At 47.9% G+C, this 215176-nt stretch overlaps 8 protein-coding genes, 1 long non-coding RNA gene, 1 other non-coding gene and 1 pseudogene across 33 annotated transcripts; 5 read left to right on the top strand and 6 right to left on the bottom strand.

Annotated features, from left to right (window-relative positions):
• Positions 1-14162: 14162 nt before the first annotated feature.
• On the bottom strand, positions 14163-69931 carry TULP3 (TUB like protein 3). 2 transcript variants are annotated; one of them, XM_028828925.2, is made up of 12 exons: positions 69735-69931; positions 48623-48674; positions 34758-34917; positions 33271-33408; positions 26132-26229; positions 25217-25420; positions 21653-21765; positions 20619-20733; positions 17784-17882; positions 17225-17396; positions 16051-16164; positions 14163-15106 (listed from the first exon to the last, which is right to left on the bottom strand). In XM_028828925.2, exons 1-12 carry the CDS (start codon positions 69773-69775, stop codon positions 15069-15071), a joined length of 1344 nt encoding a protein of 447 aa, XP_028684758.2. In that variant the 5' UTR covers positions 69776-69931; the 3' UTR covers positions 14163-15068.
• LOC114671133 (U6 spliceosomal RNA) lies at positions 42873-42981 on the top strand. Its single transcript, XR_003721028.1, has one exon. It is a non-coding gene; the product is annotated as a U6 spliceosomal RNA (small nuclear RNA).
• Positions 69932-71296: 1365 nt separating the features above from the next.
• RHNO1 (RAD9-HUS1-RAD1 interacting nuclear orphan 1) lies at positions 71297-86976 on the bottom strand. 3 transcript variants are annotated; one of them, XM_077953293.1, is made up of 3 exons: positions 86842-86976; positions 75225-75476; positions 71297-72858 (listed from the first exon to the last, which is right to left on the bottom strand). In XM_077953293.1, exons 2-3 carry the CDS (start codon positions 75390-75392, stop codon positions 72304-72306), a joined length of 723 nt encoding a protein of 240 aa, XP_077809419.1. In that variant the 5' UTR covers positions 75393-75476; positions 86842-86976; the 3' UTR covers positions 71297-72303. The 3 variants fall into 3 exon arrangements, with proteins under 3 accessions (XP_077809419.1, XP_001098483.4, XP_028684996.2); XM_001098483.5 differs by lacking the exon at positions 86842-86976 and adding an exon at positions 86078-86151; XM_028829163.2 differs by lacking the exon at positions 86842-86976 and adding an exon at positions 86078-86151 and having other exon boundaries at positions 75267-75476.
• On the top strand, positions 86078-107640 carry FOXM1 (forkhead box M1). Of its 18 annotated transcripts, none has more exons than XM_077953286.1 (10): positions 86078-86441; positions 88841-89389; positions 92256-92407; positions 96431-96622; positions 98488-98616; positions 99577-99621; positions 100212-100281; positions 100469-100644; positions 103856-103889; positions 105644-107640. In XM_077953286.1, the coding sequence occupies exons 2-10, from the start codon at positions 88888-88890 to the stop codon at positions 105655-105657; spliced, it is 1314 nt and encodes a 437-aa protein (XP_077809412.1). In that variant the 5' UTR covers positions 86078-86441; positions 88841-88887; the 3' UTR covers positions 105658-107640. The 18 variants fall into 18 exon arrangements, with proteins under 18 accessions (XP_077809412.1, XP_015006272.1, XP_077809413.1 ...); XM_077953287.1 differs by having other exon boundaries at positions 86111-86441; positions 92259-92407; XM_077953281.1 differs by lacking the exon at positions 103856-103889 and adding an exon at positions 93978-93998 and having other exon boundaries at positions 86111-86441; positions 92259-92407.
• A 520-nt stretch (positions 107641-108160) lies between these two features.
• On the top strand, positions 108161-117187 carry TEX52 (testis expressed 52). The gene is made up of 3 exons (XM_015150797.3): positions 108161-108362; positions 109885-110435; positions 116763-117187. Exons 1-3 carry the CDS (start codon positions 108291-108293, stop codon positions 117055-117057), a joined length of 918 nt encoding a protein of 305 aa, XP_015006283.3. The 5' UTR covers positions 108161-108290; the 3' UTR covers positions 117058-117187.
• Positions 117188-127259: 10072 nt separating this feature from the next.
• Positions 127260-138644, top strand: NRIP2 (nuclear receptor interacting protein 2). Of its 3 annotated transcripts, none has more exons than XM_001117940.5 (6): positions 127260-127900; positions 131972-132124; positions 135021-135103; positions 135386-135507; positions 135758-135810; positions 136433-138644. In XM_001117940.5, the coding sequence occupies exons 1-6, from the start codon at positions 127709-127711 to the stop codon at positions 136523-136525; spliced, it is 696 nt and encodes a 231-aa protein (XP_001117940.1). In that variant the 5' UTR covers positions 127260-127708; the 3' UTR covers positions 136526-138644. The 3 variants fall into 3 exon arrangements, with proteins under 3 accessions (XP_001117940.1, XP_077809418.1, XP_077809417.1); XM_077953292.1 differs by having other exon boundaries at positions 135758-135871; positions 136191-138644; XM_077953291.1 differs by lacking the exon at positions 136433-138644 and having other exon boundaries at positions 135758-136071.
• Positions 130284-132117, bottom strand: LOC107000722 (uncharacterized). Its single transcript, XR_001447860.3, has 2 exons — positions 131947-132117; positions 130284-130719 (listed from the first exon to the last, which is right to left on the bottom strand). It is a non-coding gene; the product is annotated as an uncharacterized LOC107000722 (long non-coding RNA).
• Positions 138645-138909: 265 nt separating the features above from the next.
• ITFG2 (integrin alpha FG-GAP repeat containing 2) lies at positions 138910-151990 on the bottom strand. 2 transcript variants are annotated; one of them, XM_015150778.3, is made up of 12 exons: positions 151782-151990; positions 146475-146570; positions 145845-145886; positions 145518-145689; positions 143582-143721; positions 142962-143110; positions 142474-142571; positions 142226-142279; positions 142029-142129; positions 140933-141050; positions 139969-140142; positions 138910-139892 (listed from the first exon to the last, which is right to left on the bottom strand). In XM_015150778.3, the coding sequence occupies exons 1-12, from the start codon at positions 151875-151877 to the stop codon at positions 139789-139791; spliced, it is 1344 nt and encodes a 447-aa protein (XP_015006264.3). In that variant the 5' UTR covers positions 151878-151990; the 3' UTR covers positions 138910-139788. The 2 variants fall into 2 exon arrangements, with proteins under 2 accessions (XP_015006264.3, XP_077809416.1); XM_077953290.1 differs by lacking the exons at positions 145845-145886; positions 146475-146570.
• A 7369-nt stretch (positions 151991-159359) lies between these two features.
• FKBP4 (FKBP prolyl isomerase 4) lies at positions 159360-168549 on the bottom strand. Its single transcript, NM_001261339.1, is given in 10 exon segments — positions 159360-160135; positions 161932-162171; positions 162721-162906; positions 163176-163259; positions 163357-163447; positions 164050-164206; positions 164471-164591; positions 165734-165876; positions 166318-166462; positions 168362-168549. Coding segments are annotated over 10 exon segments (1380 nt in total). The 5' UTR covers positions 168467-168549; the 3' UTR covers positions 159360-160027.
• A 12801-nt stretch (positions 168550-181350) lies between these two features.
• On the bottom strand, positions 181351-182255 carry LOC708380 (large ribosomal subunit protein uL23-like; annotated as a pseudogene).
• Positions 182256-193623: 11368 nt separating this feature from the next.
• Positions 193624-198776, top strand: LOC114671025 (uncharacterized). The gene is made up of 5 exons (XM_077953294.1): positions 193624-194871; positions 195060-195173; positions 196168-196241; positions 198102-198260; positions 198651-198776. The coding sequence occupies exons 1-4, from the start codon at positions 194802-194804 to the stop codon at positions 198162-198164; spliced, it is 321 nt and encodes a 106-aa protein (XP_077809420.1). The 5' UTR covers positions 193624-194801; the 3' UTR covers positions 198165-198260; positions 198651-198776.
• The last annotated feature ends 16400 nt before the right edge of the window (positions 198777-215176 follow it).

The raw sequence follows: 215176 nt of genomic DNA, 5'->3' as shown, positions 1-215176 counted from the left end.
CACCTGAGGTCAGGAGTTCGAGACCAGCCTGGCCAACATGGTGAAACCCCATCTCTACTAAAAATACAAAAAAATAGACAGGCATGGTGGCGGGCGTCTGTAGTCTCAGCTACTTGGGAGGCTGAGGCAGGAGAATCGCTTGAACACAGGAGGTAGAGGTTGCAGTGAGCCGAAATCGCACCATTGCACTCCAGCCTGGGCAGCAAGAGTGAAACTCCATCTCAAAAAATAAATAGTTGAGCGTGGTGGCTCACGCCTGTAATCCCAGCACTTTGGGAGGCCGAGGCAGGCAGATCACCTGAGGTTGAGAGTTCGAGACCAGCCTGACCAACGTGGAGAAACCCCGTCTCTACTAAAAATACAAAATTAGCTGGGCATGGTGGCACATGGCTGTAACTCCAGCTACTTGGGAGGCTGAGGCAGGAGAATTGCTTGAACCCGGGAGGCAGAGGTTGTGGTGAGCAGAGATTACGCCATTGCACTCTAGCCTGGGCAACAAGAGTGAAACTCCATCTCAAAAAATAAATAAATAAATAAATAAAAACTATATATTGGATGACCCTGTTTTTGAAAGAAGTTGAAAAAGTATTTTAAAGGGATTATTTCTGAAAGTTTGCAAATTAAGGGGATTTAGTTTCTTGTTTTTATTCTTTTCTTTTTTTTTTTTTTTTTTTTTTTTTTTTGAGACGGAGTCATGCTCTGTCGCCCAGGCTGGAGTGCAGTGGCCAGATCTCAGCTCACTGCAAGCTCCGCCTCCCGGGTTCACGCCATTCTCCTGCCTCAGCCTCCCAAGTAGCTGGGACTACAGGCGCCCGCCACTTCGCCCGGCTAGTTTTTTGTATTTTTTAGTAGAGACGGGGTTTCACCGTGTTAGCCAGGATGGTCTCGATCTCCTGACCTCGTGATCCGCCCGTCTCGGCCTCCCAAAGTGCTGGGATTACAGGCTTGAGCCACCGCGCCCGGCCTTTTTTTTTTTTTTTTTAAAGACAGAATTTTGCTTTTGTTGCCCAGGCTGGAGTGCAACAGCACAATCTTGGCGCACTGCAACCTCTGCCTCCCAGGTTCAAGCAATTCTGTCTCAGCTCCCCAAGAAGCTGGGATTACAGGCATGCGCCACCGCACGTAGCCCTATTCTTTATTTTCTATAACAAACTTGTAGTTTATAATCAGGGACAAATGTAACTAGAACTATATATCTAACCCTTCCCTAATTTCTCCACATCTTTAAAAAACAAAACTCTTTACACATATGAAAATATCACATTGTGGTGCTTCCCTGGGCAGCACATATACTAAAATTGGATAAGATTAGCATGGCCCCTGAGCTCACAAATTCGTGAAGGCTTCAATTAAAAAAAAAAAAATGGCCGGGCACGGTGGCGCACACCTGTAATCCCAGCATTTTGGGAGGCCAAGGCAGGCAGATGACGAGGTAAGAGATTGAGACCATTCTGGCCAACATGGTGAAACCCAGTCTCTACTAAAACTACAAAAATTAGCTGGGCAAGGTGGCACACGCCTGTAGTCCCAGCTACTCAAGAGGCTGAGGTAGGAGAATCACTTAAACCCGGGAGGTGGAGGTTGCAGTGAGCCGAGATCACGCCACTGCACTCCAGCCTGGCGACAGAGCAAGGGTCAGTCTCAAAAAAAAAAAAAAAAAAAAAAAAAAACATGCGGCCGGGAACGGTGGCTCACGCCTGTAATCCTAGCACTTTGGGAGGCCGAGGTTGGCAGATCACCTGAAGTCAGGAGTTCAAAACCAGCCTGGCCAACCATGGAACCCACAAGGTGAAGTGAGCCAAGATCGCGCCACTGCACTCCAGCCTGGGCGACAGAGTGAAGACTTCGTATCAAAAAAAAAAAAAATGTACATTGTACACCATAAATATATACAATTTTTATTTGTTAATTATACCTTAATAAAGCTGGTGGTGGTAGCAAAGAGATTATATAGAATTAGAAAAGCTCAATGAATAGATTCTGAGTGAACGCCACCATTTGAGTCTTCTAGACTTATCGATCCATTCATTATCCTACATATTTGTTTCAACTATTGCTGACTGCCAGTTTACAACTCTAGAAACTTTTTTCCCCAATAAATCAAACCATTCCCCCCAAACAAACAAAGAAAAGACAGCTGGATTGAATGGCCTAATAGGAAACTGACAGAGTAAAGAGAGATTGTTTCCTAGCTTTTAGGTGAAAGGCAAATATTTTACTTTTTTTTTTTTTTTTGACACAGGATCTCTCTCTGTTGCCCAGGCTGCAGTGCAGTGGTGCAGTCAGGGCTCACTGCAGTCTTCACTTCCTGGGCTCAAGTGATTCCCCCACCTTAACCTCCCAGGTATCTGAGACCACAGGTGTGCACCACTTCACTTAGCTAATTAAAAAAAATTTTTTGTAAAGACAAGATTGCCCTATATGCTCAAGCTGGTCTCAAACTCCTAGCCTCAAGCCCTCTTCCTGCCTTGGACCTCCAAAGTGTTGGGATTACTGTGTGAGCCACTGTGCTGGACCACATCTTGCTTTGGAGATGTCTCCAAAGCTGCTCCCCACACCTTGGGAAGGATTATGCAATGATTCCTGCTGGTCAGCTGTCACTCAGGTGCTTTTTCTTTTTTAACCTCTCCATCCTACATTTATTTATTTATTTTTATGTTTTTAGTAGAGATGGGGTTTTGCCATGTTGGCCAGGCTGGTCTTGAACTCCTGGTCTCAAGTGATCTGCCCGCCTTGGCCTCCCAAAGTCCTAGGATAACAGGTGTGAGCCACTGCACCCAGCCCATCCTATACTTCTATTTACTTTTTTCCTTAAGAGAATCTTCACTTGACATCAGCTGAACTTCATCTTGTGCTTTGAAGGACAAGACAGACCATTTTCTGTTTTGTTTTGTTTTGTTTCTTTGAGATGAAGTCTCGCTCCGTCTCCCAGGCTGCAGTACAGTGGTGTGATCTCGGTTCACTGCAACCTCCACCTCACGGGTTCAAGCAACTCCCCTGCCTCAGCCTCCCTAGTAGCTAGGATTACAGGCATGCGCCACTACACCCAGCTAATTTTTGTATTTTTAGTAGAGATGGGGTTTCACCATGTTGGCCAGGATGGTCTCGATCTCTTCACCTCATGATCTGCCCACCTTGGCCTCCCAAAGTGCTGGGATTACAGGCATGAGCCACCTGGCCTTGTTTTGTTTTGTTTTGAGACAGAGTCTCGCTCTGTCACTCAGGCTGGAGTGCAATGGCAGGATCACGGCTCACTGCAGCCAGGACCTCCCAGGCTCAAGCTATCCTCCTACCTAGGCAAAACGGATCTTTTTTTTTTTTTTTTTTTTTGAGACGGAGTCTCGCTCTGTCTCCCAGGCTGGAGTGCAGTGGCGCGATCTCAGCTCACTGCAAGCTCCGCCTCCCGGGTTCACGCCATTCTCCTGCCTCAGCCTCCCGAGTAGCTGGGACTACAGGCGCCCACAACCGCGCCCGGCTAATTTTTTGTATTTTTAGTAGAGACGGGGTTTCACCGTGGTCTCGATCTCCTGACCTTGTGATCCGCCCGCCTCGGCCTCCCAAAGTGCTGGGATTACAGGCTTGAGCCACCGCGCCCGGCCTGGCAAAACGGATCTTTATCGAAGGTGTTTCTTTGTTTTTTTTCCCCCAACTGTCTATAGAATAAAAGTAGTCAATAATTTGATAAGCATAATATTCGTTCTATTATGTCTTCATGAAAGAGAAATGTAGGCCAGAGGCAGTGGCTCACACCTTTAATGCCAACATTTTGGGAGGCTGTGGCTGTGGCTGGAGGATCACTTGAGGCCAGGAGTTCGAGACCAGCCTGGGCAACATAGGGAGACCCCCATCTCTACAAAAAATAAAAATAAAATTATCTGGGTATGGTGGCATGTGCCTGTAGTCCCAGCTACTTGGGAGGCTGAGGTGGGAAAATTGCTTGAATCTGGGAAGTCAAGGCTACAGTGAGCCATGATTGTACCACTGCACTCCCACCTGGGTGACAGAGCAAGACCCTGTCTCAAAAAAAAGAAATGTGAAAGAGAACAGGCCCTAGGTCCACTATCTAGGGAACAGTATATGCTGTGAGCTAAATTGTGTCCCCCTAAATTTGTATGTTGAGGTCCAAACCCCTAGTACCTCAGAATGTGACTGTGTTGGAGATAAGGCCTTTACAGAGGTGACTGAGGTAGCACGAGGTCATTAGGGTGGGCCATAATCCAGTGTAACTGCTGTCCTCATGAACGAGGACACAGAACACTCAGACCAAGGGATGACCATGTGAGGACGCAGAGGGAGACAGGGAGAAGGGCCTCAGAAGAGACCACACCTGCCGGCACCTGCATCCTCCACTTCCAGCCTCCAGAACTGTAAGAAATGCATTTCTGTTGTCTGAGCGCCCCAGTCTGTGGATTTTGTTACGGCTACGGCAGTCCGGGCTGACTAATTCAGTGTGTTAATATTTCCAAACTGAAACAAACAACAGGTTTCCATTGCACAGAGGTGGAAGCGTTCTCTGCACAATTCTCAAGCAGGGTGAAATTCCTACGGGGGTCTTATCCTCAGCTCTCCAGGAGCTTCCTGAAGAAAAGTCCAAAGGAAGGAAAGGCTTCCTCCAATCTTGTTCAGCTAAAATCTTCATCTTCAGTAATCCTGTTTGATAAAATATTCTGAAAATGAGAGTTAACTAAGTTGTGCGTGATGACCTTGTTGGGGCGTTAAAGAGTCAGAGTTGGGAGGCTGAGGCAGGAGAATGGCGTGAACCCGGGAGGCGGAGCTTGCAGTGAGCTGAGATCCGGCCACTGCACTCCAGCCTGGGCGACAGAGCGAGACTCCGTCTCAAAAAAAAAAAAAAAAAAAAGAGTCAGAGTTTAAATTCCAGCTTGGCTACCAAGTGAGCCTCGGTTTCCACATCACTCATTTTTTCACTGCACATTTATTGAATGTGTGGAAAACAGAGGAGTCATGATGTCTGCCTCTCAGGCTGCCACGCGTGGAACACAGGAGCAGAATTGCTAAGAAGATAGTTCGCTTGGGAACCTGAAGTTGAGATTTCTGTAGCCCAACTAACATTTTCCAACACAGCTTTCTGTGATGATGAGAATGTGCTCGGCCGGGCATGGTGGAGCATGCCTGTAATCCCAGCTACTCGGGCAGCTGAGGCACGAGAAGTCCTTAAACCCGGGAGGCAAAGGTTGAAGTGAGCTCACATCTCGGCACTCCAGCCTGGACAACAGAATGAGACTCTGTCTCAAAACAACAACAAACAGTTGGGCAGCCGGGCGCAGTGGCTCACGCCTGTATTCCCAGCACTTTGGGAGGCCAAAGCGGGTGGATCACCTGAGGTCGGGAGTTCAAGACCAGCCTGACCAACATGGAGAAATCCCGTCTCTACTAAAAATACAAAATTAGCTGGGCATGGTGGTGCATGCCTGTAATCCCAGCTACTTGGAAGTCTGAGGCAAGAGAATCACTTGAACCCGGGAGGTGGAGGTTGCGGTGAGCTGAGATCTCGCCACTGCACTCCAGCCTGGGCAACAAAAGCAAAACTCCGTCTCAAAAAAAAAAAAAAAAAAAAAAAAAAACAGTTGGGCACAGGGGCTGAGGCCTATAATCCCAGCACACTGAGAGACTGAGGCAGGTGAATCACGTGAGGTCAGAGGTTCGAGACCATCCTGGCCAACATGGCAAAAACCTGTCTCTACTAAAAATACAAAAATCAGCTGGGAGTGGTGGCACACACCTGTAATCCAGTTACTCAGGAGGCTGAGGCAGGAGAATCGCTTGAACCTGGGAGGTGAAGGTTACAGTGAGCCAAGATCACACCACTGCACTCCAGCCTGGGCAACAGAGTGAGACTCCATCTCAAAAAAAAAAAGAAAAATGTTCTCCATCTGCACCATCCAGTATGGTAGTCACTAGCCACATGTGGCTATTGAGGACTTGAAATGTAGCTAGCCTGACGGAAGAACTAAATATGAATTAATTTGAATGTAAATAGCTACATGTTGGCCAGCACAGCTGTGCACCATCTCAGACGGAGATGCCTAGCAACAATTGGATAACACTTGCAGAGCTTGTGAAAAATTTTGGGACTGTGGGAGGGAGCAAGTGTAAATGTGTAAAGTTATGGGAGTTACTAAGTGTGGATTAAGATGACATTAGCCTGGTGTGGTGGCACACACCTGTCATCCCAGCTACTTGGGAGGCTGAGACTGAGGAGGAGGAAGGATCACTTCTACCCAGGAGGTTGAGGCTGCAGCGACACATGATTGCGCCATTGCACTCAGTCTGGGCAGCAAAACGAGACCATTCTCAAAAATTCATTGGCTGGGCATGGTAGCTCACGCCTATAATCCCAGCACTTTGGGAGGCCAAGGAGGGTGGATTATTTGAGGTCAGGAGTTCAAGCCCAGCCTGGCCAACATGGTGAAACCCCATCTCTACCAAAAATACAAAATTAGCCAAGCATGGTTTTAGCACATGCCTGTAGTCCCAGCTACTCGGGAGGCTGAGCCAGGAGAATCGTTTGAACCCGGGAGGCAGAGGTTGTAGTGAGCTGAGATTGTGCCACTGCACTCCAATCTGGGCCACAGAGTGAGACTCTGCCTCAATAATAATAATAATTAATTAATAGTAATAATTTCATAAGGTTTAAAACTTCTTTTTTAATGATTCCTCCTGGACAGGCATGATGGTAGATGCCTAGAATCCCAGCACTTTGGGAAGCTGAGGTGGGAGGATCACTTGAGTCCAGGAGTTGGAGTCTGGCCTAGGCAACATAGTGAGACCCCATCTCTACAACAAATAAAAAAATTACTCAGGCATGGTAGCATGTGCCTCTCGTCCCATCTGCACAGGAGGCTGAGGCAGGAGGATCACTGGGGCCCAGGAGGTCAAGGCTGCAGTGAGTCGTGATTGTGCCACTCCACTCCACCCTGGCTGACAAAGTAAGACTGTCTCATAAAAAAGAAAAAGATTCCTCCCACGTCTGTCTTGCCCTTCCTGTGCCGTCCTGCTGCTATAGTTAACCCACTTTTTCGTTTCCAGTGTTTCAGTGTTTATGCAAAAATAATAATGGGCTTGCAATTTCCCACCCTTTGTGCACAAAAGGAAGCATACTGTTCTATAGCTCACTTCTCACTGAATGTATCCTGGAGATATTTCTGCACCAATCAATTCAGTCTTCCTCATACTTGTTTATTCTCCATAGTATTCCATTGTGGGAAGTACCTTAGTGGGTTTTTTCCTCTCTCTCTCGTTTTTTTTTTTTTTTTTTTTTTTTTTTTTTTTTTGAGGCAGAGTCTCTCTCTGTTGCCCAGACTAGAGTGCAGTGGTGTGATCATGTCACTGCAGCCTCGATCTCCCCAGCTCAAGTGATCCTCCCATTTCAGCCTCCTGAGTAGCTGAGACTACAGGCATGTGCCCCCATACCTGGCTGATTTTAAAAAGCTTTTGTTTGTTTGTTTGTTTTTTGTAGAAGCAGGGTCTTGATATGTTGCCCAGGCTGGTCTCAAAGTCCTGGGCTCAAGCGATACTCCTGCCTGGGCCTCTTAACGTACTGAGATTAATTACAAGCATAAGCCAACCGCGCCCGGCCTTACCTTAGTGTTTTTAACTAGTCCCCTATAGATAGGCAGTTTGCACATTAATAATGTGTGGGTTTTTTATTTTTTTTTTGAGACAGGGTCTTGCTCTGTTCCTAGACTGAAGTGCAGTGGTGCGATCCTAGTGCACGTAAGCAATCCTCCTACCTCAGCCTCCCAAGTAGCTAGGAATACTACTGGTATGTGCTCCTACCTCAGCCTCCCAGGTAGCTAGGAATACTACTGGTATGTGCCACCACACCTGGCCCAAAAATAAATTTATGTATCTCTGTCTCTCTAAATATCTGATATAGAACAACATACGACTGACCAAAGGCAAAAATCAGGAAGCCTTTTTCAAGGTCACATTCTACCTTAGCCTGATATAGTTTGTCCTAAGTATGCATCAGTACTTTGGAAATGGAACTTAGACCCAACTTTTTGTTGTTGTTGTTGTTGTTGTTGAGACAGAGTCTCGCTCTGTCACCCAGGCTGGAGTGCAGTGGTGCAATCTTGGCTCACTACAACCTCCGCCTCCCGGGTTCAACTGATTCTTGTGCCTCAGCCTCCCGAGTAGCTGGGATTACAGGCATGCACCACCACATCTGGCTAATTTTTGTATTTTTAGTAGAGATGGGGTTTCACCATTTTGGCCAGACTGGGTCTCAAATTCCTGACCTCAAGTGATCTGCCTGCCTCGGCCTCCCAAAGTGCTGGGATTACAGGCATGAGACACCGCACCCACACGCGGCCTAGACACACTTTAAAAATGTTGCTCTAATTCTTAGCCCTCTTCTGCCAGTCACCCTCCTTTCTCCTCAAACCATTCTTCCTTCCTAATCTTCCTACTCCCAAACTGCAGAAGAAAGAGAACTGCTGGATAGTTCTTCTTGAAACACTTGAGATTCGTGACAAGGGGCAGAATCTAGGTAGAAAGTGCTTAACTAGATGTTAAGCCCTGTGGCTTGAGCCCCAGTATTAAACCAAAGAGGTATAGTAAAAGCTGGTGATAGACCAGGAGAAAGCCTGCCCCTTCCTGTGCCCCCAGCTTTACCCCCGTGTGGCTTAGGTCATGGCCAAAGCCATGTTGGGGCAGTGTCAAAGGAGCTCAGGACTGATGGACCAAAAGACAAGGCATATCCAGAAAGAATCTTGGAGGCCCATTTCGTATTTGAAATACTTCAAAAATTTCCATCAACATCAGGGCTAATATTTGCATAGGCTGTTACTTCAAGTAAAAACACAGATGGGTACAAGGTGAGGAAAGGGAGGTAGGATCAGGTCTGGGCTAGCACTGGTGTGTGAAGTAACCCGGTTAAACCATGCTGTGCTTCTGTCCTGTCCTATTGTCTCTGGAAAACCATCTAAATTTGCTTTATAAACATGTATAAGCCATTCTGTATAAGTGCATGGCTAAAAAGATCATTGTTCTGTTAAGTTTTTTCTTTTTCCTTTTTTTTTTTTGAGACGGAGTCTTGCTCTGTGGAGTGCAGTGGCGCGATCTCAGCTCACTGCAAGCTCCATCTCCCCGGTTCACGCCATTCTCCTGCCTCAACCTCCCCAGTAGCTGGGACTACAGGCACCCGCCACCACACCCGGCTAATTTTTTTTTTTTGTATTTTTAGTAGAGACGGGGTTTCACCGTGTTAGCCAGTATGGTCTCCATCTCCTGACCTCGTGATCCACCCACCTCGGCCTCCCAAAGTGCTGAGGTTACAGGCATGAGCCACCGCGCCCGACCCTGTTATGTTTTTTCTTAGAGACAGGGTTTCACGCCAGGCTGGAGTGCAGTAGTACAATCTCGGCTCACTGTGGCCTCCTAGGCTCAAGCCATCCTCTGGAGTAGCTGAGACTACAGGCTCGTGCCACAGTGCTTGGCTGATTTATTTTTGCAGAGATGGGGTCTCCCTATGTTGCCCAGGCTGGTCTGCGAACTCCTGGGCTCAAGCGATCCTCTCACCTTAGCCTTCCAAAATGCTGAGATTACTGTTGAGAGCCACCATTCCCAGTTCATTGTTTTATTTTGAAAGAACATTAATAAAAATGATGGCCGGGCACGATGGCTCACATCTGTAATCCCAGCACTTTGGGAGGCTGAGGTGGGAGGATTGCTTGAGCTCAGGAGTTCAACACCAGCCTGGGCAACACGATGAAACCCCATCTCTACAGAATACAGAAAAAAAAAAAAAAAAAAATTAGCTGGGCGTGGTAGCTCACGCCCGTATCCCAGCAGCTCGGGAGACTGAAATGGGAGGATCACTTGAGCCTGAGAAGGTCAAGGCTGCAGTGAGATCATGCCACTGCCATCCAGCCTAAGTAACAGAGTGAGACCCTGCCTCAAATAAAAAAAAAAAAATTATATAGATATCTGCCACTAAGTGTTTATTCTGTGCCAGCCAGATCCTGGGCATTTTACCTGGAATACCTTAACTAGTTGCTTTCTTTCTTTCTTTCTTTCTTTCTTTCTTTTTCTTTTTTTTTTTGAGACGGAGTCTCACTCTGTCGCCCAGGCTGGAGTGCAGTGGCGCGATCTTGGTTCACTGCAAGTTCCGCCTCCCGGGTTCATGTCATTCTCCTGCCTCAGTCTCCTGAGTAGCTGGGACTACAGGTGTCCGCCACTACACCCGGCTAATTTTTTGTATTTTTAGTAGAGCTGGGGTTTCACGGTGTTCGCCAGGATGGTCTCGATCTCCTGACCTCGTGATCCGCCCGTCTCGGCCTCCCAAAGTGCTAGGATTACAGGCGTGAGCCACCAAGCCCGGCACCTTAACTAGTTTCTAAACTCCAGAAATATTAGTGTTCTCAGGCTTTCAGAAGAGAGCCATGGTATAACACGAGGTGCTTGGCAAATGCATGGTAATGTGGTCGGCTTGCTGTTTTCACTCAGGCCTGGTGACTTCCTCACCTGTGCGGGGTCTGCCCATTTTAACACACTTGCAACATGCATTCCTGGACAGTAGGTGGCGCCATGGAACCACCTACAGTTCCCACCGCACACCTTCATTTGTGGCAGCCCGTTTTTAGTGGATGAGGGGAGTCTATTGGTTGATAAAAAAGACGGTGAGACTTTTAAAGCATATCCATTGCCAGTGATAACGAGGAAAGGAGGCAAAATGATCCAATATGCCAGTGGTCAGGAAACGTGTCTCAGGAGGTGGCACAGAAACTGGCAGGTCCTTGGCATGCCCCTGGCTGGGGCCTGCGTGGGCCAGGCTAAGAGAGCTGTGGACTGAAGAGAAGCAGGTGTTAGACGTGCAGACAATTCCCGGGCAGGAGCTGGAGGCTGAGGAAAAAGGCAGCTTGCGACATGCTGGAGTTTTCTCTAGGAGCAAGCTGTGTGTGTCTTGAGAGAATTGCTTCGTTACTATAACCACATTGACAAATGTCAAGTTGGCTAATAAATCGTACTTGGTAGAATAAAGAGGACATTTCTCAGTGCACGATCCTGTTTCTTCCACAATTCCAGTCTCCTCTCCATGGTGCCTTCTCTGAGGCCATCTGTGCTTTCCCGGAGCTCTGTGTCACCTCTCCTGCTAGTCATCCTTAGCCATCAACAGCATGAAGCTGTCCAGGGGTAACCAGTGAGTTCAGCTCAAAACCGGGGAATGCCAGAGTGTTGTCAGCATGAGTGGAGAGAAACATGTAATTCAAGAATGTAAAAGGGCAGGTAGTTCAAAGCCTCTCAATCTATAAAGGAGGCAAATCATCGGCAGAAATAGGGTCAGAACCCGGGAGGATTTTGCCTTAGTCGAACCATCACTTTATTTCTGCACTTACAATGCTGGTCTCAAGGAATTGAACTGATGCTAGTTCATTTCTTCTATGATCTATTAAACTGATCAAAAAGAGCCTTTTGCAGGCCTGTTTTTAGACTTGTAATTGACACTTGCTGAAATCTTTCATCTCAATGCCCACCAGTATGTCCCTGATCACTAGTGTACAAAACTGTGTCACAAAGAATCTATTTGGGCCAGGCATGGTAGCTCATACCTGTAATCCCAACACTCTGGGATGACAAGGGGAGAGGATCGCTTGAGCCCAGGAGTTCAAGACCAATCTGGGCAACATGGTGAAACCCTGTCTCTACCAAAAACTTAAAAATTAGTTGTTGGTGGTGGACGCCTGTAGTCCCAGCTACTCAGGAGACTGAGGTGGGAAGACGGTTTGAGCCAGGAGGCGGAGGTTGCAGTGAGCCAAGATCACACCACTGCACTCCAGCCTGGGAAACAGAGCCAGACCCTGTCTCAAAAAAACAGAAAAACTGGCCAGCCATGCATGCACCTTAGCCAAAGAGAATCATATGAAAAAGAAAACAATTCACATTGTGCATGTTGAAGACTTAAAAAAAAAAAAAAAAAAAGGAAAAATCAAGCTGTAAGAATTGATTCCAGCTCTTGTCCTGATTTTTAGGCTCTTTTTTTTTTTTTTTTTTTTTTTGAGACGGAGTCTGACTCTGTTGCCCAGGCTGGAGTGCAGTGGCCAGATCTCAGCTCACTGCAAGCCCCGCCTCCCGGGTTCACGCCATTCTCCTGCCTCAGCCTCCCGAGTAGCTGGGAGTACAGGCGCCCACCACCTCGCCCAGCTAATTTTTTTTGTATTTTAGTAGAGACGGGGTTTCACCGTGTTAGCTAGGATGGTCTCGATCTCCTGAACTCGTGATCCGCCCGTCTCGGCCTCCCAAAGTGCTGGGATTACAGGCTTGAGCCACCGCGCCCGGCCTTTTTAGGCTCTTCTTGCTTCTTTACATGTGTTTATCACTGTGACACTGATAAGAGCCAGAAAGCCTAGGAAAGCTTTGTGGACACTTTTTTTTTTTTTTTTGAGACGCAGTCACATACAGGCTGGAGTGCAGTGGCACAATCTTGGCTCACTACAGCCTCTGCCTTCTCAGTCCAAGTGATTCCCCTGCCTCAGCCTCCCAAGCAACTGAGATTACAGGCACCTGCCACCACACCCAGGTAATTTTGTTTTTTTTAGTAGAGACAGGGTTTTGCCATGTTGGCCTGACTGATCTGAACTCCTGACCTCAAATGATCCTCCCACCTCGGCCTCCTGAAGTGCTGGGCATGAGTCACCACACCCAGCAATTTTTTTTCAACTTCTGAACATACAGCAGCTTTCAAATGTGAAGGCCGGGCACGGTGGCTTATGCCTCTAATTCTAGCACTTTGTAAGGCCAAGGTGGGAGGATCACTTCAGCCCAGGAGTTCGAGCCTGGAAAACATAGTGAAACCCTGTCTTTACTTTAAAACAAAAAATTAGCCAGTCTTGGTGGCACATGCCTATTGTTCTAGCTACTCAGGAGGCTGAGGTGGGAGGATCCCTTGAGCTCAGGAAGTTGAGGCTGTGGTGGGCCAAGATCACACCACTGCACTCCAGCCTGGACAACGGGAATGAGACCCTGTCTCCAAAAAAAAAAAACGCCGGGGGCGGTGGCTCACGCCTGTAGTCCCAGCTACTCGGGAGGCTGAGGCAGGAGAGTCACCTGAACCCAGGAGGCGGAGGTTGCAATGAGCCGAGATCGCCCCACTCCACTCCAGCCTGGCAACAGAGCCAGACTCCGTCTCAAAAAAAAAAAAAAAAAAAGGCTGGGTGCGGTGGCTCACACCTGTAATCCCAGCACTTTTGAAGGCCAAGGCGAGACCAGCCTGCAGCCTGGCCAACATGGTGAAACCTCTTCTCTACTTAAAATACAAAAATTTAACTGGGTGTAGTAGCGCACGCCTGTAGTCCCAGCTACTCAGGAGGCTGAGGCAGGAGAATTGCTGAAATCTGGGAAGAGGAGGTTGCTGTGAGCCGAGATCACCCCCACTGCACTCCAGCCTGGGTGACAAAGCAAGACTCCATCTCAAAAAACAAAAACAAGAAGTTAACACTCAAAGGCAAGCGATGGGGTCTGTTTCACTATTCGATGGTTCATTTGTGTTGCTGCTGAACCAGTAAGGAATGACAACAAATCCGGGAAGCTGACCCGGGCAGGCATCCAAAGAATATACACTCTACCTCTGGCCCTGCTAAGCTCAGCTATTGGTCCCGTCTTCTGTCCAGACGCCCCTGGCCATCATGTGTAGTGTGTCTAGGTAGCCTCTGGAACACAGCCTTCTTAGTCTGCAGATTCCTGTTCTGCATCAGGATGACATGTTTGTTAGTCATCACCTGGTTTTAAAGAACTGATGTGCTCACTGTGTTACCAAAACTTTTTTTTTTTTTTTTTTTTTTTGAGGCAAGGGACTCACTCTGTGGCCCAGGGTGGTGTGCAATGGTGTGATCTCTGCTCACTGCAACCCCAGCCTCCCGGGTTCAAGCGATTCTCATGCCTCAGCCTCTTGAGGAGCTGGGATTACAGACGCACACCACCACACCTGGCTAATTTTGGTATTTTTAGTAGAGATGGGGTTTTGCCATGTTGGCCAGGCTGGTCTCCAACTCTTGGCCTCACGTAATCTGCCTGCCTCGACCTCCCAAATTGCTGGGATTATAGGCGTGAGCCACTGCACGTGGCCCAAGACGACAATTATGATTACGGAACATGACAGTAGGAACTTCCTGAGGCACAGGACTTGCAAAGGCAGTGACACATTTTTATATAAATTAACTTTTATTTCTATAACATATAAAAGGTATAAATAGGACTTATGTAAAAACCAATCACCTGCACACACAAATTATGTGAAATTAGTTTACATATCTCTTTAAACCAGAGGGAGGAGGAGGAAGCAGGATGAGGTCCACCTGGCCCACCATAAGTCCTTCCCCAGATGCTGTCGTGTATTAATAGCTTCTGCGGTCAACCAGGGTAATCTGCCAGGCAGTGCCTCAGGATGGGGTAGGGGTGGTGGTGGTGACGAGGTGTGAGGCTTCTGGGCACGGCTGTGAGGGAGGCACTTGGTGGGAAACATGCCTGAGATGTCAACAGTCTCGTCCTCACCCAGAAGGTGGGACTTGTCGCGGGGGAAAAGCCAAGGGTCCCGCAGCTCCCAGCTGGCTCTCCTTCACGTGCTTATCTGATGTGGTGCAGGAACAACAGGCAGGGGTGAGCGGTTTGTCCACAGAAGGGAAGTCTGAGGGAGCAGCCGCCATGGACGTCCCACCCAGTGCTGGCAAACAGTTCTGTGCACAAGGGATGCAGCTCAGCGGTGCTGACAGTGTGGGGCTCACAGAGCTCCCGTATTCTCAAGGTTTGGATACATTCTGGGAGGGATGAACTGGTGTAAGAGTCACATAATATGTGGAGGGGTGTAATAATCCAAAAAATGTAGCAAAATACCTTCTATGCCTATGAACCTGGGTTGGGGGAGCCGCGAACAAAGTCCAAAGCTCTGCCACACAGGCCAGCAGTGCTCATGTCTGCTGGCTGGTCCTCCCCAAAGCTCTCCTGCCACCTTTTTTTTTTTTTTAAACTAAACTAAATGGTCAATACTGCCATCTCTCTTGATAATGACAAAATGTTTGCACCAGATGCCTGCAGTTGTGTGTCGCTCCACACTAATGGATCCGTAGTGATACAGCTGTGGGAGGCACTCCTGGGTTGAAAATGAAGGCAATTATCAAATCACTGTCAGTCTTGACTGAGTCACCTCTAGAGTTTATGCTTTCGGCCTTAATTGAAATGAAGACAATTATATACACTTCTCACATAATTGATCACAAATGCGATCACAGCCACTCTGACTAAGATTGGTGCTGGCCAATCTGCTGTGAGGGAATGAAGAGAGGAGAGGAACTGCGATGTCAGTCCCTGATTCTACTGCAAGTTTCTAAGCACAGGAAATCCCACTCTAGCTTCAGGAGACGATATGTGACAAGAACATGACTGTGCTTTAAATCATCTCTCAACCATGCTAAGTTGTGATCCCTCACCAAGTCTATGAAACCTGGAAAAGGAGCAGAGTGCACGGGGTGTGTGTGTGTTTTATAAATTCAGGGATCATTCCAAAAGGGGCAAACTATTGCTTTCCGTGTGTGTGTTTTATAAATTCAGGGATCATTCCAAAAGGGGCAAACTATTGCTTTTCGTGTATGTGTTTTATAAATTCAGGGAATCATTCCAAAAGGGGTAAACTGTTGCTTTCCGTGTGTGTGTTTTATAAATTCAGGGATCATTCCAAAAGGGGCAAACTATTGCTTTTCGTGTGTGTATGTTTTATAAATTCAGGGATCATTCCAAAAGGGGCAAACTACTGCTTTTCGTGTGTGTGTTTTATAAATTCAGGGATCATTCCAAAAGGGGCAAACTATTGCTTTTCGTGTGTGTGTTTTATAAATTCAGGGATCATTCCAAAAGGGGCAAACTACTGCTTTTCGTGTGTGTGTTTTATAAATTCAGGGATCATTCCAAAAGGGGCAAACTATTGCTCTTCAAGTCCTGGGGCAGGGAGGGGAAGAGGAGGCCACTGTCCGCTCCTGAAAGCTCTGTGGGGAGAAAGGCCCCCTGCCTGATTGTTCTGTCATTCACATGCCAGCTTACTGTCAAAGCTAGAAAGACCGATGCCAAAGGCCTGAACTGCGCAAAGTGGGTAGTTGTAGTCCAGTGTGAACACGTCATCTGCTACACGTCCAAACTGCATGACTATATAGTCAGCTAGAAACACAAGGAAATCAAGATGTTAGAATATAATGTGGTTGCACTAGGGGAAAACTTTTTTTTTCTTCCTTTTCTGAGTTGGGGTTTTGCTCTGTCGCCCAGGCTGGAGCCTAGTGGAATGACCACAGCTCACTGCAGCCTTGACCTCCCATCCCAGGCTCAAGTGATCCTCCCACTTCAGCCTCTTCAGTAGCTGGGACTACAGGCAAGCACCACCGTGGTTGGCTAGTATTTTACTTTTTGTGAAGATAGGGTCTCAGTGTGTTGCTCAAGCTGGTCTCAAACACCTAGGCGAAAGTGATTCTCCTGCCTCGGCCTCCCAAAGTGCTGGGATTACTGGCCCAGTGAAAACCTGTTTATGATATAGAAAGAATCCTCCAAATAGGCCAGTTAATCACCAGGTTTCTGTAGAATAGAGAGCGGCTTGCTGGCAACGTCACAAGCTCCGTAGGCTAGAGGTGCCAGGAACCTTTATTGGGGTCATTTGCCTTTGTTTCCCAAACAACCTACTCTGTGACTTCTCTGATTTTTTTTTTTTTTTTTTGAGACGGAGTCTCGCTCTGTCGCCCAGGCTGGAGTGCAGTGATGCAATCTCGGCTCACTGCAGCCTCGACCTCCTGGCTCAAGTGATGCTCCCACCTCAGCCTCCCAGGTAGCTTGGACTACAAGTGCCTGCCACCAGGCCCAGCTAATTTTTTCTATTTTTTGTAGAGATGGGGTTTCACACCATGTTGCCCAGGCTAGTCTTAAGCTCCTAGTCTCAAGCGATCTGCCCACCTCAGCCTCACAAAGTGCTGAGATTACAGACGTGAGCCATGATGCCCAGCCAACTTTTCTGATTTGCTATAGCATATCTCTCACACTCCTCCCCCCTCCTCAACACAGTGATTCACAAGTTTTCTCCAAAACTGTAGTTTCATCTTTCCAAAGAAATCCTTTCTCTCCTCCATGATTATCTCCTGACTATCATTTCCTATCGCATACAGGGAATGTGCATTTCCCATCCTGTAAGAGCGTCTATCCTCCTCTTCCTACCCAGCCCTTCCCGGAGGCTTACGGTCATTTTTGTGGACTATCTGGAAGTTCTTCACTGATGCCTGAGTGACCCGGCCACGAAAGTTGAGGACATAGGACTGAGTGTCACTGTTCCAGACGGGGGCCTTGTTGTGCAGTTCAATGAGATTTTCCATAGTTTTGTTCTGCCACCTTGAGAGCAAACTGTCATGGTTCTGTCCAAAGGGAAAATCATTACTTTGTAACTGACAAGCCTACAACTGCACGAGGCAGAAGGTAGAGGAAGAGAATCCTTTCTCCATTTCAGAAAAGGGTAAACCAGAAGCAAAGAATGAAAGCCAACAATGAAGACAGGTTTTTAAAATTATTCTACATTATCCAGCATTTCTCTTTGAAGAAAACATGGTTTCAAGGCAACGACTCTGCAACTGCTCTTATCCTGAGGTTCTGGAGGGCAGCTCTCCTGAAGAAGGGTATGGAGCCATGCTCCAGTGTGGGGCTCTGGAAGCTCAATTTTTTTTTTTTTTTTTTTGTATTAACCTCTCTGTATTGTACTACTGTCTTTTAGAGTCTTTTGCTGATTTGAATATGTTCTTACTCACGTTTCGTGGCTGATATGGGATCTGCTTATGATTCAGTGTCATTCCAGGAATGATCACAGACATTTTCCTAGGACCTTTAAATCCAAGTACGTTTGTCTCCTGGAAGATAGGAAAACAAGGCAGAACTTGGAAACAGGAGAAAAATAGAGACCACATTCTTTTATAACATGAGACTTTCTTGGGAACGTAAGATGCTTACAATATCAGGTGTACCAGCCAGGGGCGGTGGCTCACGCCTGTAATCCCAGAACTTTGGGAGGCTGAGGTGGGCAGATCACCTGAGGTCAGGAGTTCCAGACCAGCCTGGCCAACATGGTGAAACCCTGTCTCTACTAAAAATACAAAAACTAGCCAGGCATGGTGGCGAGTGCCTGTAGTCCCAGCTACTAAGGAGGCTGAGGCAGGAGAATTGCTTGAACCCAGGAGGCAGAGGCTGCAGTGAGCCAAGATCGCATCATTGCACTCCAGTCTGGGCGACAAGAGTGAGACTCTGCCAAAAAAATAAATAAATAAAAAATATAATAAATCATGTGTACCAAAAATAATTTTATTACTTTGCTATAAACAGAGAGTCAAAAACAGGAAAGTAATATATCTCTTTATATATATAAAAATATATAAATATATATATAAATATATATAAATATAACTTTTTTTTGTTGTTGTTTTGTTTTCTGAGACAGAGTCTTGCTCTGTCGCCCAGGCTGGTGTGCAGTGGCGCAATCCCGACTCACTGCAAGCTCTGTCTCCCGGGTTCATGCCATTCTCCTGCCTCAGCCTCCTGAGTAGATGGGACTACAGGCACCCGCCAGCACGCCCAGCTAATTTTGTATTTTTTTTTTTTTAAGTCGAGACAGGGTTTCTCCATGTTGGTCAGGCTGGTCTCCAGTTCCCGACCTCAGGTGATCCGCCCATCTCGGCCTCCCAAAGTGCTGTGATTACAGGAGTGAGCCACCACGCCCAGCCTCTTACTCTTGAGTCTTAAATGAGATTTGAGATAACTGTGAACAAACTGCCCAACTCTGTCAGCACCAACACATATTTATTTCCCAGTGAGGGCATGGCACTAGATTACATACAGTGAGAATGAGTTGTGGTTAATTAAGGCCCGCGCTAGATGTTAAAAATGCCTGTCAAGCCAAGCAGATTATTCTTATTTTGAGACGGAGTCTTGCTCTGTCACCCAGGCTGGAGTGCAACCTCTGCCTCCTGGGTTCAAGCGATTCTCCTGCCTCAGCCTCTTGAGTAGCTGGGATTACAGGCGCCTGCCACCACGCCTGGCTAATTTTTTTATATTTTTAGTAGAGACAGGGTTTCGCCATGTTGGCCAGGTTGGTCTCGACCTCCTGACTTCAGGTGATCCACGCGCATCAGCCTCCTGAAGCGTTGGGATTACAGGCATGAGACACCGCGCCTGGCCGATTATTATTATTTTTAAAATAGGATCTCATGCTGTCGCCCAGGCTGGAGTGCATGGCGTGATCACAGCTCACTGCAGCTTCGACCCTCCTAAGACTCAAGTGATCCTCTTGCCTCAGCGCCTCCAGTAGCTGGGACTCCAGTGACTGCCACCACGCCCAGCTAGTTTTTGTATTTTTAATAGAGACAGGGTTTCACCATGTTGCCTAGGCTGGTCTCTCCTGGGCTCAAGTGATCTGCCCGCCTCAGCCTCCCAAAGTGCTGGGATTACAGGTGTGAGCCATCAAGCCCAGCCAAGCTAAGCAGATTATGTATGAAAGCTATAGAGGAAAGACACTTTACATCAAAGTGTTGAAGTCAAATGGTTCTCAGGCATGTAGATAAGATCTCATGGGATTAATTTCAACTTCAGAAAGTTGAGACTTTGGAATAAAAAAACCAGCTGAGATGGGTCAATTCCTTCTTGCTTTCTCTTACTCAACAACTCTTTGAATACCTACTGTGTGCCAGGCCATGTGCTGGTATGGATACAGCCATGAGTAAGAGTTCGCAAGAATTTACAAACTGGTGGAGACGGTTCATGTTGAACAAATAATAACAAGTACATGTGGGTTACAAATGCCACAAGGACACAGACAAAGGAATGTCAACCACATCTAGTGGAGTACTCAGAAAAGACTTTGATAAGGCAAAAGGCAAGAAAGAGGAAAAGGGAAGCCTCTCCAAGGAGGAAAGAGGAGTGTGGTTGGACAAGGGAACGACAGGAGGGCTGCTTCGCTAGAATGATGGGAAGCGGGGGTGAGCCGACAGAGGAGTCTGAAAGCAAATGCTGCCATGTTAGATCTTCCACAATGGGTAGTCACTAAAAGGTCTGCAGCAGAACAGGAGGCTCAACTAGAGCCTTGTTTTAGGAAGATTCATTTGGTAGCAGTAGAGAATGAGCTAGATAGTTCTCAGGTCTTTCCTGGGTGTGAAATAAAATGAAAAAGTACAATAAAACAAATAATAAGATGAAATTTAAAAAGAAGTGAACTATAAATGCCAAAAAGAGGAAAAAAATAAAAAGATTAAAAAGAGAAAAAAGAGAATGAACTAGATAGGAAAAGATTAAAAGCAAAAAAAGATCAGCTTCAATTTATTGTAACCTTTGGCCACTGGATAAGAAGTAAAGGTCTGAACTAAGTGGCAGCAGGAAAAAAGAAGAGGAAATAAGGGAAGAAATATTCTGAGAGTGAAAAATAATTGAACTTGGCAATTCAGATAACTAAAACTCAAATACATGGAGAAAGTGGTACAGCAACAGAAATCAGAAATAGAAACAAGCTTGGGAGGGGAGGTTCTTAGGCGACACTAGGTGAAAAGTGCCAGCATGACGTCAGGAGGGCAGGAAGTGGGCCTTGGGAAAGCAGCACTCACATAGGAGATGGCGGCCAGCTCCTGCCGGGCGTGGGCCGCTCCTACCAGACCCCGGCCCTTGATGGGGCAGATACCACGGTCGTAAACGGTAAACTTGGTCCCCATGAGGTTGGATCTGGAGTCAGGAGAAAAAGTCACCATGATGATCTGTAATTTTTTTTCTTATACAAACACAATCTAAGAGAAGGAAAATGGAAGCCTATTTTCCAAATGTCTAAATGTTCATCACTTTTTCAAAAATATCTCATTAAAGCAAGGAAGGAACTGAGATTTTCTTTTAACTTTTTATTTACTTGTTCATTCATCTGAGACAGGTTCTCGCTCTGTCACCCAGCTGGAGTGCAGTGGCAGGGATCATAGCTCACTGCAGCCTCAAACTCCCAGGCTCAAGCCATCCTCCCACCTTAGCCTCCTGGGTAGCTGGGGCTACAGGCGAGCACTGCCATGCCTGGCTAATTTTAAAAATTTTTGAAGAGATGTCTCAATGTGTTGCCCAGACTGGTCTCAAACTCCTGGCCTCAAGTGATCCTCCAACCTCAGCCTCCACAAATGCTGGGATTACAGGCCTAAGCAACCACACCACACTTATTTTTTTATTTTTCTGAGACAGACTCTCATTCTGTTACCCAGGTTGGGGTGCAGTGGTGCTGTCTTGGCTCATGGCAACCTCTGCCTGCTGGGTTCAAGCAATTCTCATGCTTCAGCCTCCTGGGTAGCTGGAATTATAGGTACGTGCTACCACACCCAGCTGATTTTTGTATTTTTAGTAGAGAAGGGGTTTCTGCCATGTTGGCCAGGCTGGACTCTAACTCCTAACCTCAAGTGATCCACCCCCTTGGCCTCTCAAAGTGCTGGGATTACAGGTGTGAGCCACTGTACCCAGCCTTTTTTGTTTTTCTTTTCTTTTTTTCTTTTTTTTTTTTTAAGATTACAACATCAATACATGCTAGTTGTAACCAAGATATGAACTGTTCTGCAACTATAGGAATAAGACTATCAGAAAGAATAGGACAGGGATCTAAGGTTGCTTTCACCTAAGCTTGCCGACATAACTTTCTCCTTCACGAGATAAATCAACTGGATCAGTGGAGATGAGGTAGTTGGCTGTTTTGCTCTTTTTCCGCTTTCTAGCTGCAAGAAGAAATATCTGGGAAAAGAAAAAGTGTCAGTCAAAAATGAAGTCGAGAGAACCCACCCCGCCCCTGGCCATGGCTGTCCTACCTATTCATTCAGCCAGTGTTCAGCAAGTCCCCAGCATATGTCTAAGCTGTTAATCTTTGGGTTTTCATCCCTTTTTCTAACTCTCTTATCAGAATTCACTATCAGGCTGGGTGCAGTGGCTCACCCCTGTAATCCCAGCACTTTGGGAGGCTGAGGTGGGCGGATCACAGGGTCAGGAGATCGAGACCATCCTGGCTAAACTAGTGAAACCCCGTCTCTACTAAAAATACAAAAAATTAGCCGGGCGCGGTGGCGGGCGCCTATAGTCCCAGCTACTCGGGAGGCTGAGGCAGGAAAATGGCGTGAACCCGGGAGGCGGGGCTTGCAGTGAGCCCAGATCGTGCCACTGCACTCCAGCCTGGGCCACAGAGTGAGACTCCGTCTCAAAAAAAAAAAAAAATTCACTAACAGGGTTTTCTTCCTGTACGGTTTTTCTAAATTTGCTAGCTTGAGTCTCTACATAATTAGTTACAACTTCATCCCTAAAAACTTCCAGTTAAAAAAAAAAATCTCCAAAGCTGGGCCAGGTGGCATGAGCCTATAATCCCAGCTGCTTGGGAGGCTGAGGTAGAGGCATCACTGGAGTCCAGGAGTTCCAGGCCAGCCTGGGCAACCCTGCAGAATCCAATAAATAAATAACAATCAATGTTCATCCAATGCCATGATTAAGAGTCTTTCCAACTTTAGGAGAGACAGGATCCTGAATACCTTCCCATTCTTTACTGTGATGGCTTTCTTTCTTTCTTTTTTCTTTTTTCTTTTTTTTTTTTGAGGCAGGGTCTCACTCTGTCACCCAGGCTACAGCGCAGTGGCGCAATCACAGCTCATTGCAACCCCTGCCTCCCAGGTTCAAGTGATTTTCCTGCCTCAGCCTCCCAAGTAGCTGGAACTACAGGTGCATGCCACCACTCCTGGCTAATTTTTTTATTTTTTGCTAGAGACAGGGTCTCCCCATGTTGGCCAAGCTGGTCTCGAGCTCCTGTCCTCAAGGGATCCACCCGCCTCAGCCTCCCAAAGTGCTGGGATTACAGGCGTGAGCCACTGCACCTGGCCTGTGATAGCTTTCTTAATGCCATGGGGACACAGACAAAGGAATGTCAACCACGTCTGGTGGAGCACATCAGGAAAGGCTTTGATTAGGCAAAGGGCAAGAAAGGGCAAAAGGGAAGGCTCTCCAGGGAGGAAATACTCTTTTTTTTTTTTGAGATGGAGTCTCGCTCTGTCGCCCAGGCTGGAGTGCTGTGGCCGGAGCTCAGCTCACTGCAAGCTCCGCCTCCTGGGTTTACGCCATTTTCCTGCCTCAGCCTCCCGAGTAGCTGGGACTACAGGTGCCCACCACCTTGCCTGGCTAGTTTTTTTTGTATTTTTTAGTAGAGACAGGGTTTCACCGGGTTAGCCAGGATGGTCTCGATCTCCTGACCCTGTGATCCGCCCGTCTTGGCCTCCCAAAGTGCTTGAGCCACCGCACCCGGCCTCTTTTTTTCTATATTGCTGTTGTTGTTGTTGTTGTTGTTGTTTTTTTTTTGAGACGGAGTCTTGCTCTGTCACCCAGGCTGGAGTGCAGTGGCCGGATCTCAGCTCACTGCAAGCTCCGCCTCCCGGGTTTACGCTGTTCTCCTGCCTCAGCCTCCTGAGTAGCTAGGACTACAGGCGCCTGCCGCCTCGCCCGGCTAGTTTTTTGTATTTTTTAGTAGAGACGGGGTTTCACCGTGTTAGCCGGGATCGTCTCTCGATCTCCTGGCCTCGTGATCCGCCCGTCTCGGCCTCCCAAAGTGCTGGGATTACAGGCTTGAGCCACCGCGCCCGGCCGTTGTTTTTTTTTTGAGACGGAGTCTCGCTCTGTCGCCCAGGCTGGAGTGCAGTGGCCGGATCTCAGCTCACTGCAAGCTTCGCCTCCCGGGTTTACGCCATTCTCCTGCCTCAGCCTCCCGAGTAGCTGGGACCACAGGCGTGCGCCACCTCACCCGGCTAGTTTTTTGTGTTTTCAGTAGAGACGGGGTTTCACCGGATTAGCCAGGATGGTCTCGATCTCCTGACCTCGTGATCCGCCCGTCTCGGCCTCCCAAAGTGCTGGGATTACAGGCTTGAGCCACCGCACCCAGCCTCTTTTTTTCTATATTGCTGTTGTTTTTTTTTTTTTTTTTTTGGAGACAGAGTCTTGCTCTGTCGCCCAGGCTGGAGCGCAGTGGCCGGATCTCGGCTCACTGCAAGCTCCGCCTCCCGGGTTTACGCCATTCTCCTGCCTCAGCCTCCCGAGTAGCTGGGACTACAGGCGCCCGCCACCTCGCCCGGCTAGTTTTTTTTTTTTTTTTGTATTTTTTAGTAGAGACGGGGTTTCACTGTGTTAGCCAGGATGGTCTCGATCTCCTGACCTCGTGATCCGCCCGTCTCGGCCTCCCAAAGTGCTGGGATTACAGGCTTGAGCCACCGCGCCCGGCCCATTGCTGTTGTTTTAAACCACTGTGACTTCAATGGCATGAATACCATCCTATGCAGGCATCCTTCCTAAACTCTACTAGACCAGGACCGTAACAGGGAAGCAGGAGAGTGGCAGTGGCTAAGCAGGAAGACTTTAGAATTATGCAGAAACAGGTTTGAATTTGGCTCTGCCATCACTTAGTGCAATTTGGGGTAGGTAAGTCACTCCCTAAGCCCCAGTTAGTTACCTCATCTTTAAAACAGAGATGAGAAATCCTACCTAACAAGGTGGCTACAATGATTACAGGTGATAATACATATAAACATATATGCACATGGTTGGTCTGTTGTAAACACTCAATAAATGGTGGTTAGAACAATTAATACCTACTATCATTATCTCATTTCTAGGCTCTTAAAAGCATCTGTTAAGACCTGGTATTAATACAAAATTAATAAGGTTCATCGGCACATATTAAATTGGCTCAAACTTATAAAATAAATTAGAATTTCTAGGGTGAGAAACAAGACATTTAACTTGTATGTCCTTCGTATTTCTAATTCATCCTATTCCCCAAAACTCGCTCTCCTTCCACAATGTCATGTTTTATCATTAAAAAAAAAAAAAAAAAAAGAACAGTAGCATCTAAAAACTAAATCATGGGAGACAGGTGAAAACTTACATTACAAAATACCTGTAAAATTACATTAAGAAATACCTGCCCATTTTCCCACATTGTGGATCAAGCTCTTATTTGTGGGAGGGTAGAGCTTGCTGCCTATTAGACCATGAGCTCTTTGCAGAAAATGAGAACACAGCATCTGGGGACTGAAAGATACAATCTACTTCTAGCTGGCTTGGTCTAATACCAGAGTTAGTTCCCTAAGGCCCATCAACAATCTATTCCCACAACATTCTTCTCTCTCTCAAGAGTTTTCTTAGAAATCAATTCTCATACCTTCTGATTTTCTTCTTTCTCCAAGTACATATAGTAGGTGGGGAAGAGGCCCCGATCCATTCCCTTTTTATCCCGGATTATCCGACATCTTACTGTGACACCTTGAGGGGCAGGACTATACACAAAGTCCTCCAGGTCGTCTATGTCTCCCAGGAGGTTATCAGCTGGTTGGGCTGCAGTAGCAGAACAGGAAGTGCCTGTATCCTGAAAGGACAGCCATACATGAGCAACAAGAGGCCAGGACTCAAAATCTGATTCTCTTTGAGAAGCACTTAGTGGACAAAGCAACTTAGTAATTTACCCCTGTGTCTTCAGTCTTCTGACAGAATAAGGAAAACTGAAAAGTTAAATAAGGATATGAATATTAAGAGTAATGAAGAGCTAAGTATGCAAATGGGACAAAGCCTCACAATAGCTGACCTGAGATAGAAAAAATTAGATCATAAGCTAAATTTGAGCTTAAACTTCTGAAGGAACCCTCATTCACTAATGGTATTTAAATACTGAAGATATGTTTGAGGGCTGGGACAGTGGCTCACACCTGTAATCCCAGCACTTTGGGAGGCCGAGGCGGGTGGATCACAAGCTCAGGAGATTGAGACCATCCTGGCTAACACGGTGAAACCTGTCTCTACTAAAAATACAAAAAATTAGCCGGGCGTGGTGGCGGCGCCTGTAGTCCCAGCTACTCAGGAGGCTGAGGCAGGAGAATGGCGTGAACCCGGGAGGCAGAGCTTGCAGTGAGCCGAGATCATGCCACAGCACTTCCAGCCTGGGTGACAGAGTAAGACTCTGTCTCAAAAATAAATAAATAAATAAATAAATACATACATACATACACACACACACATACTGAAGATATGTTTGAGAAAGAGTCAAGTTAGCTCTAACGGAAGAAGTTTCAGAACTACATACAGTTGAATTCTGGCTGGATGCAGAATTTGGGCTTTCTAAACATGCTGACTGGGATCTTCCATCAGTCTCCTCATCGAAGTTCACACTTTCAGAGATATCTAGCAGAAAAGGAAGAACTGTTAGCACTGCCAACACTGGTTTAAAAAAGGTCTTTGAAACAAAGATAGTTTTAATTTTTTTTTCTTAAAACCTTCCTAACTATTGTGACCCTAAACACAACTATTTTGTCCAAATACATAAAACAGGCAAATTCATAGAGACAGAAAGTAGAATAGAGGTTACTAGGGGCTGGGGGCAGGGGAGAATGAGGAATTATCTTGAATGGGTGTGAAGTCTCTGGGAAGATGAAAAAGTTCTGAAGATGGTAGTAGTGGTTGCATAACATTGCTAATGTACTTAATGTCACTGAATCTCACACTTTAAAATGATTAAACTTATAAATTTTAGTCAGGGCAGGCTGGGTACGGTGGCTCACACCTGTAATCCCAGCACTTTGGGAGGCCGAGGCGGGCAGATGACGAGGTCAGGAGATTGAGACCATCCAGCTAACATGGTGAAGCTCCGTCTCTACTAAAAATACAAAAAATTAGCCGGGCATGGTGGTGGGCACCTGTAGTCCCAGCTACTCGGGAGGCTGAGGCAGGAGAATCGCTTGAAACTGGGAGGCAGAGCTTGCAGGGGGCGAGATTGCGCCACTGCACTCCAGCCTGGGCAACAGAGTGAGACTGTCTCAAAAAAAAAAAAAAAAAAAAGAAAATTTAGGCAGGGCACAGTGGCTCATGGCTGTACTCCTAGCACTTTGGGAGGCTGAGGCAGAAGGATTGCTTGAGGCCACGAGTTTGAGATCTGTCTCTATAAAAAGTTTTTTTTAAAAAAATTAGCCAGGCATGATGGTACCTGTGTGTCTGTAATCCTAGCTAGCTGAGGTGGGTGGATCACTTAAGCCCAGGATTTTGAGGCTAAAGTGAGCTATGCACCCCCGCCTAGGCAACAGAATGACACCTGAACTCTTTTAAAAAAAAAAGTGTACTTTTTGTTATTTGGAAGGGAAGGGAAGGCTTCAGTAAAAACAGGAAAACTTGCTAGACATTCTAAAAAGAGCTGTAGCACTAATAAATTATTATTATTATTATTAAGATGGAGTCTCGCTCTGTCGCTCAGGCTGGAGTGCAGTGGCACGATCTCGGCTCACTGCAACCTCCATCCCTCGGGTTCAAGCGATTCTCTTGTCTCAGCCTCCCCGGTAGCTGGGATTACAGGTGTGCGCCACCAAGCCCAGCTAATTTTTTTGTATTTTTAGTAGAGACGGGGTTTCACCATGTTGGCCAGACTGGTCAAACTGACCTCAGGTGATCTGCCCGCCTCGGCCTCCCAAAGTGTTGGGATAATAGGTGCAAGCCACCATGCCAGGCTAACACTGGTAACTTTTATGTTACAATGCATGTTTTACCACAATTAAAAAAAAATCCAATGATGCATTGTTCTCTACAGCAGTTTTATTCCCCCCAGCATTTTCTTTTATATTTTTTTCTGAGATGGAGTTTTGCTCTCGTTGCCCAGGCTGGGCGCAATCTCGGCTCACCGCAACCTCGGCCTCCCGGGTTCAAGCGATTTTCCTGCCTCAGCCTCTTGAGTAGCTGGGACTACAGGCGCCCACCACCACATCTGGCTAATTTTGTATTTTTAGTAGAGACGGGGTTTCTCCATGTTGGTCAGGCTGGCCTTGAACTCCCAACCTCAGCCTCAGCCTCCCAAGTAGCTGGAATTACAGGTGCCCACCACCACACCCGGCTAATTTTTTTTGTATTTTTAGTGGAGACGGGGTTTCACCATGTTGGCCAGGCTGGTCTCGAACTCCTGACGTCAGGTGATCTGCCTGCCTCTGCCTCCCAAAGTGCTGGGATTACAGGCGTGAGCCACCGTGCCTGGCCTATTGTGTACTTGAAATGGAAGAGGTGTATGGTCTGTAATTTATATCTCAAAAGAGCTGTTACTTAAAAAATTATTTGCTTTGCAAAGGACATTTTTTCCTTCTTCTCTCTAAAATATTAACTTATTATTATTATTTTTCGAGACAGGGTTTCACTCTGCTGCCCAGGTGGGAGTGCAGTGGCCAAATCACAGCCACTCACTGCAGCCTCAACTTCCTGGGCTCACGTGATCCTCCCACCTCAGCCTCCTGAGTACCTGGGACTACACCATATCCAGGTAATTTTCTGTAGAGATGGGGTTTCACCAAGTTGCCCAGACTGATCTCAAACTCTTGGGCTCAAGCAATCCGCCCACCTCAGCTTCCCAAAGTGCTGAGATTACAGGCATGAGCCACGACACCTGGTACCCCCCCTTTTTATTGGTAGCAAAAAGGCAGAAAACTCCTGAGATACCACTATCGTATGGATATCTTCACCTATTACTATGTTTTCAAATGCCATTTTTATACCAAGAACTCAGTTCACATGAATCTGTCTTGAGAGATCAAAGATCTCTCTGAAACTTTCAAGACAAGCAAATTGGAGCCACTTATACGGACACAATCTGCCAAACTGACACTTCTTAGAATTCAATCAAAACAGCACTTAATGGGTTTTATAGTCAAGATGCAACCTGTTGAGACATGAAAAGGCATTAATTCATCTGGCACTGAAAGGCCAGTTCTGAGAAAGAACACAGCCACTTCACAGAGCAGTGCAAAAGCAGACAATGTGGTATTTACAGTCAGGGATAAAGAACTAGACTAAGAATCAGAAAATCTAAATCTGCCACTTTTCAGCTAGTTGACTCAAGGTAAGTAATTTAGCTTTGGTTAAATAGAAAATCATTTTTGCGGGCCGGGCGCGGTGGCTCACGCCTGTAATCCCAGCACTTTGGGAGGCCGAGGCGGGCGGATCACAAGGTCAGAAGATCGAGACCACGGTGAAACCCCGTCTCTACTAAAAATACAAAAAATTAGCCGGGCACGGTTGTGGGCGCCTGTAGTCCCAGCTACTCGGGAGGCTGAGGCAGGAGAATGGCGTGAACCTGGGAGGCGGAGCTTGCAGTGAGCCGAGATCACGCCACTGCACTCCAGCCTGGGCGACAGAGCGAGACTCCGTCTCAAAAAAAAAAAAAAAAAAAAAAAGAAAATCATTTTTGCTCTGACTCATTCTATCTGTCCAACCCACATCTTTTACTTTCTTTTGTTGTAAAAATAGTGGTAGTAAAATAATAGGAAAGTACCATGGTCACCTTCATGTTAAAGACAGGAGAACTGAGGCAGAGAAAAGTGAAGTTATATGCTCTTCTTCCCAGCCAGAAGTGGCAGAATAGAAATTCAAAACCAAGCAAGCTGGCCCAAGAGCTGTGCTCAAATCCATGTCACCAAATTGCCTTTCCTACACCATGCACTCCGGTCACCTGGCCCCGTTTGCACAGACATCTCATGTTTTTACACCTAGCCTTTGCTCATGCGATTTCTTCTGCCCGAGTTTGCTTCCTAACTAGCAGTATGATCTATGACACATTACTTAGCCACTCTAATAACTTTTTCTTTTTGAGATGGAGTCTTGCTCTGTCGCCAGGCTGGAGTGCAGTGGCGCAATCTCTGCTCACTGCAACCTCTGACTCCCTGGTTCAAGCAATTCTCTTGCCTCAGCCTCCTGAGTAGCTGGGATTACAGGCATGTGCCACCATGCCCAGCTAATTTTTGTATTTTTAGTAGAGACAGGGTTTCACCATGTTGGCCAGGGTAGTCTCAATCTCCTGACCTCGTGATCCACCTGTCTTGGCCTCCTTTTTTTTTTTTGAGACGGAGTCTCGCTCTGTCGCCCAGGCTGGAGTGCAGTGGCGCGATCTCAGCTCACTGAAAGCTCCGCCTCCCGGGTTCACGCCATTCTCCTGCCTCAGCCTCCCAAGTAGCTGGGACTACAGGGCCCCACCACCATGCCCAGCTAAATTTTTTTTTTTTTTTTTTTGAGATGGAGTCTTGCTCTGTCGCCCAGGCTGGAGTGCAGTTGCCGGATCTCAGCTCACTGTAAGCTCTGCCTCCCAGGTTTACGCCATTCTCCTGCCTCAGCCTCCCGAGTAGCTGGGACTACAGGCGCCCGCCACCTCGCCCGGCTAGTTTTTTGTATTTTTTAGTAGAGACAGGGTTTCACCGGGTTAGCCAGGATGGTCTTGATCTCCTGACCTTGTGATCCGCCCGTCTCGGCCTCCCAAAGTGCTGGGATTACAGGCTTGAGCCAACGTGCCCGGCCCCAGCTAAATTTTTGTATTTTTAGTAGAGACGGGGTTTCACTGTGTTAGCCAGGATGGTCTCGATCTCCTGACCCCGTGATCTGCCCGCCTCGGTCTCCCAAAGTGCTGGGATTACAGGCATAAGCCACAGCGCCCAGCCCTATCTTTTTTTTTTAATTAATTTTTATTTATTTTTTTTTGAGACAGGGTCTCACTCTACACACAGGCAGCAACACAATCCTGGCTCACTGTAGTCTCAAACTCTGAGGCTCAAGCAATCCTCCCACCTCAGTCTCCCAAAGTGCTGGGGTTATAAGCATGAGCTGCTCCGCCCAACCCAATTTTTTTTTTTTTTAATTTTTAGAGACATGGTTTCATTCTGTCACCCAGGCTGGAGTGCTGTGGCATGATCATAGCTCACTGCATCCTCAATCAGCTGGGCTTGAGCAATCCTCCCAGCACAATCTCTTAAGTAGCTGCAACTACCATCACACCCAGCTAATTAAAAAAAAATTTTTGTTAGACACTGGGTCTTGCTATGTTGCCCTGGCTGGTCCTGAACACCTAACTTCAAGCAATCCTCCCACCTCAGCCTCTTTAAGTGCTGGGATTACAGGTATGAGCCACCAGGCCCAGCCTTCTATTACTCCCTAAAGTCCCAATTCCTGATGTGGTCTATTAGGTCCCACGTAATTAGAGCCTACCTCCCTGTCCTGGCTCACCTCTCTACATCCCCCTTCCTACTCTATGACCACACGCCCTGAGCTGCTGCCATTATGAACTGGCCAGCACCTCTTCCTGAATCAGGCACTAGCTCAAACATCACTTTCTCTGGGAAGGCTCCCAAGCCTCCGAGTGGAGTGAGGCATCGGGCTCTCTCAGCACCTTGATTTTCTTTTTTTTTTTTTTTTTTGAGTCGGAGTCTCGCTCTGTCGCCCAGGCTGGAGTGCAGTGGCCGGATCTCAGCTCACTGCAAGCTCCGCCTCCTGGGTCTATGCCATTCTCCTGCCTCAGCCTCCCGAGTAGCTGGGACTACAGGCGCCCGCCACCTCGCCCAGCTAGTTTTTTGTATTTTTTTTTTTTGGTAGAGACGGGGTTTCACCGTGTTAGCCAGGCTGGTCTCGATCTCCTGACCTCGTGATCCGCCCGTCTCGGCCTCCCAAAGTGCTGGGATTACAGGCTTGAGCCACCGCGCCCGGCCAGCACCTTGATTTTCTAGCTCTAGCCTATTTAAGTGCATGAAGCTTCAATTAGAATAAGCACTCCATGAGGGCAAGAACCATGCTTACTCACATATCCTAAGTACCTAGAATGTTGCCTGAGATATGGTATGTACTTTACTTTTTTTTTGGTTGAGATAGGGTCCTGCTCTGTAACCAGGCTGAAGTACAGTGGCGCAATCTCAAGCTCAGTGCAACCTCCGCTGCCCAGGCTCAAGCCATCCTCCTGCCTCAGCCCCGCAAGTAGCTGGGATTACAGGTGTGCACCACTGCACCCAGCCAATTTTTTTTTTTTTTTTTTTGGCATTTTTTGTAGAGACAAGGTTTCTCCATGTTGCTCAGATTGGTCTTGAACCCTTGGACTCAAGTGATCTGCCCGCCTCAGCCTCCCAAAGTGTTAGGATTATAGGCATGAGCCACCATGCCTGGACTCAAAACATACTTTCTTTTCCTTTCTTTTTTTTGAGAAGTTTCACTCTTGTTGCCCAGGCTGGAGTGCAATGGCGCAATCTTGGTTCACTGCAACCTCCGCCTCCGAAGTTCAAGTGATTCTCCTGCCTCAGCCTCCCGAGTAGCTGGGATTACAGGCACCCACCACCATGCTTGGCTAATTTTTTTATATTTTTAGTAGAGACGGGGTTTCACCATGTGCTGGTCTCAAACTCTTGACCTTCATTCAGGTGATCCACCCACCTTGGCCTCCCAAAGTGCTGGGATTACAGGCGTGAGCCACTGCGCCTGGCCACAACATACTTTCTAAATAAGTGAATATACGAATTTGTTTAAACGTTCATTTATTATGCCATTCCGTGGTATATGAATCTCCTGATTCATATATCCCAGGACCTAGCAATGTTTGCCTAATGCAAAGAAGGTACCCAATAGATATTCATTATTGGGCTTCAGTTTTCTCATCTGAAAAGGGGATGCTTAATCCCTTCTCATTATAAAATTATTTTTCTAAAAAGGAAAGACTACAAGGGACCTTTGAAATGTATGGGAATATTTATGGAAATGAGAGCTCCAACTAGAAGAAAGGCTATCAATCATCACCAACTATGAAACGGAGGTGGAGTAGAGGGCTGAGTGACAACTCTGTCAGAAGGAGACGGTGGGAACCGAAAATAGTCAAAAAGAGAGAAACAGTCATCTATGGTAGCTAGTAGTTTAGATTTAATTATCTTCTTTTTCTCAGGCAATAGTATAAATACTACCATTGCTGACAATTACCAACATTCAGATGTAAAAGATGCTTAATACTGTCACCCCCGTGAGGCCCTAAGCCGTGAGTAATTTGGAGTCATGTGGATTGTTAACCACAATGAAAAGAAAGGAAAAGATGACAAATTAGTAAGAAGACAAATTGCCGGCCGGGCGCGGTGGCTCAAGCCTGTAATCCCAGCACTTTGGGAGGCCGAGACGGGCGGATCACAAGGTCAGGAGATCGAGACCATCCTGGCGAACACGGTGAAACCCCGTCTCTACTAAAAAAATACAAAAAACTAGCCGGGTGAGGTGGCGGGCGCCTGTAGTCCCAGCTACACAGGAGGCTGAGGCAGGAGAATGGCGTAAACCCGGGAGGCGGAGCTTGCAGTGAGCTGAGATCCGGCCACTGCGCTCCAGCCCCGGCGACAGAGCGAGACTCCGTCTCAAAAAAAAAAAAAAAAAAAGAAGACAAATTGCCTTAAAATCTTTGCCAGTCCTCACCATGCTTCTGGAGACTCTCCTGAAGTCCTGGCTTGGAAGCCGTGCCCACGGTGTTTTCATCTTCTTCCAAAGCAGGGGAGCTTACTGACGGAGTGCGAACCTCATCTGGTTTCAGGACAGCAGCTGGACCATCAATACCTAGGGGACAAAATAAAATGAATTTTAAAAAAGGAGCAAAGTATTATTCACTATTTAGTTGGGTGGATTTGGCATATGTGATCAGAATTAAGAACTACCGAATCACTTTATCTCCCCTCCTTTCTTAACATCCATAAGAACATGTGTTAAGAGAGTAGGTCAGAACTGGTGTTTTTTTTCTGAGACAGGATCTCACTCTGTCGCCCAGGCTGGAGAGCAGTGGTGTAATCACAGCTCACTGTAGCCTCGACTTCCTAGGCTCAAATGATCCTCCCACTTCAGTCCCCCAAGTAGCTGGGACTACAGGTGTGTGCTACTACGCCTGGCTAATTTTTAATTTTTTCGTAGAGATGGAATTTTGTTATGTTGCCCAGGCTAGTTTCAAACACCTGGCCTTAAGCGATCCACCTGCCTGGTCTCCCAAAGTGCTGGGATCAGAGGCATAAGCCACCATGCCCAGCCTGGTGTTCATTTTATTAACATGCTCTGTTACTAAAGTAATATGTACTTGTACTTTAGTAACTGAAGTTATATGTACTTCAGAAACTTAAGAATGAGACCAAGAAAACAAAGTAGGTCCTCCATAGTACAGATCCTGTCCAAGCCAATAGCTCAGGTGGCTTGATTTAGAGGAACTTACAATCTTATTCTTCCTCCACCCCTTACCATCTCAGATGGTCCTTTGAACTATCTATTGGAAGAATGGATGCTCTCTACCTATTCCTGGCTTTATGATTCACCTCTGCCATGATTTAACAATCAAAAACTCCTCAAATAGGTCATTCTAAACTATTCATCTGGCATCTAGAAAACAACAGTTCTTGCCGGGCACAGTGGCTCAAGCCTGTAATCCCAGCACTTTGGGAGGCCGAGGCAGGTGGATCACCTGGGTCAGGAGTTCTAGACAAGCCTGGCCAACATGGTAAAACCCCGTCTCTACTAAAAATACAAAAAAATTAGCCGGGCGTGGTGGCAGGCGCCTGTAAACCCAGCTACTCAGGAGGTTGAGGCAGGAGAATCACTTGAACCCAGGAGAAGGAGGTTGGCAGTGAGCCAAGATCTTGCCTTTGCACTCCAGCCTGGGCAACGAAAGCAAAACTCCATCTCAAAAAAAAGAAAAAAGAAAAGAAAACAACAGTTCTAAAATGGACACAAACCTTAAGGCATCTTGCACTGATTATATTGCTTTTATTCTCCTCAAAGACCCCAAATGTGTTTATAAAGATTTGTGAAGGTACCTAGTAATGGTGCTAATAATATTGTCCCTTTGGTCCGTCTGAGAATCCTCCTGCCTGCTAGGTTTGTGAAAACTGTACCCCAGCAGGAAGTGATGCTGCCTAAATACACACCATGTAAGATGACATTGCTGTGGGGAGTATGACAGTTCACCAAGGGAGTCTGCTCGTCACTGGCCCTTGGCTTCGCCCGCCGTAGCCTGGCTTCTGGATTGGGCTGCACCATAAACGGCTCAAGGCGCTTTTTCCTCTGCCTCTTCTCAAGTAGTAGCCTCTGGGAAAAAAGCGATATGATAGCCAGCAAGTAGAGTTTTGACATGACCTAGCCACTTCCAACATTTAGTTTGTTTTCCACTGATCCTCACAAAACATCTTGTAAATTATTATTTCCCCGTTTAAGAAATGGGAAAACTGAGGCACAGAGAGGAGTAAGGATTCAATCATTTCATTTAACAAATACTTTTGAACACCTAACACCTATAAAGATCTATTTAAAATCACATGATGCATTTTTTTTCTTTTTTTTTGAGACAGAGTCTCACTTGGTTGCCCAGGCTGAGTGCAGTGGCACTATCACAGCTCACTGCAGCCTCGACCTCCAAGGTGCGCCCGATCCTTCTGGCTCACCCTCCTGAATAGCTGGGACTACAGGTGTGTGCTACCGCGCCCAGCTAATTTTTGTATTTTTGTAGAGACAGGATTTCCCCATATTGCCCAGGCTGGTCTCAAACTCCTGAGCTCAAGCAGTCTGGTGCCTTGGCCTCCCAAAGTGTTGGGATTACAGGTGTGAGCCACTGCACCTGCCCCACACAATGCATTTCCAACCAAGTCTACTAAAGATGTATGGGAATCATCACAGCATTATCACAATGTGATTACAAGCTCAAAACATACAAACACACATGCACGGGGGAAAAATGGAGGAACAGAGCAAGGGTGGTTTCTTCAGGTGGTAGACTATGGCGTGATTATTTTCTCTTTTCTAGTCTTTTTTTTTTTTCCCAAAGTTTTCTCACTTTTGTAAATGGAAGAAAAAAACTTTATTATTCTCTAAAACTCAAATTATTTCCATGTTCTAATTAGTCAAAGAGCAGTAAGTTTTGCATTCTTATTTATCTTATATAATATTAGAAATCAAATTTGGATCAAGGGTGAGAAGAAAAAAATGGCAGTTGGAACATACCAAATACAAAGCAGTCAACTCTGAATAAAAGCAAGATAAAGACTATGGTAGCAAGAAAAGTCAGGAAAAACGGATGACAGACCCTGAGAATAAAAAACCAACGAAATGGAGACTACTAGCACATAGTACTAGTACCTTTTGGCAAATAAGGGCTTATAATATATAGCAATTATTATGGATCTGGGATAACTCAGAATAGGAAACATGTGAAGCCCCATGCTAAAAAATAAAGACATGATTAAAAAACAAAGATATTATAACCCACTTACTACTGTTTTTCAGGCAAAAGAAGCCATCTGCTTACTTTTTTCCATTGATACTGTTTCTAAAAAGTGCCTCCAGGAAGAAGAGTCACTCCAAGGGGCGAGACTATCAAAAAAGGAAGTGTGTTTTTCCTGAACTGGCCTGATGAGAGCACACTGATTAATTCAATAGCTCGTGTACAGAGGGAAGACTGGGGAGTTAAGATAACGTGCCAATACGGAATATACCATCAAGAATGAATAGGTGTTAGAGCAAGGACTAACCTATGTTTGGAGATTATTTTGAGATTTCATGAACTACCATGAATAGAAGGACCTTAACCCAGGAACACTAAATACACAGGAGGCTATGATGACTTCCGCCAAATGGAATTGGCCAGTAAGATTCTTCTAGCAACCGGGAGCGGTGGCTCATGCCTGTAATCCCAGCACTTTGGGAGGCGGAGTCAGGTGGATCACTTGAGGTCAGGAGTTCGAGACCAGCCTGGCCAACATGGTGAAACCCCGTCTCTACTAAAAATACAAAAATTGGCCTGCATCTTGGTGCACGCCTGTAATCCCAGTTACTCAGGAGGCTCAGGCAGGAGAATCACTTAAACCCAGGAGGTGGAGGTTGTGGTGAGCTGAGATCGCGCCACTACACTCCAGCCTGGGCAACAGAGCGAGACTCTGTCTCAAAAAAATTCTTCTAGCGACCAAGAAGTCTTGTATAATGGATACAAAGTATCACGCACAGTGGCTCACACCTGTAATCCCAATACTTTGGGAGGCCGAGGGGGGCGGATCACCTGAGGTGGGGAGTTCAAAGCCAGTCTGACCAACATGGAGAAACCCCGTCTCTACTAAAAACACAAAAATTAGCCGGGCGTGGTGGCGCATGCCTGTTATCCCAGCTACTTGGAGGCTGAGGCTGGAGAATTGCCTGAGCCTGTGAGGCGCAGGTTGCAGTGAGCTGAGACTGTGCCACTGTACTCCAGCCTGTGCAACGATAGCGAAACTCCATCTCAAACAACAACAACAAGAAGAAAAACCAGTAACTTGCCTGAAAAGATGGTAAATATTAAGTACTGAAATCATAAGAAACTGCCATATCTTATCTATATGGCCACAGCTATTTTGTCTCACACACACAGTCTGTGAAATGATCGATGAAACAAAAACGCATACTGTGGGCTGGGCGTGGTGGCTCACGCCTGTGATCCCAGCAGTTTGGGAGGTCGAGGTGGGCGCATTACCTGAGGTCAGAAGTGTGAGACCAGCCAGGTCAACATGGTGAAACCCCGTCTCTACTAAAAAATAAAATTAGCCAGGAGTGGTGGCAGGCACCTGTAATTCCAGTTACTTGGGAGGCTGAGGCAGGAGAATCTCTTGAACCCGGGAGGTGGAAGTTGTGTTAAGCTGAGATTGCTCCACTGCACTCCAAGACGAGCAACAGAGCAAGACTCCATCTCAAAAAAAAAAAAAAAAAAAAAAAGGGCTGGGCGCAAGCAGCTCACACCCGTAATCCCAGCACTTTGGGAGGCCGAGGCGGGTGGATCATCTGAGGTCAGGAGTTTGAGACCAGTCTAGCTAGCCAACATGGTGAAACCCCATCTCCACTAAAAATATAAAACATTGGCCAGGTGTGGTGGCAGGCGCCTGTAATCCTAGCTACTCGGGAGGCTGAGGCAGGAGAATCGCTTGAACCCGGGAAGCAGAGGTTGCCAGGAGGCAGAGGTTGCCGTGAGCCGAGATTGTACCACTGCACTCCAGCCTGGGCAACAGAGTGAGACTGTCTCAAAAAAAAAAAAAAAACAAAACCAAATGTTGTAGCTATTTTATTTTACTTTTTGAGACAGAGTTTCACTCTTGTTGCCCAGGCTGGAGTGCAACGGTGCGACCTCGGCTCACTGCAGTCTCTGCCTCCTGGGTTCAAGCCATTCTCCTGACTCAGCCTCCGGAGTAGCTGGGATTACAGGCGCCGCCACCACACCCAGCTAATTTTTTGTATTTTTAGTAGAGAGGGGTTCACATGTAAGGAAAATATTTTATATAGAAAAGGAGTTTTCTGCTTGTGGTCTAGAAAAGGGAGGCCAAAGAGCTAGAATTTGATAGGGTTATCCAGTTTGTCCAAGAAAGAGAAACATCTTTTTTTTTTTTTTTTTTTTTTAAACAGAGTCTCGCTCTGTTGCCCAGGCTGGACAGTGCAGTGGTGCGATCTCGGCTCATTGCAACCTCTGCCTCTCAGGTTCATGCAATTTTCCTGCCTCAGCCTCCCGAGTAGCTGGGATTACAGGTGCACCCCACCATGCCCAGCTAATTTTTATACTTTTAGTAGAGATGGGGCTTCACCATATTGGCCAGGCTGGTCTTGAACTCCTGACCTCATTCCCTCTGATTCCTTGCTCACCAATAAGCCTTCTAATTTGAAGTTTAACTTCTTAGGTATTGTTTTGCCAGGAAAAGAGTATCATGAACAGTAGAGATGAATACACACTGAAAAAGTAGACCTCCCTTTGTAAATTAATAACTTGGGGTTCTGGTTTTAAAACTTACTGGTATGGGTTTAACTAGTGTGAATTTGTGCCAAAGGACCTGGTTATATCCAGGTTCACTGACAAACTAAGCTCTCAGACTTGTAAAGGGGAGACTAGACCCCTGACCACAGGTTCCACCAAGGTATCTGGGGAAGCCTCTCTCTATCTACTTAAAGACTGATCGAACTCATTCAGACCAATGACTTAAGAAAAAAACAACTGTAGACTCAAACTGTAATCAGGGCCACAGCTACTATACCTCAGTATTGAATAGATCTTACTACTGTCCAAGTTTATAAATAAGAAAAATACCATTAAACAGGTATGTGCAAGCTGCCATCTTGGTGAAAACTGTCATGCAGTTTGGATGGGGGAGGAGAGAAGTGCTACTAGGGTTTGAATGTAACAATGTCAATTCCTATTTCATTTATATTTTACTTCCCTGAAAACTTAAGAGTGCTTTAAATGAGGCTACATCAACGAGTAAGGACTCATTACCAAGACAGGGTAAGTCAGGGAGCCAGGAAGAAAGCCAAAGTTGATGGTTAGATGCCCTAAATGGAATTAAAACACACTGCCTTCATGATTTTAAGTGTCGTATAAACTAAAATTTAATCACCTTTAAATTTCCTAATTATCTTGGGAATTGAACAGTAAAAGAATCTATCTTCCCAAGAATTTAGTGGTATGTCTTACTATTGCCTGGGGCCAAAATATTGAATGGTGATGCCAAAATAAACAATAAGAAACTAAAGGAGATTAGATTGGAGGAAATTTCCATGAAATTACTTTATCCAATAAAATAATAAAGCTCTGGCCGGTGCAGTGGCTCATGCCTGTAATCCCAGCACTTCGGGAGGCTGAGGTGGGCGGATCACTTGAGGTCAGGAGTTCGAGACCAGCCTGGCCAACACACCGGAAACCCCGTCTCTACTAAAAATGCAAAAAGTAGCTGGACACGGTGGTGCAAGCCTGTAAACCTAGCTACTTGGGAGGCTGAGGCAGGAGAATTGCTTGAACCCAGGAGGCAGAGGTTGCAGTGAGCCAAGATCATGCCACTGCACTCCAGCCTGAGCAACAGAGCAAGACTCCATCTCAAAAATAAATAAAGCTTCATTTAAATTAATGATAGTTTAACTAATTCTCAATTTTCCTAGAGAAGGAGTCACCCTAGAGGTAATGGGCTGAGGTTACACTATGACAGTTTTCCAACAGACCAAACAACCACAGAATACAACCAGTAAGTAACATCAGACTGGTTGTCTGCGGTCTATCAGTTTGTTTTAAAATAACTAATCTCAGCCAGGCCTGGTGGCTCATGCCTGTAATCCCAGCATTTTAGGAGGCTGAGGCAGGCAGATCACGAGGTCAAAAGATTGAGACCATTCTGGCCAACATGGTGAAATCCCTTCTCTACTAAAAATACAAAAAATTAGCTGGGCGTGGTGACGTGCACCTGTAGTCCCAGCTACTCAAGAGGCTGAGGCATAAGAATCGCTTGAACCCAGGAGGCAGAGGTTGCAGTGAGCCAAGATCATGTCACTACACTGCAGCCTGGGCAACAGAGCAAGAGTCTTGCAAAAAAAAGAAAGAAAGAAAGAGAGAGAGAGAGAAAGACAGAAAGAAAGAGAGACAGAGAGACAGAGAGAGAGAGGAAGGAAGGAAGGAAGGAAGGAAGGAAGGAAGGAAGGAAGGAAGGAAGGAAGGAAGGAAGGAAGGAAGGAAGGAAGGAAGGAAGGAAGGAAGGAAGGAAGGAAGGAAGGAAAGAAGGAAGGAAGGAAGGAAGGAAGGAAAGAAAATCCATTCTGCAGCTAGCTAAGGTGCCCACATACCCTGAAAATAAGAGTATCTTGCCAGGTATGGTGGCTCACACCTGTAATCCCAGTACTTTGGGAGACCAAGGTGGGTGGATCACTTGAGGCCAGGAGTTCAAGACCAGCCTGGCCAACATGGTGAAACTCCATCTCTAAGAAAAATACAAAAATTAGCCAGGCGTGGTGGCGCACTCCTGTAATCCCAGCTACTCTGGAGGCTGAGGCACAAGAATCGTGTGAATCTGGGAGGCAGAAGTTGCAGTGAGCCAAGATTGCACCACTACACTCCAACCTGGGCGACAGAGCAAGACTTCTTCTCAAAAACAGAAAAGAGTATCCTAGTGAAACTGGTAAAAATAAAAGCAAGATATACTCAACAGGAAAGTATTTCAATAAACGGTGTTGGGATAGCTGGATATCCACATGCTAAAGAATGAAGCTGAATCTCTGTTTCACACTAGACACAGCAATTAATTCAAACATACAGTTAGATAGAAGGAATATGTTCTAGTGTTCCATAGCACAAGAGGGTGACTATAGTTAAGAATAGTTTATTGGCTGGGGGTGGTGGCTCACGCCTGTAATCCCAACACTTTGGGAGGCCAAGGCAAGCAGATCACCTGAGGATGGGAGTTCGAGACCAGCCTAACCAATATGGAGAAAACCCATCTCTACTACAAATACAAAATTAGCCAGGTGTGGTGGCGCATGCCTGTAATCCCAGCTACTCAGGAGGCTGAGGCAGGAGAATCGCTTGAACCTGGGAGGCACAGGTTGCAGTGAGCTGAGATTGCACCATTGTACTCCAGCCTGGGGGACAAGAGCAAAACTCCGTCTCAAAAAAAAAAATAATAATAATTTATTGTATATTTCAAAATAGCTAAAATATTTGAAATGTTCCCAACACAAAGAAATGGTAAGTGTTTGAGGTGATGGATACCTTAAACAACGTGATCATTACAATAACCCTAACCCTAACCCTAACCCCATAAATATGTACAATTATTATATATCAGTTTTAAAAATAAACCACAGAGGCTGAGCACAGGGGCTCACACCTGTAATCCCAGCACTTTGGGAGGCAGAGGCAGGCGGATCATGAGGTTAGGAGTTCGAGACCAGCCTGACCAACATGGTATAACCCAGTCTCTACTAAAAATACAAAAATTAGCCAGGCATGGTGGCACACGCCTGTAATCCCAGCTACTCAGGAGGCTGAGGCAGGAGAATTCCTTGAACCCAGGAGGCAGAGGTTGCAGTGAGCTGAGATCATGCCACTACACTCCAGCCTGGGGGACAGAGCAAGACTGCATCTCAGAAAAAAATAAATAAATAAACCACAGAAAGTGTAAAAGCTAAAACTATAAAACTTGACCAGGCATGATGGCTCATGCCTATAATCCTAGCACTTTGGGAGGCAGAGGAAGGAGGATCACGAGGTCACAAGTTTGAGATCAGCCTGGGGAACACTGATCTCAAAATACAAGAAAAGAAAAAAGAAAAATTAGCCAAGTGCGGTGGTGCATGCCTGCAGTCTCAGGTACTTGGGAGGCTGACGTGGGAGAATCGCTTGAGCCCAGGAGGTCAAGACTTCAGTAAGCTATGACCGTATCACTGCACTCCAGCCTGGGTGACAGAGCAAGACCCTATCTCGAAAAAATAAAAAAATGAAAGGCCACCACACACACACACAAAAAAACTCAACATAATTAGTCATTAGGGTAATGCAAATCAAAACTACAATGAGATACCACTTCACACCCACTAAAATGGCTCCAAATCACAGACAGACAATAACAAGTGTTGGTAAGAATGTGGAAAAACTGGCTGGGCACAGTGACTCAGGCCTGTAATCCCAGCACTTTTTGAGGCAGGCAGGCGGATTACTTGAGGTCAGGAGATCGAGAGCAGCCTGGCCAATATGGCGAAATCCTGTCTCTACTAAAAATACAAAAAATAGCTGGGCGTGGTGGTGGGCACCTGTAATCCCAGCTTCTCGGGAGGCTGAGGTACAAGAATCGCTCGAATGGCCGGGCGAGGTGGCTCAAGCCTGTAATCCCAGCACTTTGGGAGGCCGAGACGGGCGGATCACAAGGTCAGGAGATCGAGACCAGCCTGGCTAATACGGTGAAACCCCGTCTCTACTAAAAAATACAAAAAACTAGCCGGGTGAGGTGGCGGGCGCCTGTAGTCCCAGCTACTCGGGAGGTTGAGGCAGGAGAATGGCGTAGACCCGGGAGGCGGAGCTTGCGGTGAGCTGAGATGCGGCCACTGCACTCCAGCCTGGGGACAGAGCGAGACTCCGTCTCAAAAAAAAAAAAAAAAAAAAAAAAAAGAATCGCTCGAACCCGGGAGGCGGAGATGGCAGTGAGCCAAGACTGTGCCACTGCACTCCAGCCTAGGCAACAGAGTGAGACTCTGTCTCAAGAAAAAAAAAAAGATTGTGGAAAAACCGTGCTTGCTTTGGCTGCTCGTATAGTGAAAACTGGAATGATACAGAGAAGATTAGCATGGCCCCTGCACAAGAACGACACATAAACTCATGAAGATTTCATATTAAAACTGAAAAAAAGTGAAAACACGGAAAGCTTCATACACTGCTAGTGGGAATGTAAAATGGTTCAGCCTTTTGGAAGACAGTCTGACAGTTCCTTAAAATGTTAAACAGAGTTACAGTATGACCCAGCAATTCTACTCTTAGATATATAACCAAGAGAAATGAGAACATGTGCACACAAAAACTTGTTTGCAGATATCCAGAATAGCCTTATTTATAATAGGCAAAAAGTGGAGACAACCCAAATGTCCGTCAACTGACGAACAGATAAACAAAATGTGGTATACCCATATAATAAAATGTTATTTGGCGATAAAAAGGAATGAAGTACTGGCACATTTACAACATGGGTGAACTTTATGCTAAGTCAAAGCAGCCAGACACAAAAGACCACATACTGTATGATTCCATTTATAAGATCTAAAAATCATTTGTATACTTCACCTACGTGTATATTTATGGTATGTGAATTTTATCTTAATAGAGCTGTTTAAAATCTATATAGGAGAAGAATAGCCACATGTAAATGATCTGGAGATGTAGAATCTTTAAACATTAAATTAAAAGATTATAGTATCAGGAAAACATGACAGATATGAAACAAACAGTAACCAGATCAATAATACTGTAAACTAGATGATAAAAGAATGAGTTGGCTGGGCACTGTGGCTCACGCCTGTAATCCCAGCATTTTGGGTGGCCAAGGCGGGCAGATCACAAGGTCAAGAGATCAAGATCATCCTGGCCAACATGGTGAAACCCCATCTCTACTAAATACACAAAAATTAGCTGGGCGTGGTGGCGTGCACCTTAGTCCCAGCTACTCAGGAGGCCGAGGCAGGAGGATCGCTTGAACCCAGGAGGCGGAGGTTGCAGTGAGCCGAGATGGCGCCACTGCACTTCAGCCTGGTGGCAGAGGGAGACTCTGTCTCCAAAAAAAAAAAAAAAAAAAAGGAATGAGTTAAGGGAAGAGAAAGAACAAGATCTACCCTGTGTCTCTAGCACTAAGGCAGGGAGAATGTCCTGTGCACATGCAAATCTCCTTCCTTGGGTAGGTATATCCCTTCAGAAGAGGCGAATTAATCATACTATCATATTTTAATGTGTCACTATAAATATCATTTTACAAATCTACCTGCTCTGATTTTGAATATACCAAGCCACGTTCTGATTGCAAACTTACCACAGATATTTCTACTGGGAATGTAAAGAACAGCTAATTCTCGAATATGGTTCACTAGAAAGTAATTCTCAGATTCAGATTCATCACTTATGAGACGGGCTAATATGAACCAATCCTCAGGAGACAGATTAACTTTGGTTGTTTTTAGCTGGTTTTTTTTTTTGTTTTTTTTTGTTTTTTGTTTTTTGTTTTTTTTGAGACAGCGTCTCGCTCTGTCGCCCAGGCTGGAGTGCAGTGGCCAGATCTCGGCTCACTGCAAGCTCCGCCTCCCGGGTTCACGCCATTCTCCTGCCTCAGCCTCCCGAGTAGCTGGGACTACAGGTGCCTGCCACCTCGCCCGGCTAGTTTTTTTGTATTTTTTGGTAGAGACGGGGTTTCACCGTGTTAGCCAGGATGGTCTCGATCTCCTGACCTTGTGATCCGCCCATCTCGGCCTCTCAAAGTGCTGGGATTACAGGCTTGAGCCACCGTGCCCGGCCGTTTTTAGCTGTTTCTTATCCTATAAAGCTCACAACCAGTGACACTCAACCAAAGGGACACTGCCATAGCAGAATTCCTGAGTCTAATCTAATGTACATCTGGGCAGGGTTTCCCCAGCCTCTCCCACCTCCATTGAGGGTAACTGCTGGGACGTGCCACTATCACTGACGGGTGTGCACTGTATCCCTTGGGCAGGTTGGCCTACTCTGGACTGTGAGGCTCCCACCAAGATACTGCCCGCCTGGGATGCCTGGGCTGAGTTGTAGCCTATGCTTCCTCAATACGCCTCCATCTTGGCTCTAACTTAGACACTGAAGATTCTTTCTAACATTCTATTATTTTATCCAGTCTAACTTCACTCTACAGATGAAATGGCTGAGGCCAACTGACTTTAAGAACTTTACCTAAAATCACACAGCTGAATAATGGCAGAGCCAGAACTAGAACCAAAGCCTTCTGTTTCCCAGCCCAATGTTTTCTTCGTTATGTGGTGCTGCCTTTGTTGTTATACACCATTTGAATGCTCAGCTTGCATTTGTGGAAATTCCCTTACCCCCTACTGAGTAACTTCCTTCTCAAGTACCTGTTGGCATTTCATGGCTCTAACAATATTCTCATACACTTTTTTTTTTTTTTTTTTTTTTTTTTTTTTTTTGAGACGGAGTCTCGCTTCGCCGCCCAGGCTGGAGTGCAGTGGCCGGATCTCAGCTCACTGCAAGCTCTGCCTCCCGGGTTCACACCATTCTCCTGCCTCAGCCTCCCGAGCAGCTGGGACCACAGATGCCGCCACCGCACCCGGCTAGTTTTTTGTATTTTTAGTAGACGGGGTTTCACCGTGTTAGCCAGGATGGTCTCGATCTCCCGACCTCGTGATCCGCCCATCTCGGCCTCCCAAAGTGCTGGGATTACAGGCTTGAGCCACCGCGCCTAGCCTTTTTTTTTTTTTTTTTTTAAAGAGATGCAGGGTGGTGTCTTGCTGTGTTGCCCAGACTGAACGAAAACACTTGAGGTCAAGGGATCCTTCTTCCTCAGCCTCCCAGGCAGCTGGAACTACAGATGCACACTACCATGCCAGCTTCTCATACATTATTTAACACCAAAATTTATACATCTTATCCAAAGATACATTTTTTTTTTTTTTTTTGAGACGGAGTCTCACTGTGTCGCCCAGGCTGGAGTGCAGTGGCCGGATCTCAGCTCACTGCAAGCTCTGCCTCCCGGGTTTTTACGCCATTCTCCTGCCTCAGCCTCCCGAGTAGCCGGGACTACAGGCGCCCGCCACCTCGCCCGGCTAGTTTTTTGTATTTTTTAGTAGAGACGGGGTTTCACCGTGTTAGCCAGGATGGTCTCGAACTCCTGACCTCGTTATCCGCCCGTCTCGGCCTCCCAAAGTGCTGGGATTACAGGCTTGAGCCACCGCGCCCGGCCACATTTTTTTTTAATTTCAAAAAATTCCTTTGATACTACCAGGCATGTGAAAAAAAATCCTATAAAATTTTATGTCTCTAAATTCACTGACTCAAAAAAAAAAAAAAAAAAAAAAAGGCCGGGCACGGTGGCTCATGCCTGTAATCCCAGCACTTTGGGAGGCCAAGGCGGGCGGATCATGGGGTCAGGAGATCCAGACCATCCTGGCCAACACAGTGAAACCCCATCTCTAGTAAAAATACAAAAAATAAAATAAAATAAAATAAATTAGCCGGGTGTGGTGGCGGGTGCCTGTGGTCCCAGCTACTCGGGAGGCTAAGACAGGAGAATGGCGTGAACCCGGGAGGCGGAGCTTGCAGTGAGCCGAGACCCGGCCACTGCACTCCAGCCTGGGCGACAGAGCAAGACTCTGTCTCAAAAAAATAAATACAGGCCAGGCGCGGTGGCTCAAGCCTGTAATCCCAGAACTTTGGGAGGCCGAGACAGGCGGATCACGAGGTCAGGAGATCGAGACCATACTGGCTAACACGTGAAACCCCGTCTCTACTAAAAAAAAGTACAAAAAACTAGCCGGGCGAGGTGGCGGGCGCCTGTAGTCCCAGCTACTCGGGAGGCTGAGGCAGGAGAATGGCATGAACCCGGGAGGCGGAGCTTGCAGTGAGCTGAGATCCGGCCACTGCACTCCAGCCTGGGCGACAGAGCGAGACTCCGTCTCAAAAATAAAATAAAATAAAATAAAATAAAATAAAATAAAATAAAATAAAAAAATAAAAAATTCCCTCTCTCTGGAAGATGTAATATATTAAGTCAGTGGCAGCCACTGACAAAGCACTGAGCCAAGCAGACAGAGATGTTTTCATCAAATATCTTATATTATTTGAATTCTTATGTTTTTATTACCTATGTAAAAACATAATTTTAAAAATTGTGCTATAAAAAGGCTTACAAAAGTTACAACATTTATACCACATGTAGTATTTTCAATGAAAAGAATACAATTACAAACTACTAGGGCCACCTTTAAAAAAAAAACTCAGAGAATGTATCTATATACAAAATGTAAAGACTAATGTCTCAGAACATGATTGATAGATGAACCATAGATGTTACCTAATGTTAACAAAGTAGGTAAAATTGGGCCTTACGATACTAGGATGCCTAAGAATAAAAATGAGTAAAAATAAATCAAAGATCTACATTTTTGTGTCCACTTCTCCCTAAATACAATTTGCTCTGCAACGGAATGAAGAAAATAAAGGGCTCATCCCAATTACTGTGATCTCTGCGGGCAGAGGGATAAGTCTGTGTGTATGTGTGTGTGTAACAGAATCTTCTCCACAATCACAGTAATTTAGTTGTTGCTTAGTTTTCAGTAATTCCACCTCTAAAATAATTTATTAGGCTAGAAGTCCCATTTTTAGTTCCACCAACCACATAAAGAAGAGAAGACAAAACTTTAGAGACTTTTAGTCACCTACTGAATCCAGACATCTTGACTGTTAACGATCCTAGCTACAGAATTTGCTGAATTCGAATAGATTCATAGAAAAAAGCGAATATAAATATAATGTATGTTGGGTATAGGTTCTAAGCTATCTGAACATGATGATCACAGCATGTAACAACACAAAACCGTTCATTTATTCCTTCCTTTGTTCAAATACTTAATGAAAGATTACTACATGTCCAGCACCGTGCTGAGAACTTCTGATATAATGTTTATCCAAAACATGCTTGGCTCCTGCTCTCACAGAGCTTAGTGTAATGGAGAAAACAAACTAAATGTGCCAGCAGCTCTGTGAAGAAAATTATCCTCTTTGTGAAGGAGATTTTTTGTTTGTTTTGAGACGGAATCTTGCTCTGTCACCAGGCTGCAGTGGCGTGATCTCGGCTCACTGCAAGCTCTGCCCCCTGGGTTCACACCATTCTCCTGCCTCAGCCTCCCGAGTAGCTGGGACTACAGGCGCCTGCCACCATGCCTGGCTAATTTTTTGTATTTTTTAGTATAGACCGTTTTACCATGTTGGCCAGGATGGTCTCGATATCCTGACCTCGTGATCCACCTGCCACAGCCTCCCAAAGAGCTGGGATTACGGGCGTGAGCCACCGCGCCTGGCCATGCGATGGAGATTTTAAAGCAGCAGTAGCAAGTTCGGATCTGCATTTTAGCATAAGAACACCATCTTGTGAAATTACAGTGTGAGTGAAATTACATTGTAGAGAGGTACTTAAGGTAGCAGAACCAAATTACTACATAGAAATACAATGTTAACATTCTTTTAATTCCTCAGAAAGAAAGGCACCAAGGAATTTCTGGTGATTGTAAATCCAAGGCCAGTCTTGTTGCTGACATCCTCAAAGCACTTTGGTCTTGCCATAGCCCAGAGCCTTGGTTCAGCAACCACTAACTCCAGACACTGCTTCATAGGTAACCACCCGAGCCTTCTCCTTGCCAGTCTTCTTTCCATAGCCCTGCCAAGGATTCAGAGCCAAGACCACCAGCATCACGGCCAGTATAGTTGGCCACCTATTTCAAAAGAGGAGACTCTGCTCACCTGATAATCCAGTTTAGCCTGTCGCATCTTCATCATTTCTTCATGGAAGACACTGTTTTCCAAAAAAAATAAAGCAAGAAAGCAAGTATATAAAGAGAAAACTCCTTGTCAATTTCATCTCTTTATGCATGTACTCTTTTGGGTTATTTGGAACCAATCGATTCTGCCTTACGAAAGGCATCAGCTTCTAGAGGCTACCCGCACTGACTGCAGGAGGACTTCCCACCCTTAACACCGCACTTACTCCAGAGGACCTCAGGAGACTGAAATACTCCAAGGACAAGAAAAAGATGAAAACACAGACCCCATGCATGCAGGGATTTCCTTTTGTTTTAAACAACGTCTTGAGTACGCGTTATGCTCTGAACATAGTGGTAAGCATTTTACATGGTATTATTTTGTTTATTTTTTTAAAACAACCCTATGAACTAGATACCATTATTTTTTACACTTTGAAGATGAAGGAAGACTTGAAGAGTCATGTGTAAGGCTAAACAGCAGAAACAGACCCCAATTCTGATCTCCTTCTGGTATCTAAATTACATCTGAAAAATCAAACATATTTATTTGTTTTTTGGAGTTAGTTCTACGACAGGGAAAATTACACTGTGTATAGCATCTTATTAGAGCCTACTGAATTCCTGAAGATCTGGGCATTTAATTTAACTTACTCAAGTCTGTCATTAATAACATTTATTATGCCAGTCATCGAAGGAGACAACTGTAAGTATGGATGAACAGGTGACATTTATTGCCACCGGGAGACAGATCTGCTTGAAGGCAGAAAGAAACAACAAAAATGGAATAAAACCAGTCTTCAGCTGATAAACCAAGCCCTTCTGAACATTTAAAAACACTCTCCGGGCCGGGCACATTGGCTCACACCTGTAATCCCAGCACTTTGGGAGGTCTAGGTGGGTGGATCACAAGGTCAGGAGTTCGAGACTAGCCTGGCCAACATGGTGAAACCTGTCTCTACTAAGGATACAAAAAATTAGCCAGGTGTGGTGGCCATGCCTGTAATCCCAGCTATTCGGGAGACTGAGGCAGGAGAATCATTTGAACCCGGGAGGCGGAGGAACAGCGAGATCACACCACTGCACTCCAGCCTGGGCGACAGGGCGAGACTATGGCTCAAAACAAACAAACGGGGGGAAAAAAAAACTCTCTCTGAAGGCTTTTCTATTGTTGACAATTTCCTAATTTAAGACTTTTATTTTGTGATTCAGCATTCTTGGAAAGTGTGAAGTATGAAATTAGGCAGAAATGGTTCTCAATTATTTGGATGATAAATGTTTACTGGGAACTTAGTGCCAGAAAAACTGGAACTACAAGGTGCTATTTAAGAAGACAAATTCCATTACCACAAAGAGAAACATGGTGTTTGCTACATGTGGGGCAAATATACCAAAGCATTTATGTATGGCTTAATGGTGTGCCACTATATTCCTACATTTTAGAAGGTTCTATGCATCTTACTAATGCAGACCAACTTGGAATTTGCATGCTGTCGCGAAGACTCTTCCTCTTCATTCACTTGTGAGGCAGGTTTAACAACCCGCACACACAGACGTGGAGGTGCTTTCTGATTTTCTGACATGCCTCTCTATTTATTAATTCACTCATGATCTTTATGTTTAAAAAACAAACAAACAAAAAATACTGGGTGGTCAATAAATCATCTCTTTTCTCCCAGCTCCAAAGAGGAACAAATAAACAAAAATGTCAGACACAACAGCCTCTGGCCTTGACTTTGTGCCCCTCATGTTTCACCTAGATATGTTCCTACGTTTTCTGTTTTCTTTTCTTTTTTTTTTTTTTTTTTTTTGAGACGGAGTCTCGCTCTGTCGCCCAGGCTGAAGTGCAGTGGCCAGATCTCGGCTCACTGCAAGCTCCACCTCCCGGGTTCACGCCATTCTCCTGCCTCAGCCTCCCGAGTAGCTGGGACTACAGGCGCCCGGCACCTCGCCCGGCTAGTTTTTTTGTATTTTTTAGTAGAGACGGGGTTTCACCGTGTTCGCCAGGATGGTCTCGATCTCCTGACCTCATGATCCACCCATCTCGGCCTCCCAAAGTGCTGGGATTACAGGCGTGAGCCACCGCGCCCAGCTGTTTTCTTTAATGATTTTTATCTGCAGTCACGTATTTTTAAACCCCAAATTTAAAAATCCTTCATTAATATAGTGTGACCAAAAAAAAAAAAAGATAAAACAAAAACAAAACTAGAGTGCTAGAATATTACAGGTATTCAGTGTGTATAAGTATAAAATTTTTTTTTTTAGACAGTCTTACTCTGCCACCCAAGCTGGAGTGCAGTGGCTTCAACTCATCTGACTGCAACCTCTACCTCCTGGGTTCAAGCCATTCTCCTGCCTCAGCCTCCTGAATAGCTAGAACTACAGGGGTGCACCATCATGCCCCGCTAATTTTTGTAATTTTTTTTTTTTTTTTTTGGAGACAGAGTCTCACTCTGTTGCCCAGGCTGGAGTGCAGTGGCATGATCTCGGCTTACTGCAACCTCCACCTCCCAGGTTCAAGCGATTCTCCTGCCTCAAACTTCCGAGTAGCTGGGACTATAGGTGCACGTCACTACACCCGGCTAATTGTTTGTATTTTTAGTAGAGACAGGGTTTCACTGTGTTAGCCAGGATTGTCTTGATCTCCTGACCTCGACCTCGTGATCTGCCCACCTCAGCCTCCCCAAGTGTTGGGATTACAGGTGTGAGCCACTGTGCCTGGCCAATTTTTGTATTTTTAGTAGAGATGGGGTTTTGCCATGTTGGCCAGGCTGGTCTTGAATTCCTGACCTCAAGTGATCTGCCCACCTCGGCTTCCCAAAGTGCTGAGATTACAGGCGTCAGCCATTGTGCCTGGCCATGTATCAGTATAAATTTTTTAAAGTTCTGCATAAAATGACATTATACAGCAAAAGGAGAATTTAGAGAAAAAAGTCCACTGTTATGGACTAGTATTTTCATTTTTTAAAATTTATTATTTATTTATTTACTTATTTTGAGATGAAGGGTTCACTCTTGTTGTCCAGGCTGGAGTACAATGACGTGATTTCGGCTCGCTGCAACCTCCACTTCCCAGATTCAAGCGATTCTCCTGCCTCAGCCTCCTGAGCAGCTGGGATTACAGGCGCCCGCCACCATGCCCGGCTAATTTTTCATTTTTAGTAGAGACAGGGCTTCATCATTTTGGCCAGGCTGGTCTCAAACTCCTGACCTCAGGTGATCCACCCGCTTTGGCCTCCCGAAGTGCTGGGATTATAGCCATTTTCTTTTTTAATTAAAAATAAATGGCCGGGCGCGGTGGCTCAAGCCTGTAATCCCAGCACTTTGGGAGGCCGAGACGGGCGGATCACAAGGCCAGGAGATCGAGAGACGATCCCGGCTAACACGGTGAAACCCCGTCTCTACTAAAAAATACAAAAAAACTAGCCGGGCGAAGTGGCGGGCGCCTGTAGTCCCAGCTACTGGGGAGGCTGAGGCAGGAGAACGGCGTAAACCCGGGAGGCGGAGCTTGCAGTGAGCTGAGATCCGGCCATTGCACTCCAGCCTGGGTGACAGAGCAAGACTCCGTCTCAAAAAAAAAAATAAATAAAATAAATAAATAAATAAATAAATTAGGCCGGGCACGATGGTTCACACCTGTAATTCCAGCACTTTGGGAGGCCGAGGCAGGTGGACTGCCTGAGCTCAGGGGTTTGAGACCAGCCTGGCCAACACGGTGAAACCCCGTCTCTACTAAAATACAAAAAATTAGCTGGGAGTGGCGTCATGCACCTGTAATCCCAGCTACTCAGGAGGCTGAGGCAGGAGAATCACTTGAACCCGGGAGGCGGAGGATGCAGTGAGCTGAGATCACGCCACTGCACCACTCCAGCCTGGGTGACGGTGTGGGACTCCGTCTCAAAAAAAAAAAAAAAAAAAAAGAGCCAGTGGCTCATGCCTGTATTCCCAGCACTTCCGGTGGCCAAGGCCGGCGGATCACGAGGTCAGGAGTTCAAGAGCAGTCTGGCCAACATGGTGAAACCCCATCTCTACTAAAAATACAAAAAATTAGCCAGGTATGGTGGTTTGCACCTGTAATCCCAGGTACTCAGGAAGCTGAGGCAGGAGAATCGCGTGAACCCAGGAGGCAGAGGTTGCAGTGAACCAAGATGGCGCCACTGCACTCCTTGCCTGGGCAACAATGCAAGACTCTCTCTCAAACAAAAAAAAAAAAAAAAAATTTTTTTTTTTTTTTTTTGACAGGGTCTGGCTCTGTCGCCTGGGGTAGAGGGCAGTGGCATGATCTTGGCTCACTGAAATCTCCACCATGAACTAGTATTTTCAAACAGCTGCTGCTACAAATCTGCACTCTGTTCTCAACACTAAACCAAAGGTGTGACGACTTCTGGCGTGGGGGAAAAACGAATCATTCCCCACCCATGCTAAAACCTCTTCAAAGATGTTAAGTTCTGGCATACAACTAAAGTTTTCAAACGTTTCTCATAAGGCCTCAAATAGTGAAAAAAACAGGTATGTTTTTGACAGTACATCTAGACACCACTTGATTCCTTTCATCAAGCCTGGGCAAGTTGAACAGACAATCTGAATAAATAGGGTACAATCAAAGCATTTTGACCAGAACAGAAGAGACAATAAATACATGTTAAGTAACTGTAACATTTGTAAGTCTCCTATATATCAAAAGTCACATTTTCCCTGAGTTCTAAGTTTAAATAAATTATAACTTAAAAAGTTATACCTTTAGTTAAATTATAACCTATAAAGATATTTTATAACGCCTGGTGCACTGGCTCACGCCTGTAATCCCAACACTTTGGGAGGCTGCAGCGGGTGGATCACGAGGTCAAGAGATCAAGACCATCCTGGCCAACATGGTGAAACCCCATCTCTACTAAAAATACAAAAATTAGCTGGGCATGATGGTGTGTGCCTGTAGTCCCAGCTGCTCAGGAGGCTGAGGCAAGAGAATTGCTTGAACCTGGCAGGTAGAGGTTGCAGTGAGCCGAGATCATGCCACTGCCCTCCAGCCTGGTGACAGAGCGAGACTCTGTCTCAAAAAAAAAAAAAAAAAAAGATATTTTATAGACTTATATTCAATCTGAACTAAAATTTCTAGTCTAATCTGGAATATCATCTTAATAAATTTACATTTTTCTGACTTAATTTTTTTTTTTTTTGAGACAGAGTCTCAGTCTGTCATCGAGGCTGGAGTGCAGTGGCACAATCTCAGTTCACTGCAACCTCCACCTCCCGGGTTCAAGCGATTCTCCTGCGTCAGCGTCCCAAGTAGCTGGGATTACAGGTGCCTGCCATATTTTTAGTGGAGAAGGGGTTTTGCCATGTTGGCCAGGTTGGTCTCCAACTCCTGACTTCAGGTGCAGGTGATCCGCCCATCTTGGCCTCCCAAAGTGCTGGGATACAGGCATGAGCTGCCATGCCCGGCCTGTGTTAATATTCTCTTTCCTTCATTTTAACTTAGTTATTGAATAGCAAGCCTAACCACAAGCAAGCCTGGTTAATAAATCAACACAAAACAGAAAGAATTCCTACAGGAAAAAAAAAAAAGTGGAGTAACTCTTTTTCCTCCCATTTTTCTCAAAGAAAATTTCCTATTTGCTTGGTACAAACAGGAGAAACCCTAAACACACATCTTGAAGAAACACAGAAACACTCAAGTGTGGTAGATGAGATGCCCACAGAACACCATTCTCTTGGACAATTCTCCAGTTACCAACCAGTAAAGGCTGAACTGAAGATACCTGCTGGGCATGGTGCCAGGAGCCTGTGGTCCCAGCTAATCAGGAGGCTGAGGTAGGAGGAGCACTTGAGCCCAAGAATTCAAGTGAGCTGAGACTGTGACCCTGCACAGCAGCCTGAGCAACAGAGCGAGACTCCATCTCAGATAAATATAGGTAAGATAGACAGATAAAATAAAAATTAGCTGAAGAGAACTACAAGGCCTTACAACACTGCACAGTGTATGCAAAGAGAATTTTCTGGCAGTATGTCCCATCTCACTCACCTTTATTTATGGACACCAAAAAAACCTAGACTAGGAAAGAGACATTAGTAGGAAAACTGACAAAATTCAAATAAGGCCTATGAATTAGTTAACAGTATTGATTGTATATTAATTTCCTGATTTTGATAATGTGGCCATGGTTATGTAAGATGTTAACATTAGGCCAGGCACAGTGGCTCACAGCACTTTGGGAGGCCAAGGCGGGCAGATCACAAGGTCAGAAGTTCGAGACAAGCCTGGTCAACACAGTGAAACCCCGTCTCTACTAAAGATAGAAAAATCAGCTGGGCGTGGTGGCAGGCACCTGTAATCCCAGCTACTCAGGAGGTTGAGGCTGGAGAATCGCTTGAACCCAGGAGGCAGAGGTTGCAGTGAGCCAAGATCATGCCACTGCACTCCAGCCTGGGCAACAGAACTAGGGTCCGTCTCAAAAAAAAAAAAAAAAGAAGAAGAAGAAGATGATGTTAACATTAGGGGAAACTTGGTGAAAGGTATAGAGGGATTGTCTAATATTTTTATAAATTTTATGTAAGTCTAAAAAGATTTTTTAAAGTCGGGTATAAAAAATATTAGTGATGAATCTATGTGAAGGGCATAGGTTTATGGACGGTGCTTTCTTGCGACTTTTCAGCAAATTTCAATTTTTTCTTTTCTTTTTCTTTTTTTTTTGAGATAGAGTCTCGCTCTTGTTGCCCAGGCTGCAGTGCGGTGGCGTCATCTTGGCTCACTGCAACCTCTGCCTCCTGGGTTCAAGCGATTCTCCTGCCTCAGTCTCCCGAGTAGCTGGGATTACAGGCATGCACCACCACGCCTGGCTAATTTTGTATTTTCAGGAGAGACAGGGTTTCTCCCTGTTGGTCAGGCTGGACTTGAACTCCCGACCTCAGGTGATCCACCTGCCTCGGCCTCCCAAAGTGCTGGGATTACAGACATGGGCCACTGTGCCTGGCCAAATTTTTTCAAAATAAAAAGAGAAAAAAATAAAATATAAATTTCGGTAACTTTTTTTCATTGTTGCGGACTGACTACCTTTAAAAAGCCCACTGCTACCAGGCGCAGTGGCTCATGCCTGTAATTCCAGAACTTTGGGAGGCTGACGTGGGCAGATCACTTGAGGTCAGGAGTTCGAAACCAGCCTGACCAACACGGTGAAACCCCATCTCTACTAAAAATACAAAAATTAGCCAGGCATGGTGGCCCACGCCTGTAATCCCAGCTACTTGGGAGGCTGAGGCAGGACAATCACTTGAACCCAGGAGGCGGAAGTTGCAGTGAGCTGGGATCATGCCATTACACTCCAGCCTGGGCAACAGCGCGAGACTCCGTCTCAAAAAAAAAAAAAAAATTCCCATTGCCCTTTAATCTACCACCTAAATTACGCTCACACAGTATTTCTAGGGAACGAAGATGGCATGAACAATGAAGAAATTTGCTAAAGATAAGTAACAGAGAAACTTCGAGCATACTTTAAAACATTCTCCATTGCTAGTCTAGTGCTATACCCAACAAACCATGCTGCCAAGTACTTTGAAGCACTGAATAATGTTACTAATGACCCTCAAGAATCTATGATTATTCAGCACTCTCAACGTTCCTGTCAACTTCTCTCAGCCTGTTAAGAGTAAATTTTTCGAGCTGCCAGTAACACAAAATCCATTGCCACTGAACAATCAGAGTGTTTCTTGCGGCTTCCTACACTGTGCCAGATAAGGATGCTGTAATCAGCACTCAACTGCAATTTGGCCACTGATGCAGGAGGCTAAACAGGCTGCTTCTGTGGTACTGGAGAGAGTAAACACGATCCTTGCCAGGAAAGCAGCAGGATAAGACTTGCAAAAGTAAAGGCTGTGAGCAGCCCATTGCTTTTCCTGATAGTAACTTGAATGAAGGCTTCCTTTACTGACCACAGTATTGCTTCGGAACATCACAAATTATTACTTTTATTTATTTATTTATTTATTTATTTAGAGACAGAGTCTCGCTCTGTCGCCCAGGCTGGAGTGCAGTGGCGCGATCTCGGCTCACTGCAAGCTCCGCCTCCTGGGTTCACGCCATTCTCCTGCCTCAGCCTCCTGAATAGCTGGGACTACAGGCTCCCGCCACCACGCCCAGCTAATTTTTTTTGTATTTTTAGTAGAGACGGGGTTTCACCGTGGTCTCAATCTCCTGACCTTGTGATCCACCTGCCTCGGCCTCCCAAAGTGCTGGGATTACAGGCATGAGACACTGTGCCTGGCCTATTTTTTAGACTTAGAAATTAGATATAGTTATCTTCTTTCATTAATGCAATAAATGCCAGTGTGCAGTGATAAAGAGGACAACTTGGCAATTTATTTTAGAGAAATTCATAATTGTAAATATTTAGTAATTAGCTGCTGCATGAAGTTAAAATAATTTACAAAAATTTGGTTCAACTCAACCTATTAGAAATAAATGTAGTATGTGTGAGACTAGGAATTACTCCAAAGGTATTACACAGAAAAGATAAAGGAAATAAAAGGTTTACCTCAAGAAAACAACTACAAAAAATAATTTATTATTCTTAAATCTAGTTATGCATGCTTATTTGAAGATTGACTAACATCCTCTAGAAGAAAAACTGTAGGTATGATTATGACTTTTACTTAAATTTACTACTTAAAAATCAGCAAGTTGGACTTCATCAAAATGAAAAACTTTTGTTCGACAAAGATACTGTTAGGAAAATTAGAAGGCAAGCCACAAACTAGGGAAAATATTTGTGAAACATATATCTAACAAAAAATTTATATTTAGAATCTAAAGAACTCTTACAGATTTATTAAGACAAACAACCTAATTAAAAATTGGAGCTAGGCAAGGTAGCTCATGCCTGTAATCCCAGCACTTTGGGAGGCTGAGATGGGCAGATAACTTGAGGCCAGGAGTTGGAGACCAGCTGGGCCAACATGGTGAAATCCCGTCTCTACTAAAAATACAAAAAATAAGCTGGGCGTGGTACAAAAAATAAGCCAGGCGTGGTTGTGCATGCCTGTATTCCCAGCTACTCAAGAGGCTGAGGCAGGAGAATCACTTGAATCCGGGAGGCGGAGGTTGCAGTGAGCTGAGATCACGCCACTGCACTCCAGCCTGAGCAACAGCGTGAGACTCTGTCTCAAAAAATAAAATAAAACAAAATAAAAATTGGGCAAAAAGCCTAAGCAATATAAGGAGGCCCTGTCTCCACAAAAAAAAAAAAAAAAAAAAAAAAAAAAAAAAATCTAATTAGCCAGGTATAGTGGAGTGCTCCGGCGGTCCCAGCTCCTCGGGGAGAATGAAGCAGGAGGATTGCTTGAGCCAGGAAGGTCAAGGTAAGTGTGTATTGAAACCACAACACGGCCAGGCACAGTGGCTCACGCCTGTAATCCCAGAACTTTAGGAGATAGGAGGATCGCTTGAGCCCAGGAGCTCAAGACCAGCCTGGGCAACACGGTGAAACCGTCTCTACAAAAAAAAAATTATCTTGGCTTGGTTGCGCACGCCTGAGTCCCAGCTACTTGGGAGGCTGAGGTGGGAGGATTGCTTGAGCCCAGAAGGTTGAGCTATCATCACGCCACCACATCTAGCCCAGGGTGAGAGAGCAAGACACTCTAAAAAAATATATAAATAAATGAAAATAAAATAACTGTAAGTAGAAAAAAAAAAGTATCTGCAAGGTCTACAGGAATAGAAGAATTCCAGAAGGATATACACAAACTATTAGCAATAGTTACCTCAAAGGTAGGGTGTTAAAAAAAAAAAAAAAGTATTATTCAAAACAGATGTTTTTGAGTTTAAAATGAGTACTTTATTAATTGTCCCGGGCCATCAGCTGACAAGGGTAGCAGAACAGGAAAGCTTGCCATCTCCCTTAGGCTTTACTTCTGTAATTTCATAGACCCAGTCACCAGTCGTTATTCCCTTTCAGTTTATGGACATTTAAATTTTGCACTAATAATCTGTTATTGACATATTGATGTTTATACAGGTTACTATAGGCAACATTTCCAATCCAAGTGCTTCTAACAGCCTAAGAAAGTGCTTTTATGCTCTAAATGAAATTGGGGAGAAAGGAGGAAAGTACAGTCCAGAGACCATCTACAGAACAATGTATCTTTAGAATCCAAGTTTTTTTGCTTTTGTTTTTGAGACAGAGTCTCGTTCTGTCACTAGGCTGGTGTACAGTGACGCGATCTCGGCTCACTACAACTTCTTCCTCCCAGGTTCAAGAAATTCTCCTGCCTCAGCCTCCCCTGTAGCTGGGTTCACAGGCGTGAGCCGCCATACCTAGCTAATTTTTTTTTTTTTTTTTTTTTTTTGTATTTTTAGCAGAGATGGGGTTTCAACACGTTGGCCAGGCTAGTCTTGAACTCCTGACCTGAGATGATGTGCCCACCTCAACTTCCCAAAGTGCTGGGATTACAGACGTGAGCTACCACGCCCGTCTCCAAGTTTTTTTGTGGGTTTTTTTTTTTTTTTTTTTTTTTTTTTGAGACAGAGTCTCGCTCTGTCGCCCAGGCTGGAGTGCAGTGGCGCGATCTCGGCTCACTGCAAGCTCCGCCTCCCAGGTTCATGCCATTTCTCCTGCCTTAGCCTCTCGACTTGCTGGGACTATAGACGCCCGCCACCACGCCTGGCTAATTTTTTTGTTTTGTTTTGTTTTGTTTTGTTTTGTTTGAGACGGAGTCTCGCTCTGTCGCCCAGGCTGGAGTGCAGTGGCCGGATCTCAGCTCACTGCAAGCTCCGCCTCCCGGGTTCACGCCATTCTCCTGCCTCAGCCTCCCGAGTAGCTGGGACTACAGGCGCCCGCCACCTCGCCCGGCTAGTTTTTTGTATTTTTAGTAGAGATGGGGTTTCACTGTGTTAGCCAGGATGGTCTCGATCTCCTGACCTCGTGATCCACCTGCCTCAGACTCCCAAAGTGCTGGGATTACAGGCGTGAGCCACCGCGCCTGGCCCCCGTCTCCAAGTTTTATCTTGAAAATTAAATTATGGGACTTATTCCATAAGGTGACAGGTTCCATTTTAATATAAAAACCACCTCACTGCTGTCTTAAATAATATTCATAGTATGAATAACTACGACCTTACAGGAAAAAATACTTTTATGATTTAGCACAGGGGCTGCAAACTATAGTCTGTGGGCCAAAGCTGGCCTGCCGTCAGTTTTTACACTGCCTGTGAGCTAAGAATGAATTTCGCTTTCTTTTTTTTTTTAACATTGTCTTGCTCTTGTTGCCCAGGCTACAGTGCAATGGCACGATCTCAGCTCACCACAACCTCCGCCACCCAGGTTCAAGCGATTCTCCTGCCTCAGCCTCCGGAGTAGCTGGGATTACAAGCATGTGCCACCATGCCCGGCTAATTTTGTATTTTTAGTAGATACATGGTTTCTCCATGTTGGTCAGACTGGTCTCGAACTCCTGACCTCAGATGACCCACCCGCATCAGCCTCTCAAAGTGCTGGGATTACAGGCAAGAGCCACTGTGCCAAGCCTATGATTTTTGCTTTTTTTTTGAGACGGAGTCTCGGTCTGTCGCCCAGGCTGGAGTGCAGTGGCCGGATCTCAGCTCACTGCAAGCTCCGCCTCCCGGGTTCACGCCATTCTCCTGCCTCAGCCTCCCGAGTAGCTGGGACTACAGGCGCCCGCCGCCTCGCCCGGCTAGTTTTTTGTATTTTTTAGTAGAGACGGGGTTTCACTGGGTTATCCAGGATGGTCTCGATCTCCTGACCTCGTGATCTGCCGGTCTCGGCCTCCCAAAGTGCTGGGATTACAGGCTTGAGCCACCGCGCCCGGCCAATTTTTGCATTTTTAAAAGGTTAAAAATATCTGAAGAATACTACTTTGAGACATGTAAACATTATATTAAATTCAAATTCCAACCAGATGCAGTGACTCATGCCTGTCATCTCAGCACTCTGGGAGGCCTAAGTGGGCAGCCTGCTTGAGGCCAGGAGTTTGAGACCAGCCTGGGCAACATAGTGAGAACCCCGTCTCTACAAAAAATTTAAAAATTAGCCAGGCATGGTGGTGCACACCTGTAATCCCAGCTACTCAGGAGGCTGAGGCAGAAGGATTGCTTAAACCCAGGAGTTCAAGGCTGTTGTGGGCTACGATTGCACCACTGCACTCTGCCTGGGCAAACACAGTGAGAACCTGTCCCCTGAGCCCAAAAAGAAATTATCACTGTGCAGGAAGTAATGAATAAAAAGAAAAAAATCTTCAAATTCCAGTGTCTATAAAGTCTTATTGAAACAGACACATTCATTCACTTACCTATTATCTATGGCTGTTTTTGTGCTACAACAGGAAAACTAAGTAATGAGTAAGTGGGACAGAGACTGTATGGCCTACAAAACCAAAAACATTTGGTTAAGACCTTCACAGAAAAGGACCACTGGTCAGGGATGATGGTGCATGCCTACAGTCCCTGCTGCTAGGGAGGCTGAGGCGGGAAGATGGCTTAAGTCCAGTAGTTCAAGACCAGCTTGGGCAACAAAGCAAGACCCCTATCTGAAAAAAAAAATTAAAAAGAAAAGGTCTGCTGACCCCTGGCTTGGCCTATATTAGTTCAAACTAATTGTAAGTCCCCATTTAGAGACGTGTGCAGTGTGGTTACAGCACAGTTCCCAGTACAACTTAACCTAGTAAAGCCTCAAATTTCCTAATTTACAAAGTGAGAACAATGACACTTAACTCAGAAGGTTATCGTGAAGATTAAATGAAACTTGACTCATAGTAAGCACTCAAACTTCAACTGCTATCTTTTTTTTTTTTTTTTTGAGATCGAGTTTCTGCTCTTGTTGCCCAGGCTGGAACGCAATGGCGCGATCTTGGCTCACTACAACCTCCACCTCCCATATTCAAGCAATTCTCGTGCCTCAGCCTCCCAAGTAACTGGGATCACAGGCATGCGCCACCACACCCAGCTAATTTTGTATCTTTTGTAGAGACAGGGTTTCACCATGCTGCCCAGGCTGATCTCGAACTCCAACCTCAGGTGATCTGCCCGCCTTGGCCTCCCAAAGTGCTGGGATTACAGGCGTGAGCCATGGCGCCCAGCCTAGATTTTTTTTTTTTTTCTTTTAAGAGATAGGGTCTCGGGCCAGGCAGAGTGTCTCATGCCTGTCCAGCATTTTGGGAGGCCAAGGTGTGAGAATCACTTGAGGCCCAAGTTCAAGACTAGCCTGGGCAATATAGGAGACCCTATCTCTTGAAAGAGAGAACAAACGAACATGATGGACCAACAGACAGACAGGGGGTCTCACTATGTTGCCCAGGCTGGTCTTGAGCTACTGGCCTCAAGTGATCTCCTTCCTCCTGCCTCAGTCTCTGTAAGTGCTAGGATTATAGGCTTGAACCACTGTGCCTGGGAAGATTTTTGTTTTACGATACTTCTTAACACTACAAATGAATGTATTACCTTAATCTTCACTTCAGTGAGAAGCTAATGATTTCATCCTAACACTTTATCACCTTTCAAAAGCTTCTGCATAACCTTTCGAATGCTGGAAACCCACACATTTCTAAGAATGTCCCCTGTATTTAAAAAATCTTTAGGCTGGGTGTGGCGGCTCACACCTATAATCCCAGTACTTTAGGAGGCCGAGGCAGGTGCATCACCTGAGGTCAGGAGTTCGAGACCAGCCTGGCCAACATGGCAAAACCCCGTCCTTACTAAAAATACAAAAATTAGCCAGGCGTGGTGGTGGGCACCTGTAATCCCAGCTACTCAGGAGGCTGAGGCAGGGAGAATTGCTTGAACCCGGGAGGTGGAGGTTGCCATGAGCAGAAATCCTGCCACTGCACTCCAGCCTGGACAACACAGCAAGACTCCAAAAAAAATATTTAAAAGTTCAAAACTGTATTGTTATGGAAACATTGTTAAAATGTGTTGTCACTCTGCTAGTTGCACTTAAGTACAGTTCCACTTAGTGAATACTTAATACTGCCTGCCAGGAATTATGTTAAATATATATTATCTAATTTTCACAATAACCTTGACAAAGTAGGCACTATAATCTCATTTTACAGAGAGATACAAAACTCATAGATGATCTAAATGAATTTGGCGAGAAAGGAGGTGAACTCCTTTCATAGAAGTTTCGTATCTCTCTGTAAAATGAGATTATAGTACCTACCTTGTAGATTTATTGAAGTTTCTTCCTGCAAAGCTAAATAGCAACAATTTTATTTTTTCCAGGAGCATATTTGAAAAATATTTCTTGCGTTCTTGTTACAGCCTTATTTTCTACACATCACAGGAAAGCAATTTTGAACTTACAACTATAGCTTATATTCTAAAGGTCAAACAGTTGATCAATGAAAGAGCCAGAATTCAATCACAAGTCTCACTCCCAGTCTACCTGAATGTGTTAAACCGCACGATTGAACACGTGTATTAAAATGGTCAGCAGAGGCAGGAATTTCATTCTCTGGTATTTCAATATGTTCATTAAAAATGCCAGCTGACTTGCTATTTTTAGGTAGAACGTTCAAGCCAGTGAATGGATTTTAAAGCAGTCCTGGGGAGGAGTGCCCTGAATAATGACATTTAGGTCAACCATACTGCATATACAACGGTGATCCCATAAGATGATAACACTACATTTTCAGCCAGGCACAGTGGCTCACGCCTGTAATCCCAGCACTTTGGGAGGCTAAGGCGGGTGGATCACTTGAGGTCAGGAGTTCAAGACCAGTTTGACCAACATGGTAAAACCCCGTTTCTACTAAAAATACAAAATTAGCTGAGCATGCTGGTACACGTCTGTAATCCCAACTACTTGGGAGGCTGAGGCAGGAGAATCGCTTGAGCCTGGGAGACAGAGATTGCAGTGAGCCGAGATCGCGCCACCGCATTCCAGCCTGAGCAACAAGGGTGAAACTCCATCTCAAAAAAAAAAAAAAGAAAAAAAAGTATTTTCACTGTATCTTTGCTATGTTTAGATATGTTTAGATACACTAACACTTACCATTGTGTTCCAGTTGTCTACAATGTTCAGTACAGTAACAGGCCGTGTAGTTTTGCAGCCTAGGAGCAACAGACTGTACCACAGGGCCTCGGTAGGTAGTAGGATATCCCATCAAGGTTTGTGTGCACTCTATGATGTTCACACAGCACACGTTTCTCAGAACGCATCCCCACCACTAAGTGGCAAATAACTGTATAGAGTGAAAGACTCATCAGATTTCATCACGTTCAAACTGATAACCATTTCAGATAATTGTGGAAAGAGCTATTAACGAAGTATGTTTCCTAACTCAGTTGACAAATAGGTTCACCTTGTCCAAATCCTAAATGTCACTATTGGAAAGCCGTGTTTTTACACATACTGACACACCAAGAACACATCTGGCTGGAACAAAATATTGCTTCTGAGAAAAGACACATAAAGGTCATACGAGAACTGTCAGAAAAGAATTCCTTTGACATCTATCCTTCCTCATCTAGGGAGAAATGGTAGTATTCTAGGCTCAGCTGTCTTCTACTTGAAAGATGGCCACAATCTGGAGCTACCTTAACTGAAGCCAGGGAATGAACATCCATTTCCTAGGAGGCCCATTTAGCAGAGACACAATCAGAGCAGGGAGAATTGCGTGGGGAGAGGAAGGCAATGAGAAGGAAAGGCTGGCCACTGATTTGAGCATTCACAGAGCCCCAAAGAATGCAGCAGGGAAAACTACTTTAGAGTAAACCCCTCCTGATTTTGCATGTACCACATAGCAAAAGCAAAAAGCATTCTTTTGAGTGAACTAAACAGAAAGGCTATTTAAGATGTATGATTTAATCCAAAGGTTACAAGAATGCATTTATTACTTGTAGATTCAAACAGACATTACTCAGAACTTAAGTTCATTCTAACTCTTGCCCAATTCTCCCTTCTCAGGGGTTACATTTTCTTTCTTCGGGAATGTTTTTTATTTTCACTATTTCTTATTTTTATTTCATTTTATTTTATTTTTCAAACGGAGTTTCACTCTTGTCACCCAGGCTGGAGTGAAGTGGCATGATCTCGGCTCACCGCAACCTCCGCCTCCCAGGTTCAAGCAATTCTCCTACCTCAACCTCCCAAGTAACTGGGATTATAGCTGCACACCACCAAGCCCAGCTAATTTTTCTATTTTTAGTAGAGATGGGGTTTTGCCATGTTGGCCAGGCTGGTCTCAAACTCTCAGGTGATCCACCCACCTTAGCCTCCCAAAGTGCTGGGATTACTCGTGTGAGCCACTGCACCCAGCCATAATCAGTATATTATTATCAATTATATGCACAAAGGGCATCCAGAATATTTGGAATCAACCTTATGATAATGTGTGAGAAAAGAGGAGGAGACGAGAAGCCAAAGCCTAAATTTTACTTCTGATGACATCATTTTACTCATCACGTAATCTTAGGTATAACATAACCTTTCTAAACCTTAATTTCCGCATCTACAAAATGCAGATGACACCTGCACTTTGTTTCCTTCAGAGTTATAAAGCTCAAAAGAGATCAAATATGTGAAAGCACAATGAAGTCTGCAAAGAACACAAATATGTTAGCCATTATTATTGAGCTTTTTTTTGGAGACAGAATCTCACTCTGTCATCCAGGCTGGAGTGCAGTGGTGCGGTCTCAGCTCACTGCAACCTCCGCCTTCCAGGTTCAAGCAATTCTTCTGCCTCAGCCTCCAGAGTAGCTGGGACTATACGCGCACGTCACCATAACCAGCTAATTTTTGTATTTTTAGTAGAGACAGGGTTTTGCCATGTTGGTTGGGCTGGTCTTGAACTCCTGACCTCATGATCTGCTCCCCCGACCCCCTTGCCTCCCAAAGCACTGGGATTACAGGCATGAGCCACCGCACCTGGCCTATTACAGAGCTTTTTATCTTGACAGATCTCTTTTGTGTGTGTGTGTGTGTGTGTGTGTGTGTGTGTGTATTTGTGTTGTTGCTGTTTTTGAGACGGACTCTTGCTCTGTCACCCAGGCTGGCGTGCAGTTGCGCGATCTTGGCTCACTGCAACCTCCATCTCCCGGGTTCAAACAATTCTCTTGCCTCAGCTCGTGAGTAGCTGAGATTACAGGTGCCTACCACCATGCCCAGCTAAGTTTTGTATTTTTAGTAGAGGTGAGGTTTCTCCATGTTGGCCAGGCTGGTTTTGAACTCCTGACCTCAAGTGATCCCCCATCTCAGCCTCCCAAAGTGCTGGGATTACAAGCGTGAGCCACCACACCCAGCCTACTGTTTATATTTCTAAAGAGAAATCATGGCATATGGACAAACCACCGACTGGAACTTCTTAGATGACTCCAGCTCACAAGGTCACACCACAGTGGGAAGCAAGCCTTCAATTCTCTATCACTTACAAAAGGCCAGATAAGACTTAAGTTCCAGCACCAGCCAACCCCTGTCATCTCCAGGGAATCTATATTATAAAATGTCTAGCCTCAACAAAGGTCCTGAGTGTTGTTTCAAATTTCACTGCCAATTTTCACTAAATATTTCTGATACAAGAAAAACAGGGCTGGGCGCGGTGGCTCAAGCCTGTAATCCCAGCACTTTGGGAGGCCGAGACGGGCGGATCACGAGGTCAGGAGATCGAGACCATCCTGGCGAACACCGTGAAACCCCGTCTCTACTAAAAAATACAAAAAACTAGCCGGGCGAGGTGGCGGGCGCCTGTAGTCCCAGCTACTCGGGAGGCTGAGGCAGGAGAATGGCGTAAACCTGGGAGGCGGAGCTTGCAGTGAGCTGCTGAGATCCGGCCACTGCACTCCAGTCCGGGCTACAGAGCGAGACTCCGTCTCAAAAAAAAAAAAAAAGAAAAACAGGCCAAGCCTGGTGGCTCACACTTATAATCCCAGCACTTTGGGAGGGTGAGGCAAGAGGATCACTTGAGACCAGGAGTTCAAAACCAGCCTGGGCAACATAGTGAGACCTTGTCTCTACAAAAAAAATAAAAATAAAAATAAAAATTTGTAGTTAATAATTTTTCTATTTTGTTGAAAATAAATCTGCCTCATGATAAAAGAGTTACATAATTCCAAGAAAAAAAAAACACAGAAAACCTAAAAGTTGGTTGTTATCCTTACACTGAAAGGCAGCAATACAGAAAATTCTATCAATGTATCTCATCAAAAACATTAAACAGCCAGGCGGGGTGGGGGGCTCATGCCTGTAATCCCAGCACTTTGAGAGGCGGAGGCAGGCGAATCACCTGAGGTCAGGAGTTCAAGACCAGCCTGACCAACATGGAGAAACCTTGTCTCTACTAAAAATACAAAAATTAGCCGGGCATGGTGTCGCACGCCTGTAATCCCAGCTACTCAGGAGGCTGAGGCAGGAGAATCGCTTGAACACAGGAGGCAAGTGAGCCAAGATCGCGCCATTGCACTTCAGCCTGGGTGACAAGAGCGAAACTCCATTTGAAAAAAAAAAAAAAACACATTATTACACACAACCTGAAGCCAAAAAAGAGAAAAAAGCAAGAGACTCCCTCTTAGTAACAAATGAGTTAAGCAGTGATAGAAGTTGCATTAACATTACAGGAGGGCAGGAGAAACACTTGGTGACTCACACATTCCCCTTTGATGTCAATTTTACAATTTAGGGCCAAGTGCAGTGGCTCGGGCCTGTAATCCCAGCAGTTTTGGAGGCTGAGGCAGGCAGATCACCTGAGCTCACTTCGACACCAGCCTGGGCAACGTGGCAAAACCTCATCTCTACAAAAAATACATGAAATTAGCCAGGCGGTGCCACGCACCTGTGGTCCCAGCTACTAGAGATGCTGAGGTGGGAGGATCACTTAATCCAGGGAAGCAGAAGTTGAAGTGAGTTGAGATCGCCCACCACATCCCAGCCTGGGCGACAGAGTGAGACCCTGTCTCAAAAAAATAAATAAATAAAAATAAAATTAAATGAAAATAAAATAAAATAAAATTTAAAAAGCTAGTTTCTTTCGGAAGAAAAAGGAGGGAGGCTGGGCACAGTGGCTCATGCCTGTAATCCCAGCACTTTGGGAGGCCTAAGTGGGCAGATCACGAGGTCAAGAAATTGAGACCATCCTGGCCAACATGGTGAAGCCCCGTCTCTACTAAAAATAGAAAAATTAGCTGGGTGTGGTGGCGCGTGCCTGTAGTCCCAGCCACTCGGGAGGCTGAGGCAGGAGAATCGCTTAAACCCGGGAAGCAGAGGTTGCAGTCAGCAGAGACTGCACCACTGCACTACAGCCTGGCGACAGAGCGAGATTCCGTCTCAAAAAAAAAAAAAAAAAAAGGAGGGAAAAACCTCCTGGTTCCAATTTCAAAGCCAATCCCCCACCCTCCCCCCCTTTTTTTCCCCAAAAATCTGAGTCATATCAAACATCTGGTACCCATGAAATTTACTACTTTAAATTCATAGAATTAAAACTGAGCACCCACAACTGAACAAATATTTTCTGAGTTCAACCAGAGATGCTGAATACTAACTTTACCTCCCCTAGCACTTACACCTGCAAATGTAGTTTTCTTCCTCGACTTGGAAAAAAAAAGCACAGTGAACAAATTTCAGAGTGCAGCTATCACCTCAATAGAGCCTGATGAAAAAGGAAAATAGGTGTTCTTTATCCCCAACAATTTTGGGACAATTTTTAAAAATGGTTTTAAATTGTTTAAATATCTACTAGTGTAAATATCAAACTAAATCCTTACACATCAAATTATTTTGTTTGTTTTTGAGACGGAGTCTCGCTCCATTGCCCAAGCGGGAGTGCAGTGGCGCGATCTCGGCTCACTGCAAGCTCCGCCTCCCAGGTTCACACCATTCTCCTGCCTCAGCCTCCCGAGTAGCTGGGACTACAGGCGCCCACCACCTCGCCCGGATAATTTTCCATGCATTTTTAGTAGAGCCAGGGTTTCACCGTGTTAGCCAGGACGGTCTCGATCTCCTGACCTCGTGAGCCGGCCACCTTGGCCTCCCGAAGTGCTGGGATTACAGGCGTGAGCCACCGCGCCCGGCCAAATCTTTTTTTTTTTTTTTTAAGGAGACAGGATCTCGCTGTGTTGTCCAGGCTAGCAAGCTCAGCGGCCCATCACAGGAGTTTGGAACTCCCGGGCTGAAGGAATCCTCCCTCCTCAGTCTCTCGAATCGCTGGAACTACAAGCGCACGCCACCGTGTCCGGCCAAAGTTTTTTTTTTTTTTTTTAAGAGATGGTGGTCTCACTATGTTGTCCAAGCTGGCCTCGAACTCCTGAGACCAAGCGATCCTCCTGCCTTGGCCTCCCAAAGTGCTGGGAATAACAGGCGTGTTCCACCGCGCCCGGCCCCAAATCTTTGTCTTGGTAATGGAATAAAAAGCGGAGTATACAGTTGGCGGGTAGGACTTAAATCCTCAGATGACGCCAACGTTTCTAACCAAGGATTTCAAACGGCTCCCCATTAACTTCTCATTAACCTAGCGAACAAGAAAGTGACACGCTGAGATTTTGGATCCTTTTTCCTTCCCAAACTCTGCCCCTGGCAGAGAAAGAGGCGCACAAACAAGGGGTGTGGCCCATTGGCAAATCAGTCAGACCGTCCCGAATCAGGGACAAACACTGGAAAGCAGAGAGGAAAAAGAAGTTTCGCGTTTCCGCTCCTGGGACTCTGCTCCAGAATTCGGCGTTACCCGTCCGAAGCGGCGGCGTCAGAACAAGTCACTAAACATCACCCGCACCGCCTCCCGGGAGGGGCTGGGTCCCGTCTCGGCGGAGACACGGCCGGGCAGTGCGAGCACAGCGGGGCCACCCCGTCTCCCCCCAGGGAGACCCAAGGCCCAGAGGGGCCCAGGGAGCCCGACACGAAAACTCCTAAAGTTCCTGAGCAGGGACCTGAACCAAAGGTCTCTGCCCACGGCGCGGGCTGTAGGGCCGCCGCTCCGCTTGAGAAAGGGGTCCCCACACCGGAGCAGGGAGAGGGGTTCGCCTCCCGCCGCCGAACCCATCCCTGCCTGGGTCGCCGAGTCCCGAGTCCCGCCCTCTCCCCGCAGGGCTCCCGGAGAGGACCTCCGCCTTCTCGCTTCGCCCCTCCGCCTCGCTCAGGAGGAGACCTGCCACGGCCCTGTCTGACCTGTCGCCGCTGGGACCGAGCCGGCAGCGCGAAGCCTCCATGCCCGCCGCCGAGGAAGCCCCCACCACGTACACACTCTTCTCTGCGGTCGCCAGAGTGGCTCGGCTGGCACGCCGCCGCGTCCCGCCTCCTGGCAACCGCGTTCCACACCGTCGCCGCCGCCGATTGGTCCGTGTGCTCGTGGCTCCTGTCTCATTGGCTACTGCCGGGGCAACACTGCGGGAGGGTTGCTAAGGGGCGGGAGGCGAGCGGGAGTTAAACGCGCCTGCGCGGGGGTGGGGTGCCGCGAGTCAGGGCTTGGTCCTCTGGAGCGCCACGCGCGTCCGGGACTGAAGGGCAAGAGTTTGTTTTTGCCTGGGACTCGTCCGCCGCGCGGCCAGCGGGCGAGTCCGGTCAGAGGAGTGGCCCATACCCCACCAACCGCCACGCACGCACCGGCTTCCCGCACCCCCGCCATTTTTACCGAGCCCACCCGGAGCGCTTCCCTAGGTCTGCCCTGTGAGGATGTACAGACCTCTGTCACTTCCCATTCTGGCCCCTGCCCTGATACCAGAGGCCTTCGTGGACCCGCTCTGGTACCCTCTCCACTCCGCCAGTCACTCCCAGTGAAACGCATCTTCCATAGGCTGGCCTTGACCTTCAACTGCACACAACTCCTTAAGCTTCCCATACTCTAGCCCAAGCTTGACCTACTCTACAGACTCCCCTAAAGCACACGAGGGAATCCGGAGACTCTTTCTTTTTTTGAGACAGGGTCTCACTGTCTCGCCCAGACTGCAGTGCAATGGCCCAATCTCAGCTCACCGCAACCTTCGCCTCCCAGGCTCAGGCGATTCTCCTGCCTCAGCCTCTGAGTACCTGGGATGACAGGCACAGACCACTACCGCCTGGCTGTTTTTCGTATTTTTAGTAGAGATAGGGTTTCACCATGTTGGCCAGACTGGTCTCTTTACTCCTGACCTCAAATGATCCACCTGCCTCCGCCTCCCAAAGTGCTGGGATTACAGGCATGGGCCCGTCCTGGAGACTGTTTCCATCTACCTTTCTACAGCCTGTGGGCCTTCCTCAAACATCCATAGCCCACAGTGGAAGCCCCTGTCTAAAAGTGTACTCTGTCTCCAATAAATCCCGTCCCCAAATGTCAGTCCCTTTCTCCCTACCGACATGCACATCATCCCTACAGAACATCCTAAGTCCTGACGAGTCTCTGCACAAATGGCTTTATGGCATTCTAAGGTCAAAGTTGTTTCCCACATTGGTTTTGAACCTACAAGTTAGAACTTTAGGAGGCACACGCTGAGTGGACCGTTACACTGCCTGGGTCAGCCTGCACTCACTGTGTGACCCTGTGTATGGTTCATTCTCTGCGTCAAATTCCCATCTGTAAAATATGCAGAGTAATCCCTGCTTGATCTAGTTGGGGCTGGACCTGACACAGTAGGTCCAGCTGAATGAATGCTGGATGAATGGGGTTTAATGAGATGTACTTATCTGAGTAAAAGGCCATCTGAGACATTCGGTTGACTAGGGAAGTCCTTCTGCATTAATTACAATAAGTAATATTCATTGAAAACTTTCCTTATTTATTTATACACAGTTGAACAGTTACTCTAAGAAATCATTTTCTCACCCTATTTAATATTGATAGATTTCTTCAGTTAGAAACAAAAACTCAAAACATAGGCAATCCTAAAGAACTCATCTACGTCCCCTTTATCTTCCCTGATCTCATATAGTCCCTAAAACAGGGCTTGCTGCCCTTTCTTCTTCTTGCCTTTTCAGCAGATGAGTCAAGGTTGCAGAGGTGGCAGTCAACCACAGAGTCACAGTTTGATTTTTTTCCATCCATCAGCTCATAGAAGCTGCCATTGAGCCTGACAAGAGCTGGTACTCAAAAATGCAGAATGAATTGGTTTGAATGAGGTGATTAAAGGATTAACAAGTAGTGGTTAAGGAGACAAAGACCTTTAGTGGATGGGGTAATATTGCTGTATTACTGACAGAAGCAGGATTCTCTAAAAAAACTTTCTGTAGCCATTTACTTACATACATTTTAAAGAGTTACTACAAGATATTTTAAAAATTTAAACAGTTAATACAAGAAAAATATAAAGTGAATAGTTCATGACACTAAACTCAACTGTTCATGACACAAAGTATCTTAGAAAACAAATCTCGGCTGGGCGCGGTGGCTCACGCCTGTAATCCCAGCACTTTGGAAGGTCCAGGTCAGCAGATGAATTGAGGTCAGGATTTTGAAACCAGCCTGGCCAACATGGAGAAACCTCATCTCTACTAAAAATACAAAAAAATTAGCCAGGCATGGTGGCAGGTGCCTGTAATCCCAGCTACTGGGGAGGCTGAGGCAGGAGCATTGCTTGAACCCAGGAAGTGGAGGTTGCAGTGAGATGCGATCATACCACTGCACTCCAGCCTGGGCAACAGAGCGATATTACATCTCAAAATACAAAACAAAATAAAACAAACAAACAAAAAAAACCCCTGGGAATTGAATTCCTTTATGACTCCAAAAAACATGTCTCTTTTCTATTGAGATTGCTGATGGCAGTCAGCTTTTCACAAGGAATTGGCTTCTGCTCAGCTTCCCTCTCTCCCTGAGGTAAGCAAGCAGGTGCTGTCGTCTCCTCCACGTGACCTTTATTCCATACTTGTCTTCGGGGGTGTCTTCAACCAGAACAGGTCCAGGCTCTGGGCTATCAGGAGTGCCAGTGTGAAGAGAGCAGCTTGGAAGGCTATTTTCCTTCTGATCCCGGGGAATGAGTTCTTCCTTCACAGACGATGACTCTGGGGTCTGGATATCAGGTGGAATGAACACATAAGGTAAGCTCGGAAGTGCCTGTGCTGACATGTCCCCACAGCTTTGGGGACTGAGCACTGGAACTAAGGGTCTTCTGGAAACATCCTTTTCTGATTCACTGGGGCACTCCCGGATTAAGGGGATCCCCAATGTCTCTGAATTGGAAGACTGCGGACTCTCAAAAGTTAGATGTGGAAACTTGGAGGTGGTAGATTTTCGACTTGAATGTCTCGCCCGGTTTTGGTGGTGGTGTTTCCGGTAGGCTGGGAACAAGCTTCCTGCTGTTGTATCAAAATCAGGTGATACCTTTAAAAAAAAAAAAAAAAAGTGAGGTGAGCCTAACTAAGTACTAACCTAAGAGAGGAAACTATATCTGATGACCAGACTCTTAAATCGGGGTCTAATGTAGTAATGAACACAAAACTAAAATAGCTGTCTAATGGGATAGTAACAGGATGCTTTCGGCAAATTATTCCATCTCTCTGGCCTTCAGCTTCCTCGTGTGTAGGAAAGGGGATGATGTCTCTTTCCGTTCATCACACCACAGGGATATAACGTTTTTCCCCCTGGGATGGAGTCTCAATCCGACATCTAGACTGGAGTGCAGTGGCATAATCTCAGCTCACTGCAACTTCTGCCTCCCAGGTTCCAGCGATTCTCCTGCTTCAGCTTCCTGAGTAGCCAGGACTACAGGCGCCTGCCACCACGCCCAGCTATGTGTGTGTGTGTGTGTGTGTGTGTATATATATATATATATTTTTTTTTTTTTTTTTTGAGACAGAGTTTCGCTCTTGTCACCCAGGCTGGAGTGTAATGGCACTCTGCTCTGCTCACTGCAACTTCTGCCTCCCTGATGCAAGCAATTCTACTGCCTCAGCTTCCCGTGTAGCTGGGATTACAGGCACGCACCACCATGCCCAGCTACTTTTTGTATATTTTGTAGAGACGGAATTTTACCATTTTGAGCAGGTTGACCTTGAACTCCTGACCTCAAGTTATCCACCTGCCTTGGCCTCCCAAAGTGCTGGGATTACAGGCATGAGCCACGGCACCCAGCCAATTTTTGTATTTTTAGTAGAGTCAGGTTTTTGCCATGTTGGTCAGACTGGTCTCAAACTCCTGACCTCAAGTGATCCACCCGCCTCAGCCTCCCAAAGTGCTGGGATTACAGGCGTGAGCCACAATGACTGGCCTAGATATAACTTATCTTTAAACTTCATGAGGGTAGAGACCAGCGGTCTTGTTCTTGATTCCCAGCACCTAGCAGAATGCCTGGAACAAAGAAGGCCCTCAGTAAATAATGCAAAGCCAACTCCAAGCACAGGGGGGAGGAACTAGCAGAGGACCTGGCATATAATGACTGTTCAATAAATGTTCATTCCTACTCTCATCCACAAGATTCTGATGTTTAGGTTTCTTCCACAGTCCTGTAGCAGGTATTATGGTTCTTGCAAGCAGTCCTGAATAAGTTACATGTATTAAATACTCCCAAGCCAAGCTTATGTTTTTGTCTGGCCCTTTTACTACACTACTTTCCCGTTGTATAGTAGCTATATTCTCTTCCCAGGGCTTCTGCTTCTTTTTTTAATTTTTTTTTTTGAGACAGGGTCTCACGCTGTTGCCCAGGCTGGAGTGCAGTGGCAAATCTTGGCTCACTACAGCCTTGACCTCTAGGCTCAAGAGATCTGCCCACCTCAGCCTCCCAAGTAGTTGGGACTACAGGTACACACCACCATGCCCAGCTAATTTTTCTATTAATATTTTTTAGTAAAGATGGGGTTTCGCCATGTTGCCTAGGCTGGTCTCAAACTCCTGGGCTCAAGCAATCCTCCTGTCTTGGCCTCCCAAAGTGCTAGGATTACAAACATGAGCCACTACACTTGGCCTCTCTTCCCAGGGCTTTTAAGCGGTCAAAATATGACAATATGCTATTCTTATGGGATTTTTATTTTTCAAGGCTCAATCCGTTAAACAATAAACAGAGTATCTAGCTAGATACACCACCTTTCACGTGAGGTTTGGGGAACAATCTCATTTTTAACTTGTTCTGCCATTGATCTGGCATTCTCACCCAGCTAATGGGTAAAAAACTTTTACACTGAACTCTTTCAGAGGAAAATAGGGGAAGAGAAAGACTCCAGTTCCCACTAACCCATTCCTCAGTTTGAACTGAGAAAAGAAGATGTACCAGGGAAGATGGCTGGCCACAGACAGAAAGAATACATTAACTCCTTGCCCCTGCCCCCATGAATCTTATTCTTGAGACCCTGGTTCAAGGGGAAGAAGAGTCAGCATTCTGGAAAACCTAACAGAGTAAAAGTCAAAGTAGGCCAGGCATGGTGGCTCACGCCTGTAATCTCAGCACTTTGGGAGGCCAAGGCAGGCGGATCACGAGATCAGGAGATTGAGACCATCCTGGCTAACACAGTGAAACCCCATCTCCACTGAAAATACAAAAAAATTAGCCGGGCGTGGTGGCAGGCGCCTGTAGTCCCAGCCACTCGGGAGGCTGAGGCAGGAGAATGGCATGAATCCGGGAGGTGGAGCTTGCAGTGAGCCAAGATCGCACCACTGTGCTTCAGCCTGGGCGACAGAGCAAGACTCCATCTCAAAAAAAAAAAAAGAAAGAAAAAGAAAAAAAAAAAGTCAAAGTAATAATCCCATGGGCCTACCCAGGAAGTGATGGTGCTGTGGTCAATGGGCTTGCTGGGCACCTGTCGAGTGTGAGTGATGGGAAGCTGTGTAGATGCACAGCTGTGTTTGGGGCCCTCCAGTGGTTGATGGTGGAACAGCAGCTGGGCTTTCTGGGAAGGCTGGCGGCGTTTTTTTCTGGGAGGCATCAACCGGTGAATGAGGAACAGTTAGTAACCACATGATGCTGTTAGCCTTCGGGTTGGGTGACAGGCTCCAATTCCAACCCATGCCTGTAGAGAAGAAACAAAAGCTGAGAACAAAGAATTCAGATGATTCCCTAGCTCCTCCTGATCCTCTGCCAGCCAATTCTACCATAAACCTCAAGGCTGTGGGGAGCACAGCCTCCTATACCTACAACCATCAAGCAAAACACAATATTCATATTCAACATTCATCTAACGAACATTTATTATGTGCTAAGTGTCATGCTGGGTGCTGGGAATTTAAAGATGAATAACCATTTATTCAACAATCATTTACTGAGTGCCAAGCATTTGCAGTGATACAGAGGTCATCCCTGTTTCGAGGAGCTGAAAGTCTAGCAAAGGGAAACGGACATTCACAACACAGTGTGAGAATACGATATGGTTCCATTCATTCCAAAGGAGGCTTTCTGGACAAGAAGATACCTGACCTAGGTATGAAAGGCAGAGAAGAAACAAACAAGCAAGGAGGGCACTCCAACTTGAGGAAGAGTGTACACAAAGGCACGGAGAGGAGAAGGAGTATTGTGAATTCTGGGAATTACAAACTCAATGTATCTGGACACAGTATGAAAAGAAAAATGGCAGGAACTGAGGATAAACATGGTGTCAGGCTGAGGTAAAAAACAAAACAAAACAAAACAAAAAAACAGGTGACACGGCTGGGGGAGGGGGCTCACGCCTGTAATCCCAGCACTTTGGGAAGCCGAGGCAGGCAGATCACCTGAGGCTGGGAGTTCGAGACCAGGCTGGCCAACATGGTGAAACCTCGTCTCTACTCAATATACAAAAGTTAGGCTGGGAGTGGTGGCTCATGCCTATAATCCCAGCACTTTGGGAGGCTGAGGCGGGCTGATCACTTTACGCCAGGAGTTCAAGGCCAGCCTGGCCAACATGGCAAAATCCCACCTCTACTAAAAATACAAAGCTTAGCTGGGCGTGGTGGCACATGCCTATAGTCCCAGCTACTCAGGATGCTGAGGATCACTTGAACCCAGGAGCTGGAGGTTGCAATAAGCTGAGAGTGTGCAACTGCACTCTGACCTGGGCAGCAGAGCTAGACTCTGTCTTAAACAAACAAACAAACAAATAAAAAAGATGTATTTTAAAAATAAAAAAGGAGGCCGGGCACAGTGGCTCACGCCTGTAATCCCAGCACTTTGGGAGGCCAAGGCGGGCGGATCACGAGGTCAGGAGATCGAGACCACCCTGGCTAACACGGTGAAACCCCGTCTCTACTAAAAATACAAAAAATTAGCTGGGCGTGGTGGCGGGCGCCTGTAGTCCCAGCTACTCGGGAGGCTGAGGCAGGAGAATGGCGTGAACCCAGGAGGCGGAGCTTGCAGTGAGCCGAGACTGCGCCACTGCACTCCAGTCTGGGTGACAGAGAGAGACTCCGTCCCCCCACCCCCCCAAAAAAAAAAACAAATAAAAATTAAAAAGGGTGTAGTGGTGCACGCCCGTAATCCCAGCTACATGGGAAACTGAGGTAGGAGAATCGCTTGAACCTGGGAGGTGGAGGTTGCAGTGAGCCGAGATTGCACCACTGTACTCCAGCCTAGGAGACAAAGCGACTCATCTCCAAAACAAACAAACAAACAAACAAAAAACAGGTGACACCATATGAGTTTAGACTTTAAGCAGAAGAAGAATTTGAGCCCACCTGGCTTTTAAAAATTTTTTCACTGCAGATGTCAAATATGCACTAAAGTGGACTGAATAACATAATGGGCCCTATGTACTGATCATCCAGCTCCAGTAACTATCGGTTAGCCAGGCTAACCGTGACCCATCTACACCCCAGCCACTTCTTCTATCCCTGGATTATTTTGAAGAAAATGTATTCGGCCAGGCACAGTGGCTCATGCCTGTAATCCCAGCACTTTAGAAGGCCAAGGTGAGTGATCACCTGAGGTCAGGAGTTCGAGACCAGCCTGACCACGTGGAGAAACCCTGTCTCTAAGAAAAATACAAAATTAGCTGGGTGTGGTGGCACATGCCTGTAATCCCAGCTACTCGGAGGCTGAGGCAGGAGAATCGCTTGAACCCGGGAAGCAGAGGTTGCGGTGAGCAGAGATCATGCCACTGCACTCCAGCCTGGGCAACAAGAGTGAAACTCCGTCTCTTGGGAGGCCGAGGCGGGTGGATCACGAAGTCAGGAGATCGAGACCATCCTGGCTAACATGGTGAAACCCCGTCTCTACTAAAAATACAAAAAACTAGCCGGGCGTGGTGGCGGGCGCCTGTAGTCCCAGCTACTCGGAGGCTGAGGCAGGAGAATGGCGTAAACCCGGGAGGCGGAGCTTGCAGTGAGCCGAGATCGCGCCACTGCACTCCAGCCTGGGTGACACAGCGAGACTCCGTCTCAAAAAAAAAAAAAAAAAAAAAAAAAAAAAAAAAAAGAAAAGAAAAAGAAAAAGAAAATATATTCTATGATTCCCATTAATACGACTAAATAAATACATAAATGCTTTAACATTAACAAATATCCAGCCAGCTAGTGTTCCCATTTTCTTTTTTTTCTTTTATTTCGAGACAACATGATCATGGCTCACTATAGCCTTAACCTCCCAGGCTTAGGCGATCCTCCCACCTCAGCCTCCCAACTAGCTAGGATTACAGCATGTGCCACAACGCTGGCTAATTTTCATATTTTTGTAGAAATAGGATTTTGTTGTGTTGCCCAGGCTAGTCCTGAATTCCTGAGCTCAAGCGATCTGCCCACCTCAGCTTTCCAAAGTACTGGGATTACAGGTGTGAGCCACCACACCCCAGGTTTTCTATGTCTTTTTTTCTTTTCTTTTTTTTTTTTTTTTGAGACAGGGCCTCGCTCTGTCACCCAGGCTGGAGTGCAGTGGTGTGATCATGGATCATTGCAGCCTCGACCTCTAAAGCCTAAGATATCCTCCCACATCAATTTCCTGAGTAGCTGGAACTATAAGCGGGCACATTGCACCTGGCTAACTTTTTTAAAAACATTTTTTGTAGAGATGAGGTCTCACTGTGTTGCCTAGACTGGTCTCAAACTCCTGGGCTCAACCAATCCGTCCCTCCTCAGCCTTCCAAAATGCTGGGATTACTAGCAATTCTTCAGATAGGCCTTCCCTAACAACTACATCCAAAATAACAGGCAACTCAACCTCCTGATCTGTCTGATTTTTCTCTATACTTTTTTTTTTTTTTTTGAGAGGGAGTCTCGCTCTGTCGCCCAGGCTGGGGTGCAGTGGCCGGATCTCAGCTCACTGCAAGCTCCGCCTCCCGGGTTCCCGCCATTCTCCTGCCTCAGCCTCCCGAGTAGCTGGGACTACAGGCGCCCGCCACCTCGCCCGGCTAGTTTTTTGTATTTTTTAGTAGAGACGGGGTTTCACCGGGTTAGCCAGGATAGTCTCGATCTCCTGACCTCGTGATCCACCCGTCTCGGCCTCCCAAAGTGCTGGGATTACAGGCTTGAGCCACCGCACCCGGCCTTCTCTATACTTTTATCTTTTGAGACGGAGTCTCACTCTTTCGCCCAGGCTGGAGTGCGGTAGCTTGATCTTGGCTCACTGCAACCTCCACCTACTGGGTTCAAGCAATTCTCCAGCCTCAGCCTCCCCAGTAGCTGAGATTATAGTCACCTGCCACCATGCTCAGCTAATTTTTATATTTTAAGTAGAGATGAGGTTTCATCACTTTGGCCAGGCTGGTCTTGAACTCAGTTGAGACCTCAACTGATCTACCTGCCTTGGCCTCCCAAAGTGCTGGGATTACAAGCATGAGTCACCATGCCTGGCCCCTCTGGTAGCCTTCTAACTGAGTTCCCTGCTTCCTTTTTCCACCCCCATTTCCAACCTGACTTTTCTCACAAGGTGCCTAGAGCATCTTTTTTAAAAGTTTTTTTAAATTATTATTTTTTGTAGAGACAGAGTCTTGCTTTGTTGCCCAGACTAGTCTCAAACGCCTAGGCTCAAGCAATCCTTCTGCCTCAGCCACCCAAAGTGTTGGGATTACAGGTATAAGCCACCACACCTGGCCCAGATCAACTTTAATAAGGGCTTCTTTAGTGGAATGGTGGGACACAAGGTTGAATGCAATAGGTAGAGAGGTGAAAGAGTTGCAGCTGAGCATGCTGGAAAGTCACACAACAGAGCAGGTTGGTTCTATGCATTCGTGATCCATTCAATCAACAACAAAAAATAACTTGCTTTGACTTATGTGACTAGGCAGTAGAGATACAGGTAAAGAAAAAAAAGGATGACGTTTCTATTCTTTTTTTTTTTTTTTTTGATGGAGTCTTGCTCTGTTACCCAGGCTAGAGTACAGTGGCACAATCTTGGCTCACCACAACCTCCACCTCCTGGGTTCAAGCAATTCTTCTGCCTCAGCTTCATAAGTTGCTGGGACTACAGGCACACGCCACCATGCCCAGCTAATTTTTGTATTTTTAGTAGAGACGGGGTTTCACTATTTTGGCCAGGCTTTGTCTCGAACTCCTGACCTTCTGATCTACCTGCCTCGGCCTCCCAAAGTGCTGGGATTATAGGCGTGAGCCACCATTCCCGGTCAAAGTTTCTATTCTTAAGGAACTAACATCTTATGGAAAACACAAAAAATATATATATCCATTTGTTCATTCATGCATTCAAAAAATATTTACTGAGCGCCTACTGTGTGCTAGACACTGTTCCAGGTGCTGAAAATATATACCAGAGAATAACATGCCCTCTGCCCTTGTGATGCTTACATTCTAGTTGGAAAGTAATAAAAAGTATAGAGAGGCCGGGCACAGTGGCTCACGCCTGTAATACCAGCACTTTAGGGGGCTGAGGGGAGCAGATTACTTGAAGTCAGGAGTTCAAGACCAATCTGCCCAACATGGTGAAACTCCGTCTCTACTAAAAATAGAAAAATTAGGCCGGGCGCGGTGACTCAAGCCTGTAATCCCAGCACTTTGGGAGGCCGAGACGGGCGGATCACGAGGTCAGGAGATCGAGACCATCCTGGCTAACATGGTGAAACCCCGTCTCTACTAAAAAATACAAAAAACTAGCCGGGCAAGGTGGCGGGCGCCTGTAGTCCCAGCTACTCCGGAGGCTGAGAAAGGAGAATGGCATAAACCCGGGAGGCGGAGCTTGCAGTGAGCTGAGATCCGGCCACTGCACTCCAGCCTGGGCGACAGAGCGAGACTCCGTCTCAAAAAAAAAAAAAAAAGAAAAGAAAAATTAGCCAGGCGTCATGGCACACACCTATAATCCCAGCTACTCGGGAGGCTGAGACAGGAGAATCACTTGAATACGGGAGGCGGAGATTGCAGTGAGCGGAGATCACACCACTGCACTCCAGCCTGGGCAACAGAGCGAGATTCGGTCTGGAAAATAAACAAAAAGCTACCACAGGAATCCAGTGGAAAGATGCAGTGGTAGCAATGGCTACAAGGGAGGAGACCACCCCTCATATTGTCTTATGCCCAATTTCTGCCTCCAAAGAAAGAAAAAGTAAAAACTAAAAGGCAGAAATGAAATCCACAAGCAGACAGCCTGGAGCCACACCCTGGGTCTGGTAGTTAAAGATCGACCCCTGACCTAATTGGTTATGTTATCTATAGATTACAGACATTGTATAGAAAAGCACTGTGAAAATCCCTATCTTGTTTTGTTCTATCTAATTACCGGTGCATGCAGCCCCCAGTCACTACCCTCTGCTTCCTCCATCGATCACGACCCTCTCACACGCACCCCCTTAGAGTTGTGAGCCCTTAAAAGGGACAGGAATTGCTCACTCGGGGAGCTCAGCTCTTGAGACAGAAGTCTTGCTGATGCCCCCGGTCGAATAAACCCCTTCCTTCTGTAACTCGGTGTCTGAGTTTTGTCTGCGGCTCGTCCTGCTACAGCTATAGTTTTGAAATTCATGACTTGCTGAAAGTCATCAGTACGTTGCTCAGCAATCCTGTTTCCTTGATCAACTCATTCTCCACAAAGATTATCTTAAAATTTCTCCAAGCTAGGTGCAGTAGCTTATGCCTGTAATCCCAGAACTTTAGGAGGCTGAGGTGGGAGGACTGCTTGAGGCCAGGAGTTCAAGACCAGCCTGGGCAACATAGTGAGACCTTGTCTCTACTAAAAATGTAAAAGAATAATTAGCTGGGCATGGTGGCATGCACCTGTAGTCCCAGCTACTTGGGAGGCTGAGGTGGGAGGATCACTTGAGCCCGGGAATTTGAAGATGTGATGAGCTATGATCATGCCACTGCACTCTAGCCTAGGTGACAGACAGACCCTATCTCAAAATAAATAAATAAATAAAGTGGAAAATTTTTTTCTTTGTTTTGAAACGAAGTCTCACTCTGTTGCCCAGGCTGGAGTGCAGTGGCGCAATCTCGGCTCACTGAAACCTCCTCCTGGGTCCAAGTGATTCTCTTGCCTCAGCCTCCCAAGTAGCTGGGATTACAGGCACCCTCACCACACCCAACTAATTGTAGTATTTTTTAGTAGAGATGGGGTTTCACCATGTTGGCCAGGCTAGTCTTGAACTCCTGACCTCAGGTGATCTGCCCACCTCGGCCTCCCAAAGTGCTGGGATTACAGGCGTGAGCCACTGCGCCCAGACTGAACATTTTTAATTTTTAAAATCATTTTTAGAGATGGGGTCCTGTTCTGTTGCTCAGGCTGGAGTACAGTGACACGATCATTGCTCACTGCAGCCTCAAATTCCTGGGCTCAATAGATCCTCTTGCCTCAGCCTCTCAAATAGCTGGGAATATAGACAAGTACCACCACACCTGATTAGTTTCTCATTTTATTTTTTGTAGAGATGGGGTCTTGCTATGTTGCCCAGACTGGTCTTGAACTCCTGGGCTCAAGTGATTCTCCTGCCTCAGCCTCCCGAAGTGCTAAGATTCCAGGTGTGAACCACCACACCCTGCCCACTTTCTTAGAGCTTCAGAATATCCCTTTTCTCTTAACAAATGACTTTACTTCCTACTTGACAAAGAATACAGAAGACATCAAAGGAAATACTTTCATTTTCCAGAAAGCAAACATAGAAACCTATGCATATCAGCGTTTAACTTCTGTTATAATTAGAGGTCAGTTCATTCTGCTATCCAAGTCCTTCCCCTCTGGTTGTGCTTTGGAGCTGTTCTCACTTGATATACTTTTCTCTGGCAAACTCATCTGCCTGTATTTCAGTACCCACCTAGAAGTAGATGACTTCAATATTTACATATTCATTTTAGAATTCCTTAAGTTTGGGACCCAAATATCCCACTTTCTACCTGAACGGCAACTAGATATTTCTTTTCTTTTCTTTTTTTTTTTTTTTTGAGAGAGATTCTCGCTCTGTCACCCAGGCTGGAGTGCAGTGGCGCGATCTTGGCTCACTGCAAGCTCTGCCTCCCAGGTTCACGCCATTCTCCTGACTCAGCCTCCCAAGTAGCTAAGACTACAGGCGCCCACCACCACGCCTGGCTAATTTTTTTGTATTTTTAGTGGAGATGGGGTTTCACCATGTTAGCCAGGATGGTCTCGATCTCCTGACCTCGTGATCCACCCGCCTCGGCCTCCCAAAGTGCTAGGATTACAGATGTAGGCCACCGCGCCCGGCCGCAACTAGATACTTCAAATGCACCTCAAATTCAACATGTGTAAGGCAGAGCACAGTGGCTCACGCCTGTAATCCCAGCACTTTCAGAGGTCAGGGTGGGCGGATCGCTTGAGCTCATGAGTTTGAGACCAGCCTGGGAAACACAGTGAAACCCAAACTCTACAAAAAATACAAAAAATTAGGTGGGTGCGGTTGTGTGCACCTGTAGTTCCAGCTACTCAGGAGGCTGAGGTGGGCAGATCACTTGAGCCCGGGAGATGGAGGTTGCGGCGAGCTGAGATCATGCCACTGAACTCCAGCCTGGGTGACAGAGTCAGAACTCTTTCAAAAAAAGAAAAGAAAAAAAAAAAATCAACAAGTTCAAAACTGAACTTGGCCAGGCACAGTGGCTCATGCCTGTAATGCCAACACTTTGGGAAGTGAAGGTGGGAGGATCACTTGAGCCCAGGAGTTCAAGATCAATCTGGGCAACAGAGTGAGACCCTGTCTCTACAAAAAATACAAAAATTAGGCCAGGCACGGCGGCCTACACCTATAAACCCAGCAGTTTGGGAGGCCAAGGCGGGTTGATCACGAGGTCAGGGGGTCGAGACCATCCTGGCTAACATGGTGAAACCCCGTCTCTACTAAAAATACAAAAAAATTAGCCCGGCATGGTGGCGGCACCTGTGGTCCCAGCTACTCGGGAGGCTGAGGCAGGAGAATGGCGTGAACCCGGGAGGCGGAGCTTGCAGTGAGCCGAGATCGCGCCACTGCACCCCAGCCTGGGCAACAGAGAGAGACTCAGTCTTGGGGGGTGGGGAGGGAAATTAGCTGGGTGTAGTGACGTGTGCCTGTAGCCCCAGCCATTCAGGAGGCTGAGATGGAAGGATCACCTGAGCCCAGGAGGTTGAGGTTGTAGTGAGCCAAGGTCATGCCACTGAACTTCAGCCTGGGGGACAAAGTAAGACCCTGTCTCTAAAAAATAAAAAGATGAGTAAAAATAAATATATAAATTTTTTTTGAAAAAAAACTGAACTCATTCTGAGCATTGCTTTGTAGTAAAAAAACAAAAACTGAATTCACGATCATTCCCTTGACAACCCCACCCCCACCTCTTGGCCAAAGTGATTATCTTCCAGGGCGCTTGGTCAGGGAATGGTGTCATTATTCCTTCAGCTATGCAGCCAAAAATCTTGACACTTCTATTTCCCATCCAACCCACCATCAAGCCCTGTCAACTTTACCTCTTAAACATGTTTTCGTAATGCCCCTTTTTCACGCTGTCTCCTTCTTTTTCTTCTCTCTCTCCCCGCCACCATTTTTCAAGCTCCAGCAGTTCTTGCCTGGAGTACTGCAATATCCAACTGTTCTGCCCTAATCCACTCTAGCAAACCCCGCTATAGACTGACCTTTTAAAATGCAGATCTGACCTGGGTTCACTTCTGCTTAAAGCTTATGATTGGCTTCCTTTAATTCTTGGATAAGCACAAAACTTCTCTGTATGGCTAAGGCCCCGCTTCCCCTGGCTCCAGCTTCAACTCACACCACACTCCATTCAGGTCAATTAGCTCAAACTCTTCAGATATTCCTTAGCCTTTGTACTCACTGTGCTTCCTCCTGCCATCCAGCCTTTGCACGCCTGATTCCCTCTGCTTAGCGCGGCTCCCTCCTTTCTTTGTAAAAGGCATCAGATCTCACACCAAGCTCTCATTAGAAAAGCCTTTCCTGTCCTACCTCTCAAGATCTTATTGTAAATACTCAAAGTATCATTAACCTCTCATGTTTCACTTTACAGCAATAATGCCACATTTGTTTGTTCGTTTTGAAGACGGTGTCTTCCTCTGTCACCCAGGCTGGAGTGCAGTGGTGTGATCACGGCTCACCATAGCCTCCACCCCTCGGCCTCAGGTCATCCTTCCACCTCAGCCTCCAGAGTAGCTGAGACTACAGGCATGCACCACCACGCGCGGCTAATTTTTAGTAGAGAAGTGGTTTCGCTATGTTGGCCAGGCTGGTCTCGAACTCGTGACCTCAAATGATCCACCCACCTCGGCCTCCTAAAGTGCTGGGATTACAGGCGTAAGCCACTATGCCCAGCCCACATTTGTTTATTTGATTCTTTTATTTTATTTTATTTTATTTTATTTTTTTAGAGACAGAGTCTCACTTTGTTGCCCAGGCTGGAGAGTGCAGCGGTGCAGTCTTGGCTCACTGCAACCTCCGCCTCCCAGGTTCCAGCAATTCTCCTGCCTCAGCCTCCCAAGTAACTGGGACTACAGGCATGTGCCGCCATGCCCGGCTAATTTTTTTTGTTATTAGTAGTAGAGATGGGGTTTCACCATGTTCGCCAGGTTGGTCTCGAACTCCTGACCTCAGGTGATCCGCCCGCCTCGGCCTCCCAGAGTGCTGGGATTACAGGCGTGAGCCACCGCGCCGGGACTATTTGATTCTTTTAAAATATCAGTGCCCCTCTTCCCCGATTGGACTGTGAGCCCGGGGGAAGGAAAGAACCTTGTCTGCCATTGTATCTTCAGGACCTGGCGGGACCTGGCACAGAGCAGGTGCTCAACTAGACTGGTTGACTAAGTAAATAAAGAAAGCACCACCGTCTACCATAGCCGAAGGCTTGGCTTTGGGAGGGGCCAAAGACAGGTCAGTACTTGAAGATTTCGCGCAGAGGTAGGGTTCGTGGGGCCGACATTTTTTTCAAGATGGAAGAAAGCTGAGATAATACACAGCCCTCAAAGAACCCTCAGTCTAATCGGGGGGAGCAGACGATCGTTCACTGTACGAAAACGGGGTACGATTTTCCCCAGGAAGGAAATCACCCGAAGCCGACCTTGGAAGAGGGGAGCAGAGCAGCCCGAGGGGAAGCGGGGGCGTGTCGCCCGGCGTGACTATGGCGGCAGGGAAAGCGGACCCAGGGACCCGGGCCTGTCGCGCCGCTTCCGCACGTCCCCAGACTGTCCCTCCGCTCGCCCACCCACGCGGCGGGGACCCCTCCGGCCCCTCCCAGGCCCCACGGCCACTTCTTCCCCCGCAAGCCGGCCCGCGGCCCGCCTTACCAGCCGGGGCCGGACTGGGCCGCAGCTCCTGTCAGACCGCACAGCCTTCGAGCCCGGAACGCCGAGACAAGGCCGGCGCCGATTGGCGACGTTCCGTCACGTGACCTTAACGCTCCGCCGGCGCCAATTTCAAACAGCGGAACAAACTGAAAGCTCCGGTGCCAGACCCCACCCCCGGCCCCGGCCCGGGACCCCCTCCCCTCCCGGGATCCCCCGGGGTTCCCACCCGGCCCGCACCGCCGGGGACCCGGCCGGTCCGGCGCGAGCCCCCGTCCGGGGGCCCTGGCTCGGCCCGCAGGTTGGAGGAGCCCGGAGCCCGCCTTCGGAGCCACGGCCCAACGGCGGCGGCGACTGCAGTCTGGAGGTGAGCGGGATACAGGAATGGAGTCCCGGGCCTGGCCTGGGCACAGGCGGGGAGCGAGGCCTCCGGGCGCGGAGGTCAGGGCGTCTGGCAGCAGGGCACGGGCCACGAGTGGAGGTTTGGGCCACACGGGAAGAATCTGAGCCCGGGTGCAAATGTTTTCTGCATCCAACCTCCTGGCCGGGGCCGTCTCATTACTTAAAGCGCCCCTTGGCCTTCCCTGGAAGTCTGACCTCTGCACGCTGCCCACGGCCTCGGGAGGGCTGGGGTGGCCTTTCTTAGGCCGGCTGCGGCTGAGATGAACACTGAGCACAATTGTACTACGTTGAGTCAAAGACCAACCTGCACACATACTCCCCTGCTCCCAGGCTCTCACCACTAGGCAGCACTGCCTCCGTCTTACCCATTTGCAGGGCCCTTCTCCTGGGTCCTGAGAATGTAGCAAGATTTCCCCGCTCAGGATGGAGATGGCTCAGAGGACCACTCTGGAAGTTTCCCGGGGAAGAAAGTGTTGGCAATAATAATATCAGGCTGGTCAGGAAGTAGAAGAAAAAATTAAGACCTAGATATCCTGTGGAAAAATAGGAATAATATCTACTGATCGATGCGGGGAGAGAGGGAAGCCTGGAAAGATCTGAAGTGAAAGTAAAACTGAGATTTGGAGGTAGAGGTGTGGCGGGCCTGTGAACTCTGCAGATGACAAATGTCAAAAAATTACAGTTGCTTTTCAGGGAGAGAATAAGTGTCCTAAAAAAGAGACAGCCAATTCCTCTGTCTCCCAAAGTTCCATGAAATAGAATTATACAATTTTGCTTAATGGTAGAGTATTCCATGTATCTATTAAAATCAACAAAAGGCTGGGTGCAGTGGCTCACGCCTGTAATCCCAGCACTTTGGGTGGCCGAGGCGGGTGGATCATCTGAGGAGTTCAAGACCAGCCTGGTAAACATGGTGAAACCCTGTTTCTACTAAAAATAAATAAATAGATAAAAATTAGCCCGGCGTGGTGGTGGCGCCTGTAATTGCAGCTACTCGGGAGGCTGAGGCAGAAGAATCGCTTCAACCCCGGAGGCAGAGGTTGCAGTGAGTTGAGATCGCGCCATTGCTCTTGCCTGGGTGACAAGAGCGAAACTTCCTCTCAAAAAAAAAAAAAAAAAAAAAAAAAAAATCAACAAAAGACTTAAAAAGAAAAAAAAAGACTATGCTGTTAGCATTTCAGAACCACCTTAGTGTATTGATGATAGCTCATTCTGGTAGTAAGGAGACAGGGGTTATAGTCTTATTTCTGGAAAAGAAATTAATAAAGTGGCATGCTTAGAAAGTTAAAATATGTATAACCACATGCAAGTACTAAAATGCCACTGTATAAATACAGTACGAATTGTAAAAGAACACATTCTTTTTAAATTATAGCAAGTATAATAGCCTGTGAAATAAATGTCACCCTCTAAAGTTGTTCATTGAACAAGCTGCACAGCTTTACATGGGCCTTCAATAGAGGTTTCCATTTTATGTGAGGTTTTGTAAACTGGGAGATGATTTTTCCAGTAGTGTGGCAATAGTACAATCTGCCTTTCTTCCCTGATTCTGTGTGCACTGGTCCTATTTACAAAGTAACATAAAAGTTAAAAGGCTTGGCCAGGTGACTTGCGGTGACTCATGCCTGTAATCCCAGCACTTTGGGAGGCCAAGCCAGGTGGATCACCTGAGTTCAAGACCAGCCTGAGCAACATGATGAAACCCTGTCTCTACTAAAAATACAAAAATTAACCGGGTGTGGTGGCAGGCGCCTGTAATCCCAGCTACTCAGGAGGCTGAGGCATGGGAATCGCTTAAACCCAGGCAGCAGAAATTGCAGTGAACTGAGATTGTGCCACTGCACTCCAGCCTGGGTGACAGAGTGAGACTCTGTCTCAAAAAAAAAAAAAAAAAAAAATTAAAAGGCTTTATCTTAGAATGGATTATGGGATCAGAATTTTGTCAGGACTCCTAACTACCATATGCTTTCCTATTCTAGCATCTTCCATTCCTGTCCATACAGTCATTGCAAGTGATCTATTTATATTATAGTAGGCAATTATAGAGATTTCCACATATTTGTAGCTATCCCATCCACTTCTGTAGCTAAATATTCTGAAGCTTCAAGAAGGAGATCTTTGTCTATCTCCAGCCCAGTCCCATTTTTACCCTTTGAATTGCTTCTGTCTGCTGTAATTTTAGCCTTCTTTTGTCAGTAAAGCTTATCTCCTTATTATCTGAGGTCTTTACAAAAGTCCATGGAGTGTTTACCTGGGCCTTTAGGCTCATGTTCCTGATCATATGAAGAGGAGCACCTTTCTCTAAAAGAACCTCTTCTCAGCCTAAAAAATCTCTAACATCTTGCTGCTGTTTGCATTCTCCAGGGTCGACACTTGTGATTCTCAATGGAGAGTGAAAACGCAGGTTCATAATGAAAACCAGCCCCCGTCGGCCACTGATTCTCAAAAGACGGAGGCTGCCCCTTCCTGTTCAAAATGCCCCAAGTGAAACATCAGAGGAGGAACCCAAGAGATCCCCTGCCCGACAGGAGCCTAACCAAGCAGAGGCCTCCAAGGAAGTGGCAGAGTCCAACACTTGCAAGTTTCCAGCTGGGATCAAGATTATTAACCACCCCACCATGTCCAACACCCAAGTGGTGGCCATCCCCAACAATGCCGACATCCACAGCATCATCACGGCACTGACTGCCAAGGGAAAAGAGAGCGGCAGTAGTGGGCCCAACAAATTCATCCTCATCAGTTGTGGGGGAGCCCCAACTCAGCCTCCAGGACTCCAGCCTCAAACCCAAACCAGCTATGATGCCAAAAGGACAGAAGTGACCCTGGAGACCTTGGGACCACAACCTGCAGCTAGGGATGGGAATCTTCCTAGACCACCTGGAGCCCTTTGCGAGCAGAAACGGGAGACCTGTGGTATGTGGTCTTCCAGGGAAAGGGGTGAGGGAGCCCAGCCTTTTCTCTCTAGTGGCAAGGTCTGTGGTCAGTCTTGATGCTTGCAACAGTCAGGCATCTGGCCGAGCACAGTGGCTCACCCTTGTAATCCCAGCACTTTAGGAGGCTGAGGCAGGCAGATCACTTGAGGTCAGCAGTTCGAGACTAGCCTGGCCAACATGGCATGGTGAAACCTGTCTCAACTAAAAATATTTTAAAAACTAGCCAAGTGTGGTGGCTCACGCCTGTAGTCCCAGCTACTCTGGAGACTGAGGCAGGAGAATCACCTCACTATGTTGCCCAGGCCAGGAGGAGGTGGCTGCAGTGAGCCAAGATCGCACACGGCACTCAAGCCTGGGCGACAGAGCAAGATTGTGTCTCAAAAAAACCAGAACAATCAGGCACCTAGCCTGAGCCAATGAAAGTCTTGTCTTCATCCTGAAAGCTTGACCCAGCCCCTTTGGGTGCTGTTGAAAGGGTTACAATTATAATTTAGAATTTCTGTTGCTTTGTTTATGTTGTAAAAGGATTATCTCTGTTTATCCTTTGTATTGACCCAAAAGAAAGTAAAAATAATTTTCCTTTCTTAAAAAAAATCTTGGCTAGGCGTGGTGGCTCACGCCTATAATCCCTGCACTTTGGGAGGCCGAGGCAGGTGGATCACCTGAGGTCAGGAGTTTGAGACCAGCCTGGCCAACATGGTAAAACCCCATCTCTACTAAAAATACAAAAAATTAGCTGGGCGTGGTGGCAGGCCCCTGTAATCCCAGCCACTTGGGAGGCCGAAGCAGGAGAATTGCTTGAACCCAGGAGTCGGAGGTTGCTGTGAGCCAAGATTGCACCATTGCACTCCAGCCTGGCCAACAGAATGAGACTCTGTCTCAAAAAAAAAAAAAAAAACACAACAACAACAAAATTTCTATTTAAAAAAATGTTTTGGTTTTTTTTTTTTTTATTATTAAGAAGGGGTTTCAGCTGGGTGCGGTGGCTCACACCTGTAATAATCCCAGGACTTTGGGAGGCCGAGGCGGGCAGATCATGAGGTCAAGAGATCGAGACCATCCTGGCCAAAATGGTGAAACCCCGTCTCTTCCAAAAATACAAAAATTAGCCAGGCGTGGTGGCAGGCGCCTATAGTCCCAGCTACTCTGGAGGCTGAGGCAGGAGAATCGCTGAACCTGGGAGGCGGAGGTTGCAGTGAGCCGAGATTGTGCCACTGCACTCCAACCTGGCCACAGAGCGAGACTCTGTCTCAAAAAAAAATAAAAATGAACAAAAGAAGGGGTCTCAAAAAATACATAAATGAGGAAGGGGTCTCACTATGTTGCCCAGGCTGGTCTCAGACTCCTGAGCTCAAGGGATCCAACCATATGGGCCTCCCAAGGTGCTGGGATTACAGGCATGAACCACAGCGCCTGACTTCATTTTCCTTCTTTTTTTTTTTTTTTTTTTTTGAGATGGAGTCTTGCTCTGTTGCCCAGGCTGGAGTGCAGTCAGCTCACTGCGACCTCTGCCTCCTGGTTTCAAGTGATTGTCCTTTTAGTAGAGACACGGTTTCGCCATGTTAGCCAGGTTGGTCTTGAACTCCTGACCTCAGGTGATTCGCCCACCTTGGTCTCCCAAAGTACTGGGATTACAGGCGTGAGCCACTGCGCCTGGCCTCATTTTCCTTCTTGATAAGGGAGAAAGCTGAAGCAAGAGGAGGAAAATGACTTTTTCTTTAGAGATGGGGTCTCGCTCTGTCACCCAGGCTAGAGTGCAGTGGCGCAATCCCAGCTCACTCTAGCCTTGAACGCCTGGACTCAAGCCATTCTCCCACCTCAGCCTCCCAAGTAGCTGGGACTACAGGCATGCACTATCATGCCCAGTTAATTTTGTTTTTTCTTTTTTAAGAGATGGGGTCCCACTATATTGCCCAGGCTGAAAAGTGACTATTTTGGTGTGCAGATCTCAATAATTCTTTTGTAAGGCTGCCTTGATTGATCTCTAAGGCTCAGTGTGGCTCAGCTTGAAATGCAATTTGAACTATGCTCCTACAGTTTTCCTGAAATGCATAATGGGGCAGAATAACTTAGAGCCACAATAGATTCAGCATGTGTTCTCTGTCCCTAAAGGTAGAGGTCTTGGACAAATGATCCCTAGCCACCAATTCTTTCTTTTCTTTTTTTTTTTTTTGAGATGGAGTCTAGCTCTGTCGCCCAGGCTGGAGTACAGTGGCGGGATCTCAGCTCACTGCAAGCTCCGCCTCCCGGGTTTACGCCATTCTCCTGCCTCAGCCTCCTGAGTAGCTGGGACTACAGGCACCCGCCATCTCACCCGGCTAGTTTTTTGTATTTTTTAGTAGAGATGGGGTTTCACCGTGTTAGCCAGGATGGTCTCAATCTCCTGACCTCGTGATCCCCCCGTCTCGGCCTCCCGAAGTGCTGGGATTACAGGCTTGAGCCACCGCCCCCGGCCTCTTTTTTTTGTTTTTTTGGTTTTTTTTGAGACAGAGTCTCAACTCTGTCTCACCCAGGCTGGAGTGCAATGGCGCAGTGTTGGCTCACTGCAGCCTCCGCCTCCCAAGTTCGAGCGATTCTCCTATCTCAGCCTCCTGAGTTGTTGGGACTACAGGTGTGTGCCACCACACCCAGCTAATTATGTATTTTTGGTAGAGATGGGGTTTTACCATGTTGGCCAGGCTGGTCTTGAACTCCTGACCTCGGGAGATCCACCCACCTCGCCCTCCCAAAGTGCTAGGATTACAGGTGTGAGCCACTGCGCCTGGCCTGCTAGCCACCAATTCTGATGGACATACTGGGCATCTGATGAGGCAGCTAAGTGGGGTGTTGGATGATTTTCCCTCTAGCAGATGGTGAGGCAGCAGGCTGCACTATCAACAAGAGCCTATCCAACATCCAGTGGCTCCGAAAGACGAGTTCTGATGGACTGGGCTCCTGCAGCATCAAGCAAGAGATGGAGGAGAAGGAGAATTGTCACCTGGAGCAGAGACAGGTTAAGGTGAATTGTTCTGTCCCTCACTAAAGATTCAGATCCAGTGTAGGGAATTCCTAGGTAGGGAAATGGATCAAGTGGCCTGATGGACCAGAATTGCCGAGTTCTGGTGTTAGCTCTCCACTTCATGCTCTTCTGTGTAACTTTTGAGCTACTTTTCTTTTCTGCCTGGGATCTTTTCTCCCCGATCTGTGAAATTTCCTTGAGGGCAGATTCCCTTGGTCACTCTGTATTCCAACCAGCACTGGGTTTAGTATTCTGTCCTTAGTAGGTATTCAGGAAATGATTAAGAGGTCTTCACTTTGGGAATCCTCTTGAACTTTTTTTTTTTTTTGAGACGGAGTCTCGCTGTGTCGCCCAGGCTGGAGTGCAGTGGCGTGATCTCGGCTCACTGCAAGCTCCGCCTCCCGGCTTCACGCCATTCTCCGGCCTCAGCCTCCTGAGTAGCTGGGACTACAGGCGCCCGCCACCACGCCCGGCTAGTTTTTTGTATTTTTAGTAGAGACGGGGTTTCACCGTGTTAGCCAGGATGGTCTCGATCTCCTGACCTCGTGATCCACCCGCCTCGGCCTCCCAAAGTGCTGGGATTACAGGCTTGAGCCACCGCGCCCGGCCCCTCTTGAACTTTAAAGATGTCTCCCAGGCCGGGTGCGGTGGCTCAAGCCTGTAACCCCAGCACTTTGGGAGGCCGAGGCGGGTGGATCACGAGGTCAGGAGATCGAGACCATCCTGGCTAACACGGTGAAACCCCGTCTCTACCAAAAAAATACAGAAAACTAGCCGGGCGAGGTGACGAGCACCTGTAGTCCCAGCTACTCGAGAGGCTGAGGCAGGAAAATGGCGGGAACCCGGGAGGTGGAGCTTGCAGTGAGCTGAGATCCGGCCACTGCACTCCAGCCTGGGCGACAGAGCGAGACTCCATCTAAAAAAAAAAAAAAAAAAAAAAAAAAAGATGTCTCCCACAGTATGAACAGTGTAAATTGAATATAATATAATAAGGTAATTTTATTAGAAGATATAATATTAATAGCAGACAAAGTCAGTTTATATATACATTTTTTTTTTAAGACAGCGTCTTGCTCTGTTGCCCAGGCTGGAGCACAATGGTGCAATCATGGCTCTCTGCAGCCTCGACCTCCTAGGCCCAGCTGATCCTCCCACCTCAACCTCCCAGGCTCAGCTGATCCTCCCACCTCGACCTCCCAGGCTCAGCTGATCCTCCCACCTCAGTCTTCTGAGTAGCTGGGACTCAGGTGCACACCACCATGCCCAGCTAATTTTTGTATTTTTTGTAGAGATGGGGTTTTGCCCTGTTGCCCAGGCTGATTTCAAATTCCTGGGCTCTAGGGATCCTCCTGCCTCAGCCTCCCAAAGTGCTGGGATTACAGGCATGAACCACCAGCCTGGCCTAGATATGAATTTTAAATACTTCCCTAGCAATCAAAATTGAACCCAATCGTGTAGTCTGGGTTGTTTTTTTCCCACAGTTACCAATATAATACATCTAGATTCTATTGTATATATGTGTTAATCATTCATTCAACAACCTTTATTTTCTTCTCAACTTTTATTTTAGGTTCAGGGGGCACATGTGCAGGTATGTTACATGGGTATATTGTGTGTTGCTGGGCTTTAGCGTACAAATGATTTTGTCCCCCAGGTAGTGAGCATAGTACCTGCTAGGTAGTTTTTCTATCTCCCCATCTTCCCACGCTCCACCCTCAAGTAGGCCCTGTTGTGTACTGTTCCCTTCCTCGTATCCATGTGTGCTCAATGTTTAGCTCTTCCTTTTTTTTTTTTTTTTTTTTGAGGCAGAGTCTTGCTCTGTGTCCCAGGCTAGAGTGTGGTAGTGCGATCTCAGCTCATTGCTACCTCCACCTCCCAGGTCAAGCGATTCTCCTGCCTCAACCTCCTGAGTAGCTGGGATTACAGGTGCCCGCCACCACGCCTGGCTAATTTTTGTATTTTTAGTAGAGACGGGGTTTCACTATGTTGGCCAGGCTGGTCTTGGACTCCTGACATCATGATCCACTCGCCTTGGCCTCCCAAAGTGCTGGGATTACAGGTGTGAGCCACCATGCCCAGCCTCTTTTTTTTTTTTTTTTTTTTCTCTCTTTGAGACGGATTCTCGCTCTGTTGCCAGGCTGGAGTGCAGTGGCACAATCTCTGCTCACTGAAACCTCTGCGTCCCAGGTTCAAGTGATTCTCCTGCCTCAGCCTCCTGAGTAGCTGGGACTACAGGCACCCGCCACCACGCCCGGCTAATTTTTTTATTTTTAGTAGAGACAAGGTTTCACCATGTTGGCCGGGATAGTATCAATCTCTTGAGCTCGTCATCCTCCTGCCTTGGCCTCCCAAAGTGTTGGGATTACAGGCGTGAGCCACCATACCTGGCCTAGTTCCTACTTATAAGTGAGAACATGCAGTATTTGATTTTCCGTTCCTGCATTAAATCACTTAGGATTATGGCCTCCAGCTCAACAATCTTTAAAAGTGAAAATTTGGCCAGGCGCGGTAACTCATGCTTGTAATCGCAGGGCTTTGGGAGGCCGAGGTGGATGGATCAACTGAGGTCAGGAATTTGAGACCAGCCTGACCAACATGGAGAAACCCCGCCTCTACTAACAATACAAAATTAGTTGGGCGTGGTGGTACATGCCTGTAATCCCAGCTACTCAGGAGACTGAGGCAGGAGAATCACTTGAACCCAGGAGGCAGAGCTTGTGGTGAGCCAAGATCGTGCCATTGCACTCCAACCTGGGCAGCAAGAGCGAAACTCCGTCTCAAAAAAAAAAAAAGTGAAAATGTACATGCATGTGTACATAAGTAAATATTAATTGTGCTATAAACATAAAATTTGTGTACTTTAGGAAGTAATATCTCAGTTTTTAAAAATGTGAGCATGGTGGCTCACGATTGTAATCCCAGCACTTTGGGAGGCCAAGGTGGACAGATTACTTGAGCCCAAGAGTTCTAGGGCAGCCTGGGCAACATAGCAAAACCCTGGTCTCTACTAAAAATACAAAAAAAAAAAAAAAAAAAAAAAATAGCCGGACACAATGGCTCACGCCTGTAATCCCATCACTCTGGGAGGCCGAGGCAGGTGGATCACCTGAGGTCAGGAGTTCGAGACTAGCTTAGCCAATATTGTGAAACCCCATCTCCACTAAAAATACAAAAAAAGTAGCCGGGCGTGGTGGCAGGCACCTGTAATCCCAGCTACTTGGGAGGCTGAGACAGGAGAATCGCTTGAACCCAGGAGGCAGAGGTTGCAGTGAGCCAAGATTGCACCATTGCACTCCAGCCTGGGCAACAAGAGTGAAACTCCATTTAAAAAAAAAAAAAATAGCCAGGCGTGGTGGTTTATGCCTGTAGTCCCAGCTACTTGGAGGCTGAGACCGGAGGATCACCTGAGCCTGGGGAGGTCAGGGCTGCAGTAAGCTGTGATCTAGCCACTACACTCTATCCTGGGTGACACAGTGAGACCCTGTCTCAAAAAAAGAAAAAAAAAAATGTGAATGATCAGATCTTTGCCTAAAACTTACCTAACTGTGTGCTTTGCAGGCATTGTCTGACTCATACTCCTGGGAATATTTCTCTCATACAAACATTGAAATGAGATGGGTTTATTCACAACACATCAGGAATAGAAATGGGACTAAGACCTAGGTTTCTTGACCCACAACTCTGAAAAATGGGCATGGTTTTAGTGTAACATCAATGCTTTGAGAATCAAAGTACATACTCAAACTTTCCTGAGAAATTACAACTGGAAGGGACTGGATTTTCTCCAAATTCAACAAAATGAATGATGACAAAACCAGTTTCTTATTGGCTAGGGTCTAGGCTAGATCATCTCCAAGATCCTTCCCAACTCTAAAATTGTATTCTATGAGATAGCGGTCTCAGATGAGTTTGTTTCTAGTACCATCCTATGGGATAAAGGTTTCTCTAGATATTCTTTAAGGGCTTGGGTTGGGGTAGTTCTCATGAACTCTTTTGTGTCATTCCCTTTGTCATAATCCTCAGGTTGAGGAACCTTCGAGACCATCAATGTCCTGGCAGAACTCTGTGTCTGAGCGGCCACCCTACTCTTACATGGCCATGATACAATTCGCCATCAACAGCACTGAGAGGAAGCGCATGACCTTGAAAGACATCTATACTTGGATAGAGGACCACTTTCCCTATTTTAAGCACATTGCCAAGCCAGGCTGGAAGGTAATATGTCCCAATGCAACCAAAATCAAGGTCAGTCCAGCCTGACAGACTGTCTCCAGTGCTGTGCTGCAACTTGTATCTGGGACAGCAGTTAAGTGCAAAGGATACTAGAATGATAAACGTATCTTTTGGGTTGTGACTCAATCTTATTGAATCCAGGCAAAATCATTAACAAGAGCTCTTTAACTACTTCATCTGTTACTACCTAAAGTTCACGAAGAGTCTTCCATGTAGCACTCAAGCCCACTTTTCTGCTACACTGAACAGCAGTCCTAGATGCCAGCAGCTAGAGTGGCTAAGTAGTTTTATGAAAATGTCTTGATTAAAAAAAAAGAATGCTGTGAACCTTATGACCCAAGACGTCATCTCCTATAGCATCACATACCATTTCTAGTGGGCAGGGGTTTTCCTTTCACTTCATTCATGGAAAGACCAAGATGCCTGGGAGTCAGTGTAGCTCATGCAGTTGGTCAGTGTCAGAGCCACAAATGAGGTCTTCTCACGGGTGCTCAGTTCCAAGCCAAGTGTGCTTTGTTTTCCTCATGGTAGAACTCTTTCTTTTTTTTTTTTTTTTGAGACAGAGTCTCGCTCTGTCGCCCAGGCTGGAGTGCAATGGCAGATCTCAGGTCACTGCAACCTTCACCTACAAGGTTCAAGCGATTCTCCTGCCTCAGCCTCCCAAGTAGCTGGGACTACAGGCATGCACCACCACACCTGGCTAATTTTTTTGTATTTTTAGTAGAGACGGGTTTCACCATGTTGGTCAGGCTGGTCTCGAACTCCTAACATCAAATGATCCGCCCGTCTCGGCCTCCCAAAGTGCTGGGTTACAGGCATGAGCCACTGCACCTGGCCCCTCATGGTAGAACTCTTAACTTTACTCCCTTCCATCAGCTTACTTTCCTAGTTTTTTTTTGTTTGGTTGGTTTTTTGAGACAGGGTCTCACTCTGTTGCCTGGGCTGGAATACAGCCTTAGCCCCTTGGGCTCAAGCTCTTCCCTCCTCAACCTCCCAAGTAGTTGGGATAACAGGTGCACTACCACAGTCCACTAATTTTTTTTGTTGTTGTTGTAAAGGCAGTTGCCCAGGCTGGTTATTATGTTGCCCAGGCTGGTCTGAACTCCTAGTCTCAAGCACTCCTCCTGCCTTAGCCTCTCAGTGCACTGTGATTACAGGTGTGAGCCCCCACACCCAGCCTTAATTTCCTAGTTTCCTGTTTGCTTGTTTGTTTGTTTGAGGCAGGGCCTCACTCTGTCAGGCTGGAGTGCAGTGACACGATCTTGGCTTGCTTCATTCTCTGCCTCCCAGGTTCAAGTGATTCTCCTGCCTCAGCCCCCCGACTAGTTGGGACTACAGGCATGCGCTACCATGCCTGGCTAATTTTTATATTTTTGACAGAGACAGGGTTTTGCCATGTTTGCTAGGCTGGTCTCAAACTCCTGGCCTCAAGTGATCCACTCGCCTCGGCCTCCCACAGTGCTGGGATTATAGGCGTGAGCCACCACGCCAGGCCTAATTCCCTAGTTTCTTAATTTCTCTGACCCACCTGTCTTGCTATTGATCACTGCCTCACAGCCTTACTCTGCTTTTCTAGCCCCTGACAGCTATCCAGGTCTTTTCTTTATCACAATCTAAGGTTGACATCAGTCTTTGTTCCCGTAGAATAGATGGGTTTATGGCTGAGGGTGACAGCTCTGCGGTGTGGAGTGTGAGGAGAGTTGCCGAGAGACAGGGCTACAAAGACACCAGAGGAGCCTGTGCTAAGCACAGTGGGAGGGGCCTGAGGCTGGTTTCCCCATGTGTTTGAAGGGTGATGTTTCTGAACCTAAAGTAACTGATAACCAGTTGTCTTGCTCTTCTTCCAGAACTCCATCCGCCACAACCTTTCCCTGCATGACATGTTTGTCCGGGAGACGTCTGCCAATGGCAAGGTCTCCTTCTGGACCATTCACCCCAGTGCCAACCGCTACTTGACATTGGACCAGGTGTTTAAGGTGAATGCCCTGCTTTTCTCTAAATAGGGCCTAAGTTGGAGGTCGTCATAGCCATCTCAAAAGGAAACAAGTTCTGCTAGTGATGCTTTCATTTGATCGGGGGAGAGTTAGAAGCCAGCCAATTAGTGACTTGCACAAAACCCACTGAATTAAGTACAGTTGACAAATACCAAATGACACATTTTTGTGCTAGACCAGAGCAAGGAGAGGGCTGTTCTGACCCAACAGAGAGGGCTTCCCAGGGCAGTGTTTTCCTAACTTCCCTGTGAATGGGAATTGCCTGGGACATTGTTAAAACACAGCTTCCCAGACCCCTCTCTTGGGGCTCTTGATTTAGTGCTTCTGGGATGGGCCCAGGAATTTGTATTTTTAGCAAGCATCTCAGATGATTCTTCCAAGAAATTCTGGGAATGCTTGCTCTAAAAAAAGCCCTTCCTGCCGGGTGCGGTGGCTCACGCCTGTGATCCCAGCACTTTGGGAGGCCGAGGCAGGTGGATCACCTGAGGTCGGGAGTTCGGCCTGACCAACATGGAGAAACCCCGTCTCTACTAAAAATACAAAATTAGCCGGGTGTGGTGGCGCATGCCTGTAATCCCAGCTACCTGGGAGGCTGAGGCAAGAGAATCCCTTCAACCCAGGAGGCAGACGTGGTGGAGAGCCGAAATCGTACTACTGCACTCCAGCCTGGGCAGTAAGAGTGAAACTCCGTCAAAAAAAAAAAAAAAGCCCTTCCTTAGGCTGCAGACCAGAAGCTGAGCTACTAGAACGTCTCTTTAGACAGAAGCTATTTTGGCATTTCAGAGTGCCTACAAGGCTGCAGCCATTCTCCTGGGAGGGACGGTTGTCTGGGGTGTCTTTTGTCATCGGTCAGGAATAGGTGTTTTTCCCGATCTGGTCCAATTGACCACGTTGGTGGTAACTTCATCTCCTTTCTCTCCCACAATGCCTGGCCGCCACCAGCCACTGGACCCAGGGTCTCCACAATTGCCCGAGCACTTGGAATCAGTAAGGTTCTTTCCCTCTGGCTCGGGGCTTGGCCTTGTTTTCCTTTCACTGCTCAGCATGGCTTTATGGACAGAGACAAGCTATGATGTGGGGAAGGGTGCCTATGGCCATGTGACTGCCAGCTCTAGACACAGAACATCCTGAGGCTCGGGCACACACCCACTTCCCTCCCCTCCCATGGGCATCACAGGGGTACGCTGAGCAGAGCGGGGCGTGGCAGGGGAGCATGCTGCAGCGGCCACAAGCGCATGGCGCCAGCCTCACGGGCGGCAGTGCGCTCGCTCACTTTTGTGCCTAGCTTTTCTTTGTCACGCATATAGCTACCTGCTCTGGCATCCCCCAGGGGTGTTGAGGATACGTGGGTGAGGCGGTAGTGCCACTCTGCCATCACGTGTCTGTAGGCCACCCACCGGCCCACTAATCATGGTTTTGGAGACCGCTCGCCTGCGTCCATCCCCTCAGGTTGGCCTCCTCTCTCTGGGCTGTCGGTTAACTCAAGCACACGCCACCAGAGCAGCTGGTGGGGTTTTGCCATCCCCTCTTTACCTTATTAACACAGGTTTCTTTCTCTCCCCACCTGCCACAAGCAGCAGCAGAAACGACCGAATCCAGAGCTCCGCCGGAACATGACCATCAAAACTGAACTCCCGCTGGGCGCACGTTAGTATGGGAGAGGGGGCCTCGGGCCTGGTCCTTGTTCTGGGGGCATAGCTTTAGGGAACCAGACTTCAGGATTCTGTTCCCACCTCAAAGGGATCTGAGCCCAGAGAAGGAGAGCAAAGCTCCTGGGGCTCAGAAGGGGTGTACTCCAGTCCCCCTGCTCCTGATCTCTCGTGTTTCCTCCTAGGGCGGAAGATGAAGCCACTGTTACCACGGGTCAGCTCATACCTGGTGCCTATCCAATTCCCGGTGAACCAGTCACTGGTGTTGCAGCCCTCGGTGAAGGTGCCATTACCCCTGGCGGCTTCCCTCATGAGCTCAGAGCTTGCCCGCCATAGCAAGCGAGTCCGCATTGCCCCCAAGGTGGGTGTCCTGTTTTCCTCTGAAGAGAGATTCTGGCCCATTAAGAATGTTGAACCTTCAGCTTGGCAAAGCACTCTGAGAAGTGTTCCTTGAGAGCTTATAAAGTAGACAAGGCATAAAAACATAGGGAAGTGTAATAGCATTAGAAGAGCTAAAAAGGTATTTAGATTACAATGTCAGTGGTGTCAGAAGGCCCATAAATACCTGATGAGTTTGTAAGAATTCAGACAAGGGTGATTGTGATAGATAAGCTAGGATGATTAAGGAAGATACACAAGGGAGGCAGGCCTTAGAAAGAGGTGGATTTGGTCAGGTGCGGTCGCTCACGCCTGTAATCCCAGCACTTTGGGAGGCCAAGGCGGGTGGATCAAGAGGTCGGGAGTTCGAGACCAGTGTGGCCAACGTGGCGAAACCCCGTCTCTACTAAAAAATGCAAAAATTGCCGGGCGCGGTGGCTCACGCCTGTAATCCCAGCACTTTGGGAGGCCGAGGCGGGCGGATCACAAGGTCAGGAGATCGAGACCATGGTGAAACCCCATCTCTACTAAAAATAGAAAAAATTAGCCGGGCGCAGTGGCGGGCGCCTGTAGTCCCAGCTACTCGGGAGGCTGAGGCAGGAGAATGGCGTGAACCCAGGAGTCGGAGCTTGCAGTGAGCCGAGATTGCGCCACTGCACTCCAGCCTGGGCGACAGAGCGAGACTCCGTCTCAAAAAAAAAAAAAAAAAAAAAAAAAAAAAAATGCAAAAATTAGCTGGGCATGGTGGCACATGCCTGTAATCCCAGCTACTCAGAAGGCTGAGGCTGGAGAATCACTTGAGCCCAGGAGGGGGAGGTTGCAGTGAGCCGAGATCACACCACTGCACTCCAGCCTGGGTGACAGAGCGAAACTCCGTCTCAAAAAAAAAAAGAAAGAAAGAAAGAAGTGGATTTGAGGTTAGACGCTGTGGGTCTCACTTGTAATCCCGACACTTTGGGAGGCCGAGGCAGGGTATTGCTTACCACCAAGAGTTCAAGACCAGCCAGGGCAACATAGCAAGACCCCAGTCTCTGCTAAAAATACCAAAAAAAAAAAAAAATTTAGCCAGGGTGGTAGTACATGCCTGTGGTACCAGCTACTCAGGAGGCTGAGGCAGAAGGATCACTTGAGCCCAGGAGGTTGAGGCTGCAGTGAGCCCTGTTTGTACCACTGCACTCCAGCCTGAGCAATAGTGAGGCCCTGTCTCAAAAAAGAAAAAAGAAAAAGTAGATTTGGATAAGCAAACAGGTGTGGAGAGAGCATGCTAATGGGCAGTGCCATGGAGGCAGGAAATGCAGTTTGTACCTGGCAGTAGTAGGGTGACTGGGTCAGAGTAGCTCAGGGTTTCTCACGTAAGTCCTATTAACGTTCACAGCTGGAGAATTCTTTGTTGGACGTGGAAGGGACTGTCCTGTGCATTGAAGGGTGTTTAGCAGCATCCCTTGTTTTCCCCACTAGATGCCAGTAGCACCCACCACAGGTGCGACAATTAAAATGCTTCCAGACATTGCCAAATGTCCCCTGGCAGGGAGGGAATCACCCTGCTTGAGTATCACTGGTCTCGCTTGAGGGGAAGGTGAGAAGGGCAAATTCAGAGCAAACTGGGATCAGCCATCAGATCTGCACTTAGCGCTGTTAAAGCGTTCTGTAAGTAAGGGCTGACATGTAACCAAAGTGAAAGGCTTCCCCCATCCCCTTCAGAGAGATGAAAATAGCATCAACTCTGGAGTTCAGAGCAACTTGGGTTTGCTTCTTTTTTAATATACAAAATATTTTGAGCCATGAACAGTGGCTCACACCTATAATCCTAGCAGTTTGGGAGGCCAAGGAGGAGGATCACTTGAGGCCAGGAGTTCAAGACCAGCCTGGGCAGCAAAGTAAGACCCTGTCTCTAACAAAAAAAAACATTTTTTTTTTTATTGGCCAGGTATTTTCATGGATACCTGTTGTCCCAGCCACTTGGGAGGCTGAGGCAGAAGGATTACTTGAGCTCCAGAGCTAGAGGCTGCAATGAGCTATAATCGTGCCACTGCGTTCTAGCTTAAGTAACAAAATGAGACCGTCTCTAAAACAAAATGTCTTTAATTATAAATAAAATGTTACACACAAAATTATATTAAAAAATACATAATTTAGCATAAATGCATTAATGTGGTTGTAGCATGTACACTGTTTTGGTTTTAATGCAGTGGTTTTTTTCTCCCCTTTCCTTTTTGGCTCCCCTCTCCACCCTACCATCACCCACATCACCCCGACTCCCAAGATAACTGGTTGATAATTTATGATGCTTTCTTGCATATTTTATCGATGCTCCTAGTTATAATATACATGTATAGCGGTAGCCATTTTATATGTACACATACAACACATAGAACATTGATGATGTGATCGTGTTGTACATACTTCTCTACGTGTCTTTTTTTTTTTTTCTGAGACGGAGTCTCACTCTGTCGCCCAGGCTGGAGTACAGTGGCATGATCTTGGCTCACCACAACCTCCCCCTCCCAGGTTCAAGCGATTCTCCTGCCTCAGCCTCCTGAGTAGCTGAGATTACAGGTGCCCGCCACCATGCCCAGCTAATTTTTGTATTTTTAGTAGAGATGGGGTTTCACCATGTTGGTCAGGCTGGTCTCGAACTCCTGACCTCATGATCCGCCAGCCTTGGCCTCCCAAAGTGTTGGGATTACAGGCGTGAGCCACCGCGCCCGGCCTCTACATGTCTGAACTCAAAAATACCTCATGGAAGTTCTTCCAAGTCGCTTGGCATAGTTCTAATTCATTATTTTTAGTGTCCATGTAATATTCCATGATGTGGCTACACCACAAATTTTTCAGCCATTCCACTTTTATGGACATATTCTGTTTCTCAATTTTTGCCCAGTGAATGACATTGCAATACATATGTTTGCAAGGATCTCTGTTACTAGTGCTTTCATTTCTCTAGGATAGAGTCCCAGATGTGAGATTGCTGGGTGAGAAGGTATTTTAAATTCTACTAAATATTGCTAGATTGCTTTCCAAAAAAGCTATGATAAGTCATGTTTAAACCAACAATATATGATAAGATCTGTATCTTTGCCAGCAATTGGTATTATTAGTCTACTATTTGCCAATCTAATGTGTATAGCTTATATCTTCTTGTTTAATTTTTTTAATGTTTTATTTATTTATTTTTAAATCTTTTATTTCCATAGGTTTTTGGGGAACAGGTGGTGTTTGGTTACATGAGTAAGTTCTTTAGTGGCGATCTGTGAGATTTTGGTACACCCATCACCCTCTTGTTTAATTTTGTCTTTCTTTGTTTATCAGTAAGTCTGAGCACCCTGTCATTACATTTGGTGACTTGGAATCGTCCTCTATGGATTGCTTATTTATGGGCATTGCCCATTTTTCTAAAGGTTCTGTTATCAATTTGTGAGAGCTCTTTGTTTTTCTTTTTTCCCTTTTTTTTTTGAAATGGAGTCTTGCTTTATCGCCCAGGCTGAAGTACAGTGGTGTGATCTTGGCAACCTCCGCCTCCCAGGTTCAAGTAATTCTCATGCCTCAGCCTCCTGAGTAGCTGGGATTACAGGTGCCCGCCACCATGCCCGGCTAATTTTGTATTTTTAGTAGAGACAGGGTTTCACCATATTGGTCAGGCTGGTCTCGAACTCCTGACCTCAGATGATCTGCCTACCTCAGCCTCCCAAAGTGCTGGATTACAGGCGTGAGCCACCGCGCCCAGCCCCCTGTGAGAGCTCTTTGTTGTTAAAATAATCTTCTGTCTTTTATGCTGAAGATATTTTTCTACTTCTATTATCTCTTTTCTTTTCTTTTTTTTCTTTTCTTTTCTTCGGAGACAGGGTCTTGCTACGTTGCCTAGTCTGGAGTCCAGTGGTGTAATGAAGGCTCACTGCATCCTCGACCTCCCAGGCTCAAGTGATCCTCCCACTTCAGCCTCCCACCTGTGGCTGGAACTACAGGTGCACGCCACCACGCCCAGCTAATTAAAATATTTTTTTGTAGAGATGGGATCTCACTATGTTGCTCAGGCTGGTCTCAAACTGGCCTCAGTGTCCCAAAGTGCTGGGATTACAGGCATTGTTTGTTTGTTGTGTCTTAATGTTGTTTATGGTATCTCTTGCCACAGTAAAATTTTGCATTTGTATGTAGTCACATGTCTCTCTTCTCTTTTACAGCTTATGGGTTTCCAGTCTTGGTTAAGAAGGTCACCCGCACCCTCAGATTGTATATGTAGTCTCCTAGATTCTCTTTCAGGATTTGTATGATTTTAAGGTTTTCATTTTTTTTAAAGCCAGTCAAATTTAGCAGTTGGGGGTTGTGTACCAACTTTAGTGACAATAATGTCACTACCCACTACCGTCAGAGCAGCCTAAGGTTCTTTTTTTTTTTTTTTTTTTTTTTTGAGACGGAGTCTCGCTCTGTCGCCCAGGCTGGAGTGCAGTGGCGCGATCTCGGCTCACTGCAAGCTCCGCCTCCCGGGTTCTCGCCATTCTCCTGCCTCAGCCTCCCGAGTAGCTGGGACTACAGGCGCCCACAACCGCGCCCGGCTAATTTTTTTTTGTATTTTTAGTAGAGACGGGGTTTCACCGTGGTCTCGATCTCCTGACCTTGTGATCCGCCCGCCTCGGCCTCCCAAAGTGCTGGGATTACAGGCGTGAGCCACTGCGCCCGGCCAGCCTAAGGTTCTAATTTGCATGCGTTCAATCTTTGTAAGCAGTGTAAGACAGGCATGCAGTTTTATTTCCTCTCGGATGAATGCTATTAGAATTATGCCACTACATACTACATGCTCTCATCTTTTACCCCCAGAATTGAACTGCCAGCTTCAACATATATTGTATTCTCATATTTAATAGATTTTAAGACTTTAAAACGACACAAAGAGGATCAGTACCAATATGTGATTTTTTTGTGCATCCTGTCCGGTGACCGTTGGCTGAAGCCAGAGTTCCCTTTCACCTTGTCTGTTTCCCTTTCAGGTGCTGCTAGCTGAGGAGGGGACAGCTCCTCTTCCTTCTGCAGGGCCAGGGAAAGAGGAGAAACTGCTGTGTGGAGAAGGGCTGTGTCCTTTGCTTCCAGTTCAGTCTATCAAGGAGGAACAAATCCAGCCTGGGGAGGAAATGCCGCACTTAGCGAGACCCATCAAAGTGGAGAGCCCCCCCTTGGAAGAGTGGCCCTCCCCGGCCCCGTCCTTCAAAGAGGAATCATCTCACTCCTGGGAGGATTCACCCCAATCTCCCACCCCAAGACCCAAGAAGTCCTACGGTGGGCTTAGGTCGCCAACCCGGTGTGTCTCGGAAATGCTTGTGATCCCACACAGGGAGAGGAGGGAGAGGAGCCGGTCTCGGAGGAAACAGCATCTACTGCCTCCCTGCGTGGCTGAGCCGGAGCTGCTCTTCTCAGAGGGGCCCAGTACTTCCCGCTGGGCTGCAGAACTCCCGTTCCCGGCAGACTCCTCTCAGCCTGCCCCCCAGCTCAGCTACCCCCAGGAAGAGGGAGGACCTTTTAAGACACCCATTAAGGAAACGCTGCCCATCTCCTCCACCCCGAGCAAATCTGTCCTCCCCAGAACGCCTGAATCCTGGAGGCTCACGCCCCCAGCCAAAGTAGGGGGGCTGGATTTCAGCCCAGTACAAACCCCCCAGGGCGCCTCTGGCCCCTTGCCTGACCCCCTGGAGCTGATGGATCTCAGCACCACTCCACTGAAAAGCGTTCCCCCCTTTGAATCACCGCAAAGGCTTCTCAGTTCAGAACCCTTAGACCTCGCCTCCGTCCCCTTTGGCAACTCTTCTCCCTCAGATATAGAAGTCCCCAAGCCAGGCTCCCCGGAGCCACAGGTTTCTGGCCTCGCAGCCAATCGTTCTCTGACAGAAGGCCTGGTTCTGGACACAATGAATGATAGCCTCAGCAAGATCCTGCTGGACATCAGCTTTCCTGGCTTGGAGGAGGACCCACTGGGCCCTGACAACATCAACTGGTCCCAGTTTATTCCTGAGCTACAATAGAGCCCTGCCCTTGCCCTTGTGCCCAAGCTGTCCACCGTCCTGGGCACTCCTGTGGCTGAGCAGTCCGAGGCTCAGTGCACCCCAAGCCTCTGAGTGAGGACAGCAGGCAGGGACTGTTCTGCTCCTCTTAGCTCTCTGCTGCCTGATTATGCAAAGGTAGCAGTCACACCCTAGCCACTGCTGGGACCCTGTGTTCCCCAAGAGTATCTGATTCCTCTGCTGTCCCTCCCAGGAGCTGAAGGGTGGGAACAACAAAGGCAATGGTGAAAAGAGATTAGGAACTCCCCAGCCTGTTTCCGTTCTGTGCCCAGCAGTCTCTCACCTTCCCTGATCTTTGCAGGGTGGCCCTTGTAAATAGTGTCAATCCTCCAAATTATCCTCTAATTACAAATGTAAGTTTATTTCCTTAGATCATTATCCAGAGACTGCCAGAAGGTGGGTAGGATGACTGGGGTTTCAATTGACTTCTGTTCCTTGCTTTTAGTTTCGAGAGAAGGGAAGACCTGCAGTGCACGGTTTCTTCCAGGCCGAGGTACCTGGATCTTGGTTCTTTACTGCAGGGACCCAGACAAGTGGATCTGCTTGCCAGAGTCCTTTTTGCCCCTCCCTGCCACCTCCCCGTGTTTCCACGTGAACTTTCCTGCAAGAAGAAATCCTGGTTTAAAAAGTCTTTTGTATTGGGTCAAGAGTTGAATTTGGGGTGGGAGGATGCAGCTGAAGCAGAGTGTGGGTGCCCAGATGTGCGCTATTAGATGTTTCTCTGATAATGTCCCCAGTCATACCAGGGAGACTAGCATTGACGAGCACTCAGGTGGAGGCTTGAGAAAGCCAAAAGAGCCCCTGACCTGCCCGGCTTCCTTAGCTCGCCCCTCAGCTTTGCAAAGAGCCACCCTAGGCCCCAGCCTAGGGTGTGAGCCGGCTTGAGAACACTACTGTAACTATCTACTCAATAAAAGTGAGGGTGGACATGCTGGGCTCTGTGGTTTATTGGTGTCTGATTCCTAAGGCACCAGGAGAGGTTGGAAAAGAAAGAGGGTGTTGATGGAGACAATGGTGATAGGGAAGAGGCAAGGCCTGAAGTTGACCCAAAGAAGCAGTTGGAGCACCTTGCACAGGCACACACTCTACAACACCAATTGCCGCTTTTCCCAGTGCCAGTCCTGCACAGCTCACCTCTTTTCCCTGTCGTCTCCAACCTTGTTCCTTGGGACCTTCGGACCTGCTGGTTAACTTAGGCCTTTTGAGGGTTCCTTAAGGAGAAAAGCTCATGAGGAGTAGGGCTCCCTGAACATCAGGGCAGGATGGGCCCAGTTACAGGTGCTCCATTCCCACTGCCATCCCCACCCTGAGGCCTGGGAGCCAGCCTGGCCTGCTTTTCTCCTGCCCGGCAGCAGCTCCTGTTACCATCTTTTGCAGTCAGAATTAAAGAGAGTGCTATCCCCTGCCTAACCTGAAAAGCAGCCAGGGGCCCAAGGGACACAAGAGCCTCCAGGGACAGGTGAGGGCCTCCTCTCTGCATCACCACTCAGGCAGCATCACCATAGCAACCCCAGGAGTAAACAATGGTGCCAGAAAGGGTTTCCCCACAAAGCCGCTCCTCCTGGCTCTGAGGCCCAGAAGAATGGCCAGTAGCCGGCAAAGATCACTCAGAGGGCCCAGTCACCCACCTCATATGGAAGAACCTTTCCTGCAGGTAGGGAGTGGCCCATCTCTGCTGCCTACATTTTTGTGCCCCACTGGGCTACAGGCTGTCCCCTATAGTGGGCCAGGCTTTCTTCTGGGCAGCTGACCGCCTGGCCCATACATTTTCTGCTGTCTTCCCCTTTTCATCCTATGATACTGGGAACCCAGAGCTCAGAACACAGAGGAGATGTCTTACTAGTGCCACGTCTCCCAGTCCCACCCACTGGGGGGATCTTGTAGAAACGACTTAGGGGCCCAAGCTCAAGAAACAGGAGGGTTTTTGCAATCAGAACTCAGAACTAAGTCCCTGGGGCCAGGCACAGTGGCTCACGCCTGTAATTCCAGCACTTTGGGAGGTCGAGGGGAACGGATCGCCTGAGGTTAGGAGTTTGAGACCAGCTTGGCCAACATGATGAAATCCTGTCTCTACTAAGAACACAAAATTAGCCAGGCGTGGTGGTGCATGCCTGTAATCCCAGCTACTCAGGAGGCTGAGGCAGGAGAATCACTTGAACCCAGGAGGCGGAGGTTGCAGTGAGCCGGGACTGCACCCTTGCACTCCAGCCTGGGCAACAAGAGCGAAACTCCTTCTAAAAAAAATAAAAGTCCCTGGGGATGGATAGGAGGGAGAAGCATTTTAAAAGAGACAGATTTTTGTTGCGGTCAGGCACTGTGCTAAGTAAGGCCATTTCATTTCACCCAGCATGGTATGCCAAGCAAGAGCACAGACAGAAGGCTTAAGTCCCAGCTGTCACTCAGGCACCAGCACCCTGCGTGAGTTACCAACCCTTACTGTATCTTGCATTCCACATCTTTTGAGATGGGGACGATAGCAATACTTGCTCATAGAGTTGTAGGGGTTAAATAAGATGCATGTAAGTATTTAGCACAGCGTCAATATGTATTTGCTGCTGTTTATTTCATGGGGGCAGGGTGCAGAAGGGGGAAGAAGAGCTGGCCATTCTAGACGCTTTCTGTACTAGTATTTTAATGAGGAGTGGGAGGAAAGCGTCAATGACAGAGAAATGAGTATTGAGAGGAGTCTGGGATGGGAAGACACCTGGCCCTATTTTCTGGAGAAGGACTTTCCTGGTATGTCACCAAGACCAGGAGCAAGTGAAGGTGGGCTGCCCCCCTTGGCATGGTAGGGGGCATTTCTCTTCGTGATTTCCTGAGACCTGATGTGCCCTCTAAGGAGCACGTTCCTGGGTGAGAATGTGGGGACACCAGAAGGGAGGAGGGAGGTGAAGGTAAAGAGCGAAAGCTGAGCACAGAGGGTGGGAAGTCAAAGCCAAAATATGGTTAATGGCAAGAAACCAAAAGATGAGTGACTGTGACAATGATATGGAGCAGCCATAACTGCTGCCGGGCGGGAGAGGGATAGAGATGTGGCCCTGCCAGGACTTCTGTGTCCTGATGAGAATCCTGGGCTGGCGGAGGCTGGGCCTGGGAAGGAGAGCAGAGTGCTTCGTCCACCTTTCTGCACCCTTGTCTGCACAACCTTCCCCCGGCTCCCTTTTGTCTCTCCCTAGATGGTCCAGGCCAGCGAGTCCCTCCCGCCCTCCCAAACGTGGGCTCAGCGTGAGTTCTTCCTCCCCAGCGAGTCCTGGGAGTTCCCTGGCTTCACCCGGCAAGCCTATCACCAGCTGGCCCTGAAGCTGCCGCCCTGCACAGATATGAAGTCCAAGGTGCGTCAGCGGCTCATCCATCCGTGGAAAGGTGGCACGCAGCACACCTGGGGCTTCCACACGTGGCTCGATGTGTGCCGCCTGCCTGCCACCTTCCCCACTCGGCCTGACAGGCCCTACGATAGCAATGTCTGGCGCTGGCTGACAGACTCCAATGCCCACAGATGCCCCCCCACGGAGCACCCCATCCCCCCTCCCTCCTGGATGGGGCAAAACAGCTTCCTGACTTTCATCCACTGTTATCCCACGTTTGTGGACATGAAAAGGAAGAAGCAGGTGATTTTCAGGACAGTGAAGGAGTTGAAGGAGGTGGAGAAGCTCAAGTTGAGGAGTGAGGCAAGAGCACCTCCACTCGATGCCCAGGGCAACATTCAGCCACCAGCGAGCTTCAAGAAGTAAGACGGCGCCTCCTCAGGGAGCCCACCCAGCCTGCCCTGCCCTGCCCAGGTGACCCCTCCCTCTCTAGGGTTCCTGTTTCTAACCGGGACTCTGCCCTTCCCACCTCTGGTCATCTGAAAACCAAACTCTTTTCTGAGTGTAGCTGAAAGGACAAGGTGGAGACAAGGTAAGAACAGCGAGTGGAGGCACAGAATTTCACTAAAATCTGGGGGGACAGCTATGCAGGAGACACCTGCTAGGCACTGGGGATACGGAGAAGTGCGATTCAGTGCCTGCCCTCAAGGAGCTTTGCAAAGATAGCTATCAAAACAAGGCTACACATGCGAAGGGCTCAGAGTGTGAGACAGAGGGTGTTAAAGGAAGTCAGTTATTAATGTAAAGAACTGGAGTGAAAGTTGTAGCCTGAAGGCCTGGAGTGCAGTTCCAACCCCATGACCATGGCGAGGTGCCCAGCTTCTCCAGTCTCAGCTCCCTCACTGATGAAGAGGGGATCCTCAGGTACTGACCTCACTGTGGGAGGATAAATTGAGCTAGTGAATAGGTGGAAGAACTGAACAAAAGTTAGATGTTATGGCAGGGCACGGGTGGCTCACGCCTGTAATCCCAGCACTTTGGGAGGCCGAGGCAGCCGGATCACCTGAGGTCAGGAGTTCCAGACCAGCCTGACCAACACGGAGAAACCCCGTCTCTACTGAAAATACAAAATTAGCCGGGTGTGGTGATGGGTGCCTACAATCCCAGCTGCTCGGGAAGCTGAGGCAGGAGAATCACTTGAACCCGAGAGGCGGAGGTTCCGGTGAGCCGAGATGGCACCGTTGCACTCAAGCCTGGGCAACAAGAGTGAAACTCCATCTCAAAATAAAAAAATAAAATAAAATAACAGTTAGATGTTATTACAGAAATTCAGGAGAGAAGGGTTGCCGTGAGCTGGAGTGTCCCTGCCACAGGAAGCCTTCATGGGGAAGTCAGGGTTCAGGCTGGAAGGGTGGAAAGCCAGCAGACAGCCAAAAGCAGTGGCTGAGGCCCTCCAGGCAAGGCTGAGAAGTCGGAGCAGAGTCAGGAACATGAGAGGAGCCGCTGTGAACCCCGCAGCTGCCGCTCCCGGCCACCCTGGGAACTCACGGATGCTTCCTAACTGTGTCCAGCCCAGGCACTAAGCATGCAAGAGTAACAAGATAGGGGGAAGGCAGTGAAAACGGAATGTCTCAAATTCCAATCCCAAGGGCATGACCAAAGCACTGGGGAGTTGGAGCAGGAGGCTGTGAAGATTTTTAATCTGAAAAAACAAACAAAACAAAACAGACTAGGCACGGTGGCTCACGCCTGTAATCCCAGCACTCTGGGAGGCTAAGGCAGGCAGATCGCCTGGGGTCAGGAGTTCGAGACCAGCCTGGCCAACATGGTGAAACCTCATCTCTACTAAAAATACAAAAATTAGCTGGGCATGGTGGTGGGTGCCTGTAATCCCAGCTACTCGGGAGGGTGAGGCAGGGGAATCGCTTGAACCCGGGAGGTGGAGGTTGCAGTGAGCTGACGCACCACTGTAATGCAGCCTGGGAGACAAGAGCGAGACTTTGTTTCAAAAAAAACAAAAAACAAACAAAAAAACAACGCCAAAGGTTGGTGACTTTGAGAAACCAGTCCCCTTTGTGGGGACCCAGGCTTCTCCCTGCCTCCTGCTACCCTTCCCTGAGGACTGCCGATTGCTGATAGGTGCTGACCCTGGCGAAGGGGAGAAAGAGCACTCCAGAGAGATTCGCAGTGGTGTGACAGTGCCAGGTGGTGTTCTAAACGCTTCTCTGTATTATCTAATCCCCCAGGACCTTCTGGGTAGAAACTACCATTAACCCCCCCCCCTTTTTTTTTTTTTTTTTGAGGCAGAGTCTTCCTCTTTCGCCCAGGCCGGAGTGCAGTGATGTGATCTCAGCTCATCGCAACCCCTTGATTTGATCTCAGCTCATCGCAACCTCTACTTCCTGGGTTCAAACCATTCTCCTTGCCTCAGCCTCCCGAGTAGCTGGGATTATAGGCTCCTGTCACCACGCCTGGCTAAGTTTTGTATTTTTTTTTTTTTTTTTTTTGAGACAGAGTCTTTGCTCTGTCACCCAGGCTGGAGTGCAGTGGCGCGAACTCGGCTCACTACAAGCTCCGCCTCCTGGGTTTACACCATTCTCCTGCCTCAGCCTCCCGAGTAGCTGGGACTACAGGCGCCCGCCACCTCGCCCGGCTAGTTTTTTGTACTTTTAGTAGAGATGGGGTTTCACCATGTTAGCCAGGATGGTCTCGATCTCCTGACCTTGTGATCCGCCCGTCTCGGCCTCCCAAAGTGCTGGGATTACAGGCGTGAGCCACTGCGCCCGGCCAAGTTTTATATTTTTTAGTAGAGATGGGGTTTCTCCATGTTGGCCAGGCTAGTCTTGAACTCCCGACCTCAGGCCCAACTCGGCCTCCCAAAGTGCTGGGATTATAGGTGTAAGCCACCATGCCCAACCTCATTAACCCCATTTTACAGGTGGGCTATCTGAGATGGACAGGTCAAGTACCTTGCATAGCCAAGTGTGGTGGTTCACGCCTGTAATCCCAACACTTTGGGAGGCCAAAGTGGGAGGATCGCCTGAGGCCAGTTCAAGACCAGCCTGGGGCACGATATGAGACCCTGTCTCCACAAAAATATCAAAAAATTAGCCAGGTGTGGTGGCACACACCTATAATCCCAGCTACATGGGAGGCTGAAGTGGGAGGACTGTCTGAGCCCAGGAGGTCGAGGCTACAGTGAGCCATCACTGTGCCACCACACTCCAGGCTGGGTAACATGGTGAGACCCTAGCTCAAATAAAAAAAAGTTCCCACAGCAGGTGGTTAGAGGGTCAAATGGCTCAGGGCCTAGCGTAGAGAAGGGGTTCAGTAGATTGTATCTTTATTAGTATGGTATCTCCATGAGAGAAGGATCCTTGTCTCACATGTTTACTGTTGTAGGCCCAGGCCCTGGAGTTGGAGGCCAGGAATGAAGGAATGAGTCTCAGACAAGTCTCAGACAAGGAATGAGGTCCTGCCTCAGAGCAGGCAGGACACATAACAGGAAGTCATGTGCCACATAATAACCTTTTGGTCAATGACAGACCACATATACCACAGTGGTCTCATAAGATTATAATGGAGCTAAAAAAAACTCCTGCCTGATTATGTTGAAGTTGTCTTAACACTTAAGGACAATTCCCTCATTTTAAAAATAAATGTAGTGGACCGGGAATGGTGGCTCACACCCATAATCCCAGCACTTTGGAAGGTCGAGGCAGGCGGATCACTTGAGGTCAGGAGTTTGAGACCAGCCTGGCCAACATGGTGAAACCCTGTCTCTAATACAAATACAAAAATTAGCCAGGTGTGGTGGCACATGCCTGTAATCCCAGTTACTCGGGAGGCTGAGGCAGGAGAATCACTTGAACCCGGGAGGTGGAGGTTGTAGTGAGCTGAGATTGTGCCACTGCATTCCAGCCTGCGTGACAGATCAAGACTCCATCTTAGGAAAAAATTTTAAATAAATAAATAATAAAATAAAATAAAATAAAATAAAATAAAATAAATTTAGTGGCCGGGCGTGGTGGCTCACGCCTGTAATCCCAACACTCTGGGAGGCCAAGGCGGGTGGATCACCTGAGGTCAGGAGTTCAAGGCCAGCTTGGCCAACATGGCGAAACCCCGTCTCCACTAAAAATACAAAAACTAGCCAGGCACGGTGACGGGTGCCTGTAATCCCAGCTACTCAGGAGGCTGAGGCAGGAGAATCATTTGAACGAAGGAGGTGGAGGTTGCGGTGAGCCGAGATCACAGCCACTGCTCTACAGCATCGGGGACAGAGTCAGACTCCATCTCAAAATAAATAAATAAATACATAAATTTAGTGTCACCTAATCATGTAGTGTTTATGAAGTCCACAGTAGTATATAGTAATGTCCTAGGCCTTCACATTCACTCACTCACTCACCCACAGCAACTTCCAGTCTTGCAAGCTACATTCACGGTAAGTGCCCTATACACCTTTAAATCTTTAATCTTTTTTTTTTCAGATGGAGTTTCGCTCTTGTCACCCAGGCTGGAGTGCAATGGTACGATCTTGGCACCACTCACTGCCTCCTGTGTTCAAGCGATTCTCCTGCCTCAGCCTCCCAAGTAGCTGGGATTACAGGCGTGTGCCACCACACCCAGCTAAGCGAGACTCTGTCTCAAAAAAAAAAAAAAAAAAAAAAATTGACTCTGGGCCAGGCATGGTGGCTCATGCTTGTAATATCAGCACTTTGGAGGCTAAGGCGGGTGACTCACTTAAGGTCAAGAGTATAGCCAGGAGTGGTGGTGCACTTGTAGTCCCAGCTACTCAGGAGGCTGAGGCAGGAGAATCACTTGAGCCTGGGAGGTGGAGGTTGCAGTGAGCCGAGATCGTGCCACTGCACTCCAGCCTGGGTGACAGAGCAAGACTCTGTTTCAAAAACAAACAAACAAACAAAAACAAAACAAAACAAAAAAAAGACTCTGGATCAGTCAGTGAGCACACTGAAGCATTGAAACTGTAGGGACCCAGAGGACTTCAGACATAGAATGAGATGTAAGCATGATCTTGTTGGGGAAATACAACATTTACATGTAAACCTAGCAGTTCTGAATCCTGGCAGCCCATTTTCATGACCTGGGGCTCTATTTATTTATTTATTTATTTATTTATTTATTTATTTATTTGAGACAGAGTCTTGCTCTTGCCCAGGCTGGAGAGCAGTGGTGTGATCTTGGCTCACTGCAACCTACACCTCCCGGGTTCAGCCTCCCAAGTAGCTGCCTCAGCCTCCCAAGTAGCTTCCTCAGCCTCCCAAGTAGCTGGGACTACAGGTGCCTGCCACCATGCCTGGCTAATTTTTGTATTTTTAGTAGAGATGGGGTTTCATCATGTTGGCCAGGCTGGTCTTGAACTCCTGACCTCAGGTCATCTGCCCACCTCAGCCTCCCAAAGTACTAGGATTGCATGTGTGAGCCACCGCATCTGGCCTAAGGCTGCCTTTTTTTTTTTTTTTTTTTTTTTTTTTTTTTGAGACGGAGTCTTGCTCTGCCGCCCAGGCTGGAGTGCAGTGGCCGGATCTCAGCTCACTGCAAGCTCCGCCTCCCGGGTTTACGCCATTCTCCTGCCTCAGCCTCCCGAGTAGCTGGGACTACAGGTGCCCGCCACCTCGCCCGGCTAGTTTTTTGTATATTTTAGTAGAGACGGGGTTTCACCATGTTAGCCAGGATGGTCTCGATCTCCTGACCTCGTGATCCGCCCGTCTCGGCCTCCCAAAGTGCTGGGATTACAGGCTTGAGCCACCGCGCCCGGCCTTTTATTTATTTATTTTTTTTTTGAGACAGAGTCTCACACTGTCGCCCGGGCTGGTGTGCAGTGGCACGATCTTGGCTTGCTGCAGCCTCCGCCTCCCAGGTTCAAGCGATTCTCCTGCCTCAGCCTCCCAAGTAGCTAGGATTACAGGTGCCTGCCACCACGCCCAGCTAATTTTTGTATTTTTAATAGAGATGGGGTTTCACTATGTTGGTCAGGTTGGTCTTGAACTCCTGACCTTGTAATCCACCTGCCTTGGCCTCCCAAAGTGCTGGGATTACAGGCGTGAGTGACCAGGTCTGGCCTAGAAGCTCTTTTTTTAAATGCTGAGGTTTGAGCCTCCCTCTGGAAATTCTAACTAACTGACCTTGAGGGCAGCCTGGGTAGGTTGTGTTGAAAAGCTCCCAGGGTGATTCTAATGTGCAGCCAGACTGAGAGCCTCTGCATAAACCAACAACAGCAAACAGGGGACTGTCTGCTGAACCAGGTGCAAAGTGTGTTGAGTCATAGAAAATCAGCCACTATTCAGCTGTGTTAAAAGAAACGAAAGTCTATTTCCTACTGTTCGACCCAATACCGCAGGCTTGCTGAGAAGAGGCAGTTACCCAGTGGAGCTGAGTTCTGTGGTCTTCCCACTGGCACTGCATTAGTGGGAAAGGTGAGACTTGAAGGACATTTAGAATCTGGATTGGGATCTGGATCATAATATTATATATAGTATGTCAAAAGGATGGAAGGCTTACTAGCCGAACATTATTTCACCAGACTAACGCCAAAACACACACAAGGTGCAGGCCATTTGGCATAGGTCAATACCCGATTAGGCGGAGAGACAGAAGGGGTTCCCTGCCGCCTGATGGCTACCTAGCTTGTGGACAGCAGCATCACCCTTCCCCTTCCCCATCTCTCCACTGTGCCTGGATCTCTCTTTGATCTCTCTGTTCTCTCCACACCCTTCTCCCCACAGGTACCGGCACATATCTGCTGGTGGGAGGTTCGAACCCCAGGGCCTCCAGCTCATGCCCAACCCGTTTCCCAACAATTTCGCCAGGAGCTGGCCCTGCCCGAACCCTTTGCCTCACTACCAGGAGAAGGTGCTAAAGCTGGTCTTGCTGCCCAGCGCACCCCTGAGCCAGGACCTCATAAGGAATTTCCAAACCCTGCTAAAGGACAGAACTGCCTCACCCCTCCACCACCTCTCCAAGGCACAAGCAAGCAAAACTCCAGCAAGGAAGAGGAAGAGAAGACCTGGGCACTCCTAGAAGGGCTTCCGGGTGGGTGGGGACGATCACGGCACCCAGAGTCCCAGGCTCCAGTGTTCTCAATCAACGCTCCTTCAGCAAGAGGCCCTGCGGTAGCAAAAGGACTCTGGCATCTGCAGAACAGCCTCTCCACCATCCTCCCAGCCTCAAGCCACCTCTGTACCCCAGGCTATTGGAGACTCAACTGAAGTTCTAAATTGTTATATTTCTTCCTTGGAGGACTCTCATCGCAGGTGGGAGGACTGAGGCCAGGAGGCTGGGTAGAGCAGGGAGAACAGGGAGGGACTCCAGTTCCTAAGGAGAGGAGAAGTGGGAAGGAGTGTGTGTGTGTGTGTGTGTGTGTGTGTGTGTGTGTGCGTGCGCGCGCGTGTGTTGGGGTGGGGGAAGAGGCGCTGTAAGAAACGTGGATAAGAAGCTATCTCCACTCTCATAACCCATTAGGAATGAGGCTGGGATTGGTCAGGGTACAGAAAGCCTCTCAGGCAAAAATAACCACAATGCCACCGCCTCCCTGGATCATTTGATGTCTGGACAAAGACCAGACACAGCTGTGCTCGGTTGCAGGGCCCCATGCAGGGTTGGGAGGAGGAGAGGTCAGGTCAGGGCTGCTGCTGGAGAATGGGAGAGTCAGGCCCCAGGAAGGCTAACCAGGTCTCAGCAGAGGAACAAGAGTAGAACAAAGTAGAGCTTCAAGGTAAAAGAGCAGTCTCTCCACACCCTGTTGGGGTTACCTGTGGGGGGAAGGGTGTGGAGGACTTATGCCAAAAGAGCAGTCGGCCCAGAGGCCTTGGGCCTCAGCTTTTTCTATTAGGGAGTCGAAGACCAGGGGTAAAGTAGAGGCAGGCAAAGCAACAGTCAGAATGGTGTTGGCCCTGGCTGGGGTGGAGATGGTTGGGGAGGGTGATGGGAAAGCGGCTGGAGGGGAAGAAGCTGAAATGGTGGGGGCTCTACCTCACCTCCTCCCACCCCCATCACATCCCCACATTGATGGTCAGCACCTACTGAGCTTCTCTTGGCCTCCTGCCCACGGCCTCCTTTGTCTCCATTTCTCTCAAACCCTGCAGGCACCTGGGAATCAAGACACCACAGGGTTCTAGTGCTGCTTTAACCACTAAGCAGCAATGTGACCTTTGGAAAAGTCGCTATTCCCTCTGGCTTTCAGGTTCTTCATCTGCACAATGGGGGCCATTAGTTTATAAATAAATGGAATAAATACAAGAATAAATACAGTACAGGTGAAGGACCTGCAAAGTGTGTAGCCCACTGGCAGCCCTCCAGAAATGAAGCTGTCAATCATTGTTCATAGAATAAAAATAATAAGTAGATAGAATATTATGTAGCCAGAAAAAGAAATTGAGTATTGATAGATGCTACAGTGTGGATGAAATTTGAAAACGTCATGCTGAGTGAAAGAAGCCAGACACAAGCCACACACATATTGTATGATTTCACCTACGGGAGGTACCTAGAATAGGCAAATGTACAGAGACAGAAAGTTGAATAGAAGATATCAGGGGCTTGGAGGAAGGGCATGGGGAGTCACTGTTTTTTGTTTTTTGTTTTTGACAGAGTCTTACTCTGTCACCCAGGCTGGAGTGCAATGGTGTGATTTCAGCTCACTGCAACCTCTACTTCTTGGGTTCAAGCGATTCTCCTGCCTCAGCCTCCCGAGTAGCTGGGACTACAGGTGCCCGCCACCACGCCCAGCTAATTTTTTGTATTTTTAGTAGAGACGGGGTTTCACTGTGTTAGCCAGGATGGTCTCGATCTCCTGACCTCGTGATCCGCCCGTCTCGGCCTCCCAAAGTGCTGGGATTACAGGCTTGAGCCACTGCGCCCAGCCGGGAGTTACTGCTTAATGGGTACAGGGTTTCTGTTGAGGACGGTGATGAAAAAGTTCTGAAAATAGATAGTGGTGATGGCAGCACATTCAATTGTGAATGTACCACCTCATGCCGCTGATTTATATACTTATGAATGATTAAAATGATAAATGTTATGATATGTATATTTTACAGATTAAAAAATTTTAAAAAGGAATACATGTTACAACATGGATAAACCTTGAAAATATTATGCTAAATGAAAAAAGCCAGACACAAAAAACCACATATTGTATGACTGCATTTGTATGAAGTGTCTGGAACATGCAAAGCTACAGAGCTAGAAGGTGAATGGATGCTTCCCAGATGCTGAAGGAGGGGAGAATTGAAAATATTTTGGAACTAGGTAGGGGTAGTGGTTGCACAACATTGTGAATACATGAAAAGCCACTGAACTGTACACTTTAAAATGGTAAATTCTGGGTTATGTGAATTTCATCTAAATTAAAAATAATATAATACATCGAACTCTTGTAGAGAGTTTCCTTCTAACACCATGTCCATAATTCTGTTACATGGTCCTTCTCTTTGCCCCTCTCTCCATGGTGTATGTGAGCGTATGTGGGATGGGGTGTGTGAGAGCAGAATTGAGGGGTGAAGGAGCATTTCCTTAGTTCTCCACGGGAATGCTGGGGCTCTGGGAATTTACCCATTCTCCTCACTCCGAATGAGGAATGAGTGTGGAAAGGAGTAGGTCTCTTTACATAGGATCCAAAAATGCCAAAGCTGGGCAGGCCATTAGAAAACAAGCCTTGGGCCAGGCGTGGTGGCTCACGCCTGTAATCCCAGCACTTTGGGAGACCGAGGCGGGTGGATCACGAGGTCAGGAGTTCAGGACCAGCCTGAACAACATGGTAAAACCCCGTCTCTACTAAAAATACAAAAATTAGCCGGGCCTGTTGGTGCACGCCTGTAATCCCAGCTACTTGGGAGGCTGAGGCAGGAGAATTGCTTCAACTCGGGAGGTAGAGGTTGCAGTGAGCCCAGATCACACCATTGCACTCCAGCCTGGGCAACAGAGTGAGACTCTGTCTTAAAAAAACAAAAAGAAAACACGCCTAACGACCTCAGACTTCAGATGGCCCAACTGAAGCCCATCGAGAAGCGAGTTGCTCCGGACCACGAAGCCAGGCAGCCTCCCGGTGAGAGGACTGAGAGGACGGGAGGACGGGAGGGGTCTGCCGCAGCCGGGACTGCAAGGCCTGTGCTGTCATCTGCTTCTTGGGCTACTTGCCACCTTACAATGAGAGGCCCTGGGCATGGTTAGGGGGTCGGCAAGAAGATTTAGGGAGTGGGAGGAAGAAAGCTATTGGGATTCTTTTTTTTTTTTTTTTTTTTTGAGACGGAGTCTCGCCCTGTCGCCCAGGCTGGAGTGCGGTGGCCGGATCTCAGCTCACTACAACCTCCGCCTCCCGGGTTCACGCCATTCTCCTGCCTCAGCCTCCCGAGTAGCTGGGACCACAGGTGCCGCCACCACGCCCGGCTAATTTTTTGTATTTTTTAGTAGAGATGGGGTTTCACCGTGTTAGCCAGGATGGTCTCGATCTCCTGACCTCGCCATCCACCCGTCTCGGCCTCCCAAAGTGCTGGGGTTACAGGCTTGAGCCACCGCGCCCGGCCTCTTGGGATTCTTTTTTTTTTTTTTTTTTTTTTTTTTTTTTTTTGAGACGGAGTCTCGCCCTGTCGCCCAGGCTGGAGTGCAGAGGCCGGATCTCAGCTCACTGCAAGCTCCGCCTCCCGGGTTTACGCCATTCTCCTGCCTCAGCCTCCCAAGTAGCTGGGACTACAGGCGCCGCCACCTCGCCCGGCTAGTTTTTTGTATTTTTTAGTAGAGACGGGGTTTCACCGTGTTAGCCAGGATGGTCTCGATCTCCTGACCTCGTGATCCGCCCGTCTCGGCCTCCCAAAGTGCTGGGATTACAGGCTTGAGCCACCGCGCCCGGCCCCTCTTGGGATTCTTGAAAACGAGCTGTCTACTCTCTGGCCTGAAGCTAGGGGTGAGCGGACAGGAAGCTGCACTCACACAGGCTCCCGCCCCGGCAGGCTCTGCCCACCCGGAAGCTCCCAGCCTCAAGGCAGGACTTCACCCCACCCCACCACCTTCCAGCCCGGCTCTCCGGAGCAGCCTCTGCTCTACAGCAGGGTCCAGGCCCTCTTGTTTATCGGCCAGAGACACACAAGCAAGGCTTCTGGCGCCCCCTAGCTCCAGCAGGCCATGGGGGTCTGCGGGGCAGCAATAGCAAGCACGCGACCTTCCGGGCCTGGGGACCCTCACGAGGCCATCCGCAGCCAGGCAGGTGCAGTGGTGCGCACCTGTAGTCCCAGCTACTTGGGAGACTGAGGCAGAAGGATCGCTTGAGCCCAGGATTTCCAAACCAGCCTGGGGAATATAGTGAGGAAAGAAAGAAAGAAAAAAAAAAAAAAAGAAAGGAAAGAAAGGAAAGAAAGGAAGAAAGGAAGAAAAGAGAAGAAGAGAAAAGAAAAGAAACGAAACCCCAGCCCAGCCTACATACACTTGGCAGGCAACCAAGAACAACTTCCTTACTCCATTCCCACGAACGAATGAACCTAGAGGTCCTGAAAGCCTTTGGTGGGGTGGGCTGGGGGGATCTCTGGATCTGGATCTGCCTGAAGATCCACTCTTTCACCACAGCTGGAGTGCAGCTCTGAGAGAGAGGCAGGGGTGAAGGCATGGACACCCCTCTCCCCTACATCCTTCGCTCCCCAGGACACCCTGTGCCCTGCCGAATGCCATCAGCTTCATGGACAATAGTTAATCCCAGCAAAGGAAGTCTTCCCAGCCATTTCCGGGCCAACAACTCCCTTCCCTCCACCTCCCCCTTTCCAAGCCTGATCTTGGTGTCATGACCTAAGTTGCTGATGCAAGTTCCTGAGCTGCTGGGAGCTTAAGGAATGGCTGGGGCCAGGGAGTCTGAAAGCTGTGGGGACTGGGAACCCCTGGGGGATCATACAGGGCCACCCACGTTGCCAGTCATGCTCTGCCAGGATTGTCTCATCTAATTACCATGCCTCAAAAAGCCCCATAGCTGCTCCTTGAGATGACAAATCTGAGCCAAGATCCCCTCTGCAGACAGCTCCCAACTTACCTTCCACCTTCCCTAGGACCCTCCGGCCTTCATTTCTACTCATCGCTGCCTCACTTGCTAGGAGCCCCTTGTCTTCATGCCTCTTTTCCAGCACTGAGCCCTGTCCTTAGCTGTGCTGCCACCGAGCCGCACACATTTGCTTTTTTCATTACACAGTGTAAATAGCGGCTGCTGCCTACTTGCCATTGCAGTTAGCGGTTCCTGTGGCTATTCACATGGTTGCTCCACTTATGTTAGTCCCAAGCCAATTCATTCTCTGCCAGTCCCAGGGCAGAGCCTCATGAATGCCTCCATGCTTGTAAAGAATGTTGCTGCATCTTGCCATTGTCCAAATTCCAAGGTAGGAATTTCGATGTGTGGCTTCCCTTAGACTACCCTTATGTTTACTGGGTGTTTACTGAACACTGACACTAGGTATCATGACATGGTTCCCAAACAATAGTCAGTGACTTCATTAGTCTGAGTATCACTAGAAAGGGGAGGTTGTGTCCAAGGGTGCCACGTGCAGGCCCACAGCTTAGGCAAGGAGGAGGGAAAAAATACAGAGGAGTGGAACAGGAAATAAAAAAAGAAACAAAGAGGGAGGTACAGGAGTGCTGAAGGTAGGTCCTATATGATTTCCATCTTGGAGATAGTAAATTGAGGCATATAATTTACTACTATTTATTGTTAATTTTTTGAGACAGGATCTTGCTCTGCTGTCCAGGCTGGTGTGATATTGGCTCACTGCAACCTCTGCCTCCTTGGTTCAGGTGATTCTCCTGCCTCAGCTTCCCAAGTAGCTTGGATTACAAGTGCACAACACCATGTCCAGCTAATTTTTGTATTTTTAGTAGAGACGAGGTTTCGTCACATTGGGCAGGCTGGTATCGAACTCCTGACCTCATGTGATCCGCCCACCTCAGCCTCCCAAAGTGCTGCGATTACAGGCATCAGCCACCAGGCCTGGCCTTATTTTATTTTTTTTGAGACAGGGTCTGGAGTGTAGTTGTGTGATCTTGGCTCATTGCAACCACTACCTCCCAGGCTTAAGCAGTCCTCCCACTTCAGCATCCCAGGTAGCTGGGACCACAGATGTGTGCCACCACGCCTAGCTATTTTTTCGTATTTTTAGTAGAGACGAGGTTTTGCCATGTTGCCCAGGCTGAACTCCTGGGCTCAAGAGGTCCTCCCTCTTTAGCCTCCCAAAGTCCTGGGATTACAGGTGTGAGCCACCGTGCCTGGCCTAGTTTACTATTTTTTGCTATTCTGCATCATTTAAACTTCATACCAACTCTATAGATTATGTGTTATTTCATTTTTACAGATGAAGAAGCAAATGCCAGAAGATTAAGCACTTCACCCAAGGTCACCTGGCTAGTACAAGGACAGAGTTGGAACTCTTTTTTTTTTTTTGAGATGGAGTCTTGCTCTGTCACCCAGGTTGGAGTGCAGTGGCACGATCTCAGCTCACTGCAACCTCCACCTCCCGGGTTCAAGAATTCTTCTGCCTCAGCTTCCTGAGTAGCTGGGACTATAGGCACACACCACCATGCCCACCTAATTTTTGTATTTTTAGTAGAGATGGGGTTTTGCCATGTTGGCCAGGTTGGTCTTGAACTCCTGACCTCAGGTGATCCACCCATTGTGGCCTCCCAAAGTGCTGGGATTACAGGCATGAGCCACTGTGCTCAGCCATGAATTGGAACTCTTGACCAGGCTCCTCTGAGTTCACCATGCCATGCTCAGGCTGCTTTCATCAACAGAGCCAAAGCACTTGACCTCTTCGTGCCTTGGTTTTGCCATCCATGAAATACGAAAATCATCCTAGTGTCAGAAATATAAAATGTCCTTGTCTGGTAGCCTTTGGAAGATCCACCTCTTTGGGATGGCGGTGGGGAGGTGTGCTCTCCTGGCAGCAAGGGGTGCCGGGGGCCTCTGCTGGACTGGAGAACTCTGGAGAACAGCCTCATTCCTGTCTTCAGCACATCTGACAGGCCAGGGGGGAAAGCCTGAAATAGAACTGGCTGCCCTTCACCCTCCACGGGTTCAAGAGAGCTGTTTGTCTAGCTCTGAATAACCCATTCTATAAAGAATATTCCGAGAATTTCCTTATGTGGTAAGGCACTGCACTGGGTGATTTCACTGGGCCGGAGGAGCTCTCCTCTCCATCCCTACCAGCAGAGACAAGAATGGGCACTATTCAGCCTTGAGGAATGAAAGATGTTGAAAAGATGGAAAGATCTTTGAAGGCATGAACGGCTGTGACAAGGAAGGTGGGATACAGTTCATCTCCATCTCTGCTAGGCTTGGAGAAGAGAGGATGGACTTTGAATACAGCCACCAGGACTCAGATTTAAAAAAGAACATTCTGCTAGAATTGAGAATAATTTGCTCAGGATAGTGTCCTCCAGCTGCCTCCGTGTTGCTGCAGAGGACAGGATTTTGTTATTTTTATGGCTCCATACTATTCCATGGTGTATTTTCTTCAGCACTTACTATCACCTGAGCTTATACATTTAGTTGTTCATTATCTACCTTCTCCATTAGAATGTGAACTCCACGAGGGCAGGGACCTCATCTGGCTCTCCACTGTACACCCAGGGCCTAGCTCAGTGTCCAGTACGTGGTAGGTGCTCAATAAATATTTTTCTGAATGAAAAGAAACTTCATCGGTGGCTCACGCCTGTAATCCCAGCACTTTGGGAGGCCGAGGCGGGCGGATCACAAGGTCAGGAGATGGAGACCACGGTGAAACCCCGTCTCTACTAAAAATACAAAAAAAAAAAATTAGCCGGGCGCGGTAGCGGGCGCCTGTAGTCCCAGCTACTCAGGAGGCTGAGGCAGGAGAATGGCATGAACCCGGGAGGCGAAGCTCGCAGTGAGCCGAGATCGCACCACTGCACTCCAGCCTGGGGGACACAGCGAGACTCCGTCTCAAAAAAAAAAAAAAAAAAAAAAAAGAAACTTCATTCAGAGAAGAACCAATGCAGTGAAGGAGCCATATTTCACACTTTCATTTTTTTCTCTCAGAATTTCTGAACTCAGATCCATTCACTTCAGAGAATAAGACATTTTCCAAATGTCTTGGACGAGAACACGCTCACTTCTACTCCTAACAGTTCAGAATGGCTTAATCTTCCTGAGTAGTTGGATGAAGTTTCCTCCCCTTCTGTCTCATTATTAGAGACCAATGGAGTTATTCCTTGTTGATTAATTAATTTTTTTTTTTTGAGCCGGAATTTCACCCTGTCACTCAGGCCGGAGTGCAGTGGCGTGATCTTGGCTCACTGTAACCTCTGCCTTTCAGGTTCAAGCGATTCCCCCACTTCAGCCTCCTGAGCAGCTGGGATTACAGGCACGCGACACTATGCCTGGCTAAGTTTTGTATTTTTAGTAGAGAAAGCGTTTCACTACATTGGCCAGGCTGGTCTCGAACTCCTGACCTCAAGTGATCCACCTACCTCAGCCTCCCAAAGTGCTGGGATTAGAGGCATGAGCCACTGTGCCTAGCTAATTTTTTTTTTTTTTTAATTCTCTGTTAGGTCAAAAAAATGATGAGGGGAGGAAACTGAGGTGTCATGGGCAAGGCCCTACAACCAACAGGAAGGTGCTGCAGGGCGGGTTCCTTCTGACAGCTGTAAGGTAGGGTCCGCTCCACGCCTCTCCCCTGGCTTCTGGGGGTTTGCTGATCATCTCGGGTGCTCCCTGAATTGCAGACGCATCATCCCGATCTCAGCCTTCACATGGCGTTCTCCCCGTGTGCATTTCTCTGTGTCCAATTTCCTCCTTCTAGTAAGAGCGCAGTCATATGGGAGTAGGCTCATCCTAATGACCTCATCTTAACTTCACCATGTCTGTAAAGGTCCCATCTCCAAATGAGGTCACATTCTGAGGTACTAGGGGTTAGGGGTACATTTGGGGGGTGAAGGAAACAATTCAACCATACCACTTTCTTTCCCTCTAAATGGGGATTAGAATACAATCTTTCTTCATATAATTGCAGTGGTTGTGAAAGTGTCTCGAAGAGGCTTGGTTCCTAGAAGTTCAGTAGACATCTGGTTTGCCTGAATGTGCACGTGCCTCGGAGCTGTCTGGGTCGGACTGCACCCTTAGGGAGCAGGGCTCAGGTGGGGTAATCATCCTGTGAGAGTCCAACACAGGTAAACAGGTGCTTGGCCAATGCATTTCTCTGATGGTGAAGAGGAAAGGCTGGAGAGAAAAATCTACTGATACGCCAGGGCTAGAAAAAGTCTGATACCAAGTGCTGGAGAGGATGTGGAACCTCAGGAGCCCCCGTGTGCAGCTGTCTGAGTGTGCACTGGTAAAAACACTCTGGCAATATGCCAAAAAGGCAAAGCTGTATATGGGACGTCCCAGCAATTCCACTCCTAGGTGTAGGTGTATACTCTAGAGAAATGCTGACACAGGTGCCCCAGGAGATGTGTGCAAAAATATTCACAGCAGCATTGTTTGTTAGACCTAAAAATGAAAAATAACCTCCATTTCCTCAATGTCATGCATGCATCTAGTGGAATACTATGTTACACAGCAGGTGAAGTCACTTAACTAGAGCTAGGCATATCGTATGGATGAATCTCACTAACAAATATTGAGCAAAAAAGAGCAGACTGCAGAAGAATAAATACAGTGAGGAGGACAAAACCAATGATGTATTGCTTAGAATGCATATGGAAGTATTTGCATAAAGAATATAAAGAAGTATGGGCTTGATAAACACCGATTTCAGCAGGCGGAAGTGGAAGTGCACGGGGAGCTTCAACAGCTTATTTTTTAAACTGGTGATCAGTAAAGAGTACTGGTTATCTTACTCGTTATAACTTCTGTATATTTGAAATGTAACATTTTTTAAAGAGCCAGGACTTGAGGAGAGTCATGTAAAGGAGACTGAGATGCCAGGGACCATTTCTACTTGGGGGAAGATTCAGAGGTGTTCCTGCCATTCCCTGGAACCCAGAATCCAGAGTCAATTAGTTAAAGACTCTGACATCTGCTGGGCGCGAGGGAAGAGACCTAAGTAGGTAAAGCTAGGGGGATGGGAGGAGGGAAGGACACTCTCGTGCTGCCCCTCTCTGATCTGAATCCAGTTATTGGCCTGCACGCCAGCCCTGGGCTGCGAAGAAAACAGCTGGGCGGCCCTGGGAAGCCTGGGAGGGATGCAGAGGAAGGGGGGGCCACACAGGCTGGGAGGGGCACTAGGGCTGCCGCCCCCACACAGTGACAGGCGCTTCCTTGCAAACCACCTGGCACAGGCACCCTGACAGTTTACAGTACTGTCTGTCTCTCCTTCTCTCTCTCACACACACACACACACCCCCACACACACACACACACCCACGCCCCATCCACCGCCCGCTCTGAACAGGACCCCAGCGTTGGGGACGGGGCCAAGTCAGCCAGCTGCGGGCCCTGCCAACCCTCCCTCTCTTCTAGGACTGGGTTTTTCCAGCCGGAGTCTCACTCCCTCTACAGCAATCTCGGGAAATTGGAGACGACGCGGCTGCTCCTGAACATTATTTATTTCTTTCCTCTTTCCCTCCCGCGGGGACCCTCCTGTTGGAAGGAGAGCTGCGGCACAGGACGGAGACAGGCAGGAAGAAGCAGAGAGGACTCGGTGACGCCCCCCTGAGCAGCCCCCGGCCCACTCCTCCAGCAGGGGCCATGAGCACCAAGCAGGAAGCCAGGAGAGATGAGGGAGAAGCCAGGACGAGGGGGCAGGAGGCACAGCTTCGAGACCGAGCCCACCTGAGCCAGCAGCGCCGGCTCAAACAGGCCACCCAGTTCCTGCACAAGGACTCGGCCGACCTGCTCCCGCTGGACAGCCTCAAGAGGCTCGGCACCTCCAAGGATTTGGTGAGGCATCCCCCTCCCCCGCCCGCGTCCTCTGGCCCTTTCCTTCCACTTCTCAGATCCTGAGCAGGACCAGAACATGCAGACCCTCAGCTTTCAGGTCCCGCTCCCTTGCTGAGACCGGGAGAGGTCGTATGTCAGCTTGAGGCTCTTCACTGGGGATGTTACCATGGTTTGGTGGCTCTGAGGGGTCCTATTCTCACTGCTTAGCTTCCCTGCCTTTTCCCTCTAATGGCCCAAAACTTGAGGGTGGTGAGGAGCTAGGCTGTTTAGGAGTGGGGGCTTACAGGAACACAGGAACCTTCTAGAGTGGTCACTTAAAACTGGGAGGGCCTGGAGGACTGGCCAGTTTAGGGTTGTGACTTCCTGCTCCCCCTGAACCACAGGTTCCCTCCACCAGGTCTGTCTATCCATTTGTCCTTTCTCCTCAGAATCAAAGCATCGGGGGGCCTCCATCCTTTCCAGGGCATCAGGGTTTTGTGCGGCTCTTGCCAGGGGCCCCTGGCCGCCTTGAATGCTGCTCCCCCCACTCGTAAGTGGAATAGACCTTCCAGGCTCCTCTCCTCCCATCCGTCTGCAGCAGCTTTGGCCTCAGAGGAATGGGGCAGGGGAGTAACAGTAAGGATGTGAGTGGGCGGGGGACAATTGCAGATTCAGGCATTCCTCTCTGAGGCAGTGCTGACAAGCAGGGCCATGGAGCCACTTTGCTTGGGATCAGATCCTGGCTCTGCCACTTACTAACTTGGGCAATTGACTTTACGTCTCTGTGCCTCAGTTTCTTCATCTGTTAAATGAGAATAAAAGCAATCACAGGTTTGTTGGGAGAGTTGTTAGAGCTGATATATTTAAAGCACTTAGAACAGTGCGTAGTAGCAGGCGCTATCTAAATGCCATGATTATTCCCCCAGCTACTATTCCATTTAGTCTGAGAAATATTCCTGGCCTCTGACCCATGGGAGAGAGGGAATCCTTTGTGGAAAGGCTTGGGAGCACTCGATTCCCAGCCCCTCTCCTAGTCTGAGAACAGGTACTCAACCAGGCCCGTACTGAGAGGTTGGAAGCGTATCTGCGGCCTGCGCTCCACCAACTGCTTCTCCCAGGGAAGCTGAAGGCCAGTGCAGCGCCTTGCTACCTTTCTCTACTTAGCTCTACCTTTCCACACTCCTCTCAGCCTGGGTGCCCACACCAGGACCACGGCCCAGAGGCCTGGCAATTCCCTAGCTCCCAACAAGGAAAAGGGATTGCACTGAGACTTCAATTCAAGGAACTGCCAGGGGCTTATTCCTCCTTGCAGTGGCAGCAAGCATAGCTGAAAAACAGGAATGGAGCAGGGAAGTGGGTTCTCTGGTTCTCAATGGCTAGAACCTACTGGGGACCATCCTACATCTGTTTGGCCCCAGGAGAAGGTGCTCTACTGACATTGCCATCCCAGAGTGGCAGGTCCCGCCTTCTGACGAGAAAGTCCTGAGCTTTTCACCTCTCCCCTCTGCCCAGGATGTCCCCAGTTGATCTCTAGCAGTTACCTCCTGTGGCTTTGGGAGCAAAGGCACGACAGGTAGGGGAGACTCCATTGTCTCCCTCCTTGGGATGGCTGTGGAGCAAACTGCACAACAGTGGGAGGGGCCTGAAGCGTGCGTCCATCGTGGGAAGTGCAGAGCCAGTCTCTCCAGCCAGTCCCAGAGCTCGCTGAACTTTCCCCAGCACTGGGTCTCCTGCTGGCAGTTTCGCTGCCAGGAGCAACCCCAAGGGCCTCATTAATCTAAGGGCAGAAAAACAATCCCAGGCTCCCAAGGAGAGAGGGCAGGTGGAGAGGTGCGTAGAGCCTGGGAGAGAGTCAGTCTGCAGCAAGCATTTATTGAGTGCCTACTAGATGCTGAGCCATGCCCTGGGATATAAAAATGAGCGAGGTAGACCCAGGGGCTTTCCAGGCTAATGGGAGAGTAAAATCCACACATAACATTTGTGAGCAGCATGGCAAAGGGAGCTAAGACAAGGGACCCCAGCTTGGGGTGTATGGAGAGAGAAGCATGAAGAGCTCGGAGAGGGTATCCTGGAGAAGGCACATCCTGCATGGTAAGATGTACACAGAATCCCAAACTTAAGATGCAACCTCTCTCTCAAATAAAGTGTGTTAAGTCAGTTCTTCAGTCTAGCCTCGAGAAGAGTGGGGAAGAGGAGTTTCAGGAAGAGAGGAGAGAGGAGAGAGGAGTGAAGGCATGGAGGCAAAAAGCAGCCTGGTATGAGTGGTGCTTCTGGGGCCCACAGAGTGGCAGGGAAGGAGGCACGGCCCCGTCATCTGGGCTGTGGATCACCTTCAAAAGCTTGAGCTCCAGCAAGCAATGTGGGGTAGGGGGTCTTTGATGCATTTTAAATAAGAGAGTACATGGTTAGTTTCATGTTTTACTTTGGTGCTTCTCAAACTTTAACCTGCACACAAATCACCTGGGGATCTTGTCACAATGAAACATCTGATTCAGTAGGTATGAGAGTCTGCATTTTTAAGAGGCTTCGAAATGATGTTAAAGTTGCTGATCTGAGGACCACGTTTTGGAGTAGCAAGGTTTTTAGCTTCCAGTCTGAAGCTCCAAGCAGATGTATTTGAAAGGTAACAGGTCTGGAGACAGGTTATGAACTTAAGAAGGTGTTTGAGGGATCCAAGAGAGCTGCGTGGAGTGTGGAACACATGCGGTAACAGAAAGGAAGGATGGAGGCCAGGTGCTGTGGTGTACGCTTCTGGTCCCGGCTGCTTGGGAGTCTGAGGCTAGAAAATGCCTTGAGCCAAGGAATTAGAGTCCAGTCTGGGCAGCTTAGCAAGATCCCATCTTGAAAGAACAGAAGGCAAAAGAAAAGAAAAAGAAAGAAAGACGAGAGAGAAGGAAAGGAGGGACAGATTGATTCTACACAGGAGGCAAAACCGGCAGAATCTGGGAAGTGACTGGATGGAATGGGAGTGGTTGTAGATGAGGGACGGGTCAAAGATGATTCCCAGCATCCTAGTTCTTAAGAGTTTTCTGTTTGTTTGTTTTGTTTTGTTTTTTTGAGATAGAGACTTGCTCTGTCAACCAGACAGGAGTGCAGTGGTGTGATCTTGGCTCACTGCAACCTCTGCCTTCCGGGTTTAAGTGATCATCACACTTCAGCTTCCCAAGTAGCTGGGACTACAGGCACGCGCCACCACACCCAGCTAATTTTTGTTTGTTTTTTTTTTGAGATGGAGTCTTGCTCAGTCACCCAGGCTGGAGCGTGGTGGCGCGATCTCAGTTCACTGCAAGCTCCGCCCCCCCGGGTTCCCGCCATTCTCCTGCCTCAGCCTCCCAAGTAGCTAGGACTACAGGCGCCCGCCACTATGCCCGGCTAGTTTTTTTGTATTTTTAGTAGAGACGAGGTTTCACCGTGTTAGCCAGGATGGTCTCGAGCTCCTGACCTCGTGATCCGCCCGTCTAGGCCTCCCAAAGTGCTAGGATTACAGGCGTGAGCCATCGCACCCAGCTGTATTTTTAGTAGAAATAGGATTTCACCATGTTGGCCAGGCTGGTCTCAAACTCCTGATGTCAAGTGATCCACCCACCTTGGCCTCCCAAAGTGCTGGGATTACAGGTATAAGCCACCACGCCTGGCCTAGTTCTTAAGAGCTTCTTACTGTTTTTCATCACACCACCAACCCTGGGATTTGAAGCCCACTGAAGGATGAGGTCAGAGGGGAAGTAAAAAAACAAACCTCCTAGTTAAAAAAAAAATATGTTTGAGACAAAATTTCCCCCAAGCATACTAATTCCTGAAATGTCCCTTTAGCTACTAAGTCAGTTTAACCAAGAACGGACCATTCTCCTCTTCCCATTTCCTCACTGCTGAGCAATCTATGAGTGTCCAAGGAAAATGGCATGATTTGATACTGGGTCTTACTCTGCTCTCATTACCTGACTGCTGGGACCCTAGGGTCAGCTCCTAGGATAAGGCTCAGGTCTGGGGTGGGGGGTTTGGGGGAGCATCCTGGGATATCTAAGTGGGGTAACTGAGCAGCCTGGATACCTGGGTTTAGAACTGCCTACCTTCATTGTTTCGTGATGGAGCCAGCAGCCGCACAGTGTGATCCAAAGACGCCTGGTAGAGGGAAACCCGAATTGGCTTCAGGGGGAGTCTCCCCGGGTGCAGGCCCTGATTCATGGCCAGGAAAGCAGGAGGAGGACCAGCAGGACAGAGATTCCAGCTCTTCTGGTCAACTGCAAGGTGAGAGGCCTCCCAGGGACACACTTTCATTAACAACCCTGCCTGCGCTCACTTCACCTGCTCTCCTTTCTGCCCTGATGGCAGAGGGAGGAGGGAGAAAGGACATCTGTCTCCCTAGCTTGGACCTAACCAGGATCCTCTACCTCCTTCCTCCCTGCCCCAACCCATCTTTCCTTGGTGCAACTCCGTCTGTCACCACCATTACTCGGCCCCCTTTCCTTGGTCAAAATACAGTACTTAAATTAAGTAAGTACTCCTCAGTGTGCTCTACACAGACGAATGGTGTGCGTGCATGGATAACGTAATTCTGGAAAAAACTCATGTGTTCCAAGGCATTGGCCCTGTAATCTCTGGAACCATTTAACCACTCAGTCACTACTGAACGTTCCCAATAAATTCCCAGTGGTCCTCAGCCACCGTCTTTGCTCTGTGCTGCTTCTACCTGGATTGCTCTCTTCTTGCTCTCCAATCATTCTGCGTCCGCATTCTGCAAGCTTTTAAAGCCCAGATCAGGTGTTACCTCCTCCTTGAAACCTTTTCTGATTTCCCCAGTAGGAAACAGCCTTTCCTGCCTCCCAACCTCTAAGGCATGTTACTCACATCCTTTTTTTTAAATATTTTTTTCTTTTTTTGAGACGGAGTCTCGCTCTGTCACCCAGGCTGGAGTGCAGTGGCGCGATCTCGGGTCACTGCAGCCTCTGCCTCCTAGGTTCAAGCGATTCTCCTGCCCCAGCCTCCCAAGTAGCTGGGATTATAGGCCCGCACTGCCACACTCGGCTAATTTTTGTATTTTTAGTAGAGACGGGGTTTCACCATGTTTGTCAGGCTGGTCTCAAATTCCTGGTGCTGGGATTATAGGTGTAAGCCACTGCGCCCGGCCCTTTTTTTTTTTTTGAAGACAGAGTTTCACTCTTGTTGCCCAGGCTGGACTGCAATAGTGTGATCTCGGCTTACCGCAACCTCCACCTCCCGGGTTCAAGCAATTCTTCTGCCTCAGCCTCCTGAGTAGCTGGGATTACAGGCAAATGCCACCGTGCCTGGCTACTTTTGCATTTTTAGTAGAGATGGGGTTTCTCCAGGTTGGTCAGGCTGGTCTCGAACTCCTGACCTCAGGAGATCCATCCACCTTGGCCTCCCAAAGTGCTGGGATTACAGGTGTGAGCCACTGTGCTCCCTGACTTTTCCAGTCCTTTTATTTATTTTTTTAAGATACAGGGTCTTACTCTGTCACCCAGGCCGGAGTGCAGTGGCATGATCAGAGCTCACTGCAGCCTCAACCTCCTGGACTCAAGCGATCCTCCCACCTCAGTCTTCTGAGTAGCTGAAATCACAGGTGTGTGCCACCACACCCGGCTATTTTTTTTTTTTTGTATTTTTAGTAGAGATGGGGGTTTCACCACATTGGTCAGGCTGGTCTTGAACTCCTGGCCTCAAGCGATCCTTCCACCCTGGCCTCCCAAAGTACTTGGATTATACATAGGTGTGGGCCATGGGGCCGGGACATTCACATCCTTTTATAGTCCTTAATAGTCCTTAAAGCTTTCTACAGGCGGTGGCTCACGCCTGTAATCCCGGCACTGTGGGAGGCCGAGGTGGGCAGATCACGAGGTGAGGAGATGGAGACCATCCTGGCTAACCCAGTGAAACCCCGTCTCTACTAAAAATACAAAAAAAATTAGCCGGGCGTGGTGGCGGGTGCCTGTAGTCCCAGCTTCTCGGGAGGCTGAGGCAGGAGAATGGCATGAACCCGGGAGGCGGAGCTTGCAGTGAGCCGAGATCGCGCCACTGCACTCCAGCCTGGGTGACACAGCGAGACTCCGTCTCAAAAAAAAAAAAAAAAAAAAAAAACTTTCTGCCATATAGTAGAGTTAGATTTTACTTCCTTTAGACTCCTAAAGAATAGCACTCACTGATGTACCTTCCAGTAACATATCTTATAGCAGATACTCAACGAATGTTTGAAATGAGAAAATGACCTGTGTGTATATCCAAGTGTATATCGAAATGTCTGTCTATGTCCCAAAGTAGGTGAACTTGTCCTCCTTTGTTTCCAATGGCAAACTTCTTGGTTACCCATAGCTGAGTTTCCTAACAGGGGATTCCAGTCTTCTCATCCTTCCTCTATTCCTAACCTGGAGTTTTCGAACCAGGAGGCCATCAAACTCCCAAGGATTCCTCTACATAGATCACCATTTCTCCATTTCTGGCAGATCTTCCCCAAACTTATGAACATATCACATATAACCACTTTTTTTTCCCCCGTTTTATTTTTTGTAGAGACAGGGTCTTGCTGTGTTGCCCAGGCTGGTCTTGGACTCCTGGCTTCAAGTGATCCTCTTGCCTCCAAAGTGCTAGAACTACAGGCATGAGCCACCTCACCTAGCCCACTTCCTTTTTTGATTTATCCGGGAGTTCTGCCCCTATTGTGTGAGTCTCATAAAAACCAGTTTTTGTTTTTTTGGGTTTGTTTTGAGATGGAGTTTTGCTCTTGTTGCCTAGGCTGGCGTGCAATGGTGCGATCTTGACTCACCACAACCTCTGTCTCCTGGGTTCAAGCGATTCTCCTGCCTCAGCCTCCCAAGTAGCTGGGATTACAGGCCTACACTACCACGCCCAGCTAATTTTGTATTTTTAGTAGAGACAGGGTTTCACCATGTTGGTCAGGCTGGTCTTGAACTCCCAACCTCAGGTGATCCACCCACCTCAGCCTTCCGAAGTGCTGGCATTACAGGCGTGAGCCACTGCACCTGGCCCCGATAAAAGCCTGTTTTAAAGACAGTTTGTTTTCTCCACTCATTTCTAAAAGGGAGTCATCAGTGGGCTGGGAAACTGAAGGACCCAATCCCAACCCATTCTCCTAGGGACTCACTGATTCGGCACAATCCCTCTTTCTCAGTGCCAGGACCTGCTGCTTAGAGTGGCCGTGGACACAGGCACCCAATACAATCGGATCTCTGCTGGATGTCTCAGCCGCCTGGGGTAAGAGTGGCCCAAAAAAGCAAATGGGGGACAGGGTTTCTTTTTGGGCTGATGAAAATATTCTCAGATTAGATAGTGACGACAGTTGCATATTTTATCTCAATAAAGCTGTTATTTAACAAAAGAGTGGCTAGAAGACTCTGGCAGAGAAGGCAAGGATTTAGACCCCACGTGAGGTCAGGGGTTGGAGGTGAACCCATAGTAGAGCGGGACGTCTGCTGATTAATGGGGTGAAGCCCACTGGGGGCTGTGGTAGCTATAACCTTTGCTTCCCAACCACAGGTTAGAGAAGAAGGTCCTAAAAGCCTCAGCTGGGGACCTGGCCCCTGGGCCCCCAACCCAGGTGGAGCAGTTGGAGCTACAGCTGGGGCAGGAGACCGTGGTGTGCTCGGCACAGGTGGTGGGTAAGTCCCCCCTTCTGCAACAGCCCTGGTGCTCGCCTCTCACCTTTCTCTTCAGGGTGGGGCAAAGGCAGAGACTTTCAGTCCCTGCAGCACAAGGAGTCCCCAGAGATGTTCTGACCATCCCTCATCTCCGTGCCAGTGCCCTCGGATCTGGGGATGGGGTGGGCAGAGAAGGAGCAAGGGCTGAGAGGAGGGCAGCAGTGACCGCTGGGAACCCTCAGCCTCTTCTGTTTTCAAATGGTTCCTGCAGATGTTGAGAGTCCTGAATTCTGCCTGGGCCTGCAGACTCTGCTTTCTCTCAAGGTAAGGCACCCACACTCAGGGCCTGATCCAAAGCACCGGGAAAAAGTAATAGAAGGCAGAGGTGGCCGGGCGCGGTGGCTCAAGCCTGTGGTCCCAGCACTTTGGGAGGCCGAGACGGGCGGATCACGAGGTCAGGAGATCGAGACCATCCTGGCTAACACGGTGAAACCCCGTCTCTACTTAAAAATACAAAAAAAAAGCTAGCCGGGCGAGGTGGCGGGCGCCTGTGGTCCCAGCTACTCGGGAGGCTGAGGCAGGAGAATGGCGTGAACCTGGGAGGCGGAGCTTGCAGTGAGCTGAGGTCCGGCCATTGCACTCCAGCCTGGGCGGCAGAGCGAGACTCCGTCTCAAAAAAAAAAAAAAAAAAAAAGAAGGCAGAGGTGTGGAAGCCTGGACCAGGTTCTGATGAGAGTGACTTAGAGATTGGCAATTGTCCCTTTGCTTCCTTAGAGGTTCCTTACTCACCACCCAGTGAAAAGTCAAGAGAACTGGGTCACCCCCTCCAACAGGAGTCAAGGGAAATGGGGATAAGGGGGAGAGCAAAAGGCAGGTGGAAGCTGTGGGAAGTGGGAGGCAAGTGACGGGCTGAGGTGAGCCCGCATGACTGCTGTACACCCCACAGTGCTGCATCGACCTGGAGCGCGGAGTGCTGCGGCTGAAAGCCCCGTTCTCAGAGCTGCCCTTCCTGCCTCTGTACCAAGAACCTGGCCAGTGACTGCTGTCTCAGTCAGTCCCCAGAGGGAAAGACCTTGCCTTAGCAGAAGAGGTGTGTGGGGAACGGGTGCTCTTGAAGCCAGGTAGCTGGGGACTCCGGTGTCTGCCCTTTCAATCACCACCCTGAGTCCTGCTGTCCCATTTCCCCCAGCCGGCCACATTCCTCTCTGCTTCTCAGCAGCTGTCCTACTCCCCAGGGGGAGTTTTCACTAGAGCGCCCACGACGCCAGGTTTCTCATTCATTTCCCTCCAAGAAGAGCAAAGCCAAACCAGGACCACAGATGGGAGGCTAAGCAAAATGGGGTGCCTGCCTGGGCTGGGTTGAAGGCTCTGCTGACTGCTGTCCTTGCCCAGCACCCAATTCCACCCCAAACGCAACTCAACTTCCCACACCACCATGTCTCTCACCACACCTTCTGGGGCTCAGTATCTCCCACAATTACACTGCCATGCCTCACCAACCTGGGTCCCTGGACCTCCTGGTGTCTGCCTCTTGGATTCTGTGCACATCTGCACAGATGTGGGGGAAGAAACATGAGACAGAATTCAATACAACAAAGAGATGGAGTTAGTATAGGAATGTCCATCTCATAAGGCTGAGAGCTTTCATTAGTTATTTTTCTGGGGCTGCAAATGTCTGAAGCCAGTTATTGTTTGATTACCCTGTGCAAAACCTTGGACATACTTCTGCTATTAACACTAGGTATTTATCCTTCTCCACTTGCTTTTTGTACCCACCGAGCCCCTGAACTTTGGGGGTGTGTGTGGCAGAGCCTTGTAGAGAACTGCTCCTACGAGGCAGACAGGACAGTGAGGCTGTCACCACTCAGACTGAACCTATTTAGTATTCTTTCTGATTTCTGGAACTACCCACCTCGTTAGGCCTTCTTCCCACCCCCGTCTCCGGTCTCTTGAGCTTCAGCTCGCCTTGTCCTGGAATCAGGGGCTTTCTAACCCCCGCCAGGCTTTGCCAAAGCAAAAACACAGAGGCTTTTTCTTTTTTTTTTGAAGTTTGGGGTCTGTCAGGAGAGAGAGGCTTTTCTGAATTCACTGTGAAGAGAAGAACCCGAAGCTTCAGACGCCAGACCGCTGAGAGTCTTTCTGGCTGGTGTGAGTCTCTCAAATCATGGATTAGGAGTAAAGAAAGAGGCCGGGCGCAATGACTCATGCCTGTAATCCCAGTGCTTTGGGAGGCTGAGGCGGGTGGATGACTTAATGTCAGGAGTTTGAGACCAGCCTGGGTAATATGGCAGAACCCCATCTCTACTAAAAAATACAAAAATTAGCCAGGTATGGTGGTGCTCACCTGTAATCCCAGCTACTTGGAAGGCTGAGGCACAAGATTGTTGTGAGCCAAGTTTGTGCCATTGGACTCCAGCTTGGGCGAAGGAGTGAGACCCAAGGAGTCTCCAAAAATAAACAAACAAACAGGGGGAGAGGAGGACAGTGGTAGAGCTAACCTGAACTGGGTGGGACCCTTGGGCTGAGACAGAGTCCTGAGCCTGGGGTAGACTGGGTTAGAGAAGAACCGGGGCCGGGCGCCGTGGCTCACGCCCTGTAATCCCAGCACTTTGGGAGGCCGAGGCGGGCGAATCACAAGGTCAGGAGGTCGAGACCACAGTGAAACCCCGTCTCTACTAAAAATACAAAAAAGTAGCCGGGCGCAGTGGCGGGCCCCTGTAATCCCAGCTACTCAGGAGGCTGAGGCAGCAGAATGGCGTGAACCCGGGAGGTGGAGCTTGCAGTGAGCCGAGATCGCAGCCTGGGCAACAGCGCGAGACTCCGTCTCAAAAAAAAAAAAAAAAAAAAAGAGAGAAGAACCGGGATGCGAGGAGCTGCTTGTGACACCTGGCCTGACCTTTCCCGGCTGCCTCCCCTGCCCTCAGAAGGAAAGGAGAGGGGCTCACTTATCACGTGTGCCATAGTACCTGGTCTCAGAATCCTAAAAGCTTTCCTCTCCCTCACTGCCTTGCTCCACAAGGTCCGCTTTCCTGGGTCCTGTGCTGTGCCTTTCCTTGTCTGCGTCCTGCTGCTTCTGTAACTGCAGACCCCAGGCCCAGCGGCAAGCCCTCGGTTCAGCTGCTTCTCCATTGGAATAAACTCTTGTTTCTCTATGTCAATGTTCTTCTCTGGTCTTCCTCCCTGCCTGTCAAGAGCTGAATGATAACTCTGCCCGCTGTCCCTTACAGAAAGGAAATGGGAATGTGGGCCCTCGCCCAGGCTGACCCACCTGACTAGGGTCAGTATAATTGAGAGCAATCTGAAAGCAATGGCTTTCAAACTCCTCTGACCACAGCAGGAACACATTTCACATGGCACTCAGTACACACGCGCACATATGACTGTAACAAAACAATACTTACCCACACTGCGAGCAATGCACTCTGCTGTTTTCTATTTTACTTTATTCTATTCTACCTATTCTAAAAATGCTGGCCATAATCCACCAAAGGACTGCAACCACAGTTTGAAAAACACCGACTTAGAGCACTGAGAATCAAGAACAGACGGCACATAAATGACCCAAGATATAATTCTGATTGTGGTCTGGATCATAAACCTGCATCACATTTTAAATGACTATTGTCTTAGAGACAATAAGCTTTTTTATGGGGGAATGGGTGGGTGGAAAAATGGGAGCAGGGCTTCTGAAGCTCACTAATACCTGAAGAATATGGCAACACGAGAAAGCACTGACCCAGCTGCTTTGGTAAATGGAGGAAAATCATCTCAGGGTTGCTAGGAACATGGGTGAGACCAGACTGTAGAAAGATCCCTCAAAACAAAACAGTTTGCCATTCCTTTAACAATTACCAACATCAAGAACTTGGAATTATGCCATGGAAGACAGAGCTTAAGATGGGGTGGAGCCCTTACCTCCACTGCCCCCCCTGGGCCTAAAGCCTGGTTTCCTTATGGGTGTTGGGGCCACGCAAACAAGTCTCTGTTTTCAACACAGTCAAAGTGGGAAGTGGGACATGTCCCAGATGATCTGGAACAAGGCCAGGGTCCTAGGACCCTGCTGGCGTGATGGATGAGGTCCACAAGGAAATGGGCAGAGGGTCAACTTGTCTCTTCTTTCACCAAAAAGACTGCAAGGTCTATAGTTCATGGTCACCCTAGCGCTGCTGCCATCTTTCATGTCCAGAGTCAAATCCTGCATTTCTGTAATGCATATTCCCTATCCTGCCAATATCACAGATACCTTTAGGGGGTAGGGTGGGGGTTCGGAAGAATCCTTCACCAGCTCTGAGGCAAGTACGGCTAGGTGGGATCCTGGAGGCTTGAGGAAGCACACTGTGGTGGCTGGTCTGGATGGTAGAGCGTTTGGTGAAGCAGGGCACGAGTCACAGGGAGGTCGTCAGGATCTGAGAGCCAAGAAGGGGTGGGTGAGAGGCTGTGGGTCTCCTGGGCACCCAGGCCACTGGCTTTTCTGGGACTCACCCACACCCAGCTCCTGCAGCAGGCTGTGGTACTCCGGCTTGCTTTCCAGCAGTTTCAGCAGATTGGTAGACTCCATCCGCTCCAGCTGCACCTCCCAGTACACATAGATCTTCTGGTTGAAAGTGACATATACGAGGCAGGGGCTGTTACGGCCCTCTTTGCAGGCATACAGGCCTGGAAGATGTGGGCAGGGGGACAAAGGTCAGGAAGTTTCAGTGCTGGTGGTGGGGGGCAGACAGCAAAACACAGACCTTCGAGTCAGCACTTCCTATCCTCCACTGATGTCCGGAAAAAAATGAAAGGTTCTCTATTTGTTTTCTGTTAGGAACTCAGTAAAACAGATAAGATGGGAAAAGACCTGGCTCACTTCAGATGTAGAAAAACCATAGCAACAAAACCCAGGCAGAACAGAATCCAAAAAGGTGCTATTTGTTGATTTTCCCATCTTAGTGATACCCCTGGAGTGATGAGGGACGGCCTTGCTCGCCCAAGGGCGAGACTAGCAGAACACGATCAGAAAGTAAGGCCAATCCAATCCCTCCTTCCAAAGGCATCACCCAGTCACCCAGAGAGTGAGTGCTGCCTCCCAAGGCCCCTGACTTGGAACTAATGAAAATGTTCTAGGAGACCTTTCTCCACAGAGACCTGGCATGCTCAGGTGGAAAAGAACTTCCTGATGTCTTCACACATCCCAGACCGATGACAGAAACTCATGCCATTCTTTAAAATATTCCGGGGTGGAGATGCTGCTGTCTTTTATTTCTTATTTAAGATTGTCAAGATGGCAATGTAGTGACCACCCCTCACCCCCAAACAAAAGAGCTGAAGAACTCATTGGTGAATGAAGACTTCCATCAGGGGATACGGCAGAAAGGGAAGTGAGGGGCAAACACTTCCCTGGCATATCTAACACGCCTGTCTAACTTAAGTGTGGTCAGCAAGGGGCCATGAGGGCGGGGGTCACCTGCACAGAAGGCACGGATGTTTTCATCCACTTGGAAGCGGACAACGGTGCGGTTGTGGTCAATGATGTATGTCTGTCCATCCCAGGCGCATGCAACTACCTCCTCATGCCCGTTGCCCTGAAAAAGGCCAGAGACAAGGAACATAAAGGAGCTGCGGACTGGACTCTGGATGACAAACAGCCAGCTGGGGAGGAATTTCACCCATGGGCTGGGCAGTAAATGGGACTGTCAAATGAGCTGTCACATAATGCTCACAGCCACCGTAGGAAGTAGGCAATTCTATACTGAGGAAACCTCAGCTTGTAGAAATAGAGTCACTTACCCAAGGCCACTCAGCTAGGAGGCAGCAGAATCAGGACTCAAACCCAGGTCTGCCTCTTCTCCTAAACCAACAAGCATGCCTGACGACAATATAAAGTGTAGCCCCTGCCTGCTGATTCAGGGGCCATAGTGACATTAAATAGAGATTTATATATGGACAAGAAAAACCTACAAAATATGCCTCTGGAGTTGGGACGAATAACATACTTCCAGGCTCTTACAGTAACTTTTCTTTAGGGCTACTACTTCTGCTGAAGTTATGGAAATGACAGACTTCTAACAGCACGGTATAGCGTTAACTATGGTAGAGTAAGAGGAAACAAACTCGCTTCAGATGGATTTAGACCTATCTAAAGAGACTTAAGGCCGGGCACAGTGGCTTACGCCTGTGATTCCAACACTTTGGGAGGCCAAGACGAGAGGATTGCTTGAGCCCAGGAGTTTGAAACCATATATGGTGAGATCTCATCTTTACAAAAAGTTTAGGAAAATTAGCCAAGTGTGGGGGCACACGCCTGTAGTCCCAGCTTCTCAGGAGGTTGAGGTGACAGGATGGCTTCAGACAAAGGTTGCAGTGAACCAAGATCATGCCACTGCACTCCAGACTAGGGGATAGAGGGAAATCCTGTCTCAAAAAAAAAAAAAAAAAGACACAGAGACTAAAGATAAAGGTTGGGAGTTCCCTGGGATGTGAGAATAGCCTGATTATTCCAAATCTCATCTCTCCATGTGGAAAATGCAAGAATGTTCTGCTCTGCCAGGTTTTCCACTCACGGTGACATCCAGTTTCTCCAGGGCAAAGAGCTGGTGATCCACCTGCACTGACCACAGCAGCTTGTCTGCTTCTTCCATTTCTTCCATGAGCTTCAGTGTCCCTGCCAGGGGGAGAGGCAGGCTGAGCGTGGGTGGGATAGGCCCCGAGCAGACCCTACAGGCATACAGCCCCCACGCCCCATCCCAGCATTGCTCACCATCCAGGGTGCACAGGGCAAAGAGGCCAGAGCCACTACTCTCAGTGCCGTGGCCTGTGGGTAGGACAGGAGGACCAGAGGAAGAAAACGTCAAGGGCAGGGCAAGGTCAGAGCCTACGGGGAGAGGGGCATTCTGCAGCAGCAGGGAAAGGACAGGGCTCGAAATGAGGGGCAAGCTATGGATCTCCACTCTCCCAGAACTGACGGCTGCCCCTCATCTCCCTCCCTCACCCCCACTGCACTTTCACCTTGTTTGATGTTGCCAATTAGGTGAGTGGAGACATTCTTGTTGTGGATACGGCCAGATGTCTGGTGCAGCACCACATCTCGGGTAGCTGGGGTCTCCCTGTACACGGGAGGGTGGAAGGATCAAGCGAGAGACCAAGTGAGCTGAGTTCTCTAGCCCTTTGTAACCCATATCCCTGCAAGAGCTTCTGGGATTTGAATCAGCTTAGAAACCTGCCACTGACCCTATCTGGTCCATGTGGCAAAGAGAAGAGACAGGGATGGCGCTGCCAGGTTGGAATCTCAGGACCTCTTTCAGGTGCTACAGAGTTAGAGCCCAGGATTCCCTTGGTCCTAACGTAATCTTCCCCAGTGGGGCAAAGGTGCTCGGGCTGGGACCTAGATGAGGCAGCTCTGCCAACTGCAGACCCATTTGACTACCACGTGCCATCTGGGAGCCCATCCTGCTTCCATGCACCCCCACACCATCCACAGGCCTGTACCCCCTTACCTACTGCCATCCGTGGGCCCTTCGGAGGCAGGAGGGGACCCAGTGTCCTTTTTCCAGGTACACAGTAGAATTGCATAAGCACAGCCTGGCTGAGACACCATGAGTTCAGGAACACCCAGTGGTCCCAGAGTCACTGAGAGGCTGTCCACCTGCGCCAGGGAATGGGATTAAAGGGAGATGGAGACAGAAGGAAGTGGGACCCTGCAGAGAATGGCGGGGGTGGGAGCGGGGCGGGGATCTTGGGAACAGCCCTCTGGGCTTCAAGGGTAGCAGCAGGGGAAGGATTTCGAGTTTCCAGGGCTCCTGCCTGGCACCGTCCTCTCCACACAGACCACATGCTTTCCCCTGTGCATGACCCAGCTGGGGTCTAGGTCCTGATGCGGCCCACTCCACACCTACCTTCACAGTCCTCATTCTTAGCCCAACATGCCTTTCTCTTCGCCTGTTACTAGCAATTTCCCCTAAGCCCCTGATTCGAAATGGTCTTTGGATCTCTCTTGACAAGGTGACTTCACTTCTCCCCATCCTGGCCCTGTCCCATGACTGCTCTCCCACTGTCTCCTCCAGGAGCCCTTCTTCCCAGCTCCCTGGGGCCTTGCTTGCCAGAGTCAGCTGCTTACCTGACCCTCCAGCATCCATTTCTTGAGGGACACCAGCTGCCCTGTGAGATGTTCGGGACCCTCACCTAGCTCCTCCCAGCGGAAAGCTCGCACCACACGGTCTGTGTAGCCCACCACCAGCTCACAACACCCATCTCCATCTGTGGGCATGAAAGACAAGATGGGTTTTGGAGTCCCACGAGCAGCTCCGGCTCCTCTGCTAACAGCGGCACCTTCTAGCCAGTGTGGCTGCATGCCCGATCTGCAGTGCTGCTCACTTCACACTCAGTCGGCTCCCGCCCCTGTCTGCGTTTGCGGCATCTTGCCCGTCCATTTGGTCCATCTGTTCCGCAGCTCCTATCCGCTCTCTGCCTTCATACTACTCAAACATGCAACTCAAGTGTCCCAATTCATCCCATGTATCTCCCACCACCTACAAGCCGCCTATCTGTATGGCTCCCTTGCTTGCCGCTTTTTTTTTTTTTTTTTTTAACCAAATGTTACTTTCTCAGTGAGGACTTAGCCCTAACAACTCCATTTAAAATTGCTACCTCTACCTCGACACTCTAGCACTTTCTGCGAATTATGTTCTCCACTGCACTTACTATTTTTTTTTTTTGAGACAGAGTCTCTGTCACCCAGGCTGGAGCGCAGTGGCACAATCTTGGCTCACTGCAACCTCTACCTACTGGGTTCAAGCAATTCTCCTGCCTCGGCCTCTAGAGTAGCTGGGATTACAGGCATATGCCACCACGCTCAGCTAATTTTTTTTTTTTTTTTTTTTTTTGAGACGGAGTCTCACTCTGTCGCCCAGGCTGGAGTGCAGTGGCGCGATCTCGGCTCACTGCAAGCTCTGCCTCCTGGGTTCATACCATTCTCCTGCCTCAGCCTCCTGAGTAGCTGGGACTACAGGTGCCCGCCACCACGCCAGGCTAATTTTTTTTTTTTTTTGTATTTTTAGTAGAGGTGGGGTTTCACTGTGTTAGCCAGGATGGTCTTGGTCTCCTGACCTCGTGATCCGGCCACCTCGGCCTCCCAATCTGCTGGGATTACAGGCGTGAGCCTCCGCACCCAGCCTAATTTTTGTATTTCTATTGGAGACGGGGTTTCACCATGTTTGCCAGGCTGGTCTTGAACGCCTGAGCTTAAGGGACCTGCCTGCCTCAGCCTCTCAGAGTGCTGGGATTCCAGGTGTGAGCCACGTGGTCGGCTGCACTATCTTTTTTTTTGGAGACGGAGTCTGTCGCCCAGGCTAGAGTGCAGTGGCATGATCCTGGGTCACTGCCACCTCCACCTCCCAGATTCAAGTGATTCTCCTGCCTCGGCCTGCTGAGTAGCTGGGATAACAGGTGCCTGCCACCAGGCCTGGCTAGTTTTTGCATTTTTAGTAGAGACAGAGTTTCACTGTGTTGGCCAGGCTGGTCTCAAACTCCTGAACTCAAGTGATCCACCTGCCTCAGCCTCCCAAAGTGCTGGGATTATAGGGATGAACCATCGCATCCAGCCATGCACTTACCACCTTCTAATATACCACTTAGTTATCTTACAAAATGTATAGTGTTTCTTTTCTTTTCCTTTCTTAAGAGAGACAGGGTCCCACGCTAGAGTGCAGTGGTAAGATCACAGCTCACTACAGCCTGGAACTCCTGTCCTCAAGTGATCCTCTGACCTCAGCCTCCCAAAGCGTTGGTATTACAGGCGAGAGCCAGCACACCTGGCCTATATTGTTTCTTTTCTGTCTCTTCATAGTAACGCCCAGGAGGGCAGCAATTTTGGTCTATTTATTCACTACGGCTATTCCAGTGCCTTGAGCGATGCCTGGCTTATCACGGGAGCTCAGTACATAACCAATGCATAAATGAATACGGATTCTCCCTCTCACCCCAATCCCTTGGGGTCTGTTCTAGTACCCACTGACTCCTACTCTCCTGGCTGCCTGAAAGGTAGGCATGCCCACCGATGTCACTGATCAGCATGACCTTGGTGTTGGCTGGGATGTGCTGCTTGAAGACTGGACGCTGCTCCTCTCCCATTAGTGTCTCGTGGTGCCCAGAAGCGTCCAACATCTTGGCAGGTGTCAGGTCAAACAAATGAAACCAGCCTTCAGCACTCACTGCCACCAACAGGTTCTAGGACAAACAGAGGTATAGGAGAGACGGACTGGGGAGGGAGTTTTGGAAACAAACCCAATAATCAGATCACAGAGGTCAGAGCTGAAGCCTTCAACCTTCAACTGATTTCCGCTGTGAGCTAGGAATCAAGAAAGGTCCCCTGTAGTTCTTACCTTTCCTTTATTACATACATCTCCAACCCCAACGCAAGTCAGCTGTAAGAGAGAAAGGGAGGCTCAGGGAGACGCCAGGGGAGACCAGTACTCCCTGATCTCTGTGAAGCGAGGAGCAGGCGGGTTTTCTAATCACCATCATTCACTGAAAACTTGTGCCATAGGAACTATGGTGATAATCTTTATTAACTGAGTTACTGTGCTGCAGGTTTGGTATACACAGACAGCAACATGAAGACCTGAGGTGGTTAAGACAATCTGAACTTAAAATAAAATAGGAACCCTATATTTAATCGAGCTAGGCGATCATATTTCTAGACTTATTCAAATTTTTGCCCCCATTTTTGACTATACTTTAAGATTAGACCATCTTAGGCAACTTCCATAAAGTGTCAAGGAGTACTCCACCACACAAAAACACCCCAGCACATGTATGCGTGTGTGAGGACAGGTGCGAGCGCTGGCTGGGGGCGTCCCTCCCTGAATCAAATTGGCTGCAAGTCAGTGGCTGGGCCCAGTAGCTGGGGAGTCAGGACACATGGGTGAGCACCTGTGTGGGAATCATCCTAGGCTGTCCCTGGACAGAAGGGATCCCTTCCCCCCTCCAGGCCCAGGGAAGTGAATACTGACCATTCCCTGGCAGGAACAGGTGAGCCATGGCCGACTGTCATCATTTTTATACACAGACACCTTCCCGCTGGTGTCTCCCACCACCAGTTCATTTAACTTCAAATGGAGAGAGAAGAAAGCGTTAGGATGGGACTCTGCTGAACCACTTCAAGCTCTTCTCTACTTAGCCTAACCAAGGGAAATCACAAGACCTCAACTTGCCTCTTCCTCAACTTTATTAAAAGTCTGGCCAGGTGCAACAACTCACACTTGTAATCCCACTGCTTTGGGCGGTGGAGGTGGGTGGATCACTTCAGGCCAAGAGTTAGAGACCAGCCTGGGCAACATGGCAAGATCCCATTTCTACAAAAAATTTAAAAATCTGCGAGGTGAGGCCAGGTGCGGTGGCTCACGCCTGTAATCCCAGCACTTTGGGAGGCGGAGGCGGGTGGATTGGTTGAGCTCAGGAATTCGAGACCAGCCTGGCCAACATGGTGAAACCTTGTTTCTAAAAAAATATAAAAATTACCCAAGCATGGTGGTGCATGCCTGTGGTCCCAACTACTTGGGAGGCCAAGGCAGGAGAATTGCTTGAGCCTAGGAGGTAGAGGTTGCAGTGAGTGAGCCAAGATTGCACCACCGCACTCTAGTCTGGGTGACAGAGTGAGACCCTACCTCTCAAAAAAAAAAATATATGTATTAGCCAGGTGTGGTGGTGCACACCTGTAGTTCCGGCTACTCAGGAGGCTGAGGAAGGAGGATCACTTGAGCTCAGGAGGCTGAAGCTGCAGTGAGCCATGATCGTGCCATTGTACTCCAGCCTGGGTGACAGAACAAGACCTTGTCTCAAAAAACATAACAAAACAATCTTTTGGGGCCAACACAGCCATAGTTTCCCAGTTCTTTATTTCCATTTAGGGGTGTGTGTGTTGGGGGTAGGAGAGGTTACAGAAATTGAGGCTACACACAATTTATGGCCCACCCCAGAAAAGTATGCCACCTGAACAGCTCTAGGCTACACATGCCTGACTTCGGCTCTTTGCATTTGCCCATTACAAATGGGACATGTTTTGAAAACAGCCCAAGATGGTGGAGTTTTGGAGAATCTAACTTCGGACCTCATATTTAATCAAGGGCCAAATAAAAAGACAATGTGAACTCTTGGGGCCCTCCCTCCTCTAGCAAGGCCTTTTGATCTTGAGGTGTATGTGGGAACCACACAGGATGGTGGGGCCTGAGTGGGTAGAGCCTGAAGGGGCTGCTCCCCACTCTGGGCCTCCAGTGCCCTCAAGTGATGGCTAAGCTCTAGGGAAGGGAGGTCCCTGCATGGAGCCTCTCCACCATTTGTATCTGGGTAGCTGCCCTTTACAGGGGCACAAGATGTTAACCAAGTGGCTTCAAACCCCACTCCTGCAAATTGCTTTATGATCTCCTCTTGGGGGTACAGCCAACATCCCCTTCCTGTCCCCAGAATACACTGAACTAACACTGTACTCTCAAGAAATTTAGTTCTGAAGGCAACAGAGATAACAGGTGAATAGTAAGGAAAAGTTAGAAACGAATTGGAATTTATTTGAATCTTTGATTTCTGGCTGGGCGTGGTAGCTCACGCCTGTAATCCCAGCTACTTTGGGAGGCCACGGCAGGAGAATCGCTTGAACCTGGGAGGCACAGGTTGCAGTGAACCTCTGCACTCCACTGCACTCCAGCCTGGGATAAGAGTGAAACTCCGTCTCAAAAAAAAAAAAAAAACTTTGATTTCTTTTTTAATTCTTTTTTTTTTTTTTTTTTTTTTGAGACGGAGTCTCGCTGTGTCTCCCAGGCTGGAGTGCAGTGGCGTGATCTCGGCTCACTGCAAGCTCCGCCTCCCGGGTTCACGCCATTCTCCTGCCTCAGCCTCCCAAGTAGCTGAGACTACAGGCACCCGCCACCACGCCCGGCTAGTTTTTTGTATTTTTAGTAGAGACGGGGTTTCACCATGTTAGCCAGGATAGTCTCGATCTCCTGACCTCGTGATCCACCCGCCTCGGCCTCCCAAAGTGCTGGGATTACAGGCTTGAGCCACCGCGCCCGGCCCTTTTTTAATTCTTATAATTGTTATGGGAGTTTCTGGCGAGAATATCAGATCACAGGAGCATAAAACTAGCTTTTTAAAAAATCAAACCTTCTATTACTTGATATTTCTTTTCTTTCTGTTTTTTTGTTGTTTGTTTGAGACGGTCTTACTGTTGCCCAAGCTGGAGTACAGTAGTGTGATCATGGCTCACTGCATCACACTGCAGCCTCAGCTTCCTAGGCTCAAGTAATCCTCCCACCCCAGCCTCCAGAGTAGCCGAGACTACAGGCATGCACCACCACATCTGGCTAATTTTTTCACTTTTTTGTAAAGACGGGGTCTCACTGTGTTGCTCAGGCTGGTCTCGAACTCCTAGACTCAAATGATCCTTCCATCTCAGCCTCCCAAAGTGTTGGGATTACAGGCGTGAGCCATCACGCCCAGCCAGTGCCTACACTGTTCTAAGGGTTGAGAATATAGCAGTGGAAAAAACAGATTAAAACATTCCTATTCTTATGGAGCTTACAGTAATGGAGCTTACAACTCAGGTGAAAAAAATGATAGTATATCTAATATTGTAGAAGTGAATAATAGTGTAATTCATTTAGATAAACACAATTTCAAAAAAGGTGGTGCTATAAAGCTATGAAAAAAAGGGAATGCTTTTAAACAAAGAAGGCAATCAGATAAAATGGAAAATAATGTATATCTGAAGGTGCTTTGATAATTTACTGTTTAAAAATGTGGCCTGGTGAGGTTGCTTACACCTGTAATTCCAGCACTTTGGGACACCGAGGCCAGTGTACTGCTTGAAGCCAGAGGTTTGAGACCAGCCTGGTTAACACAATGAGACCTCATCTCTACAACACATTAAAAAAATCAGCCAGACATGGTGGCAGGCACCTGTAGTCCCAGCTACACAGGAGGCTGGGGCAGGCAGTAGGATCATTTGAGCCCAGGAGTTTAAGGCTGCAATGAGCTATGATTGCACCACTGCCCTCCAGCCTGGACAACAGAGTGAGACCCTGTCTCTGTAAAAAACAAAAAAATTAAAAAATTCCTCCTCTGATTTTCTCATAAAATTGGACAGCTTGGCAGTTCATGAAGAAACATGAAAGCCCAGAAAACACAATACAAATTTATGAGAATAACTCTTTCCTCCCCAGAGGGGGTAGAGTCAAAAGAAGCCTCATAAAATACCTTCTCCATCACAGCACTAGGGGGCGGTGGGAAATAAGCACAGGACAGTGAAGGAAGTGTGAAGCAGGGAGGCCCAGTACGAAGACAGGGCAGAGGGTAGAAGGGGGCAATCCAGTGCAAAAAAAAAAAAAGAGCATCAGACACTATTCCCTTTAATGCTCCACCGGAGAATCCCCTACGTATTTCAGTCAATGCATCTCATTACATGTTATTATCCGGTGACTATTACACAACTTGATTATGAGCTATCTGAGGACTGGAATTCTCTCGTTCATTTTTGAATTCCCAGAATGTAGCAGAGTCCTTGGTGCATAATGAGCAGCTCAATAAAGATTTGCAGAAAAACAGAATAAAATGCTCACAACAACACGAACACTTAAGAGACCACCAAACTGTGTGCCAGGCATTGTTTTACCTGCTTGACCTGTGGTAATTTATTTAAAAAATGAGAAGAAGGGCTGGGCATGGTGGCTCACGCCTGTAGTCCCAGCACTTTGGGAGGCCGAAGTGGGCTGATCACGAGGTCAGGAGTTCAAGACCAGTCTGGCCAACATGGTGAAACCCCATCTCTACTAAAAATACAAAAAGTAGTCGGGTGTGGTGGCGGGCGCCTGTAATTCTAGCTACTTGGGAGGCTGAGGCAGGAGAATGGCTTGAGCCCGGGAGGCAGAGGTTGCAGTGAGCCGAGATCAAGCCACTGCTCTCCATTGCACTCTAGCCTGGGGGACAGGGTGAGACTCCGTCTCAAAAATAAATAAATAAATAAAAAATAAAGAGGAACGACTGCTGAGGAGAGAACAGGTAGGTGGAGATTGTTTCTGTAATTCAACCAAGGTGTAGCACAAGTTGCCAGGCACACGCATCTACCATGAAGCAGGCACTGAAGAAACCGGACGTTATTAACACTGGGTTGTGGCAGTGATTGTTACCCTGGCGGGAGAGCAAAGCAGGGAAATACCCCAATCTAGTCCAGCCGAGTGGGCCAAGTCTAACAGCAGCAGACTTTGAGTTTAATGCCTATATTAAGCACGGACGGTGTGCTTAATTCTGTGAGGGTAGGAGGAGGTTCAGAGAAGTCTTCGAAGGGGCGGAGCCACAGGGAGCGCGGCATTGTTATTTCCACTTCACGGCTTTGAAAGGTGATTTTTTTTTTTTTCAGACGAAGTCTTGCACTGTAGGCCAGGCTGGAGTGCAGTGGGCGAGATCTTGGCTCACCGCAAACTCCGCCTCCCGGGTGTAAGCGATTCTCGTGCCTCACCCTCCCAAGTAGCTGGGATCTGAGGCGCGCACGACCACACTCGGCTAATTTCTGTATTTTTAGTAGAGACGGGGTTTCACCACGTTGGCCAAGCTGGTCTCGAACTCCTGACCTCAGGTGATCCGCCCGCCTCGGCCTCCCAAAGTGGTGGGATTACAGGCGTGAGCCACTGCGTCCAGCCAAGGTAAGTGATTTGAGAGGTGACGCCACTGCAGGAGGCTTAACTCAGAAACAGTGATCCAGAAAACTTGGCCACCAGTTTACCAGGCTCCTCCAGTGAACACTTGACTCAATCAGGCCGAGGGATCAACTATCTATCCCACTTAAAAAATACTCCCAGGGGCCGGGCGCGGTGGCTCACGCTTCTAATCCCAGCACTTTGGGAGGCCGAGGAGGGATCAGCTGAGGTCAGGAGTTCGCGACCAGCCTGGCCAACATGGTGCAACCCCGTTTCTACTAAAAATACAAAAATTAGCTGGGCGTGGTGGCGGGCTCCTGTAATCCCAGCTATTCAAGAGGCTAAGGCAGGAGAATCGCTTGAACTCGGGAGGTGGAGGTTGGAGTGACCCGAGATCGCGCCACCGCACACCAGCCTGGGTGACAGAGGGAGCCTCTGTCTCAAAAACAAACAAACAAACAAACGAACAAAACCAACCGCGAACACTGAAGCTATCAATAAAGTTTTTCTCTTTAGCGCTCCATACTAGCCACAGCGCGCATGCTCAAGCTCACGTGGCACGCTCGGGCGGCCTGTCCCACTTCCCTTGCGCCGTCCCCGCACAGATCCAGGCTCTTGCAGTGCGCATGCACCTACCGTATCGTTATCAACGTCTCCAAGGCAGATAGCGTGCGGGAAGAGGCTCCCGCTGAACTCCAGCGCCACGCGCTGCACGTAGCTAACCGATCTCATGGCACCTCCAAGAGCAGAGGGAGCGGGGAGCCCCAATAAATGGTCCCTGAACCCCCGTCGCGACAGCCGCCAGAGCGGAAGGCCACCTAAAGCAGCAAGTTACGTCACTGCCTGAGCCTCCAATCTCTGCCTTCCTCCTTTAACCTCAGAGAGGAGGCGGGTCTTCCGGGCTTGGAGGCGGGCTTACCACCTCTGATGTGAGTGACAGGCCCACGGGCCACTCCTTTTCTCCACAGGGCTGCAGCCCATGGGTAAACCAACCCTGACGTGGCCGATCTGTTCCCTTGGCAACAGGGCTCTCAAGGGCTTGACCTAGTAACCTTGACCTTTTTCCTTTGTTTCCCTGGCAATGAAAATTCCTAGCCATCAGACCATTCCTGAGAATCTTACTAATCTTCGTAATAACTGGTAATTGCATGGTTTTGAAAAGTTGTTTTTTAAAAGCTAGCTACCCATTAAGAGTGAAAACAATATAGTGAGTTGCAGTCAGCATATAAAAAATTAAATACAATAGAATATATCAAGTGACTCCCAAGTAGTAAGATAAGTATAGTTTTTGTGAAACCCTTGTTTCAATTGTATACACAATTATATGTATATACTGGCTTATAATGTAAAAAAAATGTTTTTTTTTTTTTTTTTTTTTTTACAGTGTATGTGTTTTCTGGTCCATAGTTTAAAAGCCACCTGCTGCAAAGCACATTTCACATATTTCACATAATTAGTTCAGCCACTAGGTGAGCTTGTATTTTTTTTTTTTTTGGTAGAGGAAAACAGGTTCAGCAAGATTAAGTAAAATGGCAGAAGGAAGGACTGTGGGGCGGGGTGTGTGCTCCAACCAGAATTGTTTGATCCCAACCCTAGGGCTTCTCCATCATTTGCTATCATAGTTCCTAGGAAAGTTTTCAGACTGGAAGTGACAGTTGCCTGGATTCTGGATCTGCTCTGTCTTGTGGTCCCCCAGCACAAAGCTCTTGCATCTCACCCTCAGGGGCCTTACTCATCTAGCACAGATGGGACTGTCACTCTCATGGCTGGCTTCTTGGATTCTTTCTTTCCATGTTGAATCCAGTTCTGTCTTTCTTTGGGGTGCCTCATCAATCAGGGCAATATTTATGAAATCATACAGGTGTTCAATACATTTTTAGATTTAGGTCTGTAAACCCAGGCTGACTCACACTTGGTGTTTAAAAAAAATGATATCTGCCTTATCTGGGAATTTGGACCAGGAGCTGTTCCTTTTTTTTTTTCTTTCTTTTTTTTTTTTTTTTTTGAGAGTCTTGCTCTGTCACCCAGGCTGGAGTGCAGTGGTGTGATCTGGGCTCATTGCAACCTCCGCCTCCCAGGCTCAAGAGATTCTTGTGTCTCAGCCTCCTGAGTAGGAGTAGGTAGGATTACAGGTGTAAACCACCATGCCCAGCTTGTCGCTACTTTCTATGTCTGTACATGGTGGGAGGAGGCTGGAGGGCAAGGCCTTTTTTTGGGGGAAGCGGGTGGCAGATTTTTTTCCTAGATGTCCCAGTGGATCTGACAGCCAGATAAGGTAAGAAAGAACAGCAGGTCAGAACAGTAAACTGGAAGAAGTCTGGTCAAATGCTGGAGACTGCAGATATATTCTGAGGCTGATAAGGTAAGAAAGAACAGCAGGTCAGAACAGTGAACTGGAGGAAGTCTGGACAAATGCTGGAGACTGAGACGTTTTCTGAGGCCGAACTGTGTTACAAGCTCATATTTCTGGCTGTGTACTGTGGGATGGCCAGGTCCATTAAAAGGCACTGGGTCCCACAGGTATTCCTGGTGCTCTGAGTACATGTTCTCATTTACAGAGCAGGTGCATGCTCCCTCACCCCGTGTTCTACCCCATCTCTATTCTCTCATCCGAGTTCAAACCCTGAGCTTCATATTAGGTTTTAAGGGGTGGGCAAACCAAAACCAGTATCAAAATGTTCACCTCTAGGTTGGCTGTGGAGGCTCACGCCTGTAATTCCAGCACTTTTGGAGGCTGAGGCAGGCAGATCGCTTGAGCTCAGGAGTTTAAGACCAGCCTGGACAACATGGCAAAACCGTGACTCCACCAAAAATACAAAAATTAGCTGGGCATGATGGTGCACGCCTGTGGTCCCAGCTACTCAGGAGGCTGAGGCAGGAAGATCTCCTGAGCCCAAGAGGCAGAGGCTGCAGTGAGCCAAGATGGTACCACTGCACTCCAGGCTGGGTAACAGTGAGACTCTGTCTCAAAAAAAAAAAAAAAAGTTTACCTCTAAAGTGGTTTTAAAAGAAATATATTACTAAATAACTCAGAACAAGAGATGAGATCACCCAGCTTCTGTCATCAGGTGCCTTAGCCTGACCCAGCTATCTAAGATCAGACCCCAACTCAGGATTCCCCAATGCCTTAGTTTTATCTTCCTCATCATTTGGGTTTCTTGGTCTGGATCTTTCTGTGATACGGGGTGTCTGTTTTTAATTGTAGAGTATGTTTGCCATGAAGGTCATGTAATTATGATCACAACTTGTTTTTTACTTTTTTGAGACAATTTCACTCTTCTTGCCCAGGTTGGAGTGCAATGGCGCAATCTTGGCTCACTGCAACCTCCGCCTCCCGGGTTCAAGTGATTCTCCTGTCTCAGCCTCCCGAGTAGCTGGGATTACAGGTGTCCACGACTACATCTAATTTTTTTTTGTAGTAGAGACGGGGTTTCACCATGTTGGCCGGGCTGGTCTTGAACTCCTGACCTCAGGTGATCAAAGTGCTCGGCCTCCCGCCTCAGCCTCCCAAAGTGCTGGGATTACAGGTATGAGCCACCGTTCCCAGCTTTATGATCACAACTTCTATACCATGCTTTTTGGCTTCTGTCAAGAGAGCCAAATAAAGTTAGAAAGGCAGAAAAGATAGGTCTCCAAGAAATAGGGCACAAATTAAGTCTTTCCATGCCTGGGCCTCTCCCCACCTTGCGTTGGTTACTTTAAGTACAGTGAGTGTTTTTTATGACTAGGCATTGCAAAGCCATATGGACAGATCCCTGGCTCCACAAAGAGCACTCCTGGTCTTGACCCCTTTCTAGTTGGATGGTTGCTAGGTCTCTTTGGGCACCATCTAAAACTCCATCTTGTCTAAGCCAAGCACTCTTTCTGCTGGCTTTTATCTTACTCCCCAGAACTGTCTACTTAGGGTATCTTCCTGGTTAGGTGACATGGATACAGTTGTATGGGTGGCATATTCTTTACAAACAATAGACATCTCCATAGGACGGGATGGGGGGGATTAAATGGGAAGCATATCTAGGAAGATTGTCTACTTCATCCTCCAACAGTAGACAGAGTGGTTTCTGTTTGCCCAGGGTGCCCAGGTAAGACAGGGTCTCCAAAGATCTTTCAAAACATGAGGCCCAGAGCCTCACCACCTTGGGGGCAGGGCCTAGGGCTTCTTAATGGGCTCCGTGTGGCTTATATCACCATTTCCCCCTCCCCTCTCTCATTCATGGTACACCTTAGCATATTAAAGTGTCGGAAAGGTATGTTTTTTGACCTAGAAACTGGGCAGAGTAGTGTGGGACAGCTCTGCACTGAGTGAAATGCTGTTATTCAGAGCTCTACTTAGTTTCACTGCCTTCCTCAAGTTTGCCCCGATTAAAATGCACCACAAACTCTGGGAAGCTTTGATCCTAGAACTCACTCATCAGGGTTGTCTGCTCAAGACTGCTGATGGATGAGAAGTTCACTGTCACTGTGTCACTTAAACACTGGGAGATAGGGTTAAAACACAAAGAATGAGGAAGACGTTTTGGAACTAGGTAACACTGTAAAGACTAAATGCCACCAAACTTGAATTTAAAATGGTTAACTTTGTTTCACCTAAAAATGTGAATTTCACCTAAAAATATACAAATCAGTTTATGTCTGATGCACTTCTAAAACAGGAGACTGAAGATCCTATGGAATATGGAATATACATGCTGATCCTCTCTTCTAGCCAAAGGACCCTCGACATTCACAAAGGCATTGCTTTTTCTTGATCATCCCTGAGACCATTCACTCTCACTTTGTGTCTCAAATTGGTATAGCGTGGCAGGGCGCAGTGGCTCATGCCTGTCATCCCAGCACTTTGGGAGGCCAAGGTGGGTGGATCACCTGAGGTCAGGAGTTCAAGACTAGCCTGATCAATATGGTGAAACCCTGTCTCTGCTAAAAAAAACAAAAATTAGCCAAGCATGGTGGTGTGCACCTGTGGTCCCAGCGACTTGGGAGGCTGAGACAGAATTGCTTGAACCCGGGATGTGGAGGTTCCAGTGAGCCGAGATTGCGCCACTGCACTCCAGCCTGGGGGAACAGAGCAAGACTCCGCCTCAAAAAAAAAAAAAAAAAAAAATTAAAACATTGGTATAGTGTCATTTAACAGGATAACAGGATAAATTAATGTTATTATTATTCCTAGGTTTTCTAACGGGGGATAGTTAATGCATCCACATTATCTGAGGTTGGCTACCTCGTGTAGCCATAAGGTAGCAATAACGAATTCCAGAAAGAGAATGAATTTTCCTTACTTACAATGTCCAGACTTGTACATTGGTTTTATTCAGCACTGCCCTTAGTGCACTGTCATTTCAACTTGTTGTAAGGTTCTGAGGTGTTTTGCATTTGGAAAGGGAAAATTAGTCACTGAGACATAACAGGAATAAGGTATGAGAAGTTCTGGTTTCTAACTTTTTTTTTCCAGTAATGACATTTTCTAAAAAGATACTACACTTTAGGCTGGGTGTGGTGGCTCACGCCTGTAATTCCAGCACTTTGGGAGGCCGAGGCGGGCGGATCACAAGGTCAGGAGATTGAGACCATCCTGGCTAACATGGTGAAACCCCGTCTCTACTAAAAATACAAAAAAATTAGCCGGGTGTGGTGGCTGGCGCCTGTAGTCCCAGCTACTCGGGAGGCTGAGGCAGGAGAATGGTGTGAACCCGGGAGGCGGAGCTTGCAGTGAGCCGAGATCACGCCACTGTACTCCAGTCTGGGCGACAGAGAGACTCCATCTCAAAAAAAAAAAAAAAAGATACTACACTTTACTCGTCCTGCATAAAGTGCCTTTCACGTATTTTTTCTCCAGTGGAAATGGAATACAGTTCTCCATTCACCCTCAGGGTGGCAAAGCTGGTATAGAGGGCAAGTGTTAAGTGCACTTTGCCAAGTCTTGTAGGGTTTTGTGGGCCATGATAAGGATTCTTTAGCCTAAATGGGATGGGAAATGATCGAAAGTGATTGAAGTACTCGGAGGGACACGATTTGGATGCAGTACAGAGTGAACTGCAGGTGCAGGAGGGAATCCAAGATAGGAGCCTTTTGCAGGAGAGCAGGCTGGAGTGCATGGTGATGGGAGGGAGTGATACTAGTGTGGAGGGAGGAGAAATACTTGGGAGATAAAAATGCATAGAACTCGATGTTAGAACCAGCACTAGGACAAGGTAAATTCTTTTTTAATTTTTCCTAGAGACCACTTGCAAAGCTTGTTAACAGCTCACAGTACTGCTTGCTACTAGCTTTTCTTTATTTGGGCACATTTCTCTGCATATAGAAAGATTTAAGTGTTGGAAGGAAGGGACAACTGACTGGGAAATGAACTTGTAGCACTGACCCAGGGCAGACTTGAGTATGTGGTACTATTATTTTTAGGCTTAGACTTGTAGGCATTTTAACAAAACATCCTCACTAGACAGTTTTAATGTTACATAAACTAAGACTTATCTCTAAACGTTCCACAGTTAAATGCAGTTTTACATTCTTGGAATCCTACAGGATGCAGAGCTAGAAGAAACCTTAGGAATGCTTTCAACTTTTGCAGATGAGGAAAGAAGCTCAAGACTTGCCCACAGCCAAATGAACCTCATGGGAGAGTCTGGATTAGTTCAGAGACCTCCCATTTCAGGCATACCTTTCCATTTAACTTCTGAGTCTTGGTTTTCTTATCTGTAAGTAGGGTTATTAGAGTTATACCTTCCTTGTAGGATGGTTGCAAGGATTAACTTAACTCATGTGATGCTGTCAGTACAGTGCTAGTAGCTTACCCCATAAATGCTTAATGAGTTAGTGATGATTGTTGGCTGCGGGGTAAGAATCTACTACTTTTGAAATACCAAGAGGACCCAGACACAAACCACAAACACAGGGCTGTGATATGCAGTGAGCCCAGTAAGAGAGTAGTTACACTGGGACTTTTTTTTTTTTTTTTTCCTGAGACGGAGTCTCACTCTGTCACCCAGTCTGGAGTGCAGTGGCCGGATCTCAGCTCACTGCAAGCTCCACCTCCTGGGTTTACGCCATTCTCCTGCCCCAGCCTCCCGAGTAGCTGGGACTACAGGCGCCTGCCACCTCGCCCGGCTAGTTTTTTGTTTTTTTAGTAGAGAGGGGGTTTCACCATTTTAGCCAGGATGGTCTCAATCTCCTGACCTCGTGATCCGCCCGTCTCAGCCGCTCAAAGTGCTGGGATTACAGGCTTGAGCCACCGCGCCTGGCCTACACTGGGACTTTTTTTAAAAAGAGGGTCTCACTTTCTTGCCCAGCCTGGCATGCAGTGGCACAGTCACAGCTCTCTGCATCCTTGGTGTCTTGGGCTCAAGGGATACTCACACCGGGAGACTTGCACACCCCAATTTTCATCCTGGCTCCAGCATCAGCCATGTTGTATGACTTGGTGAAAATTTTCACAGAAATCAATCTTCCACCATTATAAATTTCTTCTGGAAGGAACTATACAGGCATGTGGCTAAGCAGACAACCACATCACTGTTGGGAAAGGACTGGAGAGCCCACAGTAGGAGAGGGATGAGGGCAGACACGGGCTCTAACCTGGAGCCAGGATCATCTGGAGGCAGCTCAGCATGACTGGCTTGTGCTGCCTGGCTTCTCCCAGGGCCCCATCATGCCATAGGACTTAAGGGTCAAAGCATAGTTAGAAAAAAAGCACAAGCTGTTTCCTGTTAAGGCTGGGAAGGAAGCTGGGCATGACCCCTCTTTACTCTCGACCTTAATCATGTAAAAGTTATCTGACAGAGGTTAGTGACACCAGGAGTTTTACCTTGTTAAGAAACCAAAATGCACAGATACCTCTGCCAGATCAGAGGTAGGCAGAAGACCAATTCCAACTTCAAAATGCATATGCATGGTGTCCCAGTCTTCTAGATCTTGATACTTTCCTCTTCCTAAGCGTCAGGGAAGAAAACCAGAGGCACTAAAAACTGCCAGGTTGCTGGAGGGAGGGAGTGCATAGACTCAAGTCCCAGCTGCAGCCTGTGCAGTGCTCAGGAAGCCCTGCATCGTGGGGCTGCTTCCTGCCCAACTACGGTGTCTACTTGAGATGCTGCACTTATTTAAGCTCCACTGGGACTAAGTGGGTGACCCCTTAATTTTGCCACTACCCATTATGTACCCACCCATACCCACCCCTCCAAGGCTGAACAAAAAGGGTTGTCTGACACCCAGGTTTTATTGTTTCCACTTTATTGCTCAAGCACGGAACTTGAGGCAAGCCTGGACCTTCAGCAACGTGCGGAAAAGAGGCTGAGGGGATTTCGGGACACAACCTGGCTGAGAGGGGAAACTGACAGGGGAAATACCAGAACAGGGAGCAAGGGGTGGTCACCATCACACCAGAAGACATCAGCCACACCGTTGGGGGTGAGGAAGGGAACAGAGAAGAAATGGCATAGCAGTGGTTTTTCCCATGTCCCTAGCACCCACATGGAGGCCACGTTTGGAAATGGACTGGGAGAGGGAAAGGATGAGGAAAACGGCTGCCCAGGAGTCTCCCTCTCCACCCTGGGTTCATATCAGACCCCATCCCTACCACTTGCCTCTTCTACCCTTGGAAAATGGACCTAACAGAGGGAGCAAAATAAATTAACATTCTGATGAATATGTATGGATGGACATATGTTCATGTGCAAAGGGGGAAGGGAAGAGGGGGTGACACCAGCTAAAATGATTCCCCACCTCAATCCCCCAGCCTACTCCTTTCCCCCTTCCCCCTAAAGCCACCATCCAACCAGATAGAAAAATAAAGGTCTAATTCACTCAAAATTCTTCAGTTTTTACAAAACTAACAGGGTGGAGGGGGGAGACTGGGGGCAGGCAGCCGCAGGAGTAGGGCTGGTGGAGAGGGGCTATGCTTCTGTCTCCACCTGAGACTGGCTCCCTGCCGTGTTGCTCTTCTGCTCCTCCTTCATCTCTGTGTCAGTGGGGTGGTCTCCTGAGGAGGCCTCTGCCTTGGCCTGCAAGGAAGAGGAACAGCAAAGAGGCTGACATCGCAAGTGAAAAAACACACACTTAATTTCTAGCAGAATTACACAGATACACCCATTCTCCTACATCTGTCCTAAAAATATATCTGTATAGGCCAGGCCTGGTGGCTCACACCTGTAATCCCAGAACTTTGGGAGGCTGAGGTGGGCAGATTGCTTGAGCCCAGGAGTTTGAGACCAGCCTGGGCAACACAGTGAAACCTCAGCTCAACAAAAATTACAAAAATTAGTTGGGCGTGGTGGCATGCACCTGTAGTCCCAGCTACTCGAGAGGTTGAGACGAGGATTGCTTGAGCCCTGGAGGTGGTGGTTGCAGTGAGCTGAGACTGTGCCACTGCACTCCAGCCTGGCCGACAGGGCAAGAGACACTGTTTCAAACAAAACTAAACACTTATATATGTACAAATTATGAACTCACAAGGTTACTCACTGCAATGCTGTTCTAAGCAGTACTGTCCCGTATGGTAGCCACTACTGTAAGTGGCTAGTTCAAACTCATGTGTTTTTAGTGCAAAATATATATTGGATTTTGAAGATGGTTTGAAAAATACACAAATGCAACTAAAATTTAATTCCATTTGTTTTTCACCTTTTTAACATGGTTACCAGAAAATTTTGAATTACATGTGGTTGATACTGTATTTCTACTGGACAGTGCTGGTTTAGAACACTGTTTAAGACTGGCCAGGCATGGTGGCTCACACCTGTCATCCCACCACTTTGGGAGGCAGGGGCAGGCAGATCACTCAAGTCAGGAGTTCGAGACAGACTGGTCAACATGGTGAGACCTCGTCTCTACTAAAAATACAAAAATTAGCCGGGTGTGGTGGCGGGAACCTGTAATCTCAGCTACTCGGGAGGCTGAGGCAGGAGAATCGCTTGAACCCAGGAGGCAGAGTTTGCAGTGAGCCAAGATCGTGCCACTGCACTCCAGCCTGGGTGACAGAGTGAAACTGTCTCAGAAAAAAAACACCAACAACACTGGAAGACTAAAAGGGGACTGACTGACTAAGATAAGCCACATCCACACAATGGAATACTATGTAAGCCTAAAGAAGAATGTAAAAGTTCTTTAAATACTGATGTAAAATAAGCCTCCAGCTACTATCATGTGAAAAAAGCACAGTATGTGCCAAATGATAGAGCACGTTGCCTCTTGTTAGGGGAAAGGGAGAAAGCAACATGAATGTCTGCCTGTGCACTGATGCAATACACTGGAACCATACAAGAACCTGAAGGGTCAGCTGCTTCTGGTGGGGGAGGCAGACTTTTGACTGTATATACTCTGGTACAGTTTGAATTTAACTACGTAAATGTATCATTTATTTAATCACACATAAAAAGCATCTAGCTTTTTTTTTTTTTTTTTAGACAGGGTCTCATTTTGTCACTCAGGATGGAGTGCAGTGGTGCCATCATAAGTCACTGAGGTCTCTACCTACTGGGTTCAAGTGATCCTCCCACTTTGGCCCTGCAAAGTGCTGGGATTGCAGGTGTGAGCCACCGTGCCTGGCCCACAAGAAAACATAAATCGGGAATTACACTCAGAGCAACCAACCCAACTTCTGGGGCTTGTGGGTAGGATCCTAGCACTGATCACAGAACACGGCCCCAATAGCAGAGAACACATGCTCCTTAATGCTCCAGGGAAAAGGGCAACTTTTGGTTTCTGGGATCGGCACAGACAACCAAAGGCACCAAGAGCCCACAGTAGCCAGGTTCCGTGGAGGGATGCTATTCCCGCTGTTCCCCACCCCAATCCTCACCTTGTTCTCCTCCTCAGCCAGCCTCTCAAACATATTGGCATAGAGCTTCTTCTCCCGGGCAAGCTGCCTTCTGATCCGCTGCTGGCACACAGCCAGCTGGGTCTTGGCGGCTTTGTTGTTGGGGTAGAGCTGCAGGACCTTCTGGAAATCAGCCCGTGCCAGTTCAAAGTCATTCACGGCCAGGTGGGCCTCTCCCCGGCGGAAGAGGCCCTTCTCATTGTTGCTGTCCAATTCTAGGGCCTAAAGGATGCAGGGAGGAAGCAACATCGTGGGAGCTCAGGGCTTGTAGCTCATCTGGCCAAGACTGGGTTCCAAAAGTACCCCTCAGCAGGACTGCAAATGGCTGGCTCCACCCCAGGAAGAACAAGGCCTGGGGCATTAAATGGAACAATCCAAGGTCTAGGAAGGAACGTCATTTAATCCAACAGGAAGAGAGGGAAGACAGCAGGTCTTTGGATGAAATAAAAAGACTTCAGACGTCAACATTCACTTTGGAATAAAGCAAGTAGGTAAGCGGAGAGGCTAAGAACCAAGGTGGGAGAAAACTCTTACGTGATTCTTCCCATTCCCTGTGTCCTCCTACTTCTGTGCCAACAGAAGCAGCTTCCCACCACTAAAGCTAAGGTGCTTGCTATGAATACTTGCATCTAGGCCTGTGGCCTGTAACCTCAGAGCTCCCACTGATCCACGCTGCTTTCCCTGCCCTGGTCACCAAGGGGAAGTTTCAGACATGCTGGCACTCAACTCTGCCTGTGAATGCCGCTTCCATGCCCTCTGCGGGGGCCTCACCTTGTTACAGCTTTCGATGGCCGCGGAGAAGGCCTGTAGTTTCAGATGACACATGGCCAGGTTAAGGTGAGAGGCCAGTCGAAGGGCCTGTGCCTTCTGTGCTTCCTCACTGGAAAAACTAGACTCATACTCCAGCCAGGACACAATCTTCTTATACTGTAGTAAAGCTTGCTTGTATTTGCCTTCCTAGAATGGGACAAAGGCTCAGGCGCCTGGCACAGGTTCAGTGGTACCAGGCTCTTATACCCTGCAGACATCAGTGACACATGGCCACAAGAGGTTCCTGCTCCCAGCCCTCCCACTGGCAAGGCCAGCAAGCTCACATATACGAAGTGAAGATGGCAGGTGCCAACCTGTCCATTTCTTGGCAGAAAATGATCTCAGTCACCAAGGGAAGGGCAGGCTCAGAGCACCTCTTCCTGGGAGTGTCCTTAGGACAGTGACTGTTGGCTCACCTTGAAGTACACCGTGCCCCGCTCTTTCACTATGGTGCTCTGTTCCAACTTCTCTTCTGAATTCATCTCCCAAGACTCCTTGGCCTGCCACACCCCAGGAGAGAAACAGAGTTGTCAGTTACCCCAGAGTACGTACAGGGTGGAACTTGACTTTAGGTGGGAAGACCCTGAGCAAACTTACCTTTTCAAAACTCTTGAGGTGTAATTCATATTTCAGCTCGGCATTTGGTGGGATTTGGAACTTTTCCTTCCCAACACTGCCAAAAGCATAGCTGCAGGGGTGAAAAACACGACGTGTCGTCTTGGCAACACTTAACCTGCTCCAGGCTGAAAAGGCTTCCCGTCCATTTCCTGGAAAGTACCTTCCCATCCCTTGGGAGTTGGTGCAAATGTTTGGCAAATCTTCCCTTGCCTCTTCACACCATCAGATGGCCCCTCAGCATCCTTCGTACCCTTCTAATAACTTATAGCCAGGCAGCAGTGTGATTACTAATTTAAATGGTACCTCACTAAACAGTGAGCTAGAATTAGAAGGCAGAAAGAATGTTCTATTAGTCTCCAAACCCCTAGGAATTTTCAGTAGTGCCTGGCACGTAGTAGCTGTTTCAGTAATGACTGAATAAATTAATGGAGAAGAAAATCTCGATGGCAGAGGAGAGAAAGTGTAGCAACTATGACTGAAAAGACTGGGCTTAGATCCAAGGAGATGTAGACAATTGTGGCCACACTTCTAAGTATACTGAGGATATCATAATGGTGTATGTTTGGTGTGGCCAGAGTTAAAAAGGATACAAACAGCTGGTTCTACAATTCATTTTATATCTTTGATCTTGGTTTGCCTGCCTTCCTACTCTACGAAGTGCCCACCCCTCACCTGGGCTTGAGGTACACAATGGAATGTTCTCCTTTCTCCATGCGCTGAATGGCCCTCTCCAGACCATAAGGCAGATCCAGGTTCTCCCCCTCGCCAATCTCAAAGCGGAGCTCCCGCTGGTCAAAGAGCTGGTCCTTGTAGTACCCTTCCAGTGCAACTGGTATGAAAGAGAGGCAGTGTACCAGAGTTGTAAGAGGGCAGGTGACTGAGGAAGGATGCCATCAGCCTCCCTACATCACCCCATCACCCCAAGATTCTCCTAGCTGTGTTCTCAGATCTGGAGTGATTTAAAGAGAATATGATCCAACCCCTCATTTTATGGACAAGAAAACAGGCTCAGAGAAGGGAAGTGACTTGCCCAAAGCCACGCAAGACCTAAATATCAGAATTAGAATTGAAAGCCCAGATTGTACTGTCTCACCCTCCACGATAGCGCCCTCATTGGGCTTAGCATAGCCTTCACCGCGAGTCCGTATTCTGCGAATGATTCCGCCATCTTCCTCTTCTGTCAGATCTTCTCCCTTAAACTCAAACAACTCCACCTGTGGGACAGGATGTAACACAATTCTTTCCCATACTAACTCACGGGCAGTGAAACAGTCTTTCTCATCCGGGAGAGTCCCTACTAACTGCCAGGCCAGATCTGACCACAAGGGCAGTCACGAAGAGTTGGGTAGAGCAGCACTTTTTTGAAGTTCTTGGGGGCTGCCCTAATCTCAACTTTGGAAGAGGCGGGCAGACTACATAGATTTCAGTTAAGCTGAGGACAGCAATCTATTTGCTACCTGCTCTACTAACAGGGACATATTGGGACGCATTCCAGATAATCCTAATCCACACTACCTGATAAGCCCAATCTAGTAGGTATTAGAAATGATTACCCATCATCTCTCAGCAGTTTCTCAGTATTCAAGGGCCCACGGATTGGCTCAACCATTTTTTTTTCCTTCATTTTTTTTTTTTTTTGAGACGGAGTCTCGCTCTGTTGCCCAGGCTGGAGTGCAGTGGCCAGATCTCAGCTCACCGCAAGCTCCACCTCCCGGGTTTACACCATTCTCCTGCCTCAACCTCCCGAGTAGCTGGGACTACAGGCGCCCGCCACGTCGCCTGGCTAGTTTTTTGTATTTTTTAGTAACACACCGTGTTAGCCAGGATGGTCTCGATCTCCTGACCTTGTGATCCACCCGTCTCGGCCTCCCGAAGTGCTGGGATTACAGGCGTGAGCCACCACGCCCGGCCTGGCTCAACCATTTTCAGATTGAACAATGTCAAGTTCTATCTCCTCAGGGAAGCCTTTTCTCAGCCCTTGACCCACAGGGGAGCTACTGCTCCCTCTTCAGATCTCTAGAGCACCAATATTCTGTACTGCCACTTACAATGGGCCATCGTTTCTGACCTCCCGACTCCTTTCAGTATTCTGGGTACCGCTCTGGAGATAAAGACATCTTAACCCCAACCATGCGTTGAGTCTGGAGAGGGTCTTGTGCCTGCCTCTTGCTTCCCGAAGCTTCGGTTACTTCCATTACTAGCAGCAGCAGAGCCCTCTGCATTTCTCCTCCCATAAGGCCAGGCCCTCAGCCTTGGCTACATTGTCTCCAAGAAGCAGGAAGGGCTGGAGGGCAGCCAGGCATTGGGCTGAGATAAGGCCTGGCTCTTAGCCTGATGTCAGTGGCCGGACACTCACCTCAAATACAAGCGTGGCACTGGGGGGAATCTTTGGAGGACTGCCTGCTGAACCGTAGGCATATTCTGGTTTGCAGGTGATGTGGCACACCTCCCCCACCTTCATGGTTGCTATGGCAATGTCCCAAGCCTTGATGACCTCCCCTGCAGGTACAGAGGCAAACAGGACCACTTTAGCAGGGTTCTGATTCTGGGCTCAAACAGTGCTTCTGAAGAGTTAATGCACCACACTCATGGGGAAGCTGAACATCCTTTAGAAATGGGACCAGAAGGTGAGATACCTGGTTGCATTAAGTGCTACCAGGTCTAAGAACTGTAAAAGATCACCTGACCCTGAACAAAAGAGTTTAAGATGCAAGACAGTCCACCTTTGAAGGGGGAGTAAGGTGTTGGGAGGTGATGAGGAGAAGGGGAGACAAAGATCAGTATAGTTACAGAACGGTAGAAAAAAAAAGAGTGACCGAAAGAGTTAACAGACTGTGATAAACCATTCCTCCCTGAGCTTGGTCCTGAGAAAATGGTTTCTGCTTGTGACAGCTTGTGTCCACCTCGAACCTATCCTACCAGCCCACTGACCACGCCTACCTTTTCCCAGGTCAAAGGAGAATTTGTCCTTGCGATCCAGACTGGAGTCAAACTTTGTGCCATCTAATAGCCAGCCAGTATAGTGGACAAAGACTCGGTCCCCAATCATGGGCATCTCTGTACCTGTGCCCTCTCTCTTGATGACCTGGGAGGAAGGGGGAGAAAGTGAGTAACCCAGGGTTTGGGGCCGAAAGGGGCACCAACACTGCCTGCAAGCCTCCAGAGGGAACATAAAGGGGCTTCTCTGGGTTCATCCTCCTCTGCCTACTTGTCCCTCCAGATTCAGCTACTAGCAACTTGACTTAGGAGTCAACTAACCTCCCTGTCTTTCTTCAGGTACAGCAAGACTTGGTTTGAAAAAGGAGACAAAAGGCTGAGAGATTTGAGTTCAAGTTTCCGCTGTATGGATAAGTTTTAAAAATTCTCCACACCTTATTTGTAAAGCAGTGATGATAATCCCTATCTCCTACAGTTTGTTGGAAGATTAGACCAGTAAAGGGTTGAATAATAGATCATTATTATCATCGACAAAGGGGGAAGTATTTATGCCACACTTCCTCCTTCTTCCTTCATGCCAGTGGTCATCAGATTAAGGTCTGGTTTGGAGACAGGAGAACGAGAGGAGTATGAGTGAAGAGAACAGAAACAGTTCAAAACAGGTAAGGAAGAAACCAGGTTATAAGTGAACCCAGAGGCTCTCCATGGGACCTTAAACTCTGACTTGGGAGCGGAGTATTCCTCACTGGTAGGCTGTTTAAGACCAGGGCTGGAGTTATTTCCCAGCAACGCACAGGTTCCTTTAGCGCCACCTGGTAGGTGTGTGGTTACCCTCTAAGGGAAAGCTTCCATGGAGAATGGACAGGGTCTTGGAGGAGTAGAAAGGTAAAAGGGAAGGAATGGCGGATCAAAGGGGAAATGACCCTTCCCGGAATAACAATCTCATAGAAAACAGCAGGACGCTGGAGCGAGAAGGGGAAGCCACATGCCACAGGAGAGCCGCTGGAGCAGACGCTCGAGGTCCCCAATAATCTGGTGCAAAGACAGATGCACTTCTGGACCAGCTAAAGGCCCCCTGAGGCGGGTGCCACACACGCGGAGCTCAGCGGTGGGAAGCCAGGATGAGGAGGAGCAGCGGATGGGGAGAAGGCATAAGACGCGGGCTGGGAATTCCTCTCCGGACTCTCCCCGGAACCTGCTCCGACCCATGGCAGGTTGTCCTGGCCCAGGTCAAGATGCCCTCCCCACAGCTCCCCAGGCTATTTGTAGTCGAGCGGTCACTCGGCGGCAGGCTCCACAGCAGAGCGCCTCCTCTCCGCCCCACACCCCGCAGTCCCGGCTCGGGGAGGCGGCGGGGGGGAGGGGACTACAGCTCCCGGCATGCCCCGCGCCCGGCCTCCCCGGGGCCGAGGGAGGGGGCGCCGCGCGCGGCGAGTGGGGACCACGCTGGGTCCCGGCGTCGCCAGGGGACCCCGGGAGGGCGCCGGAACCCTGTCGCGCCTGCGTCGCACAAAGGCCGCCGGGCCAGGAAAGCACTGTGGGGAGTCGCTCCCCGTCCTGGCCCGTGTTCCACCGCCCGGGTGGGCGAGCCCTGGCACCGCCACTAACGAGGCGGCCCCCGCGGCTGGCAGCTCCGCTGGGGCCGCGGGGGTCGGGGGCGGCGTGGCGCGGGAGGCCCGGCCTGGCCCCGGGCTGCGGCTCGCGTGCCCGCGGCGGTCGCCCCGCCCCTCTCCGCCGCCCCGCGCGCGCCGGGGTGGGCACTGCAATCCGGACCCCCTGCCCCGGCCCGGGCGCTGGGGACTGGGGAGCCTGGGGCCTCGGCCCGCGCACCTAGGCCGCCCTCCTGCTGAGCGCATGGTCGGCCTCGGTGCCTCAAACGACGCAGCCCGGTACGGGACGGCGATGCCACCGGCCCCCGGCAGGACGGCCGCGAGGCTGCAGAGGCGGCCGCCTCGACCCGTGCCCGGCCGCGGGCTCCGGGCTCGGCGGAAGGGCGGCCCGCAGGGCCCCAGGTTCGGCCGCCCCCGCAGGCCCCGCCGCCCCTCACCTTCAGCACGCCTTCGTCCTGTTTGGGGCTGATGTCCACTCCCTCAATGGGCAGCGGCGCCGACTGCGCCCCGCTCTCGGCCGCCTTCATCTCCTCGGCTGTCATCTCCGCGCGGCGCGCCGTTTCTCCGGGAGCTGGCACCGGCGCGAGCGCACCCTGGGCCGCTGGCGGGGGCGCTACCTGCGGCGCGTGCGGGAGGCCGGGCGCGGCGGCACTGACTGCGGACCGCGAGGAGGCTCGAGCACCTCTGCACGCGGCGCGGGAGCGGGGGTAGGTGGGTCAGGAGCCGCTCGGGGAGCGATTGGTCCCGCCCCGCCGCGAGGGAGGGGCTGGGAGGAGCGGGAGCGCGGACAGAGGGGGCGGGGTGCAGAACTTTCTAGAGACGGCGGGACTGAGCCGGTTCGGGCTGAGTGCTGCGGGCGCTTCAGAATCTTTTTTCTTTTTTTTTCTGGTTCTTGCCTCCTTCTGGCTGCCTGCCCCCTCCCCCTTCTCCGGGGACCCTCGGACTCTGGGGAGTCTCCCCAGCGGCCTCCCCTGGCCCTTCCTCCCTCCCTCCCATCCCCGCCCGCTTCCCTGTCTAACCGGATTCTTCCAGATTCTTCTCGATCGATCTCCCGACATCACTCCACCAGTCCGCTGCGCCTGCGGCGATGTGTGGGGAGCGCTGGCGGCGGGATGGCAGTGGCGGCGCCCCCTCCCCGGGACGGGCCGTCACCACGGGCGGCGTGGTCTCTCCGCTATGACCCGCGTAGACCCTTCCCTACCTGGGGGAAAGAGGGTGAGGGCGTCCGGGGAGGGGGGAGTGAGCGGACAACGCTGCCCCGCTGCCGAGAGCCGGGGAAAGCGACCTCGATTTCCCCAGAGCCGGGAAGCCCGGGTCACGCAGCGGTGCCTACCCCGGCGCCTGCAGATGCTGCGAGCAGCGGGGTTGGCGAGGCATGGCCCGCCCAGCTCGGAACTCAGACGGGGCGCGCACTCAGGGGACCCTTCCCGGCGGTAATACAGCTGCCGTTTCTGCGAATGCTTACACACGTGGGTGCCCCTCACGAGAAAAGTCACTCGGTTTTCCAGAAGGAGTCTTTTCCTCTCAATGTTTGTTTCCCGAGTGGTTTTCGACAGCCTGTGGAGCGCGCAACTGCCCGTGTCACCTAAGCCATGGTCGTGGGACCTACAAAGCCATCTAGAGAGGGGCCTGGTTTTGGTCAGCACCTAACCCCAGTTTAGCATAGTGCCTGGTGAGTGGTGTCCAATAGTTACTGGCTGCATGAATTTTCCTTTTTTAAATTAACTTTTCCAAGTCTTGGCTGACTTTTTTTCTTTCTTTCTTTTTTTTTTTTTTTTTTTTTTTTGAGACAGGGTCTCACTCTGTCTCCCAGGTTGCAGTGCAGTGGTGCGATCTTGGCTCTCTGTAGCTGGGACGACAGGTGTCCACCACCGCACCCACTAATTTTTGTATTTTAGTTTCGCCATGTTGCCCAGGCTCGTCTCGAACTTCTGGTCTCAAATGATCCGCCCGACTCGGCCTTCCAAAGTGCTCGGATTACAGGCGTGAGCCACTGCGCCCAGCGTGAATTTTTATTCCAATAATAATTATATTTTTGGACTTCCCGTTATGTGCCCGGCACTGTGCCGTTGTACGCCATTGTCTCATCAAACTAAATTGAAAGCTTTTTAGAGATGAACTTTCAGCATCGTAATGTGATGATTTATTGTAGTCCCTGCCGAGGGAACTTGAAAGGGATGCAAAAGAAACAGCCCTTCGCTCAGCGATTTACAGTACAAATGAGTTGAGCCCTACCGACATCTCTTTAGGTGACTGGAGACAACTTAAGAGGATTCGGGGCGGGGGGCGCTGCCTCTGTAGGGGTTCAATCCATTACTTTTCTGCAGAAGTAACAGTGCCAGGGGCCACCCAAACTCCGGGAGACGAGGATGGTGGGTGCTCGCTTCCGGGGTAGCAGTTTACCGCAAACTGTCCTTGGCTTGCACCTACTGATACTCCACGTGTGGCGGTTTCTTTTCTGCGTCTTTTTCTTCATCGGAAGCAGACAGTGTAGGACCCCTCCTTTAATTCTGTCCAGCACATCCTTAATGGAGCCCTTCAGATTGCCTGCCTAGACATTAACACATAGCCTACTACCCTAGTGGAATGAACATGTGCTTTGCAGTAAGGGGAGTTGGGTGACCCATGTGTTATGTGAGCTGTTTAATTTGGGGCAGGTTAGTTAATCTTTATGTCTCGATTTCTTGTCCGTAAAATAGGGATAGTAACATTTGTAAAAGAGGGCGATTTAATGGTTAAAAACAGGGAATCTGTGTAATGGTATCTAGCTAGCACATTGCTCGCCTCCAACTCCGCAGTTGGTAAATAACGGTCGGTAATGTGATCTGATAGGCGCTGCGGTGGAGATGGGGACAAAGGGCTAAGAAAACAGAGGTCTGTGAGACAGGGAAGGGCATGAGGACAAGGTTCCCAGTGAGAAGCTCTGTCCCCACCCAGTGAAGGAGGAAACTAGGGGATCACAGGCATTGGGGTCTTGAATCCTGGAGCGGGAACTTACTGTTTCTCTTAGAATATTTCCATGTCGTTTATGTGATATTTTTCTGGTCATAAAAAGTACACATACTATAGAAAGTGTGCACGTGTTTTAGTCTCTTTCCTCTATCTCCTCACCCTTTCCCCAAGCCATTTAAGTTAGTATTCTCATTAAAGATGTTTAACTGGTACCACTCGAAATTCTTCCAAAATGTCCACTTTTTTTTGCAGAAGGAAGTCAGCACACTTTTTCTCATCCACCTTATCTGTAGGTAACTCCTGCTGGGATCGGAAACTTTGTTCTTGTCACAGGGAACCTCTTAGAGCTGACCTGGCTCAGATCCCAAACTCTGGGCCCATCATTTACACATCAAGACCCCTTGTTTCTACAGTTCATATTTTGACCTTCCTAGGCTGCCAATGCACTTAACATCCAAAGAATTATATAATATTTGGATCGTTCAAAAGACTCTGAAATGTATATAGGTGTGTGTGTGTTCATGTATGCGTACATGTTATGCAGCATACCGGTGCAGTGAAACCTGGAAATCTGTCACCCAGCCCGAGTTAGAACGTTCCCAGTATAATTTGTCAAAAATGTAATGCCCAAAAAAAAAAAAAAAACCCCAAAAAAACCCATTAAAGACCTTTACATTTTTTCTTTTTTTTTTTTTTTTTTTTTTTTTTGAGATGAAGTCTTGCTCTGCCGCCCAGGCTGGAGTGCAGTGGCCCGATCTCAGCTCACTGCAAGCTCCGCCTCCCGGGTTCCCGCCATTCTCCTGCCCCGGCCTCCCGAGTAGCTGGGACTACAGGCGCCCGCCACCACACCCGGCTAGTTTTTTGTATTTTCAGTAGAGACGGGGTTTCACCGTGTTAGCCAGGATGGTTTCAATCTCCTGACCTTGTGATCCGCCCACCTCGGCCTCCCAGAGTGCTGGGATTACAGGCGTGAGCCACCGCGCCTGGCCCACATTTTTTCTTGTTAACTTTGGTGTCTGTTGATTGAGAAAATAGAAACTCTGACCAAAAAAGCTATTACATATTTCTTAAAACATTTATTTATGTGAGTGATTTCAGTTCCATTTTCATACAATTTAAAAATAGTGGGCCCCTATACGAGGCCTGTGCACAGTGAAGACCCATGTGAAGGTTAAGCTCCTGGGCTCTGGATTGGATTCTCCTGGGTTCCAACTCCAGCACGGGCTCTTTACCTGGATTCAAATCTCAGCTTCATCATTGAACTCACCGCGTGAGTCCTGGAGGAAGGTTTCCTTGTCCCTAAAATGGCTGTCACAATAATGCCTTTCTCTTAGGGGTTTTCTTTGAAGATTAAATGGGTGATTTATTTTTTGGAGGCAGGGTCACACTCTGTTGCCCAGATGGGAGTGCAGCGGTGCATCACAGCTCGCTGCAGACTCCGCCTCCCAGGCTGAAGCAAATCCTTCCACCTCAGCCTCTGGAGTAGCTGGGACTACACAGGCACAGACCACCATGCCTGACTAACTTAAAAACATTTTTTTTTTTTGTAGAGATGGGATCTCCCTGTATTGCCAAGGCTGATCTTGAACTCAAGCTCAAGTGATCCTCCCTCTTTGGCCTCCCAAAGTGCTGGGATTACAGGTGTGAGCCACTGCGACTGGCAATGGGATATTACGTGTGAAGTACCTGAACTTGTGTATGGTACACAGGGAGTAGGTGAGTGGTAGTGTGTGTGCCACACTTCAGTCTGTTGATTGCTGGAATATGCAGTCGTGTTTTTTGTTTGTTTGTTTGTTTGTTTGAGACAGGCTCTTGAGCTCTGTCACCCAGGCTGGAGTGCAATGGCATGAACATGGCTCACTGCAGCCTCAATCTCCCGAGCTCAAGCAGTCCTCCTACCTCAGTCTCCCAAGTAGCTGGGACTACGGGCACATGCCACCACGCCCAGTAATTTTATTTTTGTGGAGACAGGGTCTCACTGTATTGCCCAGGCTGGTTTCGAACTCCTGAGCTCAAGCGATCCGCCCGCCTCAGTCCTCCAAAGTATTGGGGTTGCAGGTATGAGCCACAGCACCCAGCCTTGGAATATGCAGTTGAAGATGTGGAAGTCTCCAGCCCTGAAGTTGAAAGCCAGTGGTCTAGATGAGGCTTTGCTTATCTAGAGTTTCAGAGGAGTGCTTCTCTTCTAATGTTAAATTACATCTGTGCTTTATGCTCCTGGACACTTGACTATGAACTTGACTATCTCATGTAACTCACAGTAGCTTCACCTGCTGATATTTTGTCATTCTAACAAGACTAAAAGCTCCTTAAAGGTAGACTTGGTGTCAACACTTGCATGAATCCCACCATTAGCTGATCTCCTTGAGGGGAGGTGATGGGATATTTGGTGCTGGAAGAAAGTTTGTTTCCTTTTATAAAATCTAATTCTTGCTTCTGATAAATACACATATTTTTGTTTTGCTCTTGGAGAGATAGGAAGAAGCAAATCGTCATCCTACTATATCTGTGGATGCGCTGAAATTTGGTTTTGGCTTGAATCTTCAGAGGGTCAGATAGCCAAAGGCTGATTTCAGCATTAGTTCTGTCTTCCTTGAACTTGTGTGTGATCAAGGATCATGTGGCCGGGTGCGGTGGCTCATGCCTGTAATCTCAGCCCCTTGGGAGGCTGGGGCAGGAGGATTGCTAGAGGCTAGGAATTCAAGACCATCCTGGGCAACATAGTGATACCCTGTCTCTACCAAAAAATAAACACAATTTTACATATGAAAAAGCATCATGTGTGTGTCTAAGTTATTATCATATCTAATTAGCATAACTAGGACTTGGATTGCCACTTGGGAAAAATAGTCTTACCTTCCATCGTCCTCAGTTGAAAGTAAATGTTTATTTAAGATCATAAACGTGCATTGCAGTGAGCACAGGAGCAATCCAGCAGCTGTCGTTATTAAGAAATTAAGACGTTATTGTTCCTTCAGTATAACATCAAACTTCTATGATTAGTCTGCTAACTTTTAGAAAAGGTATGAATTGCAATAGCAATAATAATTTATTGAGAATTCATATTTATTCTTGTGTCCTGGAAGTTCATTCTTTGTTGGTAATAGTTTTTGTTTAGTCAGATATTGACTTTAATATGTAGCCCTTTAGCATTTAGCCAAAATGTGATTCAGAGTATCTCTGAGTTTAACTCTTCACATAGGCTTGTGGATGAGATGTTAGATGGCCCTTCTCTCTACAAGTAGCCTCCTCTGGGGAAATTATTTTGGTTTTCCCTTGGGTTTACCTCCTCAGATTTAATTTCCTCACGGGGAGAAAGGTTGCTGGAAGCCCTGACCGGGGTGGGGATTCTCACATAGATTCCTGGATAGGCCACTCTGTCCCTCGTTAGACTCATACACCCTTGGAGAAGAGGGGTATCCTTTTTTAAAGGGGCTCTTGTTTGCCAGGGGCTTCATTGATTAATTATGTGGCACCCCAACCACTTGGGAAAGGAAAGAGAATGATGGAGAACATCCCTCAGCCCCTGTCCTCAGGGCTTGCTCCCACAAATTTATACTTCCTGTAGATGGCCAGCTGGTGGAAAGATGTTTATTGAGCACCTGCTAGGTTCCTAGGTCTCTACCAGAGGCTGTGGAGTGCAGAGTCTGTGACAGAATCTTCCCTTAAGGAGCTTTCCTATACAGAGAAGTAGAGCAGAACCCAGGGCTAGCCAGTGGGGCACAGTTTCCAAGTGCAGAATAGCAGCATCTGGGAAAAGTATTCTGGGAAGGCCTCACAAAGAGCTAGAACTTGAGAAAGAGCTTGAAATATGGAAAATCGTATTTACTTACTTTTAAAAGAGACAAAATATAAAGCTTAAATGTATAGCTTGATACATTTTTCCATACGTATGTGTCCACAAAACTGTCACCCAGATGAAGATGTAGAAAATGTCAGCACCCTTCAGGCTCCTGGATGTTCCCTCCCAGTCAATCGTCATCTCCAACAGTAACCACTATTCTGACCTTTGTCATAATAGATTAGTTTTATCTGTTTTGAACATCTTTCAAGAGGAATCGTATAGTATAGACTCTTTTATGACTGTCTTCCTTCCTTCCACATTATGTTTGTGAAATTCATCCATCTCGTGGCAGACAGGAGTAGCTCATTACCTGTCACTGCTTTGTAATCTTCCATGGTTTGAACACCCCACACTGTATCCGTTCTACTGTTGATGACATTGGGGCTTCCAGTTTTTGGCTATGGTGAATGAAGCTTCTCTGGATATATTTGTACATGACTCTTGATGAACATATATGCTTATTTCAGTTTGGTAGATACCTAAGAAATGGAATTGCTGGATTTGGGTTTTCCTTATGTTTGGCTTTGGTAGATACTGACAATTGCCTGTAGTTGTGGTTCAGGTTACACTCCCACCAAATGTGTACAAGAGCACCAGTTGGTCCACACTCTTGCCAACACATGGTATTGTCAGTCCTTTTCATTCTAGTGCACCTGGGGGATGTAGGGCTAGATACGTAATACATAATCTGTATTTTCTCGATAGCTAATTAAGTTGAACGCTTTTCATATACTTATTGGCCATCTATCCAGATGGCCAACTATCCAGTCTTTCACAAAAGAAAGACTTGTCTAAATCTTTGGCCCCTTGTAAAGGATTTTGTTGGCCGGGTGTGGTGGCTCGTGCCTGTAATCCCAGCACTTTGGGAGGCCGAGGCGGGTGGATCACCTGAGGTCAGGAGTTCGAGACCAGCCTGGCTAACATGGTGAAACCCTGTCTCTACTAAAAATACACAAAATTAGCTGGGCGTGGTGGTGGGCTCCTGTAATCCTAGCTACTTGGGAGGCTGAGGCTGGAGAATTGCTTGGACCTGGGAGGTGGAGGTTGCAGTGAGCCGAGATCACACCACTGCACTCCAGCCTGGGTGACAAAGTGAGACTCCATCTCAAAAAAAAAAAAAAAAAAAAAAGATTTTTGTTGTGTGGTTATTAATCTGTGAGATTTCTTGATATAGATAAGATTTGCTTTAACACACACACACATCTATATATAATAATTATCTTCTAGTCTGTGGCATGTCTTTTCACTTGAAAAAGGTTTTTTTTTTTTTTAATTTAACTTGTCCAGAGTTAATTGAAGCTTTTCTTAATTATCAAAAAGCTGGTAGAGAAAAAGATGGTACAAAAAGAAAATCTGTATCTCACAGTGAATCTGATGTCAGCAAATCACAGAAGAAAAGAGATGCTGCTGACAAACCAAGAGGATTGCCGTAGGTCTCGATCCTGAAAGAATAGTTGGTGCCACAGATGGCAGTGGAAAACTGACGTCTCTCATGAAGTGGAAAGATTCAGGTGAGGCAGACTTCATGCTGGCAAAAGAGGCAAGTGTGAAGTTTTCTCAATGGTAATTGCTTTTTTTTTTTTTTCTTTGAGAGGGTCTTGCTCTGTTGTCTAGGCTGGAGTGCAGTGGTATGATCTTGGCTCATTGCAACCTCCACCTCCTGGGTTCAAGCGATTCTCTTGCCTCAGCCTCCCAAGTAGCTGGGATTACAGGTGCTCGCCACCATGCCCGGCTAGTTTTTGTGTTTTTAGTAGAGACGGGGTTTCACCATGTTGGGTTGGCTGGTCTCAAACTCCTGGCCTCAAGCAGTCAGCCCGCCTCAGCCTCCCGAAGTGTCAGGATTACATGCACGAGCCACTGTGCCCGGCCAGTAATTGCTTTTTATGAAGAGAGACTAACTTGGCATTTTTCGTCCAGAAGATGAAGCTCAATCATTGTTCACGTATGTAATACGAAACATGTGGGTCTTGCTTTTTGATTTACTGATGTGACAAAATAACTACATTCTAATGAAAATCAAGTTTGATATGTTGTTTTGAAAGTAGTGTTGGAAGAGTTGTTGGTTTTTTTTTTTTTTCCATCAATAATACTGGTTACTTTGAATAAATAAAAGATTTCCATAGTTGCTTCCTTTTTTAGAAAAGAACATTTGATACCATGGTATATTATTTCTTCTGCATTAGAGAACAGCTTTTCTATATGTTGGGGAAAATTTTCAGTCATTACTCCATCAGAACTTATGGTTTTTTTATTTATATTTTTTGAGACGAAGTTTCGCTTTTGTTGCCCAGGCTGAAGTACAATGGCGCGATCTCGGCTCACTGCAACCTCTGCCTCCTGGGTTCAAGCAATTCTCCTGCCTCAACCTCCCAAGTAGCTGGGATTACAGGCATGCGCCACCACGCCTGGCTAATTTTTGTATTTTTAGTAGAGGGGAGGTTTCTCCATGTTGGTCAGGCTGGTCTTGAACTCCTGACTTCAGGTGATCCGCCCTCCTTGGCCTCCCAAAGTGCTGGGATTATAGGCATGAGCCACTGCACCTGGCCAACCTTGTTTTCTTATAAGCCTAAGGAAAATTCTAGATTTTTATTTTTATTTTTATTTTTTGGTGTGTGTGTGTACACATAAAATGCACATGTAAATGGTTTTTGAAAAAACAATTCACCGAAACAAAAGCCACAGGTAAACTCATGTTTCTGAGATGCTATTATTCTAAGCAAGCTACGAGATAATCACTTCAAGTTAAAGTGAAAATTTTCCTGAAGCCATACTTTTCAAGTGAAATAAGTAATTCTACTTAATAGGACAATTTAAATTGGCTAATTTTAAAGCATCTATATCTACAAATGAAATGGTTTGTTTGCAAAATTCCTAAAAGGATTTTTTTTTTTTCACTGCCATCACTGGAGGTTTCCCCATCCAGATGAGGAAACGATACAAATCCAGTGTGGTTTTTTTTTGTTTGTTTTTGTTTTTTTTTTTTGAGACGGAGTCTCGCTCTGTCGCCCGGGCTGGAGTGCAGTGGCCGGATCTCAGCTCACTGCAAGCTCCGCCTCCCAGGTTTACGCCATTCTCCTGCCTCAGCCTCCTGAATAGCTGGGACTACAGGCGCCCGCCACCTCGCCCGGCTAGTTTTTTGTATTTTTTTTAGTAGAGACGGGGTTTCACCGTGTTAGCCAGGATGGTCTCGATCTCCTGACCTCGTGATCCGCCCGCCTCGGCCTCCCAGAGTGCTGGGATTACAGGCTTGAGCCACCGCGCCCGGCCCCAGTGTGTTTTAATTAGCTAAACAAAACTGAGTTAAACGAACATTTGACAATTTCTCCAGAGGGCCATTCCTTAAAAAAAAGTTGAAATCTCTGTTGCTATATTGACTAAAAGGTCATGATTCATGGAATATATAAGACTTGGCTCATAAAAACCTAATCAGATGGTTAGAGATGTTGGCAATCTAGGACCCGCTGCCATAAATGTGTGAACAACCTTTTGGAATGAAAACTATTGACCTGCATGTTTCTTCTTTACCCCAATGTAGGGATTCAATCAGGCTGGTGGGAAAAATATTAGAGATCGTTATAGAGATAGATGCAAATCTTCCTGGAAGGCCGAGAAATTTGCATAACTTTGGTAATAGATCTGGCTAAAGGCAGCCTGTTCCCTGTACCTTTAGTTAAATAAATTAAAGTAGTAACAAAAGAATGTGGGGAAGTTATCTAGCTAGCTTGTTTACTCTTGTGGTCTTAAGACTAACCTTTGATGTAGGGTGGGAGCTTAAGTGCTTTCTACTCAGGAAGTCCACAATGTCAATTACCCTCTAGTGGTGTTGACTCAAGTCTTTTGTCAATTAATCTTTACCAGTAAATGCGCGTCTCCCTAGCTGGTCAGGGCAACTGTTTACGGGACTCTGCTGGAGTCAGTAAGCGACTCGGGGACACTCAGCTGGACTGGCAGAGCAGAATATCTGTGTGTCAGTGTACCTCATTCATCTGTCCCTGGGTCAGGGGTCTGCAAAGGACAGACCTCCTGCAGCTGGTGTCCCCGTGTGAGGAGCGCTACCACACCCCAACTCGTTCCTTACGTGTAGACTCAGTATTTCTTCATTGGTTCAGCAAAAGCCAGGAAAACAACTCTGTAGCAAGCAGAATGTTATTGTACTATATATTGTTTAATTTATTGTAAATACTGGTGAACAGTGGTCAATAAATAGTTTTATATTCCTTCAAAGAAAGAAAGAGAAAGAAAGAAAGAAAGAAAAAAGAAAAAAAGAAAGAAAAGAGAAAGAGCGAGCTTGCAGGGTGTGCATAGGTTGTCTGCAAACGCTATGCCATTCTGTATTAGGGACTTGAGCACCTGTGATGTTGGTATCTTCAGGAGAGGGTCCTGGAGCCAATCCCCCACGGATACTGCGGAATGACTGTATTTGGATTTTGATAGAAAGCTGAGAAACCCGGAATGTCAGAGACATCCTCTCAGCAGTAGAAAGCCGAGTTAGTATCAGGAGAAGCCAGTGGTTAAATTCACAGTCTTTTTACACACAAGAGCAAAACACACTTTACAACAACGGTGGAAAAAACTCCATGATCGCTCACTGAAGGGAATTAAAGATGCAGTGATAGTTACAACACGGCAACAGCACATATTGACAAGCGAGATCTCATCCAAGAGTTTAGGGTGTGGTGGGGGGAGCCAGAGCCTCTCTGAGGATGCATCCTCCTTTGAAAGCACTGACCTAGCCCCTGCGTCCACGAACGTGGGAAAAGTGTGGGAGACGGCAGAGTCTCAGCAACCCCTCATTCCAGTTTGTCTCCTTAGACAGCATCCACATCCCCCATCCTCCATCAGCTGCTTTTCCGGCTTCCCGATCCTGCAGTTGTTTTTGCAAAGCGGAGAGAGGTGACTGTGCTTAGGACAATGCTTCACATTGCCAGGAGAGGGCAGCAGATCACGCCCCCATTCCCCGCTCTGCCTTGGCGCTGTCCAGGATTCCAGTGAATTTTCAAGGGTTATTGAGTGGTCACAGGAGCCAGGCTGTGTGCCAGGCACTGGGAGTGCAAAGCCAACTGAGATACGGGGCCCTGCTCTGCAGGAGGCTGTGGTCTAAGAGGGTGAGGCAGCCATGGAAACATACAGGTCCAAACAGTGGGGTGAGGCACTGGGGCAGAAGGCTCTTCAGGGGCTGTGGGGTCCCCAGGAGGTAGGGAGAGGAGGAGTATCAGAAAATCCCCAGCTGGGGCCAGGCGCGGTGGCTCAGGCCTGTAATCCCAGCACTTTGGGAGGCCGAGGCCGGTGGATTGCTTGAGGTAAGGAGATCGAGATCAGTTTGGCCAACATGGTGAAACCCTGTCGCTACCAAAAATACAAAGATGAGCAGGATGTGGTGGCTGGTGCCTACAGGCTACTCTGGAGGCTGAGGCACGAGAATCACTTGGACCCTGGAGGCGGAGGTTGCCGGTGAGCTGAGATCACACCTCTGCATTCCAGCCTGGGTGACAGAGCTAGACTCTGTCTCAAAATAAACAAACAAAACCCCACACAGCCAGCAGGTAGAGGTGCTTGGGCTGAGTCTGGGGAGCAGGTAGGTTTTCCTGGTTCCTAGGCCAGGCCGCACACACCAGGCAGGGGAGTCGGGGCTCAGCGTGACACTACAGGGTGCACTCAGGCTTGAACACGGGGCACTGGGGGCAGGAGAAGGATCTCAGAAAGGGGGAGGATCACGGAAGGCTGTCCTCCATGGCCACACTAAGACCTGAGACCTCCTGGGCTCAGATGATCCTCCTGCCTCAGCCTTCGGAATAGCTGGGACTACAGGTGTGTGTCACCATGCCCAACACATTTCTTAATTATTTGGAAAGATGGAGTCTGCCTATGTTGCCAAGGCTGGTCTCAAAATACTGGGCTCAAGTGACCCTCCTGCCTCAGCCTCCCAAAGTGCTGAGATTGCAGATGTGAACCACCATGCCTGGTCCATTTCAATTATTTTTAGTGTATTTGGTATATTTACAGAATTGTGCAACCATCACCAACATCTACTTTTGGAACATTCTGTCATCCCAGAAACTGGTGCCTGTCAGAGTTACTTTTCATTCTCATCCCCAGCCCTAGGCAACAAGTTATCTACTTTCTGTCTCTATATTAGGCTCTTCTGGATATTTCATATAAACTGAATCAGGCAATGTGAGTTCTTTTGCATCTAGCTTCTTTCACGAGCCATTGCATTGTTGAGGCTGATCAATGTAGTAGCATGTATCAGAACTTCCTTTTGATTGCTGAACAGTATTCCATTGTATATTCCATGTTTTAATCCCTTTGCCAGTTGATGGCCATTTGGGTTGTCTTGACCTTTTGGTTCTTGTGAATGGTGCTGCCATGACCATTCACATACAAGCCTCTGTGTGGATGTACATTTTCATTTTCCCTGGGTACATACCTAGAAGTGAAGTTGCTGGGTTTAAGGCAATTCTATTTTTAACATTTTGAGAAACCGTCATACTATCTTCCAAAAAAGTGGCTGCACCATGTTATTTATTTATTTATTTATTTATTTATTTATTTTGAGATGGAGTTTCACTCTTGTTAACCAGGCTGGAGTGCAATGGTGCAATCTCAGCTCATTGCAACCTCTGCCACCCAGATTCAAGTGATTCTCCTGCCTCAGGCTCCCAAGTGGCTGGGATTACAGTCAGCTAATTTTGTATTGTTTTTAATGGTGAAAAGATATACATATATTTAGAATTAGCCAGCTGGACTCAGTTTAGATGATCCCAATTTTGTTGGCAACATTCAAAGCATCGTAATCAGGAGCCGACCGAACATACACCTTCCTCTCTCCATCAGGCCAAATCGGGGTGTTGAATTTGGCCACATCCATGTCACAGAGCTTCTTCTCCGCCTGTTGGATCTGGTTCTTGTTGGCTTTAACGTCCTTAACGGACACAAGCAGTTGTTGTCTTCTGTCTTCTTCATGGCCGACTCAGTGGTCAGCAGAAACTTTTTTTTTTTTTTTTTTTGAGACAGAGTCTGGCTCTGTCACCCAGGCTGGAGTGCAGTGGCCGGATCCCAGCTCACGGCAAGCCCCGCCTCCCGGGTTCCCGCCATTCTCCTGCCTCAGCCTCCCAAGTAGCTGGGACTACAGGCGTCCGCCACCTCGCCCGGCTAGTTTTTTGTATTTTTTAGTAGAGACGGGGTTTCACCGTGTTAGCCAGGATGGTCTCGATCTCCTGACCTTGTGATCCGCCCGTCTCAGCCTCCCAAAGTGCTGGGATTACAGGCTTGAGCCACCGCGCCCGGCCGGTCAGCAGAAACTTAATGACAGCATAGTGGTCAAGCTCATTTCTCCTGGGGGCACTCTTCTGAGGATATTTGGGCTGCCTCCAGAGTTGCAGTGTCTTGGGCCACTGGGATGTTGGTGACATGTAGATCTTCTGTTTTTTGTGGCTGTGGACACCTTTCAACACTGCCTTCTTGTCCTTCAAAGCCTTGGCTTTGACTTTGGTTTTAGGAGGGGCAGGAGCTTCCTTCTTCGCTTTCTGTGCCATCTTGTGAAAAAGTAATTTTGTATTTTTAGTAGAGATGGGGTTTCACCATGTCGGTCAGGCTGGTCTTGAACTCCTGACCCAGGCTGGTCTCGAACTCCTGATGCACGCACCTCAGCCTCCCAAAGTGCTGGGATTACAGGTGTGAGCCATTGCACCTGGCCTGCACCATTTTATATTTTCACTGGCAGTATATGAGGATTTTGATTTCTCCACATCCTCTCCAGCACTTGCTGTTATCTGCTGATTGGTTATAGTCATTCTAGTGGGTGTGAAGTGACATCTCATTGTGGATCAATTTACTTTTTCCTAGTGACTAATGATGTTGAGCACTTTTTAATGTGCTTATTGGACATTAATATATATTCTTAGGCCAGGCGTGATGGCTCACACCAGCACTTTGGGAGGCCGAGGTGGGCGGATCATGGAGCTGGGAGTTGGAGACCAGCCTGACCAACATGGTGAAATGTTGGGAGCAGGCCCCAAAATCTGACCATAAACTGGCTCCAAAACTGGCCATAAACAAAATCTCTGCAGCACTGTGACATGTTTGTGATGGCCATGACGCCCACGCTGGAAGATTGTGGGTTTACCAGAATGAGGGCAAGGAACACCTGGCCCATCTGCATTCTTAAGCCACAAACAATAGCATGAGTGATCTGTGCCTTAAGGACGTGCTCCTGCTACAGATAACTAGCCAGACCCATCCCTTTATTTTGGCCCATCCCTTTATTTCCCATAAGGAAGACTTTTGGTTAATCTATAATCTATAGAAACAATGCTTATCACTGGCTTGCCATCAATAATTATGTGGGTAAATATGTGTTCATGGCTGTCAGCTCTGAAGGCTGTGAGACCCCTGATTTCCCACTCCACACCCTGTATTTCTGTGTGTGTTTCTTTAGTTCCTCTAGTGCCACCGGGTTAGGGTCTCCATGACTGAGCTGGTCTCGGCAAGTGGTGCCCATACGTGGGGCTCAAACCCGGGTCGGAGGGTTGCTGGAGCAATGGTTGGAGAATGTGGCACTAAGCTGGAGGACACCCGAGTAATCTTAAGCAATCCCCGCGGTGGGTAAGAAGGGGAGCTCGGAAGCATCAGGGTAACAATGGGACAAGTGTGGGCTTTGGTTCATTCCACCTTGGAACCTTTTCACACTAGTGATAAGGAGGAAGGAGACTATAATGAAGTAACAGAAGAGGTTACAGAGCAGGTTTTTTTTTTTGCCAGCTATAGCTAAAGCGGCAAAGGAGGAAGAGGTTCAGCCCTACCCTTCTGTACCCCCTCCTTATTTTGAAGAAAAAGATTGGCTTGACCCTCCAGATCTTTCTTTTCCAGAGGACCCTGGGAAAAAAGTAGTTGCCCCAGTGACTGTTCGAGCAGCACCTCAAGCGACCGCTCTCAGTTCTATTCAGGCAGGAATTCAGCAAGCTAGAAGAGAGGGTGATTTAGAGGCTCGGCAGTTCCCTGTTAGAATACAACCCCCAGATCAACAGGGAAATATTATAGCTACATTTGAGCCTTTTCCTTTTAAATTACTCAAGGAATTTAAACAAGCTATTAATCAGTATGAACTAGGTTCTCCTTTTGTAATGGGACTGTTAAAGATTGTTACTGTTTCCAGTCGGATGATTCCTTCTGAGTGGGACGCTCTTACTCGAGCTTGTCTAACTCCTACTCAGTTCTTACAATTTAAAACTTGGTGGGCAGATGAAGCTTCCATTCAGGCTGCTCACAACGCCCAGGCCCAACCTCAAATTAATATAACTGCAGACCAACTTTTAGGGGTCGGTGGCTGGGCTGGTTTAGATGCACAAGTAAGTGGTCATGCAGGTCGATGCCATAGAATATAGTGGTCAAACTCATTTCTCCTGTGTGCGTTAGAGCTTGGGGAAAAAAATCAGTTCAGGAGGAGAACAATACCCTTCCTTTAGTGCTGTCAAACAAGGACCAAAAGAACCATGTGCAGATCTTATAGCTTGGTTACAGGAGTCTCTTAAAAAGGTGATTGAAGATTTGGCTACTCAGGATATAGTGTTGTAGTTATTAGCTTTTGACAATGCTAATCCCAATTGCCAGGCTGCTCTGTGACCTATTCGAGGGAAAGCACATTTAGTTGATTATATCAAGGCCTGTGACAGTATTGGAGGCAATCTGCATAAAGCTACTTTGTTGGTACAAGCTATGTCAGGACCGAAAGTGGATAAAGGAAATACTGCATTTCCTGGAGCTTGTTTTAACTGTGGGAAGCATGGTCATACTAAAAAAGAATGTAGAAAAAAATCAGTGAGTCAGGCCGCTAGACAGAGGAAAAAAGAAAACTGCTAAGCCTGAAATATGTCCAAAATGTAAAAAAGGAAAACACTGGGCTAATCAGTGTCACTCTAAGTTTGATAAAGATGGGAACCTGATTTTGGGAAACGCCATGAGGGGCCCGTCCCGGGCCCCATTCCAAACTGGGGCATTTCCAGCTCAGGCCATTCCCTCAACCCTGTGCAATGTCTGTCCCCTGCCACAGCCGGTAGTGCCGCAGTAGATTTATGCTGCACAAAAGCTGTTAGCTTTCTGCCTGGGGAACCCCCACAAAAGGTCCCAACAGCAGTCTATGGACCCTTGCCACTGGGGACGATAGGATTACTTCTGGGAAGGGCTAGTTTAAGTTTAAAAGGAGTACAAATACATACAGGAGTCATTGATTCAGATTACAATGGGGAAATTCATATTGTTATATCTACTTCTGTTCCCTGGAAAGCAGAGCCAGGAGAGCACATAGCACAGCTCCTGATTGTGCCGTATGTGGAAATGGGGAAAAGTGAAATTAAATGAACAGGAGGATTTGGAAGCACAAATAAACAAGGCAAAGCAGCTTATTGGGTGAATCAAATTACTGATAAATGTCCTACCTGTGAAATAACTGTTCAAGGAAAGAAATTCAAAGGTTTGGTAGATACAGGAGTGGATATTTCAATCATTTCTCTATAGCACTGGCCGTATGTGGCCAATTCAACCTGCTCCATTTAACACAGTTGGAGTTGGTGAAGCCCCTGAAGTATATCAAAGTAGTTATGTTTTGTATTGTGAAGGGCCTGATGGACAACCTGGGACTATTCAGCCTATTGCAACTTCTGTACCTATGAATTTATGGGGAAGAGATTTATTACAACAGTGGGGAGCACAAGTTCTAATTCCTGAGCAATTATACAGCCCTCAAAGTCAACATATGATGCACGAAATGGGGTATGTCCCTGGTATTGGACTAGGAGAAAATTTGCAAGGTTTGGAGGAATCTCTTCGAGTGGAAAGACAAAGTTCCCGCCAAGGTTTAGGATATGATTTTTGATGGTGGCCATTGTTAAGCCTACAGAACTTATACCTGCTTTTAATATGCCTATTAATGTGATTTCTGATTCTTCATACATGGTTCATTTCACATAGTTAATTGAAAATGCTCAGTTACGATTTCATACAGTTGAACAACTGATGACAAAAACAAAAAAGGGGGAGAAACAGGGATGACGGGACACCACATATACAGTTGAATCTAGCATTATTAACTAAATTTTTTGAGCCTGCCCAAAGGCCAGATGTTATCAGCAGCTGAACAGCATCGACAGAAACCAGGTGCAGACAGAAGCAGAACAACCGGTTTGGTGGAGAGATCTGATAACAAAAAGTTGGGAAATAGGTAAAACAATAACTTGGGGGAGAGGTTATGCTTGTGTTTCTCCAGGCCAAAATCAACAGCCAATTTGGATATCATCGAGACACATGAAACCTTCTCATGAGTCAGATGCCAAGGAAGAGACTCCAGGAAGATCCTGAGGACCCCCCAGTTGTAGCCATGTCAAGACTGATGCTGAGGAGGACCCCAACTGTCACAAGCAACACCCGTCAAACAGCCACCCCCCTGGGGACAGATCCAGAAGCCGTCACAGATAGCGGGAGAAAACCTGAGGAAAGCGGGACAACCAGTCACAATGAATAATTGAATGGTAGCTATGAGAGCGGTGATCACCATGGCCCTGAGTGTTCCTTCAACAAGGGCTGACACAGAGAACAATTATACTTATGGGGCATATTTATCAAACTTGGCTGGCAATAGTGCCTGGGTGTAATCACTCTATGACGCAGTTACACATGCTTTCTGGTCTCAGTATTTACCATAATAAATCTGCTCCTGTAATTGAAGTAAACAGCCCTCAAAAACCTATTTGTAAACAGAATTGGACCTGGCCAGAAAAAATGAACGTACTTGTTTAGGACGATTGCGTTGCAGAACAGACAGAGGTGCTGTGCAACGATGCCTATGGAATCATTGTTGATTGGTCCTCTAAGGGGACATTTAGCTTGAATTGCACCTTTCAGTCTGCCACACTATGCTCAGCTGGTCAGAATAAAATGGTCAGATGGTAGAAATGATAAGAAATATGGCAAGAGTTCCTATTATCTGGAAACATGGTGGTATAGTGGCACCTCAACCTCAAATGATACGGCCCACTCTAGGAACTACACATAAGGATTTGTGGAAACTATTAAGAGCTCTTAATAAGATCAAAATTCGGGAAAGAATAAAAAAGCATCTAGAAGGATACTCTACAAATTTGTCTTTGGATATTGCAAAATTAAAAGGACAAATATTTAAAGCATCCCAGGCACACCCAACCTTAATGCCAGGAACTGGAGTGCTTGAAGGAGCTGCAGACAGAATAGCAGCTAGTAACCCATTACAATGGATAAAAATCCTTAGAAGCTCTGTGATTTCAATGATGATTGTGCTCTTCATCTGTGTTGTTTGTCTTTGTCTGCGGATGAGGATCCTGACTCCTGCAAGCAGTGGCTCACTGTGACAAAGCTGCCTTTACTTTTATTGCTTTGCAAAACCAAGAAAGGGGGGCATGTTGGGAACAGGCCCCCAAATCTGGCCATAAACTGGCCATAAATAAAATCTCTGCAGCACTGTGACATGTTCATGATGACCATGACACCCACGCTGGAAGGTTGTGGGTTTACCGGAATGAGGGCAAGGAACACCTGGCCCACCCAGGGCGGAAAACCGCTTAAAGGCATTCTTTTTTTTTTTTTGAGACGGAGTCTCGCTCTGTCGCCCAGGCTGGAGTGCAGTGGCCGGATCTCAGCTCACTGCAAGCTCTGCCTCCCGGGTTCACGCCATTCTCCTGCCTCAGCCTCCCAAGTAGCTGGGACTACAGGCGCCCGCCACCTCGCCCGGCTAGTTTTTTGTATTTTTTTTTAGTAGAGGCGGGGTTTCACCGTGTTAGCCAGGATGGTCTCGCTCTCCTGACCTCGTGATCCGCCCATCTCGGCCTCCCAAAGTGCTGGGATTACAGGCTTGAGCCACCGCGCCCGGCCTTAAAGGCATTCTTAAACCACAAACAATAGCATGAGTGATCTGTGCCTTAAGGACGGGCTCCTGCTGCAGATAACTAGCCAGACCTATCCCTTTATTTCAGCCCATCCCCTTATTTCCCGTAAGGAATACTTTTAGTTAATCTACAATCTACAGAAACAATGCTTGTTACTGGCTTGCTGTCAATAAATATCTGGGTAAATCTCTGTTCGAGGGTATCAGCTCTGAAGGCTGTGAGACCTCTGATTTCCCACTCCACACTCTATATTTCTGTGCGTGTGTCTTTAATTCCTCTAGTGCCGCTGGGTTAGGGTCTCTACGACCCAGCTGGTCTCAGCAGTGAAACCCTGTCTCTACTAAAAATACAAAAATTAGCCAGGTGTGGTGGTGCATGCCTGTAATCCCAGCTACTCAGGAGGCTGAGGCAGGAGAATCACTTGAACCCAGGAGGTGGAGGTTGCAATGAGCCAAGATCGTGCCACTGCACTCCAGCCTGGGTGACAGAGCGAGACTCCATCTCAAAAAAAAAAAAATATATATATATATATAAAAATTATATATATTTATGTATATAAATAAATATATATTTATAAATAAATATATATTTATATATATTTTCCTCCTTTCCCAGGTCTCATTAGGTTGCCCAGTCTTGTCTTGAACTATGATTTTGGTATTGTATCTAAAAACATCAATGCCTTACACAAGAACACATGGATTTACTCCTATGTTTTCGTCTAAGAGTTTTATAGTTTTAGTTTTTACATTTAGATCTGTGATCCATTTTCAGTTAATTTTGTGTGTGGTGTTAGACATAATTTGCACATCGATATCCTATTTCCCCACCACCATTTGTTGAAAAGATTATTCCTGGCTGGACACAGTGGCTCACGCCTGTAATCCCAGCACTTTGGGAGGCCGAGGCAGGAGTACTGCTTGAGTCCAGGAGTTTAAGTCCAGCCTGGGCAACATGGTGAGACACCTGTCTCTACAAAAACAAAAAGACTATTTCTTTCCAAATGAAGTTTCTTGACCCATTTGTCAAATAATTGACTTTAAATGTAATGATTTCTTTCTGGGATTTCAGTTACTCTTCAATTAATTAATTAACCATTTTTTGGGGGGACAGAGTCTCATTCTGTTGTGCAGTCTGGAGTGCCAGTGGTATGATTATATCTCACTGCAGCCTCAAGCTCCTGAGCTCAAGTCATCCTCCTGCCTCAGTTGCCTAAGTAGCTGAGACTATAAGTGTGCGTCACCATTCCTGGCTAATATTTTATTTTATTTTATTTTATTTTATTTTATTTTATTTTATTTTATTTTACTTTATTTTAGTAGAGACAGAGTCTCGCTGCATTGCCCAGGCTGGTCTTGAACTCCTGGCTTCAAAGGCTCCTCTCTTCATGGCCCTTTGAAATGTTGGGATTACAGGTGAAAGACGCCACACCTGGCCTTTATTTCTTTTTACTTTTTTTTTTTTTTTTTTTTGAGACGGAGTCTTGCTGTGTCGCCCGGGCTGGAGTGCAGTGGCCGGATCTCAGCTCACTGCAAGCTCCGCCTCCGGGGTTTACGCCATTCTCCTGCCTCATCCTCCCGAGTAGCTGGGACTACAGGCGCCGGCCATCTCGCCGGGCTAGTTTTTTGTATTTTTTAGTAGAGACGGGGTTTCACCGTGTTAGCCAGGATGGTCTCGATCTCCTGACCTCGTGATCCACCCGTCTCGGCCTCCCAAAGTGCTGGGATTACAGGCTTGAGCCACCGCGCCCGGCCTCTTTTTACTTTTTTTTAGACATGTTCTCTTTCCATTGCCCAGGTTGGAGTGTAGCAGCCAATCATAGCTCACTGTAGCCTCAAACTCCTAGGCTCAAGAGATCCTCCCACCTCAGCTTCCTGAGTAGGTGGATTGCAGGCACGCACAACCATGCTTGGCTAATTTTTTAAAAATTAAATTAATTTAATTCAGACTGCCTGAAATGGTCACTCAGGCAGTCTGCCTCCAAAGACCAAACCCTGGATCACAGTGCTCTCTCTCCAGCACACACTTCCATTCAATTTTTTTTTTTTTTAATAGAGACAGTTCTCACTCTCTATGTTGCCCAGGCTGGTCTCAAACTCCTGGCCTCAAGGGATCCCCCAAACTCAGCCTCCCAAAGTTCTGCAATTATTGGCATGAGCACTCAGCCCAAGCTTTCAGTTATTCTCTGGTGACCTATACATCTGTCCTTATGCTGATACCATACTCACTTGATTACTTCGTAGTAAGTTTTGAAATTAGGAAGATAGGTCCTCCAGCCTTGTTCTTCTTTTTCGGGATTGTTTTGCTTATTCTGGGTCCTTTGCATGTCCATATGAATTTTAGGATCAGCTCATCAATTTCTGCAGAAAAGGCAGCTGAGATTTTGATAGGAATTGGGTTAAACCTGTAGACCAATTAGGAATATTGACAATAATCTCTAGTCTTCTCATCCATAAACATGGAATAGCTTTGATTTATTTAAAGTCATCTTTAATTTCTTTAATTTCTTTCAACAATGTTTTAAAGTTGTTAGTGTACAAGTCTTGCTTTTGTGAAATTTATTCGTAATATTCTATTCTTTGAGATGTTATTTTGAGTGAAATAATTTTCTAATTTTCGTTTTTGGATTGTTCATTGCTAGAACTACAGTTGTACAGAAATACAATCAATTTTTTTTTTTTTTTTTTTTTGAAACAGAGTCTCGCTTTGTCACCAGGCTGGAGCGCAGTGGTGCGATCTCGGCTCACTGCAACCTCCGCCTCCCGGATTCAAGCGATTCTCCTGCCTCAGCCTCCTGAGTAACTGGGACTACAGGTTAGCACCACCAAGCCCAGCAAATTTTTGTATTTTTAGTAGAGATGGGGTTTCACCATGTTGGCCAGGATGGCCTTGATCTCTTGACTTCGTGATCCGCCTGCCTTGGCCTCCCAGAGTGCTGGGATTACAGGTGTGAGCCACCTCGCCCAGCCATAAATAAATGTTTTAAGAAATATGTAACACCAAAGTTAACAAGAAAAAATGTAAAGGTCTTTAAAGGGTGTTTTTTTTTTTTTTTTTTTTTGGCATTACATTTTTGGCAAATTATACTGGGAACATTCTAACTCGGGCTGGGTTGAGGTAGGAGAAAAATACAAAAATTAGCCAGGTGTGGTGGTGCATGCCTGTAATCCCAGCTACTCAGGAGGCTGAGGCAGGAGAATCGCTTGAACCTGGGGAGGCGGAGGTTGCGGTGAGCTGAGATCGCGCCACTGCACTCCAGCCTGGGCAACGAGTGCGAAACTCTGTCTCAAAAAAAAAAAAAAAAAAAAAAGAACCTTCGTGACATGAATGAATATGAAGGGCATTCATAACATTAAGCAAATAAGCCAGAAACCACACAGAGAAGCAAAACCACACAGTGTCACTTACATGTGGAATCTGAAAAAGTTGAACTCAAAGGAACAGAGAGTAGAATGGTGGTTATCAAGGGCTGGGGGTGCTGACTGGGGAGATGCTTGTCGGAGCTAGGCAGGAGGAAGAAGTTCCAGAGATCTGCTGTATACCATGGTGATTAGAGTTAACACCACCACAGTGCAGACAGGAAAATAGTGAAGAGAGTAGGTTTGAAGTGTTCTCACCACAAAAAATGGTAACTGTGTGAGGCCACGCACGTTACATAACTCAGTGTGTTCATATTTGAAAAACACCACCTTGTGCACCATAAATATATCCAATTTTTCTTTCGTTCTTTTTTTTCTTTTGAGACAGAGTCTCACTCTGTCTCCCAGTCTGGAGGGCAGTGGTGCAGTCTCAGCTCACAGACAAAAACAAAGTAGAGGGAACAGCATGAGCCTGGAGAACCTTTTCACTGCAGGGCCAGCTGGTGGGGCCACCTTTTGGGTAGATGAGAAGGTGCTGACTCCTGTGGAATGAAATCAAGGGGCAGAGAAAAGCCCTCCCTGTGCCCTGGAAATGCCCCCGTGGCTGGAGCATCCTCCCATTTCATGGATGCTTGCTGTTATGTGTTCCTGCAGAGCCTGCAATGATTGCTGCCCGGGGACCGGGGTGCAGTCATGTTTTATAAAACACACAGGAGCACTGAAGAGCCAGGTTGCGTGAACTTTGGGAAAATTGTTTATCTGGTGATTCTCAACCCGTTTGGAGACTCGGGGCCAGCTTTGAGAAGCTGGTGAAGGCACATTTGCACAAGATTTTGCACACAATCCCAGAGAGTCTCAGGCCCTGTGAAACTCATCCCTAATCCCCAGATGCAGAGCTCCTGCTTTATGCCGCTGCAGTTTATGCCTTAGTAAGAAAGAATGACTAAGAAGGTTTAGCTGGGGTGATGGGGAGTGCAGATTTCTGCGGGGAATAGGGATGTGAGAAAGGGCTCTGAGGGAAGAAGAGGCGCAGAGAAAGGGAGCAGTGTGACCCAGGAGACCTCTGTGTGACCTTGACACACTGGCTCAAGGCCTAGGCTGGTCAGAACGCACGTGTCCTGAGTGACCCTGCCCCCTTTGTCAAAGACCACTGTGCGTGGGGAGAAGTTTCTGGGCATCTCCATAGGACATGCCCCGTGTGTTGGACGGACAAGCAAGCTACGTTTCTCAGCAGTAACTGCAAAAGACGATGGGGAGACAAATCATGGAGCTGTCACGAATCCTGGAACGACTTGGCCATTTCCTACAGGGTGACCCTGAGACCCAGGGCACTCGCTAAGGACACTCACCGCCTTAACCCAGTGATGAGCTGTTTTCCTGTGTGCAGGTCTTTGCCAGGTGCTTTTACACCTCTGTCCTCACAGCAGCCCTGAAAGGAGAATGCCTGGGAGGCAGTGTGGCCAGGCTGCCTGTGCAGACCACTGGCGTTCAAGTGGCGTTTACCAGGGGTGAGACCTTGAGCCGATCCCTTGCCTTTCCCGAGCCTCCTCCTTCTCGTCTGTAAAACGGTAACAGCGCGCCGGCCTCTCAAGGGTGGTTCGGTCAGGACGATGACCGTGAAAGCACAGTGTGGAGCTGCATCCGTTTTCTCTTGACGTGTCACAAATTACCAAAATACATACTCTTCATGATTGTAGGACTGAATCCCCTGTTTTCCATCTGGATGTCAGCCGGGGCAACGCTCACCTCAGGGAGGCCAACCACGTTCCTTGCCCCGAGGCACCTCCAGCTTCGGAGCCAGCAATGCTTCCTCACTGGATCCCTCTCGCCCTTGAGTCTCGCTGCCTTCCCTTCCTCTGACCTCTAGACCCAGATGTAGAAGGGCTCACGTGGTTAGGTCAAGCCCACAGGGATCATCCCCCTATATAAATGCCAACTGCAAAATCCCTTCCCATCAACACCCATTACTGAGTCACTGAGTAACTGACAGAAGATGTGTGTGTACCAGGACCCTGGAATTTTGGGGGCCATCTCAGAAATCTGCCTCCGTGAGGCCGATGTTATAGGATTTTTATTTGCATTTTAAAATTTTATTAAAAATAAAAGAATTTTTATTCTTTTCAACGGCTACATCATATTCCATTTTTTAATACATGCCGCAATTTCTTTACCCATTTGTCTGTTGATGGACGCTTAGGTTGACTCCTGTTTCTTTCAGGTCAGCCAACACTTGCAGTGTTGGGTTCCCTTAAGGTTTTCTTGGAGTCATGGGGTTCTTTGAAAATCAGGGCAGCCTCTTGGGTGAGGGGAACGGTCCAGTCCTGGTCGTGTCAAGCGACGGGAGAGCTACACCTTGGTCCTGCCTCGAAGGCTCAAGAGGGCCGTGTGTCGGCCGGGCGTGGTGGCTCACGCCTGTAATCCCAGCACTTTGGGAGGCCGAGGTGGGTGGATCACAAGGTCAGGAGATCGAGACCACGGTGAAACCCCATCTCTACTAAAAATAGAAAAAATTAGCCGGGCGCAGGGGCGGGCACCTGTAGTCCCGGCTACTCGGGAGGCTGAGGCAGGAGAATGGCGTGAACCCGGGAGGCGGAGCTTGCAGTGAGCCGAGATTGCGCCACTGCACTCCAGCCTGGGCGACAGAGCAAGACTCCGTCTCGGAAAAAAAAAAAAAAAAAAAAAAAAAAAAGAGGGCCGTGTGAAATCGTAAGGGCTTGGACCAACCTCGAAGACATGAGGAAGGAGTACTTCCCTCGAGGCTGTGGAAAGGGCTGGGACGACCTGTCCTCACTCTGTCCTTGTGCACACAGTGCATTTGCCAGCTGGCCGAGGCTCTGGCTCTCAGTGGCTGTGGAGGTGTCAACTTGGAGCCCCAGCTGGGGAATATCACAGGCGTGCTGTTCCAGCTGGTGAGTGCTGCGGGCTGGAGGCAGCCTGTCCTGGCCCTCTCTCTCTTCTTCCCCAGATCAGGTCACCACCTCCAGATGGTACAGGGGTCTTTGACATGGCGACCTTAGCTGCACACACTGCAGGCGTCTCTGAAACAGGCACATCTGAAACAGCCTGGATTCTGGGCACAGAGAGGGACGTTTTCCAGGAGGTAACTTGGATACATCCTGTGTGCTTTCTGGGTTGACAAGCCTTTGTGGCTTCCCCTGAACTCTAGGGAAAAGGCAGAAGGTTGAGGCCCTCCTTCAGCCCGTGGGAGGTGCCAGGTCTTCTGTGTTGTGGAGTAGGCAGAGGACAATTGAACATTTTACAAAAGGATGACGCCTTCTTTATATTTAATTTGATGTCCTCTGTCTTGTTCCCTCTGCGGCTGGGAATGTGGATTCCTGGGTTCCAGTTTTCTGTTCTCCTTACAGCCTGGTTGCCATGCACTGCACGGCTTCATGCCTCAGTTTCCTTCTTCACATGTAGGGTCCCTGGTTTCCATCCTCCCAGGCCTGATGGCCTTGGTCTCCCTACAGATAAGTGGCAAATACTACTCAGATTGTTACTCCATGCTGAACCACAGCTCAGCTCTGAGAGCTTTCCACATACTAAGTTCATATGGTTCCCTAGCCGTGTGTGTGTGTGTGTGTGTGTGCGCCCACGTGTGACTCAGGACCACTTTGGTCTCTCTCTGGGCTGGAGTTGGGGCCTAGGTTCCTATGGGAAGGTGGGAATTCTATCCTCCGAGACAAGATTCGAAGTAATTAATGAGAACTTTGCCTGAAATTGAGGGAATCAGAAAGGGCATAGCCACGGCCCCACCCCACCCCTCTTGTTCCCACTGCCTCACCTGGGGCTGACTGCCCTTTCTCCTGGCATGATCGCCATTTCAGAAAGGTACTCACGGCAGGACAGCACCGATGGACACCTGCGCTGCCTGTGGGCAGGTATGTGGGGCAGGACGTGCACTTGGCACATGCTCGGCACATGGCAAGTGCTGGGTGGACCTGGTTCTCTTTCTTTTTCTTTCGTCCAATTCATGGTCAGTGGTTTGCTGTGAGCATGATTTAAGCCTGGGTATTACCTGCCGTTTAAACATACCCCTGACTGCCCTGTATTCACACCCTTCTTACAGTCAGGTTATACGGCGGCGATCAACTGGTGATTTTCCTGCAAAGCGTCATCAAACCCGAGGAGCCTGCCAAGGCAGTGGCAGCCCTGCAAGCCTTCAGGGATGTGTCCTGCAGAGGTGAGTGGCAATGGGGCACAGTCCTGGGTTCTAGGACTCGATCGTTCCTAGGGAAATCTGCTTTCTCTGGAGACAGTCCAGTATAGTAGTTAGAAGCACGATTTTAAATGCAGAGTCATCTCAGTGGGTTCGGATCTTGGCTGTGCTTCTCACTAGCAATGTGGCCTAGGGCAAATGACTTTTAGGTTGTGCCTCTATTTCTTCATTTGAAAAACAGAGGTAAAAATAATTGTTCCCTTTAGGGATTTTTAGTGAGGGTGGAGTGAGTAAATGTGAGGTGCCGAGAACAGGGCCTGCTCTGGAATGGTTTCAGAGTGGTTTATCTGTGATTACTGCCTGGAAGAGCAGGCTTTGCCTCCAATCAGGCGTGGGTGTCAACCTTTCGCTGTGTGCTAAGCACTGTGCCAGGCATGGAGAACACACACAGAGAAGACAGCCCCTGCCCTCAGTGAGCTCCCTGTAGGGTGGGGAGGGTGAGGCTGTCCACACGGTGAGACAGTGCAGGACAACATGCTCTGGGCTGCTTAGATGGGAGTGGTGATGCTGACAGGAAGGCAAGCAGGGGGAGGTCAGGGAAGCTGGGGTGGACTTTACAGAGGGGACGGGCCAAAAGCAAGGAGGAGCCTGTGACCATGGGTCGGGACAAGGAGGCCACAGGGGAGAGGAGCAGCAGCCGAGGTTGGAAAGGTTGAGATGGACAGACATTGGAGAGGACAGCTTGTCTGGAGAGGCAGATTTGTGTGGGCAGTCATGGAGACCGGCGAGGGATGGGGCTAGAATGCCCTCCTGTGGAAAGTACCAGCCAGGCTTGTGGGTTTCAGTGTGGTTGGAGGCGCAGGGATGGCTGAGATGCCTGTGGAGACTCCACCTGGCCTTTGATGGCCAGGACTGTACCTGGCGTTCCTCCCACCCGGCAGTCCTCTGATGTCTCCCCAAGCAGCAGAGGCGAGGAGGAGGAGGCTGACCTCCGGCTGCATGCCTGTGTTTTCTCTAGTGCCCCAGATGGAGACCTTGAAGAAGGAGGTGATGAGTTCAGTGGTTCTGCTGATACAGAAAAATCCGAGACCTGTGAGTGCAGAGGCTGTGTGTTTGTGCTGGGAGGGCAATTGCTTTCTTGAGACCCTGATGTCATGTAAATGGACAGGGGAGGCAGATAGGGAATGAGTAGGAAGGCATCCTCACCAAGCTAATTCAGGCTGAGACCCCTGCCCTTCTGTTCTGTTTGGGTTCTTTAAAACCAGAGAAGAGTTTGAGAAGTGGAGAGGTGGTGCCTACCTGCCCTCTTCTGAGCCTGTTCTGTGGGCAACACTGTTGTGTCCTCAGGGGAGACATGGAGCTCCAAATGACACTGACTCAGGCCCCAAGAACCCACAGGTTGCTTGGGAGGAGAAAGCCTTGAGCTTCATGGCTGGAGCGGGGCCTGGGAAGCTGTATTTTTAACAAGCCCTGCAGTCAGGGGTGCAGGCAGCAGAAACTCCCAGGTCTGGATGGTGTAGGACAGTGCGTTGGGATGGCTGCAGCAGGGCCTACTAGTTTTGAGTGTTAAATAGAGAACAATGCATCAGCCTGAAAAACAAGGGCCCAGTTCCCAGCAGGCTCACAGGAGGCTGGGCCCTCAGGACTTGCCAGATTGGTTCCTGGCTTTCCCCACAAAGGCCAAAACATGAGACCTTTCCTTTACTTGGATTCCCCTCCACCAACACTCCTGCCAATTTCAGTGTCTGCGGCACACAAAGTGTGGGAAGTCAGTGCTTGGAGTTCTCCAGGAGGACGACGGGGCTGGAGTGGGTCGGAACTTCAGAGCAGAGGACGGAAGTGGGCAGGTCCAGTCACGGGTGGTCTGTCACAGCCACAGCGCCCACTGAAGGGTCACAGTGGACTTGGAGTCAGGAGGCCCGAGGTCCTTGAAGACCTCCCTGACCTGCTCTGGTCCCCTGTGTGCTCACCTGGAACAGGAAGCCATCCTGCAACCGTTTCCTGTCACGCGTGTGACGGTCTGTGACCCAAAGGGTGCGCACGCCCCTGCTGAGCTTTGTCGAGATTCTGGGGCAGCACAGCTACTTGACCCTGCCCCAGGGGAACACCATCAGCCCCCACCTTATTAGGCTCAGCCAGCCGGAGCCCTCAGTGAGCAGGACCTGGTGCAAGTGAGGGGACCGAGGGTGGAGCGAGCCAGGGGCAAGGGACAGAGAAGGGCAGGGGTGGGAGCAGAGACACAGAATAGGGGCCTGGCTGGCCTGACAGGGAGGTGCTTTGGCATCCACACCCCTCATCAGTGGGCCAGGGCCACTCCATTCCAGGCCTGATGCCAGATATGGAGGGAGGAGGGAGGGTTGAGGGTCACGGGGGTCCTAGGAAGAGGCGCCCCAGGCCGACGGGCTTGGAGGGGGGGCCCTGGGCACATAGTGTTGGGACTGGAACACGGGGAGGGAGAGGAAATGGGGAGGGCCTGGCTGTCTCCTCTGTGTGGCCTCGTTGTGAGCTTCTTTCTGTTGACCTGGGACAAATCCCCCAGCCTTTCTGGACCTCCTTTTCTCAGCAAGTATGTTTTGAGTTTCTTAATTTTCCCAGTGCTGTGATAGACATAAAGGACACGTGGAGAGACAGGATGTATACCTGACTTTGAGGGGTTCACAGTGCTAGGGAGGGAGACAAACCTGGAAGTGACCTCACCACCCATAGTTAAAGGTGACAGAGGTACTAACAGGTGCAATGGGATCTTAGCAGAGCAGTGGATAACTTGGCCTGCAGGAGTCACAGAGGGCATCACAGAGGAGGTGGCATCTGAGGGCATTTTGGGCAACTTGTTCAGCAGGTGGAAAAGAATGGGAGGGCTCAGTTTCGGCTCTACCGTTCTTTGGGTTTGTTCTAATTTTCTTCTTTGCCTTCATTCTTCTCTGCTTCCCGTTTGCTTCTCTGGCTGTTCAGTTGTTCTCCCTGAAGGCCTACAGAGAAAAGGCATTTGGAAAAAATGCCCTAAGGCTGTTATAAGCCCCACATCCCATCGCCTCCCCGCACCCTGTCGTCAGTCGAATGTGGGCCCGCTGTGGATGTGGGAGGTGCCCCAGATGTTGCAGATCCTGGATGGTGAGGACTTGCTTGAAAGGGAGGAGGAGTGGGGCTGGGCTGTGGGGCCGACTGTGGAAAGGATGGAGTTCCAAGCTGAGGGACGGACTTTCCTCTGGGTGAGGACGGGAGCAGCCTCCCTGTCCCTCTGGAGTGTCATCTGGGTGGATCTGCTCATGTGGGCCATGCTGTATGCTGGGCAGACATGCAGTCCAGAGTCCTGTGGCTCCCGTCTCTTCTTGCAGATGGAGGACCCGGGAAGATTGTGGGCTTTGAACCAGACACAGCCGTGTCTGGCCCCTGCCTATCCCTTGGCCTCCAGCATCCCTCTCTGTAATATGAAGTCCCCTCTCCGCAGTGGCATTCCTGCTCGGCTCTCTGGTCTCACCTCTGTCTCATCCCGGATCTTAGGAAGTTCCTGTCGCTCTTGGAGCTGGATGGCAGAACAGAGCTGCTGCTCACCTGCTACTGGAGTGTGCTCTGCCTGCCCCCGTCAGAAGTGATGCAGAAGGAGGTGTGCAGACCCACAGAGGGGCAGGCCAGTGTGGTAATGAGCTCTTTGAAGGCTGTCAACTGTTGTTGTTTTTGAGAGGGTAGAGGTTGTAGGCTTGACAGTTTTATGTAAGGCTTTCTTGTCATCTCTAAGAAAAACAAAAAGGAAGGTCTTATCGGAGGAAGGGGCTGCTAGGTGAGGCAGCCTCACCTCCACCCAGGAGATTATCATTCTTCCGCAGGGCACTCACTGATGATCACTGTCCCCCTGGAATCTTCTGGCTCAAAGGTGGACACTGACGCCCTCCCTTTGTTTATTTCATTGCTATTATTATTGTTATTGAGATGGAGTCTCACTCTGTCACCCAGGTTGGAACGCAGTGGTGCAGTCTTGGCTCACTGCAATCTCCGCCTCCCGGGTTCAAGCGATTCTCCTGCCTCAGCCTCCTGAGTAGCTGGGATTACAGGCATGCGCCACCATGCCCAGCTAATTTTTTGTATTTTTAGTAGAGATGGGGTTTCACCGTGTTGGCCAGGATGGTCTCGATCTCCTGACCTCATGGTCTGCCCACCTTGGCCTCCCAAAGTGCTGGGATTACAGGTGTGAGCCTCTGTGCCCGGCTGACTCTCTCCCTTTATAGCTGTGGTACAGCTGAATCCAGGCTGGAAGGTGCAGACATGACTTTCCTCAAGGCCCATGGGTGAGCCACTGCAGGGAGCCTAGGGGTAGGAGACTGAGTCCCTTTCCTGCAGGGCCACCAGGGTTTCCTGGAGGGAGGGCGGGGGTTCGTGTCTTCATCTGCATTCTTTGGTTTTTCTCTTAGGAACTCTTTCCCGATCTCTGAGTATTCCTTTATCTTGACTGGTTGTTCTCATTTTATTGATGCCATAGTTGCTTGGATTTCTTTGAGGATATTAAGAATAATTTTTTCGAGACAGAATATTCTGCTATCTATGAAAGAGTTTGGTTTCTTCGGGGACTGTTGGCTTCGTGTGGTTCTGGTGGTGGTGGGTGGGCGTTTGACAGGGCTTCCTCATATGTGAGGCAGGCTGGGAATCCCAGCTGCCCTGCAAGATTGGCTTTAGTCTGGAGCTGGGTTTCTTTTGAGGACTTCGTTCTACAGAGTGCGGCCTTCCCTTTTCTTTCACGCTTCCTGCCACTTTTGAGGCCCACAAGTATCTTGAAGGAGACCTTCCAGGCATATCACCTACTTTCTTGATAAGGTTTTGGTTTAAAGGCAAATACTCACTTTTTCTGGGCAGGTCCACATTATTCATGAAAGGGCAAGTGGGAGAAATGCCTTGTCCTGGAGATTGTGATTGCCCTGCAGATGGCCAGGCCAGCCCTCTTTTTTCCCTGGTGCCAGCGACCTCCTAGTCATTTCTACTGACCCAAGCAGCACGCACCAGGAGCAGAGCCCCAGAATGAGCACAGCCTAGGGTGTGGGAATACAGGGCTGGGGGAAGCCCAGGCAGACTTTTGTGCTCTTGTGCAAAAAACAGAGGACTCCATTCAAGTTCACAGAGGGAAGGCAGCACTTGGAAATGTAGCGGGCAAGTTGCAGGGCAGAATTTAGCAGGGAAGCCTTCCTGGGGGAGAGAGAGAGCCCAGTAGAGTTTAGGAGGAGGGAGGGGGAATATTGGGGCAATACTCTTTGAGTCCCTCTTTCCTCTTCAGTCACTGTTCGGGAAGTCCCCGAACAGTGGTCTCTCTGCAGGCTGGTGGGAGCTCCCAGAACCGAGACACACGGATCCAGGCCTGCTTGGAGGTCAGTGGGATAAGGTCCTTGAAAGTCGTGTATTGGGTTCCTAGGGTTCTCTTAATAACGCGCCATAGCTGGCTGGCTTTAAACATCGGGTGTTCATTGTCTCAGTTGTGAAGGCTAGAAGTTCAAAGCCAAGGTGTTGTCAGGGTGAGTCCTACTGGAGGCTCTGAGGCGGATCAGCTGCTTGGCTGTCTCCTGGCTTCTGCCGGTTCCTGGCACCCTCTGTTCTGGGCCTTGGAGACACGTCACTCAAAGCTCTGCCTCCATTTTCACAGGGCGCATTCGCGTGTGTGTGTGTGTGTGATGTGTGTGTGTGATGTGTGTGTGATGTGTGATGTGTGTGTGATGTGTGTGTGTGTGTGATGTGTGATGTGTGTGTGATGTGTGATGTGTGTGTGATGTGTATGTGTGTGATGTGTGTGTGTGATGTGTGTGTGGTGTGTGTGTGGTGTCTGTGTGTGATGTGTGTGTGTGTGATGTGTGATGCGTGTGTGTGATTGTATATGTGATGTGTGTGTGATGTGTGTGTGTGATGTGTGCGTGTGTGTGTGTGATGTGTGTGTGTGTGATGTGTGTGTGTGTGATGAGTGTGCATGTGTGTGTGATGTATGTGTGTGATGTATGTGGGGTGTGTGTGTGATGTGTGATGTGTGTGTGATGTGTGTGTGTGTGATGTGTGATGTGTGTGTGATGTGTGTGTGGTGTGTGTGTGGTGTCTGTGTGTGGTGTCTGTGTGTGATGTGTGTGTGTGTGATGTGTGATGTGTGTGATTGTGTGTGTGATGTGTGTGTGTGTGATGTGTGTGTGATGTGTGTGTGATGTGTGTGTGCATGTGTGTGTGATATGTGTGTGTGATGTGTGTGTGTGATGTGTGTGTATGTGTGATGTGTGTGCATGTGTGTGTGTGATGTGTGTGTGTGATGTGTGTGTGTGGGGTGTGTGTGCGTGATGTGTGATGTGTGTGTGTGATATGTGTGTGATGTGTGTGTGATGTGTGTGTGATGTGTGTGTGTGATGTGTGATGTGTGTGTGATGTGTATGTGATGTGTGTGTGTGTGTGATGTGTGATGTGTGTGTGATGTGTGATGTGTGTGTGATGTGTATGTGTGTGATGTGTGTGTGTGATGTGTGTGGTGTGTGTGTGGTGTCTGTGTGTGATGTGTGTGTGTGTGATGTGTGATGCGTGTGTGTGATTGTATATGTGATGTGTGTGTGTGATGTGTGTGATGTGTGCGTGTGTGTGTGATGTGTGTGTGTGATGTGTGTGTGTGTGATGAGTGTGCATGTGTGTGTGATGTATGTGTGTGATGTATGTGGGGTGTGTGTGTGATGTGTGATGTGTGTGTGTGTGATGTGTGATGTGTGTGTGATGTGTGTGTGGTGTGTGTGTGGTGTCTGTGTGTGGTGTCTGTGTGTGATGTGTGTGTGTGATGTGTGATGTGTGTGATTGTGTGTGTGATGTGTGTGTGTGTGATGTGTGTGTGATGTGTGTGTGATGTGTGTGTGCATGTGTGTGTGATATGTGTGTGTGATGTGTGTGTGTGATGTGTGTATGTGTGATGTGTGTGCATGTGTGTGTGTGTGATGTGTGTGTGTGATGTGTGTGTGTGGGGTGTGTGTGCGTGATGTGTGATGTGTGTGTGTGATGTGTGTGTGTGGGGTGTGTGTGCGTGATGTGTGATGTGTGTGTGTGATATGTGTGTGTGTGATGTGTGTGTGATGTGTGCGTGATATGTGATGTGTGTGTGTGATATGTGTGTGTGTGATGTGTGTGTGATGTGTGTGTGATGTGTGTGTGTGATGTGTGATGTGTGTGTGATGTGTGATGTGTGTGTGTGATGTGTATGTGATGTGTGTGTGTGTGTGATGTGTGTGTGATGTGTGTGCATGTGTGTGTGTGATGTGTGTGTAACGTGTGTGTGTGGGGTGTGTGTGTGATGTGTGATGTGTGTGTGATGTGTGTGTGATGTGTGTGTGTGTGTGATGTGTGATGTGTGTGTGATGTGTGATGTGTGTGTGATGTGTATGTGTGTGATGTGTGTGTGTGATGTGTGGTGTGTGTGTGGTGTCTGTGTGTGATGTGTGTGTGTGTGATGTGTGATGCGTGTGTGTGATTGTATATGTGATGTGTGTGTGTGATGTGTGTGTGTGATGTGTGTGATGTGTGCGTGTGTGTGTGATGTGTGTGTGTGTGTGATGTGTGTGTGTGTGATGAGTGTGCATGTGTGTGTGATGTATGTGTGTGATGTATGTGGGGTGTGTGTGTGATGTGTGATGTGTGTGTGATGTGTGTGTGTGTGATGTGTGATGTGTGTGTGATGTGTGTGTGGTGTGTGTGTGGTGTCTGTGTGTGGTGTCTGTGTGTGATGTGTGTGTGTGTGATGTGTGATGTGTGTGATTGTGTGTGTGATGTGTGTGTGTGATGTGTGTGTGATGTGTGTGTGCATGTGTGTGTGATATGTGTGTGTGATGTGTGTGTGTGATGTGTGTGTATGTGTGATGTGTGTGCATGTGTGTGTGTGATGTGTGTGTGTGATGTGTGTGTGTGGGGTGTGTGTGCGTGATGTGTGATGTGTGTGTGTGATGTGTGTGTGTGGGGTGTGTGTGCGTGATGTGTGATGTGTGTGTGTGATATGTGTGTGTGTGATGTGTGTGTGATGTGTGTGATGTGTGATGTGTGTGTGATGTGTGATGTGTGTGTGTGATGTGTATGTGATGTGTGTGTGTGTGTGATGTGGTGTGTGTGATGTGTGTGTGGTGTGTGTGTGTGGTGTCTGTGTGTGATGTGTGTGTGTGGTGTGTGTGTGATTGTGTGTGTGATGTGTGTGTGTGATGTGTGCATGTGAGATGTGCATGTGTGATGTGCGTGTGTGATGTGTGTGTGTGATATGTGTGTGTGTGATGTGTGTGTGTGTGATGTGTGTGTGTGTTCTCTTTTTTCTTTCTTGAAACAGAGTCTAGCTCTGTTGCCCAGGCTGGAGTGCAGTGGGGCTATCGCAGCTCACTGCAAGCTCCGCCTCCTGGGTTCACGCCGTTCTCCTGCCTCAGCCTCTCCAGTAGCTGGGACTACAGGCGCCCAACACCACGCCCGGCTAATTTTTTGTGTTTTTAGTAGAGACAGGGTTTCACGGTGTTAGCCAGGATGGTCTCGATCTCCTGACCTCATAATCCGCCCGCCTCGGCCTCCCAAAGTGCTGGGATTACAGGCTTGAGCCACGGCGCCCAGCCATGTTCTCTTCTTAATAGGACAGCAGTTATCGGACTAGATAGGGCCCACTCTAATCCACTGTGAGCTCCCCTTACGTTATCTCATCTGCAAAGACCCTCTTTCCAAGCAAGGTCCCATTCTGGGTTTTAGGTCGACATGAATTTTGTCAACCCTGTAGAGCTGAGAACAGAGCGGTCAAGGGTGGGAGAAGAGATCAACCTGAGGATCAAGCTTGGGCACAGAGCTTTGAGAGAAGTGTGATCAGGGTTAGGGTCTGAGCAATGTTGGTCTTCTCCCTTGGAGGAGAATTTTCCCTTCTTCCTTCTGCTCTTCAGCCAGGGCTGCGGCCATCTCCTCTCTCAGCTCCTTTCTGCTGCCTCCAAGGAATTAAAGGTTGGAAGCACGGGCTCTGCACTTCCGGACCCTGCAGGTCCAGAGCCTGGTTCTCCTGTTAGCTGTGTGGCCTTGGGGACGTATGCCACTTCTCCCTACTCCAATTTCTCTGGGGAAATGGGACAACAGTAGTACCTGGTTTATGCAGTTGTTCTGCAACTGAGTGAGACGATGTTTGTAAAGTGCTTGGCTAAAAGGAGTGAAGTTCAGGTTCAGGCAGTTTGCCTATGTTAAAATTGGCTTGGCTGTGTTTTTAGAGATTTGGCTCACTTTATGCTAAGGTCAGTGTGATATTCTGGCCTTCTCTTGATTATCCTGTTCCCCACTTACCACATGAGGCTTCAGTTTTCTTTGCAGTTCTTTTTGTTGTCAGAATTGAGATCACTCGGGGGTACACAGACAGAGTATTTTGTTCAGAAGTTACTGAGGTAATCATTTTCTGTGTGGTTACAGCATCAAATTGATATAATTTAGATTTTAAAATTTGTGTTAAATTTTAGAATTTCTGTTCTCATTTCTTTTTTTTTAGGTGGAGTCTCACTCTGTCACCCAGGCTGGAGTGCAGTGGCGCCATCTCAGCTCACTGCAAGCTCCGCCTCCCGGGTTCATGCCATTCTCCTGCCTCAGCCTCTGGAGTAGCTGGGACTACAGGTGCCCGCCACCACGCCCGCTAATTTTTTGTATTTTTTTTTTTTAGTAGAGACGGGGTTTCACCGTGTTAGCCAGGATGGTCTCAATCTCCTGACCTCGTGATCCGCCTACCTCGGCCTCCCAAAGTGCAGGGATTACAGGCGTGAGCCACCGTGCCCTGCCTCTGTTCTCCTTTCTTAATAGAAGATATTGGTGATGTAAAGACTTACATAAGTAAAAAGTTACAACTACAGTTGTACTTGGAGTCATCTTGCTCCCATCTGGATCCTCTTAACCTGCTCCTCAGTCAGCCCTATGGAGAACCATATTCATTGGCTTCTGATTTGTTCTTGCCATTTTTATTGTGGAAAGAGGCAAATATGTGTTTCTGGTACATTCTGATTTCCCTTTTTTTCTCACACAGTAGGTAGTGCAGTCTCTCCAGTGCTCTGAATCTTGCTTTTATCACTTATGCACAATAGGTGGCAAATATATTCCTGATTTTTTATTGTTGCATACATTGTGTGGATGGACTATAGTTTACCTGATCAGTCCCCTATGGATGGGCATTGGGCTGACTCTGATCAATCATCATGTTGCAGCTATCTGCTAGTTCTCTTCTTAACTTTTTTTGGATATAATTGTGGATTCATAGGTAGTTGCAAAAGTAGTAGAGGGACAACCAGGGCATTGGCATCGGTTGACTATTATTAGACAATGGACCTTGTTAGACTACGGACCTTATGCAGCTTTCAGTGTTTATATGCACTGTGTGTGTGTGTGTGTGTGTGTGTGTGTGTGTGTGTGTGTATTCTATGCAAGGTGATCTCATGTGTAGTATCTTGTAACCATCTCCACCCCTGCCATTGCCATAGAACTCTTTCCTCACTGAGTGGAACTCACCTCCCTTGTCATTCTTCTTTTGAATCACATCCCCACACATTGCCCCTGTGTCCCTGGCAGCCGCAAATCCGTTCTCTATTCTCCATCTCTAGTTTTGTCATATGGAGGATGTTATGTACATAGAACTGCGTAGTGTGTAACCTTTTAAAAGACTGGCCTTTTCCACCAAACTTCCTTCTCTCATGATCCTCCAGGTTGTTGCCTGTATCAGTGGTTGATTTCTTTTTACTCCTGGGTGGTATTCTCTTGTATGGATATCCTAGAGTTTGTTGACTCCTTCACCATTAAAAGATATTTGGGTGGTTTCCACTGTGAGGCTATTCTGAATAAAGCTCTTAGGAACATGCATGTACAGGTTTTTGTGAACCTGAATTTTCATTCTTTGGCTTAAATGCCAAATAATGTAATTACTGAGTCACATGGGAAGTACATGTTTGGTTTTTTAAGAAACTGCCAAATTCTTCTCTAAAGTGGCTGTACCATTTTTCAGTCACACCGGCGATGTATGAGATGTTCAGTTTTCTTGCATTCCTGCTAGCACTTGGTGTTATTTTTTATCTTACTCATTCTAACTGGCATAGTGAGAGCTCATTGTGGTTTTAATGTGCATTTCTTTAATGGCCAGTGGTGCTGACCGTATTTACATGTGCACATTTGCTGTTCAGCTACTTTGTTTGGTGAAATGTCTGTCCATGTCTTTTGTCTGATTTCTCATGGGGTTTTAAAAAAATGTGCTGAGTTTTGAGAGTTCTTCATAGATTCCAGATACAAGTCCTTTGTCAGATATGTGGTTGTGGTTATTTTCACTCGGTCTGTAGTGTCTTTTCATCCTCTTAATAAGATCCTTACAGAATAAAAGGCCTCCATTTTCATGAAGTCCACTTTATCACTTTTTATTTCTGTGAATTGTTATTTTGGTGTCATCTCTAAGAACTAGGTGTTAGCTATTTCCATGTTTTTACTTACTCACTAGAGTCTTCTTTTTACATTAGGGGAAAAGCTGGTGCCTCTGCTACTCTTCCTACCCTGTTCCTGAGCAGAAAGCACTGGACCCCCAGAAGCCGCGTGCTGTGCTGGCCTGGATGCTGCTCTCCCCATAATCCCCAAGGTGGGGGGCCTGGTGCTCCCTCCCACCACCTCCAGCTACACTTTCCTTTCTTAAAAAAACCTAAAAGGCTAGTCCTTCTTCACTCTGAAGTTCTTTCAGGAAGGCTTCGGAAACAGTATGTCTCAAACCTCTGTGAATTCCACCCACAGTCAAAAAGACGTTTCATAAGGAGACCCTCTAGATACTCACATCTTTACCCACAGTCATAAGACGTTTCACAGGGAGACTTTCTAGATACTCACATCTTTTTTTCTTTCTTTCTTTTGTTTTTTTTGAGACGGAGTCTGGCTCTGTCGCCCAGGCTGGAGTGCAGTGGCCGGATCTCTGCTCGCTGCAAGCTCCGCCTCCCGGGTTTACGCCATTCTCCTGCCTCAGCCTCCTGAGTAGCTGGGACTACAGGCGCCCGCCACCTCGCCCGGCTAGTTTTTTTGTATTTTTTAGTAGAGACGGGGTTTCACCGTGTTCGCCAGGATGGTCTCGATCTCCTGACCTCGTGGTCCGCCCATCTCGGCCTCCCAAAGTGCTGGGATTACAGGCTTGAGCCACCACGCCCGGCTGATACTCACATCTTTACCCACAGTCATAAAGACGTTTCGTAAGGAGACCCTCTAGATACTCACATTTTTGGCAATTTAGCAAGTGTTTCACGCACAGCACTTACCTTTGTGACATGTGATGCACCCTGATAGTTTTCACTGTGCTATGCTACGCTGTACTATTCTTTTAAGAGCCAGTCATAGCTGACCAAATGGATATCACCACATTTTAATGGATCTGCATCTGCAGCTAAAATCCTCCAAAAATTCCAGAAGGACAAAAAAGTCTCAGGCCTGGCTTTGCCGCCAGTGCCCTCTTCTGGGCAGCTTTATTATAAGCCGTGTCTTGAAACACTTGTGTGATTGCCAATAGATGTATGTGTGCACTGAGTCTCACCAGAAAATATACTTATGTCTGTTGGTTATAACAAAAGTTTAAGAAACTATGTTTAGAAGTTTTCCTAGTCAGGAAAGGCCATACTGAAAAGGGCATTTTGTGTGTGTGTGTGTGTGTGTGTGTGTGTGTGTGTGGCGGGGTGGGGGGGCTCCCATTCCTCTAAGACGATGACAGAGGCTGTGCAGGTGTTTTCTATGTGATCTCCTCTCCTCCTGCAAATTACTCCCAGAGGAGAGATCTCAGTGACCTGCCTCCACCTCCCCAGACATGTTCCCACATTTGGGTCAGCCTGAGCAGAGGGCAGAGCTCACATCTCTGTGTGGAGAGCAGGCTGAGCTCACTGCAGGCCTCCGTGCCATCATTCATCTTCACTTCACAGGTCTCGTCCTGTGACGTCTCCTCCTGACCCACCATGGCTGCCTGGCTCTCCTGGGAGTGGCACCTACAATGTTCAAGATAGAGAAAAACATCAAGACCAGCCAGTCCTTCTCCCCTTCCCTCAGCAAGTAAAGCATCATGCATGCACATATCCGTACACACACAAACACATGCACACACAAGCACATACGCACACACACAGTGCACACGCATGTGAACATGCATGCAATTGCTGTGGGCTCATACTCTTGTGATAGCCATTGAAGTGTTAAGATTAGAGTGAGGGTTCCATGTGAGAGGGCATCTGGTGTAGATCCAAGGAGATCTGAGTCCTGACCCTAATTCACTTACCATCTGGTCCAAGTCACTTAGCCCAACACATGCCTCAGTTTCCCTTTCTGTGAAATTGGAGTGACATGTGCCCTGCCTGACTCAGAGGCTTGTTGTGAGTCACAAATAAAGCAACAGATGAGACGGTGCTCTGAGGGTGGAAAGAGCCAGCTTTGACGGAGGGTCCCGAGTCCATAAAGGGTGGGCCTGTGAAGAGGCTGCTCCCCACCAACCCACAGCTATGATAGCTGGGCCTTTGGCATTTGTTTGGCCATAGCTGAGGTGTCCCTGGCATCCTACTTCGATGGTGCCCTTGATTCTGACACTGGATCCCTGGAGTAAAGACACAGAGAGGAAGCCTCACCTAGAGGGGTTTGCTCTCCTGAGCAGAGGGCAATGAGCCTGAGTCCCTGCTGAGCCTGAATCCCTCCTGAGCTCCAGACCCTCCCATACCAGGGCGTGGCTTTCCCTGCTGGGGCAGGGTCTTCTGCTCACTGGGTCATGTCTTCTTTAGCTCTGGATCACGAGCTCTTCCTTTTCCTGTCTGAGCTCAGCTCAGTGCCTCCCTCCATCTTTATCCTCAGACCCCAGAGGGCGTCAGCATTGGGAAAAGATCCCAGTTCATCCTTTCAGAGCTGAGCACTAGTCAGTGCCCTGGCTCTGAGCATCTCAGGCAGGGTAGGGGCAGTTCTCTCTCAGGGAGGCCTACAGATCGCCACCCGCCCCGCAGAGGGAAGGAAAGATGAGAGGCGGGAGCTCCAGGAGGATTGGGAGGGGAGGGAGGTGGAGTGGGCTTTGGCGAGGCACGTGGGGAGCGGCTGGAGACGCAGGGCAGCAGCAGGCAGGCAACAGCACTTCTGGGGGCCACAGGGCACAGGACATGCTGGTCCATCCTCAGCACAAACAATACTGGCACTAGAACTGCCCTTAGCCTTTAGCTGCAACACAGAGGACAAAGCCCAGGAGCTGGAACGTGGGCTATGCTTTCCTTCACCAAGCTGAAGCTTGGCTCATTGTGTTGCCTGTACCATCTGCAGTGGGCAGAGGGAAGCGACGCTTCATGAGCACTGATTGTGTGCTGGGCACTGTGCTGGGTGCTCTGCATGTAGTTTGCTATGTGGAGAGATGTATCTGTGGGACAAGGAAATTCCCTGGGGTCTTCTCCCTCAGCTCCTCTAAACATCCCTCTCCCCTTATGTCACAGAGAACAAAGCTTCACATGAAAATGCCCTTAGAGGGCGGGGATTTAATTGACCCTGAGATGCTAAAGATGGACATGGGGCCCTCCTTAAGCAGAGGCTTCATGAGGCCAGAGGGGAGAAAGGTGTGTGGGGGCTCAGCACGTCCTCAAATTTGGCTAATTAAACCTGGAATTGATTGAGACATGTCTCAGTCACTCTTCTTAACAAGGTCAACTGAGGCACAAGCACCAAAGTCCACCTTTTGTGCCCACTTTTAAATAACAAAGGAAATTACAAAATATTTTGCAGTGAATGAAAATGAAAACAAAACTTGTGAGCTACAGCTAAAGCAGTGCCTGGTGGGAACTTTACAGCTCTTAGTGTTTAAATTAATAAAGAAGAAAATTAATACTAAATTAATACTCTAAGCTTCCACCTTAGGAAGCTAGTAAAAGAGAAGCAAATGGGAACAAAACTGGGTAGAAGAAAGGAAGCAGTTAAGAGTAGAAATCAATGATATAGAAAATGCACAAACAAGGAGAAAAATGACACCAAAAAGTGGTTCTTTGAAAATATCATAAAGAGGGATAAATCTCTAGCCACACGGATTTTTAAAAAATATACAAATTACTGGCTGGGTGCAGTGGCTCACACCTGTAATCCCAGCACTCTGGGAGGCCGAGGTGGGTAGATCACCTGAGGTTGGGAGTTTGAGACCAGCCTGACCAACATAGAGACACCCTGTCTCTACTAAAAATACAAAATTAGCTGGGTGTGGTGGCACATGCCTGTAATCCCAGCTACTCGGGAGGCTCAGGCAGGAGAATCGCTTGAACCCAAGAGGCGGAGGTTGCGGTGAGCCGAGATGGTGCCATTGCTCTCCAGCCTGGGCAACAAGAGCAAAAACTCTGTCTCAAAAAAAAAATGTGTATCTATCTATCTATCTATCTATCTATCTATCTATCTATCTATCTATCATCTATCTATCTATCTATCTATCTATCTATCTATCTATCTATCTATCTATCTTACAGATTACCAATATCAAGAATGAAAGAGAGGACTCACGACACAGCCTATAGACATTAAAAGGTTAATTGGAAGGTGTTAGGAACTGCTTCATGCCAACAAGTTTGACAATGCAGATGAAATGGATACATTTCTTGAAAGACACGGTGTTAGTTTCCATTTGCAGCTATAATAAATTACCAAAAACACAGTGACCCAAAAACTGCACAGATTTAGTATCTTACAGTTTCAGAAGCCAGGAGTCTAAACTGGGCTTCCTCTGGCTGAAATCGAGGTATTGACAGCACTGTGCTCCTTCTGCAGGCTCCAGGGGGGGATCTGTCTCCATCCTTTCCCAGCATCCTCCAGCTGCCAGCATATTCCGTGGCTTCTGGCTCGCAGCAGCAATCACATCACTCTGACCTCTGCTTCTCTGGTCACGTCCCCTCTCTGGCTTGGTTTTTTAAAAAATTTTTTACTTCCATAGGTTTTGGGGGAACAGGTGGTATTTGGTTACATGAGTAAGTTCTGTAGTGGTGATTTGTGAGATTTTGATGCACCCATCACCCAAGCAGTATACACTGAACCCAATTTGTAGTCTCTTACCCCTCACCCCCTTCCCATCCTTTCCCCATGAACCCCTACAGTCCATTTTATCCTTCTTATGCTTTTGCATCCTCCTAACTTAGCTCCCACTTATGAGTGAGAACATACGATGCTTGTTTTCCATTCCTGAGTTACTTCACTTAGAATAATAGTATCCAATCCCATCCATTTGCTGTGGATGCCATTCATTCCTTTTTATGGCTGACTAGTATTCCATCATACATATACCACAGTTTTTTTATCCACTCATTGATTGATGGGCATTTGGGCTGCCTCCACATTTTTGCAATTGTGAATTGTGCTGCTATAAACATGCGTGTGCAAGTATATTTTTCATGTCATGACTTATTTTCCCCTGGGTATATATCCATTAGTGGGATTGCTGGATCAAATGGCAGTTCTACTGTTAGTTCTTTAAGGAATCTCCACACGGCTTTCCATCATGGTTGTACTACTTTACATTCCCACCAGCAGCTAGAAATGTTCCCTTTTCACTGCATCCATGCCAACATCTATTACTTTTTGATTTTTTGATAATGGCCATTCTTGTAGGAGTAAGGTGATATCACATTGTGGTTTTGATTTGCATTTCCCTGATCGTTAGTGACGTTGTGCTTGTTCTCATGTTTGTTAGCCATTTGTGTATCTTCTTTTGAGAATTGTCTATTCATGTCCTTAGCTCAGTTTTTGATGGGATTGTTTGCTTTTTTCTTGCTAGTTTGTTTGAATTCCTTGTAGATTCTGCATATCAGTCCTTCGTTGGAGATATAGATGGTGAAGATTTTCTCTCACTCTGGGTGGTCTTTTTACTCTGCTGATTGTTCTTTCGCCATGCAAAAGTTCTATAATTTGAGTAAGTCCCACCCATTTATCTTTATTTTTGTTGCATTTGCTTTTGGGTTCTTGGTCACGAAGTCTTTGCCTAAGCCGATGTCTAGGGGGTTTTTCCAGTGTTATCTTCTAGAATTTTTATTTTTTCAGGTCTTAGATTTAAGTCCTTGATCCATCTTGAGTGGATTTTTGTGTAAGTTGAGAGATGAGGATCCAGTTTTATTCTACGTGTGGCTTGCCAATGATCCCAGCACCATTTGTTGAATAGGGCCCTGTCTGCCTCTTACAAAGACTTGTGATTACATTGGATCCACCCATATAATCCAGGATGAACTTCTGATCTACAGACCCTTACTTTAATAACATTTTTAAAAGTCCCTTTTGTCATGTACAGTAACACATTTACAGGTTCAGGGGACGAAGATACGGGCCTCCTTGGGAGGCCATTCTGCCTACCAGAGATGCAAATACCAAAATGGATGGACAAAGAAATAGAATACCTGAATAGTCCTGTATCTATTAAAAAACCTGAATGTGTAGTTTAAAAATCTTCCCACAAAGAGACCTCTAGGCAGATATGGCTTCATTCTGTCAAGCACTTAAGAAAGAAATGAACCTTAACTCTTCACACTGAACACAAAAATTAACCTGGAATGGATCATAGACCTAAACTTGAAAGCAAGAACTATAAAACCTCCAGCAAAAAACCAAAAGAGAACATGCTTATAACTCTGAATAGGCAAAGAATTTTTGGTACGACACAAAAAGCATGAACCATAGAAGAAAAGTCAGTATATTTTCCATCAAAATAAAAATCTTTGCTCTTCCACAGATACTAAGACAATGAAAAGGAAAACTACAGGCTGGGAGGAAATATTCACCATACATACATCTGACAAAGACTGCTTTCCAGAAGGAAGTCTTATGATATAGTTTAAATATTTGGCCCCGCCCAACTTTCATTTGAATTGTAATCCCCAGGGTTGGAGGTGGGGCCTGATAGAAGGTGTTTTGGTCTTGGGGGTGGCTCCCTCATGGCTTGGTGGTGTCCTCAGGATGGTGATGAGGTCCTGTGAGATCTGGTTGTTGAAATGTGTGTGGCACCTCCCCCCTCACTCTCTCTTGCTCCTGCTTTTGCCATTTGATGTGCCTGCTACCATTTTGCCTTCCGCCATGAATAAAAGTTCTGTGAGGCCTTTTCAGAAGGTAAGCAGATGCTGGCACCATGCTTCCTGTACAGGCTGCAGAACCTTGAGCCAATTAAACCCCTTTTGTTTATAAATTGCCCAATCTCAGGTATTTCTCTACAGCAATGCGAGAATGTCCTAACACATCTTACAACTCAAAAATAAGAAGGCAGACAATTCAATAGAAACAGTGGGTGAAAGAGATACACAAATAAACAATAAAACACATGTGAAGATACTCAATAGCGTTAGTCACCAGGAAAAGACTTATTAAAACCATATTGATATGCAACTACTCACCCACTCAAATGGATTAAATTAAAAAGGGATGAAAATACCAAATGTTAGCAAGAATGTGAAATACCTCAACCTGTCATATGTTGCCGGCAAGAATTAAAAATAGTACCATCGGCCGGGCGCGGTGGCTCACTCCTGAAATCCCAGCACTTTGGGAGCCAGGCGGATAACCTGAGGTCAGGAGTTCAAGACGGGCCTGGCCAACATGGTGAAACCCCATCTCTACTAAAAATACAAAAATTATCTGGGCTTGGCGGCAGGCACCTGTAATCCCTGCTACTTGGAAGGCTGGGGCAGGAGAATCACTTGAACCCAGGAGATGGAGGTTGCAGTGAGCCGAGATCATGCCACTGCATTCCAGCTTGGGTGACAGAGCAAGACCCTGTCTGGAAAACAAAACAAAACAAAACAAAACAAAAAAACGTCACTTTGCAAAACAGTTTGGCAGTTTCTTATCCAGTTAAATACATATTTTTATGTAATCTGGCAATTTCATTTCTATAATTTTAGTCTTGATAAAACATATGAAACATGTTCACACAAGGACTTGTCCATTAATAATCACAGCCAAGGCTGGGCATGGTGGCTCATACCTGTAATCCCAGCAGTTTGGGAGTCCAAGGCAGGTGGATCACTTGAGGTCAGGAGATCGAGACCAGCTGGCCAACATGGCGAAACCCCATCTCTACTCAAAATACAAAAATTTTATGATGTTTCCCTTCCTGTGTCCAAATTGAATTTGTTCAATTCCCATATGTGAGTGAGAACATGCGCTGTTTTTTTTTTTTTTTTTTTTTTTTTTTTTTTTGTCCTTGCGATAGTTTGCTGAGAATGATGGTTTCCAGCTTCATCCATATCCCTACAAAGGACACGAACTTATCCTTTTTTATGGCTGCATAGTATTCCATCGTGTATATGTGCCACATTTTCTTAATCCAGTCTATCATTGATGGGCATTTGGGTTGGTTCCAAGTGTTTGCTATTGTGAATAGTGCCACAATAAACATACGTGTGCATGTGTCTTTATAGCAACATGATTTATAATCCTTTGGCTACATACCTAAACAATAATTTCTTATCTATGCCTGGTGGAGATCCTAGTACATTACTTTGCATATATGCATCTGGCAGGTACTTTACATAAAATTATTATAGGAATGAATGATTTGGTTGATGCTGATTAGTATCTCTGAGCTTTTGCTCATGCTGCCCTTCCTTTCTGGAAAACTCTTCTCACTTTAAGAGTCACTTCCTCCTGTAGTTCATTAATGTTTGTCAAATAGAATGATCTATTCCGAAGTTTCTGGAAGAATTAGCCCTTGCTACAGAGGGCCTGGTTTATTTAGTTTGTGTTCCTAGTAGAAACAGCCAAGACTGTCCTGAGGTCTCACTCCCAGAGAAAACGCAGCATGAACAGCATTCCCATTCCAAGTTTCATCATGAAACATGGCTGAAGGAAGGAGTAGGACTGGATGCTCTTTAAGGTCCCTTAGAGCCCCAGGATCATTGTGTTCCAGGGAATTCCCCGGCAGAATAGATGGCTGCGAGCAAGAGGCGAGTGTGGGCTCTCCTCATCAGGTCTCTAGATGGATTCCAGCTTCTGGAAGGCTAGGACCTGGGAAAAGAATTTGCGCCCCTTCAGGACCCCACGCCTTCCTCTCCTCCAGCTCATTTCTCTCTTTCTTT

Source organism: Macaca mulatta, chromosome 11 (assembly GCF_049350105.2).
Source record: "Macaca mulatta isolate MMU2019108-1 chromosome 11, T2T-MMU8v2.0, whole genome shotgun sequence".
Classification (NCBI taxonomy): Eukaryota; Metazoa; Chordata; class Mammalia; order Primates; family Cercopithecidae; genus Macaca; species Macaca mulatta.
Note: the sequence above shows the minus strand (reverse complement) of the source record. Positions and strands in the feature narration are given on the sequence as shown.

What these genes read in the sequence shown, in the direction of transcription:
- TULP3 (XM_028828925.2), bottom strand. Translation starts at nt 69,775, where the DNA reads ATGGAGGCTTCGCGCTGCCGGCTCGGTCCCAGCGGCGACAG. An exon ending in AGGCTAAACTGGATTATCAG is followed by an intron (nt 34,918 to 48,622) that starts GTGAGCAGAGTC and finishes CTTTTTTCCCAG; the next exon opens with AGGCTACTACTTGAGAAGAG. An exon ending in CGGTCTTTCTAGCTTTGACA is followed by an intron (nt 15,107 to 16,050) that starts GTAAGCTGGCAT and finishes TTTTCAACCCAG; the next exon opens with GAGTGCCTCCCACAGCTGTA.
- RHNO1 (XM_077953293.1), bottom strand. Translation starts at nt 75,392, where the DNA reads ATGCCTCCCAGAAAAAAACGCCGCCAGCCTTCCCAGAAAGCCCAGCTG. An exon ending in ACAGCACCATCACTTCCTGG is followed by an intron (nt 72,859 to 75,224) that starts GTAGGCCCATGG and finishes TTTTTTTTAAAG; the next exon opens with GTATCACCTGATTTTGATAC.
- FOXM1 (XM_015150783.3), top strand. Translation starts at nt 88,888, where the DNA reads ATGAAAACCAGCCCCCGTCGGCCACTGATTCTCAAAAGACGGAGGCTG. An exon ending in TTGCCAAGCCAGGCTGGAAG is followed by an intron (nt 96,623 to 98,487) that starts GTAATATGTCCC and finishes CTCTTCTTCCAG; the next exon opens with AACTCCATCCGCCACAACCT. An exon ending in TGCCCGAGCACTTGGAATCA is followed by an intron (nt 99,622 to 100,208) that starts GTAAGGTTCTTT and finishes ACCTGCCACAAG; the next exon opens with CAGCAGCAGAAACGACCGAA.
- TEX52 (XM_015150797.3), top strand. Translation starts at nt 108,291, where the DNA reads ATGGCCAGTAGCCGGCAAAGATCACTCAGAGGGCCCAGTCACCCACCT. An exon ending in TGGAAGAACCTTTCCTGCAG is followed by an intron (nt 108,363 to 109,884) that starts GTAGGGAGTGGC and finishes GTCTCTCCCTAG; the next exon opens with ATGGTCCAGGCCAGCGAGTC. An exon ending in CCACCAGCGAGCTTCAAGAA is followed by an intron (nt 110,436 to 116,762) that starts GTAAGACGGCGC and finishes TTCTCCCCACAG; the next exon opens with GTACCGGCACATATCTGCTG.
- NRIP2 (XM_077953291.1), top strand. Translation starts at nt 127,709, where the DNA reads ATGAGCACCAAGCAGGAAGCCAGGAGAGATGAGGGAGAAGCCAGGACG. An exon ending in GGATGTCTCAGCCGCCTGGG is followed by an intron (nt 135,104 to 135,385) that starts GTAAGAGTGGCC and finishes TCCCAACCACAG; the next exon opens with GTTAGAGAAGAAGGTCCTAA. An exon ending in GTGCTCGGCACAGGTGGTGG is followed by an intron (nt 135,508 to 135,757) that starts GTAAGTCCCCCC and finishes TGGTTCCTGCAG; the next exon opens with ATGTTGAGAGTCCTGAATTC.
- ITFG2 (XM_015150778.3), bottom strand. Translation starts at nt 151,877, where the DNA reads ATGAGATCGGTTAGCTACGTGCAGCGCGTGGCGCTGGAGTTCAGCGGG. An exon ending in ATGTATGTAATAAAGGAAAG is followed by an intron (nt 145,690 to 145,844) that starts GTAAGAACTACA and finishes TGTTTGTCCTAG; the next exon opens with AACCTGTTGGTGGCAGTGAG. An exon ending in GCTGCAGGAGCTGGGTGTGG is followed by an intron (nt 139,893 to 139,968) that starts GTGAGTCCCAGA and finishes CTTGGCTCTCAG; the next exon opens with ATCCTGACGACCTCCCTGTG.
- LOC114671025 (XM_077953294.1), top strand. Translation starts at nt 194,802, where the DNA reads ATGATCGCCATTTCAGAAAGGTACTCACGGCAGGACAGCACCGATGGA. An exon ending in CCTGCGCTGCCTGTGGGCAG is followed by an intron (nt 194,872 to 195,059) that starts GTATGTGGGGCA and finishes CCCTTCTTACAG; the next exon opens with TCAGGTTATACGGCGGCGAT. An exon ending in TACAGAAAAATCCGAGACCT is followed by an intron (nt 196,242 to 198,101) that starts GTGAGTGCAGAG and finishes CTGGCTGTTCAG; the next exon opens with TTGTTCTCCCTGAAGGCCTA.